We start from the raw sequence: 246,328 nt of genomic DNA, 5'->3' as shown, positions 1-246,328 counted from the left end.
CAAAGAATCATCCATCATCTTACTAAATGATGAAAATATCTATCACATCAATAGAATGTAGCAGGTTCTGGTTATTAATACTGAAAGAGGAAATCAGCAATAATAATATACCAACATTACCCCTTTCATTACTGTGGGGACATATATGTCACTGCGGATTTCAAAAAATCTGCTGGCATCTGTTTTTTTCCAAAGCTCATGTTATTTGAACGCATCTGTAGTTTTATACATTCCTTATTCATTACCTAGTAGTATGCAACCTACATATCACGTCTGTAACCTATAAATTGATGTTAACTAAACACGTGCATCAACAATTTGTAAATAATACAATTTTAGTAACGAAAAAGTGGCTGCTCTGTTTTTTTAACCGATTATATATAATTTAGTTACTGATTAACACAGGTTAGTGATATATACATTGTTTATTTTTAAAATTGTTTTCATCGATTTTACCATCATTTCTAAACGGGATTCTAGTGCCTCAGTAGTAGTTTATACCGGGTCGTATTTATCCCATTCGTATTGTTTGGTTGCAAACTTACTGTGGCACGTTGACGTTTTCTAATACAAGGAGCTTCAAGAGGAAATTGAAAACCTCTGAAATATTTCTGAAAATTAATCCGAGGAAGAACCTTATGCTGCCCCAGAGCCTAATTATGTACCTGCTGATGATTCTAACTCAGATTCTGATGAAGAACCTGAGAATACTCCTGACCGTGTGGATGTAATCATCACTGTTTCCGACGAAGAAAGTTCTGATAACGCGGAAATAAATTTTTCGGACATTATGTATTTGGTATATTCCATTGTGCAGTCAATTCATTCTTTTTAGACTTATCTTGTCTAAAAGGAATGAATTGACTGCACAATGAAATATACCAAATACATAATGTCCGAAAAAAGAAATTCCTACCCAGATAAATAGGATAACAACACTAAATATTGATAAAGATTTTCCTCCTGTTGATATTTTTTAAAATTATTTCCATGTAATTCATTTATGTATATTGATTTCTGTACAAACCAAAGAACAGCAGCACTTCCCAAAAACAAAAATATAAAATTACATACGAAAAAAACAGATATGTACGAAAGGATGACAGTGATTGGTTGTACTATGGTTATGTGTTACAATAAAGTACCATATATCTCACAATACTGGTCACAAAACAAATCACTTTCGAATTCCCTCATAAAAAAAATATTTCAAGAGATCACTGCTTATTCCTGCTATCTAAGCATTACTATAATGATCCTGAAAGAAACGGTAATACATCAAAAACATAATACATCGATGAAGTGGTTTCTTGTTTGAAACAAACAAGAGTTTCTTGTTTTGTAAAGGAGAGGACTGAGAGTTCCCATCAGTTTATCGACGAATCAATGACCAAGTTCAAAGCAAGATATGGTCTGAAGTAGTATCTTCTTAAGAAGGCAATAAAAAGAGGTATAAAAATGTGGCAACGAAGTGATTCTTTCACAGGATATATATACGATTTCAATATTTATTCGGGAAAAGAATCCACACCAACTATTGAAACTCTAGGAGAACGAGTTTTCGAAACTCTAGCCAACACAATACAGTCACCAGATGTTTTGATAGATGTTTCACTTCGTTCAACCTACTAAACACCCTAAATTTTCCATGTTTAGGAACCTATATGGCCAATCGGGTAAACGTTTCCAAATTTGAAAATAACAAAATGTTAAGGGGTAATATGGAGTTTTTAGTTTTATCCGAAGGAATTTTAGCGACTAAATGGAAAGATACGAAAGAAGTGATGCTGATGTTCAATTGGCACAATACAACTGTTAAAATTATCAACAGAAAGCTGAAAACTGGAGAAAAAGCTGAGTTAACTTATCCAGAAGCAATTATTGTTTACAATAATTTTATGGGAGGAGTAGATCTCGTCGATCAGAACGTTAGCACGTATGGTATGGACCAAAAATCTGCGAAATGATGGAGAAAAGTTTTTTATAGATTTGTTATGTACGCTATTGTAAATTCTCGGATTATTCACAAGGATTTGCATAAAAGAAGTGTATAAAAAAATACACTGAAACTTGGATAATTCGAATCTCAAGGGATCGTTAAAAAAATTCGAATTATCCAAAAATTCGAATTCTCCAAAAATTCGAATTAAAAATATATCCACAAAAAACAAAGATGCCTAAGAAAACATCTACAAATAATAAAAATCAACAATAGTTGACCATTTTTATCGCTTGCAGATGTGTTCGTTACAATTTTTGCCCGAATTTTGTCAACCGAAAAAAATGAGCCAACAAAATTCGGCCAGAATACCAATTAAAGCATTTGCAAGCTATAACAAATGGTCAATTATTGTCGATTTTTATCATTTGCAGGTTTTCTCATTGGTATTTTTGGCCAAATCTTAGCCGAAAAAATCGGCAGATAAAAAATTCCCAGTGAGAACGCATCAGTAAAACAATAAAACATTTTGTCTCAAAAAATTTATTGAAAATAAGAATACATATTTGTTACAATTAATGAAAATAGACTAATTTTTTCCAAAGAGATCCGAAATTTTTAGCTGCTTTTTAGAATTTAACTTCTCGGTAATGACAAACGAATCTAAGATGTTCAGTGAACTAAAAATATAGTGACTTACATCATTTTTACTTTCAAAGTACCGTTTAAGTTGTGTAATAATGGTGTGTTGCTTCGGCCGCACTCGGAACATGTATTTCTCCCGCCACTGATGATGCGTCGTCTTCATCACTCTCTTGTTTTTCATCATTGTCCTTAAGCACTTCAGCGATGATCTCTGTATCGGTTATTTCACCACATACTACAACATCTTCATCCACGTTGACAAAATCTTTATAAGAGATGGCAGGATCAGAAATGATGTCCCCCCAGCAGTCAACTAAAAGCAGCTCTTGTCCTCTGTGTTTTCCTCCTTTTTTATAAAACCAGCTCGTTTGAAACCGTGTTTGATCGTTTCAGGTGTTACTTGGTCCCAAGCTTTCTTACACATTCCAGATGCTTGTAGAATGTCTAACTTTATTTTAAGGGTGTCGCAATCTTCCATCAATATGTTTTCAACCAAAAAACGTCTGTAAAAATGTTTAAAATTTTTTATGACACCCTGGTCCATAGGCTGGAGAACTGAAGTCATGTTAGCAGGAAAAAAAATACCTTTTACATTTTCCATCAGTTTTTTTCTTTTATGAACTTTTTGTCTAATTTTTTCAGCCAGTTCTCGAAAAGATCACTAGTCATCCAAGCTCTTGCGCTGCTCACATGTTCCACTGGTTTTGACTTGACGTTCTTAAAACAACGCGGATTAGCCGACTTGCCAATCATCAGTAGAGGCAGTCTTTCCGATCCGTCCATGTTGGCACCAATTAGGAGAGTTACTCTTTCTTTACTTAGTTTTCCTCCGTGACATCTTTCGTTTTTAAATGCTAGCGTTTTGTCAAGAGTGCATTTAAAAAAGAGACCCATCTCGTCAATATTAAAGATATCTCTTTCATCTATACCCTGAATCATCTCTTCCAAATTTTTTTTCCACTGGTTGGCTTCTTGCTGATTACCGGTCCCACTTTCTCCACAAATGGATTTAAAAAGAAATTTTGTTGCCTTAAAATTATTTTTCCCCATTTCAATAGCAAATTGTTCAGCTTTGCTTCTTATAAGGGGACCACTCACGGGAATCTTCTTATCCCTAGCTTGTTTGAACCATTTTAACACACAACTGTCTAAATTTTGATTTTCTGGCTCCCTTAACCTTTTTCGATCTTTACCGCACTCACTTTCACTGTTGAGAATTTTTTCTTTATTCTTCAAGTAGGTGGATAATGTGTTAGGAGGAATTCCAAAGCCCTGGCAATCTCAGATTTTTTCTTCGTCCCCTTTTCTACTTCTCTAATTGCCGCTATTTTTTCCGATAACGTTAAAGTTTTGTATGTTTTCATATTACCATGCGACGACATCTTTACTCAATACGAAGTGACTTGACGTGATTTGCGGCGATTGCAATTGCAACGCCAACGCATCTCAACTGAAGGGGCGTGCCAGATGGGGTAGAATTTAGGTGACAGGTACGGGTACAATGTACAATGGCCTTGAATGCCTTGAAACAAGTGGCACGTTAGAAAAGAATACTACCTCTTTTAGCGGAAATTTCCAGCATGAAATTGGCATTTTAACTTGTAGAAAAGTTCGAATTATCCAAAATATAATTTGAATTATTCACGACTTTTTAACCTTACTTATATAGGAAATGCTAGGGACCAGAATAAAAATTCGAATTAAAGAAGATTTCGAATTAACGAAGTTCGAATTAAGCAGGTTCTACTGTAATACAAAATTTTTACTTTTGAATTTTCTGGTGCCACTAGCATAACAGCTAATTGAATTAGGAAGATCGAAATCAAATGTAAAAGACGAATACGTGGCTGTTCTGTAAGAATATCTAAACGACAGAAACATAAGTTTGTTTCTTTACTGATGGAATTTATGTATTCAACCATTCAACACTAATGAGACATGGGACATACATGTTCTTTCTAAGGACACAAGGACACGCAACAATGTAAAAAAATCAATCGCTTTGTTAGGTCTCTAGGTATAAACGAATATCATAAAGTCATTTTAAACAGTTTTATTTAGCTACAATGAAATCTGTAATGAAAGAGTTAACGAGTTAATAACAGGTGAAAGACACATCATCTACAGTTAATTACATAATCATAGAAAAATCAGAATTTGATATCAATCCGATGAAATAATAGCACCTCTCAAAATTTCACTCAAAATACGGTTATTGCCTATAAAATCAGTGCCAATTTATCAACATTTATACATCAAGTTAAAAAGGTTTTAATTTAAAAAAATTTCGGATGTGTCTACTGTGTCTGTGTCTACCAGGACCCCTTTTTCCTTCGATTTTACCCTGCATAATCAGCTGCAGCAACTCGTACTTATCATTTCTAAGTATGTGCCCCAAATATGCTGTCTTTCACCTTTTAATAGTAGTCAAAAGTTCTCTGTCTCTTTCCATTCTGTGCAACACCATTTCGTTCGTAATATGATCGGTCCATGGTATCTTCAAAATTCTCCTACAAATCCACATCTCAAAAGCTTCCAGTTTTTTCATTAAGTCAACATTAACAGGCCAGGCTTCGACACTATAAAGAAGAATAGAGTGGATATACCATTTTATCATCCGATATCCGATTTGCAGATCGAGTCTTTGGTTAGTCAGAAATTTCCTCAATTTCAAAAAGGCTGCTCTTGATTGCTCTATTCTTGAGCGAATTTCTGATTTCGGACTTAGATCTTCCGTAATCCAGACTCCTAAGTATTTCATTTTGTCCACTTGCTCAATATCTTCATTTTTTATCTGGATCCTTGTAATGACTTTGCCCCTCTTACTGATAGCCATGGTTTTTGTTTCCTTTATGTTTATTGTTAAACCAAACTGTTACCCAGTATCACAAATTGTGTTTACTAACATCTGCAAGTTTATCTCAGTTTCAGCGATAATGACTGTATCGTCAGCATAACGGATATTATTTATATTTTCACCATTTATCTTGATCCATTCTGTACAATTTTCAAGTGCTTGCGTAAATAACTCTTCCAAATATATATTAAATAATAATGGTGAAAGTACACAGCCCTATCTCACTCCTTTACTTATCTGTTGCGCATCCTTGCTATTTCCATTTAATGTTACCACAGCCTGTTGGTTCCAATAGAGATTTCTCACTATGTTAATGTCATTTTTGTCGAGTCCTTTTCGCTTTAGACATTCCATGAGAATGTTATGTTTAACTTTGTCGAAAGCTTTTTCATAGTCTATAAACGCAACCAAAAAATTTTTCGTTGAACGAAAGAACTGCATAAATTAATTCTGACTTCCGATAGGAACCTCATCCACTGTTTGTTCCAGTTTGTTGATGGTTGGGTCTGATTGAGCCTGATATAGTTGAGTAACAGGACCTGCGTGCCACCGCCAACTTGAATACTTTTGTGGTATTGCTATATGATCTAGTATGATCGGTTTATCATTAGAGTTCCTTACTTTTTAGCGATTAATTGTTGCAGGCGGGGCGTGCAATATTATATTTCATACCAACCATATTCTTCCGGTGTATCTTTTACCCTCAGATTTTTCTGGTACTCCGCATTGGTTTTATATAGATATTAGCTATGGCCAATGTCCCAACAGCCATGTTTGTCTCTTTCTTCATCCTCTTCTCTTAGGCTCCAGAGAGGTGTTTTTTGCTAACTGGCTCAAATTCTGTCCCTCTTGGAAGACCTTCTGGCTCGGTAATTGGAGCGGAAACAGAATTCGCGAAGTCGTCTCTCTGATCTCCATAAGCTGAGCAGAGTTACTCTTTTCAGAGCCCTCTTACGAGCGAACTCTTTTTGTGTACGGCACGTTCAGAGAATGGGAGAAAGTCGACTACCAAAGCAAAAACTACAGAGAAGATGTAGAAGGGGTAGACCACGAACAAGTTGGAAAGAGAGTATCCACGGTGAAATAGAAGAAATGGGGCTAAATGTGGATATGTAGAAAAACAACGCAGTGGAGACTGGGAATTTACACACTCACAAAATTTAATTTATTTGCGATAGCCAGTATTATAATATTTCTTGATACCAATTTTTTTTTTTAATAACTGAAAAACTACAATAACCAATGTTACTAACTCTGCTAGAAAGTTTACTCAGTAAAACACAGATTTAATTTAAATAAAAATAAATTCGAAATGAATAAATATCAAAATAAAATTAGATCCCAGGTACAATAATGTATCTGCGAAAAACAAATAGAATTAATGTCATAAAAACCAAAACAAAGATACGATGTTTTAATATAGGTACATGCACGCTAAAGAGCAGGTTTTTTGTACAACTTTGATAAAAATAATTTAGAATTATATGATGGAAGTTTGGGGAGTAATTTTCAAGATGAAGATTTTGATGAAGTATCTAATAGAAGATCCTTCCAGTCCACAGCGCAAGAAAGCACGTTTTTATAGATGAATAATTATTCAAAAATTAAAAAAAAAAGATATTTTCTATATAAAATAAATAATAATTTTTAATTAAATTCCATAAATTAAATCTAATATCATAAAATTATATTATGTGCATCTTTAATGCATGATAAAAAAAAGTATAGAAGAAAATTTAATTTGTTTAAAAAAAAAGAAACTTTGTATATGAAGTAAATAATAATTTTTAATTCACTTCTATAAATTAAATCTAATAATATAAAATTATATTGTTGTGAAGTCCACTTTTATTAACGTATTATAAAAAAAATATTGAAAACAAATTTAATTTGTTTCAACAAAGATTGTTTAAATAATTATACAGCTTATAAATAATCATAAATATTTTTAGAGCGTTAAAAATCTATACACAGTGTTATCTACACAGTGTTATCCACAAGTTTTTCTAAAAAAGTCTACAACCTAGGAAAAAATAGAAAATTTTTTATTTTCTTAAATTCTTAAATTAAAATGTCAATTCTGGCGAAGACGGTATCGACAGAGCTATGATCCACTGTGAAAAACAAATACAGTTAATGTCATAAAAATTGAAACGAAATTACGATGTATTAATATACACACGCTAAAGAGAAGCCCGATCGCTTCCCACTCCTTGCCCGATCAACACTCGATCGGGCAAGGAGTGGGAAGTGAGTAATCAACACTTAGTCACGTAACGGTTACGTCTCATATGAACATTCTAAGACTGGTTTGGAGCTGCCTCTAGATCAACACTCTAGCAGAAGCGGTTGGCCTTCGGTCAAAACCCTAGGGCCAGTGGAGTTGTTCCCAGATCAACACTTCGTTAGAATTCGTAGGTCAGTTGGCTTTTGGTCAACACTCAAAAGCTCGATGGGATTACCACCAGAGCAGCACTCAGAGCTCATCGATGGAAGTGGAATTTAGGGTTATGAGTGCGTGCGTACAGAGCGGAGTTCAGCCGGCGGCGATGTACATCGTTACACCTTTTCACAGGGCTAGACGTTATATATTATTATCGTTGTTGTTAAGGTTGGTGACCTTAATAATAAATAAAATCACAACAAAAAATCTTGTTTTAAATATTTTTTTTTAGATTTTTAATATTTTTTCATTAATATTAATAGTTTTTCAGATTTTTATTAAACCACTTTATTAACCACATTTTTCTTATGTCAAACTTAATTAATTCTAAACTTCTAAATTTCTTTTGAAAATTGTTTTAAAACGAATGGTTGTTGAGATATATAAGAAGAAACTAGAAAAAATACTGAATTTTTTGAAATTTTTTAATATATTTTTTAATAAAAAGTTAGGCCCACTTTTGAGAACTCACATAGTGAAATTATGATTTCTAGTAATATGTGGAAGTGCAAAAAACTACTTTTATATACTTTCCACCCAAACGTGGTCATTTTAAAAGAGACAACGCCTGGTCTATATTGAGGTAGTTTCAGATTTCGTTGCATCGTAAAGCCATAGCATAAAATATTAAGCTCATTTTCTCCCACGTATTTTTTTGTTATTTTATCCATGATGAAACTGAATATAACAGACTCAATGAGTCTCCCTGGCGACCCTGGCAGACCCCTGGCAGATCAGATTTCCGCCAGTATTGGTTGAGAAATTGTCGATTATCTTCGCTTGGATAATTAGTTTGCTGTATTGCTGGAGTCATGATCAATTTATGCGGTGTCTGTATATTATAGAGAAGGTGTATAACATTTTTTAATTGGATACAGTCAAATTCTATTACTAAGTAAACAAAACATAGATAATCGGATTTGATAATCTCAAAGCATTTTTCAGTTGTTTGAGAACAGTTACGACATTTGAATAGGACCTATTTGTAAGACTACCTTATTTGTAAAAAATAATATAGTAATTACGAGTCTATCAATAGACGCAACAGATGAAACACTTTTAAAAATACCATAAAAGATTTTATTCAAAGAACCTAAAAGAAGATGTCGAAATAGAATCTGCAATGAAGCTAAGAAACAATAGATGTCTGGTACAAACGAAGGATTATGGTAAAGCAAGGTAATAAAAGAAGAAAGCAAACTTAGATTTCTTACTGGAGAAAAGGTCTTCATCAACGATGACCTGACCAAAAAGGAAAGACACATGGGGCAGAAAATTGTAAATAAAGCAAGGAATTAAGAGCTGAAGGTAAAAACGTGAAGATAAGATACAAAAAACTAACTGCGGATGGCATAAAATGGGAATGAGCTGGAGATGGTACTTTCAGTCAGGAAAATGAGTTTGAACATAAATAGCGACCTTTTTAATAAATTAGCAAATGAATATTTTTGAACAAAAAGTAAGAATACGTACGTTTAAGGTGCATTAATTAACCTGATAGAAGAAACGTAAAATACACATCATAGTAATACAAAAAACACATTTGACTGGAAAAACATTGAAAAAAGTAGTCCATACACGTTTTATACAAGTGGAGGCGATAATAGGAATTTTGGAGTGGGTTTTCTGGTACATGAAGACGTGGAGCAGATAAAACGATTTGTAACAAAATCTGACAGAATGTGTGCAATTAGAATTAAAGGAAAAGAAAACATGATATTGCCGATAAATATACACGATCCAACAGAAGAAAAAGGAGAATATAAAGGATAATTCCATATTGTCAATATAAAACATAAAAATCTAAGAAAAAAATGTGTTGAATAATCTGCGTTGGGATGCTTAAAATTAAATTATCAATTTTGTTTTGAGGCAATACGAACATTACCAAATTGTTCATATCGACGCCACAATCGCGAAATCGCGTTCTAAGAAACGTCGAAATAACCTACAATATCAGCTTGTGAGAGACCAGCCTGAATCATATTCACTGCACTTAGCACTTACCATTGGAATATGTGTTAAATGCCATGACTATCTTTGCGTTTCATAATCTTCTTTTAGTAAAATTCTAAAGTAAATACTTATCTTTAAAATTTGAAGCACTGTTTCCTTTACAATTTGAAGCAAGTAATCGTACCAGTTTGAAGTGCTGTCACTTTCGCATTAATAAAACTGTGCAATTGGCAGATTAATTTACATGGCATATCTTGATTTGTAGAGAACAAATATACAGGGTTGCCCATCCTATCCGCTTTGGTCTCTGTACGAAAAACGACTTTATATCCAAAGTTTTTTCTTCATAGAAATATATAGAGCAATTAACGCTGCAATTTAAAAATAATATGAATTAAACAGGGTGCTCCAAAAAAGAGTGGTATATCAAACTTGTTTTTTCTTATGGAACACCCTATATTTGATGACATTTTTGAATTTTCCTTAAAAAAAAAGTTATACTTATATACTTAATAAGCTATACTTTTATAAAGATTCCCAATACCTAAATACAGCGTGTTTTGATTTATTTCGATTTTTCTCAAAATGTAAGGTTTTAGAAAAAATTAAGTATCTACGAATCTGATAATCGGAGACAAATTTTTTCTTGGGCCTTATTAACAGACTATTTATCATATTTAAACATATATTTATTATAGCAAAATGTTTGACAGGGTGGTCACAACATTAGATTGTTTTATTAGCAAATTCAAGCTGTAATACTCTAATTATTTTAAATAAAACACCCTGTATTTTATTAGTCTGTCATGTAGAAAATTTACTTAGCTTTCAATCTATATTAGGGTTTCCTATACCTATTTCCCTTTATTTTTAAAATATTTAAAGATTTCCTAGTTTTTAAGCTTTAACAATTATAATCAAATCAAAGAATAAAAAAGAAAAGTATTTTTGAGGCGCGTAAAAATTTATTTCCTAGCTAAGCGCCTTCGGCTCACAAAGTCATCCTCAGAGCTATGCTATAATACACTAATATGAATAACTAATTTAAAGTGTGTAATTTTTTAACTTAAGTCAAGTTTTAAAAAGCACCACTACTTAAGAAAGATCCTATTTAGTCGAAAAATCCAAAATTTTTCTTTATAAAAGTTAAGTTATTAAAACTTCCTTGAAAAAACACGTAAACGACGGAACATTGGACTCTACAAAAATAATATAAAAGATTTGTTTGTGGTACGGGTGTAAGAACCCGACCATTTGGTTGGAGTGGAGGTTGTAGGCAGAATGAGCAGAATCGAATGCCGGCCCTTTAAATGATTCCTTTGATTTCATAGGGATAATATTCCCTATGATATATCTATATATATATATATATATATATATATATATATATATATATATATATATATATCGGGTACATACTCTGAACTGATATCATATACCGACCGTCGTCGGTATATATAGACGATGTCGTCTATTCACCTTTTACGATGCCTTTATCTTGTCCCACTTACTTTTAGTGCTCGATTATCTGGCATTCTCGTTAAGTGGCCAACCCAGTTTAGTCTGTGTGCCTTTAGAAATCAACGATATCTGTGCTCTGCCTTAATTCATCCAGCTCATAGTTTATTTTTATTCTCCACGAACCATCGCTACAATGGGTTGGTCTAAATATCTTTCTCAATATTTTGAGCTTAAATATTTACAATTGATTTTTATCAGTAGTTGAAAGGATCCACGTTTCACATCCATATGTGACCACTGGGCTAATCACTGTTTTGTAGATTCTAAACTTAGACTCACGATTCAGTAACTTACTTTTCGTTAAGTCTTCGTATGCATAAAAGCACTTATTACAACTAAGAATCCGTTCTTGTATTTCTTGACTAACGTTGTTGCTGTCATTTATTATTGAATCTAGGTAGGGAAAGGTAAAGGCGTATTCGTAGATATGGTCGTCCCTATCCATCGCCTTCCTCTGCTAAGCACGCATTCCCATATTTCTCATGTCTTCATCGATGTTATCGAGGAACTTTGTTCCGGGCTTCCTCTTCTTCTCTGACCAATGGGTCTATCAAGAATCGTTTTTCTAGCTGGGTCATTTTGTTCCATTCGCATTACATGCCGTATCCACCTCAGACGTCCTATCTTAATATGTTTTCTTCTTTCATATTTAAATGAATATTCCAAATACTTTGTTCTCATCCTACTAACTTTTAAACATTTTTTTGTCGAAACCTTGTCTCCAGTATTCCAGTTTTGTTCTTATTTTTTTTTCAGTATTTTTTTACTAACACTACATCATCAGCATACATTAAGCACCAGGAAATGTTAGGTACCCTGTAGTTTCGGTGTTGGCTGAGCCAACATTAATAAGAATACATATGGAATAAGCACCCAGCATTGGTGCAATCCTACTTTCACATGAAATTTATCAGTCTCTACCACACCTGGCCTAACACTACTTATTACTCCCTCATGGATTTCTCTCACAATCTTTACATATTCATATGTGGATATCCATTTGAGCACCTACCACAGAATATCTGGAGGAAGTCTATCATATGCTTTCTCAAGAGAAATGAATACCATGCGAACCTTTGTTTCTTTATTTTTCTGTATTTTTTCGTCAGCTGCCTTAAAATGAAAATTGCAAACGTTGTTGATCTGTCTTGCATACATCCAAATTGATCACCGGATTCTTCGCGTATGTTTCTTTGTAGAAATGGAGCATTTTTCCTTGAATTTATGTTTTTTGTTTCTTCTTTTTAGTATTCGTTTTTCATCGTATCTTTTACGTCTATATTATTTCTCTATTACAGTGGCGGATCTAGACATTTGCCTTGGGGAGGGGGTACTTCCAACTTGGGAGGAAACTTCCAATGAAACGCCAACCAAAATACATACCAAAAGATAAACCCAAAGTACATAAAAGCCAAATTAATAGGTTTTCTTAAATTCTGGATCTTCTTGGGGAAGGGGGGGAATTTCCCCTCCCTCTGTGTGTCCGCTTTTGCTCTATTATAATCATCAACATCTTCGATAATATTCACCACGTTTTCTAGTTTTTCCTTTAAGGGTTCTTTACCTATCTTTCTTCGTGTTAAAATTCCTATTAAGGTGTTGCGTTGACATTATTACTTGAACAGTCCTGTATTAGCTTTCTAGTTGTTCGTAAAATTATTTTTTCTCCCCATCCTCTCATTCTCTTTAGTTCGTGCATGAACATTTATTATTGAGTAATTAACATCTTTATGCCTGATTGCTAGATTTTTTACTCTGATGATATATTCACCAGCCACCGCATTTCCTGGACTGAAATTATATCCGTTATGTACTTTTCTAATGTTGTAATAAATATCTGTAATGCTCCTGTCCCATATAATATCTTATACAATATAATTCTTATATAAATCTTATATTCTATACCTGTAATCGTAAGTCATTGTATTCTTTCGTCTAGATTTCAGTTCGGAAACTTTTCCTTGAATGACAACATATTTTTCTAATGTGTAGGGTTGTTAGATTGACTCAAAAAATTTATTATATTCTCTTTAACTCCACTAAACACGATTATGTATACTCTACTTTACTCCAGTAAATTTCTCTTTATAATGATTAATATTCAATAATTGAGACGTTTTGTGATTACCCTTCCACTCTATATATCAACCGAGAAACACATTTAAATAAGCAGATTTCCCTCTCAAACAAGGAAACCGTATCGGAAAAACCATTTTCCACCGCGCATTCATATCGACCTGGAAAGCCACCGTGCGTGGGAAGATCAGCGCGCAACGGAAAGAGTGTCGGTGTGAAATTTGGAGAAAATCACGAGCTGAAATGGAAAATGCCGATTTTCAGTATAACAGAGGCACACAAATGCAACCACAGCATTTCCCAACACGACCTATGGTCGATCCCGAAGCTGAGGGTGAAGTGGACCCTTCACAGTAAGTTAAAACTTGTCTTTTATGTGTCATTGGAAATCTAGGGCATTTTACAATTGTTGAGAATTAGAAAGCACCGTCGTTGTTTTGGCTAATTTAGGAATAGAATGGATCAATTTAGTTGGAAGAAGTTGATGATGGTACAGTTTGGGATATTTTTACGATATGTTTATTTAATTAGATTTGATACCATCATGTAACCTTATGGAAATTAGATATCAATAAGAGGGCCAATGTAATTTCAATTTAAGCAGCATACAAGGACAATATTTTATGTTCATAGAAAATTTTGCTTTATTATCATTTATTATGCAATTTCCGTTAAATGTGAGGCGTCGAAAAGTTGAGTTAATTTCTTTTGCATAATTTTCTGGAGATTTTTTTCTAATTTTAATTATAATTTTTAAGTTCTTCTAGTCTAGGGTCCTTCTCTTTTACATTTTTAATCGCTTCTTCCAATTTTCTTCTACATTTTTTTACTGTTTCAATCAAGTGATTTAATTTTATAAATTCTATATGTACAATTATTATCAGATATGCGATATGCATGCTCTAATGATCCTAATTATTCCTCCATCAGTTTATTTCAAATCAGTTATTAACGATCTTTACCATAACTTTAAGTTTAATTGTCTACTTTTGAATCTTCATTTATATTTTTGTTTGATAACGTTATGCTCATATTCGTCAGGATTGCACGTATGACGACTTTAAATCGGAAAGCCCAGTTTCGATTCATCCCTTGTATACAACATCCAGGCATGACTTAGCTTGAACACATAAGTATTTTCGGTAAAACAAATGGTATAATCGGCTTATAGTACTTTGATACAACTATTGTTTTGACTGAATTAAAAAGATCTATTGCTATTTAAATAATATATTACCTAATGGTTCAAGTGATGGATTCGACCGTTACTTGGTGGAAATTCATTTTATTTAACAATAAAACACTAAACACTTTGTTTTCAAAACGTCCACAAAATTTATATCTTATCACTACAGCTGTTTCGGCATAGTTCCATTCTCAAGTGATCTATTTTTAGTATTTGTTTACACTTTGAAGTATTTAACTAAATAGGTTGAGGAGTGGAGAACTGTTCATCTTAAGTTGATCATTCAGAATTATGTCTGTATTTTTTAATTTGTTAATTTCCATAGATTCTAATAAATATAGCCTAAGGCCTTTATTTTTAATGTGAAGAATTTAAAATTCGCCATTAAAAGAATGATTATGATCAAGAAGGTGAAGTGCATCTGTTTTTCTATTATTGAAAGCCCTTTTATGTTCTGCTAAACGTTTGTTAAAAGTTGTGCCAGTTTGACCAATGTAAGTTTTTGGGCAGTCGCCACATTTAAGTTTGTATACACCACGGTGTAAGTGTTTTTTCTTGTCTAAGTTGTTGTTTGTATTAAAAACTGGTGTTATTCCTTTTTTTATGTATTTGACTATTTTTGTTGCCATTTTGCCTGTATATGTAATCGAGCAGAAGGTACTTGGTTTTTTCTTTGGTGGCGGAAATACTAATTTAGGGCCTTCTTATGTAGTTTTTGATTTAAAATTTTATAGTTTGTTCGTTGTACCCTTTGTTTACTGCTATTTGCTTAATGGTATTTAATTCTATCTCAAAGTTGTATTTTGACATCGAAATTTTTTGACGTCAAAATACAACTTTGAGATACAAATAAATACCATTAAGCAAATAGCAGTAAAAGATGGGTACAACTAACAAACAATTAATAAAAGTTTAAAAAATAACACCAGCTTTTAGAACAAAGAACAACTTAAGCAAATATATTAAAAACAACAAGAGCCATAATAAAAAGCACTTACACAGTGGTATATACAAACTTAAATGTGGCAACTGCCCAGAAACTTACATTGGTCAAACTAGCAGAACTTTTAATAAACGTAGTCATAATAAATATAACATACATAAAAGGGTTTTCAATAATAGAAAAACAGATTCTACATACGCACTTCACCTTCTAGATCATAATCATTCTTTTGATGATGAATTTCAAATTCTTCACATCCAAAATAAAGTCCTTAGGCTATCTTTATTAGAATCTATGGAAATTAACAAATACAGACATAATTCTGAATGACCAACTTGAGACAAACAGTTCTCCCCTTCTCAACCTATTCAGTTAAAGATGTTAAAGTGTAAACACATACCAAAAATAGATCATTTAAGAAAGGCACTCTGCCGAAACAACTGTAGTGATAAGATATTAAAATAAATTTTGTTGAAGTTTTGAAAACAAAGTTTTCAGTGTTTTATTGTTACCTAATGGTTTATTTTTTTCCTAGTTTTCTTAATAATCTATTTATGTTTTTACGTGGTGTCAGATCATTGTTGAAATATTTTTATTACTCTGAAGTTAGTACCTCAAAAATTGCATACTGAAAATTTTTAGTAGCTCTTAAAATGATTAAAATCGGTGCCAACTGCTGAAAGACTAAATGGAAGAGTTAATATAAATTTCAAAGAAACAGATCTAAAGAAACTTCTCACAAGTGTGGAAAGGACACAAGGAATAATAAAATAAAAAATTATAGAATTCACCATAGAGGGTGGTCCTTAAATAATTGTACAAAAAGAAACAGTAGATTCTACACTTTAAAATATTACGATTTAAGCCAAATTGCTTTAATAAAATGTTGATATTAAAAAAGATACAGGGTGTTCAAGTCCAAATTTAAAATTTTATTTTTCGCTATAACTTTTACGTTTGTAAATATTTTTAGACAAAAATTCACAATTGGATGCTTTTGAGTAGGATAAATTATAATTTGATACATATTTTAATGTAATTGATAGAGGACGCCACATATGTCACATGTGTGGCATAAATTTGCGCTTAACTTTTTTTCTCTTTAAGTTAGCTCTATTTGTGTACAAAAATATTAAAGATACATTATTTTTACAAAGAAAAGGTATACTTGTTGGTAACCTCAAAATTCAACCGTTTTCGAGATAATCGCATTTTGTAAGTCAGCTGCATAATAATATTTGTGCGGTAAAGCACTGAATATCTGTAGATAAGCATAATTATTCATAGTTTATTCTCATTAAAACAACTCAAAGATGATAATGTTACATCACAAAATGCTTGGTTACCCAAAATATGTGGTTTATGCAAGGTGGTATACCTCCACATTCTAGAGAGAAGGCAGTCGGAACATAAATACAATTTTTCTGAACGTTGAATTGGTCGTGGTAGTCATATTCCTTGGCAATGTGGTAAGATATTGGTATAATTAATTCATATAAAATCCCAAAAGAATACTTATTATTTATTACACAGTCCAAATTTAAAATTTTATTTTTTGCTATAACTTTCATTTATAAAAATTTATACATTTATGTATAAAAATTTACAACTGGGTACTTTTAAATATGAGAAATTATAATTTGATGCACACTTTGATGTAGCTAATAAAGGGCACCACAATATATTACACATATGTGGCATACATTTGCACTTAACTTTTTTGCTCTTTAAGCTACCTATATTTGTGACAAAAAATATTAAAGATACATTATTTTAACAAAAAAAAGGTATACCTGTTAATAACTTCAAAACTCAATAGTTTTCGAGATAATCGCATTTTACAATTCAGCTGCATAATTCTGATTTAAGGAAATTACTCCAGGCAACGAGGGAAAAATAGACAAAAACATTAATACTTCTGAATTTTGGTATAAAATACCTTTAACTAAAGTTAATAGTTAACGAAATATTAAATAAAATAAATATGTCAGTAGGATAATTAATAATCGGATTTGACAAAATAACAGAATAAAAGAATTTTACATCAAACATTTTACGTTTTATGTTAAATTAAAGTCATAATCAAAACATTTTGTTTACAAACTAAATTAAGAAATAGTTAAACTAAATAACATAGCTTTTTGTCAAAGTAAGTGTTCGATATGTCCACCATTTTTTTTAATTCATTTGTCAATATATTTCATAAAAGATCGATAGCATAATTGGTTCTAAAGAAACTGCTGCAGTATTTATTTCTTCCCATAGTTGGTTGCGAATATTTATGGGATTCTTATAAACACGTTGATTTAATGCACCCCATACACCAAAATCAAGCGGATTAAATTCTGGGATTCTGGAATATAATGTATAATGGATGAATATATTATTTTGGCAACATATCCAAATCTTATGGTATATTGTGGAACTGCATCTTATTTGTCGCAGAGGTTAAATAATGTATTAAACTGTGATGTATCTCGTTCATTGGTTACTTATATACACACGGAATAACCTATCGATGATATTACTTATTTATATGATTACGTTAAAGCTTACGAGTAACTATAATTACATCTCGAACAAATGGACTATTATGATTTACTAACGAACTAATATTATTCTGAACTAAATTGCTTGTGTGTTTACTGTGTAATAAATAATAAGTATTCTTTTGGGATTTTATATGAATTAATTATACCAATATCTTACCACATTGCCAAGGAATATGACTACCACGACCAATTCAACGTTCAGAAAAATTGTATTTATGTTCTGACTGCCTTCTCTCTAGAATGTGGAGGTATACCACCTTGCATAAACCACATATTTTGGGTAACCAAGCATTTTGTGATGTAACATTATCATCTTTGAGTTGTTTTAATGAGAATAAACTATGAATAATTATGCTTATCTACAGATATTCAGTGCTTTACCGCACAAATATTATTATGCAGCTGACTTACAAAATGCGATTATCCCGAAAACGGTTGAATTTTGAGGTTACCAACAAGTATACCTTTTCTTTGTAAAAATAATGTATCTTTAATATTTTTCATACAAATAGAGCTAACTTAAAGAGAAAAAAAGTTAAGCGCAAATTTATGCCACACATGTGACATATGTGGCGTCCTCTATCAGTTACATTAAAATATGTATCAAATTATAATTTATCCTACTCAAAAGCATCCAATTGTAAATTTTTGTCTACAAATATTTACAAACGTAAAAGTTATAGCGAAAAATAAAATTTTAAATTTCCACTTTAACACCCTGTATCTTTCTTAATATCAACATTTTATTAAAGCAAGTTGGCTTAAATCGTAATATTTTAAAGTGCAGAATCTACGGTTTCTGTTTGTACAATTACGTAAGGACCACCCTGTATAAAAAGTGTATTTATACTTAAATCCAACCGTTTAATACATTAAGGATGGAACATGTTAATATTTTTACATGTAGCTGATCCAGGTCACATTATTAGCTATAATGTCTGACGGGAATTTGACAGATGATTAATGTTAATATAATTATCCTCACATTTTAATGTTAAACAGGTAACAAACAGTATGTGTTAAGTCAATAATTTAATATATGCTTTTTGGTATGTATATGGTAAGTCAATAAATTCGTTAAATTTTTAATATTTTGCATCATCCAGTCACATCATTGTGCGATACGCAACTACGAACCTGTAAAATATATATTTTATGTTTTTATGTTATAAAAATAATGATTTTTTAATTTTGCAACGTGACACGTCATTATATCTATTATTTAAATGTAAATTACCACGAAAATAAATAATTATTATACATATATATGTACGAAAAGAATTTTTTCGTACACCACTGGCATTCCAGAAACAACAGTCCGCAATTGTTATTAGCTACTTCGGACCCAAATATTTATTCATAGGTTCCTTAGTATATTACATCATTAGTTGAATTCTTAATAAAAACCCTATAAAAATTAATGTTTGTGTACTAATAAAAGTCTTAACTTACTTTAAGCCCTCTTTAGAACAGATTAACTCCTTGTCAAAATAAATAAACTTGCAGTAAAAAAAGTTTTATATGTATATATGCATATAATAAAATTATTGTTTAGTTAATCCTATTCACCAGAGACTACAAAGAAAATATCAATAGTATTAAATAACACGCGAACTGCCTAAATTAAATGCGACCTAAATCTATTGAATATAAAAACTAAATGGGTTGTAAATCTATAAATATATTGACTATTATGTTATTGTCCAGTTTCGTATTCGGCCATAAAAACTCGTTAAAGTTCAAATAAAGTAAGTGGGCAATACTTATGTACTGCTTAAATATTGTTATGGCAGTTCCTTGAGATTTATTCCAAATAGAAAAAGTCCCCTGAAGAAAAAGAATGAGTTAAAGAAATCTAGAATGATCGAGATGTCATCGAAAAATCCCGAAATGTCTGATAATGTCTGGAATGTCAAAAATATCATTTCAAAGTATCAAAAATATTATTTAGCCTCAAATCCAAAAAAAGGCCACAATGACCTATCTCGGTAAGCTAACTAAAATCTAATGAGAATTTGGCAGGTTAAAAGTCGAAATTAAAATTTTTGGCGGCGAAACTTTGTACAGCACCGGTCAAAATTAAGAATATTGTTGCGAATATTTGCAGTGTACTAGGCCAAATTAGGCCCCAATTTAAGAAACAGGTATCTCAACGGACAAAAGTGGTGTTCCATCTTTTTTACCTGGAAAAGGAAAATGACTACATTCCATATTTCATATACTTATATTTTGTATTGGTATATTTTGGCAAAAAACTACCTACCTAGATAAATTGACGATTTTGGAGATTATGTTTAACAAAAGTTTAATTCCAAACTGGAGTAGATGAAAAAGGTAACGGTGCTCTTCGCAGGACGTAAAGCAGTATCTTAAAAAGGTATTATTAAAAATATTTTAAAATAAATGACCGCAGAATATTTTAAAATAAATGACCGTAAGAAACGTCCGCAGACAAATAAGTGACTATACTATAAAAATAAATAAAATGAAACGTGGAAGCTTTTTGACACGAGTTATGGGAGCCGGCCCTGTTCTAGCCATTCACCTAAGAGTGATGATCTAGGATTTGTGTTTAATGAACTTTGTAATAAAGATTACTTTGCATTTTTATATTGTCATTTACCACTGCATTTTTATATAGATATAATTCAGTCTGTTCTTAAACTTAAGAGAAGGAGCATTAAATCTTTATATAAAATTGTCCGATCTTTTTCGTATTTTTATAGTTAATTAATAAAGTATTTGTTTTTTAAAAATAGTTTTGCCTTCGGGAAAACTATAAGTGGCGCAGTAAGTACAGATTTTCGGGAAAATCCACCGCGGAAAGTTCTTTGGGTTTCAACCCTTCACGAAAATCGAGAACCAATATCCCAGTTTTGCCAGTGAACTCCATCGAGGAAGACAGTGTGCAGCACGGATGTGGTAAGTAATTTTTGTTTATGTCAGACTCCTCTTCTGAAAACGAATCCTTTAGCGAAATCGATATTAACGAAGAGTTAGGCTTAATTAATAATTTTTGTAAATTAGAATTAAAAGATAAAATGGCAACACCTATTCTAGATATGAAAACTTTCTCAATTATTCCAAATTTTGATGGAAATATTAATAAACTTCACAGATTTGTAAATGCAACTGAATCCATTTTAAATCATTATTTTGATAGGAATAATCTAGCCAGATTTCAAAATGTTTTATTGTTAAATGGTATTCTTAATAAATTAGAAGGCAAAGCAGAAGAAATAGTAGCCATAAGCGGCGCTAAAACTTGGCCAGATATAAAAAAATACTTTGATTCTCAATTTTGGTGATCATCGTGATGAAAATTGCTTGAATCAAGATTTAGTAAATATCAAACAGAAACCTAATGAATCTCCATATTCATTTCATGAAAGACTTTTAACTTTACTAAATGCTAGTTGTAATTACATAGATTTGCACTATATTAATCAGGAACGTGAATCCAAAAGAGCTTTCTTTACGAAGCAGGCATTAAAATCATTTTTAGCTGGTCTTAGGGAGCCTTTAGGGCCCATTATTCGTGCAATGCGACCTGCTTCGTTAGAGCAAGCGATTCAGTTTATTAGAGAGGAGGATAATATTAAGTATTATCAGAAAAATCAAACTTTTAATCACAATAATTCTAATAATAATAATTATTTTATTCGAAAACCAACTAATCCAAATGTCAATCATTTTCAATCAGTTCGACAGCCAAATATACAATATTCTCAGCCAAGAATAAGCCAACCTTCTACATCTAACTTTCAACCAGATATAACTCAGACAGTTGACTACCGACCTCAATTTCCCAGAGGTCCTGTACAACTTCCAAGACACCCAAATCCACCTCAAACCAAATATTTTACAAATTCTCAAGTTTTCCGTAAACCAAAAAATGTTTGGAAGCCCAATCCAAATAATAATCAAGCCAAACCTACTCCTATGAGTGTTTCTACACGAAATACAGCACCACACTTCCGACAAAATTATAATCATTTTAAAAGCACAGGCCAAAATCCAAATTTCTATCATGAAGAGTTATTTAACACAGAGGTAATACCTGAGGAAGAAGATAATCAAAATTTTTATAATTCAGATGAATATTGTGACAACTATCAATATGTAAATGATGACGATTCCCAAAATTTTCACGAAACCGACCTGACCAACGACACTCCTTGATAGAACTTAACATTTCGTCTGATAAAAAAGAATTACCCTATCTCAAAATTTCTAATCCACCCATTATTTTATTGATTGATACTGGAGCGACTAAGTCCTTTTTAAAGCCCGAAATTGCCCAAAAATTCTATAAAAATAAAATATTTAGGGAACCTTTTACTGTATCGGCAGCATTTCAGACATCAACTCAACAAAATTGTGCAATGATCCCCATATTTGATGAATTTAATAAATCTGGTGATTTTAAATTCCACCTTTTTGCTTTCCATGATATCTTTGATGGCCTTTTAGGCATAGATACCTTAAAAACGTTACAAGCTCATTTGGTACTTAAAAATTCTAAATTAATTACACCTGAGACAACTTTGCCAATACATTATTTGGGAAGTAATCCAGCTATCTTTAAAAGGAAAATCGATCCCCATAGTCGTATTTTAACCAATATTCCCGTCTGTCAAAAATCCGGTGATATCTTAATTGCCAGACAATTCATAAAAAATTGCGAAATCCCTTCTATACTTTCTGAAGCTCAAAATGGTAATGCTATAGTTGAAATAAATACTAATGAATTTATAAAATACATGGAAAATCTTAATAACGACCAAAATATGGACAGTGAATCAATACTTGCAAATGCAGGCGATTTGCAAAAAATAGATGAAGAAAATCAAGAGAATGAAGACACAGAAGAAAATTTAGAAAGAGAAGACGAAATAGACCAATCAAACCCAGACGGAGACAAAGAAGATGATGACAACAATAGCGTACATACAAGTGCAGAAGATCCTGTTCTAGGAATGCAAATTACGGAAAAAAGCATAAATTCTTTTGATCACCAAATTATTATTGACTTTGTTTTACATTCATCAGTTAAACCAAAGACCGAACAGATATTTCCTAACAAAAAACGTCTTCATATACAAATTTCTACTAATGACCTAGAGAATAACACCATAAACGTCTTTAAGAACTATATTCATCCAAAATATACATATGATGTGTATTTCAAAAATCAGGACCAGAATTACATTTCCCAAATTCTCGAAGTACATATTACGAAATGTATTCAAAAATTCTGCTTACAAATTAATTCAGTGTAATACAATTCTAAGAGACATTACTGACAAAGACGAACAACACCAAACTATCAGACAATATCATGAAGGAAAAACAAACCATCGTGACATACTTGAAACAGAAACCAAACTTAGACAACTCTACTATTGGCCTACCATGAAAACCGATATAACGAACTTCATAAATAAGTGTGAGATTTGTCAAACCAATAAATATGACCGAAACCCTCCACGCCAGAAATTATCTATTACACCAACACCGTCAAAACCAATGGAAATTATATTTTGTGACACCTTATCTGCACAAGGACACAAATTTTTGACAATTATTGACACTTTCTCAAAATACGGACAAGCCTACCCACTTACAGCATTAACTGGTATCGAAATAACAAGAGCATTACTATTATTTATGTCTCATCACGGTGTTCCCTCTTTACATGTGACACTACGTCACCGCAAACAGTACCCAGTCGAAAGGTGCTATCGAAACATTTCATTCCACTATTATTGAACATCTGAGAATTATAAGAGCAAAAAATAACAATAAAATAGATATTCTAAATGATACGGTTTATGCAGTATTAGGATACAATAGTTCGATCCATTCTGTTACGAAACAGAAGCCAATTGATATACTAAATGGACATTTAAATTCAAAAGAAATATTTGATATAAATTTGGACCAAATTGTAATTAATAATTATATCCAAAATCACAGAGAAGCTACTGCAAAAATTTATAGATCTTTAAACGAAAAACTAATATCTCAAAAGGAATCTACAATAGAACGTCACAACAAAGACCGACATAAACCATTAAACTATTTACCCGACACTGATGTATACAAGAAAAACACAACATTAACCAGAAACAAACTTAATCCCAAATTTTACAAAGAAAAAGCTATCGCAGACGAACACATAAAAGTAAAGGTACACAGCAATAAATTATTACACAAACAAAACCTTAAAAGACCAAAAACTAACCGAGCAACCTTGTTACAGGACGCTACTAATCCTATCGACCCTGGCCCTTCCTCCAGTAAGGACACAGGAAGTTCAAATAACTAACCTCCAAAATAATCCCGGAATCCTTCTATATAATTTAGGAACAGCAAAGGTAAAATCCCAAATACATACATTTCTTCATTACTACGATCTTTCCCCTATAGGTACCGAAATAGAATCTATAAGATATGCATATGATAATGTAACACTTGCAATTCAAGATGGCCTTAGTCATCCTTATTTTCAAGAACTTTATAACTTTGACCACGCTCTACTCTTCCAACTTAAATCCTCTGAACAAAAATTCAATTCTTTATTGCCACCTTTTAGATCAAAAAGAGGTCTTATAGACGGTTTAGGATCTATAATTAAAAGTATCTCTGGTAATCTTGATTCCAGTGACGCCTTGTTTTATGACCAAGCCATCTCTGATCTCCAAAATAATAATCAAATACTAGTAAAAAAAGTTAATCAACAAATTTCTCTGACCAAAGACATAATAGCAAATTTTAACGAAACAGTAACTCTAATAAAGAACAATCAAGAAACTATTTTTATGGGCATACATAAGATACGCACATCTTTAAATAAATTTATATTTGATTTCAATGACTATTTGCAGACTAGAAATATATTAGATCAGTTAAATTTAAGCTTAAACATTATCTTACAGCTTTTAGATGAAATAGAAAATGCCATTACTTTTGCTCGACTTGGAATTTTACATAATAGCATTATCGATAAAAATGAGTTAAATTCCATCATAGAAATCATTTTAAAATACCATACAAAAAATGAAACACTTTTTCAAAATTTTAATGATACTTATAAATATTATGCTATTTTAAAAACAGAAGCCTATTACTCTGAGACAAAAATTGTTTTCGCTGTTCACTTTCCTATTGTTTACCCAGAAATCTTTTCCTATTATCATCTTTATTCAATTCCTACGTCAAATCACAGTACCATCGTACCTCAAAATACCTTTCTGACTATGAATGAAAATTATTACCAATATCACTCACTGCCCTGTCAGGACCTGAAGCCCAATTTCTATTGTACTGATGGTGATTTCTCTGCTGGAATAGAGAAAGAAGATTGTGTATTTCAATTATTGCAACTGAAGACCAGTTCCACAACTTGCCGCAGAACTCCCGTCCGAATATCTGAGAATGTAATACAACAAATTGATGAGTCACATTACATTGCCATCTTCGTAAACCAAACTAAAATGGAGATGATATGTCAGAAAACAGATTTTACCACATTAAAAGGAAATTTTCTAGTTTCCATTCCTTATCAATGCCAATTCAAAGTAGATAAGAAAACGTTTATTAATCAGAAGACAGTTGTCCAAGGCCAACCACTACTCTTACCCGAGTTGAAAGTTTTTAATACTCAAGAAGAAGAAGAAGTTCCAGAAATTGTTCTAAAGGATATCCCTCTCGACAAAATTCACACAATCCAAAGGAATCAAAATCAAATTCGACCTGTGGTACTCCAGCATCTAAAGGAACGTCCCACAAACCATTGGACTACCATAGTATATATATTAATAGTAATTATTGTCATCTTCATAGCCATTCACTATATTAAGAAGTTAGGAACAAAAGAAAATCCACATCCAACATACGATGAACAACCTACGGAAGAAGATGATCCCACAGTTCCTGTACCAAATCCAAGAGCATTTTTCACTCCATGAAATATGCCAAGAACTCGCAAGGGAGGAGTTATGGGAGCCGGCCCTGTTCTAGCCATTCACCTAAGAGTGATGATCTAGGATTTGTGTTTAATGAACTTTGTAATAAAGATTACTTTGCATTTTTATATTGTCATTTACCACTGCATTTTTATATAGATATAATTCAGTCTGTTCTTAAACTTAAGAGAAGGAGCATTAAATCTTTATATAAAATTGTCCGATCTTTTTCGTATTTTTGTAGTTAATTAATAAAGTATTTGTTTTTTAAAAATAGTTTTGCGTTCGGGAAAACTATAAGTCACGTTACAACATACTAGACATATTCCGTCAGATCAGAGAGTGGTAATGGGAGGTGATTTTGATGCACGTGTGAAGTTTAAGGGAGGTTATGAAGAAATATGAGAGAATATGAGCGTCTCCGTGAATTCTTACGCATGGGCTTACGTTTTGCACTATTAGTTTTGTTAATTTAACCAACTTGGTGGGATACCATTCTATCATTGCATTATATAGTGAAATTCTTTTTAACACTATCATAGGCTGCTTTGAAGTCGACGAAGGTATAGTGTGTATCTATATCAAATTCTAGTGACTTTCCTAAAATTTACTACGTGCGTGTATTTGGTCTGTAGTTGTCTTTCTGGCAGTGAATCCGCATTGATAATATCCAACAATATCGTTTCTAAAGGGTTAAAGTCTCTCAAAAAGTTTTCTTAACGGAGTAATGCCTCTATAGTTCCTGCTATCAAGTTGATCACGGTAAAACTACTGAAAGAGTTTTTGACAAGCCGCGTCTTTGCTGTTTTTTTATTTACTTTATTGTTCTTCAGTTTACCTTATAATTTTTTGCTTTGCTGCATTTATCTTTCCCCATATAGCCAAGCTTCATCCATTTTTATCCAGTTTTATCCAAACTGCTTTTTGGGCTAGATTTGCAAGAGATTATAACGAAAAGTGATAGTTTGAAATTTGCTAGGAATTTGGGTCTGTTATACGTACTGCAGCTCATTGGCTTATTGCACATATTACTTATAATGCTAACTGGTGTTACTTTCTACAGACTGTTTTGTAAAAAATATGTTTATTGACAGTTCTCACGTTTATTAACTACTACTCACTGCCAATTCAATTTAAAGTCTTCCCATTTTTCATTAAAATAAGAAAAGCTATGAAAAAGAAATGATGAAATCGAATTTGGCATTTTAAAAATTCCTGCAGATCACATCTATAAAGATATTTACATAATTTTCCTATTTACATAATGTCTTTTGCCTGATCTTTTTATAGCAACGAAATGAAATAACTGAAAGGAGATTTTCAACAAGTAATGGATTTTCTGTGAGAAGGATATTTGCATTGAATATTTAACGGAAGGCAGGTCAAATAGTTCTCGTAGCGACCCTTATCAAGCGACTGTTTGTCGCGACGGAGTTTAATGATGCCATCAAAACATGTCGGTAATTGTTTGCGAAATAAACCAAATTCAAACTAGTGAAATCAAATCGTTTCACTTAATAATTATTGTATCTCATTATTCACAATTACGGTGACCTTAATCGTTGACAACAAAATTCACTAGCATAACTTAATTAAATTTTTATTTCAAATTTATAAATTTATACAACAAGAAACAGAAATCACAAAATCAAAAAGAAAAAATATTGTACTATTTTCCTAGATTAAGAATCTGTAAATTAGGCAGGCATCATAAAAAATGTACGTCTTTGGGAATCATGATTTTTAATTCCAGGATGGTGGTTATATTTTGTTGTTTGAATTGGTATTCTTCTGACACATAATGCCTGGAATTCATCGGTTGTCAACTCTTCGGATCAAAAAAATGTATTTTTATTAGGTCCCCTTAGGACTATATTGTATAGATCTCGTATCCACACAACCTTATCTCCTACTTTAGATCCATGTTTAATGGACCGTATATAGGGAAATTTTTTTAAAATATGTAAGTACATTTAAGTGATTATACTATCTAGAGTTAATGCGCGCTGTTTTGTAGACTAGAGTAAATTTCAAGATTTAAAAAAAAAATCATTTCTTTTCATTCAAAAAACATTTTTTGAATAAGTAATTATGAAACTAATTTTCACAGCAGCAAGAAGTCTGTTTGATAAAGTTACATTTTGATTTTGGTTTGTACATCCATCAATATAAAATATTACTTCTTTTACAGTAGTTCTGTCAATAGAAAGAATAAAACCAAATAAAATGCTGTAGTTTGTAATACCATGAATTCTCCTTGTAGTGAACTATCAAAATTTTTATTAAATATTATACAACTAAGTCAAGATTGTGTTGATCTTTCTTTGGAGAAACAAAGCCAAATTCATATCTTCAGAAATTAAAAAAAAAAAAGTGAATCTGTAAACTGCTAAGTTGTATTGATTAATCAATATTGATACATCACAATAATTGTTCACAATTCTTTTAAGGTCGTCGGTCGATCGCGTTGGGGTCTTCTCCAGCTTCACTTATTTGCTCGTAGTCTCCACTCAAGCAATTTTTGTCCACCTGTTGTCTTTCATTCTTGCAAAATGTCCCGCCTATCTCCATTTTTGTCTTGTAATACTTTTGATAATGTTTTCCACTCCGGTTCGTCTACGACTTCGTTTCTTAGCCTATTTCTTAATCTTATTACAAGCATTTATCTTTCCATTTTACGTTGTGCTCCTCAATTTTTCCGCTGATGTTTTTATGAGAGTTAAAGGCTCTGCTCTGTATGTTAGGAGTGGTAGAACGCGCTGATTGAAAGCTTTCCTTTTTAAATAGATTAAGCTATTTATTGTAAATATATATATATATATATATATATATATATATATATATATATATATATATATATATATATTTAGGGATTCTACAGTATTCACTGCCTTCCCTCGCTCAACCGTTTCCATCTCTCTCTGTTGTTCCATTCTCCATCGTTTAGTCCTCTCTTACTCATGGCGTCGTCTACTTCGTTCCTCCAGGATTTTTGGGGTCGTCCTCTTTTCCTCCTTCCTATGGGGCTCCATTCGGTTATTCTTTTTATCCATCTGCTGTCGCTAGCTCTTCTTTCATGTCCATACCACTTTAGTCTTTTTTGTTCTATATATGTTAGTATGTCTGTTTCTATTGATGTTCTTTGCTTTATTTCGTCATTACTTCTCCTATCCATTCTTGTTACTCTGCAGCATCTTCGTAGGCATTCCATCTCTGTTGCTATTATCTTACTGCTGTTTTTCTTGTTTATGATCCAATTTTCGGCCCCATATGTCATAATACTTCGCACTAATGTTTTATAAATCTGCGTTTTTGTCTTCATATTTAGGTGTCTATCCCACCATACTGAGTTAAGTTGTCGGATTGCTGTTCTTGTTTGTCCTAATCTTTGTGTAATTTCTTCCTCTGTTGTTGCCTTTTTCGTGATTATGAACCCCAGGTATTTGAATTTATCTTTTCCTTTGATTGTTACGTTGTCATCAATCTGTAGATCTTCTATGTCTTCTTCACTTGTAGATAGGTACTCTGTTTTCGCGAGGTTAATATCTAGGCCAGCCTTGGTATATTCTTCTTGTAGTTTCTTCATCATGTAGCTGAGGTCGTCTTGGTCTTGTGCAATCACTACTTGATCGTCTGCAAAACTTAACGTATATAGGTATTCGTTCCGTACCGGTACTCCCATGCCTTCGCATTTTCTTTTCCATGTAGTCAAGGCTTTCTCTAAGTATATTTTGAATAGGGTTGGAGATGTGAAACAACCCTGCAGGAGCCCTTTTGTTGTGGTGAAGTCTCCTATGATTCTTGTTCCCATTTTAATGGACACTTTATTTTCTTTATACAGAGCTTTTGTAGCTTCTATGAGTTCCGTCTGTATTTCTAATTTGTACATTGCCTCCCATAGTTCTGACCTTGGTACAGAGTCATACGCCTTTCTCAGATCCACAAATGCCAAGTGTATATCTCTATTTTTTGCTTTTTTCTTTTCCAACAGTTGTTCCAGTGTGTATATGTGGTCTATGCATGATCTTCCTGCCGTGAAGCCTGCCTGATCCTCCCCGATTTTGCCTTTTATCGCTTGCTCTATCTTTTCTCGCAGTATCTTCCCATATAATCTTCCTATTGATGATATTACGCTTATTCCTCTGTAGTTTTTGCATCGTTTTCTATCTCCTTTCTTAAATATAGATGTCATATATGCCGCCGTCCATTCCTTTGGGAGCTGTTCTCCATTTATGGCTTTCTGAAATATCCATTGTATCATCCGGTGTAATTATTTTATAAGCTCAGGTGAGATGCCTCCAGGTTCCGGTGCTTTCTTATTTTTGATTGCTTTTATGGCCGTTCTCATTTCCCTATCTGTTATTTCTATTTCTTGTTGTGGGAATCTGCTTCGTCTTCGCCTGTTTTCTTTTCCAATGAATTGTGGTCTTTGTTCTGTTAATAGTTCCTTGTAGTAGTCCTTCCATTCTTTGTCCTGTATATTTCCCAATTTAGTTTTTTCTTTTGAGTTTTGTTTCAATCCTCTCAGTACTTTCCATGACTCCGAAGTTCTTGTACCTCCTATATATGTTTCAATATTTAAGCAGATTCTTTCCCATTCTTCGTTCTTTTGCTGTGTTATTTGTTTTTTCACTTCTCTATCTTTTTCTCTATATTCTTTATAAACTTCATCGTTGTTTGTAGTCAGCCATTTTCTGTATAGTTGCTTTTTTTCTTCAATTATTCTTTTTGTTGGTTCATTTATTTCATTATAGTGCTGTTTATTTGTTATATGTTCTTTTTCCCCAAGGGCTTCGAATGCTGCTTGCTTTATACTCACCTTTATATGCTCGTATATTTCTTCGATGTTGCCGTATCTAAATTCTATTAATTTTTGGTCTAGACGTTGTTGGTATAGTTCTCTTATTGATTGTTCTTGGAGTAGTTCTATATTGTATTGTTTTTCTCTTATAGTGTTCAACGGTTCTTCTGTGGAGGGGGTCTTGTTATGTTTCCAATTAATGCCCATTTTTGCTGTCAGTAGTCTATGGTCCGTTCCACATTCTGCTCCTCTTTTGACTCGCACATCTTTGATCTTTATTGTGGTATCTTGTTTGATTATTATGTAGTCTATTATCGATTTCAGCTTTCGTGTTTCTTGCGTCCATGTATATTTATGAATATTTTTATGTCTGAAGAATCCGTTGGTGATTTTTAGGTTGTTTAATTCGCATAATTCAATCAGACGTTCTCCGTTATCGTTTTGTTCATCCTCTCCAAATCTCCCCACTACTTTACCACTATTTACTATTGTAAATATGTCCCTCATTTTTCTGAATGCAGCCCCACCTAAACTTACTCTTCTGAGTAGCTCACATTGATCTTTTGTTGTCTCGGATTAATCTTATTTCGTGACCCAAATACACATATCTTTCCACAACTGCTATGAGTGATTTCTAGTGATATATGTGTAAAAAAGGTAAAATAAAAACAAGTAAAAAAACCAACCAACATACCTTATTTACTCTGGCCACTTAGCAAGAAGAACGGGGACCATGGAACTAATAGTAGTAGAATGAAATTTAGAAGGCCGAAGACTAAGAGAAGAGAAGAGACGACAAATGAAAACAGGTGAAAAAAAGCAAGCTAATAATATTTAGATTGTCATCACGCCCTGACAAAGGCTTAAGGATTGATTAGGAGGATATATAGATATATATATATATATATATATATATATATATATATATATATATATATATATATATATATATCTATATATATGTATATATACTATATATACATATATAGATATATATATATATAGATATATATATATATATATATATATATATATATATATATATATATATATAGAAATGGAAAAGGATACCACTAATGCCACAAATTGGTTGCATTGCTCCTGTAGTGATCCTTTCCCAAGTTAATATGCTCCTTTTCTAACTTGGCTGCACCGTACTGAAGACGACCAATAGTCAGAAATACGTATATACGGTTGCCTTCCATCGATATACCATTTTTGGTTTTCTGTTTTGCGAGACATGCCATTACTTTCTATACTACCTAAACAAATTATTTATTAAAGATATAGGTCAAAGCTAGAGAATGTAGCGCAGACAAAAGATAGGGATAACAAATGGAGATAAAGATGTCAGAGTTCTCTGACATCTCTAGTTACTCAAGGTTATATGTTATACTTATGTAACTTTTAACAATTTAATACAGCAATGCTAGTAGTATAAGCGCTAAAAAATGTATGCTAATTTATTCTTTTTTTATAGATATCCTCAGCCGAAAGAATCGACCCACAAAATTCGAGGCAAAAGCGATATGATAGAAATGATCTTCGGTCCCGTCGATCAAGAACTCCTTGTGGTTAAGAGCTTCTATTTCTTCTTTTACTCCGCTTTCGGATCACTATTTCCTCTAATGGGCGTTTACTTCAAGCAGATGGGAATGAATGCTAGCCAGAGTGGTTTCTTGATAGGCTCTAGGCCTTTCGTCGAATTTCTTTCTGCTCCGTTTTGGGGAAGCCTAGCTGATCGGTAAGTAAAAATTGCATTATGCCATTCAATTTAAAAAATGTACAAAAATAAGAAAGTTGTTCCAACATTTAGCGTACACAACATTTAAGTCATCAGTTTGAGTCTGCAAGCCAATAATATCACTTATATTAATATTTGTCAAATGTGTTCGTAAAAATGTGGACTTTTAATAAAAAAGATCAAAGAATATTGAAAATATTATAGACAGACAAACGTTACCAACCAGCAAAGGATAAGAGAAAGATATAGAAAATTTAGTAACTACAGATTTTTATAAATCAACAACAGTTAGATTGTGCAATATTCAACACTGCTTTCCAAAACGTTTAAAGCGCATTGCGATGTTGAGTAGGTACTGTAATTACATTAAATATGCTTGCGAGTATGTTACAAAAGGAAATGATATGGCTGTATTTGGTATTGTACCTTTAAATCATAATAATGAAGTTTCACAATATTAGATAGGAAGATATATCAGCAGCAATAAGGCGGTTTTGAAAATATTTTCATTTCCTATACATGAACAATGAACATCATCCCACAGTAGTCTCTTTGGCTATTCATCTAAGAATGGACAACGAGTTTATTTGCGCACCTGCATCAACGCTGACAACCTTCTTCGATACATGCGCAAGCGATCCATTTGTAAGAAGATTGCTTTATGCTAAAATGCCAAAGTATATTACATGGAATGCATCATCCAAAAAGTACTAACGTATGAAACAAGGACACCCTCTACCTCGATATGTAAATATATTCAACCGATGCATTGGAGCGCATTTTTACAGTTCTCCTAAGTAATGACGAATATTTTTACTTGCGTTTGTTATTAGTTAATGTTCGTGGACTAACTTCATTCACATCTGTGCGAACAATTGATGGTGAATTGTGCGCGACTTATCAAGAAGCCTGTCAATGTTCACATTTACTAGAGGATGAGAGAAAGGAGAATATTCATTGGGACCACACATTTGCTGATGCTGTTAGGTCATCTACATTAAAAGTTATCTTATTTTTTTTTAATAATCATTTCAACATGCTTTCCATAAAACCCACAGAATTTGTGAGACAAATGACAAATATAAGACAATATGGTCGAAGTATGACCGAAGATATATGCATCGAGTACGTACAATAACGACAAATCTCGAACTTGAAATTTATTGAGAATTACGATGAGGTGTTGATATCTTTGGAAGATTTATGCGTGATGATGTCTGGCAAGATGTTGCATGTATTAGAAATGCCTGCGCCCAACTGCCTCATGCACGATGCATTCAGTCGTGAATTTAAAGCAAAACAGCAATACAATAGAAATGCTTTGAGTCAATACGTACAAAGTAAAATCCCACTTTTAAATCAACGATAAAAAATAGCTTACGATACAATAATTAATGCAGTAAATGTTAGTAATGGAAGATTTTTTTCTTGGTGGACCCAGAACTTATTCGGATGTGCGATGATTCTACTGGCGGGACTTTCGCCAAATGCCACCAATCATTGATAGATTAAGACCTGCTGATTAAATAAATACGTGTTTAAAGACATCCAGTTTATGCAAATATGTGAAAAGTCTCCAGTTGACAACTAATATGCGACTAATGTGTAACGAATAGACTACCAAAGAGAATTGAAATACTATTATAAAATAATACCTCAATCAACCATGGGATCTTATTGTCTATGCCTCGCCTAGCTCAGTCTCTCAAGTGTGAATCCATCTTGTCTTAAACTTTGAATTAAACAATGAACATGTAGCTGGTAACAAATAAAACAATGATATAACTAATCATATTTACTTAACATAAAAAATAATATTTAAGTAGCAAAAACAACCCTGCCTAATGCTTTACATTAAATAAATTTGTAACTGATACTTATGGCATCGATGGGCTGCTTGCTTCTAAATATATGTGGCCTCCATATTATGTGGTTAAGTCCTCCAGAGCATGTGGGTAGGTCCTACTGACAGCTGCAGTCATTCCATAAATATATTATACAAAGTTCCAGAAATATCTCATAAGACCAAGAGATTTCTGCAGACCATAAAATGAAGCTTATAATAATTCCTACCTTCTTTTATAAATTTCAAAATTACAGACAAAAATGGATATCCCAAGGTGATTGACAGAAAGTAGGAAGGGACTACAATGAAGTTTAGCACATATGAGATAGGACGTATGACTATGATGGAATTAGCTCTTTTGTCAACATAGAACAGAATATTTAGTCTACTGGACAGAAAAAGAGAGGGGAAAGAAAGAGAGAGGGCGAATATTCATTCTACGGGACAGAAAGAGAGAGACGGCGCCAATTACTTTTTAAAGAAAAAAAAGTAAAATGTGTAACGAATAGACTACCAAAGAGAATTGAAATACTATTATAAAATAATACCTCAATCAACAATGGCCTATGGCTTTTTATGAGATTTTGGCCTAGGCTTCTCCTAGCTCAGTCTCACAAGTGTGAATCCTTGTCTTATAACTATGAATTAAACACTATTTAATTACATTAAATAAATTTGTAACTGATACTTATGGCATCGATGGGCTGCTTGCTTCTATACACACACACACACACATATATATATATATATATATATATATATATATATATATATATATATATATACATATATAAATATATATGTGGTCTCCAGAGCATGTGGTTAGGTCCTCCAGAGCATGTGGGTAGGCCCTACTGACAGCTGCAGTTATTCATCAAACATCAAAGAGAGTTAACTTCCTTGTCTATTATTTTACTAAAATTACAATTAAACAAATAGCAGATGGCAAGGATAAAATGAAATAGAATTACTATTTTAAACTTAGTTAAATTTTGTGAGATTCCTACATACATAAATTTGAAAACATGGCTTTGAAAGAAGTAAACTTATGAATATTGAAAATGCTGTCAGAATTATAGAATATAGATTACAATAAAAGTACTCACCCAAGAGATTGCTGCAGACCATACAATGAAGCTTATAATAATTCCTACCTTCTTTTATAAATTTCAATTACAGACAAAAAAGGGATATTCCACCACGAAAGGTAATTGACATTTATAAAAGAAGGTAGGAAGGAATCATTAAAAGCTTCATTTTATGGTCTGCAGAAATCTCTTGGGGTGAGTACTTTCATTGTAATCTATATTCTATAATTCTGACAGCATTTTCAATATTCATAACCTTACTTCTTTCAAAGCCACGTTTTCAATTTTATGTACGTAGGAATCTTACAAAATTTAACTAATTTTGGTAAAATAATTGGCAAGGAAGTTAACCCGCTTTGATGTTTCCCTAATACAGGCTGTTTAATATTCTAGTTTATGGGATATTTCTGCTGTCAGTAGGGCCTACCCACATGCTCTGGAGGACCTAACCACATGCTCTGGAGAACATAACTACATAATCTGGAGGCCACATATATTTAGAAGCAAACAGCCCATCGATGCCAAGTATCAGTTAAAAATTAATTTAATGCAAAGCATTAGGCAGGGTTGTTTTTGCTACTTAAATATTATATTTTCTGTTAAATAAATATGATTAGTTATATCATTGTTTTATTTGTTACCAGCTACCTGTTCATTGTTTAATTCAAAGTTTAAGACAAGATGGATTCACACTTGACAGACTGAGCTAGGCGAGGCTAAGACGATAAGATCCCATGGTTGATTGAGGTATTATTTTATAATAGTAATTCAATTCTCTTTGGTAGTCATATTGTTACAATGCATTATTAGAAACCTCTACTGGGCTCATTTCTTTCCACAAAATATTTGTCAATTTACAATGTCAAAGGTGGAATTAATATCAAAAGTGTTTTTGGCTGAGCAAACGAGCCATTTCAGTTGCATAAAATTAGAATGTAGATGAATTAAATATAAACATTTAGGATCAATTTAATGGACAACTGCATTCATTTAAGTTAACACACAATTTATAGCTCAAGGTTCAGTTTATGATAATTATGTTACGCAATCTGAATCAGCCAAAATTGTGCAACGGAACAAGACTCAATGTGAAAAAAAAAACATAAAAAATGTTATTGAAGCTACTATAATCATAGAAAAGGTTACTGGCGAGAGTACCACTAATGCCAATAACTGAAAGTCCTTTTCAATTCAAACGTCTCCAGTTTCCAGTGCGGCTTAATTCGCAATGACTTATTATGTATTTAATAAAGCACAGACTAACAAAACATAACTATTTATTTACTTATGAAACTTATATAACTTACTTATATATTTACATATAATTCAATTAATCATAGCAGCGTAGACATTCGGATCTGCTCATCGAAATGACATAACCTCATCTAATTTTTCCGATGTGTCTACTGTTGTACTGTTCCGATGCAGGATTAATAAATAACATGACTATTAATAAATCGCAAGGTCAATCATTAGAAGTTTGTGGAATAAATCTTGAACTTCCATGCTTTTCGCATGGACAGTTATATCTTCCGTGCTTGAGAGTCGACAAACCATCAGCACTATTTGTTTTCTCTCTAAAAACGAAAAATGTTGTACATACAATGCATTAAATTAATTGGTTCCAGAGATTTAACCTTTTTTAAGCTTTTCGCTTCTTCAAGGAAAGGGTACTCCTTTTTTTTCGGAGTAATGGAGGTATAATAAAACGTGATGAATGATGTTATGTGTGAAGAAGTAGTGGACTAATAAGGAGTTGGGGTTCAGAAGGTGGCGTGTTTGTGTGGACGATGTGTTAAGAAGCGCACAAGAGGAATTTAGGTGATTTGTGCCAAACATGTCGAAGGAGGTACTCCAGGGGTTACCAGCCATATAATAGGAATGGCACTTAATCAGCATTTTTGGCGTGCAGTAGTTAGCTGCGATATTTGATGGGGGTTGATTCTAAGATTTCAAAATATTCATCAGGGAGTTTATGTCCAGTGTTGTGGAGAAGTTTAGCTGGACGGAACGGAACTTTTCTTTGAGGAAGCCTGGTGAGTAATTGCAAGGTGTCTTTAATATTTGCTTTGCTCGGTTATTCGAGCATGTGATGGTTCGAAGGACATACCTCCTGCTGAGGGATAGGATCCTATCCTTAATAGGTGTTCTGTTTGCCAGTGTGTGTATATGTGCTGATGGGTATAGCCTGCTCCGCCTCATGCGGAATCTGAGGATTTTTCTTTCGGTAGCCATGATGGCATTGATGTTGTAGGTCTTAAGAGAGGCGTAGATGCATGCCTTGTATTGAAAGTTTTATAGGTGTGCAATAAAGGTTTAGATGACGTCTTGCCCAATTTGCCGGCCAGTACGGCCAGGAGTTTAAACCTCCTTCTCACCCTGTCAAGGGTATCTTGAATGTCGGTTTTCCAGTTGAGAGTCCTTGTAACTCCCATATAGGAAACCGAGTTTCTGAGAATAAGGTAATTTCCTAACAGTTCTAACAGAGCTATTCGGCCACGGACATCGCGACAATTTGAAGATTTAAATAAAATTAGTTGTGTTTTGGAGGGATTTATGGTCACCCTCCATTTATTACACCACATAATGACTCTGTCTAGATAGTTTTGCGCTCTTTCGAATACAGACAATTGTCCACGCTCTCTGTGTGATCCCGACGTGAGGAGAGCAGTGTCATCAGCATACAGTAGAAAGGTCTCCGATCTATGATGTGGGCGGGGGATGTCATGTCACTATTGTAGACTGTGTATAATATTGGAGCAAGAATTGAGCCCTGGGGCACTCCAGCTTGTGGAGTGAAGGGTGTGGATAAGATATCGCTTACTTTGATCCTGATCGTCCGATGAGAGATATATTATTAGTTTAACGAAAGGTGCAAACAATCCAGCAAGGTGGAGTTTTTCAACCAGGCCTGTATGCCAGACCTGATCGAATGCCTTCTGGACATCGAGGAATATGCCTATGACGTGGTTCTTTTCGTTAAGTGATTGTGAAATGAAAGTTGTTGCTTTAACCAATGCATTTTGCGTGGAGTATTCAGCCCTGAATCCGAATTGGTAGTCTGGAATGCCAAGGCAATAACGCGTTTGAAATGTGGACCTTTAGAAGATTGTTAAGGATTCCATGGGTAGATAGAATCACGAATACAGAAGTGTTAAGGAGAATAGGCAGAGAGAGGGAAATGGAAAATACAATAAAAGAAAGGAAATTGCAATATCTCGGACATGTGATGAGAGGCGAAAGATACAACATCTTGAGACTCATAATTCAAGGAAAAGTAGTGGGTAGGAGGAGCGTAGGAAGAAGACGCGTTTCCTGGTTGAAGAACCTGAGAGAGTGGTTTGGTTGCAGCTCAAGGCAATTGTTTAGAGTAGCTGCCTCGAAGGTCAGAATAGCCATGATGATTACCAACCTTCGTCGTGGAGATGGCACTTAAAGAAGAATGGCAAGGTGAGCGTCTAGGAATTCTACGAGTTTGTCCATAAGGATCCTCTCGTAGACTTTATCTGAGGGTGCTCAATAAAGAAATAATTAAATTAATTATTAAAATCTTAGACTTTAGACAGTATTGACGGCAAATAAAAAATGCCGGTACCAAGTTTGCCAGGTCAGCTAGTAATATATAAAAAATTATTGGTTTTATCTCAAATAATGTAAAATATCAAAAATATAGTTAAAGAAACCCAAGTAAACAAATAACAGAATCAATAATATTAGAAAACCCAAAAGTCGAAATATTAGATAGAATATTAGATTAAATAGTTAAAAGATATTTAAATAACACCTTATTATTTAAGGTGGCAAAAAGGCAAAATCCTGCTGTTAGCATCGCTCGCTTCGTGGATCGTCTTTACAGTTCCTTTAGGTTCAATCCAACCTCCAGCAACGTCTTGTATGGTTATAAAAAATAATACCGCATTATTGACTACTCCTGAGGTTAATGTAGGAAGAGTCGTGATAACGAAAAGATCCATCAAAATGGAAACGCTTGCTGAATTTCCACGTAACCTTGAACAGGAACCTAAAAGGTAAGTTTCATCCGATTTAATTTTATACTTAAGGTAGTAAAGTTAGCTGTAAAAATTATTATTTACTTATAACAATGATAGTTTTGGTAGCAATTTTCCAAAGAAAATGACAAATTATTTAAAAAATCGTTAATATGGTTGAATTAGAATACTGATTGGGTTTTTAAATAAGAGCAAAACGAAAGAGAAAATTATTTTTATAGCATGATAATTGATTATTTAAGTGATAGATTTGACCGTTACTTGTTGAAAATTCATTTTATCTAACAATAAAACATTGAAAACTGTTGTTTTCACACAAAATTTTTGTAATATCTTATCACTACAGCTGTTTCGGCAGAGTGCCTTTCTCAAGTGATCTATTTTGGTATGTGTTTACACTATATAGTCTTTAACTGAATAAATTAAGGAAGGGGGAACTGTTTGTGACAAGTTGGTCATTCAGAATTATGTCTGTATTTTTCAGTTTGTTGATTTCCATAGATTCTAATAAAGATAGCTTAAGGCCCTTATTTTGAATATGATGAATTTAAAATTCATCATTAAAAGAATGATTACGGTCCAGAAGGTGAAGTGCGTACATAAAGTCTGTTTTTCTATTAATGAAAGCCCTTTTGTGTTCTACTATACGTTTGATAAAAGTTCTACCAGTTTGACCGATGTAAGTTTTTGAACAGTCGCCACATTTAAGTTGATATACACCGCTGTGTAAATGCTTTTTTTTTCTCTCTTGTTGTTCTTAATATATTTGCCTAAGTTGTTGTTTGTTCTAAAAGCTGGTGTTATTCCTACACAGTGGTGTTCCACACCTAAATATTAAAGTTTTTTTATTATTACGTTGAGGCAAGTTGTGTTTAAATCCTTTCTCTAAAAGTTCTATCTCACTATTACTGAATTTAGTATCTGTTAAATTTATAAAACTATTGAAAAAATTATGATTCGAAAAACTTTTTGTATACTGAACATTGGGTTTTATACTATTGCAAATTAGATTATTTAGTTTGTATTGGTAGAGATACGTAGACGATATACTGGTATGTTTTACAGGAACTAAGAGACAACAACTTGACCAATTCTTATCGTATATTAATTCACTTCATAGTCATATTGAATTCACAATAGAAACAGAACATAATCAATTTATAAATGTTCTGGATTTAAAAATTATCACACTTAAAAACAAATATTAGTTCTCCATATTTCATAAACCTACCCATAATGACACGACTATACATAATTCATCATCCCATCCTACATAACATAAATTGTTGCCTACCATAGCATATTGCATAGATTAATAGAAATTCCCGTGTCAAAAAATAACTTCAAGATAGAACTGAATATCATTAAGAAAATAGCAGTAAACAATGGGTACAACGAACACACAATAAATAAAATTTTAAATGAAAAACTACATAAGAAAGCTCTGAAATTAGTATTTCCACCACAGAGAAAAAATCCAGTACCTTCTTCTCGATTACATATACAGGCAAGATATCAACAAAAATAGCCCAAACACATAAAAAAGAAAGGAATAACACCAGATTTTAGAACAAACAACAACTTATGCAAATATATTAAGAACAACAAGAGCCTAAAGAAAAAGCAATTACACAGCAGTGTCTACAAACTTAAATGTGGCGACTGCCCAAAAACTTACATCGGTTAAACTGGCAAAACTTTTATCAAACGCATAGCAGAACATAAAAGGGCTTTTAATAATAGAAAAACAGACTCTACTAACGCACTTGACTTTCTAGATCATAATCATTCTTTTAATGACGAATTTCAAATTCTTCATATTCAAATAAAGGCCTTAAGCTATCATAATGACGGTATTAGATTTTTGTTTCGATACAGGGCAGCGACGAGCCGCTTATAGGTACGTATTTCGACCTCTTTAGGTCTCCTCAGAATAGTATAGCCACTGCTGTGAACCAAAACAAAAATCTTTCCCGTCCTAGACAATAGTTATCAAAACAACTATATACGGACGTAACTACGCCATCTAAAAACAAAAAGAGAAATCAAACAATTTCTACCTTTTGAAACCGAATTCAAATTTTTACCACTGTGCTTTCTAAAACTTGCAAAGTAAACAGCTTGATAAATTACTCGGCAAGGGAATCTAAAATTGTATTCCACATAACGTTCATCATGCTCAAAATTCGTAGTTAATTCAGTTTCTGGTACAGTAATAAAACATAATGACGGTATTAGATTTTTGTTTCGGTACAGGGCAGAGACAAGCCGCTTATACGTATTTCGACCTCTTTAGGTCTCCTCAGTTTAGTTAACCTTGTAAGATATATCTCGACCCCCTGAAAAACCCTCAAACGCGCGAACACATATCACAGCAGATAAGTAGTAAAATACACAGAATATCAAATATACCAAACGAAAACAGAACCATTAACGAATGCTGGTATGATATTCAAAACTCGATTTTAGAGAACGTACAAGAGTCTTTGAAAACACCTACCATGTTGGCAAAAAATGAGTGGATGACACAACCGTGAAGTCAATAAACGCATAAAAAGAAAAATTAAGCAAGTCAAAAAGAATCCTGGCTTGAGAATAGAGACCTCCAAAAAAAGCATGACAGTTTCAACCTCCACAAGAAAATTAAATATACTGCCGGAATTAGAAAACAGAAAAATGCTCACATACTTAAAAGCGCGGACGGAAAAATTTGTGATCACGAACAACAGTGCAAAGAATGGGAGATATACATCACTGACCTTTTTGACGATGCTATAACATTACCAAAGAAAAGCAGGCCCACCAAATGCAGCGATTTTAGACTAATCAGTTTGATGAGTCACACACTGAAGATACTCTTACGAATTATACAAAACCGAGTATTCCTTCTATGCGAAAGTAGGATGGGTAATAAGCAATTTGGATTTAGAAACGGTCTAGGAACTAGAGAGGCACTATTCTGTATGCGCGTTCTATTACAAAAAAGTTGTGAATTCCGAAAGAATGTTTATGTTTGTTTCATCGACTTCGAGAAGGCGTTCGACAGAGTACAACACGATACACTTTTCTTCTTACATCTTAAATAAAAGAAAACTGATTGTACATCTCAATATGTTCATTGTTACTAGTACCACTAGTATTTAATAAAACATTTTCTTTTAAATCCTACAAAAGAATACTTAACATTTTCCGCATATGTATTGTTTTAAAGGTAAATTACTTATTTTTAGCCACTCCAGGAAACCTCGAGATATCCAGCCAGTCTCAGTGAATGCAGGTCAGTCTCCCATTAATGTCCAATATGCATCTAACTACCAAGACAAGGAACATGAAAGCTGGGTCCAACCTATCATATCCTCTATTGTTTACCGTACCCAAGATATCCAAAAGGCATTTTTCCTGCTGCTACTACTGGTGATTATTGGTGAATTTTTCAGTGCTCCCGCCGTTACTCTTGCAGATTCAGCTGTTCTTACTTTGTTGGGAGAAGATGCTGATACGTATGGGCATCAAAGAATGTTTGGTAAGAAAAGGTTACATGAAATTCCTCTTTTTGCAATTAATTTATTTAAAAATTTGTGTGTAACTATTAAACTATATATAGCTTAATCTATTTATATTGGCATAGGAATTTTTCGTTCTCTTTTAAGGGTTGTAACGTGAATTAAACCTGGACGGAATGAACGAATTCCCCACGTTGGGCGCCAAATACTTGTAACAAATTAAACCTAGATGAAAAAAAAACGATACCCAAAAGATAGGTATTATTTTGGATAATGCAAAAATTAAACTAAAGGAAAGTTTTGACTTGGAATTTAAGTTAGACGAAGAATTCCAGGTTTACAGACGTTCATTATGCGGATCTCAGGTGTTTAGAGGACACAACGGCGAGCGTTGGGAAGAAGGTCAAATTTTTAACGAGATATTTGATAAAAATAGATGCCTCGAGGAAACACTCTCACAACAAGATTAATGTAAACTTTTCCAAATATTAAAAATAAATTTTAAAATACTCTATTTTATTTTTACTTATTTTGTTTTTAGGTTCCCTTGGATGGGGTCTTGCCATGTTTTTCGTAGGCATAGCACTAGATCACTCAACAGCATTTCCTAACCATCCATGCACTCCCGACAAGAAAGAAAAGAATTACACAATTTGTTTCGCTACATTCTCGGTGCTTATGGGAGCTGCATTAATAAGCGCCACTCAAATAACTTTCAAATACGACGAATCTGGGTCAGAACCAACGATGGAACCAAAAAGTCAATCACCGACCGAAGAAGATCGAATGCAGGCCCAGCTCGCCGAGCAACTGAATTTACCTTCTCTGGTGGATACTCGGGCAGCTGATGCTCCGCCGATTCCAAAAGAACAGAAGGTAACGTTATTTTCCCGTTTATATGGAAGCTTATGGAATCTATATTTTAAAGATGAAAAATTAAAAATTTTTCTTATATTTAATAAGGCTTTACATTCCATTCAAAGTGGTAATCCCTACTGTTTTGTGTTTGGTTTTTCTTTTGTTTAACGTCGACCCGTATAAATTTTAAATGCCAAAATGCAAATTCATCCAATACTGCTAATTATGCAATAGTTAGAGGACAACTGAATGTAACAGACTGGTATAAAGCTACATATTATGATTAAGGAAGTTTTAAAACATATTCCAATAAGCGTTGAGCTTAACTTAAAGATAACTCCAAAAGATGCTAAATATAAGACCTACAATTCTGTTATTAATAATTTCTAAACCTTTTAAGGGACTTTTACTTTCTAGATTTTCAAAAAATTGATTTTTGTTTTTTTACGTAAAAACATTCTTTAGTATTCTAGAAATACTGTCCTAAAATTGTATAAAGAAATTCAAAATAGAAACGAAGTTATAGCTCTATTTATAACGGTACGCACCTGAGCTAAAACTCGTTACAACACCACGCGCCCTTGTGCACTGCAACTCGACAATTGCTTTCTTTTCTAAAACTTGTTTTAAGATTTATCGAAAATTATTATTGTTTTGATAATCGGAAAAAAGACCTGGATCTGGTGGTTATTTAAAAGGCGGTCGAAGTAAGGGGACGCACTGAAATAAGCATGATATGAAAAGAATATTCAAAGGTAATTTGCTAACTGCAGAAAAGTCTGTAGTAAGCTGAGTTCTTCTCAGTTCTTCGGCAAAATTGGATAAAAATAAAAATTGGAATAGAAATTGGAGAAATAGTAACGAGTTGGTCGGAAAATGTCGACGAAGCTCGTATTGCTCAAGCCAATAGAAGGAACAGCGAGACATGGAAAGAAGGCAAATCGAATCCCCGTGAAATTAAAAAAAAAATTGTTACAGGGAGCTGAAAAGTGTCTCCCAAATTAAAATTGCGCCTTTTGGAAGACGTCCTCTGTAGTGGTGAAAAACAACTAAAAGTGTAAAAAGAAATTTTTTTGTATACCTTAAATTCTTCTTAAAAATTATGACCATAAATATAATAAACTTTGAAAAATTAAAGGCAAATATCGAGCACAATTTTAATAATCAAATCTTGCCCTTTCGCTTTCTACAGCATTCTCTCTCAACAGAGGAGAATTCTCTCCCCTGTTGCCGACAAGAATGTAGCGTAGAATCTTTTTAAATAATTTTAAACTGTTTGTCCTTGTTCTAGTGTAGTTTTATGTACAATTTATGTTTCAATTTCATATTTATTACATTCTGCGCTTGCTGGATAGCCCAAATTTGACGAAATGCCCCTGATGATGCTGTAGAAAGCGAAAGTACTTGGGCAAGATTTGATTATTAAAATTGTGCTCGATATTTGTCTTTAATTTTTCAAAGTTCATATATTCGAGCATTCAACCCTATATCAATAAATATAATAGATTTTTTTTGTTTATTATTTAAAAATTGTCTTGTTTTCCAATTTAGAAAGTAAAAGTCTCCTTAAGCAAATGCTGAAAAATTTAAGAATTCTATCTGATAGTTTGAAACTAAATGCTAAGATTGTTTCAAAGGAAATGTTTATACTTTTTAACTGTTTATTCTTATAGTTTTTTTAACTAATAGTTTTTCTGAGTCATAATGCAACATAATTGTAATATTAAATAAGAATAGATTAAAAACTAAGAAAATCTCATTTAATAATCTCATATAATATTTAATAATCTATTCTCTAAAATATCACAAAGTATAATCTGACATCATACCATTCATAAAGATTGTACGTTTGCGCTAGATAGGACATGTCGAACGGATGCAGGAGAATAAAATACCAAAGAAAATAGTGAGACAGACACCAGTAGCGAAAAGATCAAAAAGAATACATAAACTTAAATACATGGAACAAGTGAATTAAGATCTGAAAACTCTAAAGATTATCAGCTAAAAACACAAAGCAAGAAATAGACCAGAATGGCGTAAATTGTAGAACAAGATAAGACCCACAAAGAGTTGTGCTTATGATGATGATAATCCAAGTTAATACTACTAACGGTCCCGTCACAATAACAATGAAAACTGTCAGACACCAATAAGCTACTATCCACATAGCAAGGTCTAATGACCCTTAGATTACATATTGAAAATCTTAAATTTTAAAAAAGTTGTGACACGAGGTCGATGTTAGAGGATTTCACTTTAAGGAAGCATACTGATTCTTGCTAAAGGATCAACTTCACAACAGCACAACTTCAGTTGCGAAAACACCTCATATATAGAAATACAACAGGAAAAAAACAGTCAAAAAAGTTTAAATAACTCAAAGGATTTATTAAAGGAAATGGTTCAGTGAATGCTGCTATTAAAAGCAGATATTCAAAATTTGAAGGTGCATTCTATCTGTACAAAAACAGAAGCTCATCTTTAAAACTCTGTCACTTAATATAGAGATTATAGCGTCAGCCCTATATGCATCCTAATGTTAGATGTGGTAAATATATGGCCATTCCGAAAACTTAAATTAAAAGATTCGAAAAAAGAAAAGAAAATTCGTCCTATCTTTTCTAATCAAAGAAAATCAAGAATTTTGCCGACAAATGAGACAATCATGAATTATATGAACGCTTGGAAGACATTGTTACCAAAACGAGAAAACAGAGAATGGTGTTTTTGTTATCACCTACAACTTATGAATCCTCAAAGACTAACCCATCACATTCACTTTTCAATCTGAAGATGGGCAGGTTAAAAAAGATTTGCAACAAGCGGAAATTCCACCTGGTGACCTTCAAGATCGTCAAGGTCTTAGAGATAAGATAAAATCAACTAAGAACCTTATACTCCTTATTATTCCAGCTCCTCGCCCGTTAGCAAGTGGTCACAAGAAAGGAAATTAAAATTCAAACATACTCGCATAGGAGGAAAACTCGAACATGAGGATGAAAAAATTTTAACGATCCTTAGTAGGCCGAAATGGCAGCAAAAAAAGAATCAATAGCTACATGTTATTTTCTTAATCTAATTTGTCTAATAAAACATAAATTAATAATTTTTTGGTTAAATGAACTAAGGTAGATTTGATTGTTTTTAGTATTCTAGTCATTAAAAAGCGGTCGGCTACTCTTTTGTAAATAATTTTAAATAAGATTTTTTAATCATGGTAGTTTCGTTGAAATTAACTTCACGATCTTTATACCACCAATAACTATAAACGGGTATCTTAGTTCAGTTACCCAAAAAATTATCAATTTAAGTTTTATTTTTCAGAAAATAAGAACACTTCTCCTAAAATTGACATGTAACAGAAAATTGAAAACAATTCTAACGACTGGAATATAAAGCAATCGCGTATAGAGAAGCATTACTCAAAAGTTTTGATTTAATGGAACAGCTACTACCGTATACATGTTCTCAGTTGATAAGCGGAACTTTATTTAGTTCAAAGTTTTTACACCTGTCCTATACATATATCTAAAAAACGTTCCCTATCAACCATTGGGAAACACTGTAACAGAATTGAAAACTTCTCCTACCAGTCTGTCTTTTATGAGATACTGAAGATCACCTACTCAATTCAGAGTAAGAATTCGCCATTCTTACTGTTGCCTGCTGTAAGCAGGCAACACAATCTCTCCAGAATTTATAATAAAATTTAGTCAATGCTGCATTTAATGACCGACATCAAAACCTAATCGGAAATGCGGTTCAAGGAAGCTATAGAGGGCTATACAAATCATATACAATGTGAAAGCATCGACAACATTTTACAATATGGGGACGACAAAATTGTAATGTCCAATAGTACGGAGGATTTGTAGATACTAATAAAATATATAATAAAGTTATAAATAAAGGAAGCAAAAAAAGTAAGAACTAAAAAACGATACCAAATGGGAGAAAAGCAACCTAAAATAATCTGCTATGCAGACGACGGAATACTACTCTCTCAGAATGAAGACGATTTACAACGTATGCTGCACCTATTTAATATAACCGCTAAAAAATTTAACGTGTTAATTTCCTCAAAAAAGACAAAATGCATGGTTAGAACAGCACATTTACTAAGATTTAAATTGGAGCTGGAAGGTGAGATAATAGAGCAAGTGATGGAGTTTAAATATCTAGGCATCACATTATCTAGTTACGGACAGCTCGAAACGGAAATGGAAGATCAAGTGAATAGAACAAACAGAGCTGCAGGTTGCCTGAATGAAACAATATGGAGAAATAAAATGTCGGAAAAGAAATGAAAGACTGAATTTACAAAACACGACCTGGCACAGAGAGGACAAAAAGGATGTTAGAAACAGCAGAGATGAAAACAGCAGAGATGAAAAATTGATAGTAAAACCCTACGCGACAGAGCTAGAAGTACAGATATACGACGTAGATGCAACGTGGAGAACATCAAGGACTACTTAAGAAATAGAAGAGTAGAATGAAACGATCATATAAGCCGAATGACATCAAATAGAGTAGTAGAAATATTAAGACAATTGTTCAAAGTGGCGCCCATACGTTATTTTTACTTATTACGTCATTAATACGTCATATGCACTACTGTAACCGGGTGTCTTTGTTTATTTATCCAAAAATTTGAGTTTCAGTGACCTAATTACAGTTATAGGAATGAGATTTTACGAAAGAATAAAGGGGCCACAAAAATAAATAAGATACAAAATAGAAAATTCAGAATTAATATAATAAGTTTATCAAATGGCGCATTTCTGGTATGTTTACTGATTACGTCACTAATACGTCATATGAACTGCTATGAACAGGTGTCTTTGTTCAGTTATCCAAAAATTTTGTAATTTAAGTTCTATGAGTCAGGAAATGGGGTGAAACTTAAGATGCGCACTTTGATTTATAATATCTTATTGGATCATAATTATCATTAACTTGCTGTCTTCTTTTTCAGACGAAAATATTTGCTCAAACTACACGTGAAATACCTGAATGGATGACAGTTATTAAACAATACAAGAATCTCAAATGTGCTTCATTCTTATTCGTCGCGTGGTTTATGGGCTTCGGTATTGGATTAATCTTCACGTTCCTATTCTGGCACTTGCAAGACTACGGCGGATCCCCGACACTATTCGGCGTTGCTTCAGTTATCAACCACATATCAGAAATATTTGCCTACTTCTTCAGCTTTCGACTTATCAGGCAAATGGGCCACGTTAAAGTATTGTGCCTTGGCCTTATTGGTAATACTCTACGATTCTTATACATATCATGGTTGACAAATCCTTGGTGGGTGTTGCCGTTTGAATTCATGCAGGTAAGTATAAAAAATGTTAGTTAACTCTCTGAACAAAAACTTCTGCTGATCCTATTAACAAGTTCCCACATTCTTGAAGTAATTTAATGCCAATAAATAGCTTATTCACAAATGAATATTTTCTCTCGGCAAAATAAAGCACTTTAAGGGTAAAGTTCATAGTTAATTGAAATATCTTCATACATACTAGAAGTATCTTTTTTTAATGTATATTATGGGATAACTAGGATATATCCAATCTTATATGGATAGAATAATTTCCTTCTAAGTATTTTTTCAAGCTCTGATGCTGAAAATCATTATGAAATATATAATTTTTGTTTTGGTCTTAAAGAAACGTAGATTGCTGTATCCTCGTGTATATTCTTTATCCACAAACAATTTTCTTCTACTATCTCTTTTTTATCCTGAAGTATTATAATAAAGCAATATAAATTTCGTTGATTTTTATTTTATTTAAGTTTTGTTTTATATACTAAATGTTGTACAACAATAGAACTAATCTTATTTTTTGTTTTACAAACTCGCATCAGCCTATATGGCTATTAGCGAAAGAAAAAAATATTACCATCCATGAAATATTCACAAATAATCACTTTGGCACCGCACTTTAAGAATAGTTGTTTTAAATTCTCATTCTCGGGATTCCGAATTCACCCATTTCCGCACTGTGTAACGGGCACTCCACTAGAAGGTGTTTTATAATTAGCGGGGTCTCGCAAGCACAACTCTCCGGTTGGGACCTCGTGTTATCAGATATCCATATGTAAGGCTACTATAACCAAGCCGCAGTCGTGTGATGATCACCTGAGAAACACGATTAGTGAAACTATCAGCCCATAATTAAAACGTTTTTATCTCAAGTAATTTCGCCTGTTTTTTGTGCCATCTGCTACTCCATATGTCAACTATTTTACCGTGGAAATATGATTTGGGACCTGTCGCTGGAGTTTTTGAATAGATCTCAATAGTTGCGTCCTCTAAGACTTCTCGTGCATATTTATCTGCCAGATCATTTCTCGTGATTTCAATATGAGATGGCACCCACAGGAAAGAAATGTTTCTGTGATTTAGGGTAGACCTAGGAGAGTTGTGACAGAGGTGAGTTGTGACAAGGACGATTTCTCCCCAACTATTATAGTGAGCGAATTGGAAATAACGCTTGTTCGACAGTCTCCAGACACGCCACTCGGTTTAATACCAGCAGGCGGCGAACGAAGTGCAGTTGTGTAAATTTGACGTCTGTGCCCAAAAACATACGAAAAGTAAGTTTCTCTTCAAAATGTTATTTAAATTTATATAATATTCGAGTATTTGTGCATTGTTGTGTTATTTTTTCTTCAATCTGGACAATCCAGCAGAAAGGACCATAACTCTAAATCTTAACACTGGTGCAGTTGACAATGATGAAGCACGAGCCATTACTCCAGGTACGTCTGCAGATCAGATCATGCCATCTAGCCATTCATCAGTTGTGAACAATAATGCCAATGCACTTGTTGCCTCCACGTCTGCAGCCCATACCACAGTTCTGAACAATAATGCCATTGAACCAATTGCATCTACATCTATAGCCCCTAGTCCACTTACCACTGTTTCTAATGTCTTCTCGCCAGAATCAGTTAGGCCATTGCCAAAAGCTCCACCAAGAAAAAATAGCCGACCAAACCGACGTAAAATCAAATCCTGACTGACACTCCCAAGAAGAACGAAATAGCCGCTATAGAGGCTAATAGGAAGACTAAGAACGTTAAGAAGCGTGTATTTAGCGAAGGAGAAAATAAACCTAAAAAAACCAAGAAGACTCTTAAAAAGAAGAGAACAAGTGTCGATGAAGAAACCGAAAATGATTGTTTTTGCTTGGTTTGCCTTGAAGCTTATGCAGACAGCTGATCGAAAGAGAAGTGGGTTCAATGCCTAGACTGTAAAGGCAGGGCACACGTAGATTATACTGGAGACGAACTGCATTACGTTTGCCATAATTGTGAATCAGATTAAATTTTTAAGACTGATTGTATATAATAATAAAGTGATTTCTCTCAAGCGATGCCATATTTTGTTTCTTTAAAAGATATAATTAGGTAGTTACGAAAATGTTAAAATATTGTTTTAGTTTGTACTAAAGGACGATTAAAGTATGTTTTCCTAAAAAACATGTTGGATTCATTTATTTTAAATCTAACACCTATTTTTAATATCTTAACAGATTCAATACAATGCTGTCACAACCCACCCCTGTACCTGTCACAACTTACCTCGGTGGTAGGAGAGTTGTAACAACGGGAACGGTCTTTGATTTGGTTGATTTTCTCAGAAAACATTACAATTTAAAAAAATTTTGGTAATTATTTTGAAAACGGAAAGAATAGCACTAAATTATTTCATATCAATCGTACCTGTGGAATGTTTCTTGACCGAGATATGGCCCATAAGGTAAAATTTGTCACAACTCTCCTAGGTCTCCCCTATATTGTGCAATTCTTGTTTAATAAGTTTCGCCACAGGATGGGAATAATGTATTTTAGAGATGATTTTTAGAGGAGTTAGTGAGTCTGTAATTATTAGGAATTAATTTCAGGACTTTTTCGTAACATGACATATAGCTTTATATATTGCAAAGAGTTCTCCTGTTAAGATAGTAGGTATTAATCTCCACTAATTTATATTGCATTATTTCATCCTTTGTTACAAAGGCAGATGCCACACAATGTTCCATTTTAGGAATAACTACTGTTCAAAAAAGAAAAATTGAGAAATTAAGGTTTGATTGAATTAAATGACGATTAGCTTCTTTCTTATTTTCTGACAATAGATCCATATTTATACGAGAAGAAGATATTAGCGAAGTAGGTGCAGTTGGCATTTTGCGAGGAGAGATTTCGGAGATTACAAAGTTCCATTTAGTTATGATTAGTCTGCATCTTTCATAAAAGGAAATGTGGGTTTTTGCGTGCTGAATATTCGAGGAGTGAATGTTTTGGTGACATTGTAAGAGGTACCGCTTCGCTGCATATGGTAGTTCACCGAGTTCTGGCTGAAGATTTATGATAAGAATTGTTCTAAATACACGCTAATAGACAATAGATATACTATTGTCTATTAGTATCTAACTTTTGACGTTCTCCTTTGTTGTTTCATTAGGCTGGCCTTGCGAGCTGTACAAGGATGTGTAGAAGTCTTCGACAATATTTGTTATTTTATATTTGTCCTTCTCTTCCTTATTGTTGGCGTCTTTAATTTTGATGATTTTTTGAACTCCCAGTGTGGGTCTTTTAAGCCTCTGTTGTTTTCAATGACTCGCTCTATTAAGTTCTCGTTCCATTTTTGTATATCGTGTTTGAGTTCTTTTCTAATTGTTTTATTAAGTTTTCTGTATTCTAGAGTATAGCGTTTGTTTTGCCCTAGTAGTTGTCTTCTTTCCGTCATTATCTGTTTAGTTTGATTGCTTATTTTGTCTTATTTAGTCCTTGTTTTCTTTGCTACCTGTAGTCCTGCGTCAGGAGAACGTCGAGAGAAAAATAAAAAAACGTGAGATCAGAAGTACTACCAAACATAAAGGGATTCGAAATAGAAAGAGCTTTAAAAGAGCTAAAAAATAATCCTAAAAATATCCTAAAGCTCCAGGACACGACGGTATAATTGCCGAGCTCTGGAAAACAAGCAAGACATTAACAATCCCTGTACTAACAGAGCTATTTAATAGATGTCTCCATAATAGCAAGATCCCTAAAGACTGGAACGAGAGTCTAGTAATACTCTTGCACAAAAAAGGGGACAAATGCGATCTACAGAATTATAGACCTATATCGTTGCTCAGTCAAGTATACAAACTATTTATGAGAATTATTAACAACCGGTTAACCTACAAAATGGACAATTACCAACCGGTTGAACAGGCTGACTTCCGCAAAGGATATAGTACATCAGACCATCTGCTGACAATGAGAACATTGAAAGAGAAGGCAAATGAATACCAACTACCCGTATTTCTTGCCTTCGTCGAGTATGAAAAGGCGTTTGATAGTATCGAGATGTGGGCCATAGAACAAGCTATTAATAATTGTAGAATAGATTCGAGATATAGGCAACTAATACATAATATATATGAAAATGCAACTATGATAGTACAACTAGACGAAAATACAAATCCCATCCCCATTAAGAGAGGAGAGAGACAAGGAGACGTAATATCGCCAAAGCTTTTCAACCTAGCCCTAGAAGACGTCTTCAAAACTACAAATTGGTCAACCTATGGCATTAATGTTAATGGCAACAAGTTAAACCACCTCAGATTCGCTGACGACATAGTGATTATAGCGATCACATTCGAGGAACTGCAAATTATGATGGGGGAACTAGCAGCCAGCTCCCAATACGTCGGCCTAAAAATGAATATGAAAAAAAACAAAAATAATGACAAACACAGATGACCCCAGACGTATAACTATAAATGCCAGTGAGATACTGAACAAATTCAGGAATATATCCACCTAGGCCAAATCCTGAGACTTGACAAAGAGAACCAAAGTGCGGAAATTACTAGAAGAAAACTTAGTTGGATACTTAAGAACCGCAAAATACCCCAATAATTGAGGAGCAAAGTGTTCAACCAATGCATCCTTCCTATCATGACATATGGATGTCAAACCTGGACCCTATCCAAGGCAAACATGAATAAACTAGCCACAACAGAAAGAACAATGGAAAGAGCAATGTTAGGTATACGACTGTCAGGTAAAAAGAGGAACGACTGGGTAAGATCCAAAACAAAAGTCGAAGACATAGCAACAAAAATTGCCAAACTTAAATGGAGCTTCGCGGGCCACACTGCTAGACAAAAAGACCAACGTTGGAATACTACAATACAACATTGGAGACCTTACGAAAGTAAACGACCAAGAGGAAGACCACAGATGAGATGGGTTGATGACATTAAAAGAACAGCCGCAACAAATTGGAAATATGTTGCTCAGGATAGAGACTGCTAGGAAGACGAAGAAGAGTATCTAACAATTTTAGCGGTTGTTAAAGCAGACGAGTAAGTATGGAATCCATAATCGATTTTGGAGCGGATCAAATTTTTAACCACAATAATTTATAATGTGAGTAGAGTTCCACCGCCCGCTCCCCAGTTCGCATCAAAAAGAAAGTTCAAGGGATTATGTCTTTTTTGACATGTTGCTGCAATATATTTGATGTGGTCCTTCCGGGTTACAGTTTGATCAAATATTAAACCCAGATATTTTATTGTTTTTACGTATCAAGTGTCTGACCTCCAAGTTTTAAAGTAGGTGTTTCCTTTAGGAGTTTTACATGAAGCAAATTGAAAACCACTCCTTTTAGATCATTATATAAATTTATCGAGTTGATCTTGTAGTAATTTGGCCACGTTCTGTATATTGTTTCCCTATAAAGAAAAGCGTCGGGCTGATTACCGAGCTTTGAGGTGTGCCATGTTTTGATATCTTACATTCGATATTTGTATTTAGGAGATAATTTTTAATAAAAGCAAGTATATTTCCGTGATAGCCCCAAAATTCCAGTGTTGATATTATGTTGTGATGCCAAGCCACATCAAATACTTTGTTTAAATCAAAATAAATTAAAATACATTATTTTTGGTTGTTGCAGAAGGCATTTTTTGTTTCTATAACTAGGAAATCCAGATTATTCATTAATTAAAAAAAATTATTTAAAAATTCCTTTATAAAAGGTATATAATTAAAACACCCTATCGTGCTACATTAAAGAACGTTTTAGGAATTAATATTCCATCATCATTGTTATCTGGATGTACATGTTTTGAGCCACTAAATAGTAAAAATCCGTTAAATGTTGTAAAATTGAGTTTGAGTTACATTATTTGATCTTATATACTAGGATGTTTAAGTTAGCAGTTGAGTTGCTATCAACAAGTCCTCGTAGACACTTTGTCTCAGGACTAGCAACCTCCAGTGGAGTCTTACGTTGCCATGTTATCAATTCCTGTTGTAACTTAAACATCCTAGTATATAAGATCAAATAATGTAACTCAAATTCAATTTAACAACATTTAACGGATTTTTACCCAAGTATTTAGTGGCTCAAAACATGTACATCCAGATAACACTGATGATGGAATATTAATTCCGAAAACGTTCTGTGATGTAGCCCGATAGGGTGTATTAATTATATACCTTCTATAAAGGAATTTTTAAATAATTTTTTTGTGATACTTGGTATACAACTAGCTACAGGAACTTAGTTTCCTTGTGGATTCATTAATTAGTTCGTTATTTTCTTTCAAACACCACAATAAATGTTTATTTTTAATTTTTTCTAAAAGCTTACACATTACACAAGTTAGAGACACAGGACGATAAGAATCTGCTTTGTTTGGTAGCTTACTAGTTTTTACGATGGGAATAGTTATAGCTATGTTCAATAATTTGGGTAATTCATGTTTAGTCCATATACGATTATATTTTCTTAATAATATTTCTACAGCTTCGTCACGTAGGTGTTTCAGAAAAAAAGCTGGGATGATATCGGGGCCTGTGTTGTGCCCTTTAAAATATCTACCATCTCTCTTAGTTCTCTGATTGTCATAAGTTCATTATTGTTTATTATGTTAATAGGGATGCCTTCTTTTTGTTCTTTGTATGTTAAGAAATCTTTATCATATTTAGAATTTGTAGATGTTAACTTGAATGTTTTCGCTATTTTTTTACGATATCTGCATGGTTTGTTATTGACGATTTGTTGTCTATTTCTAATGAATCTATTCCTTATTATGAACTAGAGCCTGTTATATTCTTTATTTTCCTTCGTATTTTTGATGGAGGTGTGTAATTATTGATTGTTTCTACATATTTTATCCAAGATTGTCTTTTAGATATTGTGGTAACCAGTTTAGCTCTAGCCCTACTTTCTTTAAGTTCAATTAAATTTTCTAGGTTCTTGTGCCTTTTGTACTTTTTTACTTTTACTTTTAATGAACTTTTTTTACCTATCGCTTTTAGAGCTGCTAGAGTTTATTGAACTGTAGAATTATTTCGGCTATTGAATTTTCTAAGCAAATCTTTGATGATTCACTAAGGATAATTTCTTAAAAAATACCCCAATCAGCGTTGTCTAGCTTCCATTTTGGTTCAGGTTTAACTGGCGTAGGTTTTATTGAATTATTTTGTCTATTAAAATCGGGAAGTGATCACTTCCAAAAAGATATAAATCTTTTTCCATATACTAATTGTGATTTAATTGAAAAGTTGGCGTACAAAGTCAGATATCTATAGAAGAAAATGTCCCTGTAGATATAGGTTTAAGTATGTGCTACTACCATCATTCATTATTGCAAGGTTTATTATGTTCACGACGTTTTCAATTCATTTCATATCTTTCTCTTCTTTTTGTTTAGCTCGGTTTTTAAAATTTTAATGCTTTCGAAGTAAAATTTATGCTTCTCATTCTCATGCTTTGTGAGCACAGCGATGTTGTTCCTTGTCATATTTGTGAGAACGAATTCTGGATTGAAGCAGTTGACTGGTTTGCCCAATATAGACACCTTTACAGTTAGTAGGTACATGGTATCTCGTAAACAACATGTGATTTTTTGATTTTGTTTTTAGGTTGATGAAATATTTATTTAAAAGATTGTTGCCTTTATGAGCCACTGTAATATTATGTTTGACTGTAAGATTTGTTAGTTGTTCGGGTAAACCTTTTATATATAAAAGAGTTGTACACGTAGTCTTAATACTATTTTGGGCAAACCAGTCAACTGCTTCAATCCAGCATTCGGTCTTACAAATATAACAAGAACAACATCACTGCGCTCATAACGCATGAAAATGAGACGAAGCATAAAGTTGACTTTGAAAACATCAAAATTTAAAAAACCGAGAAGACAAAAATAAGAGGGAGGTATACGAATCAATAGAAATAAAAAGAAACACTAACGCAATCAATGACAAAACAGATACAAAGAATCTAAATAAAATATATGTCAATCTGATTTAAATAATAATAAATATAACACCTTAAAAATCTTTACAGTTGTGACATATCTACACTTTACCTTTTTCGAAAACACCAACGATACGCCCATGTAAACATAATATATCAGATATCAATTTTTACTCTCTGTCAATTTATTAATGTCAGTGTCTCGCTGTAAGTTTGGTAAATTTTTATATATTTTACAATAACTTTTTGTTCTTAATATTGTACATTTTAGAATCTTGACAAAGACAAGGATTATCTGCCGAAACGTTGATTTCAATGGCACAATAAAATCTAGTTCCAAATTTAATATTACTTATTGAACCTAAACCCAAGAAATACTGATTTTGTACATATAAATATATATATATATATATATATATATATATATATATATATATATATATACATATATATATATATATATAATATATATACATATATATATATATATATATATATATAAATATAAATAGATCTTTTTTATTTCCTGGGTTTGTCGATCTGATGTAAATAAAACTATTTAACTTTTGCCTAACGTTTCGGCAAATTTGCCATTTTCAATGTGCAAATTTGCACACTCCCTCTAAGGGGAAAGTTCACTCATCCCAGATACCTATCAAAAGGATTGAGCTCTGGTGGGACTCTTTCCGTGTTATCGAGCCATAGGCGACTTGGTTTGCTGGAGTATCTCCTAAAAATTTTCGTACACATCTGGACGTCGCGAGGAGTACAGCTTTCTGCATGGCCTTATAAATAAGCCTTATAAATAATTTAGACCGAGCTGTTTGATGTCCGATAGGTTTTTTGGAATAACACCAGTAGTAGATAGATATAATTATTTATTATTATTATAATTATAATATATATATATATATATATATATATATATATATATATATATTAAACTTAGAGCTAAGATTAATATTATTATAAAAATCAATATTAAACTCACCAGTCTTCCGGGTTGAACCGCGTCGATATCCATTTTGCCGAGCTTTTGACATCCTCTCTGATGTCTTCTTCAGGGCTTCCGAGGTCTCAGTCTCCCGAGTCCCCAGACACTACTACACTCACTAGTCACTTCTAGTTCACTCACTAGTTCACTACTTGTGTGAGTGAACTAGAAGTGACTAGTGAGTGTAGTAGTGTCTGGGGACTCGGGAGACTGAGACCTCGGAAGCCCTGAAGAAGACATCAGAGAGGATGTCAAAAGCTCGGCAAAATGGATATCGACGCGGTTCAACCCGGAAGACTGGTGAGTTTAATATTGATTTTTATAATAATATTAATCTTAGCTCTAAGTTTAATTGTACTAACCGCGGAAATCTTTCCGAACATATATATATATATATATATATATATAATTTATTATTATAATTGTTATTATTATTATTGCTAGGTATGGTTTGGGTTTGTTTTGGTTTGGTATTGGAATTGAATTGATTTCTGATAATATAATTTCTTTTTTTTATTAGAGGGTTGTAAAATTTTGATGGAAAATTATTTTTTTCTAAAATATCTTTAACTTTTCTCAAATTTGCGGAATGATACTGTCTACTAGATAGTTTGATTGTTCTGTCAGTAAGACTGAACACAACACCTCTTTTAGGGGCTATGGGTGCGTTGGTATTAAAATTTAGATATCTTCCGGACCAAACATCTTTTGTAAAACAGTTAGTTGTTATCATTAGGTTAGTGTTGTTATATTCTAAACTTAAATCAAGAAAAGTAATTTTATTGTTTTCTTCTAGTTCATAAGTAAATTGAATGTTATTATGGAAATCATTGAACATTTGAAAAGTATTATCGATTTCATGATCCAGAATACAGAATAAGCAGTCATCAACATATCGTTTGTAAAATGTATGTTGTACTTAAATTTAGAGATGACTGTTGTTACTAATATTGCCATTACTAAGTTTGCCATTGGTGCTGAGATGGGCGAATTGAAATAGCTTTAAACAGTGTCAAGACTAGATGGAATGACATACAAACACATACTTCTATTCCTCTTAAATAATTCCTAGAGGGTGTAAAATTCTGCCTTAATTCAACGTTCTTCCAACATGAAAATGAATACTATTCTCAGATTTCTGGAGTGGCCATGGGTTCACCTATCTCAGCACCAATCGCAAACTTAGTAATGAAAATATTAGAAACAGTCATCTCTAAATTGAAATACAATAAACATTTCTACAAACGATATATGACTGCTTACTCTGCATTCCGGATCATGAAATCGATCATACTCTTCAAACGTTAGCTGTAGATATATAATTTATGTATATATATATATATATATATATATATATATATATATATATATATATATATATATATTACATATGTTGACTTTTTGTGTACTACCAATTTCTACAGCTACAGCTTAATCTTGTGTTTATTTTCAACCAAAATAATTTTCAGGGAATCACTCACGCTGCTGTTTGGGCAGCCTGCTGCTCATACATTGCTCACAATACTCCTCTGGAACTGCGATCTTCTGCTCAAGGTGTTCTACAAGGAATTCATCACGGTCTCGGCAGAGGTTGCGGTGCAGTGATTGGAGGAATGTTCGTCAGCTCTTTCGGTTCTACGGCTACCTTCAGGGGATATGGAATTACCTGCTTAGCAGTACTGGGTGCTTTTGTATTCATTAATTTCTATAGGGTCGATCAAGGATTTGTTTCAGATTTGCCCCAAACTGAAGATCCTAGACAGGTAAGTTCATCTTGTATAAATAATAGAGTTGAAAAGAAAGTGACATCTTAAGGCTTTTTTTTTAAATAATATAATATACAAGTCTTAAATTAATTAATCTAATCACAATTCCCAATTGAATTTTGGATGAGATGGATAACCATTTTTTTTTCGATTTCTCGAGTCCCTTTATTTCAATTTGTTAGCGTTACTCCCAAGTAATTCATCTGTTCAACTATCTCAAAGGTATATTCCTTGTCTGGGGCAGATAATTTCCAAAACTGTCCTAACTGTTCGTTATTTTACCACAACTTCATATACTTTGTTTTCTCCTCATTTACTTCCAACCCATACTCTCTGCCTTGGTGGCATTGGTGTCTCTTTATGGTACATTCAGCCTTTAGTGTGAATATTGCTTTACCTTAAAAGTCTATCCAATATTTCATTGAAACCTTGTCGTAGTCCTGTTGTGCTGTTCAAGCTGTTGGAGACATGACCTTCTATTATAACTTTACTTTTGGTATTTTTCAAAAGGGATTTAGTTGATTGTATTATTTTATCCGAAAAGTCAAAATATTTTAATGTGTCGAATAATGTATGTCTTTTTATTGTGTCATATCATATGTCATATTTAATTGTAAAAATTTGGTCTATTACTGATCTGTTTGCTCTATACCGAGCTTGGTATTCACCCAGGTTATCTTCAATTTTGGTATTAATTATATTTCTGGTCAATATAGCTAGAACTTTATATATTATATCTTGTAATGTTATACCCCTGAAGTTTTTACATTCCGTAACATTTCCTTTTTTGTATATTGGGCATAGCAGAACTTCTCTCCACTGTTTTGGAATTTGGTCCATACTTCACGTATCAACTCTGTGATTAATGTCATTTTCACCGGATGCTTTATTATTTTTTAAACTTGTTATGTGTATTATTTCTCCTTTTGTTGGTATTTCATTAATTTTATTCCGAGTTATTGTTTTTTCTAGTGGCTGCTGTATTTGAGGGTTGCTTCATCGGTGTTTAATACACTTTTAAAATATTTTGTATATCTGTCCAATTTTTCATCTATTTCTCATACTAAATGTCCTCGTTTTTATAATATTTCGGTGGAGTTTTATATTGATTTCGTTCTCTTTTTATTTTTTGGTAGAAGTTCCTAACTTTGTATTTTACAAAATCTTCTTCAATATTCTTTAATTTTTCTTCCAGGTACAACCTTTTCCTTGTTCTGCATATTTTTTGTCCTTCTTTTCTTTTCAGCATATACATGGTCCTCTATTGTTGAAATTATTCTTCCTTGTGCTATTGATTCTGGCTCTATTTCTCTCCACAATCGCTCTCTCACAAATATTATCATACCAATATTTTTGTCTTCTTTGCGAGGGTTTTGATAGTACCAACTCGGTTGCTTGTTGAATCGTTTCTCTGAGTCGTTCCCACCTACTGTCTATATCTTGTGCTACTTCTCGTCCCGATAGTTTTCCCTCTATTTGTTATTAAAGTTTTTTCCTAATGTCCTCGTTTTGCAATAGTATACCACGATATTGTTTGACCTGCTGAATATTTCTCCTAGTATATATAGGTATCATTTATTCCATTTTTACTTTTGTACCAGGAACTGGTATGAATTTGAATCCGCTCTTCTATAACTTCTACTGTCTTTATTAGCCTTCATATGCTCCGCTTCAATTAATATATGGTCTATCTGATTAATTGTTTGACCACCTGATGATATCTAGGTATGAATCTCCTGATGATCAAAATGTGTGCTAATAATACGCATATTATTTTCAAAAGCAAATTCAACCAATCTTCTGCCATTTAGATTGCTGTCACTGTGTTTGCTTTTTCCGCCGCTTATTTGTCTGTAAACCTACCAACTTTTGCATTAAAATCTCCTACAATTATTTTTATATCATACGATGGTATTATATGCAACAGTTTTTCATAATACTAGTCTCTAATATCCCCATCATTATCTTCTGTTGGGGCATGTACATTTATAAATGTTGATTCATTCTTACCTGGTATAATCTGCTTCTTATTGGCTCAAAATTCACCACTAGCTCTGCAATTTTCTTTTGAACAAAAAACCCTACCCCAAACAGTCTTTTATAGGGATATGTCCCCACTGGTAAGGGATATGTAGTTGTTAATCTCTTTGCAGAAAATTCTCTTTTTGTTTGGTTTCTTGGATAGCTGCAATTTCTATATCGTAATTGTCTAGGATATCTGCAGAGTTTTGCAATGCGCCTATTTCAAATGTTCCTCTAACATTCTATTTTCCAATAAAAATCCTATTTCGTGCCTTTTTCATCATTGTCATTAGATTTTCCTTGTCGTTGTACTTTTTCTTTATTAGTTTTTTTCATTTTTTCTAGCTTTTCGATAGCCAGATTCGATTTCTACCATTCTTTATTTATGCATAGTTCTTGGTATCCGTCCTTTGCGTCTCTTCCTTTTCCTCTCGCGCTAAATCTCTTCACACCTTTTGTATTTTGGCTTCAGATTGTGTTCGGTCACTCTCTATGAAATATTGCGTTCTTCTTCATTTATTTGTATTCTTCTTAATAAGTTGTTTTCCTTGAGGATGTCCATTTTCATCAGTGCTATTGGTGGTTTTCCATTCATGACCTTGATTTTCTGAACGTCATTTATTTTTATTTACACATTCAGCTTATCTTCTATAATTTTTTTCATCTACAATTTCTTCATCTTCGTTAAATTCGAGTCCTTTGATTACAACATTCTGTTTTCTAATTTGCTTATCCATTTCTCAATCTTGTTTGCCAGAAAGTTTACTTTGTGCTGTAGCTCTAAATTTTCTTTTTTTTTTTTTTTAATTACAAACTTCTTAAAAATTTTTTTGGTCTTTTCTTATTGCTTTTTGTTCGTGCATGAGATCCATCATAATTTCTTTTAATTCTTAGTTTTCACGCCCCTTCTTAATTGTGAATCTAGACACTTTCTTACTTTTCGAAAAAGGATCCTCACCTTCGTCCTCATTTATCCACCTTTTTCTTTTACCACCGTCAGTAGATGATTTTTCACTTTCACTTCCCACTTTAGATTTTTCTTCGTAGCTATGGCAATTTTTTATTCTAATAATTAATTTCGACAATAAATCACCTACCTTGTTCCAGAAGAGATGTTGCCTGTTGTCAAAACTCAGTGTACACCTGTTTGCTGATCTTTAGTTCATTTAAAGTTGAATTATTTGTCAGGTGATCGGTCCACGGATTTCGTAACATTCTGCTTCAACAATTCAGGGCGTTTATCTTTCTTCTTTCCGCTTTTCGTAGCGTCCATGATTTAAATCGGTATGTCAGTATTGGGAATATTAAGAAGTTACACCCTACTTACAAACCGTTGATTGGATTTTCATGATTGTTATTTTACAGTATGAGTCTATTTCTAAGGAATTACTGTACCAATATTTTCTGAAAAGTGTCAACGTTTTACCCATACACGAGTTATAAAAATAAAATTGAAAAACTAGACCTATAATGTCAAATAAAAATCATAAAAATCCAATTGACGGTTGAGAACAAAAATAGCTGCAATATTATCCCTAGTGTAAAACTATAACAACTATAACAAGTATTTTTACGTTATAAAAAAGGTTATGATCAACACAACAGTCTGACTAATCAATGATTAAGTGATATTGGTGCTATTGTTTGAAAGTTTATTGCTAAATGATTGTAGGTAGCAGAAGAAACATCCCATTTGGCTCCTCATGGTGTTCCCAGTAATCCTATACCGCGAGCTTTGTCCAGTACAAAACTTCATGACTTAGCTAATCAAGATGGATATGGGGCTACCTATCAGATGGGCCAAGGTGGCACTTTAGGAGTTCCTGGTGCCAATCCGTTTAGCACACAACAACAACAACAACCCCAGCATCAACAGTATTCTGGATACGAGGTAAGAAGTAAGTAAAATTTCAAATTTTCCAATTGTTTGTGTTATGTGTAATATCTTTAAGAATAGAGTTATTTATAGGCTATGTGATATAAAAATAAATGAACGATTCCGAAAGTTTTGGGTACGACTTTTTGAAACATAAAAATAATGATAATGGATCAGATTTGGACGTAGGAGTCGTTCGGTCGGAGCGGCCGGCGTCTGCCACACAGACGCACCGCAGATGACGTTTTCTAATGAATATGTTGACGTGTAGAGTAGGCAAAAGAACAAAGTATTCTATAAAACACGTTCACGATATTTTCGTAGAATGCATTCATTCCGGGACATCATCATCATCATCATCCAACCTTTATTTATTGCGTCCACTGCTGGACATAGGCCTACCTTAAACTCCTCCATTCTTTACGATTTTGTGCTCTTTGTTGCCACTTTTTGGTGATACGCCTGATGTCGTCAGCCCAACGTGTAGCTGGTCTTCCTCTACTGCGTTTGTCTGATCTTGGCCTCTAATTTGTAATTTTACTCGTCCATCGTGAGTCGTGCATTCTCGCTACATGGCCTACCCAATTCCATTTCAGTTCCGCTATGCGTTCCAATCAGCAATACTCATCCTTCTTTGCAGATATTCGTTTCTTATTCGGTCCCGCAACGTCATTCCCAGCATAACCGTTCCATTCGTCTCTGTATCACTCTCAATTTCGAAGCCATAATCTTGGTTAGAGTCATAGTTTCCGATGACCGGTAATACACATTGGTCAAATACTTTTCTTTTGAGGCTAATTAGTATGTTGGCCCTAAGTGTGTCTGGCAGTTTTCCAAAGGCTGCCCACTCTAAAGTAATTCTTCTTTGGATTTCGCATGTTTGGTTATCCCTGCTGATTCTTATTTCATGACCCAAATACGTATATTTCTCCACCAGTTCTACCACTTTGTCTTGAATAGTTAAATAGTTACTGGGGATCATATTTGTCATAAACTTAGTTTTGGTCAAGTTCATTCTGAGGCCCACCTTCAAACATGCAAAGTCCAATTCATTTATCATATCTGTGGCTTCTCCTAAATTATCTGAGATAGAGACAATGTCATCTGCGAATCAGAGATGGTTAAGCTTTTCGCCGTATATTGTTACTCCTCTGTGGTCCTAATTAACCATCTTAAAGGCATACTCTAATGCCGTTATGAATAATTTCGGTGACAATGTATCTCCTTGCCTTATCCCACATTTTATTTTTATTGGTCGGGTTTTATCGTGTATCTTAACAGTCATACTGACATTTTTGTAAATATTGTAAATAAGTTCACTATACCTATTTCGATCGTGTCGAACGCTTTATGAAAAGCTATGAAAGTGAGGACAAGAGATTTGTTTTATTCTATAGATTTTTTAATGAGTGGCGTTACTGTATGGAGGTGATCATTGGTACCATAATTTGAACGGAATCCTGCCTGTTCTCTCGCTTAATATACAAAATATTTTCCACGGTACTATGCTAATGTATGGCATCATATGCAGAACGAATAGTAAGAAAATACTAGGCTGGTTTCATAAGTGGTAAATCGACAAATCATCTGATTGCAACCCTGAGACAAATTTTAGAAAAAAACACTGGAATATGACATATGTAGATAATCATCGCATATTTATAGACCACAAAGCAGCCTACGATTCTGTAAATAGAAGGGATATGTTCAAAGCAATGAAAGAGCTAGGGATACCAAATGAATTGGTAAATTTAATAAGACTAACTCTTAAAAAAGTTGAATGTAGAGTACGAATCCAAGGGGAACTGTCTGAACGTTTTAAAACAAATAACGGGCTGCACCAGAGAGATACTCTCTCCTGTATATTGTTCAATCTGGCATTGGAAAAAGTAATATGTATGTGACAAATCACAATCATCGGTTCAATATATAATAAATCAGTGCAAATCCTTGCCTACGCTGATCATATCAATATTGTCGGGAGAACGGAAAACGCTGCACGAAAGGTGTATGCTGCACTGAGTGAATCAGCTGCAAAATGGGTTCAATAATAAACACCAACAAAACGAATTACTTATATGAATATAAGCACGCAACCACAAATCCTACAACCACTTGTTATAGCAAAGGACGTCATCGAAGCAGTGAATGAATTTGTATACCTGGGAGCGCTCGTTAACACTGAAAATAATACTACTGAAGCGATAAACCGCAGAATTTACCTGGCTAACAGATGCTATTTTGGACTCAATCTCCTTTTTAAATCCTCAATTATCTCGAGAAATATAAAAGTAAAACCCTAAAAGCAATAATACGCCCAGCCTAACATGTGGTTCAGAGATCTGGGGTCTAACAAAAAGTGATGAAAACATGTCAGAATGTTTCGAAAGGAAAGAACTAAGGCGAATCTATGGAGCAGTGAATGACAATAGAGCGTGGGGAAGACGATACAACTTCGAACTTTATAAACTATTCCAGGAACCAGATATCGTAATTAATCGTATTAAGATATTAATCGTATTAGGATAAGACGTCTGAGGTGAACAGGGCATGTAATACGGATGGAACACAATGAACCAGTTAGAAAAACCCTGCTTGATAGACCCATTGGTCAGAGAAGATGAGGAAGACCCAGAACAAGGTTTCTTAATAACATCGATGAAGAAATGAGAAATATGGAAATACGTGCTTGGCGAAGGAAGGAGATGGATAGGGATGGCTGGAGGGAAATTCTTGAGGAGGCTAGGACTCACGCAGGGTTGTAAAGCCAAAATGATGATAGTGAAGAAATATAATATATGTAGTGTGAAATGAATCAGGCGTTGGAGAAAAATTAAAAGAGAGCTCAACGCTGCAAATACAAATCGACGTTCCCTCAAAAGAAAAACCAAAATTTTCTAAAATTGCCAATAAAAATAACTAATTAATTTTTAATTATTTTTATTTCAGATGGGAACTACTAATTCTTCTTATTCAAGATGCCATTATCCTGAAGCCAACACTACATTACTCATACAACAGCCGATATCGACCACCAACTCAGCTTACGAATGGTAACAAACAAAAATATCGAAAACATAATCTGACTACTTACTAAATATTTGAAATAAAGGGATTCTATTGATTATCAGAAATTTAAACACGGCATTTTTATTGTATTTTTAAACGTTTCTTTAATGTACAGATAGATAGAAATATCTAATTTATATCTATTAAAGGGTTTTAACGACATATTTTTAACGGAGCATATCTTCCTATAATCTTTAGAATCATCCTTTTATATATCATTTATTACTAGAGTTTATATTTTGGAAATGAAAGTTTACATATTTACTCAAAGCTTCTAAAAGTACTTTTTCGAATATGAAATCTTTAAAAGTTTAATAAATGTCGATTTTAACTATTAACAGTATAATAAAGTCTTGAAAATTAGTGTAAATTAAGTATACCATTACTTATGTAGGAATATTTTTTGCCACTTCTGAAAGTCTTATTTCTCTTTTTCAATTATTATTAACGTTCAACGAGAACAGAACGTATAAAGAAATACAAAGAATTTAAATATTGTTTTTGAGGCAATTAAACAACCATATGTTACAAATACCAACATCTGCAATTTAACATACACAAAAAGTTTAGATGCAAAATATTCAACATGAGAATATCAGAAGGAGTATGAATGACTATAGTAGGTAAACAAAAAGCATTTACATATTAGCCAACTATGTGCAAGAACGCGTTGTGAGTGTTACAGTATTCAGGTCCAGAAAGAACCACATCATAGAAGTTAGAATAATTATAATTAGAATAATCTTTGTGAACCAGATGGATTTTGGATTAGGATTTCCTAACTGTTGGTGTGACTTGTGAAAGAAAGATACCAGACATAAATATTTACAGACGATATAATTATGTAACTAAGAAGAAACTGGTTTACGTTCTCGTCTCTTTAAAAATAACAGGGCGTGAAAAAATCTTCATTCTAGGTAGGCAACGCAAGGAAAATTAAATCAATGAAAATTAATGATAAATTTTGTTAGCAATGAAAATTGACACAAATATCATATAAGTATTATTATTATATCTGGAACAGAAAATCAACACAGCTTCATACAATCAAACAATAACGAATACGTAGTACATGGGCAATATTTGGCAAATTAAGCCATATATCAGAAAGATCAATACGCTCTTGTTGAACAGTGAATTTAAGTCACTGGAATAGTAAGATCGAAAGTGGACAGAGGAGATCCTGCAATGAAGAGCCAAGAATTATAAAAAATAGAATTTATGTCACTTAAAAAACCAAAAAAAATCTTAAATTATAACTGTGTTTTCATTAAAGTTGAAGAAGCTAAAAGAGAGATGGCACCACCAAAAACTAATAAAAGTAGGCACCAGATAACCGGACAAATAAAACTTAACAAGTAAGATGATTCAAAAATGGCAAAAGAATAATCTAATTTATCAACGTGTAATAAAAGATGCAATCAGAATCATGTCATGCTTTACATAGCAACAAAATTAGATTGATATTATTGATCAGATATTGTGAAATTATATTAAATTATAATAAAAACGTTTAAAATATACATTATTTTTACAATTCTGTATTTACATGAATTGAACATTTAACTAGGTAAAGTCATTGAAAATTGATCATGGAAAAATAAAAAAAAATGTGCACAAATATTGCAATTTGTGCTGTACATTGTTATTGTAGGTATAGATATAAATATTATATTAATTTAAGATATTCTTTTAATGAAATATTAAAGACTTAAAGCTGATAAAGAGGGTACATGTGCGATATAAAAGACGATACAGGTTGTCCCAGATAAATCCTTAGTTTGGATAAAACAATACAATGTATTTTTTTCTTTTTTTTTTTTCAATTGTAAACTAGGCTAGGGAAACCACCGAAACTCAGCTTCGCTGCTCTGTTGGTATCATAGCTTGGCCTCGTCTAACATTCCCTTTAGCTTCTAGAGTCTGTAATGTTGGAAGTGAAAGTAAAGTGAAAGTTACGGGGAAAAAGGTTTGATTCTACGTATTAAAACAGAAGTTGTATAATTATTATTTAGTTGGTTATTTGTGATGTATATCGTTGCCAGCAATTTTTGTTTAGGTGTTTTCCATATGCGATGGTTCAGTTTTCTTTTGATCTGGATTTAGGCTGAGAGAAAGCTTCTTCTTTGTTACGAACCAAAACTACATTATCTCGCAGATTATTATTATATATATATATATATATATATATATATATATATATATATATATATATATATATATATATATAGAGGTATTAAACAGAATGGATCAAGGCGAATATGACTTAAGAAAAATGATAAACAAGGGAAAACTTGGATACTAGTAGGACTAGTGGCTTATAATGAGAGGTAGCAGATACTGGATACTGCAGTTAATACTCAACGGAAAGATAAAGAAAAAGGGAAGAAGTGGTATGAAAATATTTTCGTGGTTTTGAAACCTTCGTCAGTCATTCTATATATAAATAAAATTCTGGTTATTAGCAACAAATTTATTTCTTTGGGCCAATCTGTATTATTAGTGTAACATAGCTTTGTTAATCGTAGGATTTAATTTATAATTAGATACAAAGACTCTTGAAATTTGAGCAGAGTCGGTCTCCTCACTTCATTATTGTATTAATTTTTGTTGTACATAAGAAAACTGTATCAGTTTTCAAAAATAATGAAATTGTTGATTAGTTTGATATTTGTAATAAATTAAGCAATTCACTTATCTATATTCTAATTAAATATTTTGTTGTTTTATTCTACCACATAGAAAACTATTTGCTATTCATATAAAAATACTGCCATAATCTGTATCAGTAAAAATTAACTAATATACCTAAGCTTTTATTTACTTTAACAACCATTTTTTTGTAGAGGAAAAATTCAGTTACGTACACCTGATGGCCTGCTTGTACAACAGGTAGTGTGTTAAGCCTTGAACACACCCATCAAGCCTGGGACACACCTATCATACAGCCTTCCGATCCTACTCCGATCATATATAGTTTGGCGGCTAGGTACCTTTCTGTATACATGGAAAAGTGGATGGTTAAAACCTATTCTATCTTATGTAAAAGGAACTGGTGGACTACGTATTCGTATTTAGCGAAAAAATTCACATAAGATAGAATAGTTTTCAACTATACACCCTTCCATGTATACAGAAAGGTACCCACTCGTCGAACTAAGTATGATCGGTTAGAATTGGAAAGGTGTATGAGTATGATAGGTGTGTCCAAGCCTTTACTCACAGAAGTGTCATACCCACTAAAACTCCTCTTCTTCTTCTTCACCTAGTAGGCATCGTGAAATATCAGTTCTGACGGTACTTCAAATACCTTTGGCTGACTCTATGTTTCTCTCTCAGTTAGCTAATTCGCGTTGCCTTTGTCTTTCCTTATTTTCTTTACTGAGCATGATGTACCACCTTCCATTTGTCTTTACTCTCTAGCATTTGCTCAGTTATATTATCCGGAGTTAGTTCCTCTTTTAAGAGGTAGGCTTATGTTCCATTTCTTGAGACAAAGACTGTATGCTTCACAGTGTTACGTTCATTGTAATACATGTGGGACTCCATGGTATCTAACTTTAGAAACTATAAAGCGCTACTAAAAGTAACATATTTCTATAACTTTAATATTTCTATCAAGAATCAAACTCTCACGGAAATTGATTATCATGGGAATGCAAAGGGGGTTACAAAATACAACAATTGATCACATCACATAAGGTAACGTGACAATCTTAAGAAACATTGAACCAAAATAGATGATTACAGCACTGGAAATAGGTATGGGTATCATTCCACAAGAAAAGAGCAAAAAATTACCAGAATAAACCTCAGGATTTAACAGGAGGAAATAGGCAGAACCCTCATAGCCCCTTTACATCAGTTAAAAATTAGTTCTCAATTCCATTGCGAAATCATTATTCGCATTTACTAGTTCCATGATGTTTATATCTGAGTACACGCTCGATATTTTGGATACACGCAGTAATGACTTGAGCATTACTATTTGGTTTCTAGGTGAAACTTCCTCTGCAGATGATCAATATTTCTCTTTGTTAACGCGGTATCGTCCACGTATCTTAAATTATTAATAGGGATTACGTTTTCTACAACTTCAGTTGTTTTGTTGCCCGTGCCAAAGGACATATAATAAAGTAAGATGTGTAAATCGTACAGGAATCAAACAAAGATCAAATTGAATGAGACATATTCATAGTACTGGATTAACGCATAAAAGCTCATAACCAAGACATACATGAAAATGATATAAGTTTTCTAAATGAGAATAATAGGTGCATTTTAAAAGTACTCGATTGATCGGAACACCAACGTGCAGGATTTGCAAGGAATGATGCAACACTCTTAACGAATAATATATAAAACAATATTAAGCGCACATAATAAAAAACTACCAATACTATAGACGGCTTCAACCGATTCATCCACAAAAAGTAAAAGAGCAAGACACAATCAACAAGAAAAGGATAAGCCATTTGCTAAAAATACACTTAGCAGATTGGAAAATAGAAAGAAGTGTAGATAGTAACTCAACTTCGGTAGCAAATTACTGAAGACACTTTAAAAGAAAAAAAAAACAAATACTTAAAAAATTTAAATTATCAGAATGCCATAAACAACATATTGTATGAATATGGATGAACGTTTCTGGTGGTTTAAATATATTGATACATTGTACGAGGTGCATACTTTTTGTAGCAAACTACATAAAGATGACACACGTAATTATTGATTAAAAAATATACAAAAAGTTTTATTTAACAGACCAAATTTATTGCAGTAAATTATTAGTATTATTAAAAATGGCAAATACTTTTTTCTGTAAGGGAACACTAAATATAGATTTAAGTTAACTTCCAAGTTGTATAGTATTCACAATAATGTAGAATAAAAACAAAGTACATATCATGATAAGCTAAAACATTATTTAGATACTGAAATATTTTCAGATTACTAGAAACAGAGAATTATAAATGAAACTATGTCATACCAATACTGAACCGCGAACATAACGATGTCGTTTCTTCTTAGTGTCCTATACCCAATTTTGAGTGTAGGCATCTATTCTACATGTATCTGTATTGTGTATCATTGAATATACAGATACAGTAGGGTCACAGTATATTGCTTTCGCGATATACTATGGTACGGTCGTATTAATCCGAACGAAATCGGGGAAACGGGCTGTTCGGATGATCGCTTCGTTCGGATTACCTATGACTTTTTTATTGGGAGAAGAAAAACTGCAAAAACACAATGAAAATGACTGAAAATGCTTTATGTATATTAATAAAATATTATATTATACAAATATATATACAATATATTTAATAAATACATATTTTCAATATAAATTTCAATGGGGAGCAGTAAAAAAATCTGTAATTTTTTTCTGGGCGCCAGTCTCGACGTGCTGATCAAACGCTCTCTGTTTTATACGCCTCAGCATCATGATCTCCTCGGTGCTGTTGAGGTTGTCTTCTGCACAACTAATGGCCGTGTTCAGGGCTTTAACAGCTTCAGCCACCAGGTGGTTCACCATCGACATCCTCCTCCACCGTTTCTTCATTTTGAATGGCCCTTACAATTTTTTCATCCATGAGAATTTCTTGGGTGTCAATTTCTATGTCACAGCCACCTGATGCCCATTCTCGAACCTCAGATTCAGTAGTTATTGCCGTGTTGTCTTGATCTACCTGAGCAACAAGGGGGCTTAAAATGATGTCTTTTTCGTTGGGTGAAGAGTCGTCAACAGCCACTAAGTTTTGGCTCAATTTTTTCCAAGAAAGTTGAATCAAACGTTGTAAAATGGATGATCAAGAATTTGTCAAATTGAAAACGACGTCCTTGAGATTAACTTTCTTCAAAGCTAGGCACTACCAGATCCGTTCCACTTTGGTCGTCAGCAAGAATGTTGGAGAGTGAAGCTTTTTGATAGCGCAGTTTTGTGTTATGAATGACATTGTGGTCCATTGGTTGAATCATAGCTGTCGTGGTGGGTGGTAAAAACATAGCAAAAATTTTACCTTCTTCACTACTAATTTCATCAGCAGATGGATGACTAGGGCAGTTGTCCAGCAGCAACAGGGAGGTTCACACGTGCGAGATGACGACGAACATCAGGGACGAATTTAGTTTTGAACCAATCTAAGAAATCTCTTGTCACCTATGCACTTTTTTGCTCTCGATGCCACATGGAAAGATCAACAGATTTGAATGCACGAGAATTGTTAGCCGTCCGCACAACAATCAAACGAAGTTTGTGAGTCCCTGAAGCATTTGCACAAGGCATAAAGGTGCTTTCTTTCATAATTTTTCGAACAAGAGCGTTATTTTCTTGAGATGCCACCCATGTGTGGTCTGGTAACATGCGCCAAAATACCCTACTTTGATCTGCATTGTAAATTTGCTCAGGTGTCAAATTGTTTTTAATCACAATCAGATAAGACATTTTTCGATGTTTAACAGTCTTTAGCAGTTCTCTATCTTTGTTGACGCTCCTTAGTACTTCTGCATTAGTTGTCCTTGCTGTCCAAGGTATCTTTAGCATTCGTCTATGAACCCACATTTCCAATGCCTCAATTTTGTTCATGATCGATACTTTTAGCGTCCACACTTCTGCACTATACAAAAGTACGGACCAAACATAGCACTTAACCATTCTTTGTCTTAGTTCTAAACTGAGATGATTAAACCAACCCTTACATGCGCTAAAAGCTTGGTGTTTTGGTGGCATCTCACGATGAAACTGACGGGCTTTTTCACACAACATTTCACCACTCACCGAAACATGCTTTCTCCGCTGTTGTAGGAACCACATGAACAACGCACTTTTTACCTTCGGATATTCGGGGGGTTTGATGGTTTTCCTCTTCCCTGGACCGCTTTCCGCTTCGCTGACGAACTTTTGATCTTTTCTTTGTTCTTTTTAATGTCCGTAATGGTAGATTTGCCAATACCGAACTGTTTTGAAATTAAACTTTAGCTAGTTCCTTACTATATCAACTTGAGAATGTTGGTCTTTTGTTCGATAGTCAAAGTCACGTGTTTGGAGCCATCGTGATACGAAAGCACTAACAGAACTAAATAATATGTAGGTAGGCAAGAAAAGTAAAATCCGATGTTCGTCATGATGATTCATGTCGAATCAATCGTGGGGGTGGCAGGGGGAGTCGCGCGAGCCCGTACATACTACCGCGTCATTCGGCCGACCTTGGGTTCGGATTAACGCGACCGTACTGTATAAGAAACCTACAGTTTGATATCGACTCAGGTCTGATGTCGACAGTTTATGACTTCGTATTTTTCTGATTCTTACTTATAATTCGGCAACAAAGCCGAAAACACTCACCTCTTACCTAGGTCGCGATGTCATCTACATATCTAAAATTATTCAAACATTTCAAATTTACGAGAACAGTTAATTAACACTTATTTTAACGTTAATTTTTTTGTTGTTTACAGAAGTTAAACCTAATTGGATTAATATCACAGAAAGAGAGTTATCTGAAAATTTTCAATATATAAATAAATCAATCATTGTTTGTGTGATAAGTTAAGCTTATATTATAGAATGTAGATATATACTTTTTGTTATGTATTGTTTTGCAAATTTTGCAATTTTTTTTGTTAACAGACAAAACATATCGGTTTCTGTAGCCTTATGGAAAACGAACATTGATTCCACTCATCTGTATAATAAATAATAGCAGCAAATAAAAAAGTAGGTATACGAAATACAATGCACCAATAATTGAACCAGTGGCCGCATAGGTATGGAAAATAATTCTTAAAGATTTGGAAAAAAACAATATCTAAGATCCAAAAGAACAGAAGAATTAGAATATATCCCCATATTGTATAAAAAAATTAATGAACATCATAACGCAAACATAAACATCATGAACACATGATAATCAATAAATAATAAACAATTAATTACACGTGAAGGTATTCTGATTTACTATCTCCTCATATAGAAGAGGGTTGAGGACGTTGAGGCGCAACTCTCTCCTACTCTTTTTACGGCTAAAAGAGCCTATAGTGTAGAATAAAAGCAATATCACAGTTAGGAAACATACAAAGAAAATTCAATGTATATGAAAGTTGTTCCTTCCTATTGCTGAGACATTGTCCACAACATCCTTAACAGTATCTTAAGAAAAATAAATTAAGAATAATTAAGTAACATAATTACAAAATTTAGGCTTGGACTTTTCCTCCAGAGATCTTTTCCACGTTTTATTTAGTCGACCTCTTTTTCTGAAACCTTGAGGATTCGAATATAAGGCATTCTACATTCTATAAGGCACTGCGATTGAACTTGCATGTTTAACATATAAAGGAGATGGGGGGAGAAATGGAGGCCTGAAGACATGCAAAAGGCCATGAAGGTTGTTAGCAATAAAATAATGGGTTTGAAAAATGCCAGTAAAAGTTTCAACGTACTAAGATCTTCTTTGCAAAGATTCCTGAAAATTCAGAAGACTAGAGGCTTAAATGTAGAGGAAATAATTTCAACTTCACTTAAAAGAGAAACATTAGGAAAAGATATCGAAGTACAGTTGGTTCAGTACATTTCAGCAATGGAATCTGCATATTTTTAGCATATCTGCATATCTAGAGCAAATTTACACAAGTTGTAGGAAGAAAAGGACAGCACAAATTGCGTCAATAACATCTGCTGAATGTGGTTCCCTTATAATAATAATTGTAGTAATGAGTGCTGCTGGTCAATTTGTTCTGCCTATGCTGATTTTCCCCGAATTAATCTAAATGACCAGTTACTGCGTGGTGCTCTACCTGGGTCATTACAACAGAACAGATTTGAGAGTTGAGAACGATTTCTGAAGTGGTAATTGAAACGTCAATAAAGTTATTTAACCTTCAATTGTAGCTTATAGTAATATCTATTTTAAAATGCCACAAGAAAATATCTTCAGAACAATATGTTCTTTTTGGTTAAATAAAACAGTTTTGTGTGATTTCCAACACACCGAGCAATTTTAAAATTTGCACCAAAGTTATATTATATTTAATACCTATATGTTTTTCTGAAAGGTTTTTGAAATAAATACCTAACTGTTGAGTATTATTAATAATTGTTGAATCTACGTATATCTGCAAAAAAACAATATAGGAGACCATATTAGGACCTTCTTCTCTATCAATTCCATTTTCATTGTCTCTTCATACTTTCCAGAAGAATGTGTTAACAAATCTGAAAAAACGTCTGTGTCTCTGACTTATCGTATTTGTTACCTTCCATTTCCATGTTACATAACCTCCCAAAAAGCTGAAGCAGTACCAATTGTACGTTCGTATTGAATATATTAAAAATAGGTGTATACGCGAAATAATAATTGCAAAACATATATAAAACGCCCATACCCAGAGGAAGATAGGAGATTCTTTGAAATGAGATAATATATTAGAAGCTGAAAATAGAACAAATGATAAGTGAGAATTAAAAATCATCAAAAATGTATATTTATTCACTGCGAAAACGAAATCCAAAAAAAACTAAAAGTGTTGGAAAAATATATGCATTACAATATCTATTTTTGATTCCATCTACAAATAATTAAGATGTAGTTTTTATCTAGTTGTAGATCCCCCCAAAATGGAAAATTATACATTTTATATAATCACTTGCTATATTGGCTACTAATAAACTATTGAACATCAATTTATTTTTTAACAATCGTAATTACAATGCTGTTATAATATAATATAGAAAACAAAATAACCACAATCGATATACATATGAGTGGAGAATGGAATTATTGAATTGTTTCATTGAAACTGGTTATTGTTTATGTAGTTTATTGAATGTTTAATAATATTTAAGCTAATAATTTGTCGTTTTATTTGTACCTGTCCCATTAACAATAGGTACCAATTATCCAAAATACTATTATGAACTGTATACAATTACAATTTGACAAATGTAATTGTTGGTCCTTTCAAAAGAGATAAGCGAATACAGTAACATAAAAAATTAACCAAACCAACAAAGGTAGAAGTAGCTCAAGATCTAGAAAAAATACAGCTAAATTAATTTGACCATATGATATTCCTAGAGAAGTAACGACAACTTTAGGAGACATGGGGACGAGTTGGCAAATATATATAACAAGTCCTAGAGGCCCTTGGATAGTCTTGATTAGTTTTTTCACTTTTTACGGTCCTTCACTTTTACTTTCCAGTCTCTTGTTCCCATTTCTTCTATGTCGGTTATATTTGGCATTCGTAAATTATGAAACAACTATCTAACTCTCTGTGCTTTGATTTTCTGCGTTATTTTGGGCCTCTTATAAATCTTCATTAGCTCATGGTTTGTTCTACTGTGCCATTCCCCATTAGCCTCCTTTATCCCACCAAAAACTTTTCTCATGATTTTCCTCTCCCAAAACTCTTAAGTTTCACATGCATACAATACCGTTGGTCACTATTGTTTCATAAGTTTGAATCTTGGCTGTCCTGGACACATTTCTTTGCCTTCAACAGTGCGTTTAATGATCCCCCTGCTTTGCTGCCTTTTAACAGCCGCTCATCTATTTCTCTCTTTTTGCTTCCTGTAACTGTTACTCCAAGGTACTCAAATTCTGTTACCTTCTCAAATTTATACTCTGCCTCATTCGTTCCTTAGAGTGATCCATTTATTTTCTCCTGCATTTTCCCCTCTCATTTCCATATACTTAGTTTTTTCTTGATTTATAGTCAGGCCATATATTCTAGCTGCTTCTTCAAATCTTTTAATTACGTAAACATTTTTCGAAGTTCTATTTTTGAACGTGTCAGAATAAGTCTTAAGGTTGAATAAGTCTGTTGACAGGGATCTCCCTGTTTCAATCCTCTATTGACATTTAACGGATTTGAAAGACTTCATTCTGTCATGACTTTATTGACTGTATTAGTTAGCGTCATTTTAACTAATCGTATCATTATCTGATATTCCTAGTGATGTCATTGTTCAGTGAGTCATAGGCCTGTTTAAAATCAATAAAGAGAATTTACAAACCTAGGTTTTGTTCTAACTGTGATTCATGAACAAAACTGTTGTTTATCTTAAGCATAACTGATCGGTTGTTGTTCTTCCCTGTCTGAAACCAGGCTGATATTCTCCTATTAGCTCTGTTTCGTAGGTTTTTCATCTAGTTCATATCATTTTTGCTAATACTTTACATACTACTTCTAAGAGTGCGATTCCTCTGTACAGGAATCTGTTTCACAGACAATTTTATCACCTTCCGTGTGAATTTGGCAGATGAGTGCTGTGTTCCATTGCTATGGCATTTTTTCGTTTTCCCAAATATTAATAATAAGTCGAGCTATCTTTTTCTGTAGTATGTCTCCTCCTACTTTTAATATTTCTGTAGGGTTAAAGATGATATACAGATGGAAATTTTCAGAAACAAAAACTTTGACGAGCGAGATATAAGATTAATTTCAAATATCTACTACAATCAGCGAGCAGCAGTAAAAATTGGGCATGAACTATCCGAAGAAGTTGAAATTATAGACAAAAAAGTGGTACAGTAGGCGGTACTGTAGACTAGCGCAATGCTTCATACTGTTTTCTATATTTTTAAATTTTAAATATTTTTAAAATTAAATAAAGTAATTTTGTTATTTATTTATTTTTTATTTCACGATTTTTTATAATCTTCGATTTGCAAAGTTTATTTATTTATTTTAACAATTTTTTGTAAATTCGAAAGTAAGTACATAAAACCGCTTTTAGTTAATAACGTTATAGACTTTAATAAAATAGAATTTACATTTACATTTATAAGTTTACATCTTGTATTACGGAACCCCTCGTCTCGTAAATGGACTCTTCCAACTATTTTGTGGTGCTACTTAGTACTTCCAACGTTAGTATAGAAGCTTCGTCTTAACAAGGATATATACTATTATTTAATGCTTACTGTGTTTTACTGAAAGTTATTGAGTAGGAAACAGCAGGAATAAAAAGAAAAGGTTTTTAATTAACAATATATGTATGGTATGCTGGTGACATCGTAATCATAGCCAATAATATAGACAATGTAGAAAGAATAATACATAAAATGAAGGTGCAGTAAAGAATAAAGACTCCCTCGACATAAAAAAATCTAAGCTAATGCAAATTATTTAAAAAAAAATTATACTAACGAAAGCCTAATTGTAGGAGTCTAGCAGGACGACAGTAAACAAGTACACGCACCTGAAAACACTAATAATAGAAAATACCGATTACACAGGCGAATAGAATTGAAAAAGTACGTGTGAATATTATATAAATGAAAACAGAGTCTTTGTAGCAGAGATTGGACATTAGAACTAAAAATAATAGAGTAATAACAGGGTCATAATCCAAGGCAAAATAAAGGGGAGACGAGTGTGGGAAGAAGACGAATATCTAAGCTAGACACCCTAAAATAATATGGTTGCAGCTCAAAATCACAGACAGTTGCTTCGAAAGTTAGAGTGGTCATGATGATTATCAACCTCAAAAACGAAGATGGCACTTGAAAAATAAGACGATATCTAAGTTGAAAGTGATACAATCCTGTAAACGGGAGGTATCTTTTGGAAAAACACAGTAATAAAATTGTTCCAAACAATATTTTCTGTATTTTTATATTGGTCCTCACTTCAAATATGTTTTCAGTAGTTAATACTAAAGGAGCAACGTAATCATTTTGTGACAATATTAGAAGACTCTAAATTCCAGAGAACAACTAAAATCAACTAAGGAAGAAGCTACAGCTATACCGGAGCTTCCTCCGTAAAAAACTACAGCTTTTATTATTGCAAAAGGGGTGATGCTACAGATCATCTCTCCTCACTCTCTCTCCCCTCTTGTGAGGCCCCACTTAATGGAGGATTGGACACATTTCTGCTTTTCTTGGCCAATACTGAAAGTGGCTGATTAAGTAGATCAGCTCATTCCCTTTGTGCCATTCCATAATTCTCTCCAACTCAATCTAATTCTTTCATGTTCTCTTGTTGTGGTTTTTTACCAGCTATTATCCGGTGCACATGCCAGCCTAGGTTAGTCTTTCCCTAGTGTACTAAACATCATAATCCTAGGTAAAGTCGGTATAAATACTAAGGAGCATTGAAAGAAAGTATATTTCTTGATTAAATCATTTGAGAAAGTGGTATAAACGTAGTTTTGTTGATCTTATTAAGAACTGCAATATCAAAAGTGAAAATGGCTGTGATTATTATCTTATAGGAAACCCTTTTTCATACAAAGTATTTACATCATATCTAACCGCTAATTTATTGTTGCTCCAAAATAAAAATGAAAAATAATTTAAAAAGTCATAAAACAATAAAAGATAAACATAACAAAGCGTTTATTTAAAATATCTCAAGTCTATAACAGTTTTTTTTACAAACCCATTATTAAAATCAGTGGCGTTCATAGCCCTCTTACCATAAACACTAATACTATTAACACTGACTAACGTCATATCAGCACATCTCACTTTTAAAACCTTAGTCCGTTGATCATATTTAACAAAGCCGGGGCCAAATTCTATTTCAGTGGAATCAACATCAATGCAAATCTTGATTTCTGAGAGCTTTATCGGTATTCCTTGCCAGGTAGACATTAGAGGTGAGTATCCTTTTAAAGCTCTGTATAAATTATAAACTTGGATAGATGTCATCTGGTTCCAACGTACATTTATAAATTCTGGTGTAATTTTTGGGGCTAAAATGGTTATAAATTATGTAGTACGCAGGTACACGAAAAATGTAAATAAAATAATAATATCAGGTGTTGCTATATTCGACTGAAAACGTCCAACCGCATAGAACTCACTAATTAGAGAATTTTAATATAGGAACATACATCTTTACAGAGCGTAGTTACTGAGATACCTATATGGGCTAAAAAAATTTAAACTTAAAATTAGAAACTTAGTAATACATTGAAATCTACTAACTTGAAATTACCTCCTAAATGTGACCTAGTCTACCTAATTTGTCTAAATATAATAGCTTGATGAGTCTCTAGACATCAAAGAAATGACTCTTAAGCACTTCAATGAGCAAATGGCTCTTTCCTTTAATGAAATTGTTGAGACTGGCTGAGTCGAAATTTGATTTTAAACTTAATGGCAACAGTTCCTCGCTCTTATGTATGCCATTGAAACATTTTTTTTATATTTTATAAATTCTGTTATGCGTACGATACTGTTAACAGACCACAATATTCGGCTATTATCGAATTTGGAATACCAAAAGGATTGGTAGTATTAACTAAAATGACAATGAGGAAAGTTGAATGTAAAGTGCGGGTACAAGGGGATCTTTCAGAACCATTTACAAACAACTGAAAACTGCGCCAGGTAGATGCGTTATCATGCACGCTGTTCAACCTAGCGTTAGAAAAAGTTATGAGAGATTCGGGAATAAACTTAAAGGGTACGATATATGCGAGTAGTATATAAATAATGTCATATGTTGATGATATCGTGATCATTGGAAGAAACTAAAGACAGAAAACTAAATATATGCACAACTTGGAGGTGCAAACTATAGAAACAGTGGACGATTTCTGCTACTAAGGGTAACTGCTAGACTGCAAAAACAGCACATCCAAAGAAATAAGAAAAAAAATATGCATGGCTAACCTCTGTTATTTTGGCCTAAGCCCTCAACTAAGAGCGAGAAATATGCCAAGAGCAAGAAAGTGTAAACTTTATAAAAACAATAATATGTCCAGTGCTCGCTTACGGATCAGAAATATGGGCAATGACAACTCGAGATGAAGTGTTACTACAAATCTTTGAAAGAAAAGTATTGAGGACCATATACGGCAGAGTTAACCAACAGGGTCTGTGGAGAAGGGGATATAATTTCGAACTCTATATACTTTTTGGTGATGTAGATATCTTGAAATCATCAAAGTAAACCGCCTAAGAGGGGTGAGCATGGTATGCACATGGATGAAAGTGATCCTGCTAAAATAACTGTACTAAATAGGCTGGTCGAAAGAAGAAGCGGCCGACCTAAACTCAGATATCTGGACGATGTGCAGGACAGACAATTTAAGGGAGATTGGAGTAAGGGGATGGAGAAGAAAAAACTCAACAGGGAAGGATGGAAGAATGTTTTGAGGCCGGCCAGGGCTCACGAAGGGCTGTAAAGCCAACTGATGATGATGATGATGAAATTCTGTTTTATAAAATTATTAAATAATAACCCTAGATAGAGCTGAAATGAATCGTTTTTTACATATCTGCTATTATACAAAAGTCCAAAGAATTTAAATAATTTACAAACTATGATTTCTATTGTTATTTGCTACCATTTAAGTAATAAAAATCCAAACGATTACAAAAAAAAAACAAATTATAAAAGTACAATAGATGTTAAAACGAAAATAAATATTTGCAATATCATTCTAAACGAAAAAACATTCTAATAGTTGAAAAGGTTTAAGTCTGATGATGTTAAAGGACAAAATTGGCACTACAAACCATTCATGTAGTAAGAGTCAGACACTGCTAGATCTGGTGAAAAAGAGAAATGTTTAAGTAATATGAACCCTAAATCACAAATTGCCTGAAGCATGTGATTTGTGTGCATTAGCATTGTCCAGCAAAATTGTCCGGACAACTTTCTGTATCTAAAGTCAAATAGTAATTCCAAGTTATTATTCTGCCCTTACATAGAAAATCAATCATGATTACTTCTTAGCCACCCCAAAAAACTGAAACAAGAACTTTTTCTGCAGATTTTTGAACACAGAGTTTTTTAAGCCTTGGAGAACTAAAGCTTCTCCATTTCATCAATTGCTGCTTTATTTCTGAGTAGCACAACTGTACACAAGTTTCATCCACAGTAACAATATGGCTTAAGAGGTTTGCATATTTTTGAAACCAAGCTAAGATTGAATTGGTGCTTCTACTCTTGTACACTTCTGGACAACATTCAGACATTTTGGGATCCATTTTACAGACACCCTCATGCCCAAATCAACATGATGGACCCATTCATATGAAGTATTTAGTTACTCAGAAATCTGTTTTAATTAGATGGTATGATAAAATCATGTTATGATGGACACAGAAACCAAAGTTCCTGATTGGTCTTCATCTTCAATGTAAAATTTTCCTCTTTTACACTTGTAATAAAATGTTTCACCATCACATACAAAGGACATAGTTTGCCAAGCATATTAAGCATATCTTAATAAATCTGCTTACCCTTTTAACCTCTTCAAATGATGATGACTTAATAGTCCAATTTTCAATTTTCACAATTTTGGCCAACATTTTCTTTTTCAAATTTTATTGCATAATTCTAGAATACTTTTTGATATGAAACTTTACACTAAAACTTCTATATAAGAAGTTATTCTTTATTGCCACATTAATGTAATATTTGCTTTATCTACAAAACAGGTCTAAGCTAATTAGATATAAACTTTTCATTTTGAATTCAAATTTTCAACCCTGTAAATTTCAGCAACTAGGCCCATTATGGGTTCATGGTCTTATAACTATATTCAAGATCATAATCATGATCATCATGCCTGCAGATCAACTATAGAAACACTATTTTGACTTGAGGAGTATCTTATGATATCCTCATAGTACTACCATTCTTGGTATTTCTTTTTAAAATTACAAGTCTATCTAATATAGTGTCTACAATTATTTTTATTCATTTTAATTGAATTAACATACTTACTGTCTCTGGTTATATTATTTACATTTCAAAATATTCTTTACTATTCTGGCAATATATTGTCTAGTCTCTATTGTTTGCTCTGGGTTTTAAGCTACTACTTACTAAAAGTTCTTATTATTCACATTATACATAATATGTTGTTATCCTTCTTGGTGCTTCTCTAATTTTTGTCTTTACATAATAAATTCAGGTTATAAGAAAAATTGACAAACAAAACATCAATATAAATATAACTACTACTAAATAAGTAAAAAGCATTTAAGTAATATATAAAAAATGTGTGAATAAATTATATATAAAACTATCAATTGTAAACAAGGAATGACCCAAGTAGAGCTTATTTTCAACATCTTGGCAACTTACCATATGATATATTATCTTTAGATTGAGGTACAGCATTTCTTATATAATTAGGTAAGTCTTCTAATGTTTTTATTATGGATTTAGCTCCTAATTCTCCTAGACACTGATGTAATTCAGGCATCTCAGTACTGTCTTCTAAAGGAACTTTCTCTTGCAACAAAATTTCCCCTACATCAAAATGGTTTGGCTTAATTCTCATTACTGTAATACCTGATTCTTTGTCTCCATTTGCAATGGCATGTATTATAGGTGCTGCTCCTCTCCATCTAGGTAAAATACTTGCATGGACATTGAGAATGCCACTGAAATATATTTTAATAAAATGAGCATTTAATCAAATTCCTTTTAGAATGTTTTAATTAAATTTACTTACTATGGAAACTTTGCAATAACAGCTTCTGGTATTAAATATCCAAAAGAAACTACCAACCCTACATCATAACTCCTATCCCCAGGAATATGTGGCCAGTCATAGAGAGGAAGATTATATTTTTCTGCATATTTATGAACAACATTGGCATTTTTTTTCAAGCTAGTTAGTACATCTAGTTTATTAATTAATTCAGACTTTGAACTGAAAGTAAAATAGTTATTGAAGAAAGTTTATTTAAAACAAACTTACTGGTATCTATTGAGTAATTTTAGAGTATATAAAGAGAATTGATCTGTTCCAAAAAATAGAACATTCCATGACGGTTTTGACGAGTAGTGACGTATAGAGAAAACATTAATTATTATCCTTTCAGAACTCCATAAAGATTTCATTTCCAAAATCTGTACATTTTTATTCTTGAAATAATATAGGTTAGGGTCATAGAAGACGCAAAATATTTAATTGACATTGACATGGAACAAAAAGTAATTCATTCATTGGCGGATGTTCACAGATTTTAATAAGGTGCTTTGTCTTTATGTGTAATTTTGAAAATTACAAAAGTTACAGTGGTTATTTTTATTCGATTCTATTGCATTTTTATGTAAATGTAAACAACCATTGTTATTAATTTGTTATAAAAAGATTCTGAAACATGGCATATTATTTTATATGAGATTAACCAATTGTCAAAGCAAATGTAAAATGTGATTATCATTATGATCAATTGTCGTTAATCCCATATAATATAATGTCGAATGGGTTGCAGTTATAGTAAATAATAAAAAAATCTAATATTACTTTATTTATTTTTTTATGACAGTGACAGTTTTATATTTGACAGCACCACCGATTGGTGTGTTTTGCCGTTTGCTGACTTGTCAAGCTTGGCAGAAGCAAACATTTTTTAATTATCAATCTTTTCATCTTTACTGGTGTTCTTGTGGAATGACTGGCTTTAATAAATAAAGTATTAATCGTATCTCACAATTTTAATAAAACAGAAATCATGGTAAGTTCTAAAGTTTTATTCATTACTATAAACATTTAAGTATACAGGTTCAAATTGAGGGGCGTATGTAATTGTTCTATGGAAGAATTTAATTGTAAAACTAATAATAATTTATTTGTAAAGTGATGTTATAATTGGCTAAATTACTTACCAGATTATACTGTTTGCAGCTGAAACAAAATATCTAATGTTTACTTGGCTGTCAATATAAAAACTGGTTTATATCTGAAAACAATTAAAGTTTTTGTGTGAAAAAATTATCAACTTTTAATTTATAAGTCATAAGGTCACTTTCTTATATCTCAGGGTGTCTCTTACATTGGTGCATTATAATCATTTTATAAAGAAACTGAAAAGGTGATAATGAAGTTTCAAAAAGTAAGTAGTCATTTAATTTCCACATACTTAATAGTAATTATTTACTGTTTGAGGCTTCAATATACGTAGAGCTTCATAGAGGAGTAACAGATAATTGGAGGATATTTTTTATTTATCTAACATACACATATAATATAGAAATTCTCAATATATTTTCAAAACATATACTTAATAATTTTTTATTTACTAAGAACTGTCTTCTAACACTAATTGGAACTTCTTGAGCTTCTGCTAGAATGGCCTGATTTTGTGATGTTACCATTGCTCCTAGACATATTTTTAGAACTTATATTGAATTCAATAGACAGTTAATGGGTTTTATTGCTTGGAGAACTCTATAGAGTACCACCACAGTCAATAGTAGAGCAGCTATACCTTGTAAAACAGTAAAGAGTTGATCTGTACCCCAATGCTGTTTGGCGAGGAAACAAAAAATATGAATTCCCATTGCATATCTTTGTTTGATGTACTCCAATGTAACTAATCCAAAGGAGTTTTTTTTTATCTATAATATCCTTAAATAGTATCTATATTTACCTAAAAGGCAATTATTGGGCAACTGATATCTGTGTTTAGTGATACACATCACAGCTGTTGTATCTTGTGAAATACTAAAACCCAATTTGTCAATCCAGATGTATAAATTGTTAAAAGTATCTCTCAAGTAAATCATGCATTGCTTATAGGTATCGTAGGTGAAATAAATCCATAAATTGTCTGTTTATTAAATAATTTGTATGTTATCATTATATAAATAAATTGTAAAGTAGGGGAGTTAGTGTTAAGAACTGTGGAGATAGTGGAGAACTATAGGAGAAGTCCAATATAAATTACTCTTGGGCCATTTAAAACATTGTGATGATCACCAAAAAATATTCGTGACTAAATTTAAGATGTTATTAGAAAATTTCTTCTTGATACCTAAAGCAATCATTTTTAAATATAATATTTACAAATTCACCATGTCATAAGCTCCTTTTAAATTAAAGTTGGTATTAAAATTAAAAAGTTATTGAAAAAAGAACAACAAAATCACTGTTTTTGAATACTGTTAATAACTTTTTATTGTTTATTAAAATTTGTTTAAATGTACCTGAACTTGAGGGTCTTATCATATTAAAATTGTGTGCAAAAGATGGGTTGTTTATAACATTTTTAGAAAAATAAACCAATTTCTTAGGCTTAGGCTTAATCCAGGGCTTATTTTCTTCCTTAAGACATGTACTAATAACCTATGGAAAAAAAGTTAAATAAAAATTACATTCATGTACACAAAATGATTTTATAATAAATAGTACTTTTAAGCTTATAAACATTTACAATAACTCAGTAGAATTTAGTTCAAATTAAATGGCTAAAAAATATTTATATTGTTTCTGTTATATATAATATCCGTTATATGTAATAACGGATTAAGCGCCAAAAATTCAAAATCGAGATAATAGTGCCATCTAGCAGATAGGGTGCAAATCTATGTATAAAAATATGTTTTTTTTTTTAAGTACAGAATAAAGCGGTTTTTAAGAACCTGTATTAATCGACATTGGTTATTTTATTAAGAAAAATCTCACATTAAGATTTGTAATATCAAATTAAAAGCCAAGTTGATTTTACAGAATTAAAAACTCTTACAACAAAAATTGGAATATCAAATTAAGCGCCAATATTAGTACATAATCCATTGTCAAAAACAAAAATCCTTATCTTCTAAGTGTATTAACTAATCAAGCACCACAAGTAGTCAGTTAATTCTTTATTACAAAACACAAAATATATGTATTTATTGCCTAGCTTTCAAGAGATCGAATTATGCGACATCATTTGTCAGATAATTCGTTATTTTAAAACAAAGTTCAGGCACTTAATGGATCATTGGGCATTGTGCATCAGTCGTCAACCAACTAGCGATAACAGTATTGTCTTTTTTGCTAGGTTACACGTGCATAATAAAATTAATCAGATTTATTTTATTATTCCATCAAAATGAATAATCTAACCCTAATGAATAAAAGTTCTAGAAGTTACAAACTGATGTGTATAGCTATAGAAAATAGTAAAGTTTCTTTTTCCTTAGAAAAGAATGAAAATTTATTACGAGAGCCGGAGATACGTATTATATAATTACATTTATACAGTGAGTCCATTTAATACATCTTCTTTAAGCGCTGTCTCCTAATTGGAGGTTGAATATCATCATCACTATATTTACTCTATCTACTGCTGCTCTGAAGAGTTCTATAGAACTAGGTACATTTGAACCAGTCCCTTAAATTCTTCAACCAGGACACTCTTATTCTTCCTATGCTCCTTCCTCCTCTTATCTTTTCCTGTGTCTTAGCAGTTCACATCACTGTCCCCTTATTATGTGTCCCAGATATTGTAACTTTCTTATTTTTATTGTGTTTATTATTTCATATTCTTTGCCCATTTCTTGCAATATTAATTTCTTCTGTGTCCATGCTATTCTAAACATCCTCCTGTAACACCACATTTCAAAGGACTGTAGCTTATTTATGTGTTCTTTCTTCAGTGTCCAGCTTTCAAGTCCATATTGCAGTATAGAAAACATGTAGCATCTCAGTGTTCTTACTCTCAGTTCTAATCTAAGGTCTTTGTTGCAGAGAATTGTTTTCATTTTTACAAATGCATTTCTTGCTATTTCTATCCTGGCCCTTATTTCTGATGTTTGGTCAATATTGTCTGAAATCCAAGTCCCTAGGTATTTGTATTTATCAACCCTTTCTATTGGTACATTTTCCAAATGTATTTCTACAAAAGAAATACACCTAATGGAAGAAAATCCTTTTAAAATATATTTCAGCAAAAATCATGGCGGAAATTTGCAAGAAGTAGACATAAGTAAGAGTCAGAAGAAATGTAACCAGAACTACAGAATTTTTATATTCCTCCAAACTGCAAATTTTGTGGCCTAATGAGAAACCTGTCTCTATTCCAAAGTTTAATGACATAATGTCATTAATGGAGCTTATTCCATTGGATGCCAAACAACTCTACGAAAATATCGTAGGGAATGAAGGCATTCAAGATGGTATTGACGGATTTAATGGATCATTAGACTTCGATATTGAAGACCTATTATAGTATGTTCTGTAAACGATATAACTTTTTATATGTATTAAAGCTAAGAATTTAAAAAAACGTTATTTTAACATGTATTTTTTATTTTGAAACATCAGATTAAGCGAAGATATGTCTTTTAATCCGGTATTTCAATCTTAAATCATACATATCTTAAAAAATCATTAAATCACAAATCACAAATTAAGCGACATTTGATCGAATAACTTTTAAAATATAAATTATTTTTAAAAAATTTAAAAATCATGTTAGAGTTTTTTATATTTGCAATACTCTATCAAAATATAAAACTTGTCGGTACTATAATTTAGAAATAGCACGAAAAACAAATTTAAAATCTTTAAACCCATTTTTCTCAAAAATACATTTTGGCACTTAATCCGCTATTACATAACGTAATATGTATGAACTAAGATAGTTCCCTTTTTTTTTAAATTACTGTTACTTTAATTAACAAAATTAAGGGATGAAATTAACCAATCTTTTATAAGAAAAGTCAAGGTTTTTAAGAAAACTTTTAGGAAACAAAATTTTTAAAAATTGTTTAAACAGACGTTTTATAATTTCTCATAATATATTATATATTCGATTTGTGTTCTAAAAATAATTTTTTTTGATACTAAAAAACATTTGTTCAAATTTAAGTATATATTATGTATAAATGTTATTATTTTAACGTTGAACCCCACTTTAAAAAATAAATACCAAAGTTGGTCCAGTATAACCCGAGATATGTCTTTTTTTCAAGTGCTCTATTTTGAAAATCTATTGGATTTTTTGAAGAATGTGTCTGGCACTTGCGTTGGTTACCTTTACCCTAGTCTGAACGCAAAGTACTCCTTGTTTACAAAACTCCTGTTTAAACAATTTTTAATAATTTTGTTTGCTAAAAGTTTTGTTAAAACCTTTTGATAAAAAGATTGGTTAATTTTAGCACTTAATGTTGTTAATTAATGTAACAGTGATTTTTTTAAAAAAGGCTAGCTTGACTCATAAAGGACAAAGAACCTCTTTTTTTAAGTTTTATTTAAAAAGTTTAAAAAGTGCAATTTATTCTTAAATCATTTTGTGTACATAAATGTAATTTTTTCCATGAGTTATTTATATACTTCTTAACAAACAAAATAAGCCCGGAATATTGAGATAAATGCAGTTAAATTATCTGTACAGGCCTTAAAAATTTGCTCATTTTTCAAAAAATCTTATAAACAAATTATATTTCACAAAACCTATTCAACCTATCTGGCCCATCTTTTGCAAACAATTCGAACCCAATAGGACCCAAAAGTTCAGCTACATTTAAACAAATTTTAATAGATAATAAAAAGTTAACAGTATTCAAAAACAGTGATTTTGTTGTTCTTTTTTCAATAACTATTTTGGTTATCAGCCGATTTTAATTTAGCATATTATATCATTTTGTGTATCATTTTTTTTTCTGAAAAAGTTGTCTGTTAGCATCCAATCTCTAAATAGACAAGTTCTTAAATTATGAGCAAAATAATGAATTTGACGTTTTGATTGTTTATTTAATAATATTTCCTCTAAAAAATTTATGAATCCCTAGATGAGAGTCTTTTTGTAATATTTCATACTACACATATATCAACTGTCAAACCCTTCAATACAGTTGTGACGAAAAAAATGCAGTTGTACATCATCATCTTTGGCTCGACAATCCTCTGGATCCTGGCCTGCTCTAAGATTCGTCGCCATTCTGTTCGGTGTCTGGCAACATGTTGCCATCTTCTTATGTCTAGTATTCTTTAATCAGTCTCAACTTCATCTAACCACCTAATTTGTAATTCGTGGTCGGACTCTGCTTCTTCTTCCTATAGGTGTTCTTGTCATTAGCTTTTTAGCAATCATATTGTTAAGCATTCGTATTATGTGTATAGCCCATCTAAGTTGCTGTGTTTTAATGAACGTTACGACATCTGGTTCATTCTTTGTAAGAATGTGGTACAGCTTTGTAAAGTGCTGCATGAAAGATTTCTGTAGATGAGTGATCAAATCATCTCCTCAGGTCTTTCAGCCACGAGTTCTGTCGTCCTCCAACTGATCTTTTGCCCTGAACTTTACCTTCCAATATGATTTGGAGTAATTCATATCTTTCACCTCTCAACACATGACCCAAGTATTGTATTTTTCTCTCTTTAATTATGCTGAGTAATTCTTTTTGTTTACTTATGCACCAAAGTACCTCACCATTGGTAACTTTTTGTATCCATGGAATTTTCAGCATCCGTCTATATATGTATATACATTTCAAAGGCATCTATTCTTTTTTCTGTTTCAGTGTCCATTGTCCAATTTTCACAGCCATACAGCAAAACGGAGAAAATGTAACATCTGATCATTCGAATTCTGAGCTCTAGACTAAGGTCTGATCTTGTAAAAAATTTTTTCATGTTCATGGGTGTTTTTACTTCTTCGATTCTTCATAGGATTTATTTTTTTGGATTACGCATCTGGTTCATTAATGAGTTGGTATAATTCGAAACTATATCTTTTGGGCCACTGCCTTTGATCGTTTATAGCTCCAAATATTTTGCAGGCAGTCAGCTTTCATTCGTCGTGGTAGTTAGACGTGCGTAAGAAAGAAGCTTGTTTTTAAAACCGGTGTTTATAAATTAGCTATATAAATAAATATTTCGTGAACTTTAAAAGTAAATTAATTACACCAAATAAAAAAGCGAAATTCGGAAAGACATTAAAAACTTATGAGTGCAGTTAGCGGAGGCGATGCCTCCGATAACAATGTTTTAGAAACCCAAATGGATACAGAACATGCATCATCTTCAAACGAGGAGCTGTTAGGATTTCAAAATCTGGTTCCGGTTATACAGATAAGTACCACAAAACTTGTTAATAATAAACCCATTATCGATAATGACTTTGCTAATGTACACACTTCAATAACAAATACCATAAACAAAGAAGTAGGAACAAAAAGGGAGGAATTTCTTTACCGACAAAACGACTTGGGACCTCATTACGTGTATTTGGAAAATAATTCACCCGATTTTAAAGGCAGGTTAAACGCTTTAAGGATAGGTGACATTATTATCACAAATTTTAAAGAAATTGATGAAAAAATTGTGAGCATTGACGCAGTAGGGAGAAATAAAATACGTATAAAATTTAAAGATTTTAAATCGGCCAACTATATCATATCTAAAAAAAATGAAGCAATATTTACAAAAAATAATTTAGACATATACATTCCTAAGTTTCTTGTAGTTAGACAGGGCGTAATAAGAGATATTTCCACAGAATTTTCAGTAGAGTATGTTAAAGACAGAATCAAAATGTACGATTTACACTGTAAATTTGAAGTCATTCAAGTCAAAAGATTAAATAGGAGGCAAGTAGATGAAAAAGGTACCCAATATATTCCAACAAAAACATGTGTAGTTAGTTTTAGGTCACAGGTACTACCAAAATATGTAACAATCAACAAGGTACTAAAGGAAGTCGAGCCATATAAACAGAAGGTGCTATTATGCTTTAATTGTCTAAGATTTGGACATACAGGGGGACAATGTAAGAGCAGGGCTAGGTGCGAAAAATGTCAGGAATCACACAACACAAAAGAGTGTAAAACGACCGATATAACTCCAAAATGTTTTAGTTGTTCGGGGAATCATTTTACTACAAATTTGAGCGCGTGTCAGGAATTTCAACGTCAAAAACTTGTAAAAGACGCTATGTCTTCCAGTAATATTAGTTATCAAGACGCCAACAGACAGTTTCCCAGGAACTCCTATGCAAAAGCAACAACCATTAATACGGAACAAACTACAAACATGTCCTGTCTCAAAACTTTCCCTCCATTAAATCCCAATAATTATACACCCACCCAGCTCCCATCAAATTCAATTAACCAAATGTCAACAAATAACATATTTTACAATAATTCAAATAATACAAATTCTAGAACATTTAAAAGACAGAGACCAAATAGTCCAGATCCAACATTAATTTTGCATAATGAAATTATAGCTTCCCCTAGATCTCAATTACCTAAGGGAGGAATATTAGACAGTATTAACTATAAAGGAAATATTAATAATAATTCAGTTGCATCTCCTTCAGACCTGAGCATGATAAATTCAATATTAGAATTAGTTATAGAAATTGTCACAAAAGTTTTAGTAACAAAAAGTATAAATATAAATAAGGAAGAACTCGAAAACTTAGTCAAATTAACTATAAATGGAAACACGTCATCACATTCTCAGACCTCAACCATTCAATAAATATTCTTCAATGGAACTGCCGTTCAGCAGTTTCTAATAAAACTAACCTAGAATATCTACTAGATAGGGGCAACTACTCCGTTGCACTTCTATCGGAAACATGGTTTAAAGCAGGAAAATATTATAATTTTAAAGGCCTCAACAATATTCGCTGTGACCGGGACGACGGGTATGGCGGCTCAGCCATTTTATTAAAATCAGACTTAATATACCAAGAAGTCTCAATTCCAACTACAATAAACTTTGAGCATACTTGTATCTCGGTTAATTTTCCATTTATACAAAAAAAAATTTACTTCGTTTCAGTATACTTTAAACCGAGAACTAGAATATCATTACAACAGTGGATCAACTTTTTGGAACAAATTCCAAAACCATTCATAATTGGGGGCGACTTTAACGCACATAGTTTGGTTTGGAATGATGGATATGACGATATCTATGGCAAGACTCTTTTGGAAGCTATCGAACAATGCAACCTAGTAATTTTGAACGACGGATCACCTACATTAGCAAACAATAAGAAGTCAGCTGTAGACTTGACCCTCTGTACACAGGATCTGACGCACCTAATTACGTGGTCTACTTTAGAAGAACCTTATGGCTCTAACCACTTACCAATACACATACAATTTGGAAGGAATAGCCCGCTTGCGCAAATTAAACAGACAAAACATAACATATGGAGACTCAAGGCTGCTAATTGGGATGTATACACCGCTACACTTGAAGCTACAGAACCAAAATCATCACTAATGGGCATTATCGACAATATTAACAAAGCTGCCAACAAAGCAATTCCCTTACAAAAATCAAACACACAAAATAGAAATCATTGTTCGAAGGACTGGTGGAATGAAACCTGTAACATAGCTGCTAAAGCAAGAAAACAAGCTTACTTAACCTACAAACATGCTCCAAATCTTAATAATCTAACAGAATATAAAAGACTTGATGCAGTAGCTAAAAAAACTTTCAAAGAAACTAAGAAAAAAAGCTGGATTAATTATTGCCAAAATCTAAATCAAAATACACCAATTAAAGAAGTGTGGAACAAAGTAAACCGATATAAAAACCGAAAACAAGTAAATAAACCCCCAATAAACCCCAAAGAAGACTGGATAAATGAATTCCACACAAAAATCTCACCCCCATGGGTTGAAAACAACATTACTCAACAAATAGCTACTGTAAATAGAAACACTTCTTTTCTACAATCACTATTTCAATTATGGGAACTCGAACAATGCATTAAATCAACAAATAATAAATCTCCCGGGGCGGATAACATTTCATACAATATGTTGCATAAAATGCCCTTAGGCCATAAGAAAGCCCTGTTAGAATTGTTCAATTCGATTTGGATAAAAGAGATTCCTTTTCCACCAATGTGGAAAGAATACATCGTAGTACCTATCAAAAAACCTGGAAAACAGAACGGAAATGCAGATTCATATAGACCCATAGCTTTATCATCGTGTATATTTAAAACCATGGAAAGAATGATAAAGAACAGGCTTGAATATTGGCTAGAAAATGAAAAAATATTACCTGACTCACAATATGCTTTTAGAAAGGGAAGATCTTCCTTAGAACCCCTAACGATACTAGTAAATGACATCTATCTAGGATTCACACACAAATACAACACTTTGGCTACATTTTTGGATATCACTTCAGCATATGATAATGTTCAAATAAATATACTAGAAGAGAAACTTATCAATATTGGTCTACCAACCTCCTTTGCCAACTTCATAAAATCAGCTTACTCTAGTCGATCAGTTTCCTTAAAGATAAATAAAGAAGTTTCGGAATCAAGAATATGTAGATCTGGACTACCACAAGGTAGTATCTTGAGCCCAATCCTCTACAGCCTGTACACAATGGACATAGAAAATGTTATATCACGTAAGTCCAAAATTATTCAATACGCCGATGATGTTGTTATTTACACCAGTAACAAATCAGAGGACAAATGTATAGAAAATATCAACACTGAATTTATAGAAATCCAAAAATGCCTAGACAACATGGGACTTTCCATATCCGAGTCCAAAACCAATATATGTATTTTCTCTAGAAATAGAAACAACTATCAAAGACCATTAACAATAGGAAAATATAAACTCCGTATTAGCAACTCTGTAAAATATCTTGGCCTACATCTAGATAGAAAACTATTATGGAAGGACTGTATCCACCAAATCATCAAAAAAACAAGTAATTCTATAAATATTTTAAGAGCGTTTTGTAGGGCAAAGTGGGGAGCAGATCCAAATACGGCTTTACTTTTCTACAAAACAATGGTACGATCAATAATGGATTATGGAAGTCAACTCTATGGAACAGCAGCAGATACACATCTAAATAAAATCGAGATACAACAAAATAAATGCTTAAGAGTTTGCCTGGGATATCTTAAGTCAACACCCATAAATATTATGCAAGCTGAAGCTGTGGAACCTCCTCTTAAACTAAGAAGACAACTATTGAGCAGAAAATTTGTGATAAAAACCATTTCCAAAAAAACTTCTTACCTCAATAGTATACAATCACTAACAGTTCAAGTTTTGACCCATAGATACTGGCATTTCAAGAAAACCCCCCTCATAGTAGAAACTTTCTCAGAAATACTTGACATTACAGATATACTTTATTCCAACCAACTCCCCCCGGTTCTAATTTACTCGCCAGAACAAATTTTTTCACGGGAAATTAGAACCTACTATTTTGAAAGTCAAGAAGTAGTAAGTTTCAATCAATCAAAGTTTAACGAAACAAAAAACAAATACTGGCCAAACTATGATTCTATATTCACTGATGGATCAAAGTCAAAAGAATATACCAGCTGTGCCTTTTACCATGTGGAAGAAAATACTGACAAAAAATTTATTCTACCAAAGGAAGCTTCCATATACACTGCAGAATTAACAGCAATTGTGCAAGCTATGAAATACATACTCGGCTCTAACCACGACAAATTCATAATATGTACGGACAGCAAAAGTGCAGTAGATAAACTTAAAAAAGTAAACATAAATAGATCAGTTAATCATATTGAAGCAAATATTCTGTATTTACATAATGAGATACACATCAAGAATAAAGTCGTCATATATCTATGGGTAAAGGGACACGCAGGTATAACAGGTAATGAAATAGTAGATACCTTAGCAAAAACAGCCCCAACATCAGGAGAAGAACTAAATCTTAAACTACCCCCGTCCGACCTATTCTTAAACCAAAGAAACAAAATAAATGAGATGTGGCAAAACCTACACAACGCTTCAACAACCGGAACAAACTTTTGTAAACACCAGCAAAGAATTCCCAGAAAACCATGGTTTCACAAAATACCAAACAGAAACTTTGTTGCCACAATAAATCGAGTACGTGCTAATCATGCACTAACACCTTATTATAAGCACAAAATGAAAATTACAGACGATCCACTGTGTAGTTGTGGTAAAATGGGTACATTAGTACATGTTTTACTTGAATGTCCAATAAATAATGTAAACATTAATCAACTATACAAAAACTTAATTCACTACAAGATAAACCTTCCAATAGACCTAAATTGTATTATTTTTTCAGGAAATAATGATATCCTTTATGTACTTCATCAACACATCATAAACTGTAAACTAAAACTGTAAAATTACTAACCAATTTTGTATACAATTCTGCGAAAGAAACTAAACGTAAAGCACACAAAGAGGGCTGAAACCTCCGAGGGGATGAACCGGGTTGACGCCCTAGCGCGGAAAAAAAAAATAAAAAAAAAATAAAAAAAAAAATCAAAAAAAAAAAAAATAAAAAAAAAAAATAAAAAAAAAAAAATATATATATATATATATATAAACACCTTACACATTTTATATATTACTAACAAAACAAATGAATACATCATGCTCAGGTCTGATACTATGAAACATTTTACACAAATTAATGATTCAATCTAACATAGTCTGGCTAATTGGTTCTCGCCAAAGCCATAAATTCCACGAAAAAAAAAAAAAAAAAAAATATTTTGCAGAGTATCTTATGCTCGAATATTCCCAGAAGTCTTTCATCCTTCTGCGTTAGTGTCCATGTTTCCGCCCTATATGTGGTGACTGGCCTCAGCAGTGTTTTTTAAATACTGATTATAGTTTTTCTTTGGATATTTCTTGAGTGGAAATATCTTGAGGGCTCATTCTAATTCAGAAAATTTTAAAAAATAATTAAAAGGCTGTCTGAATATTGAAAAAAAAAATGAAATTGATTAATGATGTCATTAACAATTGGACCAGAAACCAACGAAGGAGCTAGTTTATTTAGAATGTGTTGAATTTGTTGTTGAAATACTTTCGTCCAATTGTGGGTTTTTCTTTTGATGATATTCATTGCAAAAAAGCTTACAGTGTGTCATAGCTCTGATAAAGAAGTATTTGTCGTTAGTTTATCTAAAAAGACTTTCCAACTGATTCTTTGTTTAAGCTTGCAAATAAATTTAGTATTACCAAAATATTTTGGTAGTGAAGATACCTAATTGTTAATATTGCCTTGTTTTTAATTGCTTCAAGAGCTTTTCAATTATTTTTAATCATCATAGAACATTTCTCATCCCACCAATATGGTCTTGGTAATAAAGATGCAAAGGGTTTGTTTGTGGGCATAGATTCTGATACTGCAACTGAAATTGCATTAAGCAAATTGTTGATTTTGTGTATTGTGTTTTAATTATTTTTGGAATTAACATGAGTACTAATTTCAGTTTCAAAAGTACTTTGAAAACAGACCAATCAGCACAAGAGTTGTTCTATTTTGTGGCTGAAACTAATTTATCTAACTGTCCTGACCAGTATATATAAGCTAATACAGAGGAAGATATACGGGAGAAGATAGGGTTAGATATGTTGCTGAATGGTTGCCAGTTGGTGCAAGCTGGTTAGTGTTCCATCATTTAGTGTCATGAATTCACAGAAATCCATGGCTTCCACCAATATTCTACTGTTTTTATCCTGAGGAATTGACTTCCACATATGTGGTGTGCATTAGTCACCACAAAAAATAGTTTTTGTCAGATTGCATTCATTGAATGAGTTAGTCCAGTCATATTCTATTACCCTATCTGATGGCCTATATATTGAAACTAAAGAGATTAATTTTAACAAAAAAATCCTACAAGCTTCTATGGCATTGTTTAAATTATAATTGATTTTGGTTTCCTGAGAATCAATTCTGCATCTAATGAAAATCACCTCCATAGCTCTCTTTGCAACATTTATTTACAAAGTTGTATCCTGCAGTTTAAAGTTGTGATTGAAATTAAGCCATGTTTCAGAAAGTATAATTATATTCTATAAGATTTGTACTAATGTGGTGGATACGGCTATCTCTGTTATTATAAACAGATCTTCAGTTCTATTGTAATATAATTTATTTCTAGAATTTTTAAGACCCATTTTCTTGTCATTCACATCTTTCCCAAAATGAAACAATATTTTCTCAGATCTTAATAAATTCAATTTTTTCTTGATTATTTATTATATTTATTATTAATGTAAATACTTGTGACATTAGTTTATCTCATTGTATAAGGAACTAGTGGACTTATTTATCCACCACACTGCGAATAGTTATCTCGGTAGGATGATTATTTTGACAGTAAAGCGGACGAGGCACTCAAAACGTTGCCCGATGGACCACCCGTTTTGATAAAATTTTATCATTTATCACATGTTTTTGTACGTTATATCTATCCATGGTGATTTGGCAAAACAGGGTGAATAAATGATGGCCAATTTGTCAGATGTATCTTCAACAATATGGCTGGTACAAACTGTCAAAAGTTCGGAAGTTCCTGGTGAAAGACGTTCCTGAAGTTTACATTTACATTGAGAAGTATTGTGGCTGTATTATACTGAAGCAATTTGTGCATTGAACAACTGGGTAGGTGTATGGTTCTACTGGAAAGTTTATACATATTTATATATATTAACAGTGGATTGAATTTTATTACCGTGAAAATTATTTATGACTAACTGTCTATTAAGAAATTCTTCTTGTTTGATTTAGAATTTAATATTTTTCTCTTCGTTCATTCTTTTGGCCTTTTTTCTTGGAGTTTTTTGGAAATCTGATTATAATATTGGCAATTTTGTATAATATAAAAAAATACTTTTAACTCGTTTTAAGCCAACAGAATGAATATCGATATCATTTTTAAATTCAGGAAGTTGTTGTAAATAAAAACCAATTATTAAAAGCGGAAGTTAATAAAAGGAAAATACCATTATTATTAAGTCAGTAACATAACGAGGATACGTCATCTATGTTTTTTAAATAACATACATATAAAATCAGAATTTGGTGTTCTTGAGAGTAAACTAAATGTAAGACCAAACACGGGATATTATTGATGTTTTTTTCTCATAATTTACTATGGAATTACTAACAGGACAATCTTACTGTCATCATGACATGTGGTTGTCTTTTTAAAGACAAATCACACGCTATGATTTTTTCTGACGGATATTCTCAAGTTAAAGTTGATTTCATGTAATCGAATAAACAATCTTAAAGTAAAGCCGTCCCAGGAACGCAACTCAGCAATATTGGCAATATCATTTTAAAGTCGTCTACTCAAAAATGTATAATATATTGGTGAATTGTCAATATAATTGAGACACAATAAAATAGCTTCGGAACAATATGAAAAATCTTATCAACGTATTTTAAGTATACTTGATAAGGACCAGAATCAGTTGATTGATATTTACTTTCAAAGTCATACTTCTTTTCTTTAATTGATGTTGAATCCATCGAACTGTTTTCCTTATTTTGATTGCCTTTATCTAAATTGGAAACTAATATAGAGTCAGCATCACTTAACATGGACTATACACTAACTTATCTCCAATAAAAAACTTATAACTGTTGGGGATGGACGCGTAAGTGGTTTTCCATTCTCGTTCACGCCCGCTCACGGTTAATTAATTGCACTCACCCACGCACATGAGTTCATATTTTTATTATTAGCGATAATATGGACCAAGCAGTCCATAGCAAATTCTAAGTGCATCCCTCTGCTCTGCTGTGAATACTTTTGGAACGAATTAGAGACACATGCAAATCATTCCCAACAGTTGTCGAATTCAAATATCGCCATCTAGGTCACGCACAATCAAACGACGAACTTCTTCAATCGTAAGCCTCATACCTTTGATATTTTTTATGTTCTGCTGGAAGATCGACCACAATGCGTATCACTGTTAAAATTCTAGAGCATTTACACTCTTTCTAATTATGTTTACCAAAACAATTTATACATAAATTATTTTCCTTAATGAATTACGATTTTGCGGAATGAGGTATATCTTTAAACTGAAAGCAAGTGTAAATTTTTTGACCCACCTTGTTACAGTAGATGCAAATTAATTGAAATTGTTGATTTGAAGTTAACGCATGCGCTGTCGAATGAGATGAGAAATTTTTTCTGGCAGTTTTAGGATTAGAAATTTCATTTTCCACAATTTTCCAGAATTACTCCAGAATTTTAGGAAATTATTTAAAGTAGGTATTTCATCGTGATTCCTCTCAGATTCATGTGTCCTAATCGATTGAAAATTTAACTTCTTTTTTGGAATGAATATAATCGTTAAATCAAATAAATTTTCGGATGTTAAATTCAAATTCTTTAGTGATTCAATATTCTTTTGAATTGTAGTGATTAATTCTCGTAATGTGTCTGACTTACATTTAGAAATATTATTACAATCAAAAATTGCTTGCAAATAAGAATTTATTATTCCGAATTTGTTTTCGTATTTCTTCTTGTTTTCTATAAGTTGAAGGCTTTCATGTTTTTGAACATCTGGTAATGTCCCATTTTTTACTACGAGCACATCGAATAGTACAATGAACCACTGAAAGTCTTTAATATGATCGGAGAAAGGTGAAAGATTTATATCAGGAAGGCGGACTGCTATTGGAGCACTATGAGAAACCTCACTGGATGCACTAGACTTAAGTTGAGAAGGTACAGCTTTTAATGTAATTGCATAAGCGGTCAAATCGCTTACCAGTTTGAAATATTAATGTCTTTGAATAACTTGTAGCCAAACAGAATAATGAAAGAAAGGGTATAAAATGGAATTGTCTAACAAAGTTTATCCTTTTGCTGTTGTGTAGACAGAATAATCTTGAAGAACTTTCCATAGGCTTTATGCAGGTCAATAATCCAGCTCGAAGGACCATATAGAGAAGGAACGACGTTTCTCCGTCTTCGGTTGAAGAAAAGGACTGCTTTTATATGACATTCACAAAAGAACACACCACTTTTGCCCTAGCTGGCTTTATTCAAAGACTACACTTAAAGCTATTTTAGCTATTATCAGGCACAGTAAGAGTTAATCTACATCAACTCCTAATCACTTGAATTTAAGTTAAGATATTTTAATATACTAGAACTGAAGACCACCGATGTCCTATTTCAAAAACAAACGGAATACCAAAGAGAGCTAAGCACAAGACTAAAATCAGTAGAGATACTGAGACAAATGGATATAAACGGACTAGCCAATAAAATAAAAGTAACTGTAACAACATCGGTTAAGAAAATATGCTCAAACACGAAAACAGCCAAAACATCTAAACTTCAACCTAATACAATTAAATTACTAAAAGAAAGACGAAACAGAACAGATCGAACTTCGGACAGCTTCAAAAGTTTAAACAAAAACGTGAAGAAAGAAATTAGGAACGATCATAGAAACTATACTAACAATCTAATAAAAAATATAATACAAGATAACTGCAATATGAAAGTACTCAAAGCAAAAAACTCAAACGGCACAAGAAAAATCATAGAAATAAAAAATGAGAAAAACGTCACCGTCCGAGACAGAAAGGAAATAAGCGAGGCCATTGAAAAATTCTACACTAAATTATACTCGGCAAATACACAACCACAACAACGACGTACTGAACGAACAATAATTAACACCGGCTCAGAAGAAATACCGGACATAACCGACTATGAAATAAGAATGGCCCTAAATCAACTAAAAACGAATAAATGTCCGGGAGAGGATAAAATTACAGTCGAAATGTTGAAAATCGGTGGAAGAAAATAGAACAGGTATTAAATATTTTATTTAATTATAAAGTAATTGATGAAGGAAAGATTCCTCAAGAATGGTACAACTCAGAAGTCATTTTACTATTCAAGAAAGGAGACAAAGCAAACATCGAGAATTACCGACCAATATCCTTGCTCTCACATCTGTATAAATTACTAACTAAAATCATAACCAAACGCCTAACACATAAGCTCGATTTCTATCAACCTATCGAGCAGGCTGGATTCAGAAGACATTTTAGTACCATAGACCACTTGCACACCGTAAGAACACTGATAGAAAAATACACCGAGTATAATGTTCCAATTCATATGGCGTTCGTCGATTTCCATAAAGCATTCGATTCCATCGAATTATGGGCAGTGCTTGAATCTCTAGAAAATGCACGTATAGATTCAAGATACACTAACATAATTAAAAACATATATGAAAATGCCACCATTCAGATAAAGCTGGACGAAAGCACAAAAACTAATCCCATAAGACTACAACGGGGAGTAAGACAAGGAGACACCATCTCTCCCAAACTATTTACCCTTGCTCTAGAAGACATTTTTAAGAAACTAGAATGGAACAATAAGGGTATCAACGTCGACGGATCATACTTAAACCACTTGCGATTCGCAGATGACATAGTTTTAATAGCCGATAATATCCAAGAACTAAATGATATGTTACAACAATTAAATGCAGTTTCAGGAGGGGTAAGCTTAAAAATGAACTACAGTAAAACAAAAATACTGAGCCGAGACCAGACAAATATAACAATACAAAATCATACCATAGAAAATGTTGAACATTATGTATATCTAGGTCATGTTATCAAACTAGGAAAACCAAATCAAGATGCTGAAATTAAAAGAAGAACACAACTGGCATGGGGCGCTTTCGGCAAATTAGCATATATCTTGAAAAACACCTCCATTCCTATGAACTTAAAGAAAAAGGTGTATAACACATTCATACTATCAGTTTGTACTTACGGCTTGGAGACAGTAGTCCTTACCAAAAAATCTGCTAAAAAATTAGAAACAACGCAAAGAGCAAAGGAACGAATCATGCTTGGAATATCACTAAGAGACAAGATTAGAAACACCGAGATAAGACATAGAACGAAGATTAGGGATATTGTGGAAGAAATTGCAAAAATGAAATGGCGCTGGGCAGGTCACGTAGCCCGATATAATGACAACAGGTGGACACGGAGAATTCTAGAATGGAGACCAAGGACGACAACAAGAAGCATGGGAAGACCTCAAAAAAGATGGGTAGATGACATAAGAACAGTGGCAGGCAAACAGTGGATTAGATTGGCGCAAGATAGAGAAAGATGGAAGCAATTGGGAGAGACCTACATTCAGGAGTGGATGGAAAATGGTTGACAAAGAAGAACTGAAGAAAAAAGGCGATTATTTACTATATCTAATGTTAAAAAATTAACGAGACTCGAAACTTGAATCCCAGAAACTGGTATATTTTTTTAACCTTAGTGCTCGAGTTTGAATGAGTAAGTGTCGAATATTAAGCTGTGGAAACCACGCCTCTGATATATATGAAACATATTATTTTACAAACCGGTCTGTTTTGTGTTGGACTGGACTGGGCCAACGGCAACAGTATTATGATAAAAACATAAAACATTTATTATTTATATTATGTGTTCTTTTCCTTATATAACATCATATTGCAAATCAAAATCCATTTTTTCTAGTCATTACCATTTCTTACAGTATTATTTCATTATTTTGTTTATTTTGCAGTCAGATAGATCTCCAGATGAAGGTAATAATGTGCCTCTCACAGACAGTTCCCTTATTGTGGATATTTCTGATGCGCTCAGCGAAAAAGACAAAGTTAAATTCACTGTCCACACTCGCACTTCAATGAAGAATTTCCAGAAACAAGAGTTTTTAGTAGTCAGACAACATGAAGAGTTCATATGGCTTCACGATCGTTATGAAGAAGAGCCTAAATATGCGGGATATATTGTAAGTTTTTTTCTTTATATTCATTTTTTAAGTTTTGTTCTACATCTACACATATTTTCTCTGGTCTCTAGTCTGGGAGGATTTTTCTTTTGTGATTGTTAGATGTCCTGCCCTTGCTAGATATGTTTGTTTTTATTTTTTATATATTTAGATAGATAGATCTTTATTTAAATAGAAAAACCTAATATACATACAACATAAAGAAAGTAATTGATGGATTCGACCGTTACTTGATGGAAATTCATTTTATGTAACAATAAAACACTGAAAACTTTGTTTTCAAACTTCCACAAAATTTATTTTAAATTGTTATCACTACAGCTGTTTCGGCTGATTGCCTTTCTCACTTGAGAAAGGCAATCAGCCGAAACAGCTGTAGTGATAACAATTTAAAATAAATTTTGTGGAAGTTTGAAAACAAAGTTTTCAGTGTTTTATTGTTACATAAAGAAAGTACACTATAAATTTTTGATATAGTACATTTTTTTACAGATGTAGGTAACTGATTACATTTAAGGAAGCTTTTAAAAAAGAGCGAGTTCATCGTACTTTTATACATAGTTCTAGGTACATATATGTCATCTAAACCTCGGGTATTATAAGAATGAATACTGTAGTATTTTTATTAATCTAATTTATTGTCTTTATTTATTATCAAAGGTTCTACATTTATAACACTTACAAGTTTATTAGAATATTTATATATTCATTACAGTTTCACACTTATCACTAATAACTAGGACACAACTACTTTAATTTATATCATTTATTTACAATATTTATTTCGGACTAAAAACTCGACTTCATATTCAAAACTAACTGTAACTTAAATAAAAGGTTCCTCTATATTTATACTAATTAACCGTTAGACTAGAATTCCGGCGATTCCCTTCGAACAGACGAGAAGGTCAACCGGACTGGTTTTCATTTGACCTGCTTCTGGAAACTTCGAATCGTAAGAGACCCGTCAGGTATTACCTGGGGTTTCTGCCGGCTGGTGTATGATCTATAAAAGACTTGAATGGAATAGGATTAGAAATATAATGTTTACAGTTAAATATGAATCATTGCCCCCCTCTTAAAAGATGGTTCCTCCTGGAACCTTATCGGGACTGGAACTGGAACGGTATGCTGGTATCGGCAACTGGACCCTCTTTTACAGCTTCCAGTTGTATAAAAATGGCAAGGGACGGTTTTCTCTTCGCACCAGTAACTATGCGGATTGCAACAGACTAACACCTGGACTTCGGTGTCTTTAAAGATCTCCTCCACCATACTTCCGATAACCCCCCAATCTAATTGGCGGCACTCTAACTTTGGCATAGCTAACTTTTGCACGTCGGACTCTAGTACGTGCCCTCTTAATTGAAGTAAGGCTTCCCATACATCTCGGTAGGTAGGTTGGTCACGGGCAGTGTCTTTTGTTACCAGGTAGAAAAGGTAACGTGATGCATCTTGGAGTTTCAAGGCTTTCCCGGGAGCTGGTACTTGGCATTGAAGTTCTGCAACTCGACCGAACTTCTTTCGAAAGACGGATGCCAACCCTGGTGCGTCTTTGATACTGGCCGGGATGGTAAGGGCCAGCGAGTAGTCATCGGGAAGCGCGAGCAGATCTTGCTTTTCTTCAGTGGTAACACCATGTCTTGCTTTACCGGTACCTCCGTAGGCCCCCATGAATTCCTCAAACGTGAGGTCAGACACATCTTGGACTTGGTTTACTCACTTCTTCATCTACGTCGTAGTCACCTTTGAAAGACGCCAGCCGGTTATGGTGTACTATCATCGGCTTTCCCCTCGGAATCTTGCTTATTCGGTAGATGAAATCGTTGAACTTCTCCATAAGTAGGTATGGACCTTCCCAAAATTCTGCAACTTGGGAGAACAACCTTTTCGCTTCTGGGATCTGGGATCTTGAGATTTGCCAATACTCTATCTCTATCTGGCTCTATCTGCCGGATAGAGCCAGACTTTGTCGTTCTTCTTAAAGCAACCCTTTTCGGCTTGTGTATCGTACCGTTTCTTCATTCGGTCGCTAGCGATCTGAAGGTGGGAACGGACCAACTCATGTACATCGTCCATTCTTCTTCGTAATTCGATCACATAATCTTCACCTGCTACATCTTCTCCAGGTCGACACCCGGATCACCAACTGTCTTCTCTTCTCTGAACCGTCATCATTTTCCAGTACTCATTTGAGCAAGCCATCTTCCAGGATAAATGAGTCCCACTGGGCCCAATACGTCTTAACTACTGAGCATAGGTTTGATATTTCTTGCCAAGGTGGTCGACGGTTTTCCTCCTTCCATTTTCGAATTTTCTGGACAACTGGATCTCTCTCTTGTTCTTCCTTTATCTTGGTAGGCGTCCAGTCGTCGTTGACCATCGTTGTTCTTAGCACTGCTGCTTCCTTGGATTCCGTTTTGTTGCAGTGGGAACACTCTGCTGGACATGGCCTTCTGGAAAGAGAATCAGCGTTTCTGTGGCTAACTCCGGCCCGGTGCTCAATCTTGAAATCGTATTCTTGGAATCGTTCGATCCATCTGGCTATCTGACCTCTGGATTCTTAAACAACATCAACCACTTAAGGGCGGCATGGTCGGTTCGGATTAAAAACTTCCTTCCATAGAGGTATTGATAGAAGTGCTCTACTGATTTCACTACTGCTAGAAATTCTCTTCTCGTGACGCAATAATTCCGCTCAGGTTTTGAAAGAACTTTACTAAAATATCCAAGGACTCGTTCCTGTCCTCCTTGAAATTGAGACAGCACTCCTCCAATTCCCACATTACTTGCATCTGTATCTAAGATGAACACTCCTTCTGGCAGCCGATACCCTAAAATTGGTGCTGTGATTAAATGCTTTTTTAAGGTCTCAAAGGCATTTTGGCAGTCTGTATCCCAGCGGTAGTCTCTTGCTTCCTCTGTAAGTCGCGTTAATGGCTTAGCGATATCTGCAAACTTCTTAATAAACTTCCGGTAGTAAGTACATAGTCCAAGAAAACTTCTCACTTGATGTTTGTCCGTTGGTACTGGCCATTCCTTAATGAAATCGATTTTTCCCTTATCCACGGCTACTCCTTCTTTACTGACTATATGACCCAGATAATTGACTTTACCTTGAAATAGCTGGCACTTCTTGGGGTTTAACATCAATATATAATAAGTAGATTAAAAACGTTTTCTAAATTCTTCAGATGGTCTTCAAATGTCTCCCCCAAGAGAGATTATGTCATCCAGGTAAACCAGGCATATTTTCCAAGATAATCCTCTCAACACATTTTCCATAAGCCTCTCAAATGTCGCAGGAGCATTACAAAGTCCAAATGGCATAACGTTGAATTGCCACAATCCAGGTCCTGTGGTGAAGGCTGTCTTCTCTTTATCTACTGGGTCCATTTCTACCTGCCAGTATCCAGACTTCAAATCCAAAGTAGAAAACAACTTACTTCCAGCCAATGTGTCCAATGTATCCTCGATCCGAGGCAGAGGATAACTATCTTTCTTGGTAACGTTGTTCAGCAAACGGTAATCCACACAGGACCTCGTCGTTCCGTCTTTCTTCTTAACCAGGACCACCGGAGAGGCCCATGGGCTCGTAGAAGATTATATCACCCCGTCTTTCTTCATTTCCTGAACAATTGTTTCAGCTTCCTCTCTTTTCGCCTGTGGTAATCGTCGAGCTGTTTGACGAATTGGCTTAGCATTACCATTATCAATTTTATGCTTAACAACGGTAGTTCTTCCCGTCTTTCCTCCTTTCAGTACGAAAATATCACGATACTGCCGAAGAAATTCCCTTAATTTTCTTTTCTCCATCTGATTTAGAGACTGTCCTGCAACTGCAACCATTTGATCGAATTTGCCGTCGGAATTATCAGATGTTGTCGCCTGGCGGATTATGGATGTCACAGGTACACAAGTTCCTACTTTTGTCTCTTTCTTGATGGTCACTGAGTAGTCGTTGACATTGATAAGTCTTACAGGAATTTCTTTAGCCGAAGGTACCAATTCCTTTCCAATTATGATTCCACGGCCAACCTCGTCGTCATGGTTCCAAGGCTCCATCATAACAGGTGTCCCTTCGTCCACAATTCCCTGTAGCCGCGCTACTATAATTGTCGTGTCGCTTCTCGCAGGCACGACTGTATCTTCTTTAATGGCTGCTTGCACAGTGTTGTCATCATGTGGATGAAGAAATACCTCCTCGTTGCCAACTTTGATTACCTTATTCTTAAAATCCAATTGGAATCCATGCATATTCATTACGTTCATTCCTAATATAACATCCTCTTCGATGTCACCAACTATAACAGTATGGACGAACTTTTCTGCTCCAATTCCTAATTGTACCTGGATTTCTCCATGAATGTTTGCATTTTCACCTGTAGCGGTCCGAAGTCGCAACCTCGTTGGTGACAGTTTCTTACGGCTGTTTATAACTGTCGGGCGTATAATGGTTCTGGTCGCTCCGGTATCCACCAACAACGTATGCCTTCTACCATTTATTTCTCCATCTACATATACACTATCTTCACGACATTTCAAAGAAGCTATTAGTATGAGAGGGTCTTTGGAAAAGTTCCGGGTCGAAGCTGCCCCCCTAAGGCCGACTCGTTCTAGTTTTCCTGATGGTGAGTGTCTTGATTTTATGGTCTTCGTTTTCTTGCATGTAATACTTTTCATCACATTAACGAGCTGGTCAAGTTTATCTTCATCTCCTTCCTCTTATACAGTCCCAACTTTACTGTAACCGCCAGAGGCCTGTGTAGCTGACTCGTATTCTAGGGCGGCGGATAAGACATTAATCAGCGTCTTGTGACGAGCTAGTCGCAGTGTTCTCTGCATTTCATGATCACGAAGACCATCAATAAACATTTGAACGGCCAATTTTTCGATCACGTCTTCGGGAACTGTTGGATAAGCATATCGTACTAATCTGGCAATATCTACCTCATATTCTTGAAGAGCCTCATCTTTTTTTTTGTCTTCGATTTTTAAGCTGCGAGTGATATACATGCTTCAAATGTTCTTGGCCATATCGTATATTGAACCTCTTCTTAAGTTGTTCGAAATCATCCGTCTCCTCTACGGCTATGGTCTGAAGCACGTCTAAGGCATCTCCTCGAAGAGCGATAGTCAGGTTTACAGCCTTTTCTTTTTCAGACCATCCATCCGCTCTTGCGGCTGATTGGAACTGTTTCATGTAGTTGTTCCATGATGATTTTCCGTCGAAAGTTGGGACTTTAACATGAACAGAACCTCCACTTCCTTCAAATTTCGGCCGTGTTTCCAACTTACATTTCGTTTTGTCTTCTTTTGTCTCTGCTGTAATTGGCTTGTATCCTCTCTCTGCTGTCCCTGTTTCCTCCATCTTCCTTTCCATCTCTTTCCATATCTTTTCTTCGAAGGCCAACATATCGGCAGCAACTTGGTTTTTTAACGAAGACATTCTATCGTCGAGGGCAGACATCTCAGAAGTGACTTTAGAGATTTCCAAAGAGATGTTAGCAGAGACTTTGCTTTCCAGAGAAGAAATCTCGTTAGAAACTTTGTCTTCCAAAGAAGCGATGTCGCCGGAAACTTTGTTCTCTAATGATGCGATGTCACCAGAAACTTTGTTCTCTAATGATGCGATGTCACCAGAAACTTTGGCCACATCGGAAGAAACTTTCGAAATCGACGAGATAACAGTAGCATGTTTGTCTTCAAATATATAAGTTTCTGGGTCCAACCCTCCTTCCTGCAAAGCGTTCTTTAGTCGTTGGACTAACTCAGCCTTTTTTCCAGTAGAAGCTAATTCTCTGTCCTCGAGATGTCTTCTTAAATTCGTAACTGTGAGCTCATAAATCGTCGTCATTTTCACAATTTATTTTATATTTTACTTCTGACACCATTTGTTATGTTTTTATTATTCTAATTGTTTTTATTTATTATTAAAGGTTACCTACACTTACAACACTTATAAGTTGATTTAAAGTCTTTATTTGAACAATATAACTAATTTATCTTACACTTAATAATTATATAATTTATCTACATTTACGTTACATTTTTAAAACTCGACGCGATGTTCAAAAACTAACTGTTCTGTTTACAACAAATTTCCTCTTTAAATATAAAATGCAGTTATTCGAGAATCACGGCGATCCCCCATCGAAGAGCCCAGAAGGTCACCCATGCTGGTTTTATTCGGCCTGCCTCTGGAAATTTCGAATCGTGTGTGACTCATCAGAATTCCGGTAAACAGGTCTTTCAACTGAGCGCCGAAATTACTAGAAATAGAAAAGAATTAGTCATAATATACTTACAGTTTTATACGCCATAATATTTATTGTAACAATAGACTAACGGCCGGTTTCCGAAACGTTATTCAAATCTCCAATCATGTAATCAAGTATCAAATTTGATCAATTGTTAACAAGGGACAGGTTTCCGTAACGAAAATTATGGTAAAATTACGTGATCACCGATTGTAATCGTTTATTATTTCTGTACGAATTGTTCTTTATCTTGCTCTAAATTAAGAAAGTAATGTTGCTGTTTCACTTTACCATTATTCCTGTTTATGTGTAATCTGCATTCTGAAAATCAACAAACAAACATAACCTAACTAACTTATAATTTTGTGTCGTTCGTTAATGTTTACCAATTTGTCATTTATCATCTTTAATTCTTAAAATGAACCTTTTTAACAATATTTTTGGGTTCTTTCTAAACAACATCTTTCTATAAAACACCTTAGGTTTATGTATCTTACAACGTAACCAAAGATTTTATTTTATTTACTTACAACCATTGGTACATAACCAAAGATTATAAGATTAATCGTCCAAAAATCTCAGATTACCTGACAAGCTAGTATGACAGAAGTTTGACATAGATAAAACGATAATTAGCGTTTCGGAAACCCAAAATACTTCTGACAGGCTGTTAATAATCGATTATTGGCTTGTTAGATTAGTTAATGTGTGTTATGTGATTGAAGTTTGATCGATGTTTCTGCAACTTAAAATGCATTTAATCGACTGTTAACAGTAGATTACCTAATTTTGATAATGATCAGCCTTTCGGAAACCGGCTGTAAAAGTGGGTCATGTGGATACAACTACAAGTAGAAAATACTAGGGCAGGTCGTCAGATAAACTTGCCGAAAACGGAATACCTCATAATAATAAAAGAAAAGATAGACGATTTACATATGAATGGCTATGTAATAATATAAGAGAAAGCTAAATATAAGTAAATACCCGGAGTTTACAATAACGGAGATAGCGTTAACAGAAGAAGCGATTAAACAAAGTCTAGAACAAACAAACAGTCAAACAGTTATTACTTAGTATTATAATAGGTCCATTTGAAAGGTATTACCAACCAATAGCAAATCCAAGCTATATTCTACTTTGTGAGAGTCTACTTATTAGTTTAAAACTATAAAATAAGAATTGCCAGAGTTTATGATCGGTGGTAGCTTAGCGATCGGCGAATATAAGCTCATAATTTGTAAAAAACGTACAAAATGACACTCAATGACCATTAAATTGGAATAATCAATTCGCTGCCTGTTTCTGAGGTTTTACTTCGCTGTTAATCAATCAAACGTTAGCCATTCTGACTGATAACTCCCATATTGTCTTCTTGCTTTTCCATCTTACTATGTATCTGGAATATCCTCTGATATTCTTTCTTATACAGTCCCATCTGTCTCTCCGAATATAGATGTTCTTTATGTTCATCTAAATATCTAGGGTCGTTTGGCCTAGTAGGTCTTTCCGTTCTGTCACATAAAATGTGCTTGTACCTTCTTTTGCGTATACCCTAGATTTAGAATAAATGAAAACCTACCTATTATATCAATTTCGGAGCTACGTTTGTTTCCTGATTCGGTTCTAAAAAGACTGGCAGTGGCAACATTTTCGCTCAGAATGGATTACACAGTCTTTTAAATGCTTTTTGAATATTTATTTATTGAGAAATTTGGTCTTCAATATATTATTATCCTCATCTATAGTATGAATTCCTTATATAAATACCTGGTTTGTGATTCAAAATAAATAATTAAATCATAAACAAAGTTTAAAAAGCATTTTTCATTTTATTTGTGTACAAATGTAAAATAATCTGTGGCCATAATTTATTTGATAAACGTATATATTTATATTATCAGTAAAATGGATTTGAGAAACCCATAATTTAGATAAATGGTTTAGATATTTATAAAAATGTTCACTTTTTAAAATATGTTTTGCCGTCTTATACTGGTATGTATTAACGACCATTAAAAAACAATTTTTGGAAAATACAGCTGATAAGGTTGACCCCTCATCTAAACCGATATGTTTTTATATAACTTTTTAGCTTATGTTTAATAATAATAAAAGGCGAAAATAGATATTATTTTAATATATTTTTATTATAAGAAAAATTATACTTAAATGTATTGTTTTATAATGATACAAGATTAAAATAGTTTTCTATAGCTTTTGCCGAATCCATAAACATTTATATAAAAGCGGGTTATCACAAACGCTGAAACCAACTTATTATTTATTCGGTTTTCGTATTTTCACGTGGCATTAAATCCTCGGACACATAACTGATCCAAGGACACTTGAAATCTATTCAAATCAAATTTGACAGAATAATTATGTGGCATTTATCAAGCAATTGATGGTTTGCCTTTGTGGCTTATGGCGGTCATCTTATTGAAACTATGGCTTCTTTTTATTGCGCCGTCCCCCTTCGAAGTTTGACGATCCAATTAACTATAGTTAAACACGAAGATTTCGAGTGATATTGTGCCGAGGCATCGATATAGATTCTTGAGCCAGGAATTTTATTTTCTTCCTATTGACCTTTTCCCCTGAATTTTTGCTTGATGCCGGTCAACCGAAATAATTCATATCTATCCCCTCTCATTTGGTAACAGATGTACAATAGCTTACACGCTTTGATCTTTGGCATCAGCTCTTTGTTCTTCTGCATTCTGTTTAGAACTTGGATGTTAGGTACTCATTTGGTCCTGAAAATTCGTCGTATTCTCCTATACAGGTAGATTTCAAAAGCTTCGATTCTCTTTTCTAGCGAAGAGGGTCCAGTTCTCTCGGCCGTAGAGAAGGATTAGGAACACCTAACAGCGTAGCATTCGAATTGTAAGTCTTAGTTCCTGATGAAGAAATTGATCTTGTGTATTCGGAGGCTGTTGTGTATTCGGAGTGTGTATTTGTACTTTCAATAAAACCATAAGTATACCCTAGGAAACTTATGGTTTTCAGTTCAGTGATAGACCTAGCTACATTCTTCAATATCGTCTATAAGGTGCTGGAGTTCAAGCAGGCTGCTGACAATGACTATCAAAATCTTTGTGATAGTTTAAGAATCGGACGTATATTTCATGTACCGTTCAGTGTAACTATATTGAGCGAGAATAGAGCCTCTAGAGTTCTATATCCGTTTCTGAAGCCAAATTGAACGTCGTCGACTTGTTCATATATCTTGTATATGCGGGTGCGTTTGACTTTTATGAAGGTTATGAATATATTATCCATTTCTCTAGGGTCGCTTTGGTCATTCGTTGTTAAATAGTTTGATAAAGTATTCTTTCCAGCGCTTTAATTTTCTTCTGCTCCCACAGAGATTTTGTTGTTACTGTCTTTCAGTATTCCGCTGTTTTTTTTTGCTGTCTATTATTTTGCTTATCTTTTTATGAACATTGGAAGTCGTATTGTTGTTGCAGTTGCAAAAGTTCATCATCTTGGTGCTACAGCCCTTAGAGGGCCTCGACCTTCTCAAGCTTTCTACGACATTCTATTCTGTCCCTCGCTTGAATTTTCCAGTTGCCGACTCCGATCTTCTCGGCATCTTGTGTTACCCCGTCCATCCACCTCAGCTTTGGTCTACCCCGTCTTCTCATTCCCACGGGTTGCGCTGTTAGAATCTTTTTATCATGTTTGACTCAGGGGCCCGGGCTACATGTCCTGCCCACTAAGGCGGTTTTGCTTAATTATAGTGGTAATATCTTTACACCAAACGTATGCTTGTAGATAATCTGCAGTTCAAAGTTGTATCTACACCTCCATATTCCGTTCTCACAGACCGCTCCGAATATCTTGCGTAGCACCTTTCTTTCAAAAATGGATAGAGCGGAGTCATCTGTTTTCGTTAGCGTCCATGCCTCTGATCCATATGTGAGAACGGGGACTATCAGTGTTCTATACGGCCTTATACGAGTTTTTTGAGACAGACGTTTGTTAGCTAAGTACTTTGATAGACAACACCTGTCTGCAATTATTATTCGCCTTTTTATTTCCTCAGATGTGTTATTATTGGGGTTAACCGATGTCCCTAGATATATGAACTCTTTGACTGCTTCGAAGTTTTGGTCATTGATGATTAAATTTGTGTCAGCATTTCCAGCTCTTGTGTTTGTGTTAGTCGCCATGAATTTGGTTTTATTTTGAATTATCTGTAACCCCATTCGTTCTGCTGCTGCTACTAGCTCGGTTAGGATTTCCGCAGTTCTCGCCCTAGTTCTTGTTATAATGTCCACATCGTCTGCATATGCTAGAATGTCATAAATTAAGTTAGAAAAGATTAAATAGAAAAGGATCCTTTTCTAACTTGGCTGCACCGTACTGAAGATGAACAATAGGCAGAAATACTTATATACGGTTGCCTTCCATCGATATACCTTTTGGTTTTCTGTTTTCCGAGACATGCGATTGCATTTTACTTTTATTATTCACTCGCATTATCCTTTTCCATATATATATATATATATATATATATATATATATATATATATATATATATATATATATATATATATATATATATATATATATATATATATGTAATAAATATAAGTTATGCTATGCGTACTATTGTACTATAGGAAACTATATTAATATTAGCATTCTTTTCGAAAAAAAAATCCTTTTAATATTTTGAAATCTTTAATTTAATTACAGATCCCACCACCACCACCCCGTCCAAATTTCGATGCTTCTCGTGAAAAGTTACAACGCTTAGGTGAAGGGGAAGGTACCATGACCAAAGAGGAATTTACAAAAATGAAACAAGAATTAGAGGCGTAAGTATTGTAGTCAAAAACATACATTTTTGCATATTTATTATGACGTTTTCATGTCATTCTCTGTTGGATATTTACAGCCGGAAAAATGAAAGATTACCCATGAAGATCATATCAATCACTTATTTTGTATTTGCTGTCTTTTTCTATAAATAACAAATGTTTGTTATAGAAAAAGCCAGCAAATACAAAATAAGTGATTGATATGATCGTTTATGGGTAATCTTTCATTTTTCTGACTGTATATTTCTACATTTTACAATCTTGTGACCTCTGATTATAAGGGTGTAGAAAAATTTATTGGCAAACGATTCATAAACACATGTGGGCAAAATAATAAGAAGAATCTAAATATATTAAACAGTTTTTACCAGCACAAAGAAATACACAAATGTACATGGACGGCAATGGACGCAGAACAAATGAAAAATTATCATTTTATTTGTAGTAACTCCATATTTAAATTAACAGTCCAAATACTCTGTTTTTGTTTTCTTTACGTCTTTAATTTTTAAACCTTTTTCCTCACGAGCTTGTCTCCGCTATTCCAATCTTTGTTCTAAATCCCTTTCAGTATTTTCTACTAACCCTATATAGAGAGAGGGGGAGGGAGAGAGAAAGAGAGTTAAGTATTATAAATCTTGAAAAAAACGTGTGGCATTAAATATAACATAACTTAAAGGCAGTCGCAATTTAAAGTCTGAAAGGCACTTTTGATTTTAAATTATCATCAGCACAAAAATTATTTATTGAAACCGTACGTCCGTTGACATAACTGTAAATTCTATCTATTCTGTTCTTAAACAAGTTGATAAGTGAACGAAGTTTTTTAAATCTTCCTATTGTTTATGTTGCACCCAGTAGTCCGAGATTAAATAATAGTATATTGAAAATGATTTCCGAGCTAGAAGTTGAAAAGTCAAATAAAATACATGTTTCTAGTTACATCTGTGGTTCAATTAAAAAAAAATATATAATTAAAAAGTAAAATATCACAAAAAATAGTTTCGGAAACATTTTTGCGTCTAATGCAGTAATTGTGCAAGTCCACTCCTGCTCAAATTTTTAAAGGCTGCTTTTCCTCATGGACATTTTTGCACCATTCAGCAATCGGCGTAAGAAAATAATTGTAGTATATAGCATTTATTCTCATTAAATGTTCATTTGTTGACAACCCTCATCTGTCAAAAAAATGCATTCACACAAGCATGCAAAAATTTGGGCCGATTTTCGGTTCAAACTAAAAGATTCCATTTTAATGTTGAAGGAAGGTACATATATTCTAGTAGATACATCATCATCATAAGTGGCTCGACAATCCGTTGTGAATCTTGGCCTGCTCACAAAGAAGTCGCCACTACTGTCGATTCCTGGTAATTTCCCTCCATCTTCTAACCCTTAGAATCTGTAGGTCTTCTTCCACATCATCAATCCATCTCATTCGTGGTCGTCCTCTGCTTCTTGTGCCCTCTGGTTTTGAAAATGTTAATCTCTTTGTGTATTCGTAATCTGACATCCTAGCAATGTGTCCAGCCCATCTAAGTCTCTGCACTTTAACGAATTTCACAATATCTGGATCGGTGTATAACTGATATAGTTCAAAGTTATATCTTCGACGCCATAGCCCATTTTCATTTACTGCCCCAAAAATCTTTCTAAGAATTTTTCTCTCAAAAATACCGAGAAGTCTTTTATCATTTTGAGATAAGGTCCATGTTTCAGCCCCATATATCAAAACCGGTCTTATTAAGGTCCTGTATATATTAAGCTTTACTGCACGTTTTATATTTTTATTTTTTAAATGTTTCTGGAGACCGTGAACAGTTCTGTTTGCTATTGCTATGCGTCTTTTTATTTCGTCGCTTGTCGTGTTTGTTACGTTTACTAGCGATCCAAGATATGTTAATTCTTGAACTTGCTCAAAGGTATGGTTGTTAATTTGAATTCTTTGTTGGATATTTTGAGGGTTTTTAGAAACCAACATATATTTGATTTTTTCCTCGTTTACCACAAGTCCTAATTCACTTGCTGCGTCCGCAAGCCTTGTAAAACACTGCACCATGTCTCTCATACTTCTACCTACTATAACAGTAGATACATCATAGAATTAAAAAACATCAAAATAACAGCGTGTTTAAACATGTTTATGACTGTTTATTTAAACAATAATACTGTTTAAATACTTTTTTTTCTTTTAGGGAATATCTCGCCACCTTCAAAAAAACGGTTGCGATGCACGAAGTATTCCTCACTCGATTAGCTAGCCATTCCATATTTAGAGAAGACCAACACCTTCACGTTTTTCTCGAATATGATCAAGATTTGTGTGCCCGTCCTAAAGGGAAGCTCCAGCAGTTGGGAGGTCTCATAAAGTCAGTAGGAACCACCACTGATCAGTATTACCTAAACGCTACAGTTAGAGATGTGAACGATTTCTTTGAACAGCAGATGAACTCGTTAACGGAGTACCACAATCAGTTAAAGGATGCAACTTATCGGACTGATAAGATGACTGAAAAGCACAAAGAACTAGCCGATAGCTATATTAAAATATCCGGGGGATTAATTCAACTAGCCAACAGTGATAACGGAAGACTAGATAAATATTTGTCGAGGGTATCTGATACATTCGAAAAGGTTAGGAAATTAGAAAGTCGAGTGGCTAGCGATCAGGATCTAAAGTTGGCCGATACGCTTCGATACTATATGAGGGACAGCCAAGCTGCTCGAGCTCTTCTGGTGCGCCGACTTAGGTGTTTGGCAAATTACGAAAATGCCAACAAAACTCTCGAAAAAGCTCGTCATAAAAATAAGGAAATTCACGCGGTAAGTTTTTTTTATTGGTAACCACAATGACGAAATGAAAATAAAGTAAAATGTTGGTTGTTAAAAAGAATTTTATAATCCGTAACACTTTGTTTATAAATAATATAAAATGATAGTTATAGGGGGACAATGAGATCACTAGGTGAAAGGTAGCATGTTGTCCATGAATAAGGAACTTTGAAGCTGTTTCAAAATCTAATACGGTCCGTGTTTTCCTCTATTTCATTATGTTCTTGTTGTTTCCAAGGATATATTACAAGTACAGGTACAAGTAGTTTAAATGAGTGGTGAATTGTTCTGTGATTCGTACCTCTCGCATTTTGATGAGGTTGCTGGTACGACGTATAGGTAATTCCCATTTAATATTTAATTTAATACTTCCAATATTTCAAATATTATGCGAAACTGCAACGAGATGCAAATTAGTGAAAATTTTATAATTACTATATAGAGTATCCTGAGTACCTGATCCTGATTTACACATACCGAAATAGGCGCATACAATTTATACGATATCGAGTTTTCTCAAGATAAAAAGTAATAGAGATATAAGGGTAGAAAAGAAGAAGAAAAAGAATTATTATAGTAACACACAGTCGTGAGAAATCACGACTAACAAGGAAACCCGAAATGAGGCTTAATGCTGTAAAATTACTGGAGAAGATCTGTATGATGATAGAGTCTAGAGATGGTAGGAATGTGAATTCATGGGAGCCAAGTATGAAATAATATACAACATTAAAATCATACATCTGAAAATTTATGATCATTTACAGAGAATGGCAGATGAGAAAATATCTTAACAAATACTGTTTTGAAAGCCAAGGGAACATAGAAAAAGAGAACGATTAAGTCTATCCAGACTGGCTAAAAGAAATTAATCGTAAAAAATACGAGAGAGAGAAAATGTGAAAACTGGTAAGGAGTTTAATGATTAATTTCAAGTTTGTTAATCTATTTTCTTGTGCGATTTTTAAAGTAATTACTATTTAAATGGGAATAAGCCACAATTAAAGGTTAAAGTAAGTTTATTAACGTTTCAATTTCCATTTCTGAAATAGTTACTCAAAATACAAACCAATTTGTTAATTGAGACCAACATTTTACTTTCATATGATCGTTCACATATCCATTGCTTAATAGACTTTGATTATTAGTGCCATTTAATTTATGTGTGAATTAAATTTATTTATAAATTTTATATTTTGTTTTCATGCAACTGTTTGGCAGGCACCTGAAATACAAGAGGTATGGGATATTAACTTAAAATTTGCATTTGCACAGAAAGCATGCCTACTTTTTCTGTTACTAGCAAACTGAAATATTTACTTTCTTTTTCACTAGTCACTATATTATTTTGTACTATATAATGTGTCTGTAACTCTTTCAAAAATTCATTTATAATTTAGTAATTTATTTTTAGGAAAAACGCTTTCAATAACATATAATTAAAAGGACTATCTTTTAATTTATTAAAAACTATCACGGGGCATTTCAATTGAAATGTCTATTTGTATGATTTGGTATGCTCGGTCCATCGTTTCTTTGCACGTGCACCATTTATACGAGTTAAATCAAGATGTTTTAAGTCGAAAGTATACTATCGATGATATATGTAAGAATTAAGAAATGACTAATATCTCAGTAAACGTTGTTGAAGTTGTTATATAATGTAACTTTTGAATTTTGAAACTCGATTATATATAACTCGATTTTGAAAAACGGATTTAGGTTTACAAATGTTATTTTTAGATTTTTGCAAATATACAGGCATTCCAAAAATGACGTTTATCAGAATTATAGGAGTTCCTTTCCTTACTGATGGGCAAATTGGTGGGTTATAAATAAAAAACGGAATACCGATTCAGTAAAAATTGTTGACACGGACGTTTTGATTTATTTAAAATCTTGATTAGTGCACTTAGATCTTCTGTTTATTAAGTGTTATAGCATTTCAAAAAATTGTCCCTAAAGTTTCACACAAAATTCAAATTTGTTACACCCATGAATAAAAGATCATTATCGACTGTGAAATTTCAAACTCAATAAACAAGCCATATGTAGATGTCGGTTCAATTGAGTCTATACGAAGCCATGTTAGAGTAGCTTCCTAAGATAGAAAAGATTTATTTCACGTTCAGAGCGATTGCGAAAGCCGTTCTGATGAGGCCTATTAGGCCGAAATACATATAAGTGGATGCGCAAGCGCCCTGTACGTGAAATCAAATCTTGACTGTCTTTTCCTTTTTATTTCGATATACTCTGTACGAGTACTAGAAACCAATTCGCTAAGAATTTTGCTTAGTTGAGGAGATATGTTGTGGAATGCAATTTTTGGATTCCCCATGTCTCTCTTAACATCTTTATCAACGTCTGTTTTGCCTTGCAATTCTTAGAAGGCACAGATTAAAGCGGAATTCTGGAATTTGGTTTCGAAAATTAGTCTACGATTTTAAATATATTACTTCTTGAACACATGATGATTCCAGTGATTTGCCCTTACTATGAAGAGCTCCCTGCTTTGATCTTAGTCGCCATTTCAGGGAATTGTTAAATGTTTTTATTTATTTGTTACATGAAACTGTGTGATTTTACTTCAAAATGACGCAGGGGCATTCGCGTTGGTTTTGCTTTTTGTCTCCGTATTGTATTCGTGTGGGTCGTCTTTTTCTTTGACAGTAATGTTAGACCTACTTGTCCTTTGAACACAGGAAAAAGTTTGCAGATCCTTTCTAATCGGTGTTCGGACCGCTACCTGAACAGCCAAAATAAGTGCACCGAATTACGGACCGAACGAGATTTTAATGAGTAAGGAAATATTTAAGAATAAAATATTATTTTAGATTTAGTTTATTTTGAGCTGTCTTGAAAGGTAGTCAAAATGAGTGAAATTAAAATGATCTTAAATGAAACTCGTTACTTGTGTTGGATGATTATAAGTATCGTGAAAAAAAAGTGCTTAAAAGTGCTGAAAAGTTTTGGACATGTACGGTAGGAATAAGGGAAAACAGTGATGCTATGAATTCTTTGACAAGAAAAGACATTACCTACGTAAGAAATAATATGTATTACAAGAGACGTCAAATCCAACCGCGTTTACCAACCTGTATTTCCGATGCGAAAGTATAAATATTAAATGCAAATATGTGAACGCTTTTATGTTTATATATTGTTTCTGAAATAGGCAATGAATATCTACGATTATTGGGATTCGTACTTTTAATAATATTTTATACCTTCTTGAAGTCTTGGTCCTCAATTCGTGCGATTTTTTCAGGTATAAAAGTAAACCCTTACTTAAAATTTCATTTTGGTCCTCAATTCGTGTCTGCCCTTTCTAATTTATACACATTCAGCACAAGCTGCTGTGATAGAGAATTTATTGGTTTTCTAGGAATATTATAAAAATTGTCTACCAATTCAAAAAATTGTTTGAATATTTTTAAGATTTCTATGTTTGTAATAAACACAACAATGGATAATCTTCGTCTTATAGTGCCGTGTGTGCACCTACAGTGGGTTGGCGAACTATCTTAAAGCCAGACGTCATGCGGCATGCAAAAGCTCGACAGTGTTATTTATTTGGATTACTCTAGGGAAAGATTTTTGGAAGGATAAAACTCGCGGAAAAGAATACTTTGGAAAATTTCTTTAGGTTATTTAATAGTAAGATCTCATATATATTTGTAGCTGCAACTAAAGAAATATTAATGGCACTGACGGGTCCCAAAATTCTGTAAAGTATACCGTCGCCGTATGCAATACCTACAAAGTGACATATCTGTCTAAATTGAGAAATTTACACTCAAAGGCGCATTGGACTGCCGCACCTGCCAGCAACATTCCCATTAGTCTATAAAAATCCATCGCCATAGTTGCAGAAATCTCTAATGTATCATTTGATATTAGAATAAGTAACAAAAGCTATTTTATTTGGTTGTACTGAACATTCCACGCCGAATTATGTATTATAGTTGTTTTAATTTTAATACTTTTGAGATTTCCATTCCATCTATGTACGTTGTTTAGCATGTTTTATATAAAGACAGTCGATTTAGACTCTTTAAGCCAGTGCATGTTTTGTGTATTACATATTCTTCTTTTTAACACGAAATTTATTTGTTTTCATCTCAGACTTTTGTAGTAATAGAAATATAAGCTTTAAGTATTTATTTATACACAGTTTCATATATTTGTTTTTTTTTAAAGCCACTGAAATAGCCAGTAAAAACTGAAGTAATTATCAAAGAAAGGCAATAGTATCTTCTCTAACAACTGCATAACAGTAGCCGGTCTTTGACCAAACAACATGTATTCGGTTTTCAATTTCGTAGAAGCCGCTGATAAATTATAAATTAACATAAATCAAACATTCCACACAATAAAAACAATTTTACACCCCAAACTTTGTTGGTTTGTTCTTGATATATTGCTTGATGTTTAGAGAATCTTTGAATTGGAACTATTTGCTCATCGACATTAGACACTTGTTCGGGATTTAAAAAGTGGCACCCTTCTCTTAGGGTGCAATACAAGGCAGTATTTTCCATAACCGATCGCCATAATTTTTGCCCTTTTCATGTTATTTGTACGTTTAAAAAATCGATTGACTGACATATTTTCATCTATTAGAGAAATAGCAAATTTTGGCTTCTATTTCATCAGGAACAGGACGAGTGGGCGCAGCAAATAGGTCATCTGAAAAAATATATATATTTGCTATGAAATTATATTATGTAATGCAGTGTCAACGTTAGACTTCTTTTTGCCTCTTGTCAGTACGTCACCTACTTCGTTTCAGCCGTCATCTTCTAATTTTGCATCATCTTCAAGAATTTCAAACAACTTCCTCTCTGTCGATGGATTTTTTCAGTATCTGTCGGTCATGCAATGTATATATTTTGGTAACTTCATATATTATTTATCTGTTTGCATTTTTCAGATATTACTATTTTCTACTTACTTTGTATAATAATGGACACTGAAAAAATATTTAACACGTTCAGTAACAAAATTTACTTAAAGAACTTTGTAAATAAACGACAAGCATGTGGCTATTGAAAACAAGCGGGGTAATTGTTTACGGAAATATAAATATCGTCTGATATTGAGATTTGTACTCTATACAACATCTATTGAGTTAAATATACATTATAGTACTGCAGTGAACCACTTTGGCACCGAGTGGACCGAAGTGAACTATGGCAGCGAGTAGCATCACTTATAGAACAAGCAGCGAAAGAAACCATTGGAAAAAAGACGACTCGCCCAAAACGGAAATTGTTTGATAAACAATACGAGGAAATTCTGGAGATAAAAACTCACAATAGATGGAAAATGCTACAAAGCCCTACAGATGAGAACAAAGTAGATTTTCACAGAACAAGAGCATAGGCAAGGCTACTACTCAGAACTAAAAAGAGAGGCTATATAGAACAGCAAATACGAGAAATGGACATAAGTGGCGAGAGAAATCAGTTAAGGAAATTCTTTAGGGAAGTGAAGACAGTCAGACAAGATTGGGATAACACAAGCTATGAGAAATGAAGAAGGTGAACTAATAATGGTAGAAACAGAAATCATCGAACAATGGAAGGAATACTTTCGGAATTTACTAAATATTGAAAGTGAGATGGAGGAAACAGATATTACATTCCATTCTGACAATGTGGAAATACCAGCACCAACACTTCAAGAAGTAAAGAATGCGATGGCATCTCTTAAAGATCACTATGCGCCAGAAAATGATGGTATAAATGGGGAATTGATAAAAAAAGGAGGAAACATTTTACATCAAAAATTGTATGACATTATTCTGAGAGTATGGCAACATCAGAAAATTCCTATTGAATGGAATGGAAGCGTTATAATACCCATACATAAGAAGGGAGATAAAGAACAACTTCGAAAACTATACAGGCATATTATTATTAACGCAGCGTATAAAGTTCTATAAATTATCTTGCTAAAGACGCTTAATTCTTATTCGGGAGATATTCTAGGCGACTACCGATGCGACTTTCGCGCTGGAAGGTCAACAATAGATCAAATATTTACGATCCGACAAATAATAGAAAAAACTGGGAATTCAACCGAGATGTACACCCAATTTTCGTAGATTTCCAGCAAGCATATAATTCGATTAAAAGAAGTAGACTATGGCTAGCAATACTAGAAATAGGAATACCAAGAAAATTAGTGGAGGTAACTCAAATGTGCGTGACAGACTCATGTGCACATGTAAAGATAGGAAACAGAACGTCGATGCCATTTAGTATAACATCAGGACTTAGACGAGGCCTTATCACCGTTGCAATTCAATTTAGCTTTAGAATATACAATAAGTAAGAGATGGTCTAGATGCACTCGCTCATTATACGTGAGAAAGGTCGCTCAAGAGACGTGAGAAAGGTGTTTTCACAACTCGAAGAGGAAACAAGTAGTCTGGATCTTCGAATAAATGAAGAGAAGACGAAATACATGCTATTAACCAAAAATCCAAGACCAAGCGTTAAGCAGAATATAACTATTAATGACCAAAACTTCGAAGTAGTAAAAGATTTTAAATATCTGGGGATGGTAATAATAGGTGACAACCACATAGAAAAAGAGGTCTCAGCAAGGATAGCTCCAGGAAATAGAGCATTATACTCCCTATCATCATTATTAAGATCTAAGCTGCTAAAAAAAATCTAAATTAAGACTGTAGTACAACTCAATTATTCGCCCCGTTGTTACATATGAAAGTGAAACATGGACTCTACATCTTCTTCTTCTTCAAGTGCCATCTCCGCGGCGGAGGTCGGCAATCATCATAGCTATTCGTACTTTTGAGACGGCTGCTCTGAAAAGTTCATTTGATGTACATCCGTACCAATCTCTCAGGTTGCGTAGCCATGACATTCTACGCCTCCCTATGCTTCTCTTTCCTTGGATCTTTCCCTGCATAATCAGTTGGAGCAAGGTGTATTTCTCTCCACGTGTAATATGTCCGAGATATTCTAATTTTCTTGTTTTTATTGAATTTAAAATTTCCATTTCTTTGTTCATCCTTCCCAGAACCTCTTTGTTTGTGACGTGTTCTGTCCATAATATTTTCAGAATTCTTCTGTACACCCACAGCTCAAATGATTCCAGTTTTTTCATTGATGTCGCATTCAAGGTCAATCAAGATTCCATTCCATAGCAAGGCATCAAGATTCCATTCCATAAAATAAAGTCGAAAAAACATAGCACCTCGCCAACCTAACTCTTAGTTCCAGTTTTAAATCCCTGGTACATAGAACTCTTCTCATTTTGTTGAAATTTGCTCTAGCCTTTTCTATTCTTATTTTTATTTCCTGATTGTAATCATTTGTGGAGTTAATCATTGTTCCCAGGTATGCATATCTGTCCACTTGTTCGACGTTGGTTTCGTTTATTAGAAGATTCTCGTTATTTCTTTGAGTTTTCGATATTCTCATAAATTTCGTCTTCTTGACATTCATTGTTAGACCATACTCTTTCCATACTCTGCTATTCTGGTCACCAGTCTCTGAAGATCTTCAATGTTTTCGGCTAAGATCACAGTGTCGTCCGCATATCTAATGTTGTTAATGGGGACTCCATTTACCTTTATTCCAGCTGTTTTACCCTCAAGAGCTTTTTTCAGGACCTCTTCGGAGTAGGCATTAAAAAGAATTGGCGACAATACGCATCCCTGTCTTACTCCACATCTAATTTCAATTTCTTCTGACAGCTGTTCGTTAACACGTACTTTTGCTCGCTGTTTATAGTATAAATTTGATATGATCCTGAGGTCGTTGTAGTCAATCTTCTTTGATTTCAGGACATTCATTAAATGTTTATGTCGTACTTTATCGAATGCTTTATTATAGTCAATAAAACATGCGTATATATCTTGATTGACGTCCATGCATCTTTGTATTAGTATATTAAGTGAAAAAAGAGCTTCACGTGTTCCTAGGCCTTTGCGAAAACCAAATTGTGTATTATTAACGTCTATGTCCAGTTTGTGATATATTCGGTTATGGATGACTTTAAGTAGTAACTTTAGCGTATGAGACATTAAGCTAATGGTGCGGTAATCGCTGCATTCTCTTGCGTTTTTCTTTTTAGGGAGACAAATAAAAATAGATGTTAACCACTCTTTGGGTAATACGCCTGAACTATAAATTTGGTTCAAGAGTGTCACTAAAACATCAATGTGCTTCTCATCTAGAATTTTTAGGATTTCTATAGGAAGCATATCAGGTCCAGGGCTTTTCCCGCTCTTCATTGTTTTTAATGCGTTTTTAATGCGTATATTAAATAAATAAGCTGCTGGTATTTGAAAGGAAGGTTCTTAGAATGATATGTGGACCTCAATGAGATGAATTGACAGGAGAGTGGAAAAGTCGCCGCATTGCTTAATTGGTGACTCTCTATGGTACTGAAAACATCGTCAGATATATAAAAGCTAACCGGATAAAATGGACAGGTCATGTGGTAAGATCAGAGGAAGACAGAGTGATAAAGACGGTGTTTTTTGAGAGACCAGATGGTAGAAGATCAGTAGGCCCTCCCAGAACAAGATGGAAGGATGATGTTGAAGCTGATTTATCCAGGATTGGGGTACAACAATGGGAATGGAAGCGCAAGACCGTAGAAGATGGGGGGCTATAATGGATGCGGCGAAGACTCACACCGAGTTGTAAAGCCAGTCAAGAAGAAGAAGTGAACAAGATTACTGAAAGCCTTTAAAAAGCAGAAAGATAGATTAGTCGCAATGCAAATAGACATACACTGAGGTGTACATGGTAACATAAAAGATTAAACTACTTATTAACATTTAAGGGTAGTTAATAATAAGATAAAAAGACCTGTAGTTCAGCTCTACAGCCCTCAGAGGTCCAAGGCTATAAAAGGCTATCAGGTTTTTTTCTAATCTTTAATAGTGTCCTATGTCATCCTTAAATAGTGTAAAGCAGGCATATACAGTACAGTTCATAGCTTTACATCCTTGGAATAGCACCCGGATATAATCTATTCTATTCATCTATTCGTTTAATCTGAAAGTAAGTTATTGAGAAGCCCCCTTGGATAGCTTCAGGTCTGTAACAAGGTCGTTGTCGTTATCCGATTGCAAATACTCAATTTGATCAGACGTTGATGTTTCTTGGTAATCCTCTGGGAGTGTAGATACACTAGGGAATGTTGGAATGGGTATTTCTTCAGAATGCGGTATTGGCCTCCTTGCTGAATCTAAGTCAGAATATATCCAATTTTGTTTATTGATCCGATTGATGTCTTCAATATTTACAGTACAAATATAACAATCATCGTGATGTTTTCTTAGTTCCATACAAATCATTGGTATTCCAAACTTTAGGCACTTCTTTTTTTCTATTGACAAGGTCGGAAACAGTTTTTCTATTTTCTTTTAAAACCTTATGTAATAATAAAAAGTTTCTGGTTGATTTAAGTAACCGGCTTATATAGACGTAGAATTATAAATATTCTGCTTGTAGATACCATGATCTTAATTATTTTGTTATCAAACACTGTCGACAATGAACACAAAGTTATTTCACAAATCCACTTATGGTAAACTGAGTCTTGTAAGAGTATAGGTATACATTGGTATATAGCCCAGGTATCTGAAATTTGGTTTCCATAACATTTGTAATATACTTTGGCACTATCCATTAATAAAATAGCAAATGTTTACTTCCGAAAACGCTTGGGGAAAAGATCTACAGCCGGTACTATTTTATACGGGGATTTTAAAGATATCGTGTAATTTTAATTAACTCGGATAAATATTAACACCTTTTAGGCGTGATTTATACTACTGCGGATTACAGCTTGTTTATCGAAAAATAACTTGTTTTTCAACATGCTTATTTAAAATCAGCATAAATAAATGCACTGTAATGCAGGTAACTATTTGGATAACTGTTTCAAATATTTGAAGCTGCAAAATAAAGTACTATTCATGTTGACCTGTTTAATTTTATTTATAGTTTGGATATAAAAAGAGGTAAAAGAGTTTGGATATCCAAACATAGTTTGGATATAGTTTTATTATTTTTCCAATCAACTATTTAAAAGCAAATGTGACCCTCTTTTAATGCATTTTCCTTTTGTTAATTGAAAGTTAAAACTCCATGGCAAACAATAATAAGTAAACAGAAAATGTATTCACATTGTAAATAAAATAGTTATAAAAAACTGTGAGACAATACTTGGGTAACAATGTTCTGTATTTGTTAAAGACGTACATTTACGTAGTCTTTTCTATCATCTGTGCTCCTCGCCGCTCTTCGTTGTATTGGGCTAGTGTAAGTCGCTCTCAAAAATCTATTTGAATTTCAACGGATGTCACTAACAACTATACCGTACTTTGATTTTAATAACTTTTTTCTATTAATTAGCATGATTCTAAAACGGCATGTTCTTCAGCTCGTTTAAAAGCGGCTGCTTTGATCACCTTTTAATGACACATTTAGTGGCCACGTTTCTACATCGTTCTGACAAAAAAATTATTTTATAGTCCGGTGTATTATACTGAATGATTCGAATGTCTTATTATTATTCTTGTTTTTTTATTGTCTATATTTTTATGCACAGAAACATGATAAACAATTATCTTTTAGGCGGAGAAAGCTCAATCTGTTGCATGTGAACAATTCGAATCGATATCTGCCCAAGCCAAGGAAGAATTACTCGATTTTAAAACTAGAAGGCTACACGCATTTAGAAAAAGGTTAGTATTCTATTTGTTTTTTATTTCCATCGTATTCTTTAATGCAACTTTTGAATTCAGATAAAAGAGTTCATGTAAATAAATGTTTTAAAATGGACAAAGAAGTAAAATATAAATCAAGTAAGTACGGAAATAATGTTTTGATGTACAAAAACATATGGTACAGTAGGCGGTACAGTAGATTAGCGCGAAGCTTCTTATTATGTTTTCTATATTATTAAAATTTAAATAATATTTTTAAAATTGAATAAAGTTATTTTATTATTTATATTTTAAACAAATTATATTATATTAAAATAATTCAATAAATTATTATGTTTACTCCTAATGCCACCTGCTAACGTATTAACAAAGCATACGTTGTTTACTTCTGACAGACTTGTTAAATTCAGATTAAATATTAACTTAATAATAAAATATAAATAAATATCATTTGATAGTAAATTTAATTAGTATATAAACTAAATAAAATATTTAAAAATAATAATTGTATTTATATGAAATTATTTTTTTAATTTATTGGTTGACATTTATGACTATTAAATTTTGACAATCATTACGAATCGAATCTTTTATTGACATAACATAATTTTAATTTTTTACTTCTCATTTAATGTCTGTATTTTGTTAGATATTTTTTATGCAGTTTTTAAACTATTATTTAATACTTTTAAACTATTTCGTGACGCTACCCGTGACGCCTTATCGTGGCCCTAGTTCCGTGACACTCGCCTCAATAATATACATAACAAAGGCAAGGTTAGATAAAGAAACACGAGTAAGTATCTATAAGAACTTTTTACTATAAAAACAAAAATAATCTGAAATTCCATGGATATGTTAACGGGATAGAAGAAAGAAATGAGAAATAATCTCTGCCTAGTCTGCGTCCAGGGCCTCACTTACCCTGAATCTTGCTTTGTAGATTCAACCGTAAAAGTCGGTATATATTATTACGAACCATTGAACATTGACATATTAGTCTTGAATAGTGCAAAGAACGATTGGTTTAGGACCAGGAATGGAATGGAGTTGTCTTTAGTGGTGAATCTCGATTCTGTTTAGGAATGCATGATGGTAGTGCAGTGGCAGATCTAAACATTTGCCTGAGGGAGGGACCAATGAAACACCAACCAAAACATAAATAATAGGTTTTCTTTAATTGAGGACCTTTAGGGGGAATTTCTCCATTTTCCCTTCCCGTGTATCCGCCCCTGTGGCAATGCATAATCCACAATTTTTTGTCGAACGGCGCGTGTACCGCACTGTTAGGGTTACTAACATTGTGGAACGCTATGGCTATGCTATGCTTTATACCCCAACAGTTGATAACAGCAGTTAAAATTGTGTATAGAAGTAGTATAGTAATTATAAAGATGGAATAAAATTTTCCAAAAGCTTTAAAACAACAAAGGGGTTGCTGTAGTGCTACTCCACTTAAATCTTGAAAGAAGAAATATGAAGAATTCTAGTAAGAGATCATTTAAACACGTTCAGGTGGTTATGACACAAGATGAGAATTTTATGGTCAGAAAATTGGAAAGAGAGTACTCGAAGAATGGTCTAGAAAAACGGTCTAAAATAAAAAATAATCACTCTATAGTCTGAAGTATTATTATTACTTATATTGCAGAAACTTATGACTCTCTGTGCCAAGACCACACATTGCGAGAATTACCATGGACTTCTTTGAATAGGTTGGAGCCATTTTTTTTGCTCTGGCCTCTGAGATTCTTAGATTTATTCCCAATTGCACATGTGCGGGACATGGTAGATCGGAGACTTCTTAATTTAGAGCATCCTCCTCAAACTTTGGGAGCACTTCGGGAGGAGTTAATTAGAGCATGAAACGAAATGCCCCAGAGAATATTGTTCACTTAATCAGAATCATTTTAGAGTGTATTGGCCACCGAAGTGCATCAACACATTATTAATTGATTTACCCCTGTAAGTTGTTTCAATCATATTCAAATTTTGATCGTTTGTTTATTTTGCTACCCTGCATAATTGTTCAAAATATTTTTAAAATATAATAGTTTTTAATGGGTGTTCGAATTTCTTTAACATTTAGTATATCTTCTTAAATAACTTGCAATAATTATATCTAAAAGCGTTTTCGTTACTTAGTACCTTTATTTTGACTAAGAAGTTGAAGATATATATTAACCGTCATACCTCGGCCACCGAGGTGCATCAACACATTATTAATTGATATACCCCTCTAAGTTGTTTCAATCATATTCAAATTTTGATCGTTTGTTTATTTTGCTACCCTGCATAATTGTTCAAAATATTTTTAAAATATAATAGTTTATAATGGGTGTTCAAATTTCTTTAACATTTAGTATATGTTTAATAAATATCTTGCAATAATTATATCTAAAAGCGTTTTCGTTACTTAGTACCTTTATTTTGACTAAGAAGTCGAAGAATATATTAACCGTCATAATATTTGTACTAAAAAAAATCGGGAAATACTGCCCAATGATGTCTAACGTATACAGTAGGACCCCCATTATCCGGGGATCTATTAACCGGGATGACAAAAAGCAAATTTTTTATTTTTGTTATTTTTTATTTATGGATTTATTTTTTTTGTGTTTTATACGCAATATATTTTATATGTATGTGTAATGTTTATTATGAAAACAACGAATACGAAAGAATATTTTTTATTTTTAACAGTTAAATATGTACATAATTGTTACTCCAGTAAATAAATAATGATATAAAATAAATAGAAAAACACGGCAAATGGTTTCGTACGAATGGGTTTTGTCAACATCGACCTATTCAAACCATCTAGGAACAAACATGTTTAACGACTTTCTCAGAAACTCGGTCAGGCCTGTTGCCTACAGAACAAAAACAATTCAGTTGTGCCACAGTATATTGCTTAGCAATATACTGTGGCACAACAGTGTGGCATACTGTGTTGAACAGAAATTAAACATTATAAAACGTGTTGAAAAAGGTGAAAGTGTTAAAAAATTGGCCAGTGAATTAAGAATTGGCGAGCAAACTGTTCATGATATTTTAAAGAAGAAAAAAGACATTTCCGACTTCGTCTCATCAGCGGTGCAAACAATGTGTCCTCGGAAGACTTAGATGAAGCCGTCTACCAATGGTTCATTCAAAAACGTGCTGAGGCAGTTCCTATTTCGGGGCCAATGGTAAGTGAAAAGGCTATATGGTTTCATGAAAACTTGAAAATTGAGGAGCCATTCTCTGCTTCTCAAGGATGGCTACAAATTCAAAAAAAGGCACGGTATCAGGCAGTTGGCTATTCAAGGGGAAAGTCTTAGCGGTGATAATGTTTCAGCCACAATATTGAAAATTTTAGCTCTTTAGTCGAAAAATTTAATTTAAATCCCGATCAAATTTATAATGCTGATGAATCAGGATTATTTTGGAAAAAATTTCCTTCAAAAACTTTAGCTGCTCAATCCGAAAAATATGCTCCTGGCCACAAAACTAGCAAAAAATGGCTTACAATTAACTGAAATAAGATGTCTTCCTTATGACTATTACAACCATCGAAAAGCTTGAACCAAACAATCTTTTCGTCGTGGTTTAAAGATAAATTCGTACCTTCAGTGCGTCACCACTTGAACTTAGAGCTGTTTTATTACTCGACAATGCTCCTTCCCACCCAGCTGAGTCGACTTTGACGACTGAAGATGGACAAATTTTTGTTCATTATCTTTCACCAAACGTCACATCCCCGATCCAACCGATGGATCAAGAGGTAATATCCAGTTTAAAGAGAAGATACAAAAAAATATTCCTCAGATTTCTCCTTGGAGAGAATAACAGCAAAAATTCAATAAAAGAAATTTTAAAAAAGTGGACCATAAAAGACGCCAATTTTCAGTCTGTGAAGCCTGGGTAAACTTACCCTCCAAAACATTGAAACTTTCATGGGGGAAAATATTGGAACAAGATGATGTTGTACAAGAAACCTTAGAAGAACTGGAAACAGAATCATTTCTTGAAATTTCCAAAGCTCTCCCGGATTTCATTCATGTAGATAGGGATGACATGAAAAACTGGCTGGAAAATGACAGAGACGAAGAGGGATTTGAACAACTGAGTGACAACAAAATAGCAGATCTCCACAGAAAAGATGGGCCATCTACTTCGTCGCAGTTTGATTACGAAAACTCGAGTGATGAGAACGAAAATTCGCTATTCGTTACGGAAAGAAAAACAATAAAACACAACCAAGCATTGGAGGCAACAGAACTTCCACTAAATTATTTTGAACAGGAGAACGCTGATTATAACAGAATTCTCTTGCTACGGACTATGAGAACTGATATTAGAAAAGAAATTTTTAATAAACAAACTAAAGTTACTGATTTTTTCTCCAAATTAAAATTCAATATGTACATAGGTATGTAAAACAGTATTGTACATTCATTATACACACAAACATATGTATGTACATACATATGTACCTATATTTTATTTATTGTATGTACATAGTTTTGTATACATACATACAATAATTTAATATACACATGTAAGTACATACATATGTGAAAAAACGTTTGTTTTTTAATAAAAGTGATTTTTCGGATACATTTTTTTAATTATCCTTCTTATCTATCACATTAAGTCAATAAAATAATGTATTTCCATTATTTGGTGTTTTCGATTATCCGTGCACCCCCAAACCCGTCATTACCCCGGATAACGGAGGTTCTACTGTATTATTATTACAGTTATTAGTTTTAAAGTGAAATAGTAACTTTGAAAATGACCTAAATTTTTTGCTCGCACATATTTATTATGTATAAAGATAAAACTAAACTATAACTTTCTGTTTCAGTTTGATAGAATTGGCCGAATTAGAAATTAAGCATGCCCGTAGTCAACATGATCTACTGAAAAAATCTATAGCTAATCTCAATGAGTTACTTTGAGCCGTTTTACTGCTCTCATTTTTTTTATATTACACATTCATATCAAGATATTGAAAACATTGTTTACCGGGAATGGTGTATTTAATTTTATATTTGTCTTTTGATCCAGGCAATGAGATCTCATTAATATGCTTATTACTTTAAACGCTTTAAAAGTATTCATTGATATATCTGATCGCAAGGACAACCAAAATGTTAAATTAAACATTTAATTTGCGTGCCAATTGATACATAAAAGGCCTATATTTAATTTACTGCAAACTTAAAAATAATTCGATGAGTTGCAGAAACACTTTATGTTAACTTTTATTAAGTTTTCCTTTTATTTAAAACAGTTATTTTTAAACAAATATCTGCGATGTGCTGCCATGTGTCCCAGGCGATCATTCCGTATTTGTACAATAATTTTGTAGTTTACCAACAGTTTGTGATAGTGGTATTGGTAATTATAATGGTAAAACTTTACGTATATATAAAATGTTCTGTTTGGTCTGTTTTGTTTGCCAGATTTTGTCAGTAATGAAAATTCTACGTTATACCAAGTAGTTATCAAACAATACTAGTACTTCTTCATCATCATTGGATTGTGATGTCAGCAATGTTTAAATACAAGTATGAATGAAGTTGGAATATTAAAAAGGGGGGAATATTTATAAACTATTTTTTTATAAGAAAAAAGATGAAACATTTGAGCACTAAATAATTATTTCTCATTCCTTACTATTTATCTATTTACGTATTTTTATATTCCTATTCAAAACTATCTCCCATTTAAAGATAAGCGCATGTAATTGTAAATGATTAATTTTACCACTCCAAATTCTACAAATTTCACTCTGACACATGCATATTACTACAAAAATATTTCATGATAAAAAATATTCAAAGAAAAAATAAATTCATTAGCGGAAGCAAATTCTAAATTATTTTGCACAATCTATTTGAAATATTTGGTTAAAAAATCTCATTTTAACGATAGCTTGATTTTTCCGGACTAAAGGCAGACTTTGTTTGAAATCGATGTCGACCGTCGATGCAAGATATTGGATTCGTTAACTGTGATAACACCGATTACGTTGATCTCTATTCTTCATGTTATAATTTAAATTACGTGGGCAAACTAATTTCTCGAAATGTTTTATATCATATCCAAGGATTTGAAACTCAAATGAAATAATTATTTATTAATAGAACTCGAATAAATAAAAGATACTCTTCTATGTATGTAAACAATGACAATAGAATGAAATATGTAACAGTTGTCTGATGAGATTAGTTAAAGAATTAAATTAATGATAATTATGAGATAAATCTGAATATTTTAAAAAATCAAAACAAAGCCGCAAATTCTCAAGTGGGAAAATAATGAAAAATTAGGTATTTTTAATAGATAATAAGATTAATGGGCTAATATATTATTTCCCCCTAAAACATGTTGCTAATGTCATGTACTCAATCCAACAAACCTCAAACAGTGAACGTGTCACATTCTATATAAATTTGCTAATGTTGTAGCGTCAAATCATTGATGTTTTATCAGCAGTGTTGACATCATGTTTTAAAAATAAGGACAATGAGCGAAAATGACATAACAATTAACATAAGTTAAAACAAATTAATGTTATGCGTGAAGCATATTATTAAAATATTAAGATAAAATTTAATATACTGTTCGTTCACATTGAGTTATACTTTATTCTAGTTTAAAATGTGTTCGATTATGCAGTAAGTTCATATTTGTAATCAAGCAATGGCTGAAATATTTAATGTTGCCACGTTTATCGTTATAGTGTAAACGTGTTTTTGTATGTTATGTTTATGTATTATGAACAATAAGTAAGCCATTATTGCTCGACAGTAAGAGTTACGCACCAGATGGAGCAATAAGATGACATAAATCTATACAAAGAATAATTTTTTGCATACTTTATTTATTGTACCTTTTTAATATGCTCAGGTCTAACGTTAAGTTTTTAAACGAATATTAGCATTTTATACCACCTCATTTTATACAACCGACAGTTTCAAAAGCTTCGTTAATTCCACAACTTCAGTGATTAATTATATATTTTTTAATTATGGGCTTCGGTTAACAATAATTGATATTTAAGTAACCATAGAAGTTACGGTCCATTAGTGTGGATATAATGCTACTTTGTGAATCTGCTCACTTTTTATTTTATTTATATAATAACCTAATGTTAAACAGAAGTGTTATATTGCCATAATGCTTTTTATTTGTAATTCTTGAAATGTTAGTTTTTTATAGTTTTTAATCTAAAGATTGAATACACCAGTCCTGATTATTCCAAAAAAAGTCAGTTTATGTTTTGGTTATTTCATATATTATATTGAAAAAAATATATAGTACCTATTGTATGTTTATATTAAAATAAAAAGTTTATATTTATGTATATAGTTTATTTCAATTTCTTAGAATATTTAACACCTAGGGAACAACCAGTACAACGATTATAAATATACGGGATTTATAACTGCTTTGATGGGGGGAACGATTAGAGGTGACGCCTATGCCCGCTTCCATATCGCCTTTGATAGTTTTTGTCACAATTCCAGATGAAGCAGCAGCAACCAATAATTACAACACAAAAACACTCGAACATATCAATAATTAACGTTTACGCCAAAACAGAAAACGCATGCGACGAGGATGAATTGTGTTTTTATAAACAACTTGAAGAGACCTGTGAAGACATATCCACGAATGGTATATTGATGGTAGTTAGAGCCATCAACGCAAAGATTGGTAAAGAGTAAAATAACGAAGAGGTGACCGGGGAAGAAACAATTAATGAAAGCCCGAATGATAACGGAACACGACTATGTAATTTAGCTATGTCGGCCAATACATATATTAGCAGCTCTAAATTCCGACATAAAAAGGAACATAAAGTATCTTTGATGTTTCTGAGTCGAAGAGATGGAAGCAGATTGATCATATTTTAGTATCGAAAAATGGTTAAAAATAATTCAAGACGTCAGATCATATAGGGGAGCTAATTGCAGATTCACGCCAAATATTGTGTTCAACAAAATATAAAAAGAAACTGGGACCTAGGTAAGCTAAAAAAAATGAGTAAATAGGCAGAAGATATAACTTCTGCATATAATATGCGATAAGAAAATTGGGAACTTTTGAGAAGAATGAGATAGAGAGAACACAAATGGAAGAATATCAAAATAATTATAATTGAAGCAGCAGTAAAACAATTGGACAACGACTAGAGACGAATTTAAAAAATGGTTTGACGATGAATAAGAATATAAAGAAGCAAACAACACTTGCATGTGTAGAATTGGGAACGGAAGGAAAACTAAATAAATATAAGAGTATACTTGTATTGTGTTGACTACGAAAAAGCTTTCGATAGAGTAAGCCATGGAAAATTAATATCAATACTTACGAATAGGCACATTGACAGTAAAATCATAAAGATAATCCAAACATTATGTTGGAACCAAAGTACCATAGTTCAAAATGATGGACAACAGTCAGAAGAAATGAAGATCTGTAGAAAAGTGTAGACAGGGATGCGTTTTATCGCCACTTTTTGTTTAACTTATATTCTGAAGAAATTTTCAAAAACACGCTTAATAAAATCAAAGAGGGAGTTACCGTTACCGGAAAATTAATTAACAACTTACGATACGCAGATGACACCGTGATCATTGCAACGAGTATAAAAAATCTACAAGATATAATCGAATGCTTAAGTATGGATAGTGCTGAGATGGGAATTACTATAAACGTTAAAAAATCGAAATATATGCTAATTACAGAAAGACCACAAAATATACACCACGGCAATAGATGGTAACGTGATAGAACGAAGAATATTGTGGCTTAAGAACTTGAAGGAATGGTTTGAATACAGTAGTGCTGAACTATTTAGAGCGGCAGTCAACAGGGTCCGTATAGCCATGATGATTTCCAACCTTCGATGGAAGGTGGAACAAATAGAAAAATATCATTACTTGGGAACTTTGATCAATGAAACCAATGATCATACTGCAGAAATAAACAGCCGAATAGGGATTGGCAGATCAGCATTTATACGAGTGAAACCACTACTAAGGTGCATAAATCTTAATTTGGAAATCATACTACGTACCATTCGATGTTAAATATTTTCAATATTGTTGTCTGGAGCTGAGACTTCGACATTAAAAAAATGTAATTTAAAAAGAATTGAGGCATTCGAACTCTGGTTATACCGCAGAGTATTAAAAATATCAACGACTAATAGAATTACAAATAAATAAGTACTGGAGAGGGTTGGTAAAGAAACAGATCTAATCACCAGTATACAAACAAGAAAACTGGAATACCTGGGCCACGTGATGAAGGGACTAAAATATGAAATTTTGAGTCACATAATAGAGGGAAAGATTCAACGAAGAAAATCTGTTGGCCGAAGGCAGAATTCTTGGTTGAAAAATCTATGTCCTTGGTATCAAAGCAGATTGATAGATTTGTCTAGAGCAGCAAGTTCAAAAATAAAAAGCCATTATGATTGCCAACCTCCGTAGGCAGACGGAACTCAAGAAGAAAAAGGATATAAAACAAAAAACGGCCAAACTACACAAAAGAAAGAAATCGAAATTGATGAAAGAACAGGTGAAGACAATATAACGAAACAACAGACAATAAAAAGATATTTGAGTCTCAATGGCGTGATATGCCCGTTACATAAAAAAGACGATCAGCTCCAGTGTGACAACTGCAGAGGTATAACCCTGTTAACAACTACTTACAAAATACTAGCAAATATTATCTACGAAAGGCTAAAAGTTTACAAAGTGAGCATAGTTGGAAAATACCAGGTCGGATTCATTCCAGAAAAAATCAACAATTGACCAGATTCATTAAATCAGACAGATACTCGAGAAAACATAAGATTTTAACATTGAAACCCATCACCTTTTCGTCGACTTTAGGTCCGCATACGACAGTTTCAAGAGAACAGTATTATACCAATAAATGCGTGAGTTTGATATACCGGAAAAACTTTTCCGATTAACGAGAATGACCATGTCTAACTTAAAAGCTAGTGTTAGAATACAGGGAGAGAATTCTTGATCGTTTGAGATAAAGGATGGACTCAGACAAGAGGATGCCCTGGCTTTCCTCCTATTTAACATTGCCAAGAATCCGAGACACGAATTAAAGACGGCGATACTATTTACAGTAGATCGATACAAATATTAGCATACGCTGATGATATTTACATAATAGGGCGTAGCAAGCGAGATGTTGACCAATATTTCCTAGATTTGGAAACGGCGGCGAAACAGGTCGGTCTTGTCATCAACGAAGATAAAACCAAGTACATGTTGATTACTAAGAATACTATAGCAAATGAGGAAAGGGAGGCAGTCTTTGGAAGTTATTTTGAACGTGTTGACAGTTTCACATACCTTGGCTCGCTAGTGACTACTACCAACAAAACAAGCGAAGAAATTAAACGTCTTAAAAATAGGGTACAGTATGGACTCCCAAAACAATTTCACTCAAAAAATATCCAAAGAGGAACTAAAATTATTATGTACAAAACATTGCTGAGGACAGTCCTCACATACGGGGCGGAAACCTAAACTCTAACGCAGAAGGATGAAAGATTTTTGGGAATATTCGAGCGTAAAATATTCCGCAAAATATTTGGAGCTATAAACGACCAAGGGCAGTGTCGCAAAATATATAATTTCGAATTATACCAACTCTTTAATGAACCAGATGCCCTAACGTTCATTAAAACACATCGACTTACATGAGCTGGATACATAATACGAATGCCACACAATGCGATTGATAAAAAGCTAACGACAAGAACATTTATAGGAAAAAGAAGCAGAGACCGACCGCGAATTAGGTAGTTAGATGGAGTTGAGACCGATACTAAAAATTACAAAATGGCAACACGTCTTCAGGCTAGGATCAACATAGGATTGTCGAGCCAAAGATGATGATGATGAATGGCAAAAATTAACAAAGACAACCGGATTCATCATTACAACAACTTATATAAAAACAGAAATCACAATTAATAGCGACCTAGACATACAGGATGAAAGAGAGGAACTCATGATTACAATTAATTTACTGAGGTAGTGGAACGACTAAAAACAGGAAAAGCAACAAAGGAACTGATGTGACAGATGTATGACCTAATAACAGATATTTAGGAGAAATTTCCGAAGTACAGGAAAAAAGGATAGGAAGAAATATCTATATAAAAAAAGGAGACCCAAAGAACACCAACAATTGCAGAGGAATTGTTGGTGTTCTGAATTACTGAATATCACATAATATAAAATATTGTCGACGATCTTAAAAAACAGGCTTGAGAACTACACAGAAAAAAGATTAGGTCAATACCAGCAGAGCTTTAGAATGGAAAGGTCAACCATAAAAGACATATAGATTTTCAACAGGCCTTTGACTCTGTAAACAGGCACCAATCGTTAGTAGAAATGAATATACCAGGAAAAATAATTAGACTACCGTAGAATGGGGTGACTTTGATTCTATAAGGTGACTTTGATAAAACATGAATATTTTGTTTCAAGAGAGTATACAACCCAAATGTTTCGTCCGTTATGGTGGTTGTCTGAACTTGATTTCAGTGCACATGTTGATTCACTATAGCAGAAGGTGTTTGTGGCCAATATCAAAAGTATACGGTTGTAAATTCACCATTGAAGTTTTTGTTTGAATTTGAAGATTTTATATTGTGTTACTAAATTTAAACATACAGCTCTTACAATAGAATTGCAGGTAATTTTGTGTATGTTGCCTTAATGTAGGTCTAGTTGTCACTATTTTAAAATATTTAACCTAACTTATTTCCGTAACTACTCCATGAAATTGAATGATTTCTTATCCGGGGTCACTTTGATACATTTTTCGGGGTGACTTTGATACTTTATTTCTTTTTATTCTCTATTCACTAAGAGTTATTTAGAAAGAACTGGAAGAATTATCTCTAAATTTAAAAACGGGGTAAGTCCTGGTAACGACTGGGTAAAACTTTTTTTAGAGAGACATAGTCAGCAAATCTCTGAACGACTTGCGTCTAACATTACTAGAGCTTGGGTAGGTGTCACAAAAGAAACGATAGAATCATATTTCAATAATTTAAGAACAACTCTCTCAAATTGCCCTCCATCACACGTTTTCAATTACGATGAAACCAACGTTAGTGATGATCCGGGGAAAAGAAGATTGCTTTATAGAAGAGGGACCAAATATCCAGAACAAATCACTAATCATAGTAAAGCCGCCACATCAATAATGATGTGCGGTGCTGCTGATGGTACACTACTCCCTCCTTATATAATATATCGCAGCGAACATATGTGGGATGCATGGACATTAGGAGGTCCACAGGGCTCTCCTTGTTGTAGTAGTGGATGTTGCGCAAGAGGAGCTAGATATAACCGAACAAAAAATGGGTAGATGGAGGTAACTTGTTTTACAGACTGGTTTGAGACCATATTATTACCCCACGCAAGACGGCTGGAAGGTAAAAAAGTTATGATCGGCGACAACTTGGCGTCTCACTTTTCAGATCATGTTTTAGAATTGTGTGAATTGCACAATATTGAATTTGCGTGCCTTCCCAGTAATTCAACACACATATGCCAGCCTTTGGATGTGTCTTTTTTTAAACCCATGAAAGTCTCTTGGCGAAAAGTTTTGACGGAATTTAAATTGCGACACCCAAAAATTACTGGTGTACCTAAAGATCAATTTCCGTCGTTATTAAAAAAATGCTTGGAATTAATGGATCAGACAATTGCAAAAACTGAGTACAAATGTGGAGATTGTGAAAAAAGTGCAATTAAGAGAGTTTTGAAGAATGGGTTCGAGGCTTGTGGCATGGTCCCTTTCGATCCAAATAAAGTCTTGAGTAAGATTACACCAATCAACCATGATGTTGATTATGTAGAACCTCTGATTAACGACAGCCTCACAGACTATCTGATGAATAAGAAGTCCGAGATAGAAGTTACTAAACGGCAAAGTAAAAAGAAATTTCATATCCAACCTGGTAAAAGTGTAAGTCGACATATAACGGCAGATGACAGCTCCTCCGATAGCGAGTTAAACAGCTATAATAGTAAAAGCGAAAATGAAATTGAAAATGAAGATTCTGTAGAGGACCAATCATATGAAGATGAGATGAATACAAAACCCTCCCTTGCTGAATTGAATGTTGGAACTTACGTGCTTGTAAAAATTATGTCAGGTAAACAAAAATGTAAAAATTACGTATATACCGGAAGGATACAAAAGAAATTACCTTTTGACGAATACGAACTCATTGGACTTAAATCACTGGATGAGACCCATAAACATTTTAAAGTTGTGGAGACCGACGTTTTTAACGCTCCTTTCGATGATATCTTAGCAATTCTGAAGACCCCCATCGGTTGAAACCATTGAAACAAATGAAACAGCAACTACATGTACATTTCCTGGCAGAGTTGATGTTAAAGAAAAATAACTTTGATTTTGTTTCCGTTCAAAATCCATTCTTTTGGCTTTTTTTACTATTTTATACTGTTTTACTAATTTGCTAAAATGTTTTTTACCTGAATAAAGTATTAGCTACCTGTAAAATTATTTATTATATACTAATTATTGTGCCTATAGCAGCTGTCAAAGTGACCCCAAAAATTAAAATTGAAATATCTAAAAATTGGCTTGATCGATTTAAAAATGGGTTGACATTGACACCATTACAGCTTTTATGCATCGTCCAAGCTATTTTAAAATAGGGTATCAAACAGTGTTCCCAGATCTACTGAAAAATCAGTAGATCTACTGATTTAGAGTCTCGTCTACTGATCTACTGATTTCATCCTTAAATCTACTGAAAAATGATGAAGTTAAGTAAAATATATAAAAATTTAAATAAAAAAACTTTTGTGCAAAACTAGTTTCTGTTATGAATTAAATAAATCGTCCTATTTCTTTTTATGAATTAGCCGCCATCTAGCGCTAATATATGGCTGCTGCCGGCCCTTACAGGTTACAGATTTAATAGATTTGCATTGCTCCATGGCAGATGGCATTTTAGTTAGCTATTTTCTGTGTAATTTTATACTGGGATCTGTCAAAATGGAAAAATTTTCTTCATTATGGATAGCTTGTAGAGGAACAAATTCAAGGCAGGTTAAATTGAATAAAATAATAGTGTATTTTACGTCTAAGGGCTATTTTCTCGAATTGGCTTGATTTTGCAGAGTTTCTTGCCACTTGAAGATTGGCCGCTTTCTATTTCTTGTTTTACAGCATATACGCTGCGTTCTGTCTGTGCTCTGTGCAACATAAACATAATGCTGTGATTGCTTCTGCCAGAGCACCACTTTCATTCATCGATTTTGCAAAATAATTAAAAACACTAAAATATCAATCATTTATTTTAACAAAACAGGTTAACTGAAAGTTTATATGTCAATTGTCAATGATAAAAACTGAATGCCACAATTGACATTGACAGTTCATTGAACATTGCACAGAACACACTTTGACACAGTTGCCTGTCTATAAACGTTAAAATATTGCCCCCACTGAATCTACTGAAATCTACTGATTTTTCGAGATGACACCTACTGATAATCAGAAAAATCATCTGGGAACACTGGTATCAAAGTGACCCCAGATCAATGGGTGATTTTGATATACCATTACTTATTTTTTTTTGAGAAAATCCTCAATTTAAAGATATATATACTAACAGTATAAATTACATAAACATAAGATGCATCCCAATGGACATTTTTCCACATTTTTGGGATCACCCATTCAAAAGTTACGTAAAAAAAATTAACAAAGTCACCCCGTTCTACGGTAACAAAAATTGTAATGGAAAACTTTGTAGTGGAGATAATAACAGATGATGGTAAAACCGAAGAAGACATCCACATGGGAACTAGGTATAATACAACGAGGTGCCTTTCTACTATACTTTTCAACATAGTATTAGATGAAGCAATTCAGAAAATAGGACTAGACAAATTAATCTCTTAGAGTTCCACACAAGTTATAAGCTATGCAGACGATCTGCTATTGACAAGAAATAAAAAAAAAATAGAACAAGCTTTGATAGTCCTCATAAAGGAGTCTAAGAGTCTAAATCTAGGGGACTAAAAATAAACGAGGCTAAAACAAAGTAGGCATAATATGCGGACCTCTCGAAACAAGAGTAACGTACATTTCATACAGATAAAACAATATATACTCCAGAAATTTGAAAGATTTAAATATTTAGGGGTACTTAATGGTTGACAGCTCGAGTAACAGATCGACTGATATAAGTGCAGGCGACAAAATTTACTGGTAATACCAAAAATTACTAAGGAATAGGAACATCGGCAAAAAAACAAAAATATGATATACAAATATACAATTGGATCGGTCATTACTTTTGCAGCAAAAACAATGTGCCTAACTAGCAGAGATGAAGAAAAGTTAACAATTCTAGAAAGTAAGATTCTCAGGCTTATCCTAGGACCAAAGAAATATTCTTATTAAAAATTTAATAGTGACATTAGAACTCAGACGAACTGAGTCATCAATTTTTTTTTTTTCGAGATGTTTCTTAAAAGAGAGTGACGTCTAATGTAATTCCTACCTATTTAGGATACTGATTATTAGGTAGTGATTTGTCTTGGAACGTGGTGCTTAATTTTCTGTGTGCCATTTTATTATTGCAATGAAAACATCATACTTCAGTTTTGGTAGCACTGAGACACAGTGTTCATTAGTTGCAAGTGTTTTACCGTCGGCATAGCAAATTGGCGAGACATGGTATTTGGAAGATCCGACATATACATGTTGAAAAGAAATGGGCAAGGAATGAGCCCTGCTCATTTTTGTGACCTATAACAACACTTAGAAATTTTTTGTCGCACAGCATCTGGTTGATTAATGGGGCATTTGTCTTGCAAGGAATTATTGTGAGCATTTGTATACTAGTCTTTCTCCCCCCACTGTATCATAAACTGCTGTGAGCTGTGTAAGTCTCTATACCTGCAGCTTGTTACGTTTATTACTTTCCGAGTCGCTTTTGCAATGTCTTCGTAGGAGGTGTTGTCGAATGCCCCTCCCCGCGCTATATAGAGAGTTCCGCTCTATACGCATATTGTTCTTGAATTATCGAGCAGTTTTCTTGAGTCTTCAGTTACAAAGTTATCAGACTTCTCGGTATTAGGGACTTATATTTTTTCTCTCCAGTTTTGCCACGTTTGGGTATAAAAGTTGCCTTTATAAGCCACTATACTCTTATGTACTCAGTCCTAAGTGAGCCTGTAGTGTCAACATAATTGTTTAGACGGTAATTTCTCTTCGGTAGAAGTATTGGATAAATTCCGTCCAGACGTGGTGATTTATATGCCTCAAATAAAGTTATTGTCCATTTTATCTTTTCCTGATCTACCACTTCTTTTGACACTTGTCAGATTTCCCTAGAACCATAAATTATGGTCTCCAGTGCATATATGTATAGTGTGTTGTCATGTTTCTACTATATCGAGAAATTAATCAAGCAACACCTATTGGTTTTCTAGAACGGACTCCACCCTCGTTACGAGATGGTTCAGTGCAGTTTCCGTAGAGAATCCTGCTCTATACTCATACGATCCCTGATGTGTCTGACAAACAATAATAAACCATCCCTAATGTGCCTATCGAGTAGTTTTTATAGTCTCCAGTACAAACGACATGAGATTTATCGGCCCCACGAACTCAGCTTTTTCCTTAGCCCATAGATTGTTTTTAGCTTTTCTCCATGCTTCTGTATAACATCTACCTTTATGCTTTTGGTATGTACTCCAGTTCTAAGATAGCCTGTAGTATTATACACAACTTTTTGTACAGAAGGTTATTTCCCTTCTGTAGAAGTATTGGATAAATGTTATCCAGACCCGATGATTTACGTAGCTTAAATGGGATTATTGGGCATTTAATTTTGTTCTAATCTACCAGTTCTTTTGCCACACGCCAACTATAGTCTATGGGCTAGTCCAGTATGTTGCCGTGTGTCTTGTGGTATAAGTTATATTTCAGACTCAGGAAAGTGCACCCTGAAGTTGTTTCAGGGTCTCTTCACCTGAGTGAAGAGTGTATTCATCTAACTTCATTTGGAGTGAGGGTCTAGAACTTTGTGAAGAATTTTCCCATTATAGCTGTTCACTACATTCGAAAAATTTTCTTCGAACGCCGACATGACAACCTCTTGCAATTGTTAGATAACTATGTTTAGGTCCAATTTATTGTCCGTTTAACCCTACCTGAACAATATGCAAGGTTATACAACCTTATATTCCAGGATTAATATATTTCCCAGCCCGCTTTAGGAGGAAAAGGATTATGATAAGTTTCATTGACAGATCCGTTGCATGGTATTTCAAAAGAGATGTGTCCCGGTGTGTGTTCCGATTTTTTAATTGTCATTCTTCCATTTTAAAGTCTAGGTTTTATATTTTAAACGGGTCCTAATTATTGCTTCCGCAGTCTCTTTCTATTTCCAACATTTTTAGGTGTACTCTTTAGCACAGTTCACCCACAGGGTTTATATCTTAAACGTGGATTTATTGAAATATATTGGATTACGACGTCAGTTAGAAGCTTCATTCACTACTTATTTCACCTAATCTAGTTAAGTCTCAGGACGGCGCCTGTGCACTACCGCCATCATTAATACTTTTGTGACGTTGCTTTATGACCTAGTCTGTTCTAGAATATCTATTGATATTCTCTCGAGCTCTCATTATATCCGCTTCAATTGGGCACTGCCGTAACTGACAACATTTTATCCCAATTCGTGGGAACAAAAATTGAGAACCGGACAAGGAAAAAAAGAGATGGGCCAGAGGAGGACTTCTGTGTATCGAAATAAAAACAACCGGAACGAGCAGAGACGACATTCCCCAATTATTAAATCAGAAGAGAAAGAGAGGAACAGACTCGGAGTCAATTATGAATAAACGTCTAACCGAACCTCGGAAGAGGATTAAACAAACGAAAAAATGGCTGCTGAGTCGTGCACTAAAGAAAACCCAGCGGTGCGGAACTGGTAAAAATGGAAGCGGATATAATGGGAGCTCGAGAGAATATCAATAGATATTCTAGAACAAACTAGGTCATATAGCAACGTCACAAAAGTTACTTAACTAGAGACTTAACTAGATTAGGTGAAATAAGTAGTGAATGAGACTTCTAACTGACGTCGTAATCGAATATATTATTTCAATAAATTCACGTTTAAGATATAAACCCTGTGGGTGAACTGTGCTAAAGAGTACACCTAAAAATGTTGGAAATGGAAAGAGACTGTGGAAGCAATAATTAGGACCCGTTTAAAAAATAAAACTTAGACTTTAAAACGGAAGAATGACAATTAAAAAATCGGAAAACACACCGGGACACATCTCTTTTGAAATACCATGCAATGGGTCTGTCAATAAAACTTATCATAATCCTTCTCCTCCTAAAGCGGACTGGGAAATATATTAATCCTGGAATATAAGGTTGTATAATCTTGCATATTGTTCAGGTAGGGTTAAACGGACAATAAACTGGACCTAAACATAGTTGTCGAACAATTGCAAGAGGTTGTCATGTTTTTAGATTCCCCTGATTCATTCTCATGTCTCTAATAACATCTTTATCAACGTCTGTTTTGCCTTGCAATTCTTATAAGGCACAGATTAAAGCAAAAATCTGAATTTGGTTTCGAAAATTAATTTACGGATTTTAATATCAGATGTCGCTATTTGCGTCCATACGAAGCCATGTTAGAGTTGCTTCCTAAGACAGAAAATATTTATTTTGAGCGACTATGAATAGCCGTTCTGAAGATCCCTTTTAGGGCGAAATACGTATAAGCGGATACACAGACGCACTATATGTGAAATCAAATCTTAACTGTCTTTTTCCTTATAATTGAATTTCATTGTGAAAATGACTTTTCTTTGACCAGCACTTTCTACAACCACTCTTCGGAATCTAGGAATCCTGGTTTATCTGTGACATTTAAAATGAGAAAAGTTGGAAATAAAAAAAAAGTAATATATAAACATTTTAATATAATATTTACAATTTATACATTATTTTAATAGTTATATAGCAATATATGGTTATTATCTAATATGCAAATAAAAAAAACAACAAATTTTGTTAAGATGCTGCAAAAGCTTATAGAGCGATTACAGACTTCTGAAGAAGGAATGCTGCATTGATCGGTATTGCTGTAATTATCTATTCTATTACGATAAATAATGTTTGGTAAAACAGAAACAATCAATTTCAAAGTAGATTTAATTGATAAAAATACGGAAGCTCAGCAATTATTCAGCAGTGTCGTATCAGCGTAATGTTAGTTTTATCTGCTATTCAGGCAGATTTGCGATCGCCTCTGTTTCATTATCAGGATTTACTTAACCAATTCCGCTAAAATGGGCCTTTTTAAAGTCTGCGCCACGAAACTTGGAAACCACAATTGACGTTTGCTAATAAATATTAGAACATCTCAAGAATCAATAAAACCATATAGTATTATAGTTTTATTGGGCAGCAGCCCGTAGAAAATAAATAAAAAAATTTTTTATTTTGTTTTCCATCCCGAAAAATATTAACTTTGCAGCTGACACATTAGGTTACCATACTCACAGTTAGCTTTTGTTACTTTGCCCACTGACAACTTCAACCTTTTTGTGTAAATTGGAGTAAAATTTGTCATAGAATGACCGATTCAGATATATCTACAAGAAGAAAGATATATCTAAATATATAGTACGTTTGTTGTTTACATATTTGAACTATCAATGAGATTGAGCAATATCAGAAAAGAACATTAATATATCTTCGATGGTAAATTCTAACGAGATCATGGAGCCCGGATAACACTGATGTATTATATCTTCTAAGGTTTTGTATTGTCTGATGAATTCTTCTTGCATCGCTCTCCATACTACCTGTAAAAGGTTTTCTTCTTCCGACAAATGTTTTTCTACCTTTTTATATAGAGACTCTAGACCCTTTTTAACCTAAAACAGAATTAAACATAAACAAATTTAAGAAGTAAAAAGCAATTTTTACTACAGAATATCATTAGAGAAGCAATGGTATCAATGCTAATATACAGGGTGGGAACTCCAAAAAATGAATATACAAGAATCTTACAAAGTCGCACAATAATAATTAGTCCTTCCCACAAATTCTTTTGTTATTATGAATATTAAACATTTGTCATGAACGTAAAATATTACTTTGTGATAAATATTTCTTTGTGCGTTGAATGTTAATCGTGGATCTAGCTCAAACAAAAGATATTTTAAAGAATAAAATATAAAAATATTTTATTCAAAAATGTTTTATTAGGTGAGTTCTTCAATTACCTAATGGTTCAAAAATGCCACCTTTTTGATCCTCACAAATTCCTACCTTAAAATTTCGGTAATATTAGGTCTGAGTTATTTTACACTTTAACTTTTTTCATGAAGATGGCCATACATTTTGTTGTCGATATATTTGGCCGTAGGTCAAATCGTTCTATTTGTCGATAGTACCCAGTGTCATTTAGTTTGATGTTCATAAACGAACACAATTTATGAATTTATCTTTTTCTGACCTTGAAGCTAGACGATCTACGCAAAATATATCTTCCAGAACAGCTTTATGTAGCTTAGATATATTTAAAGCAATATATGCCTTATGAACACGATTTTTTCAGTCTGCCACTTAGGTAGCAAAATATGTAGAGCAGTCTTGATGGTCTTTGGATTTGAGTTCGTATACATCTATGCGTGCCTGATAATAGGAAACGACCTTGAAATCGCGACAGTATACTGGTGTTTTCAATCTAGATACAAAGACTAAAAAATCGTGCTCCTCAGACATACTACGTATACCTAATGCAAATCATTGGAAAATCTTGGATTGAAATTTCACAAAAAACGTTAAATGGCGTCAGGAAAAACTGTGTACTTTTTTTTTTCATTACTGACACTAAGGTGAAATTTATGCCAGAGCCTAATGAAATTAGTAATTCAACTAAAGAAGTTGTTAATATAGTCATGCAAATAAATTTAGAAGTGGATAGTGATGAACAATCCGCAATCAGGAGCTGATAGTTGATGAACTCATTGAAATGCAGAGCTTAATTGTTTGGGTACTGTTCAAACTAAGGATCAAATGACGGTTGGAAACTTGACTGAAGACCTCTGTTTAACTGAAAAGCGATTATAAATTTTAGAAAATATAGACTACAACGAAGAGCGCATTTCTTCTACAAAACAATGAATAATAAAATTAAAGACTGCTATGAGGGAATTTTGAGGAAGGAAAAAAATTTTTGAGTTGTCATACTTTGTTAGATTTTTTACAACAAAAAAAAACTTCGATGGGCAATTTTATATTTGCATATCCTAACTTTTAAATAAACATTTTTCGTGTAAATTGCTACTTTATAGCTTCCAGTCCCGATTAGAAATAATTTCTATACATACATATACGAAATTATCCCCCGAATTACGCGAATTCTTACACAGTTATCGCTCGGTCCCACCTATCCCGTAAATTGGGGTATTACTGTACAAAAGTTTGACTACGCATTGAATAATTTTGATTTTAAGAAAACCATTGTTTTGACGACGTTTCAGCAAGGCCACCCTTGCCATTTTAAGTAAGGTAGTTACGCTTCTTGTTGGTGCTTGAATTTTACTATGGCAAGTGCGGCCTTGCCGAAACAACGTCAAAACAATGGTTTCTCTTAAAACCAAAATTATTCAAGATGGTGTCAAATCCGGAAAACCACCGAAAGTATATAACATGTTGCATGACAAATTTTATATTTGTAAATATATTGGATAAAAAAGACCTATTCCCCTGCTTGCACTTTTAAATACAAACCAGGTCTTACCTGTGATCCTGGATATTGGTTAATAACTTTTCTTAATTCTTGTTTGCTGAATGCTAATTGATAACTGACTTCAGAAGCTTTTATCCCACTAGCGACTCTCGCCTGAACTCCATCGAAAAAGTTCTGAAAAATATTTTATATTGTAATATACAAAAACCAATATAACAAACACTATCCTTTTCTATTCAGGCAATCGTTTACGAAATAGGGTTTTTCGTTTTTAGGGTTTTAATCAATTATAACACTGTTATGCCTCTGCTCCAAACCTGTTCCAACCGCTACGTTGATTGGTGGTGTTGGAGCCGCCGGAGACTGAGGGCCGTTCAGTAGCTTCGTCTTTCATGGAAAATAACTTTTGGGGTTTCAAGCCATTAAAACTCCACGATAGGATAGTGCGTGTTGGCGAGTTGGTTTGGAAGTATAAGGAGGAAAGGGTGGAGATGGGAATGCTTTGGGTTTTGACATGGTTTCCCAGGGATGGGAGACTGGGGAAATCCATGAGCTCGCGTGGGCATTGCAAAGCGTTTATGCACTCCAATTAAAGAACTGGCAGGACCCTGGTCTACCTGGCCTTTCGGCTCTAAGACCGTTAACATATCCACTGCCCCTACGAGTCCGACACCAAAATGAAGGTGCCACACCACGTATACCAGAAACCTTTCGTGGGGCTTCACCTTCCCCGTAGTACCTGTGTTGCGATTACCTCACCTACCCGTTATCCCACCCACGGGCGGATAGGCGAAGCAGGCAGAGGAATTTCTTGAATCTCCTGACGGGTACGTGCCGGGGCACCCACACCACGCTTGACACAAGGCCAAGAGAGGTGTGTACGGGCCCAGCTCGTTCAACCTCGCCAGGTTCTCTTGGAATGAGAGTAGAGTGGTCCCACGAGAGTCTCGTCTCGGATACTAGGAATGTAGACCGGTGACAGTGTCGCCTAAGCGGCCGTGTGCGTTTCTACAAATCCGACACCTTAAGCGACGGCTCTCCACCTCTCGATTCCTACCCATTAGTCGCCTCTTACGACAGGCAGGGCCTTCTGACCTCGGCCGTATTCTTATCTCCGCGAACCGAACGGAGGCTCACGTGGGCAGGTGTGCTATTACTGAAGTAGATCTATCCCCTGTCGGTATCGCAGAGAAGTATCCACCCGCTACCCCTGGGCGTTTCTCTGAGTGGCCGAATCCCAAACGAAGAAATACGTCGTAGAACAAAAACAACAGACGCTATCGAAAAAATCTCGTTGTTAAAATGGAATTGGGCAGGACACGTCGCCACATTTTTAGACAACCGATGGACAAAACGTATTTTTTTGTCAGAGCAGAAAACGCCCGCCAAGTAGATGGACTGACGACCTGAAGCGTGTTAGCAATAACTGGATGCAAGCCACACAAGATAGAGACAGATGGAAAGAGCTGAGGGAGACCTATGTCCAGCAGTGGACGCATACAGGTTGATGATGATGAATTCACGACGCAAAGCTCCTATCATCTCTAAGCGAACGCGAATAAGATATATGTTTGTTTTGTAAAGCGATAAACGATAATTGTTAATGTAATTAGAATTTATGATATTGAGTTAGTTTTTGTAGTTGAGTGAGTTAAAATAAAGTTAGTTAAACCAAGTTTACTTCACTTGAGCACCTGAACAATATTAATACCTTTGCTGGTTCAATAAATGTTGCAATAGAAAATGATTTCTGATTTTTAAAGTGATCTTTGTTTACATTTGGCTCCTTTTTGGTCGATTTGGTTTTGGAAATATAATTTTTAGATTTTTAAGGAGATTTACATACTGGAGTTGATTATATTTGATATTTCTAAATGAGTAAAATTTTGTCCAATAATTGCTGTTAAAATGTTTTGAGACTTGGTGTTTCTTGAGTTTTTACAGTATCAATTGAATGGCTCATGAGGGGCTACGGCGCTATTTGATGATGATGATTTATTCGGTGTACCTATTCAAAAACGGCAAAAAACTTTGGAAGTACATTTACGTCAACTTAGTCACGTATCTACCTTTTTACGAAATGTGTTGTTTATACGGTATTAAAAGCTTTTAGCCACGTTCCTTTAATACCACCATGCATGCCAATTTTACATTTCGATATTATGCTATTTGCGCATTCCTGAGTAAGTATCAAAAATAAAAATATAATCGCACGGCGTCGGCGCCTAAATAGATTTTAGATTATTTAGTAGCTTTACTGATGTAGTAGACAACTTACATTCAATTTTTCCAATGGTCTTCCAAAATATAAGGTGACATAAGCAGTGAGAGCATCATTATACTTTTGTTTGGCCTCCTTTCGTTGACTATCCAAAACTGAGATTTTCAATTGTGACAATAGCGAATACAGATGATGATAATTTTCTAAAATAAAAAATATAATCAAATTATTTTAAAGGAAATGGTAGCGCAGATACATCGCACCTCGGTAATACTGTCATAAGTCAAAAATTGAAGATATTCCTTACTCTGTAACATTAGATTATTTCGATAAATTAAATGCTAATGTTATTTTTATTTCGTGAAGAGTAATTTAAATCAATACAGATTGCCGCCTATGCCGATGACATCAGCATTATTATTGTGAGAATGAAGACCGATATATTGCCGAAAAGAACCCTAGATAGTAAAACGCAGGACGCAAGACCAAAAGAAAGCCTACGGAAAAGTGGAAGGACAAGAGAGAGAGAGAGAGAGAAAGTGAGGGTGAGAAAAGAGGGGAGAGAGATAGGGAGAGAAAAGAGAGGGAGAGAGAGGGAGACGAATTTAGGTTCTTTTATCAACTAGTATTCAACGTTATACAAATTTGAAACTAGCATAATTATTAATTATTGGAAGTGTGTTGCTCAGGATAGAGATCGATGGAAGAAGTTGGTTAGAGGTGTGCTTATTAGTTCTTTTAGATGAACTAGTTCAAGAGAACTATTTCACAAAAATGAACTAGTTTACTGAACTAGTTCGCGAAAGAACTATGTGTAGGACCGAAATCGAAATCCAACCCTAACATAACTGGTTGCCAGATCTCTCGTCTTATCATCACACAAGCTCGGCGCCGGCCGCCTGTTTTCTTCGGTTTTCAGTCAGTCTTTCACTACCGTACAAGTAGTTCGGGTTCGGAACCATTTCTTTCGATCGTATGTTTAGGTTTAAATTTTTTAAATTTACATTTATAAACATTTTTTTTATTTGCAAAAAATTATTAAGATTTGTTTTTTATTAACCGTTTTAAATATAAATATGGTTCACGATTTATTTTTATATTTACGTATATTTAAACTCATAGGTATCTATAATTAGGTTATTTCTAAAAGAACCTTTCCAAAAAAAAAATCAGTGAATTTTCTAGAAACATTAAATAACACATTTTCATTCCCACTTTTACATAAAATTATATTTTATGTAAATGCATCAATCATTTTAACCACAACTAAAAACTTTTATTTTAAAATTACAATACGAGAAACAACACAGCATGGCAACGTCCAAGCCAATGCATTTGCATAACATCCGAACCATTGTCTTCTTTAGCAGTTGAAACACAATTTATAATGCAAATCGTTCGCAGTGAACTAGTTCTATGAAAATTAATGAACTAGTTCAATTAGTTCAGTTGAAAGAATCGTTCATTTGAACTATTTCGATGGTGAACTACACATCCCTAAAGTTGGGAAGATGTTTAACAATGGACGACAGAAAGCTACTAAGAAGAAGAATATTAATTATTAACAAATGTTTCTGTGTTGTTGAAAATCCAAATATAGATTGTAATAATGTGCCACTATTGCTGATCACATTGGCTTGAAATTGCACAAAAATGGCGATTTGACGTAAAAATAGTGATCGGTTGCAATAAATAATTATTATTGAGGTATTTTATTACATTTATTTAAAAAATACGATGCACACGTAATTACATTACGTATTTAAAAACATAAAATGGACCTGCTTATTACCTGTGGTGGGCTCTCGATAAGAAAGAAGATCCCGGTTAATATGTGAAGATTGTGAAAGACACATATGAGGGAGTAACATTTAGTGTTAGAACAGGTGTAGGAGAGATTGATAAATTTCATGTGAAAGTAGGATTACACCAGATCTCGGTGCTTAGTACTTTTTTATTCTAATTAATTAGTGTCCGATCAGATAACAGCAAAATTACAGGATAACATTCCCTGGTGTTTAATGTATGCTGATGATATAGTTTAAGTAGGAAATAGTGAACGGGATTTGAAATAAAAACTGGAACAGTGGAGACAAGCTCTTTTAGGAAAAAGGTTCAAAACTTAGTAGGACAAATACGTAGTATTTGGAATGGTCATTTAAAGAAGCAGTTAATGCAAATAAAATGGATGGTGAAATGATTGTGAAAAGTAATAGTTTTAAGGACCTAGGATCGGTATTACAGAATAATAGAGAAATATTACAGAGTGGGATGGACAAAGTGGAAAGAAGCGAGTGGTGAGTTGTGTGTCAAAAATATTCCAATTCCAATGAAACTGAAGGGAAAATTCTATCTGTCATAAGGCCATGCATGATGTACAGAACTGAATGCTGGATAATTAAAAAAGAGAGGGACAGCCAACGCCCGTGGTAGAAATGAGAATGCGTAGACGGATGAGTGTGGTGACAAAAAATAACAATAATAATTAATAACGGCGATCATTATGCCTGTAAGGGATATAGTTGCCATAGCTTATTTTTCTAAAGCCATTGATAGTCCGCTCTTTTTTGTTTTTTATCTTGAGAGGTGCTTCTAACAAACATTTGGATTGCCTCAGCACTCACACACGACATGGACACTAGTTTACGTGGTATGATGAGTTTATTTGAACCGATACTTCTTCTTATTTTTGACCGAGAAAGCCCTAGCCTGTCGCTCGTCAGAGTCCGCAGAGTCTGCTGAACAGTTTCATTAGAAGTAGAAGTTGTCATCTGCCTTGATATGAAGAATGATAAAATTGACTAGCAGTGCGATGGAGAAAAATTTTCAGCTCGCTATCACTTCCAGTAAAACTGAAAGTCGCCAAAAAACAGTAATAAAAGTTTAAGAGTTTGCTGATACATATTTTTTGTCATGGCAGCCTTTGTTTCTGGATTTGATTTAAAATTATAAACTAACTATGTTTTGAAATAAAAAAAATGGCGTACCATTTGTGAACACCGTGTATCTTTAAATTTCATTATGAACATTTTTGAAAAAAACATTATTTACTCTTTATACAGAGAGTGTATATAAAAAGGATAAAATTAAGAATGAATATATTCGGGGAAGTCTTGGGGTGGCACCAATTGATGCTAAAATGAGAAACCATAGGATAAGATGGTTCAGGCATGTTCAACGTAGAGACATTAATCACCCAATATGAAGCATTGCTGTAACAATCAGTGACATATACTGTTACTGGTATATTTGATTGGATTGTAAACGGTTCTTTTTCGCCAACAGGATCCATCTTTTCACCATACCGAAACGAGGAATATTCGTTCGCCATGGATAAAATGGATCGCGAATAAGTAATATTGTAAAATATATAAAATCTCTCTTGTTTTGTTCTATGTAGCCATGAAGAAGTCTTCATGACATTCCACACTTTTCTGTTCATTTCGAAGGCATTGTAAAATGTATCCGTGACTTTCTTTCCTTTTTATATCATTCGCTGTTACGAAAAATATCAAATAATTTTAGCAGAAGACAAAGACGATATCGTCTATTTGATAAAAAAGCTGGAAGAAGAGTTTAGAAGATGGGACTTGGAAATTAATTATGATAAAACTCAATCCACGCAGAAGACATGGAGTAAATAACAACTCTATAATACAAACAAATAAATACTTGGGGGTAACAAATACAAGATCAGAAGAAACAGATATAAAGAATAAAATAAAGGACAGAAAAACAATCACGCGACAATTACACTGGACTATAAGAAGCTACGATATTAAAAGCAAAATTAAACATAAAATATTTAAAACAATAATGGAAAGCTGCTCACTTTATGGCTCAGAGACGCGGGTGATAAATAAAAGAATGGAAAATCGAATAAATGCAATGAAAATGTTTTGGAGAAGAACCTGCAGATTTTCACTAATGGAACTGAAAACGAATTCGCTAAAGTTTTAACTGAACGAACTAACGGTAATGAATGTGCAGAAGGCTGGTTAGGAGTCAAAACACTGCTGAGGCCGGTCCTCACAAATGGGGCAGAAACATGGACTCTAACGCAGAAGTATGACATGACACACTTTTGGGAAAATTTGAGCGTAATGTTGTGAGGCAGTGGCTCACAAGATATGATTTAAAATTATACCAACTATTTAATTATTAACAGCAACTTAGATGGGCTGGACACAAAATTCGAATGCTAGACAATACGATTGCCAAAAGGCTACCTCAGGAACACCTTTAGGAAGAAGAAGCAGAGGCCGACCGCGAATTAGGTGAGAGTTGAAACTGACTTAGGGGTATTAAAAATCAGAAGATTACAATAGGTCGCCACAAACTGAATAGAATGCACTAAATGACGAAATTTAAAGAAAGAAAAAAAAGAACGAAAATTACTCTGGTATGGACAGGTGCGAAGTATGAACGAGACAAGAATACAGCTGAGAACTTGAAAATAGAAACCAAACCGAAGGAGGAAAAGAGGAGTCTAAAGAGTCCTAGATTAAGGTGGAAAGGACAAATAAAAACAGCAATGGAAAAAAGAGACCTCACTTAAGAAGATTATATGACAAGAAGAAATGACCATTGGAATGTGGTAAACGACAAACGGAATATGCTATGTAACGCCACGGATAAGTAAGTAAGTAAGTGTTACGAAGAAGTCTTGGTGACATTCTTCACTCCCTTTTCTGTTTGTTTTAGCGCAATAGGAAGAAGTTTTAGGGGCTTTTTCTGTTTCATAGACGCTAAGAATGTGACTCTCTTTCCGCTTATTCTACATCACTAAGAAGTACGCTATTTTAATCTTTATTAAGGTGTGTAAGAGTTTTGTAAAGTGTAGTTTACAGAGGCATATTAAAACAGTTTTAAGATGACTTAAAAATTATTTTACACACTTTTTTATAATTAAGTGTTATGTAGATAATTACCTTTGATCTTTTAATTATATAGTAAATTTTTTATTTAAATCATTCTATCTTTTATTTCGACATTCGTCGGTGGTCCTATGGTTTATTACCGATTTACTGAGATCAGAAAATAAAGAATCATCTGCTACCTAACAAACGTTAATATTTATCGCACATTCGCATACATCACTGCCTAGTTTATTTCTACCCAACCTAACAAACAAACTCTCAAAACAAACTTTAGCCATACTTACTACTTGCAATACTTTATACATAATGTCAAGGGTTAGTATCTTTTTCCCAAAAAATATGTTTCACTTACCCATTTTAATAACCTGTGGGGGCGTTTTATGATCAATCGCATGCACTGCGATATATTCCAACATGGTATCAACCAACCGAGTGTACCATTTCTCTAGATCTGCTGCACGGTCACTTTTTAACAGACAGTTAGCATTTTTGGCAAATATTTCTAAATTGAGTACATATGGTAGTATTCCACATTTTGATTTCTTCGATATTCTACATTCTTTAATCGATTCGATCTGTTGCTGCATAAATTGATCCAAAGACCTTTTGACTTCGATAAGCAATGAGCCAAATGTGTTGCTGAGGAATGAGCTTTGTGCGGACATCACATGTTGGTTGAGACGTACCAAAACATACATACAATAACTAAAAATAACAAATGTTAACTCTTTTTGTTCATAAGTTTACGATAAAAAACTGCCATGATAGTCTGAGACTGTGAGTCTGAGGTTTCCAGAACTCCACGCAGGTCAGACTGGCTGGAGAAGTTCTCATCCTCGACTCAGCGCGTCCCAATGGCTATAGAGAATGTCCTATAGACTAATAGGACAATGGGACGGTGTGAATAAGGTATAACCAAATAAACAACTGCGGATCAACCGAGGACATGATATATTCAGTGGCTGCAACTATCTCATTACTTATTTTGTTGATTTAACATGACACACACAGATACTCACACATACACAGACGGAGATACATATATGTTCAAACACAAAATACACACACATACATGCACACGTACACCAAATCACCAGACAGACGCACCACAACTGACTCATCATGTAGTGAGATTTGTGCTGCGACTATCGAGAGAATCAGAGAGACACAGGTGAAAAAGTGTTGCCTAAGTAATGTCCCAGAGAGCTGGGGAACTCTTTAAAATAATAATCGGTATGGTCGTACTGCCGTGCATGATAGTAATCGTTCCAACTCTTGGGCATAGAATGAAGCCGAGAAAAAAACGAATGGCCCGGAGTAGGACTCAGAAATGAGTGACTATTCTGTGTCGACAAATAATAGATCTTAACGATCCCAATCAGGGTCCTACAGGCGAACCTTCAGTACAGTAAAGCAGCTTCCGCATAAACTACTGTTGCTATGAGAAAATTTTATGTTCCCTTCATACACTTGTATAATAATTAGAGTACCCGTCGGCAAAAAAGTTTATGATAAATACTCTCTCCAAACTTTGGGTATCGCTTCATTAGGCCGAGTATGACACGATTTAACTCTGCGACTTTTTTTGGTCCTGGGGCGTTTTTGTCTAATTTTTCCGAAAATGTTCACCCGTCAAACAGGAAATTCGGAAAATAAGTTCCGTCAGACAATATATTCTTTTAATTAAATAGCTTAAAAATTATAAGAAAAGCAGGAAACGAAAATTGTCTGATGATAAATATATTCATAGATAACAAGCTAAATTTTTAGGATACTTTCATTAATGGCTGCAAAAACAATTTTTCATATTTTCTGACAGAACTTGTTTTCCGATTTTCCTGTCTGACGGGTGAAAATTTTCGGGAAAATTAGAGGAAAACGCCCCAGAACAAAAAAAAAGGTTCAGTAGGCGGGACTGTCGACCAGCGAGAAGCTAGTCAACATTAAGAAGAATTAATCAACAAAATTGCTGTTTTTACTATTCTTTTAAAATTTAATAATATTTTCAATCAAATTTCTATTCAGCAGCAGTTTTTGTAGGTGTATATTTTTTAACTATTTTTCATGCTTTTGTCATTTTTAAGTATGATCTTTTTTACGTTTCGTGTACAAAAAATTATGAAACATTTCAAAAATCAAAACAACAAATTATGGTCAGTTTTGACATTTTGTATACCTAACGGCCACCTCCTCATTAGGTACACAAGTGGACTCTTCCACGGTCGCTGTATTAAATATCAAAATATTTTACTAATAACCCTTTTTATCGCACTTTAATACAATAGTCGAACTGATAATTACAAAAATCCAACATTGTATTTATATGAAATTATGAAAATATAAATAAATATCAAAAAGAGAAATCATACGATTTCTACCTGGCGAAACCGAATTCAAATTTTTACCACTGTGCCTTCTAAAACTTGCAAAGCAAACAGCTTGATAAATTACTCGGCAAGGGAATCTAAAAATTCCATTTCACCTGCCGTTCATCATGGTCAAAATTCGTAGTGAATTCAGTTTTTGGTACTCAAAACGGAGTAAATAAATAAAACATAACGACAGTATTAGATTTTGGTTTCGATACAGGGCAGCGGCAGCCGCTTATACGTATTTCGACCTCTTTAGGTCTCCTCAGAGCGGTATAGCCACTGCTCTGAATCGAAACCTTCGAATCGAATCAAATCGAAAGCTTTTCGTTATTAGATGGCGTAGTTACGTCCATAAATAGTTATTTTGATAACTATTGGTAAGCGACCCGATAGATTTTGTTTCTAAATAAATAATATGTTAAAATAATAATTGTATTTATATGAAATTATTTTAAAACGAGAATCATTATAAAAATTTAAACAGATGATTCAATGTTCGAATCGAATTCTTGACAGTTATTTTTTAAATTTTTTTACTTCTTTAATCTCTATATTCTGTTACTTATTTTTCATGCAGTTTTGAATTTAAACCTGCTTAGAGTAAATATATGATGACTGGAAACGAATTGATCGAGAGTAGTGAATCGATTTCAAGAACCGCTATTCTATGACGCAACCCTGACGACGCCGTTTTGTGGCGCTAGTTCCGTGACGCTAGCATCAGCATTTTACTGCAGAGAAAAAATTAACACAACGCCAGTATACACAAGTTTCGCTTCAAAAAGTCGCAGAGAGAAATCGTGTTAACTCGACTTAATCAAGCGATACCCAAAGTTTGGAGAGAGTATCTATCAAAAACTTTTTTGCCGACGGGCACTCTAACTACACACATCAAAAATATCTAAGGAAGACCATTATTATTCCACTTTTTTTAATAAAAACTTTAAAACTTTTTTATACAATTCGGTTTGAAAACTTGTTCTCTAGAAATCAAGGTATGCCATGTAAATTAATATGTCAATTGCATTGTTTTATTAAGACAAAAGTGACAGCGCCTCAAATGTGTATGATTAATTTCTTCAAATTGTAAAGAAACAGTGCGTCAAATCTTAAAGACAACCTGTATTTCCTTTACAATTTTACTAAAACAAGATTATTAAACGCAAAGATAGTCATGAAACGTCTGTATTTAACACACGTTCAAATTGTAACTATAAATATGATTCAGGCTGGTTTTTTACAAGCTGATGTTGCACGTCATTTTAACGTGTCTCGGAACGTGATTCCGCGATTGTGGCGTCGATATGAATAATTTGGTAATCTCGCTGAAAAACATGAGAGTCCTCAAGTGAAGCTACTCCTCGAAAGAATAGAGTTCTGTTTTATTCACAGATGAAGCTAGTGTTTTGTCATCATCGTGTTTTGTCTCTACCCTAATTAAAGAAGAGTGAGAGTTTGGAGAGGCCCTGGTCGACAAGAGAGACTCGGGCATATACAGGGTATTCGTCTATATAGTGGTCTACAAGTTATGATGTGGGCTGGAATAATGTTTCATCATCGAACTAATCTGGTTTTTGTAGAAGGCACTTTAAACCAATCTCAATATATTGATCGTATCTTAGAATCTGTTTGGAGAGGGCCTGGTCGACAAGAGAGAGAATAATGTTTAATCATCGAACTGTTCCCGTTTTTGTAGAAGGCACTTTGAATCAATCTCAATAATCGTATCTTAGAATCTGTTATACTTTCATTTGCTACTGCTGCAGGTCCTAATTTGCGTTACATGCAGGATAATACAAGGCCAAATACTGCAGCAACAATAAGAGATTGGTTTGATAATGAAGATATTTTACCGTTTTTTACACTTTTACCGTTACCAGGACAATCGCTAGATCTTAATCCCATCGAGCACGAATGAGATATGCTTCAAAGACAGATTGTTCCCCATCTGCACAATATTTATACTATACTATAACAATTGTCAATTGAAGGTGACTTATCTACAAATTGAACTAAGAGGTAACGGCAACAACGTTAAATGTCAGAAGTAAATTCTTACTGGTACTTACCGGGATCATTTTTATTGTGTATGCTTTGCCAATGTGGATAAGTGAAAAGTAAGATGGTTCCATAAAATTTGCCCCCGTAACAATATACCTTTTGCATACCGGTGCGATTCGCGAGCGAATAGTTGAAGAAGTTCGTTAATACTTTAAACATCGGTAAACTTATTAGCACTTCGCTGGTCTATATATTTACGTCCTTGGAAGAGTGGGAATGGTAGAGATAGTTTATTCGTTCGGTTTCTTCATCATCAAACGTCCATATCTGCATAGGCGTGGTGTGTTCTGTTTCTTGTGAATGTGACTTTGTTTTATATTTATTAAATAGACTTTATTATATTTATTAACATTAAAATAGTTTTTGAGGTAAGTAAAAAACATACAAATGGCTAAATAATATGATTGATGTGTATTATTTTTTATAGTATTAAGATGGATGCCGTAGCGGGTCCAAGTAATGTACAAGGAAAGCGGAAGTTTATGTCGGTAGAAGAAAAGCAGATTGTCTGTAAAGTGTATGAAAATTTAAAAAATGTGGAAGATGTCGCTCAGTGTTCATTTTTAACGGGTGTACCGTGTCGACAATTGAACGCATTGTACGTGAAAAAAAGGTGACTGGGATTATGCAAGCTACAAAGTACCAAAATTTTGTAAGCACTACTATTTATTCTTTCTTTTTTGAGAATAAAGCGCCAACCCTCGAATCCATTAGGACAAAGGTAATGAAGACTTATCTCAGTCTAAAAATGAGCATAGAGACGTTAAGAATAATAGTAAAAGAAGATTTAAAATTTATATAACCCAAACAATCCCGTAAATTTGTCTTAATAGAAAGATAGGATTTTGTCTCGTGGAGACGAAGATATTTCGCTCTATTAGAGAGGTTCGTTCTGCCCACAAAAAGATTTGTTATCTGGACGAAACATTTGTGAATGCTGGTCACACAGTACCTAAGATCTGGCAAGATACTACTGTAACGAGTTATCGTCAAGCATTTGTGGACAGTTTATCAACAGGGTTACGAGGACCAACAGGTAAAGGGCAACGACTTATTGTCGCCCATATAGGTAGTGAGAGTGGCTTTTTAAACGATGGTGCACTAATTTTTTTATCAAAAAAAAACGGGGGATTATCACGAAGACATGGACGCCCAACGCTTTGAAAAATGATTTGAATCGCTTCTTTCATGAGTCGAGCCAAATTCGGTAATAGTGATGGATAACGCTTCTTATCAAAGCCGATTAGTAGAACATCTACCAACTATGGCCGCCAGAAAAGCAGACATGAAAAGTTGGTTAGGACAAAAAGAAATTCCACTTTCCGAGGACATGATTAAGACTGAGCTTATAAGTGTGACAAAACAGCATCGCGACAGATATCGCCAGCATGTTGTAGGTACAATGGCTCGTGTTAAAGACATCATCATTTTGAGAGTTCCTCCTTACCATTGTGAGTTAAACCAGATAGAATTAATCTGGGCTCAAGGGCTATATAGCTCGTGAAAACGTGACATAAAATTTCTGATGTCCAACGTTTGTTAGAATTCGCAATTTAACGGACACGGAAAGAAGATTGGGCTAATGCCGTAGCCCATGTGATCAAGGAAGAAGAGAAAACATGGAGATTGGAGGGGATGGTAGATACTGTTTTCGACAAAATAATAATAGACTTAAGTGTGACTGGAGATTCCTCTTCGGATGAGTCGCTGGATTGCGAAACTTGATAAGCATAACTTAGGTAATTATTTCTTTGTTTTGTAGTTCTCCTTCTATACAAATGGAATATAATAATTATTTTGCAAAGTTTTCTGTTTTTGAAGTACTGTATTAGGCACTCTATAATAACAATAAAATTTTACATTATTATATTAGACAACTATAAGATACTGTCAATGAATCACCTTCAATTGAAAATTGTTATAGTGTAGATAATTGCTTCAAAACGAAATTGATAACTTAATTTTAAGCATACCAAGGAGATGTCAAGCTGTAATTAATGCTGGTTAAGAAAACCCAGATTATGAAACACATTTGTTGTTAGATTTTTATTTTTATATTGACTATTATTTTAAAAATATCCATTAAATTAGTGCACTTCTTAACTTCTCTTTGATTATTTCATCATAAAGAAATCATAGTACAATAAAATTAAGCTGAATTTATTGCAGACTACTAATCAGGCATTATAGCGGTATGTCACTTTTTAAAATCCAATCAAAATTTATGTATATATGAGTAAAAAAACTTTGTGTTCCTTAGACGTTTTTGATGTGTTTATAATAAGTAATGGAAGTTACAATACGTCAATTGCCTGCAGTAGGACCGGTGTAGAACAGAGGCCTTCCAGATAAGAAAAAACCATTTCGTTTTCAAATAATGATCACATTTGTTCCACATAAAACAAAGTAGTAAAATATGCCAAAGTAACGTTCAACAACAAATGAAACGGAGTACTGAAAGAAAATAAAGAAATAGAAAGAACGGTGTGGGATTACAATCTGATACATGCGAATTCATACGGATAAGATTAATTATAAATGTTACAACCGTAGAAACTAACCTCATTACACAATTTTTCATAATGTAGCACATTTTAATAATTTAGAATTTTAACTTACAAATTGTCCTGTTTTTTAATATAATCGATCAACATATCAAGTTCGGGTTTTAAACAGGCAAATAGACTGCTCATCATGTTTTTAATGTCTTCATCAATCTGTTTTTCAATTTTTCTAGCTGTTACAGCGTCACTTTCTATACTATAATCCAAGGCTTTGGGACTACTGATTACATCCAACTAAAATAAAAAAATTAAAAATTAATAGCTTTCAAACAAATGTTCTGTTTATTCCTTCTTGCTTAATTGGAGAAAGCTAATTTTGATGGTTAAAGAGAACTTATTGATAGAGAAGGCCTTATCACGCCAAAAATGTGCATTAATGTGCTCGTAACACATTAGAATATATGATAACATTGTATTCTGATTGCTAATTTGAATATAAACTTTAAAAAAATCGCTGAAGATGATTTTTCGATGAAATTAGGGTCAGTTTCCAACTGTTCCAGAGCCCATTCAGCGAACACACGTCGTTATCTATGGTCGTTATGTACCTTAAGCTCTTGGATCAGTTCAATTTTGTACAGGGACAGGCCAAATCTTCTTCTTACTGTGTCGTCTCCCTTTGCAAGTTGGCTACAATTGGCTAGAGGCAAGATCTCGGCCGATCCAACGTTGCAGGTCCTTGAGCCAAGAAGTTTTGTCATCTTCCAATTAACGTTTTCCCCTGAATTTTTCCTTTAATGATCAACCGAAGTATTTCGTATCTATCTCTCATTATTACATGCCCAATGTACGTTAGTCTACGCTCTTTGATCGTTGGCATCAGTTCCTTGTTCTTCTGTATTCTGTGAAGAACTTCGGCGTTTGATGTTCTTTTGATCCAGGAAATATGTAGTATTCATCTATAAAGCTACGTTTCAACAGCTTTCATGCGTTTTTCTGACGAGGGATTAAGAGTCTAGTTCTCATAGCTGTAGGGAAGATTTGGGAATATATTATCCGTCACACCACCAATAGTTCTCTCGGTAGTACGATTATGTCGAATACAAAACGGGCAAAGCGCACTGAAAGTAGTTCGAACAGAACACCCATTTTGATAGAACGATTTAATCATTTTCCCATGTTGTTGTACACTGCATCCATCCAAGGTGATTTGCTTTGACAATATCCCCGCTACCAACTGTCAAAGTTCGAAAGAACCTGTATCCCTTTTTATATTATTCTAAATAAATTAGAACTCACCTGGAAAAACTTTAAACAAAACTGTTGTTCTTGCATAAACACAGGTTCTAGCTGAGTGAGTACTTGCTCTAATACTAAATCATATCGTTCCCTATCTTTAGTACTGGTTTCCAAAGTCCACTGATCTCTATCAAGGCCAATAATTGTGGTAGGTGAAACTACATTTCCATACACTAAAAATAAAATTATACAAATATTTTATCCATGTTAAATATATTATATGAAATATGAAAAAAGAATATAAGAAGAAAAACTAGGAGATTTTTAGAAGAATGGTTAAAAACAAAAGGTAACTTATTAGATAATACCCTATTCAATGAACAAGACATTAATACCAAGTGCAGAAAATATGATTATTTCAATATTTCATACGGAAGAAAAACATTTTAAAATAATCTGCTATGTAAACGACGCAATACTACTCTCTCAAAGTGAAGATGATTTACAACGTATGCTGCACCAATTTAATATAACCGCCAGAAAATTGAATATATTAATTTCCAAAAAAAAAAGGCAAAATGCATGTTTTTAACAGCAAATATACTAAGATGTAAATTAGAGCTGGAAGGTCAGATAATAGAACAAGTGATGGAGTTTAAATATCTAGGAATCACGTTATCTAGCTACGGAAAGCTCGAAACTGAAGTGGAAGATCAAGTGAATAGAGCAAACAGGGCCGCAGGTTACCTGAATGAAACAATATGGAGAAATAAAAATATCGGAGGAGACCCGTGTCGTTAAAATAGCAAGAAATAAGTCACCAATCGGCAGAATTGCTTATAAAGAGGAAGAAGAAGAAGAATAAGAAAAAGAAGGAAAATATATAAAAGGCAGAATTTACAAAACAGTCATCAGAATAATAATGACATACGTAGCAGAAACACGACCTGACATAGCGAAGACAAAAAGGATGTTAGAAACAGCATAGATAAAAACACTTAGAAAAATTGATGGTAAGACACTATGGTACAGAGCTAGTATAGATATACGATGTAGATGCAAAGTGGAGAGCATCAAGAACTGGGTAAGAAAGAGAAGAGTAGAATGAAAGATCATATAGCCCGAATGACAACAAATAGAGTAGTAAAGATGGCAAGAGACGGTTCCAATAGGAAGACGATCAGTAGGAAAACCACGAAAACGATGGAACGACAACTAACTGGAGGCACATTGAAAAACAAAGTCATGTTAACTGGAGGCACATTGAAAAACAAAGTCATGTCTACATAAAAAGAAGAAAAGGAAGAAGAAGAAGAAGAAAAAGTAATTCATATAATTATTTCAGTAATGAGATAAAATCTCACCACAAAAATCTCTAAAATTTTTATAATTGTATACCAAAAATGTGTCCAATACATACACATTTCATATGCCTTATATCTTATATATGCCAAACTAAGCTGTTAAAAAATAAGATAAATTTGGATTAACATTAAATAAAAGTCATAGAAAAATCCAGTTAAAAATTAAGATTTTCAAAAAATAAAGAATATTTGAAAATATGAAAGAAAAATAAAAAATTACTAATACCATAAGTTATTAAAATCCAACTAACTTTACACTGTATACAACATTAAGATTAAGATGCACTAAATGTGAAGAAAAAAAAAGTAAGTAAAACCCAAAAAGAAATGCTTAAGAATATAAAAAAGGAAGATAATAAGCGCATATATATATATATATATATATATATATATATATATATATATATATATATATCAATGGTATTCCGGGTTTGACTCCGCGTTAAATGTTGTTGGTTTTGATAAAAACCATTTTGACGACGTTTCGGCAAGATCTCACTTGCCATTTTCAAGTCTCTCTGGATGGTCTGCTTCTTGTCGATGTTCGAGTGGAAGTGAACATCGACAAGAAGCAGACCATCCAGAGAGACTTGAAAATGGCAAGTGAGATCTTGCCGAAACGTCGACAAAATGGTTTTTATCAAAACCAACAACATTTAACGCGGCGTCAAACCCGGAATACCATTGATATAACATACAGCTCCCGCGGAAATATCAAAACTAACATATATATATATATATATATATATATATATATATATATATATATATATATATATATATATATATATATATATATATATACATATATGTATATATTTCGAGTTTATTTAACTCATTATCAAAAACGTACTAAAAATAATAACTACATTATAAAAATACAGTTGTTATTAATATACAGTCTTACCCTTGTGAGGATGCTATACTAAAACTACTAGCATAACCTAACATAACGAATTTAATTTACGCATATAATTTTTTTTTTTTTTTCTTCATCACTTTATCAACTTTTTATGTTTATAAAATATTATCTAGCTGTTAGGGAGCTGTTCTGTTTATTCTCTCTTAGTATTTATTAAACAAGCAATAGAGTTTTTCTTACTAATGAAGAAGGCAAACACCAAACACAAAAAAAAACAATATTGTGCGATATTAGTCTTCCCGACATATTCCTGGATGTTTCTCCACTAAAAACATTGTTGCAATTATTATATAGTAGAGAGTACACAACATTGGAGCTTTCTTTAATGTTTAACCCTTAGCTCCCACGACGTTTAGATTTTTTTTGACAGTTACTTCCCAAAGGTACTTTTAAGTCAACCTTATTTTATTGGTCATAAATTTTTACAATAAGCTAAAGGCGTTGTTTATTGCGGACATCCTTTCGAGTACATACAAATCTTATTGTGCATTTAAAACAAAATCGTTTGAATAATATTCGAAGTTTTAAACATCAGCTGAAAACTGTGGTTGTTAGTGCAATTTTATGTGGTAAGTATTATTAAATTGTATGCCTGGGATATAAGGGCACCTGAATTTGATGGTGCTTAAAAGTACCATCGGGAGACTAAGGGTTAAGGGTGTTTTCAGTTTAGTCTGTCACTTAGATACCGTTTTTATATTTCTACTTCCAATTTTGATGTTCGGTACTTCTCTAAACGTATTTAAGGTTTAAAGAACATATTAATGGACAGTTTTGAATTCCAAACAACTTTTCATAATAACAATTGTCGGTATTTTCAAAAATAAAGGTAGTTTGTACCTTGTATAAGATTGATAAAATATATCTGATGGTTTCGTCTTGGATTTTAGACCATGTACAACTTTTTTTAAAGAATACCTTTGTTTCGTAAAATTAATAATAAAAAAGTTTCCCATATGATGCCGACTTAATTGGACACACTACCTAAGTAAAACTAAGATCAATATTATTATAAAAATTTGTAGGTATGTTTCTGTAACGTAGCGTTGCCAGGTCGTCTAAGTCAGAAAATTAATTAATCAAGTCAATTAATAAAGTAGATAAAATAATCTATTTAATTTTTGTAAAATAAACGAATATAATAAACAAACAAATTATTTAAAAGAAAAAATTTAAGGAAAAAACATATTCAGTTAATGTTAACTCAACTTCTTGCAATTTATCATCAACTTCTTTATTGTATAAATTGGTTATACTCATAGTTGTAACCATTATTTCTGACGGTGTAAAATTGACACAACCCTTTTAAAGATAAACTGATTGTGATGAATGCATAATGCAAAAAATGGTCTGTTACCAAGCAGTTCCTACAGTTCTTCTTTATTAAATTTCCATACATACTTCCAAACAAGCTGTAATCAAGAAACGCCTACAAAATACATACAAAACTGTATTTCACCAGGTGAATTAATTGAAGATGATTTTCCTTCTACTTTTAAAAAAATATATCAAAATTTGAGCAGAAAAGAGTTAACATTTTCAAGGGAAGGAACGTGTTTTATGCACCTGCGTGTAATAAAAATTAGATATACTTGGATCCAATTAAAAGATATTTAAAAACACGAAAGCATAAAAAACCAAAATAACTAAAAACATAAATGATTACCTGCAATTTTTTCCCTTGCTACATTAAATAGATTTTTCAAATCTCTGTCGTAAAGTTTTCCTAACGAACTAGTATAAATTTCTTTTAGAGATTCATACATCTGTTTATCCATTACCTAAAAACAGTTAAAAAAGGAATGCTAAATTATTTCAATAAGGATAATAATAATAAATAAAACTCTTTTTACAATGTTACAGCTTTCTTTATTTTTGCGATTCTCTATCTGACCTAACCTGACCTAACCTAACTTAACCTTACGTAAGCTATCCTAAAGTAACCGTATACATATAATACAAATAGACTGAGGGTTCAATACAGCGTCGTTCCCTGAGTACCACAGAGAAAACTGGTGCAAAGCAGTCCCTGCATCTCTTTCTAATGGGCCAGGTTGATCGACCTCGTGACCTTCCCATTGGTCATTTAGGTCGTCAGTCGACAGTCCCTGCATCTTTTGATGCAGGGACTGCTTTGCGTCGGTTTTCTCTGTCTTACTGAGGGAACGGTAATGTATTGTAGGCGATCAGTCTATTTGTTGATCAGTCTATATGTCTATGAATGTAACTAATTAGTACGCCACTTTCCCATTTGTTATTTCCGTTTTTAACTTAGCCATCTACAACCTCTCATTCAATTCCAATACCTAATCAAGGCAGTAGAGAATAATCCTTTTTGATACAATAGTTGCAAGATCTAATTAGGTTGAAACAAACAATAAATACTTTAGTAAAACAGGCTTGACTCACCAAAAGGTTACTTCTTAAATATGAGGTCGACTCTCCTGTCCTTCAGACTTGCAAAGTCGATAATGTCTTCATAAAAAGGGCATGTATTTATTATCAGTTCGTTCAGTAGATCCTTTTCTATGAAAATTTTTGATAAGTTCGAAAGTCTGTCTTTGGTCAGTGTGTTGCGCAGGTACGTTTTTATCCTCTTAAAGTACGAAAAACTCCGTTCTATGAGACACTTGTGGATGGAATAGTCACAATCAAGCACATTAATTTATAAGCTTCTTTGAAAATATAACTAGTTTCATTAAATTAAATGTTTTTAGAAAAATTTCTGATTCCATTCCATATACTGGTCGTTGTTGTTTATCAGCTGCAATTTATTCTTCAGCCGTTGCAAATCAGTAAACAAATCTGAGTAGCACATTTTCAAATTGTTCAAAGTGCATCTGTAGGGAATTATTTGGTGTATTCTCTGAACCTTTTAATATCCATTAACTGTATAAAATAAATATTTTCATAATTCTGAAAACGCATGGTTATTTTTTTATTCAGAGTAAAGCACTTTGTACCTATGCAAATTTATTTTTGTGTGGCTGTTATTCGTTTGCGTTTATCACGATGTTCAATAGGAACAGTTGCTCTTAATGCAGCTATGTCAACTGCATTTTCTGAATTATTCCCCACCATGTTTACTGCTTAGCAGTACAATCTAATATTTTGCTTCACTTAAGACACCCCAAAAGAGCATAGACGTGCCATTGTCCTTGCAACCAAGCTAAGCGATGTAATGTTTTGGTGGCGCACTGAGATGGCTCGGCAAATTCACTTCACATGTTGATTCTAACCTTGATTCTAACCTTGGCATAGTGTGCCCTACAGCGGACAACCACTGTGTCCTACACTTATAGAAGATTTTAAATTGTAGGTAGTAAAAATTAGAAGGTGTCCTAAAAAGGCTTCACTAAAAATAAAACTATAAAGAAAAAATTGCGTTGTCAAATTTTAGGTGGTGAAGCGCGGCTTCACTCGCATCATAGAACTAGTCACCACTGGTAAAAACAATTGCACAATAAGTGAGTATGACTGAGTGATCATTAAAACAAAGGATAATTATGACATATATTGCAATATGTGCTGTAGGAAATTCTGTTCTTTATACAAGCTATGTTTTTTAATAACTATGGGGTTCACTAGTATTAGCTGTGCTTTGTTGATTTCCAAGATAGTGATGTGGTACATAAATCCATCCATCCAATGGCACTACAGCCCAGACCTCCTTCAACAGGCTTCTCCAATAATTTTGATTTACCGCTGTTCTTTTCCATGAACGCCTTCCCAGGCAGTTCCTGGCATCCTCATTGACTTCGTCTTCCTACCTCTTTTTAGGTCTTCCAACAGGTCTTTTCCCCTGCATTCTTGCATCTAGTAATTTTCTGGGGATTCTATTCTCATGCATGCGGACCACATGTCCTGCCCACCGTAATCTCTGCAGTTTAGTGTATTGTGCTAGAGTTGGTTTCTCTATATTGCTCGTATATTTCTCTATTATACCTAATTCGCCAGTTGTTGTTTTCACTTATTGAGCCCAGTATCCTACGTAATATTTTTCTTTCAAACACATCTAATGTATTGACAGATTTCTGTGTCACCACCCATGTTTCACAACCATAACTTACTATGGGCCTGATTATTGTTTTATAGACCCGGAGTTTTGTTTTCCGGTGTATGTCTCGCAATTTGAATATGTGGCCCATCACGAAATAGGCTTTATTTGCCAGAATAAGCCTTCTATTTATTTCCGGTTCTTCTTCATTGCTTGCGACCAGATCCATTCCTGTCCATTCCATGTGGTACATAAATGAAGTCATTAAAATGAGTTGTTTATGATTTGGGGACTTTGCATGTGATGACAAGATAGAAAATTGTAAATACTCACCTTAATCCAATGAATCAATTCAGTATATGGATACAGTTCTTTATGAACTCCACTATGTTGAGGTAAAACTAAACTATCTGCACTCTTTTCTGCTTCACCTTTATGATTTCCAAAATGAATAAACAAGTTATTAAATTGTCTGCATATATTTCTTGAAAATTTGTCCTTTAACTTATTAAATTGTTTCCTTTGTTCTTGTACTGCAGCCATTTGAAGAAGTGACTTATCTATATCTGAATTCATTACTCTTTTCAATGCATTAGCTGCTTCCACTGCCTGTGAAAGACCTTTAGCAGTAGTGAAGTCAGCATCTTCTAAGATTTTTTGATGTGCATGTGATAGATCAAGTTTTTCCTAAAAAAAAGTTGTTGATAAAACAGTATTAGTATTTAGTATATAAGATAGTATAGGTGTTCAACCTAAGGTCTTATTTTTTTAAATTTTTATTTTGGTTGTCTAATACCTTTATAAATTTTTACAAACAAAAACATTTAAATTTGAGTCTTCTCACACTATTGACTTATATGAGGCGTTCAGAATCATAGTGGATTAAGTCCACTTTTACGAAAATTAAGTAAGCAGTGTATCTTTACCGCAATATAAATAGACAGTGTTAGTTTCCTATGTCTCTGAACAATGTGTTATATTATTTCGGGACAGGGTGGATTAAGGCCAGTTGACTAGTCAGATTGTGCTCAGTGTATTTATCGTGATCGTGTATGATTAAAAATGGATTCAATGGTAGAAAATCTGAAAAGATTTGGAAAAAGTACTTCCTAGACACGTTCTACCTTACACACTGTAAAGTTTATCAGTGTCTTTCAAAGCCTGATATAAGTGCTGTGACAGCTGCCCGTGGTAGACACTAAACCAATAAGATCGACAACTCTGATATCATTGAACATATAAAATTATTTCCCAGGGCGTCAAAGTCATTTTAGCAGAACAAAGAACCCTGGAAGAAAGTATCTTAATCCTGATTTAACTGCCACGTTACTAAATTTTGTTCAAGATCCTTACATAAATATAAGAATCACATAAATATAAAGATCACAAGTTTCTTGTATATGGCCACTCATTTTTTGCCAAACAACCGAGATTTTGGGATTATTGAAAAGGCTGCCAGAAAATCTCACATCTTTGGGCCAGACCACTGGATTGATGTAATAGAAACGTCAAAATTGACAGTGCCTTTTGAAGTAAGTAACATAAAAAGGAGCGACATTATGTCGACAAAGAACATAGAAGATGTGCTTGTAAATAGAAAAAAAAAGATAGTGATGGAGCACCTATGAAATGGTTAGAAATGAGATGAATGAGGTACGAGAAAGAAGATCCTTGGGTTTTGAAGTAAAAATCTATGCTGAATGACGATTTTCCGTTTTTTATTGTCTCGATGCTAAAATAAATGTCTCAAAATTCATTGGTAATCAGTCATCTGTACTCCACACCTAGACTCGTGACAGAATCAAAGAAAAAGGACATGCTGTCTCTCCTAACAGATCTGCCACCAGTCACACACAACTAAAATTCCAGTTTTGTCATACTTCGCTTTTTAATCCATTTTTTCCACTAAATATTTTAGAGTAATAATGGATAAAGCCCAATTTTTTTCAAGAGTCTCCAATTATTTCCAAAAAAGTTATTTATCTAATATTACACATAGTTTAATTATTTAAACTACATATTACATAAGAGGTTTTCACTTAGATTAGGTTTGTTGGTGTATTATGTAATGGTGGAGAGTTTGTTAAATTTAACTCTAAATATCTCTGACTTATGTATTATGGACATGATCCACTATGGTTCTGAACGCCTCATATAATTTATTCACCTATAAAACCATTCCAACTTTCTGGACCAAAAATACTTACAGTTAAATTTTCTAACTCTTTCATCAACCATTGATTGTTCATATTTGCTATAGACAAAGTTGAATTTTTGTGTTCCATTTTCTCCATTGTATCCCTAACATGGCACAGAATTTCATCATAATCATTTAACTGAGTCTCCATTCTATCAACTTCATTTAAAGCTAATTCTAGATGATCCATTAGGGCTTCAACTTGATCTTCAGAGGCTAACACACAGTGAATATTTTCTCCATCTAAGAGGGACAAATCCCTAGCTAATACTTCCATAAATGCTTCAGCATTGCTAATAGCAAATTCACAGCCAGTCATTAATCTAAAAAGAAAATAAATATTCAATGTATGGCACGTTCAATGAAAGTGAGCCTATTGAGAATAAATCAATCAATAAAACATATCTTAACATTATCAGCCTATTCTGTGGAAACAAATACTTTGTTAAAAATCCCTCCAGTGGGAACATACAACAACTTATTAAAGACAGTTTGTTTAATTAAATTCCAGTAATATATTACAGTTGTAAGCAGTTTTCTTATAAGTAGCTCTAAATACAATGGTCCATAATAGTATGTATATACCTTTTTAAATCTTCCTGTTCTTTTTCTGTATTGACTTGAAAATCTTCAACCATCTCATGATCTAGTGGTAGCATATTGTTATCAAACTTCTCTGGTATAGTAGCATCTTCTGTAATCCACATTTTGGGAATGTTCTTAAAAACTGGTTTGTCACTTAAAAAATATTTCATGGAATATTTCCAAAGATTGTGAATAAAAGAATGTCGCTCTTGAGTATTTAGGGCTACCCATCTATATACTTTATCTAGGTACAAATCAAACTCTAAGTTCTCTGTAGATTCTTTATGTCCATCTACAGATTTAAGTTCTACTAATGTCCAACTACGTTTTCTTTTGAATACTTGTCTATCAGTTTGTTTTATTTGAACAAGATTGATATTAACAGGTACACCTGTTATGCTAACAAGACACAAAAAGGATATTTTCTTTTTCTTCAGAAATTTGCTAACTTTACAGGAAGAAATTAATATTTCTTCTTTATTATTGAAAACATAATTCTGAAGATCACGAACTGTAGCAGTAGACATTTTTGGTATTAACTATGTAGGTGTGTAAACGAACAATATATTTTTATTCGCCACTGCTAATTAGATACATTTATTCCATATTAAATTTAAACCCAAATATTAAATATTACAAAACTTCCAAAACATCAACTTTAGGGGGAGTGACAGCAGGTGACAGTGACAGAGACAGCAATGACACTTGTGACATAATAAATAAATGCACTATGATGAAACACCTATAAATAAATAAATGATGAAACACCTATATAATAAATCATTAAGATTATAATATTGTAAGATAATGCGTTAGGTACTGTATATTTTTCTTTCTTTACATAAATAAATTGGGTTAACTAGAAAAATTGATTGTATACAGAGGACAGAGGCATTTCTTTAATCTTTAATCATTAATCCTGGCCTGACCTAATTCAGTTTTGGTAGCTAACAGCTGAAAAGAACGAGTCCATTGAAACCGAAAGAAGATATCGATGATCCTTGTTTACGCGTTGGGTGACTACGCCACTGTTGGATTGGTATCTTAAGAATTTTACCAGTCTTGTTTGACAAGTTAAGGTTAAATAATAAAATAATTTTTAGAATGTTTACATTTTTATTTTTTTATAATGTTAATTAATGTTTTTATTTTTCCTTTTTTATTATTACAAATTTTAACAATAAACAGTGAAGAACAGGAGCCTTTCGATCCTCGAGGCCCATTAGTCAATTGTAGCTTTCTTTCATTTGAATTCATAGAATGCCAAGACCCAGTAGACCACAAAGGCAATAAGACAGCGAAAGAGGAACTTAAGTATGGTTGTGTTAAATTTGGAGGGATGAAATATCATGACGTGGAAAGGACTAAAGTAGTGTGTAATGCTTTACCATCTATAGAATGTCATGGAAACAGAACTTTCTTCAGAGAAGGTGTTCCTTGTATAAAGTACTCCAACCAGTACTTTACTACCACTTTATTGTACAGTATTCTATTAGGCTTTTTAGGAATGGATAGATTTTGTTTAGGACAGACTGGTACAGCTGTGGGAAAGTTACTTACAATTGGAGGTTTAGGAGTGTGGTGGATAGTTGATATTGTTTTACTTGTTATGAACTACCTAACTCCAGAAGATGACAGTAGCTGGAATCCATATGTCTAAATTATGTGAATTTTTATTTGATTTCTTATTTAGGCGATATAATTTATTATGAATAATCCCAATGAATATGTTTTTTGTGCATTTTCACTATTTTAAGAAATAAATATATTAACACGAAATATATCGATATGGTTATTTTATGTAAGGTTAGTAACTTAGTGGGTAAAATGTGAAGATGTTTAAAGCATTGGTATAAATGTTGCAAGAAATGTGCAAGTAAGGTTCAGCACCCATGGCACAAGTATTTTAGAACTACAGTCTGAAACCTCTTACCCTTACAACTATTTTGTGATCTCAGCAACATAACAGCACAGGGATTTGCCTCGAGGCAATCAGACTGTAACTGGTTTCCAATAGTCTAAATCCGATTTTGTTTGACCTTCTTTCAGTAGTTGCAGTTGCTTGCAATTTTTTGTAGCATGTTTATAAACACATATAAATATTGGGTAAACATTTTAGGATATAACTACTTTCAGATTAGATATTATTAGCCAAAAACCTTGTTTAGATTATTTTGAATAGGTTAAAGAAATTATATAAACTGAATAATTGAGAAAATTTACGAATATTTCTATTTTAAAATTTTATTTTCATTTTGTGTATGCATTCATGTTGTGTACGCAACATTGGAAGTTGGAGATAAGTAAAATGAAGAGGCTATTACAAAAAATATTAATCTATTTATTTTTCAGAATGTCTATGGTAGCCAAGAAATATATTTGTGAACAAAAACAATGTTTTTTTTTGTTCAAAAAAACTGAATATTTTAAAAGCTAATTTTTTAAATTGGTCTTTTTATACCCACCATTTTGCCTCTTTTAACATTGTATTATAACCTGATAACAGTGTATTATAACTCAACTGTTCCAAAACCAGTTGCTTCATTGGCAGACACAGGTTTTATTAAGGTTATAAACCACTTACAGATGAAACTAGTTTTTAACCATTGTTTTAAAATAGTTGTGTCCTGGGTGCTGGACCTGAAGCAAAACTAGTTTCCAAATTTTGAAAGTTTTGTGTGTGTGTATTGACTTTGGGAACTAGCCCATTTGTCATATTTCCTTTTTTAATTATATCCAAAATTTTTATAATTTAGGTACCTACCTATTCTGTTTACTATATCTACAGGTACATATATGCTCTAATTGTTATGTATGTAATATATGTATATAATTATTATATATTATGTATATAATATGTTATAATATTGATACTGTTTTTTTTTATTTTAAAATACATATTTTTTATTATTATTATTGTTTTCTTTTTTTTTTTGTTTTATATATTTTTTGATATGTGTATACAGGTACACTTGATACACTCAGGGGTTTTTCAGAGTGATTTAAACATAGCGCAAACCTGACTACAGGTGAATTGGGGAAACATGATGATAGACACAAAGGAATACTTAATTATTATACATTTACTAACTGTTATTCTCAACATGGGCTCAAACAATGCACTGTAAAGTGAGATGTTCTTAGTCATTAAAATTTGTTGTAGATTATAAGGTATTTTCAATTTTTATATCTTGTCAATCTATGTTCTTCATTTCATACCATGGACAATCTGCGGTTTCTAACTATTTTAATTTAAACAGGTTTGTGAGAATCCAGATTTAAGGTATGGTGAAATCTGGTTCTACATATTTTTTTTACATGAATTATCATGTAGATAATTTACATGAGAGAAATTTTTCTCTCCTGATATTTCATGAAACCAATTCTTCTCGCTGATTTTGTGTTGAATACTTTTCTAATAGAATCCTTTATAATATCCAGACCCAGGATAAATTTCCGCGGTCAGGTGAATGAAAATTACTAAGTTCTCTGGAAGAACCGCGTTGAGAATTTAATACTTGACGTTTCGGCACTCATTTTGGAACAATTATCAAGAGGCATACGGTTCCGTTCGAGTTCGGGGTCTCAATCTGCCTACTCCCCTCACTCGCGACGTACCAGTATCCTGTTCTATAAAAATACAAGAACCGTCAAACGGCACTGAGGTCTCAATCTGCCTATTCCTCAGTGAAGACTGGTCTGCAAGCAAACAAGCAAGAGACATGTTCCCCCTTAGAATTACATTCGGGTGTAACAATTCATTGGAGCGAAGTGTATTAACTCGAGTAAAACAGGAGTCACTCCATCTCGCTCCACTGCTCCAGACCATCCATTTTCCCCCTATAGCACTCTGATGCGCGATAGGGACACAACTATCAGCCAAATGCTCTTCAAGTGGGAGTCCTGGGTAATAGAACTCCAACATGGTGCGCTAATCGATTTTAAATTCAGGACAGCGTGACGCACTTTATTCCTGTAATCCTCATGTGACTTATCCGCGGAACTGAAATTGCTTGCTTGGGCCTCAAGCCTCCGCTCTGGGCTGACGCCCAGTTCGGATACTTTTACGTGCCCGGTTTTTTTAGTTAATTTTTTTGGGTAGCTTGAGCCGGTTTTTTGTTAGTAATTTGTTTGATTTTTTTTTGTAGTTTATTGATTTTTTTAGTAGGATGTCATGGTGATAAGATCTTTGTTGGGGCTTACACAGTGTTTTGTGCTAGTCTGAATTGGTATTTTCTGTCTGGGGGATTGTTCTCTCTAGGGTTTGTATTCTCTCCTGGTATTTTTATTTAGTTCTCTCTCTTGGGTTTGTTTTCTCTATAGGGCTTATATTTATTATTCTGTCTCTCTGGATACCTTTTATTTTATTTCACTATTTGTTGTTTTGGACGTTTGTGTTTCCATCGATGGAATGCGTCGTATCTTATGATCTCTTGCAGTATGGGACTCAGGTGATTCTCCAGTTCTGCGAATTTTATTCTGGCTTTTTCCTTCATTATGTCCTTCACCCTGATTTGTTGCAGTTCTCTGAAAAAGAATCGTTCTACAACGTATCTTGGAACGTTAACTGCTTCTCTTAAGCTGTTGTTTTGAGCCGCTTGTATCTTTTTCTTTGATGTAGTACATACGTGTCTCCATGCGAGAGATGCGTACGTTAGTATCGTAAGGTGACGACCGGTCTTACCTTTTACCTTACCCTGTTTAGCTGCTTTTATACTCTCAGTATGCGCGGGAACGGTATGTGTGGTAACGGTCTGAGCGGGATGGGTTGGGGCGGGGGTCACTGAAGCAGCGGTCACCATGTTGCCGGCTGTCATTTAGCTTCATCGCGAGTGTTTAAGCAATAAGCAGGCCGTTTTACAATTTAGATGGCTTCACGAATTATTCTCGATTTTAAGGATCGGATGGGAGCGATGGTTTTTGCTTTTTCGAAATCTATTTTGTGGCCTGTCTGAATATGATGTTGGGCTAGGGCTGAAGTAGTATCGGAATGTTTGACAGATATAGAATGTTCGTAAATACGGTTATGGATTCGTCGGTTTGTTTGTCCTATGTATGTACGTGGGAAACTGGAACAAGGTATCTCGTAGACACCATGGTTTTCATTGGGGATTTGGTCTTTTACGGATCTGACGAGATTGGACAACTAGGTAGGAGTGAGTAGTGAAGTTGATTTTGATTTTTGGAGGGGGTAAGAGTTCTACTGATCTTGTAAGTGACATCTTTAATAAAAGGTAGACAGATTTTGGATTGATCAGGCGGCAAGGTTTCTTTTTTGGATGGAATGGGGTTTAGATGTTTTTGAATGCTCCTATTGATTTGGGTTTTGTGGTAGCCGTTTTGTAAGAGTGTTTGCCTTATTGAATTGATTTCGGATCATCTGTGATTGTTGTCGCTAAGTTTTATGGAATGGGAAACAAGAGTGTTAATAACTGAATGGAGTTGGGCGGGGTGATGATGTGACTGGGCGTTGTGATAACGGTTTGCAAGAGTGGGTTTCCGGTACACGGAATAGGAAAAACTATGAGGTGGGTTTTTCTGAATAAGAACATCAAGGAATGGCAAATACGCTTCAGACTCAACTTCCATCGTGAATTAGATACTGAGATGTATTCGATTCAGATGGGAGAGAAAGAGATCTAATGCGCCTTTGCCATAGGGCCAAATGGCAAAAATCTCATCACGTACCGTAACCAGCAGGTGGGTTTGAGATTTGATGAGGACCAGGCTATTATTGTCTCAGATTTCTCACCTCTTGAGGTATGCTCTACAATTATTAATACTACAGGATTATCTGATATTGAAGCATTATAACGCCAAGTTTAACACTCTCTACAAACCCTCCTCGAAAACCTGACGTTTAGGTAGGATTTTTCCGCTCAGAACTTTCGTAAAGTCCAAAATTTATGCTTGACTTCTGGGTGACACTTTCCTTCTGTGGACGTGGAGTATAATTTCAGTGATTTTAGATAGGCTGTATTTTCAATAAGGCATTTCCTTTAATTACAATTAAGCTAAAACATCACAAACCCTGGACTACCAAATGTATCCGCATATCAGCCAAGAATATGCGTTCACTACTGTACATCAAAAAATTTATTACCAACGTCTTTATCACTGAATATATCACCAAGTACAGAGGAAACTATCTAAAACTTGTTAAAACACTAAAAAAAATGTACCATCAAAATAGTCTGGGAAGCTTTCAAAGTGTTGCAAAAGAAACTTGATCCATAATAAACGATCTTCGAAATAAAACTACCACAGCTCAAACATTTCACTTCCAAACCCTGAAAATCTAAATGAATACTTCGTTAATGTGAGTAAAAATATAACATCAACTAATTTGCACAAGAAGATCCATATTCAAAAAAGGTTTCGAATTCATTCTTTAAAAGACCAGTTGATAAATCTGAACTGATCCAAACAATCAAATCTTCCTGTACTACTGATGGACTATCCATAAAAATTTTCTTAAATCTCCGAAAAATGTGTTGGAAGTCTTGGTCTCACTATTAATGATTCTTTGAAAAAGGTATATTTCCAGAGTGCCTAAAGACAGCCATTACTATTCCTCTTCATAAGGGTAGTGAAAAATCGAATGCCCGCAACTATCGACCTATTGCTTTACTACCGGTACTATCCAAAATTATCGAGACTTATAAAAGCCCCACCATTTTTTCTCGTTGAAAACATTTTATCACAAAGTCAGTTCGGCTTTTATCTAATAAATGTAACAGTGATACGATGTTTTCTGTACTACATGAGTTTTACCAAGCACTAAACAATAATATTTACACTGTCACTGTTTTTTGTGACCAAGCCAAAGCTTTCGATTGTGTAAATCACATTTTGATAAAAAACTAAATTTCTACGTGATTCAAGGTATTTCTTTGAATTGGTTCCAAGCTTACTTGGGGAATAGGAAACTAGTTAGAGCAAATGATACTGACTCTAGTCACAAAAGCATTTCACATAAAATACCACAAGGTTCAGTATTGGGTCCTCTACTTTTCCTTATCTATATTGATGACATCACTAATTTAAAAATGGATGAAAATTTTTTTCTTTTTGCTAATGATACCAGTATCACCCAGAGAAACTCTAATATTGCAACTATAACTTCTGAAAATAAAAACCTAGTCCTAATTTACTCTTTTAACATGGAATAAATCATTCTATAAAGTAGTTTTTCAACCCTTGCTTCTTAATAACAGCCAGATATCAATGTGTCTGTAAAACTTCTTGGTATTTTTATAGACAGCAACCTTAAGTCATAATTCATATGATAGACAGCAACCTTAAATGGTCCCATTATATAGGTTTGTTAAGTAAGAAACCAGCCTCATCCTGCCATGTAATAAGATCCCTTTCAAAGGAAATCAATTTAGCATCTTCCAAAATAACAGATTTTTCTTTGTTGGAGTCTTATATTTTCCTTTTTGGGTTTCTAGTAAAAGCTGTCCAATCTGATGTTACTTTTAAATTACAAAAAAGAGCAATACTGTATCAAAAGCGTCAGAAAACATTGCAGAAGCTACTTAAAAAATCTAAGGATTTTAACGCTTCCATCTTTATATATTTCAGAAACTGTTCTTAATTTTTAAACACCTATGTTTTTTCAGCAAGACCTAATCATTTCCCTTAACAACTTACATCTGCTACATCTTTCCCCAAATTCTGTAAATTGACAAAAGCCTATCTATCTGAGAGAGCATATTATCGAGTATAAGTTTTTTAAAGAATAATTAAGAAATTAAACTGCCCTTATGTACAAGTGACTAAGGTATTTATATATATATATATATATATATTTGAGTAGCACTATATTATATTTGGATATATATTTATGATTTCAATAATTTCAGTAAATTTTGTCATTTTCTGAATTTTTCTATGCTTTGTCCATAAAATTGTACAATTTTCATGACAATAAAGCAAAGCATATTTCTAGTCTATCAATACACTACACTGTGATTCTAGGTGCTCTTCTACCAGTTAGATTTTTTTCTTTAATTTGATCCTCTATTTTATCAGTTTAATATAAATTCTGAATAATTAAATTATTTAATAATAGTAGTAAATAAATAAAAGAAATTACAATCAATGAAAATAATAAGTCAGAAAGATATAGCATTTTGAGATTCGGTGAAATTAAACATTTGTCTCAATAAAAAAGATGTTTCCAAGCTAGTATATAAAAGCTTCCACTTCAGTTGGCAAGTGGAACATGAAATGAGCAGAATATAAAAAGAAAATTCAAAAATATCAGTTTACTACAGAAAATAATTCTGAACTCAGTTCATATTGCTCTAGCCAATAGGAGCAGAAAGACAAAGGTTATTTGTCTTATTTGCAAAGGTTGTTTAAAATTTACAGGAAAGCAGAAATCCACAGAAAGATCTCACAAATTAAAATGCATCTTTTGGAAGACACTCTCTACAGTGGTTAAAAACAAATAAATGAAAGTTTTTTCGTGCCAACATGTTTTGTATACCCAAAATCTTTTTAACGATGAGTAGAACAAATTACAACCATAAATATATTAGTTTTTAATATTTAAAAATTGTCTTTTTTCTGATTTAGAAAGTTAAGGTCCCCTTAATACAAACTAAATTTTCCTCTCTGGATTTTTTGATACCTAATCTATTATAAACGCTTCTCATAACCATGTATCCAAAAACTATAAAATGCTAAACCTAAATTATTCATTAAATCGTTAGTCTGCTCATATCAGTTTTTTTTTAATAATAATTTTACCTTTACCCTGTTTACTTTTTCACACAAACATCTCATAGGACAAAAGAATAATGGATTTAAACAAAAAAGTGTTAACTGAAAAAGATTTTTATTATTTATTGCAACACATGATAGTTGCTAATATATAAAGATTAAAGGAATTTATGAAGCTGGAGCTGAGTTGGAGTTTGGTCCCCTCCTGCGTCCGAAAGATGCAACTACATTAACAAATCTTCTGTTATATTGGATACGTCTCTTAGCTCTACCAGTCTTCTTCTTTTTCTTTTCTTGTTTTTCTACTTTTGGAGTTTGTCCCTTTACTTTACCTACAAATAAAATGATACATTATGTAAGTACAGTAAAAAAACTATGATAAAATAAACAGATACCTGTTAAACTTTTACAATTTCTAACTTCAAATGATTCTATGTTGATTATAAGTACATGTGTAGATAAACAATATAACATCACCAATATCATGCATTCAATGAATGAACAAATGATTCGGGCAATTCGCATTTTAGTGCACTCTAACCTAACCAAGCTCTTATATGACAGTTAACATACTCTTAAATGGTGTCAGAGTTGCCAAGTCTCCAGTTTTTTCATACTCTCACATAATATTATAGAAATGCATATAAAAATTAATAAATGTTAGTTAATTAAAGATAATCAAATGCATATACAATAAAATTTATTAAAATGATCTTCTTCTTCTAATGGCGCTACAACCCTTTGTGAGTCTTGGCCTGCTTAACAATGTTCTTCCATTCTGCCCTGTCGGATACTTTCCTTCGCCACTGCCTGATGTTCATGGTTTTAAGATCCCTCTCTACGTCGTCTATCCATCTTCTATGGGGCCTTCCTCTTGTTCTGTTTCCTTGGGGCTTCCATCTCTGGACTACTTTTACAGCTCGATTATCTGGCATTCTTTCTAGGTGACCAAGCCAGTTTAGTCTTTTGTGATTTTACAAATCTGACAATATCTGCGCTCTGCATTAGTTCATCCAGCTCGTGGTTCATTTTAATTCTCCACGAACTATCGCTGCATTGGGTTGGTCCAAATATCTTCCTTAGTATTTTGCGCTCAAATATTCTCAGTTGATTTTCATCAGTGGTTGAGAGGGTCCACGTTTCACATCCATATGTGATCACTGGTCTAATTACTGTTTTGTAGATTCTCAGCTTAGACTCACGATTCAGTAACTTACTTTTCATTAAGTCTTTGTATGCATAAAAGCACTTATTACCGCTAAGAATCCGTGCTTGTATTTCTTGACTGATGTTGTTGTCATTTATTATTGAGCCTAGGTAGGGAAAAGTGGAGGCATATTTGTAGGTATGGTTGTCTACCTTCAGGTTCTCATGTTCATTTGATTTTGTGCACTCCATATATTTTGTTTTGCTTTCATTTATATATAGACCAAACGTAGCAGCTTCTCGTGTCAGTTCTATGACTTTTTCGCTCAATACCCTTTTGTTGCGGCTTATTATGGCAACATCATCCGCATATTTGCATAGCTCTTGTATTAATACAGCCGTTTACATCCAGTTTTCTAACAGCTTCTAAAGTTAGATTAAAAAGTGTTGTTGATAAGGCATCCCCTTGTCTAACTCCATTTTCAATATCAAAGGCCTGCGTCATATCTCCATCTATTCTCACCATAGCTTTGGAACCCTCCAGAGTCATTCGTATAAGTTTAACCAACTTATTGGGTATCCCTAACATAGATAGTTGCTTTAACATCTTTTGTCGATCTACTCCATCAAACGCCTGTTTGAAATCGATATACAAGTTGTAAATAGGTATGTTATATTCAACACATTTTTCATGTATACCTCTTAACATATGTATTTGGTCTATAGTTGACCTCTTTGGTCTGAAGCCACATTGGTATTCACCAATAATCTCCTCCGAAAACGATTCCACGCGGTTATATATAATTCCTGATAATATCTTGTAGATGACATTTAAAACTGTTATGCCCCTATAATTTTTGCAGAGTCGTTTGTCTCCCCCTTTGTACATAGGAAGTATGATTCCCACTTTCCAATCTTCTGGGATGACTTCTAGTGTCCATATGCGGTCGATTAGTTTATGGATACGCCTCCATAGCGCATGTCCACCATTCTTTATCAGTTCTGCAGTTATTCCATCTGTGCCAGGTGCTTTGTTATTTTTTAGATGTTTAGTTAATTAAAGATAATCAAATGCATATACAATAAAATTTATTAAAATGATATAAAAAATTAATAGTATTAATTAAATTACCGTATATAATAGAAATGCATTGAAATTATATAAAAATTCATAGATTTTAGTTAAATTAAAGATAATCAAATGCATATACAATAAAATTGATTACAATGATATAAAAAATTAATAGTATTAATTAAATTACTGTATATAATATTTGTTTTATACTTATTTAAAACTTGTAGCTTCTCATAACACAAATTATAATTTCGTAAAAGTAACTTATATTTTACACCTTCGTATACATTTTACAAAAAAAAATATGGCAAGTTTTATACTTATTTAAAATTTGTAGATTCTCATAACACAAATTATTATTTCGTAAAACTAACTTTATATTTGTAACATCCATATACATATTTTACTAAAATAAATACGGCAACACTGTGACGCGGTGCCTTGAGGAAATATATTTGGTTAGGTTAGAGTGCACTAAAATGCGAATTGCCCAATGATTCTTTATCATAAAATTCAAAAGGTTGTTTATAGATATAGTAATACAAAATATTTATCAAGATGGTCGCATAAGATAAAAAAAATTGTCTAGGACATTCATAGTAACTAAAGAATTAAAAGTAAAGTCACCTCAAGCTATCCACTACAAATTATGAAAAAGTTTTTGGTGGGCACAGTTTTTTTTTGTATATAACATAGCTTACCTGCACGAGCTAAAGATCCATGAACTTTACCACCAGGCAAACCAACAGTCAATTCAATGTCTACATTCTCAAAATCTGCTACCAAGCTTTCGTCAGAAACCGGAACTCCAGCAGCATAAAGACTGATTTCGGATGCTTTAAGCGATTCCAAAGATGCGATACGGTCCTGGAATAGGATGAAATTAGATCAAAATTATAAATAAGTTAGTGATATTCAAACCTTAATTTCTCCTACAGTCTCATATCCTTGGCATTCAAGGAAATGAGTGGAGGTTCCTCTTAAACACAACTGCATGTTGAATAGATAGTGAAGTTCTACAATAAAAAGTGTGGTTAGAATATGGTTACATTCATTTTAAAAATAAAATTATTGACATTTTGAATCAATTACTTGACGAGAAGATAATCATTTTTTCATATTCGAAATTTGTATATAAAATATGCACTTCAAATGATTTTATATTAATTTAAAACATTAAATAATTTAATACCTCACCTCGCACAACACGAAACTACAAAAAGAGGAAATTTTTAGCATTGCGCATTTACACTTGCCAAGGAAGCGGATGTGTATACCATAGATAAATTAAGGTGGTAGTGTGCTATGGTGTATACTTGACAGCATTTCTTCTTTTATTTCTGAGTTTCTCGCTTTTACAATTTATAAATAGTCAGCTTTATAAATATTATTATTTATTATAAATAATTTCATGAAATATAATTTTAACAAATATTAGTATAAATGATTGAATTACAATTAGACAATTATATTTTTAACATCGAGTTAGAATTGTGAATCTCATTCGTAGAGCCTTTTTCTATATTAAACAAGAAGAATGTTTCCGTGTGACATTGACACTGATTGACATTTAAGTTTGAGTCAGTTTGAGTTGTGTATTTACTTTCTTCAAAGTTTTAACTATTACCAAAGAAGCTATTACTTTATAATCGTTGTTTCTTGTGTTTTTATAACATTTTGAATACATTTCATTATACATACTGTTTTAGCACTTCATTGAAGTGCAATTTTCTTTTATAGAAATATTAGAATGACATGTTTGATGATGGATTATGAATTTAAAATGAAAACACAGAATGAGAGGGTAAAGGTAGAAGACTTGTTTGATTATGAGGGTTGCAAAGTTGGAAGAGGTACGTATGGACACGTTTATAAAGGCAGACGAAAGGATGGAAGTGATAGTAAAGATTACGCATTAAAACAAATAGAAGGTACAGGATTATCCATGTCTGCCTGTAGAGAAATAGCAGTAAGTTTTAACACCTATAAAATATATTTACTGTAACTCAAATTGTTTGTTTTAGTTATTACGAGAATTAAAGCATGCTAATGTGATAAACTTAATAAGAGTATTTTTATCCCACAATGATAGAAAAGTCTGGCTTCTATTTGATTTTGCTGAACATGATTTGTGGCATATTATCAAATTTCATAGAGCTGCAAAGGCTAACAAAAAGCCAGTGATGGTACCAAAAGGTATGGTCAAATCTCTGCTATATCAAATTTTGGATGGCATCCATTATCTTCATTCTAACTGGGTTCTTCATAGGGACCTCAAACCAGCAAATATTCTTGTGATGGGTGAAGGACCTGAGAGAGGAAGGGTTTGTATTATTTTATAGATTACTGACATACACTTTGCTGTTCTGTACTTTTTTTGGGAAATTATTGAAAATTAATATTAAGGAAAATGCTGGTAGAAAAACATAGTTTTGCGTAATTTAAAAGCCATTATTGGGCTATTGTAACCTGTTATATTTTACATGCATTAACTAACCAGTTACTTCTAGCTAGGTTCACCAACTTCTGGTAGATCTCACTTGACTATTTTTTCTCAATTTTTACATTAAATTGATTACAATTTGGCATTGCTTAGTTGTTTTCATTGTTAACATGTCAAATTGTTGATATTTTTGGACATTCTTTATATTTCACTTCCATGCCTACTTTGTTGTGTTTTATTATCTTAATTTTTTGTGATTAATTCAGTATTTTCTGCTCCTTACTTTTAGAGTTTGAAATGAAGACTACATTATCTCTCTAGATAACTTTCTAATCATTGAATGGCCCTGCATCTATAATAGTAGGTCTATAATATATATATATATATATATATATATATATATATATATATATATATATATATATATATATATATATATTACAATATGTGTAAGCTTTATCTAATTAAAATATCAAGTTACACTTACAGCCATCACACATGAGTGAAAGTGCGCACTGCATGATACATTTTTGGACTGGATGCACATGGTACTCATGTGTGACAGTGTGACATGAAAAAAGGTTAAAAAAAACATTTTGTACCAACTTATTGACGATAAATATTTATTATTTATTTTATTAGAAAAAATGGCTCAGCTCCTGGCTAACATATATCAAATAGTGTAGCAGTGGATGGGTTAAAAGTGATTTAATCTGGTTCTGAATAGTTCTTTTGTGTGTCTAAGTGGCATTTTTATGTTAATTACTATACTTAATGGCAATTAACCACAATTTCAGTTGTTTAATAATTGAAAGCCAAAATAAATGTCTGTAGCATATCTATTTTGTAAGGCTGAGTTCAGACCAACACTATAATTTATTGCTAATTTATTACAGAAAGAAAAAATTATTGCTGCAGTCGTTTCCGAGAAACAGTGGGTATAAAGTATTTTTTACTTTATAGTAAAGCTAGCATAGCCATAGCTATATCATAGGAAGGAAAAGGATTACAGTGCCGATCTTGGCAGAATATTTTATTGCTAATTAATTTCTGTTGATTGGTATATTAACCAATCCCCAAAAACTACCCCATCATCTCCTAGCTCAAAACACACCCCCAGAAAACTGAGATATCTGCAAAAAAGCAAACTAAAAGGAATTGATTGTTAATTTCTTGCCGAAGTTTTATGCCAAGAAACATTATATTGCTGCAACTGTTTCCAAGAAACAATGGCTATGCTAACTTTATGGTAAAGCTAGCATAGTCATAGCTATATCTTGGCTATGAAAATGGTTGCAGGGCCCATCTTGGCGGCATATTTTATTGCTAATTAATTGCTTTTGATTGGTACATTGACCAATCCCCAAAAACTACCCCATTATCCCCCTAACGTAAAACTCATCCCTGGAAAAATCAAGTCAAAAATGATGAAACTAGAAAAGTGAACAGCAAGGAATTAATTGCTAATTTATTGTTGAAGTTTTACACCAAGAAACAATATATTGCTGTAGCCATTTCTGAGAAACAATTGTTATGCTAACTTTACGGTAAAGCTAGCATAACCATATATATATATATATATATGTATATATATATATATATATATATATATATATATATATATATATATATATATATATATATATATATCTCAGCAATGAAAAGGGTTTCAGGTTTTTGAAAAACCGTGCAATATTCTATAATCTATGTTAGTTATAAGTGGTCACATATATTTATCCACACAAACTATAGGGAGTACTAGGTACACATGTATACAAACTCAATCACTGTGAATATGTCTTACTTCTGCTGAGATTGAGACTCTACTGGTTATTGGATACCTATGATCAATTTTATGCTTTTCAGGAAAAAATGATGTATTTAGTAATTAAAACCAGTTCATACATGATTTTTATTTAATTTATTGATGCAGTTCAATGCCAAAAATGCTTTTTATTGCTTCACCCTTTTCCAAAACACAAAAACTACAACACCCATTGTTTCTAGTAAGATGGTGAATTAATAAAGGGCTCAGAACTATAGTAATAAATTAACAAAAAAACGGATGTGTGTACTTATCTTAAAACTAGTTTATTTCCATTTTGTGTGAATTTAAGGGATTGAGATTGGTAGCACACAGTGTGAGGGGTACTTTAAATTAGCAAAAATTTAACAATAAAATGTGGACTATATCTCGTAGCTGCCATATTATATGGATATTGCAGCTTAAGAGAAATATTGTCTGGTCTATGCAAAGAATATAGCAAAAAACTTTCCAAGCTAAAAACGAGGTTTAAATAATATATTATTTTTTATAAACTGTATCAGCACTATTTCGCCAGGGATAAGATTTGCATTGAAGGATGATGGGAACAGTTTAGCAACTAAGTTGAACATTATTCAAGAAAATTTAATTAGCAATACAATATGACGCTAAGATAGAATCAGTCATCATTATTTTTGGGAAACAGTTGCTGCAATAAAGTGTTTCTTGGCATAAAATTTCAGCAATAAATTAGCAATTTTTCCAGGGATGAGTTTTGCCCTAGGGGGATAATGGGGTAGATTTTGAGGATTGGTGAATGTACCAATCAACAGCAATTAATTAGCAATAAAATATGCTACCAATATGGGCCCTGTAACCCTTTTCATTGCTGAGATATGTGGCAGTTTTTGGGGATAGGTTAATATACCAATCAACAGCAATTAATTGCCACTAGGATGGGCCCTGTACCCCTTTCCCTGAACTTAGCTTGAAATCATTGATGTAAAATGTTATTCTAATGGGGAAAATTGTATGAATATAACAACCAGATTATTACTTATAGAACACACACTGAAAAAGAACCTCAAATGACTAAGTGTAAAAGTGTATTATCCTCTCAACTAAACATACTATACTACTACTCCAAATACCAAAATTATAAGAAAATGCAATTCTGGTGGTGTAATTTAAAGACATTAAATATGTATATGTGTTCTATATTTTATAATAGACTTTAATATTTCTTGTTTAGGATAGAATAAAATAGAAACTGATTTATTTACAGTTCAAAGAACCATGATATTGAAATAAGATATTTTTATTAAAATACTGTTTTTCAATTTTAGGTTAAAATTGCTGACATGGGATTTGCAAGACTCTTTAATGCTCCTTTAAAGCCCTTAGCTGATTTGGATCCTGTAGTGGTAACTTTTTGGTATAGGGCGCCAGAACTTCTTTTAGGTGCCAGACATTATACAAAAGCTATTGGTTAGTATTCTATTTTTGAAAGCAATAAACAGACATTGATAGCTATATAACAAAGAATACCGGGAGCTGGATATTATACAAGTCAAATTATGTCTTAGAAAATTTAGAATCTTCAAATTTATCAATATATTTCTTATATAAGCTGTCTTAAAATAAAAATTCTATATTACCTACCACAGACAGGATCAGTTTAGGATTGGTTGTAGTTTATCAGACATTAAATTTTTATAGAAATGCCTCCAGAAGGTTGTTTATAACTAAAATTTTAATATATTCCAATTGAAAAAGTTGTAGAAAATTCAGGAAAAATTATAGAACGAAATAAAAAGATTTTCAACCATTTATCCTGATTACCTCCGAAAGTATCATATCTATGAGAAAAGTAAGTAAAACGAAGTAAAATTGTTCATAAGCAAATTTTCTATCAAAATTTGCTTCTGCAATTAGTAAGAAAAAATCGATGCATGGAAATCTAAATTAAGGAAGAAAAAGTTTTAAAATAAATTATATTTGCTTACGGGGAAACCGCTTAAGGTCTAAAGTTTCTGAAAATTTGCTATAAAATGTTTATAATGTTTATGAACTTGTGAACTAAACAACACTATATAAAGAAACAATGCGATATCTTTTTCTGTTTTTGCATGATAATTTTCCAATGCCAGGTTCTGTCTAGAAAGTCAAAGAACAATCAAACATGTGCTGAGTGAAAAATTATTTATTATTAAATTATTATAAAATTATTTAAGTACATAAATCGCACAATTTTTTTACATGTACATGTGAGTGTAAATGAGCTTTCAACTTCGGCTTATAACAAAATTATTACAAAAAAATTAATGGAATAATTATATGAAATTATGAATATTTTTATTATAAAAATAAATACAAATAAAAAAATAAGCAAGACTTTTTAAAAAATTCCCCATGCTCACCTACTTGCCGATTTTAATTTTTCAAAATGGGTTTGAAAGTTTGCTTACTCTTTTATACTTTAAAAAATTAGCCGTTTATAAAAAGAAATAATACAAAGTTTTGGAAAATTTCTAATTTACCTGACAGAGCTGTATTGCAAAATTATTAGTCAAAAAGGTAAACAAGTTTTGCATTGTTCTTTATGCTATTGTTTTGTAATTAACTCTACATTTTCAGATTTTCCCAAGCGTTCCTTTTTTTTCATACTTTTCCCCTTTCTTTTCAATGATTAGATTTTTTTCCTTATTCAGCATTTCAATTGGGCGTCAATTTATGTTTTTTGAATTTTGTATTTCTGTTTTATGTTTAATCTCCACATTAATTTCTGATATCATTTTTTTATTTCTTCCATTTATTGTTTTTTGGTTTCTTCTTTGTTATCCATTACATATAATTAAATAATAAATAAATAAGATAATATAAGATAAGATAAATAAGATTGCCATGAAAATGTTTTCATTGAGATGATTTTTCCATTGAGGAAAATCTTAAATTTTTCTTTGAGATTTTTTATTGTTAAAGAAATATTAGTAAGTACATACTTTAAAGTAGAAATAATCGAATAGAATAATTTGTTTTTTTTTCATAAAATCTATTATAAATAAAATATTTACGAAGTTTATTGGGAAGAAGTATATATTAATCATAAATATTTATTTTTTACAATTAAAATTACCTCAAATATTCCTAAAAAAAAAAAACTGAAAAATAATTGTTTAAACAAATTAGATGGTTTATTTAAGAATCTAATTATTTAAATAATACATATTCGTAATGTACGCAAAAAGTACATACAAATTAAAAAAAGAAACGTCGAAATCTATTAACAAGAAACAGAGATACAGTTAACAACTCCTTCCCCCTCCTGCGCTCTCACTAGTTACAAAGCCGACCAATTTTGAGTACCACAATTTTGAAGCTTTGTGAACGATTTCATTAATATGCAATCTTTTTCGAATTTTTCACGTTAAAATATGTTCTTTCAGATGACCCTAATAAGGTCTCTTAATTGTTATAAACAAAGCTGCTATCAATATATAGAAAAAAGGCACTAACTTCGTCCCAAAGTGTCCTAGGTTAACTTCTTTTCCTTTTGAGTTTGTAAAAAAATTCAGACTGTCAAAATATGAAAAAAATCAGTTTTGTGCAGTTAATGGTTAAAAAGTTATTCTAATTGTTTATAAGCAAACATTGACATGTTTTTGCCAAATTATTTGCGATAAACAAATTAAATAACTTTTAAATTCTGTGACCGATCGACATGAAATTTTAATCTTATTTTAAGCACTACAAGACCCAACATTGTGTGTAATTAAAGGTTATAAGTTTATTTGAAAAAAATATGCCACGACCTTTATTGATAATTACTGATCGTTGAATCTTTGTTATTTTCAGGAGGTAATATGTAGGTTGTACTTACGTGAATATACTGGATCTTTAATGCCATCACCTGTACCAATAATCTTGGTGTTTACTGCTTGAATTTTTTTAAAAATTGGAGTATTGAGCAAATTCAATAGGTCTAACCGATTTTCCATAAGCATTTTCGCGAATTTTCTTTACTATGGGCTGAATTTTTTTTAATTAAGTGCTAACTTTCTGTACTAATTACACAAGCATTTTTTATAGGAAATTGATTTAAAAAAATATTTACATGTATCCATTTCTGTTGTAGATACGACATCTATATTGTTAGATATATTCAGGATAAAAAATTGAAAACTAGTAGTCTGCAATTTTCTGTAGATTTTCCTGAATTTTACACTAATTTTTCAGCTGTGAGTGTATTAAAATTTTAGCTTTAAATAAGTCGCAGAAGGCCTGATTCACTACCATCAACTTAAGTTATTTTTGTACATACCCGATTAGACTATATGGTAAGGTAAAATTGACAACAGGAAGAATAGGAAATTTCAAAGTCAGTTTTATAGAAAACCAGTGCAGACGTGAAGAATAGAGAGTAAGACAAATATGAAGCCATAATGTTCAAGAACACTTAAAACTGTAATGTATAAATTATTAAACGTTGAATTAATAAAGTCTGTAGAGAACAGCTCTGAAATAAAATAAGCGGTAAAATTATAACAGAATAAATTATAATTTTTAATTTGTATTTTAAAATATTTTCTAAAAATTCCTTGGACTGCAAAAGTCTCAAACGAAGAAGTGTTAAGTTGAATTGGACATGGCAGAAAGCTTATGAACACAATTAAAATAAGAAAAACATCGTATCTCGGTTACATACTTCGAAACGATAAATACTCTCTTCTACACGTCATCTTGCAAGGAAGAATACAGGGGAGGAAAAGACTTGAGGAGAAAGAAGAAATCTTGGCTGAGAAATATCGGAGATTGCATTAACCTCAGTCTTGAACAGATATTTCACGTTGCAAAAGATAGGGAAGCGTTTAAAGAAGTGATCGCCAACTTTCGTTAGAAGACGGCACAATAAGAAGAATTTTAATATAAATGAATTAAAAATATATGTGATCTTTACACATTTAGTTCAATATCTTGGTAAAAATAGGTAATAAATAATAAAAGTTAGAAATATACTTTAGTCGTCATAAGTTTTTAACATTTGTTTCATTTTAGATATATGGGCAATCGGCTGCATCTTTGCAGAGCTTCTTACTTCTGAACCAATTTTCCACTGTCGTCAAGAGGATATTAAAACAAGTAATCCTTACCATCATGATCAGTTAGATAGAATATTCAATGTTATGGGATTCCCACATGAGAAAGACTGGGAGGACATCAAAAAGATGCCTGAACATCCAACTTTACTGAAAGACTTTAAGAAAGCGAAGTAAGTTTTGACTAAAAAGATTTATAGAGATATATCTATTCATTATTATTCTCTTTGCTTTTATCCCTATGCGGGATCAAGTTACCTAATTATATTTTTCCAAGTATCTATCTTGGGTCGTAACAATATCAATTCCCTTCAAATATATTTTCTCCCTAAGCCTCTCCCACCAAGTCTGACCATCCTAGGTACTTAAAACTATTACTTTTCACAATCATTTCATATTCACTATGATTTATGGAGAGCTGTTAAAAAACTAAAAAGGCCTCAATTTAGAAACCCTCCTATACATACTCCAGATGGTCACTGGGCAAAAAGTAATGAGGACATATCCAATGTTTTTGCCGAGCACTTAGAAATTTTTTTTCAAACATATCCCGCTGAAAATAACTTCGACATTGAAGATAAAGTGAAAGCATTTCTGCAAACCTCGTATCAATTGGAAATAACTATTCAAAAATTTACCGCTAACAATGTCACAAGATTCATACATATGTTGAATCCAAAAAAATCTGATATGACTTAATTAGTGCTAAAATTCTGAAAGAACTTTCATATAAGGGACTAAGGTATTTGACACAAATATACAATGCTGTTTTAAGGACGGGGTACTTTCCGATTTTGTGGAAGGTAGCCCAAATTATATTAATCCCTAAGCCAGGAAAACCTGCTGACCAAACAACATCCTACATACCTATTAGCCTAGTACCTGTTGGGGCAAAATTACTAGAAACATTACTCGTATAGAAAATAGATCTAATTCTGAAAGCAAAATCAATTAATTCCTAACCGCTAATTTGGATTTAAAGCGAAACATGCTCCCATCGAACAAGTCCAAAGAGTTATAAAAAAATTATATAAATCCTTTGAAGATAAAAAAATCTGCTCTGCTCCCTTTTTAAACATTGCCCAAGCTTTCGACAAAGTTTGGTACAATGGACTATTATACAAAATCAGAAAGAGCTTACTGAACAACATTTTCCTTATCCTCAAATCCTACCTTCAAAATTGACACTTTCAAGTAAGGAATCAAGACGAAACCACAACTCTACACCCAATAAGGTCTGATGTGCCTCAGGGGAGTATACCTGGTGCGATTATCTATCTAATCATTTACACAGCTGATCTTTCCACTAGCAAAAATATAATCATTGAAACATATGCAGATGATACCACTGTCATGGCATCTCACAAAGATCTTGTCATTGCTACTCAAATCTTGCATGACTTACTTGGATGTTATTTCCTCTTGGCTGAAAACCTGGCGAAATAAAGCAAATGAAACTAAATCTATCCATGTCACCTACATCCTAGAAAGAGGTGCTTTTCCAACTGTGGCATTAAATGCTCAGTTCCTGCAACAAAAAGAAGATGCAAATAACTGGGAATCCATCTGGAACGACGATTAACTTGGACACATATATTTGCTAAGATAAAGCAACTGGGCTTAAAGCTATGGATATAGAGCTACAGAATTCAATTGTGATGGACAGTATCCCACTCGAATATCGAAATCTTACAAAGATTCCATTCCAAAGTACTTAGAATTATCGTAACCTTACGACTTTTCAAATTTCTTAGTATAATGAGTTCGAATATGATTGCAACAAACTTGGGATTGTTAAAGTACGTCCGTTTATTGATGGACTTATTATCTACAAGTTTTCTTTGGGAAAATCAGCTGGAGTTTGCCCTAATCTACTAACAAAGTCTGCTTATACAGGATAAATCTCTATTAATTACAAAAAAATGAACAATTTGAAGAAACTTGTGCAGTATATACCAAAAGACAAAATATTTTTTATAACGAGTTGATCTTATGGCCTACTACAAATATTTGAACTTCTAAATATGTTTTTTCAAGTAATATATTATTCCATTAATAATGCTGGATCAATATTTTTAGGAGCGGGAATTTGTATCTTCTCATCCTATCTATTTTTGAATAATTCTTGGGTACTTCTTCACCTAGGCTTTTGATGTTTTATCTTCGCTCATTTAGATTTTCTTTATTTATGTATAATGTGTTTCTGCCTCTTGTCTACGGATTGAAAAGTGTATTTTTGAATGTAATAAATAGTCATCGCTACCATAGTCATGTCGCGCTTTTCTGAACTATTACATCCTGTACTCTGAGTTGGGTATTTTGATTTGTTACAATGTAATCGCTTATTGATTTTATGTTCCTTTTTCTTGAATACACGTATAGTTGTGTATGAATTCAAATGGGAAGTATCCATTCAAGATTCTCAGTAGATTCTGGTTGCATAAATCTATGAATCTTTCACTATTGTTGTTCGTGGTATCTCCTTATTTTCCTACTGTTTCATCCCCATCTTCATATTTTACGGTTAATATCCCCCATTAATAAAAAAAATATTTTCACAACAGACCTACATAAATATTTCTAAACTAATATATATTTTTTAACTATCTCATTAATTTTAGTTACGTGAATTGTTCTCTTATCAAATATATGGACAGGCATAAAATTAAACCTGATAGTAAAGCTTTCCATTTACTTCAAAAATTACTTTTAATGGATCCAAACAAAAGAATTACGTCAGAGCAAGCTATGCAGGATCCATATTTTACTGAGGAACCATTACCGACGCAAGATATCTTTGCAGGTATAGTATTAGATTTTTTTTTATTGTTTTTTTTTTATTTTTTTCTCGCGAAGTCATGGCCTTAATCATACGATTAAGGCCGATCTAAAATTATTTCTTTCTGAAGTATATATCTATTTAAACGTGAGGCTTTCTTACCGAATTTTAAAATTGTGACTGATTGAATTGGCAAAATCATAGCAAAATCATCAACAATAAAGATTGGATAAGATGTCATTCGCTTTAGAAATTTACCGCATTCCCCTGTATTTGTAGTTCAGTGTACATTGTAACAATAAAGCGTAGTGTGATTACTCTTTTGACTGAACACACGAATAATTGTCGCCTTGGTCGCTTCATAAGATCAACTGTTGCAGATTATGCCATCATATAAAACAACCACCAAATTTCATTTGAAGAAACACAGGTGCTTAATAAAGATTACGCTATAAGCCACGGATATTCAGAGAGGCTATCGAAATAAAAAAGCACCCAATCAACTTTAATTTTAAAGAAGAGGAGCTTTACGAAATACGGAAATACGAAGAAGACTGATGCTGACTTTGCAGTGACTTTGATAATGATAATGCAGTTGGATATGAAACTTCAGGAAGAAACAATTTCATACCGCTGCCTACAAACCCAGAAAACAATGTACGGTATTACAGAAACAGTTTTGAAATATGTATATTGAGTGTAAAAAATATAATTAATTTATTATAAATGTTATATGCCACTTTAAAATTTTTAGGTTGTCCAATTCCGTATCCAAAACGTGAGTTTCTGACTGACGACGACCAAGAGGAAAAATCAGACACAAAAAGACAAAATCAGCAACAGCAACAACAACCGACTCAGCAACAACAACAGCCTTCTCAACAGCAGCAGTCCAGTCAGCAAGATAGTCACAATTCTGCAAAGCGAGTTAGGTTATCGGGGCCGCAAGGTCACCCTGGGCCAGTAAACCAACAGGTACTATTCATTTTTTTTTAGTATTAGGTATATTACTTTGGTCAATAAGTCCCGGGCCTAATCAGTAAAACATTTTTTTGCAAAAATTTTGTTAATGCATCAAAATAATCTTCTTTAGCGGCGATACAATCATTCCAACTTGTTTTTTGGCTCTACGGATATGTGAGTCTTGCCCGCCTTTACTACTTTTCTCCACTCGTGCTGGTCTTGTGCAGCAATATCCCATCTTTTTCTTGGGCGACCAACTAACCTTTTGCCATCGGGCCTTTTCCAGAAGGTTGTATTTGTAGTCTTTCATCATTCGATTTCAGTGCTCAAACCGCATATACCTCTTTGAAAGAAAGGTACTGACACAAATACTAGGCCCTATAAATGATAACAACAGGTGGCATACAATTGAGGCGTTCAGAACCACAGTGGATCATGTCCGTAATATATAAGTCAGAGATATTTAGAGTTAAAGTTAACAAGCTCTCTACTATTACATAATACACCAACGAACCTAATCTAAGTGAAAACCTCTTATGTAATATGTTGTTTAAATAATTAAACTATGTGTAATATTAAATAAATAACGTTTTTGGAAATAATTGGAGACACTTGAAAAAAATTGGACTTTACTGATACTGATACATTATTACTCTGAAATATTTGGTGGAAAAAAATGGATTAAAAAACGAAGTATGACAAAACTGGAAATTTAGTTACAAAAAATAATAACAAATAAAAGACTTTAACTTAAACTTAAACTCACAGTTTAAGTGGCATTAGTTTTAATCATCATAGATCAGTTCATGATCGTCTATGTCGTCTTCTTCACCCTGTTGCTGGATTCGTGAACGAGTTCCTGTGTTGATGCAGAGATTTTTAAAATGATAGTGTGTGACTGGTGGCAGATCTGTTTCTTTGCTTCTGTCACTAGTCTAGGTGTGGAGTACAGATGACTGATTACCAATGAATTTTGAGACATTTATTTTGGCATCGAGACAATAAAAAACGGAAAATCGTCATTCAGCATAGATTTGTACTTCAAAACCCAAGGATCTTCTTTCTCGTACCTTATCCATCTCATTTCTAACCATTTCACAGGTGCTCCATCACTATCTTTTTTTTTCTATTTACAAGCACATCTTCTATGTTCTTTGTCAACACAATGTCGCTCCTTATTATGTTAGTTACTTCAAAAGGTACTGTCAATTTTGAAGTTTTTATTACATCAATCCAGTCGTTTGGCCCAAAGATGTGGGAAGATTTTCTGGCAGCCTTTTCAATAACCCCAAAATCTCGGTCGTTTGGCAAAAAGGAGTGGCCAGATACAGGACACTTGTGATCTATCGTTCTTATGTTGATGTAAGCATCTTGAACAAGATTTGGTAACGTGGCAGCCACTTTAAAATTTCTGTTTTGTCCTGTACATGAATCTGAATGAATAGAGAGTTACGTGGTTATGATTTTTGTCATGTTTTTCAAATGCATGGGCAATATTGAAGATATTTCCAAAGGTCCTCTACCGCCATCTGTTTCGTCCCACACATACATAAAGCCGTTGTTTTTGTTGATGGTATGAGTTCCTAGGTTATAGAGATACATATTTTTTTTGTAATGTGCAATGGATGTAGATAATTTCGGGTATGGCAGTGCTTTCTGGAGGTCAAAAGTAGCAACTTAGTGTTCATCTGATGCGTCATCATTGTCCGATTTTAGTACATCTTGAGCTTGTTTTGCTTTTGCTAGGTGAACATTTTTCTCAAAAATAAGTGAATTGGATGTCTCAGGTACAGTTGCTGCAGCTATTTCTAAGGACAGTTGATCACATTTGGCGCACGTATCTTTTGATAGTATTTTAAAATGTTTTAAACACATGATAGGTCATACATTTTTCTGATATTTAAATCAGGATTAGGATACTTTCTTTCAGGGTTCTTTGTTCTGCTATAATGAATGTCGTCATTTGAATCCATTTTTTATCATAAACGATCACGATAAATGCACTGAGCACAATCTGACTAGTCAACTGGACTTGATCCACTCTGTCCCTAAATAATATGACATATTATTCAGAGACATAGGAAACTAACGCCATCTGTTTATTATTGCGGTAACTTTGGACGTGGTTTGTTATAGCACCGAAAAGATTTCTATTTGTAGAACATAAATATATTAATTTTCGTAAAAACTGGACTTAGTCCACTATGGTTCTGAACGGCTCAATTATGAAATATATAATATATATTTAAAGAACCGCCTTTATCTCAATATGTCCGGCTACAGCGTCTTCAATGGGCAGGCCAGAGAACGCCAGAAATCTCCTTGGCAGTCGATCGTGGGGGATAATGGGGATCGAATTGGGCTGTAGAGCCATAGGATGGATGGACATGTACTGCTTATCTTATCCGATTTGCCTTAATGTATCGTACTATGTTTTCTTCTCCATAGAGTGCTTGGAGTTCCTGGTTGTATCTTCATCTCCACTACTTGTTGTTTCATGCTGGTTTAGTGTCCACGTCTCATCATCATACGTTGTTATGGGGCGAATTACAGTTTTATATACCTTTTGTGTTAGCTGTCTTTGAGAGCATTTTTGATTTAAGTAGCATCGCTAGGGAATAATACGCTCTATTTCCTGTCATGATTCTAGCTGTTACATCTTTTTCATAACTATTTTCGGCTATAATCATTGCATGCCTATTTCTATGACCCCGCTTTCAAAAACTGTAAAATCTTTCGCGTCTCTGGTAGATTGTGTAATTGTGTCGACATTGTCAGCAAAAGCTAACAGTACCTTCACTCTCTGGGCAGCAAAGCAATTTGGTAATCCTGGTTGTGCTTTCCTAACTGCTTGTTCTGAAGCAAAGTTGAATAACAAAGTGGAAAGCTGATCCCCTTGTTTGTCTTAGGACCGTTTTGATTTGAAACTCATCTGATGTACTGCTACCAATTCTAATACGTTCACATGAATACTGCACGCACATTTGGGCTAATTCTACCAGCTGTCTGGGTACTCCCATTTCTACCATTACCTTCCACAGTGTATCCCTGTTTTCAGAGTCATACGCTTGTATAAAATGTACAATATACAAATCTACAATCATTCCAACGATTTTCTAATTTTTCGATGCCGCCTTTGGAAACGATTGATCTTTGCTTTCAGTTTCAGCGATTACTCCTCTTTAGAGCGACATCTCTTGCCACTGAACATTTGCCAGATCTGGACTATACGGTGCGGAAGCAATTCACAGTTTAATTCGTGCATTTATCCATCGTTTTCATCGACTTGTGACACTTTTTCTTCAACAAATGAGGCCTTTTCTTTGCGATTTCGATCTTAAAACGCTCTAATAAACTAATTTAGTAGTCGTTGTTAATTGTTTCGCCGTATTTCAAATAGTCGATGAAAATAATTCCTTGCTGGTATCAAAATACAGGGACCATAACCTGCCCGGCGGTTTGTTGCATCTTTGGTCGCTTCGAACGGCTTTCTCCTGGTGCTTTCCACTCATATCACTGCTGTCATATGAATCTTCAATTTAGACAACATCCTATCCAACAAAATAGCAAAACACAAAAAAGAAAGGAATAACACCAGCTTTTAGAACAAAGAACAACTTAATCAGATATATTAAAATTAACAAGACCCAAAAGAAAAACCACTTACACAGTGGTGTATACAAACTTAAATGTAGCGACTGCTCAAAAACTTACATCGGTCAAACTGGTAGAACTTTTAACAAACGTATAGCAGAATACAAAAGGGGTTTCAATAATAAAAAAAAAACTATATAATTCTGAATAACCAACTTGAGATAAACAGTTCTCCCCTCCTCAGCTTTTTCAGTTGAAGACTATAAAGTGTACACGCATACCAAAAATAGATTACTTGAGAAAGGCATTCTGCCGAAATAGCTGTAGTGATAACAAATTATAATAAGTTTTGTGGAAGCGTCGAAAACAAAAGTTTTCAGTTTGTTAGATAAAATGAATTTCCCTCAAGTAACGGTCGAATCCATTACGAAATAAGAATTTTTAGATCTACTGTAGTCTACTCGTTTAGAGATTGGTAATACAATAAAAGTATTTAGCCCTATAGCCAGTTTTGTTAAAAAAAAAACGGAAAACTGCATGAAGTCAACTCAGGCACTGGATCCGCCATCCTCTCATCAAAGAATATAGACGCATATGGAAGATCAGTTCAAATGGGCGATTTGGTTATGGTTATTATCCTTCAAAACAATCCTTAAGAGGGCGACTGCATAAACTCAAACCAATAAAATTTTTAATATATTAAATTGTTTAAATTTTAATTTTAAAACTTAAAAAGGTATGAAATTTACAATATTCAAAGTATTTATTTTTTTTTTATTACATGTAAATAAAATTTTATAACTTTGAATTAAAAATAGGTTTGTTCCAACACTACGAAAAACCGCCAGTTAACTTTTTATTATACTGTTTTTGTTTTGTATAAAACTTAATGAGGTCGCTGGTTAAATGATAATCGATAAATAATAATAACGAAAAAATGAAATAATTTGTTTGTAAGTAAATTAGCGAAAAATAGCAAATGTTCGTAAATAGATATGTAAAATAAAATGCAATTCAAATAACAATTGGCAGATTTAATATCTTATTGTCAATTCTATATGAGATTCACTTACCTTTTGTCTGTGGTTGGGCCTCGCTCGGAGTCTAAGGTCTAAGGGTAAAAATGGGATGCACACCCGATGCTGGTTTGCTTGCTTCTGTCCACGATGAGAGGTTGTTGTAAAGTGGCCGATCATACGAAACAAAATATGTATGTACGCGAATCCATTGGGGTGGTTCTTCTGTTCTTAGGACCTCCGTGAATACTTAAGACCTTAAAGTGGCATTTTAAATTTTCTACACAAAGAATGGGTACGTTAATGTTTCCCAAAAACATGTTGTTTTCAGACAAGTGAATTCTCAGAACTTGACAATAATTAATCAGCCAATTTGAGTTCGAGAATTTAAAGGATGAACTAAAGCCATATTATACTTAGCTAATATACTATGATTGAATAAAAGATTTAAAACTAAATAAGGTCATATTCTGAATATTAAAAATAAAATATTTAAATCAGTCTTGATACTTTTCCAAACAGTTTTCTTGCCCAAAAATTTAACATTTTAAAAAAAATTTTCAAATATATTCAACCAAATATTTCATTTTCTCAGGACTTTTCATTAAACTTTCGAAATTATTTCATTGAACAATTATATAATAATAGTCTCCCGTTTTATACCGCTGTCGCGGCTTTGGGAGTATAGCAGGGTAGTCTGCTATATCTAGGGCCTGCGGTATACAAGGAAGGTAACATGGCCAGTGCTACGCTTCAACCGTCTATTATTACCCCTGGTTTTACCCAAGGTACTCATTTTTATTCAGGCTGAGTCGACCTGGGGCCTATAGACATTTTTAAAATGTCTAGATGTTCTTGCCGGCGGTGGGATTCGAACCCCGGACCACCGGCTTGCGAGTCAAGCATCAACCGCTTGCGCTACGCAAGCGGTAGGATCATTGAACAATTATCCTGTTCAAAAAAGTATTCAATGAAACATTTTACTAAATTTTGAAATTTTCCATTTTGCCGAAACTTCCATTTCATCCATAATCTTTTAATAAAAACAAAAAGCATTATTGAATTATTTTTGAAATATTTAACAGTAACTATTAATGAATAGTCTTGTTGAAAGTTTTTACGCTGTATGGATACTATTTAATCTTATTTTAAAATAACAACTACTAGTAAAACATAACTTTCACAATGAATAAATATTGGTAAAATTATTACAATATAATCTTAAATTGATTTATACTTAATTGAAAATAAACTGATGACATTAATTAAAATTAAAATAAATTTTATGTATAAATTTATGACATTTACTAAAAATTTAATCTTCATAACTGATTTTTTTATTCATTTATTAATGAATGAATAAATTATTGGTTTCAAAAATGAAGTCAAATGTTAACTTACTGTTTAATTACTACATAGTATATTAATTGTAGTTAATTTTTTATGCAATCTCTCACTAACTGTTCCAACTCCCTTGATGGTTGTTCGGGATCATCATGTGGGAGGTATGCTGATCTAAGAACTATCTCCTTCATGATTCCTCCCTCTATGACCTTTATCTTTACTGTCGTTCAGTCTGTGGAACAGAGATCACAACCAGTCTTCTGCATTAAGGTCTTGATTTTCCCTCTTTAGACGGATCCTGATGGTTTCTTCATCAAGCTATTTCTCGGGGACGCGAGTGAGGACCATGGGGCGCTTGGGCATATTATTTGGATCAATTATATTTAAGTTTGCTCCCTCCCATAGGCCCTCAATAGTCTTTACCACTTCAGTTGTCCATTTTTTTGTATACTCATTAACACAGTTCACCCACAGGGTCCCTTCGCTAAACGATGTTTTGTAGAACTGCAGAAGTTCATTTTGACCTCCGATATCCTCCTTCATCAAGTGCTTGCTTCAGTTTGTTAATCATCAAATTTGCGTGTGCCCGATCTAGTTGAGTATCAGGATGGTGTCTGTGTGCTACCACCATTCTGAATACTTTTGTCACGGTGCTTTATGACCTAGTCTGCTCGTTAGAGCCCCTTGGTTTCTTAGCAACTCTATTACGAGGGGGGTGTTGGTATTCCAGAACGGAACAATTAAAAATTCAGTCCTACATCTAATTTTGTGGAGCACTAGTTATATGTATAAATTATTGGCGAAATATTTGTTCATTTTTCTTTTTTAATATTGTCTTATTGATCGCATACTGTATTCTACTCTAGATTACGCTGATTATTTTTTTTAATTATAGCATTTTTCTTAATGATTTTTTTAGTAGCTTTTAAAATTTATATTTTATTTTTTAGCAAATTCCGATTTCTCAACAACAAGAATTTCATCAACAACAGATGATGTACAACAACGGGTCTCAGCAGCAGCAACAAAATTTCCAACAGAGGTTTTAAATTACTATTGTAAAAAATTACTTAGTAAAGTAAATTATTCTTAAACATTTTTATATTAACGTGTAAGCAATAAATTATTTATTTAGTTTTACTGTTTTCTCCATACATTTTTGTCTTCATTCCTTATTCATATTCTCATTCTTCCATTTTAATGTTTCTTAATAATAAACTCTTAAAATAAAATGTCATTCTACGTGTGGCCTCCATACGAAAAGGTATTTTATATTTGAAACAAACACACTAATAAGCCAGGTATTGTGCCTAGTTTTGATTAAATATTTTGGCATCCAGAATATTTAAAAATGCAAATGCGTTTGCATCTTTCGTGCCTCTATTTCTGACGTCGACAACATTCTCAAAAACAATTCTACAGTTTCCGTTAAAAATGAAATCATCCACATCCGCAGACTTATTTCCCCAACTAAAAGGTTAATATCTAATGTGTTTCCATCGATTCTAAATCAACTTATCGAGCGGGCATTAAAAGCCGAACTTGGTTTACAACTAACCTCACCTGTATCTAAAATTCGTACTGGCGCACCCGATTAAAATTATTCCCATATATTAAGTTTTCGACAGTCCATCTACGTAATACCAGATACCAGATTAATACATTTTGAAAATACTTCCTTCCGAATCTTCGTTACATCAGACAAACTTGAATGTTTCCTTTGCCAACAAGCTGGACACTCGACTGAAGCCTGCCAAAACTACTACCCACCCCTGATTCGCCCACGTACCTAATGAATCCAGCAACAATAGCCCCACTTCACTTTCCGGAAACTTTTTAACTTCTGTCCCAAATTCTCCTTTGGACAATTTATCTAACATCACACCCCTACCTTTAGATTAACCTCAATCTACACCTTCTACTGTCGCCCTCCTCAAAAGAGCCCATTCAACTGACTCAAGCCTTGATTCTCCTCCTGTAATTACCATATCAGATCCTGCCTCTTAAACTCGGTTCGCTATCTCCAATCCGAACTGTCTAGTGAATTTAGTAATTATTTTTTTGCGAAGTTAGTTACTTTTTGACAGACTCGAAGTGGCTGGAAATTACTATATAACCAAGCACACGTATTTATAGCCAATATTAATAGTAAACAAATTAAATAGTATATAAAATAGAACTTTACAAATTACCGACAATCAATATTTATTTATTTGCACCATATGTAATAAATAGTTATGTTAAATTACAACAACTAAAATATATCTTTTAAATATATACTACCCAAAATGTTATGGGGTTAGTATGCACTTCCACAATTTAGAATAATTCTTCTTTTTTCAAAGAAAGAAGTCTGCAATAGTAGTATACTTGAGCTATTAATACTGAGAAGTAGGAATTGTTGTGTTGTAGGTTTCCGACAATGAATCTGTCAAAATATACCCGAGCTAAGCGAATGGAGTTTACAGTCAAATTGACTCACATTCCCACCATGACAACTCCTCTTTTTCAATTAACTCACTGCAATTAATTGCTTTGCTAGAAAATTTTTTCGACAGCCATGACCCCTTAGCTGAAGCGTTTACCACGAACATTAACGCCCTTCTTGAAGACCTCAAACAAATCTGCAATAATATCTCGGATATGTCACTTAAAAATCGTATAACTCACCTACAAAAGAAAATTAAGGCTACGATGAATCCCAACAATGTTATTGACACTGTTAGGGCCAATTGTTCGAACGCTAATCAAAACTTGATTGTAATCAAATATTTAATTAAAATCAAATACGTCACATTTTGAGGTTATGTTGACTTATTTATTTTATTCAATTTTATTATTTTTCGTTTTAATTTAAGATAAACCATAATTAAACTCTGTTTGATGTAAATTTCATGTTTTTATTTACAAATCAATAATAATAATAAGCAATTTTTAATAATTTTGACAGATCCTGTGACGTATTTGATTGTAATTAAATATTTGATTACAATCAAGTTTTGATTAGCGTTCGAACAATCGGACCTAAGTCTTACATCTGTTAGCTCTAACGACATTGAACCGACCTGTCCTAATTTATAACTTTCATATACACTATAATTCAATGGAATTGCGACAGATATTATCCGCGCTTAGAACGTCTGCAGTTACTTATATCTCTCCGCCACCCCACCTCCATTTGCCTACAGGAAACAAATTTCACGTCAACTAATTTCCATACGCTCAAAGATTTTAAAGGGTATCATTACATCAGATCTATCTGCTACAGAGCTAGTGGAGGTGCATCCATATTTGCATCTAAAGACCATTACTCCATTCTTCTTCTGGCTACCAATCTCGAAGCTATCGCTATCACAACATACTGCCCTAACAAACTTACCATATGCTCTATATCTCTATATACATCTCTCCTGGCCACTTTCTAAAAGAAGAACTCCTTGAGTTAGTTTACCAACTCCCCCAATCCTTTATAATTGTAGGAGACTTCAACGCTCACAACACTATGTGGGGCTCCTCGCGTACATTTGGACGTGGTAAAGTTGTTGAAAATATTCTTGATTGCACTAGCTCAAGTGTCTTCAATACGGGATTATACACCCACTTTAATATTGCTTCTGGTACTTTTTCTGCCATCGATCTAAGTATCATCATCATCAGTGGTGCTACAGCTCTAGTTGAGCCTTGACCTTCCCCAGTCTATTTCGCCAGTCGTTTCTGTTCATCGCCAACCGTTGCCAATTTGCCGCGCCGATTTTCCTTGCGTCCTCGTCCACACCGTCCCTCCATCTCAGTCGTCTGCCTCTACTCCTATTTCCCACTGGGACCGATAATAGAGTTCGTCTGGGTGGGTAATTTTCATTTGCTCTTGACACATGTCCAGCCCATCTAAGCCTACCTATTTTTATGAAGGATATTACATCTCTACCATTTACTATTTTTTTATACTTCTCGTACAATTCGAAATTATATCGCCTTCTCCAAATACCATTCTCACAGAATACGCCCATTATTCTTCTTAGTATCTTCCTTTCGAAGACGAGCAGAAGATTTGCGTCTGTTTTGGAGATGGTCCATGTTTCTGACCCATATGTCAGCACTGGTAGGATGAGTGTTCTATATATTATTAGTTTGGTTTTCTGGCTTAAATTTCTGTTTTTTAGCTGCTTGCTTAGTCCAAAATAACATTTGTTTGCTAGCAGTACCCTCCGTTTTACTTCTTCAGATGTGTCATTATCGTTTGTTATGAGAGACCCCAAATATGTAAACTTATTTACTACCTCAAAATTATATTGGTCTATACTGAAGTTTTCTTCGGCGTTTCTAGCTATATCTCTGTTATTTGGAATAGATGCTAACATTTTGGTTTTTTCCTCGTTTATTTTAAGGCCCATATTTTGTGCGGCTGTCAAGCAGGTGGAAGTCATCTCTTTAAGTCCTCGTGTAGTACGTGCGATCAAATCCAGATCGTCAGCGTAAGCCATAATCTGCGTTGATTTATTAAAGATTGTTCCCCTATTGTGTAACTCGGCATCTCTTATAGTCTTTTCTAACGCTATATTAAAGAGAAGGCACGCCAGCGCGTCTCCCTGCCGTAACCCTGCATATGTTTCAAACGCTTGTGACATATCGCCTTGTATTTGCACTCTGCAGATCACTTTACTCATAGTTGTTTTTACGAGCCTTATTAATTTATGGGGGATGTTAAGTTCATTCATGGCTTCATGGCTTCGACTTAAAGTCCACAAAGAGATGGAACGTGTCAATATTAAATTCATTGGTTTTTTCTAAGATTTGACGTAGCACAAAAAGCTGGTCAATTGTTGACCTACCTGGCCTAAAACCGCTTTGGTACTCACCAAGGATTTCTTCCACGTACGTACTTAAACGGCTGTACAGGGTGTTGGAGAATATTTTGTACATTGTATTCAGAAGAGTTATACCCCTATAATTTTTACATTCCAACAAATCTCCCTTTTTGTGCAGTGGACATATGATTCCAGTGCACCATTCCTCTGGCATTTGTTCTTCTTCCCAGACTTTGACTATTATGTTGTGAATTTGGTGCATAATGCTGTTACCTCCATGTTTGATGAGCTCTGCGAGGATACAATCCACTCCTGGGGACTTGCTATTTTTGAGTCGTGTGATTGCGTCTTTCACTTCAAATATTGAAGGAGGTTCTACGTGAGTGTTATTTCTTGGTTTTTGGGGTGACGCATCATTTTCCACTTCGGTACCAAGTAGTTCTTTGAAGTGCTCAACCCATCTGCTTTGTACTGCGTCAGCGGTACTGACTATATGTCCATTTTTGTCTCTACACATCGTCAGCCGTGGTTTAAATTCTTTTCTTGTCTTATTTAGGATATTATAGAACTTTCTAGTTTCATTTTGCCCCTTTAATGATTGAAGCTCTTGCATAATCTGGTTTTCGAAGGTCCGCTTTTTCCTTCGATGTATGCGTTTTTCCTCCTTCCTAAGATCTTTGTACATTTGCTCCTTATCCCGTGTTCTTCTTTGTTGCATAAGTTTATATGCATAAGTTTTTCTTTTAGTGATATCTTCACATTCATCGTCGAACCAACTGTTGCGTGGAGTGGATTCTTCTGGTCCTAGGACGTTGTTTGCCGCTTCCTTAATTGTTCTTCTACATATATCCCATTGCTCGCTAGCTGTTAAATTCTCATCTGTTGTGCTTTCATGTTCAAGGTAATTTTGATACCTTTCTAGTGCACGGGGCTCTTTCAAGAGTTTTAAATTGTAGCGAGTACTTTTCTTGCCCTTTTCTTTTTTTGCATTTGAGATTCTTGCTCTTATTTTTGCGCCTACTAAGAAGTGGTCTGAATCTATATTAGCTCCACGATAAGTACGTACATCCATTAGATTAGAGAAGTGCCTGGTTTCTATTAGGATGTGATCTATTTGATTTTTGGTTGTACCATCAGGCGACGTCCATGTTACTTTATGGATATTCTTATGGGGGAAGTAGGTACTTCCAACGACCATGCCCTTGGATGCTGCAAATCCTATTATTCTATTTCCATTGTCGTTGGTGACGTCATGAGCACTGCATTTTCCGATGTATGGACTATATATATTTTCTTTCCCTATTTTTGCATTAAGATCTCCAATTATGATCTTGATGTCGTTTCTGGGACATCTATCGTAGATGGTCTCTACTTCCTCATAGAATTGATCTTTGACATCCTCTTCTTTGTCTTCGGTTGGGGCATGTACATTTATGAGACTGATGTTAAAAAACTTACCTCTTACTCTTAGGTAACATATTCTTGGACTTATTGGTTTGAAGTTCATAATAAGATGTTTTAATTTTTTGTTAACAATGAATGCGGTCCGAATTCGTGATTATTCTTGTGACAACTGTAATATATATCGCATTGTCTCTTTTGGATAATTCCTTGGCCAGTCCATCTTACTTCTTGCACAGCAGTAATGTGTGCTTTATATTGAGTTAGTATGTCTATTAATTTTTTAAGATTTCCAGGTTCATAAAGTGCCCGCACATTCCACGTGTAAATTTTTAAATCTTTGTCCTTATTTCGTTGCATTGGTCGTCGTCGTAAGTTCCGTCCGGTTTATTTAGCTGTAGATCTCGTAACGATATTTTTTTTTTACGGGGTAGAGTTGTTAGCCCTAAGCCCAACCTCCAACCTGGAGGGCCAGGGACTCTTCTGTTAGGGTTACCATACCTTAGTCCGTTTTGGTTCACGGGTGGTATTTTATTTCCCACCTACCCGCCGGTCCTAGAACCGGTTAGGGCGTTCCCCTATCCACCACCTGGGGACGCGTCCGATGGGAGACAGACAACTCCACACGGAATCGATCTAAGTATATGTGATCCTAAATCGGCCCCCTGCTTATCCTGTCAAACAGCGGACAACCTTAACGACAGCAAACATTTCCCTATAATTATACCTGACAACACTAATGATCAAGTTTCAGTGAAAAGTTATTGGCGCTTCAACAAGGCTAATTGGCCAGAGTTATCCAAAATAGCCGAATCCTTTATATGCGAATTACCTAATTCTAATAATATTGATGATTCAATAAAACTATTCTCAGATGCCATAATTAAAGCAGGATTAACTCACATTGGCAAAACCACAATTAGCTCCCCACATAAAGTTGTTCTTTGGTGGAACTCTCAATGTGAACTTGCAATTCGACAATCATAGACTGCGCTCAATTAATACAGCAAATATAAATAAAAGTCCTGAAAATCTAATTAAGCATAAAAAGCTGAAAGCCAAAGCCAAATACGTTGTCAAGCAGAACAAGAAAAAATTCTGGCATAACTACGTGTCGTCTTTGAATTATAACGTAAATCCCTCTCAAATGAGGAAAAAAATTCGACAAGTTCAGGGACAAAAGCCTAACACCAAAATTACGCATTGAATCTCTAACAGCACTTCTTCTAGCAACAGCCATAATATTTGCACCACCCTGGCTGACAAATTTAAGAAAAAATTTCAAAACAAACTCTTCTTCTTCCTCTTGATAAACAATTCTGCTTGTTCATTGCCGATTGGTGACTTTTTTTCTATTTTGTCCATTTTCGTACGTCACATTTTCTTCTAATGTCTTCACTTCTCTTTTCATTTCAAACCCCTTATTTCATCCTCTATACAAGAACCGCTCTCCTACAATCTCACTTCACAGCACTTTCAAGATATCGACAATAATAATTCTCCTTTCTCACTGGCTGAACTTACATTTGCCTTATCCGTATGTAAAAATACTTCCACTGGCCCTGATGACATCCCTTATATTCTTTTTAAAAACCTACCCAACCACTGCCTCACTGTCCTGTTAGACATATATAACTCTATCTGGTCTTCTCAAATATTTCCTACTCAACGGAACACATCCGTAATTATACGAGTCCTAAAACATGGCCAAACACCAACCTTGCCACACAGTTCCTATTTCTCTCACTTGCACCATGTGCAAATTAATGAAGAAAATTATAAATAGGCGTCTTTTATGGATTATTGAAAAACACCAAATTTTACCTAAAGAACAATCTGGTTTCCGCCGATATCGTTCCACAAGCGATAACCTCGTCTGCATCTTTGATATTGAAGCTGCTTTCGATAAAATACCTAGGCAGATTATTCTCGATAAACTATTATTATATGGCCTTAATAGAAACATTTTTAAATTCATCTAGCACTTTCTTAGCTCTAGATCCTTCAGTCTTTGTAAATGGTTATCTATCATCGCCCCACGTCCAACAAGAAGGAGTTCCTTAGGGCTCTGAATTAAGCACCCACCACAGAATTTACAAAACAGTCATCAGACCAATAATGACAATAGCGGCATAAACAAGACCTGACACACAGAGAGGACAAAAAGAATGTTAGAAACGGCAGAGATGAAAAATTAATGGTAAAACACTATGGGACAGAGCTAGAAGTACATATATTACGATGTAGATGCAAGGTGGAGAACATCAAGGGCTGGGTAAGAAATAGAAGAGTAGAATGGAACAATCATATAAGCCGAATGACAACAAATAGATTAGTAATATTGAAAAACAGACATTCAGGTCTACATAAAAAGAAGAAGAAAGATATAATTTTCAAACAAGCTTTGCAAGATAAAGTGTTTGGGAGTGAAAATCAGACGTGAACTGATTAATAAATCTAGATCAGCTGACGATACTGTTCGATAGGGCATTCAAGAGTCGTTGCATTGTGTAAACACGACAGGAAGAAAAGTTGCTCTAAAAATAAATGTATCTAAGACAAAATTTATGTTTTCAGTCGCCAATCTCACTTCAATGCTTCCCTAGAGATAGATCAACAAAATATTGAGAGTTACTCACTTTAAATATTTGGGATGCTACATTACAGACCACCTACACACAAGTAAAGAGATCAGTGCATAATTGAAGCAGCTCTCAGGTATCTAACTATTATAGCCGTGAATAGTTTGCCCATGTAATTGTCAAGATTAGGGGGAGCTAATATGGCACAGAAAGAAGATCTCCTGATTTTATTTCTGATTGTGATTTATCTCGTAAGATTTTTGGTCTATTAACGAAAACGGAGTATGGAAATCCAGGTACAATCATGAACTCTTCCAATTGTTAAAAGAGACACCGATCTCAGAATTAAATAAACTTCAGAGACTTCGATCGGCTGGTCATGTAGTGAGAATGGAGACTGGAAGATTGCCAAAAAGAGCCAGATATAGTAAAATGCAGGGCGCAAGACAAAAGAAAGGCCACAAAAAAGATGGGATGATGAAGTTGTCGCGAACGCGCAAAATTTGCTAGACCTGATAACCTGGAGAAGATCGGCGCGGGACCGGTAAGATTGGAGGCATAGTTTGGAAGAGGCCAAGGCTCGATTTGGGCTGTAGCGCCATTGGAGAGAGAGAGATTTCTAGGCATTTTAAAATAATCAAATTTTTCCTTTATATATTTTATAGGATTTATTTTTATGATTTATTTATTTATTTTATGAACTAGATTTTCATGGAGCTTTACTTACAAAATAACAGTTTATAAGAGTGAAAATATTATTCACTGTAATTTAATAGTTAGTACATATTACTGTGGACGAAGTCAACATCTAAAGAATCTAAATTTCAATTGTACGATTTCAGTCAAGCTTTATTTTATTTCAATTTAACTCACTAAGGCTCCTAAATTTTTTAATAGATGATGGTTTAATGGTATTTTTTAAATTAATATTAACTGATAGAGAATAATCTATGTACCTACGTGAAACTTGGGTATTGACTTAACAATCTGTAAACCACATCGACATCTTTGAAAGAAAGAAAGGTACTGACACGAATAGTAGGCCCTATAAATGAGAACAACAGGTGGTGAATCAGATAGAATTATGAAATAAGTATACTATAATAATATATAAAGATCAACTTTTATCTCTGACCTTTGTTTCGCCTACAGCGTCTTCAATGAACAGGCCATGTATTTAGGATAGAAGCAAACAGGCTTCCAAAAAAAAACTGTTGAATGCAAGGGAAGAGACCTGTGGGAAGACCAAGAAAGCGGTGTGAGAATAATATGGATGAGGACGCAAGAAATCTACTTGGCAGTCGATCGGAGAAGAATGGCTTCAGACCGTAACGAATAGAGAGGTTTGCTGAGAGGCCAGGGCTCGAATTGGAGTGTAGAGCCATACGATGGAGGTTGGATAGAGAATAATCACTTATTTTTTAGAAAAGATAGAATGAACATTTGAAATTAATAAAATATTTATCCATGACTAGATAATTAAGGCACGTCGAAATAATCTCCAATGAATTGCCCAGTGGCAAGATTCTATAAAGAGTACAAAAGCAAGACTAAAGAAAACATGGGAGTCATCTATACTGATATTAGATTAGCATTAGATATTATACTATGTACTAACAGTGTAATACGGTCAATTAAATTTAGAAAGCATAGGAGAGCGCAAATAAATATATTAAAATGTACTATACAGAACCGAGAAAAAAACAAAGTGGTCAAAAAGTCCACTTATTTTTTTCAAATAGTACCTACCCACTTAAGCGTCTAGGTAACATCTTCAAATCCAATAATAAAACCAAGAAAAATATGAATTAAGAATACATTAACGGTATTATTAAGTATCAACAATAATAATACATAAAGCATAAGAAATAATAGAAATATATTTGAAAATAATAATACAAAAAACTTATTTCACAATACAACAAATACTTTAATCATCTTTTTTCTGTTTTTTTTCAGGAGATCCTTCTTTTGTCTCTCCTGATGATCTCCTTTTACTGGCTTTTTCAGGTTTCTTCTTGGGCTTCTCTTCTTCTTCTTCCTCTTCATCATCATCGTCGTCGTCCATCTCTTCATCTTCATCGCTCTCTGGTTTTTTAGATCCCAATTTTTCTTCGTAATTACTAACGTTCTTTTTAATTTTACTTGCATCTGGACTATAAGCCCATAATATAAGCTCAAGATGTTCTTTGGTTGGTAAATCGTCTTCCCACATATCTGGCCGACTCTCTTCCATGGCCTTTAATAATTTCTTAATTTCCACATTTCTTACAATGTCCCAAGAGGGTTTTCCTTCACCACTCGACACAGTTCTGAGATTTTTATATTCGCCTTTGGCTTTCTTGGTGTATGCTTCTAAAAATGCTTCTACTAATTTATCGTTAATATCGAATTTTTCTTTTAGAGGTAGTAATGATTGAACTGAGGCAAGAGGCAGGTATGCTCTGTTTTCTTTTGACATATTGTTGATTTCGAAGTCTCTAAGGAAGTCCTCAAATACTTTGACGGCATCATTTATGTTTTGTATCTTCTCTTTGTCCTTTGTTACTAAAAGAAAAACGTCTATTAGAATAATATATTAGCCCATAATACTTATAAAGTAGTGAAATTGTTTATTTATTTTACAAATGTTATCTATATATCTTTTTGTTGTTTTGTCTATTATTATACTAACTTGGACGGTAATGCTGATAAGAATGGCTATAAAAAATTTAACAGAAGTTCAATATGTGTTTTTTGTCTATAATATAAAAAGTAATATTTATTTATTGGTACTTGATTTTCAATGTCTACGTGGATTTTTATTTAGTTTTGCAATTACCAATCATGGAGAGACATTATTTAAATCGCGAAATGCAATGGCGTGCTATAGGGATGCTTCACGCTGGCAAAAGTCAAAGAGACGTTGATGAGGTCGTCCATACGAACAGAAGTGTCATTAATAGTTTTTGGTTAAGGTGTTAAGAAACTGGTGATGTTGCTGAACGTCATACAGGCCGTACAAGAATAACCAACCAGATTAAAGACCGTTTTATTATGTTGCAGACTATTATGTAACTGCATCATAATTACAAATGAGGCCGCAAGAGACTAACTGTTTGTAAGTGGCCAAACTATTAGAAATAGACTGCATAAAGTAGGGTTAAATGTTCGAAGACCTGTGAGAGTGCCTGTGTTATCCAAAGGAACTCGCGCTCATCGACTTCAGTCCGCACAACAACATGCAAATTGGATAAAACGTGAGTGGGCCTCTACTTTGTTCAGAGATGAGTTCTGATTTGGATTTGCACCAAATACAAGACGGACAAGAATTTGGAGATGATCTGGCAATGTTGAACGATTGGCCACCGTGCAGGAGGTTCATAGACAGCAAGGCGGCAGTATAATGGTATGGGGTGGCATCATTCTTGGTGGAAGAGCCAATCTCGTTAGTGTGGAATGGTTTCTAAATGCAACAGACTACCGCGATATTATTCTTGAACCTATTGTTGTACGCTTTGCATAACAAGCTAGTCTCCAATTTCAATTAATGCGTCCGCATGTTGCTAAGGTCGTGAGAACATTCCTCGAAGATAATAAAATTGAGGTTTTACCATGGACTGTACAATCGCCAGTTTTAATTCCAATTGAGCATATATGGGACATATTGGGTAGACGCATTTTACAACAAAATATTGCGTTCAATACAAGACAGCAACTGTTTGAGGGCCTTTCTCAATGGAGTAGAGCAGAATACCGCAGCAAGACATTGACCATTTGATAATGAGTTTGCCTTACATATTTAGGACAATAATCAACTACCGTTGAGGTTATACACTATACTAACAAATCCTAAAGAATACTTTTTTGGGAGTTGAGTGGAAACAAATTAGTTTTTTTATTTTTTTGTTACTATTTTTTGACTTATGTCTTTTAATTTTCTTAAGAGCTATTGCGATAATTCTAAGAAAAATGTTTATTTTTTTATGTTCTTTACACCATTTTTTTATAAGCTACATTTGTGCTACAAATATTTTTTTCGATAAATACTTATTTTTTTAGATATTTGTGAAAAACTGTATAAAAACGTGATTTTTATTTTGAAAAATGAACCTTTTCATTCGCAAATAACTCAAAAAGTATTGACTTAGTGAACAAACAGTATAACACAAAAGATGCTTAGAATTAGTCAATTTATCCACTCAGGGACTTCCATAATTTTGAACGTATGTTTTGAACCCCCGAGAAGGGGTGACTTTCACCCTCAAGTAAAAGCAACCCTGAGCTGAGTCCAAATGTGAAGTAGAAGGTAAGAGAAACCTAAATCCAAATTGTCAAGCAAATCCGTCGTGACAAGGTAAATTACACCCCAAAAAGGTCATTTACTTGAGTATATGTAGGTTAGCTTTATATAAAAATATTTGAGCTACTGTCATCTTTCTTTGTATAACAACTTGTTTTATAACAGTAAAAGTATAAATATGTATTTAGCATTTTCTAGGTTTTTTTCTGCTCTCTCCTGTAAATATGACATCAGCCGCATGTATAAAATAATAATTTTATAATATAAGTTTTCGTATTCGACTTATTACCTTTTGAGTATCCATCTTACAAGTTTTAATTATATAAATAATATAAATTATCAAGAGGCAATAGGCTCCGATTACCTCCTTTTTTTACTTAATTATTTTTCAGTTCAAATCTTTCTGACAAATTTATTCTAGTTATCAACTGTTTTGTTGTTTCCCTTTTTACATAAAATCAGAGCAGTTTTAATTATTACTTATTTTACTACGTGTACCACCAAGTACCTTGAACTTATTTATTATAATATATGTACAACGATTTTTAACAAATTTTAAAATAATTTTATTCCAATTCGGTGGATTACTAGAATAATAATGTTCATTTGGTAATGACAAAATGTGAAGGCAATAATTATTTATAATAATTTGCATATTACATAAGCACTTTGAACTTTTCAATGTTAACAAATAACTGCCTGGATAATATATATTTGGGGGCCAAAAGAGTTATATTTTAGTAATTAAGATTTCCATGTTGGCCGTGACCAAAGAATAGGTATTTGTGCTACATGTTTAACAAACAAAATTCTTCGATTGTTTTCGGTAATCGCCACAAATATAGACCATGAGTTATGATTTAAAAATCTTGCTGAGTCTTGGAAAGGGGAGATTTGTAGGCTACTTCTACACGTGGGGTTTTGAACAAATACTACTAATCTACATATGATAATGATAGTAGCCGATAGAGAAATATACTGTAAAAACTTAATGCGAAAATCCCAGTAGGTGGCTGTATACCATCGTTTAAAAAACTTATACAGAAGTAAAACACTTCACATTTGTATGTAGGTATAAAACATTTAATTCAAACTTTTTTAAAAAGTGTCGTCAAAATTTACACAGGTGCATAACATGACGTTTTCGATCTCGTTCAGTTAATCCTCAGTGCCTTCTTTTGTAATTGAAGTTACCACTAAAAAAGTAGCTGTGACATCAATATATGGTTTTACATGTTTCAAAATTTAAATTCTAATGTGACCCTAGGTCAATGACATTGGATAAAGATTTAATACTTAAAGAGCAACATGTTTCTTTGCTCGACTTAACACGTGGTTCTTGTCAGTTAAAACGACACAGACCAATTGTGTTGTACTATAAGAACTAGTTGGTGGAATTTTAGTATTTATTTAATTTATTCATCAAAATGACCTTAAGCTCAAACAAAATTATTATGACTCAATAGGTATTTTCAATACCTTTCAAACGGGGTATCACTTGCCATTTAAAAGTATCTGTCACAGTGGCGCTGTAACGTCATCTGTCACTATTACGTCACCTGTTATGACTAGTTGAAAAGCCTACGTCTGTTTATTACCTCCCTCCAAATTTCACTATTATAAGTACAACCGTTCAAAAGATACGAGGGGGGGAACGGACTTTTGACTAGCACTGTATATTATACAGAACAGGTATGATTAAATATTTATCATTTTAGATAGTACCAGACAAAGATTAGTTTGTCATAATTACAATATCTACTGGACAATAGAGGGGCATAGTATGAGAAAGTAAGAAAAGGGATGTAATAAAATAAGTTATTGGGTTTGGTAGACATACAGCAAAAAAATGTAAAATAAAATAATACTCAATAAAATTAAATTTTTTAATTTGTCATTATTTTTAAACTGTTTAACAATATAACATTAGGCAAATAGTTTTCTTACAATTTGATTCTGTTTCCTTCTTAACTCACCAGCTTAAGACGAAGTTTAAAATTCGAGGCAAATATATTAATAAATGATGTATTAAGACTATCTTACGAATGCTCCACGACAAAAAGAAACCATTAAATTCATGGTTTTAAGACGTTTTAAGCGAATTTGGGTTGACGAATATAGTGAAAGTTAAATATACATTGACCCAACTAATGTGTTAGATATAACTATTAGATGAATTACATCACGATAGATGGCAATTAGCGGACACATGAAAGTAAATAAATTTGTAGGCTGTTTATTAATTTCATCAAATGTGTAACTTGATCTAAAAATATTTCCATTGATGCCACTGTTAAATAACACTATGTGGGAGGGGATGTGACTCTTCAACATTCTTTTTTAAACATATGTTCAGTTTGGTTTTCCAAACCGAAATGCTAAAAAGTTTTAGCGAAACTACACAAGAAGGTAGAAAGAATTTTAAGCCCATTTTTGCAAAAATAAAACTCATATCTGGAACACGAAAATAAAAAAAGTTGGATATGGTATATTGTGGATGTGTAATCGTCTATTTTAAAAATTTTAAGGCCGGCTCTGCAAGATTATGGATTGTGATACATTTGCTGGTATAAAATAAAACTCATATCTGGAACACGAAAATAAAGAAAGTAGGATATGGTAGGTGGATGTGTAATCGTCTATTTAAAGATCATTTGCGCAATTATAGTGGTATAGTCTTCCAACGAGATACTCTCATCCACAAAATAAAGCTTGTAGATGTATGAATAAATACAGTAAGTATAGATATTTTTAAAACTGTTTTCTTTTATGATAAGGTGTTTATAGAGTGTTATATCTTTGTATTAGGATTTGAAAATTTAAGTAGGAATTACAGTTCTTTAACCTCACAGTTATATTTAGACCATAAAATATATGTTGCCTATTAAAAGTTGGCAACATTTATTGCAACGAACTCGAGATGAGATTGACAAGAATTTTATTCTCTATCTTATTTCTCTATAGCTATTGTTTAATGCGTATAAAAATAAAGCAATGACCTGTAGATATATCGATCACACTTTGAAGGTTTTCTATTCTAGGTACTTTAATGATAACACATATTTGTAATAGCAAACAGCCAAGAAAAAATGGACCAAATAAAAGCGACCTAAAAAGGAACAAAAAACGAAATAATCATGAAATAATTACGAGCAATATATTGTTATTCTCAACTCTATATGAAAAAAGCCTGAATTCGAGTAAAATATTTATTGTATCTGACAGCCAAGTTGCACTAAAAATTCTGAAGTCTACAAGTTGTGAGTTTTTAATAGTTTGGAAATGCAAGCAATCCCTAAGCAAGCGGCAAAGTACAAAAAAGTTTATTATGGGTGCCAGATGATAAAGAAGTTACTGGTTTCGATATTGCTTTTAGTCTTGCTAAAGAAGGAGCTAATATTCATTTTATCAGACCAGAACCATTTTGAGGTATCTCGACAAGCCACATCGTAGAAGATGACCCAAAAAGAAAAAAGCAACTTAGTATAACCTACTGAGAAAATACTTCAGGCCAAAAGGAAGTAGGAAGGTTATTAAAGACTTCTGCTTTCTACGAAAAAATACCAGAGATTGAGAACACTGAACTCCAAGCAATTACAGGTGTTTTCACTGGACATTGTCAATAAGATATTATCCCTGTAAAGTAGACAAATGGACGAAGGAACATGCAGATTCTGGGAAAATGTAGAGGAAACATGTTGTCTGTAAATGAATTGTAATCTTTTTCCAACATCATAAATACCCGAAACACGTCTTTCTTGAACCTGTTTAGGTAACAAACGTAACTCCGAATTAAATAATAGACTTTCTTGAAAGTCTACATCTTTTGGACTAAAGCATATGTATGGAATACACAAAAGATCTTTTACAATATTTGAGTTATTGCAGTATAGAGTTTAATCGGGATTGTTTTTCTTAACAAAGCCATTGCAAATTATAAATAAACATCTTCCAATCGAAGAAAATAATGAATCGATGTATCTAATAGTAAATTAAACTTACTGAAATATATATGTAGGCGTAGGTGCTTTAAATACTCTGTTCAAGTCGAAAAGGAAGATCTGGGCATGAATCGGTAGCAGTGGTTCAAGATTGATAAATTTGGCAAGTAACTTCTATAAAAAACAACTATCACATCAATAATGAGACATAAAATCACAAAATCGTCTTTGTAAGAGGATCTTAGTGAGAATTTTATGTTCCGCAAAATTTATGCCAGTCAGAAGGAACAGGAGAACAATAGAAGAAATATCTTTGTTTTACCCTATAAATGCAATAAATTGTTAATAAAATAACAACTACGAATTAAAACCGACGAAACGCTAACCAATTGGATATAGTAAAATAAGTAACACAACCAGCAATATTCATATTCGCCGTACAATAATTTTAGCTACGCCACTGTACATGTAAAACAATTTTTCTATTGATAAAAATAGATCGATATAACACGATTTGTTCTATCTTGGATCTATTTACACTTGAACACTAAGTGTATATACCTACATTTGTAAAATGCTGCTTTTTAGAAGCGAGAAAAAAATACAATTGGATTTAGTGCTTTATCACTAACACATATTCGTCTAATTATAAAACCATGACATTGGTTGGATACCAATCCTTAGTAAATAAAAATCCTGTTTATTCCGTTAAGAAAAATAAAAGACTTTTTGAATTATTAGGAAAAATACAACAAAAATTCTAAATAATAGGTGATGATCTTATTACCAATTATAAAACGAAGTTAAATAGAACAGTGAAAATAAAAAAAATGTATTGCATTAGGCGGTGGTCTCCAATAAACACAGTACGCCGCGTATTGTACGCTGAGCGCAGCGTGCAACTGCTGTACAAGCATACAGACGCGACATACGGCATAATTGGAGACCAGAAGACCAGTCTTAGGTTTCAAATTGGGACTATTCCAAATCTAAGTTTAGGTGAAAAGAAATAATTTTTTCATGAAAGTAGCGGTTTAATTTTATGAGATCAATGTTTAAAAACTGATCAAAATTTCCCAAAAATGAGTTTTTTAGATCCCTCAAAAAATTCGTCCCATAAACGTATTTATTTTTTGAAAGTTTTGAAAATTTTATATATAGTTTGTTTAATTAATTGAAAAAAAAACCGTTGATACTAGAACTAGAATTGGCATTCGAAAAAACAAAAATGAATAAATAATTTCAAAAGTTGTCTCACAAGTTGGCTTTCGATGCCCTTAAGATACCCACAAAATTTGGTTAAAAAATATTAATTTAATGAGTTATTTTATTTGTTTATTAAAAAGTTGATTTTTGCAATTTTAAAAATGCGTTTGTTACCATTATATTTCAGGTCTCTATAAGAATTAATTTATCTTTTTTCGTTTAGACCTGTATTTGTAAGATGTGTAATAAGAAATAGAAATATCAACGTTACACCCCCCCTCCCAAAATAGATACTTACTGAAAAATTGCATTTATAAGGTTTTGCGTTATTACTTTGCGAGTAATAAATATTTCATAATTCTTTTTTGAAGTTCGTTTTGCTGGTAACTTTTCACGAATTAAAAAAAAAGTTGTCTAAGATCAGTTTTAACCGAGATAACAATTTTATTATCATTATTTGTTTTTTTATTAATAAGACTTTAATCTCCGGTAATAAATCATTCCACCATTTAACTTTGCTTAATTTAAAAATGTTTTTCAATCTGGAAAGTGAATCATCGATACTTTCATGAAAAAATTATTTTTCTTCATCCCAATTTTGATTTAGAAAAGGTCCCAATGCGAAACTTAATACAAAATGTTTGAGTGTTTTAAAAATCTTGTTTGACTGGACTCGAAAAGAATAGTGGAATCGGTAGAAAATATAATTTAATATAATTATAGTCCAGTCTATTTTGAGATTTTGTAAATAACAAATAGGTGTTTGCTGGAAAGTATCCGAAATGACTCAGGGAATAATAATACCGAGATGAACCTCATGAAAAATTACTGAAACATTTACTGACAAAAAAAATTTCTGACTGAAATCTCTGAGAAATCGAATTAAAATTATATACTATTGTAATATTTAATTGATATGAAATTTCCTTCATATATGGTCAAAGAGAATATTACAGTGGATCCCCACCAACCACAGGAAAAAGGGAAGACCAAGAAGATCGTGGAGACAAGAAGTAAAAGGTGCAATGGAAGATAGGGGTCTACAAGTAGATGACTGGAACGATCGCAAGCGTTGGAAGCTAGGTTGCGAGAAACGGCAACAGCTGTAATAAACTCGTTATATATATATATATATATATATATATATATATATATATATATATATATATATTTCCTTCTTTATTTTTAACCTTTGTGGTCAACTAGATGGCTCAGTCGACTGGCAGGTCCTTTTCGATGTGTTCAGATTACAAGGTTCATGGTTCCAAACCGATCTCGTCAGAACTTTTAATTTTAAACGTAGAAGTTAAATTCTTAGTAGATCTGCGACTTTTACTAAGTAATACCAAGTTAGTCAATGGATGAGTACTACCGTGAGAAATAAAGATCTCATTCGTTGATCCCTAACGCATGGCGTTGAAGAACGTCTCTAATGTCTTCAGATATCAGATATTCAGATATTCAGATATATATATATATATATATATATATATATATATATATATAAATATATATATATATATATATATATATATATATATAATATATATATATATATATATATATATATATATATATATATATATATATATATATATATATATATATTGCTTTTCTAAAATCTCCAACGCCTCCAACGGTAAGGATTAATTGAATGAATAAAACCGAGCCTCAAGTTTCCAGCTTTTACCGTATTGCTCACTCATCAACCATCCGATCTACTGGCGTATTTTAAATTTAATACGCAGATCTATTTTGAGTTTTATATTAGGTTAATTTTTTTTGGCCCTCGCCCGGATTAGATCTATGAAACCTCTAGGCGACTCACATCGAGGTGAGTGCGCTGGCTTCCATGTTTATCGGATTATACCCTGTTTCTTCAGAAATTAGTAGAAACGGAAAAATCCAATTTTGCACTGATATTCAGCGGAACGAAATACATTATGCCGTATAATTTTCAATTAAAATATTTCATTGAAACGAATACGTTACTAAGTTTCATTGAGCGAAGAAAATTGTGGCCTTGGTTTATAAATAATTGTCTGCATAATTAACATTGCTATTATATTGGAAATTTTTATCTCACGAGACCTCGAATAAAAAAATAATCGAAATTGTCCGACTAAGAGTAGTCGCAAATACAAAGCACTTTTTCCAAAAATAGTACTATTATACATTGCTATTCATTGCTAACGTAGGGGTTAAATTTGATTGGTTATATATTTGGAACCGATTGACCAAAGCCTTTTCCAGAAATTTTATCGACACTCGACACTGAGTGTCACTCGACACTGAGGAGTAGGCAGAAATGAGACCTCAGTGCCGAGAGACAGTTCTTGTAATACAGAACACGATACTGGTACGTCTCGAGTGAGGGGAGTAGGCAGATTGAGACCCCGAACTCGAACCGAACCGTATCACTCTTGATAATGCCTCCAAAATGGGTGCCGAAACGTCGAGTAATAAATTTTCAACGCGGTTCTTCCCGAGAACTAAGTAATTTTCATTCATCTGACCGCGGAAATTTATCCGAACATATATATATATATATATATATATATATATATATATATATATATATATATATATATATATATATATATTCTAAAAAGACCCTTTCGGGCTTCATCCTACCTAGGACCTATAGAGACATATATCATGGTCAATAACCCCTGTGAGTCCTGCGTTGCCATGCAATAAATCTGTTGTTTAAAAAATATGTAAGAATTAACACATTTAATATGATTGAAAGGGTTTTTACCCATATATTTAGTGGCTTTACTCGTGTATACCTGGTAACTGCACTGATGATGGACTTATTAGTCCGAAAATGTTCGCGCGAAACGGTCTTTTTAGAATATATACCTTTTATAAAGGATTTTTTTAAATAAAAAATTTTGTGATTTTTGGAACACAGCCAACTACAGGAATTTCATTATCCTTGTGAATATGCAAACTATTACTAGAAATAGTCAATATGTTTATACCATAAAAAAAAATCCGATAGATTCCGAAAAAAAAATCCAATGAAAATTTAGGACTTGAGTTGAAATTTTCTTCGAAATTTTTCTTGGAAGTCGAGGACTGTTTTAACAAATTTTTGTGCGAAAACCATTGTACCGATTGACTTTTTAAGGAATTTAAATCTATGTTACTACTTAATTATATTCAGGAAGTTGCTTTTCAGAAAAAATTTTTTTTAACCCAATGCCAAAAATTTTCCAGTTACAAAAAAAGTAGAAAAAATAAAAATGTTTACTTTAATTTTTACGAACCGGCTTTTTATGCATTTATTTACAATTTTTGATGGAATAAATCTCGATATTATTACACCTAGCGATTTACAGGTAATTTGTCCGGCAAAATCTATTTGTTTATCTAAAAATTTCTAAACCTACTATTTTACACATCGTTACTGCACTATTAGAATGGTGTTTAAGGTTAATACATACAAATTAGTAAAGTAATGCCAGGTTCAGACCAAGAAGAGAAAACATCGATGAAACAGAAACATTCATGTTTTGGGACAAAGTGACAACAAATCCAATATATATTTGTCTCATCTTTGTTTTTTTTTCATATCTGAATAGTTTTGCGAGTTCTGTCTCAAGTCGATAAAGAGCAAGATTTTTTCTAGGTATTCTTCGACAAGTTTGCTGCGCATTATAAACTGCTCCTCAGTGTTGAATTGAACAACCCATAAGATCTACCAGATTTTAGAAGAAATCCTCGGCGAACATGAGAATCAATCACATGGAATCAATATATAAATACAACTGGATGGAAATCGAATCGAGTTTGTGGAAAATTTTAGATAGAAATCGTTAATATCACAACGTTGATCAGTAATATAGTAATGGGATATAAAAACTAACAAAGAAAAATAAATTTCTAATGGATGGTAAAATACTGCAATTTCTGAGAGAAATAGAACTTTTAATATTTGTAAATGATACAAACATGAAACGTTTAGGCAATATTAAAACTAGCAAAAGCTAGATCAAAACAGATAAAGCAATTTTTTGGTAAGCCACACAGTATCATGAACGATTAATTTGAAAAATTAGAACAAGAAGACCTAGTCTACATGAAAAGATATAAAAATATACCTACTGGTATAAATCCAAAATCTTAGCGAAGGTAAGAATCAAAATAAAATGTATAATGTTCAAAGACTATTAATGAGTTCCAAAGTTATAAAGGCCTAGAATCCATTGAGTAAGAAAATAAAGAAAAATCAATACAATAACAAATATCCCCTCTATAAAAATAGTAAAATAATGCGCATGCGTTGGAAAATTAGTGGCAAAAAATACAAATCAAAATAAGTGAAATCTCTGCCATATTTTTTGTAAAACAAACAGTTTTTCCTGAAATACCGAAAAATTATTGCTATTAACATTTAAAAAAGAGTCGACAAACTTGTATAAATAAATGTTAAATAAAAACTAAGTAGGTACTTACAAGTTAGAGTTCTTTTTGCTCTTCCGATTAATCCTTTAATAGAGAGTCTTTGGTAATCAGGATCTCTTCCTTCTAAATTTTTCAATGTTTCCAATGCCTTATCTTTATCCTTAAATCCTAATCCAGGAACTGTATCAGGTTTGTTTTCAGACATTATTACTCTTTGTACAAGAAAGCCGCTTTACACGAGAAAGGTTTAAAATAATAAGTGAATAGTGTTTAATTAACTAGCAATTGATAGCAACTATCATACAACTCGATCTAACGACTTCCTCTAACTGAGTTCGTTGTTTCTAATTTAAATTCAGAAGTTAGGAATACGTTTGTTACCTACTACTACTAAATTCGATAATTTTATTGTGGTATATGTGAAGCGGCACACACAGTGTCAGTTACTAAGACCCGCTCCTGTTAGTAGAAACAGCTTTAACCTTCGTCCGATTTATAAGCCAGTTTAGGTGAAATTTTATGAAATAAATCTGGCAATTAAAAAGATAAGTTGAAAATGTTTTTTAAACAAAAATCGAAGGAAAAATGTAGTAACCACGTGCTTTTTTATTAGGTATTAGAATTTCTTTATTACCTTCAGAAACTTTTATTTAAAAATAAAAACGTGTCCACTGAGATATACAGCCCAAAAGTGGAATTCTCAATCCTCAAGAGGAATTACTGACAATGTACCAGGAACATATGGCATAACATTAGACAAACCCTTTATATTTAAATAATATTAATAAACCTTTACCTCAAAACTAACATCTACAAATCTGATGGTAGTCATAAAATCACCTTAATAATTATTAAATTATATTGATATCCTATAAGAAAAAATGTACAAAAAAAAATGATTGAAGCTTTTCTTAGTCACTCCGCAAGATAGGACTAAAGCATAAATGCAATAGTACCAAACAGTCAAATATCTGGAACAACCAAAGCAACGTAGAGGTAAAGCAGGTTTCTGTCAGGTTTTGGCGCTATACAAGCTAAACAAGCCTAAAGTTACCTGAAAAGAGCCTAAATATGTGAAAACAAATCAAACTAATATGTGAAAACAAATCAAACTAATGCTATTTAGGATTTATTTGTGAAAATACAGAGTACCTACACAAGTACATTATTAGTTTTAATTTTCACTCCTCAATTAATGAGATACGTTGAATTTAACTTTAGAATCCATTATTTCTGTAATGTTAGATTCCAAACTTGAAACTTTCACCCTGAAATCCGACCGCATGTCAAGCCGATTCCTATATTTGTTTTTCATGAAGCACATGGAAGAAAATGCTTGCTCACACCGATAGGTTGTTGCAAACGGAAGGATTTTTTTCATGGTCTTGTCCCCAAGTTCTTTGTATTCCTTGCGTGCTGTTGTCCAGAAGTCTGCTATTTTCGCGCCATTAAAAATGTCCTTCATCGTACCAGAAACTCGACAAATCCACAAGCTTATCTTGTTCTTCTTCTGTTCATCTTTATCGAGTCAGGTAAACTCTGCTCTGCAGACTCCAAGAACTGTTTCAAATAAGGAAAGTTAGTGAACGACTCGTTTTCAATCCTTGCCACCCACAGCTGGCACTTTTTTAACATAGCACTGATCTTCTACTTTGAACATATCTACATTTTTCCCTTGCAAACTTAAGTTTAATACATTCAAGTGTTCAAACACGTCAGCTAAGTAGGCAGTTGAGCAAGTTCAAAAAATCTTGTCAATATCCTCCCTCGAGAGAGCCACCTTACTTCCGTATGAATAAGAAGGTGTTCATGCTCACTGCAAATCTCTTTGCACAACAAAGAAAATAATCTGGATTGCAAAGGTCGCGTTTCAATGTAGTTAACGATTTGAACTATGTACTTCGTAAAGTATCTTCTGCAAAGGTTCAGGCAATGTTTTGGCTACCAAGGCTTCACGATGAATACAACAGTGTGTCCATTTCACCTCAGGAGCTACTGCTTTGACACGAGCTTGAAGTCCTGCTTTGTGGCCAGCCATTGATTTTGCTCCATCCGTAGACAAGCTCACACATTTTGTCCATGTGACGTCATGTTTATTGAAAAAATCATTCAATGCAGTAAAAATATCTGCTTCTGTTGTGTGAAGTAGTTCGTATGAAAAAAGAAAATCTTCCAATATCTGGCCCTTCCACAAAAATCGAACAAAACACACCATTATTCCTTTTTTTGATATGTCGGTGCTTTCGTACAATTGAAGAGCAAAGATGTCGCTCATGCTAAGTCTGACCAGCAATGTATTTTTAATGATATTGGCCATACAGCGACGCATTTTAACGGCATAAAGCCAAAGTAGGGTCCCATCTAGTTTCAGTGCCAGTGGTGGTGAAGAGGGGAGGCCGAATCTGTCTTACACGAAAATATTTTTTTAGGTATATATACAAAATTATAGTTAACAATCTAAAATTTGATATAACTTTAAGTTTGCGCGATATATGTTATCAATTTTAAAGATTTAGTTTAGAGAGAAAAACTTTGTTTTCGCTCTCCTAAAAAAATTTGCAAAATGGACTTATATCGTTTTTCTCCCTGGCTCTTCATATATTTATTTTTATATCTTGCGGACCCCTCAGCCATACCTCGCGGACCCCCAGGGGTCCGCGGACTACCAGTTGGGAACCACTGATCTACACTATTCAAAGGTAAATTGCATTGAAAACCTGTCTATTTTGTCTTAAAGCTCATGTGAGGTGCATTGTGGGTTATTCGTTAGTGCCTGTTTCATTTTATACTATACTGTTTCAATGTCATTTGGGTCAGGAGTATTAGAAGGCCAAGAAAGGACTTTATATATTATGGTTTACAAAACAAGTTGCTTGTGATTCTGGATGTATAACAGGCCGCCTCGTCCTGATGAAAAATATAATTTCCGCCAGCATTTAATTCACAATAATTAGTAACAGGCTATTTTGAGGTATTTGTTGATATTTTGCAGCATTTAGGGAACTTTCAATATATTAAAAACATCTTAACCCTGAAACTGCCATTCAACCCCAAATCATCAATCATTTAGGAAATTTTGCGGAACGTTTTAAACAATCTGTGAAAAGTAATCATCAACACATAAGTCGAATTTTGATTCTTCACTAAAAATTACTCGGGACCCATCTTCTACCAACCAAGAAAGGTTATATTTTGTCCAAATAAACCTGGTTTGCTATTAATAGTGGTTTTTCCTGTGCCTAGAAGAAAATATGTGAAAGTATATTACTACGAGTACACTTTTAGGTTGTTAGCCGTAATTCAACCTTTATTATTTTTATTATATTTTTAAACTTTAATCCAGATTTATGTTTCGACTTGCAACAGCATTCCTTGACATATTTAATCGAGGTTCATGATTTAATTCAGCTGTAACTTGCATTAGAGTAATTTTTTAACGATTTTTGCACTTTTATTAATATTCTTCTATTCCTATCAGAAACTAGTTTTATCTTGTTTTATCTAATATACTTCATGTTTGATCATAATGCCTAATTACCTTACACACTGTAGTTTTCTTCTTCTTCTTCTAGTACTGATTTCACTAATGAAGGTTGGCTGTAACCATTGCAAATTCGTCTCTATTTGCTGCTTTTCTTAAAGGCATCTATGTGTTCAACCCGGTCCAGTCGCGACTGCTTTTCAGCCAGGGTATTTGTCGTCTACCAGGACTTTTTTCTTTGATTTTACCCTTCATAATTAGCTGCAACAACTCGTACTTCTCATTTCTAAGTATGTGCTCCAAATGAGCTATCTTTCTCCTTTTAATGGTGGTTAACTTCTCAGAACAGAACTTCTCTGCCTTTTTCCACTCTGTGTAAAACCATTTCGTTCGTAATATGATCGGTCCATGGTATTTTCAAAATTCTTCTAAATTTAAGTTATAAACTGTAGTTTTAATAATATTAATTTTAATTAATATTATTACTTATCTCCCTTACTCCCTTACTTCAAGGATTGTTTTATTGCAGCAATCATTTTTTGTCATCAACTCACAAATTTTTGAATTTGTAGAGATATCAGGCACCATTTTATTGAAATAGTACAGCGGTTTACTCAATTTGACAATAAATTAATTCTCTTGTGTCGTTTTTAGCAGTTACTTCATACTGTCTCATTATTTAGTTTTCAATACATACTTTGACGATCGTTATGAAATTAATAATAGGTTGTATAAAATAATATTAATTACGTGTTGTGATTATATATCATTTAAAATACTGCTTATTTGGCCTTATTATCATAACTATTAAAAAAAATAATAATAAATTAGCTGTCAAACGCATGAATTTGTTATATATTTTAACTTGTCCCATTATATAGTTTTTAGAGCTCATATTACAAATTTTGGCTCGCTACACAAACATACTCTTAGAGATTCAGATAACTGCGCTTAAAGTAATAAAAATTCTTTCTAAACACTGCTCACTCTATGCTAGGTTTTAATGTTGGCGATACTCAAAACATTGATTTTGTTGTCATATTAAAATAAGTTCTTAGGTTATGGATCTAGGAAAATCTCGTCTTTTCGGGGGTCTCGTACCAAACTTTCTCTCTTCAATAAGCAACTAAAGTGAACAATATCTCTCATTATTTAATCGCTTCATGTTTTTTTCAATTCATCCCAGTATTCATCTCTAGCTCCACATTTTAAAAGGCTGCAGCTTCTTCATAGATGCCTCTGACAGAGTCCAAGCTTCCACCTCGTACAGAAAAACCGAAAGTATCTAAGTAGCCGACACTTGTTTCCCTTTTTTGGAAAGCATCTCTTATAAACGGATTGTACTGCAGCGAATTGTATAATATAATATTTAACTGAACATAGTATAATTACATGTAGATGCCATACAGATAGTAAAATAATATTAGCATATTATCTGTATTATGCTGGTTAATAAAAGTACCTACGTTAAAAAAAGTGGTACAGTAGGCGGTACTGTAGACCAGCGCGAATCTTCATACTACGTTTTCTGTATTTTTAAATTTTAAATAATATTTTAAAATTGAATAAAGTAATTCTATTAATTATTTATTATTTTAATTACACGTATAATTTTTACACTTGGTGAATCTATACATCAGTGATGATTCAAATAAACAAAACAATTATATTTAAGAATTACATAAAACTGCTGTTCTTTCAGCGAAAGCACCTAGTCATGTAAATGGACTATTCCAACTGTTTACAGCGCCTTACCAAAGCGCTTATGTAGTAGAAGTAGCGCCACAAAATACGCTATTTCGTGGCGCTACTTCCGTGACGCTCGCCTCAGCATTTTACTATCAAGAAAAAGTAATACAACGCCAGTATAGAAGCTTTGCTTTTAAAAACTCTTATCTTAAATGTCACGATTCACTGTTATATCAACGCAAGTCAAGTAATATTCGAGAAATAATACATAAAATAGGTACAAATATTTTTAATCAGTTATCTCGATATTTAAAGCTAATCTTCTATACTTGTGTTGTATTACTTTTTTCTATGTAGTAAAATTCTAAGGCGAGAGTCACGGAACTAGTGCCACGAGAAGACGTGACGGGTAGCGTCACGAAATAGCGGTTCTAAACATGTTTAAACTAAAAACTGCATGAAAAATAGCTAACAAAATACAGACATTAAAAGTCATAAATGTCATCCAATTAACAAATAACAATATTGAATCATCTGTTTAAATTTTTACGACACTTAATTTCACATAATTTTATAAAAGTACAATTATTTTTAAATGTCTTCATCATCATCATAAGTGGCTCGACAATCCGTTGTGGATCTTGGCCTGCTCACAAAGAAGTCGCCACTCCTGTCGATTCCTGGCAACTTCCCTCCATCTTCTAACCCCTAGAATCTGTAGGTCTTCTTCCACATCATCAATCCATCTCATTCGTGGTCGTCCTCTGCTTCTTGTGCCCTCTGGTTGTGAAAATGTTAATCTCTTCGTGTATTCGTGATCTGACATCCTAGCAATGTGTCCAGCCCATCTAAGTCTCTGCACTTTAACAAACTTCACAATATCTGGATCGGTGTATAACTGATACAGTTCAAAGTTGTATCTTCGACGCCATAGCCCATTTTCATTTACGGCCCCAAAAATCTTTCTAAGAATTTTTCTCTCAAAAATACCAAGAAGTCTTTTATCATTTTGAGATAAGATCCACGTTTCAGCCCCATATATCAAAACTGGTCTTATTAAGGTCCTGTATATATTAAGCTTTAGTGCACGTTTTATATTTTTATTTTTTAAATGTCTCCGGAGGCCGTGAACAGTTCTGTTTGCTATTGCTATGCGTCTTTTTATTTCGTCGCTTGTCGTGTTTGTTGCGTTTACTAGCGATCCAAGATATGTAAATTCTTTGACTTGCTCAAAGGTATGGTTGTTAATTTGAATTATTTCTTGGATATTTCGAGGGTTTTTAGAAACCAACATATATTTGGTTTTTTCCTCGTTTACCACAAGTCCTAATTCACTTGCTGCGTCCGCAAGCCTTGTAAAACACTTTAAATGTCTTATTTAGTTTATATAATAGTTAAATTTACTAGCAAATGCTATTTATTTATATTTTATTATTAATTTAATATTTCGCCTCAATGTGACAGGTCTGGTAGAAGTAAACTTTTCAAAAATTCTTTTAATATAATATAATTCGTTTAAAATATAATAAATAAATAAATAATTAAATTACTTTATTTAATTGTAAAAATGTTATTTAAATTTTAAAAATACAGAAAACATAGTATGAAGCTTCGCGCTAGTCTACCGCACCGCCTGCTGTTCCACCTTTTTTTAATAATTTATCTCATTTTGATGAATGTTGATTTGGCCGTTATATTTAATATATTATAATATTCGTTGTTTTATCTACATAAAGTTGTCCCATCCGAAATTTACATTGATACCGAGATATGTATACATCTTCTACGGCATGTTTAAAAAATTTTTCTGAGTATATATTAAAGTGAAGAAGCCACAGCATTCATCCATATCGTACTTCGCATTGTACTGATAAGAGATCTGTTAACTGTTTATCTATTTTTATATTTGCAGTTTGATTCTTTTTTTTCTTTAAGTTCCGCTCCTATCGGAGACAGGAAATCATTCACGAAATTATAATTTTGTTTGTTGCGCATCTGAATAGTTTAACTGAACTTCAATTGAACATCCAAATCATTCACGGAGATTCCGTAGCCACTAAATTTTACATCTTTCTAGGCTTTCTCTGCCTTTGATTTTGCACTGCATTATATTCCTTAAAATTTCATATTTTTTACCTCATAATATATCATAATGGGTCCCAGGTATTCCAACTTACTGATTTGTATTGAGTTTAAAACTTCACACTGTTTTCCTAGTTGTTAGAAAACTCCGAATCGGTCCATGCTATTCTCAGAATACGTCGGTAACACCAGAGTATGCTAACACCACATTTTGAATGCATATGGTCAATGCTCAACTTCATTTAAAAGGGGGGAGAAAATATAACATTGTAAGATTCTTATCCTCAGCGGTATAGTAATATTGCGACCACAAAAAAGTTTTTTCATCCTATTGCAACTTCTATTAGGCTTCTAATTTCGTTTGTTTGATCAGTATCCTCTGCGTATTTATACAAAGATATTTATTCAATTTTTGTATTACCTAGTACTAAGTTATCTAAAATATTTTGTGTTTTCGTGATTACCATGCACTTAGTTTTATTCAGATTTGGTGTATTGAGTTGTTGAACAAGGTGTTGCAATTCTTCTAGTGTTCCCGCTATTTTTACTTCAATAGAGTGGACTGTATGAATATGGTTAACTTTTATTGATATATAAAATTACACATTACTTCACACTGTTAAATTGGAATACATAAAAATATATACTAAATAATTGTTCTTTTCACATTCGATGTTGGAATTAGAGTGACTTCTTGTTCTGGTCTCTTTGTTGTCCTCACTGGTGTCTTGTGACGTCGACAGTTATTATCTCTACATCTTCGTAAAAATTTGATGGAATTTTGACAATGTGCCAGTTTTTCGTAAAGAATTTCCAATCTCCTAAAATTTTGAATACTGCTAGGCTCATAACGGTTTCTTAATATTGTTTTGAAAATATTTACTTGTGGCATCTTAATGCTACTACTATTACTCTTATTACTACTTTTAAGGGGAATAAGCCACAATTTAAGTTTAAAATAAGTTTATTTTTGACGTTTCGATTTCCACTTCTGAAGTATTTATAGTTTCTGATATTTAAACGATTCAATGTAGAATTAAAATACTTGAAGAGCAACAACGACAACAAATTCTCTACAAAAAAAATCTCTAAAAACACTCACATAAATATTAAAGAAAGTCCAATGCGGTGTACTCTCTACCCTGTAACAATTGCAATGAAGTATATGTTGGAGAAACGTCCAGAAATTTGTTCATTAAGTGAACATTCTATTACGATGGGTTACGCACCTAACTATGATCAAGCAGAAATATTGAGAAGGGAAAGAAATCACAACAAAAGAACTGTTTCTAGAAATGTGTTTGATTAAAACTACACAAAACACCTTAAACAAAAGAGAAGACATTGAAAACCTTAGTGCTATATACAGTAATCTTCTGTCAATGAAAGAAACAACAGCTATATAAAATCTTATAACAATTACACAGATTAGAGGGATTATTCCAGGTTCAAATGAAATGACACTTCCTTTGTCAAACTAAGCTAAAATGCATATAAAAAAATAGAACAAACCATAGTGATGAGTTTAGAATGAAAGAAAAAAGAAAAGCACATTAATAAAATGTCGTCAAATGTTAAGTAATTCTTTTAATTTTATAGTAACATCCTCACAAGGGTAAGCCTATTGAAGATACAACCACTTCATTGTCTAATGAAGTTTTTGGTTTTCATTTTTATTATGTTTTGAGAAAGAGTTAAATGATCTCGAAAGCTTAACTTTAAGTTAACTTTAACTTTAAGTAAAACTCTTTAAAGGCCAGTATTTGACTACAAAACTCAAAATATCCATATATATATATATATATATATTATATATATATATATATATATATATATATATTATATATATATATATATCTATATTATATATATATATATATATATATATATATATATATATATATATATATATATATATATATATATATATATATATATATATATATATATATATATATATATACGGCATGCGGCATGCGGCAGGGATCAACGAATGAGATCTTTATCTTCATAACAGAAAGAGTGAAAATATCTACCAGTTTGGTAATCCACTGGTTTAACTAGATATTATTCTAGCGTATGAAAATAATAACGCTCTTTTCTTTCAATTTGTAAAATTTGAATTAGTTTTTGATGAGCATTTGACTGAAAATGCTGAAAGTAAACAGACATATAGAATACTGATATACCATTCATTGTGTATGTACGGTTTTGTGCCATACGACATAATTTATTTTTCAGTATACCCGGTGACTGGCCTACGCTATATTTTAGAGTTAGAAGATGACAAAATATCTATACTCGGGTGATTACGTAATGAGGTGCTTTATTAAAAATATTCAACACATTTCTTCAAATAGTTCTCCTTCCTCAAGGAAACTCGAAGACCTCCTTTGGCCGAATCCAATTTACATAAGTTAACATAGGAAAAAATGTAGTAGTTGAAGTAGGCATTCAGTGACATAGTAACTAAAAATAAACGAATGTCTATCATGTCACTTGTAGTTTTTATAATTATATATTACATTATCGATTCTGTTACACACAAACAAATAATTAGCGAAGATAATTTTAAATATGCACACTGTCGCTAGTCGCTATATTCCACTATGCTATTATAATAATTATCACACACAATATGGAATATAGATTATAGCCTAAGATCCAACTGCTGGATCATTACGTTCATAACGTAGTTAATCAAACTCACATTTTTACATATGTTAAAATTAGGAGAATACGTTGATAATATATTCCAGTCAAAAAGTGGTCGCCAGTATTTTTACTTCAGTTAGTAGTACTGAACTATTTTTATAAATCTAATTTATAAACTTTATTTATTATAAAATGTTCTAACACTTAGTTTATTAAAGTCTTTATTTATTTAATTAATATATAATCTTACACTAATTTATTTTTCACTGACACTATTCTAATTTATATAATTTATTTACTACATTTATTTCCAGCGTTACAATTCAAACTCGACTGAATACAATTATTCTTTTTAGACTAACCGTTTAGAATAAAAAGTTTTAATATTATATATATATATATATATATATATATATATATATATATATATATATATATATATATATATATATATATTTAATAACCGTTATCTGGAGTTCCCTAGAATCGGCCGGTGACCCTTCCTGAACCTTCTCGAATGCCATGGAAGCCAGACCGGTTTTAGCGGAGGAGACCCGTGGATATTACCTACTAAAAAATACTAATTCATTTTGGACAAAATTGTTATTTCGTTCATTTATTTTTTAAATAAAATACGCTGCTATGACTTATGTGCATGATTTTTTTATATCAAACTAAAGCTAATTTTTTTCCTAATATGATGATATAAGTTTGCCTGAGAAAAAATGGTCGAAAATTAGGGTTGCCAGCTGTTAAAAACACGAAGTATCAAAGATAAAATAAAAGTCTTAAATTTACAAAGAAACGTAAAAAATTTAAATTAAAAAAACTTTACATCTGATCACAAAACAAATATTCTTACAACATAAATTCAAGTTGTTACTTATGATGTTTCAAAACTTTCTGATGCCATCACTTCCCCAAAAGATATATATTGCATATTAGTTGGATTGGTTACAAACTTGTAAAAATTAAACAGTCAGTAACAGTCTAAAAATAATCTAAGAGTTTATCACCAAGCAAAGGCACCAATAACTCTTGATTTTTTGTAAAGGCAGTATTCTTGATGGTTGTTTGTTTATCTCCGCATTCAGAATTTGCTATTTCATTTTTAACGTAACGTGTCGTCACCTGAATCCTACAAAAAATCTACAATAGAAATAAACAAAAGCTCCGCCTCATTTAATTTACGTTTATTATGATATTTATTTTTTTAACCCAGATGGACTTGCTGCTGGCCTGTCCTTTTCACTTATAATTTTTGCACAAAACTAACATACACTATTATGTCTCAATACCAAATGACCACGTGACTACCCACACCGATGCCTAAACGTAAATCACAAAATTAGTAAAGGCCGGGGAAATACATATCAATACTGTCAACATAGCAATTAACTATAAAACTATGAATTTGTAATATTTGACATAAAAACAACTGTTACGTTTTGTCAGAGTGTATTTTTAGGAAAAATATTGGAATAGGAAATGAAGGACTTCGGATAAAAACCAGAGTCAAAAATGTATAAATTGAACCTTTACCTAGATATCTGCAAAACAAGAAAATATTATGCATAGAGCTGATTGGCAAAAGAACCTATTTATTTTCACAATTTCTGAATTCTGAACGCCATAAGGCAGCAGTGGCACCTGACTCACGCACGCAAAACGCTTTTTGGCGATAGGGGACAGCGAATGTGTTAAGTGTCAGTTGTATGAGTTTTTAAAGCATGCGTCGATAGGTCTAATAATATAGGTACATAGTATCACTTGTCAAATTAGTGTCGTTCCGCCCTAACTATATTTTACTTTATATTTGATACCTCGCGTTTTTAACAACCCTAATTTTCGACCATTTTTCTCAGACAACCTAATATCATCATATTAAGAAAAAGTTAGCTTTAATTTGATATAAAAAAACGTGTATATACGTCATAAGTATTTATTTAAAAAATATATGAACGAAATAAAATATTTGTCAAAAACTAATTGCTATTAATTGAATTAAAAATATTTGCGGCCACTTTTTGACTGGTAAGCTATTATACATGTATTCTCCTAATTTTTAATGTATGTAAAAATGTGAGTGGGATGAGCTACGTTATGAACGGATTGATCCTGCAGTGGGATCTTGTACTATTACTTTAAGACACAAAAGGAATATGCAAATGTAAATACTTCAAGATAATGATTACTGTTAAGTGAGATAAAATCCAACCAACATAAGTTGCTAGGACAATGAATATATCAGAGAGGATCACAAACGACTAAATGGTGAATATTAAATGATGGGTAAGAAAGTATATTCAGGACATACATATAAAACTCTGCAATTAAAATAATAATAAAAAAAAAATAAAAACAAATTAAGAATAATAATTTTGCGGATTTTTATTTCAGCGGTTTTCAGCATTCTCCCTGTTCTTACCGTTTCTCTGTTTCGTCTATCCACTAGTTCTTCTGTCTCAAGGTTTTAATGGCTTGATAGGTTGATGTTCAGAGGGCATCATTGTACATAAGCGGGTTGTTTGACACAATCATACACTTTGTCTTTTCTGTTATAAAATTATGATATTAAATTCCTAACAGTTACGTTAAATGGACTACTTAAGCTCTGACGTCACAATCAGCGCGGTTTTTAAAAACCTTTCCAAACATTTCTAATTTGTGTGTATTTGTCTCATAAGAAGTTGGAAATATTGTTTTTTTTAATTATTTGAAGAATAAATAAGGACTTTTGGTTATGAGCATTCATTCTATGCGATTGGTATTATTTGTTGTTCGTGAATTTCTGAGGTAAGAATATCAAAGTATTAAGATATTTACTATGAATGTTTATATTTTAAGGTTATAGTAGTGTTTGTTTAAAACTTTAATTATTTTTTACTGTATTTCAAGGTATTTTGTTGTTGTTTTTATCAGGGTTATTTCAAAATTAATCAATAAATCATTTAATTTATTATAAGAAAATATGACCTATATTGATTTTTGTGAAAAAGAAAATGCTATGAAGGTTCTTAAAATATTCTTTCCATGGAATAAAGTTGGTACTGGATTTTTTTTTCTCCGAGAAAAATGCTCTATGGTCTATGGGATTATCTAGAACAGAGTTTGGGTCGATTTCTTTCGTCTTGGACGTTTTTTGTAAATATCTCTTACTTATTATTTGACTTTTTTACTGCTGATTTCGACATTGTTCGTCATGCCATGTTTTTGTCTGCTTTCTTTAAGTTTTACCAAATATCTTGTTGATTATTTTGAGAGTTTCGACAGTTCCAGGGTTTAGGTTCTTTTTTATATTTTTGTTTATGTTATGTTTTTGTTTTGTCTCATTCTGAAGCATCCATGTTCCACTATGGGTTTCCTTTTGGATAATTGTATTTGTGTGTATATTCTGGATATTCTGTATTTGACTTTTGCTTTAAGTAATGATCTGTACCTCCATCTATTCCTCTGAGGCTTCGTACATCTAGAATATTGTTTGCTTGATTTCGAGTGATGTGATCGTTCGAAACCCAGCTCTCTTTGTGAACGTCTTTATTTGGGAAAATGGTTGACTTTATTTTGTTACTTGCTGTTAATTTTAATTTGACCATTTTTATTTAATATATTGTGGAGATATGTTTACCTATTGTAGGACGTAGGCTAGGTTCTATACCTATTTTGACATTAGTCTCCATATAGTATTTCCATACTCTGTTGGGGTAAAATGTCGATAACTCTTTATAAGGAAGTAGCAGTAGTAATGAAGTGTGAGCCACATTTTAGATAACATAATATCGCAAGACTGATTGCTTAAAACAATTTTAAACTAACAAGGTTTGACTTTATTGATATGCAATTCCGCTGTAACATGTTTATATTATTTTTAGAAAGACTTATTGGATTCATTGTTGTAATCTTAAGTGTGTGGCCGTGTGGTATTTTTGGTTTTATTTTAGAAGTAGACGTATTGAATGCAGGCTATAATGAGCGAAGTCACATTTACGTTTCTTAATTATTTGTCAACTAAAATATTTAGAATTTGATTTATGTGTTTTAAGTTTGAAGATTGAATTATAATTCGACACATTGGAAGATGGAGGGTCGTTAGTATTCTTCACGAAATTAATTTCACCATCTGAATATACCTACCTACTTATATAAGTATCTAAATAGTTGTTGATTCTTTTGGCTCTATTAAAATTTCATCTTCTAGTTCTACAGGAATATCTAATACATCTAGGTCTTCATAATTATCTTCTAGTTCGTGAAGTTCACCATCCAACTCGTTCTCCCTATCTCTCAAATTGGGGATTACTACCATAAGTTATTTTTAAGTAAAAGGTCTGAAGCGGTGATATCTTGCAAGAAACTTGCAAAAAACTGACGTTTAATTTTGCTCAAGGACAAGCAATTCTAAAATAACCCACAAATACTTCAAAAAGTTACTCTCATGCGCAATGGTCACATACGTTTAATTCCGTTCTCAGAGGAAATCTGAGTAGTGTTTGTTTTAAAAACAATGAGATGAAAAAAAATACTGGTAAATAGAACCCACAAAAATAAATTATTTCTACAAGCTTTCACACTTGCCAATCTTGTAAATGCCGATGTGACTAATACGATCGGTTATTTTATTAAAGACAGGTTTAGACTAAATTCCACTTTAGTATAATTTTACATAGGATTGTACCTTTATAGAAGAGGGTACACAGCACGCAGTGCAGCCTTAAACGTATTTAAATTAAACATAAGTCTTTTGAAATCGAGACGTTTCATATGTGTGTTATTACGCAGTGTACTGTTAAAAGTCAATTAGGAACTGGTTATTATGGTTATGGTTATGGTAGATCGGGGCAGGATCCATTTATGAGCCCTTCGGACACCTAGACCTCCTAAGACGGGTCCATATTATCAGTCCTATCAGATGGAATAGGCCATAAGGACCTATTCTTCGGCATTTCTGGGGCTCAGGCTGTTCCGGGCTCCCATATCTGCAGTAATCGGTAGGGGCTTTAAACGTCTAATGCTTGAGTAGCCTTGTAGCCTCACAGAAAGCCTTTTAAAGCCTCTCTTTAACTTAACTCCTTTATTTTTCTCGGTTGCATAAAGATCGAACCCAGGCTCTATCACCTCTGGTTGGCTAGTGTCGGGCACTTCCAGAGAACATGTGAGGAGGTTTCCTCCTCCTCATTACAAAGACGGCACTGTGGGCTATCCGCCAATCCAAGCAAATTAATGTGCCGCCTGAGTCTACAGCAGTCAGTAAGCATACTGATCACCAGAGAGCATCATATACGGTCTAGATGGAGAATTTGGGCTGTAAGACTTTTGGATGGCTCGGCCCCACTATGTGGAGCCTAGCCTGTCTCATACCTCCAGAAGTGGCCCAGAAATCCCGAAACATCCACAAAAGCTCTGTGAGACTAACCCGATCAATACTGAAGGGCACTCCAATCACAGGTTCGGGTCCCACCGGCAGAGTGAATGAGCCCTGTTATCCCAGTACGTCAGTCCGTTCGTTCCCTTCCATGCCTGTGTACCCATACCAAGTTAACCCTGTTAGTCCGAGCAACATCAGCAAGTGCTCTCTTGCACTCAAAAACCAGCTTACAGCTGACTTTGGGCGCTTCCAAAGCCCTTAGCGCTGCTTGACTATCAGAGCAGATATCCTGATTGAGCAAGACCTATGTATAATCTCCTGAGCACGTACCAGGATTGCAAAGATCTCGGCCTGAAAGACTGATAAATAGGAGCCGAGAGCCCGTCCAGATTCCGCTCCCATATACTCCGGCACCTGTCCGCCTGTCTATTCTGGACCCATCCGTGAACCAGGTAAGTCCGCTTCGACGGATCAGTGCAGGCTCTCGTTCCATCCACTCATCCCGGTCAGGGAACTGAACCAAGGAGGATGAGAACTCAAATTGGGGGGCCATGCTGTCCTGTACCATAGAGAGCACAGGACAACAATCGAGGGTATGTCTGTGGGAGTGGTCCTTATGGCTCCTGAGATGCCAACGCATGCCAACCACTGGAGGTGAGTTGACTGGGCCTTAGCTGAAGCCAGTCTGGTGCGGGGCCACCACACAATGACCGCATAGGTCAGGATACCCTGATCATGGATTAAGATACATCCAATATAAAATTTTCGGCTGCAGACCCCATTTGACTCCGAAAGCTCTTCTTCTGCACGCCCAGAAAGTTGCCGTGGCCTTCTTCACCTTGGCGTCGACATGTTCCAATAAGGAACCGAATAATCCATTTGTAATTGTCTTTATATTATTATAATGCAAATTAATATTAAAGGACAAATAAACACGGAAACAGAGGTCACATCTACTAAAAAACCGCCAAGAGTTAATATTTTTTTGGAAGAGGTCTAAAAAACTACAATAACTTTGACAGATAGGTATGTTGACGTAAATCAGTTGCACAAAAAAGTATTTATTTTTAATAGAATAATTTATTCAAAAATCCTTACCAAAATAATTTTTATTCATGTAACAAACTTTGTTAATAATGTGACAAAAGGTTTATATTAATTTAAACTATACTTAGATAGTTGATCCCATCTTTATTAATATCAATTACCCATTTCTATAATTACGTAGGACTGAATAATTATTTGCTACAAATGTTTGTCAAATACAATTATAGCCAATAATATAAATAGCCAGTGTAAAAACATAAATAAGTAATTACATATGGATTTCATTATTATTTGGAGGCAGTTGGCACAAAAAAGGAATACAAATATTTATTTTAGGCATCGATACAATATATTAAGGATGGAACATGTTGATATTTTTTACATGTAGCTGATAAACGACGGAAGTGACGTCACATTACAATGTCCGACGGGAATTTGACAGGTGATTAACGTGAATATAGTTATCCTCGACTATTTCCCTATAAGTCAATAATTTAATGTATTGTTTTTAATAAATCAATAAATTCGTTTTTAATACTATTGTTGTAATATTTCTCACCTCAAAGTCACATCAGTGGCGTGCGATCTAATATATGTAGATCTAATATACGTAGATCTAATATACGATCTAATATATATATATATATATATATATATATATATATATATATATATATATATATATATATATACAAAATCTTCTGGTACAAATTTGACTTCGAACCACTCTTAAAATATTTTTTTATTCATCCACCCTTTCCTTTGGTTGAAGTAATCAACAGGTAGTTTTTCTGGTTTAGTGTCCTGAAAAGATCTAGGATTTTGCATTGCGAATCATCGCCAACTTCAGTTTGTGACTTCCTGTAGCGTTGCTGCAAGACATAAGCGTGATCCGTTCTTTGCTGGATTTATGGACCCCTGCTTTACCTTCACTTGCATAAGCTAGCGTCCGAGTTGGAAGGCATTTACACTAGAGACCCGTTATTCGTCTGCGTTATAAATTTGTTCGTAGCTCAGATCATTTGAAGAAAGGAACTCTACGAATTCAGATTTAAATTCCTCAGCTCCTTGTTTGTCACCGCTGAGCTTCTGTCTATGAAGTGCTTGAAATCTCCTTTATTCCATGGCGTTGCTCAAACCAGTCAACGAGTCAACCAACGAACCAACCAGATGGTGCATAAAAATTCCCTTCTAAGCCCAACACGTCAAAAAACTGTTTTGTTTTTACAGCAATTATTGGACCTGCTATGGGTGTACTCATGTTACGAACTCGGACTATCCATTCTACCAACGCCGTTTCTAATTCTACGTAAGACGAGGTTCTCATTGCTTTTCTTTTATTCATAGCAGAAGAGCTTTCTAACATTGATGCAAATGAAAGAAGTTTGTCCTTTTGTTTTAAAATATCTCGCACTTTCGACTCACCGATACCGTACTGAAGGCACATACGTTTACAGGAAACACCGTTTTCAATTTTACTATAAGTTCTAACATTTGATTAATCTTCAACACGATACACTTTGTCAACACATTTTGTGCCACACAGCACAAAATCGATAGATAGGTAGGTGTAGAAGAAGTCAGCTAAAAGAGGTTACCAATGTAAAGTGGTAAAGGGTGAATATGTAGCTAGTCAACACCAACCGGTGATAGTGGATACGAAGATAAAGGTGAGGAGGAAAGGAAAGCAAGTAGGATACCAGAAAGTAAAGGGGTGGAAGTTAAAGGATAAGTATTTGGCAATAGTCTTTAAGAGTAGAGTGCTGATAGAGCTTAAGGAAACAGATATGGTAAATGACTGGTGTTAAGCTAACAGTAAAGTTGTGGTGTGAGTGGGAGAGGAAGTCCTAAAAAAAATATTTGGGAAAAGGCCTCCTAGAGACAAAGAAACTTGTCGGTGGAACGATGCAGTGCAACAGAAGGGTAAAGAAAAGAAAGAGGCTAGAAAGAGGTATGCTTGAGACAGTTTATCGCGAAATACAGCTAGAAGAAAAGAGAGAGAGAGAGAAAAAAGAGAGCTACATTTGATATTTATTGATCTTGTAAAGGCGTACGACACAGTTCCTAGACAAGCACTATGGAGATGTATGAGAGAGAAATGGGTTCCTGAGAAGTACGTAAGGCTTGTGAAGGATATGTTTGAGGGAGCGTACACAAAAGTAAGGACTGCTATCTGATTCACCGAAAGTTTTCCAGTGACAGTTGATTTGCATCAAGGCTCTTTACAGAGCCCTTACCTGTTTAATCTTGTTATGGATGTACCGACAGAGAAAGTAAGGAAGGGAGCTCCTTGGTCAATGCTGTTTGCTGATGATATCGTGTTAGTAAAGGA

General features: G+C 33.2%; 8 protein-coding genes across 13 annotated transcripts; 4 read left to right on the top strand and 4 right to left on the bottom strand.

Annotated features, from left to right (window-relative positions):
* The first annotated feature begins 13,558 nt into the window (after positions 1-13,558).
* On the top strand, positions 13,559-76,813 carry jef (major facilitator superfamily domain-containing protein 6 jef). Of its 3 annotated transcripts, none has more exons than XM_072547019.1 (9): positions 13,559-13,790; positions 32,370-32,633; positions 39,365-39,595; positions 42,808-43,100; positions 43,622-43,956; positions 48,920-49,285; positions 59,693-59,986; positions 63,684-63,902; positions 66,837-76,813. In XM_072547019.1, exons 1-9 carry the CDS (start codon positions 13,681-13,683, stop codon positions 66,942-66,944), a joined length of 2,220 nt encoding a protein of 739 aa, XP_072403120.1. In that variant the 5' UTR covers positions 13,559-13,680; the 3' UTR covers positions 66,945-76,813. The 3 variants fall into 3 exon arrangements, with proteins under 3 accessions (XP_072403120.1, XP_072403122.1, XP_072403126.1); XM_072547021.1 differs by having other exon boundaries at positions 13,560-13,790; positions 63,684-63,909; XM_072547025.1 differs by lacking the exon at positions 13,559-13,790 and adding an exon at positions 20,790-21,040.
* A 3,473-nt stretch (positions 76,814-80,286) lies between these two features.
* LOC140452691 (methionyl-tRNA formyltransferase, mitochondrial) lies at positions 80,287-84,869 on the bottom strand. Its single transcript, XM_072547012.1, has 4 exons — positions 84,643-84,869; positions 84,394-84,594; positions 84,021-84,322; positions 80,287-80,667 (listed from the first exon to the last, which is right to left on the bottom strand). The coding sequence occupies exons 1-4, from the start codon at positions 84,783-84,785 to the stop codon at positions 80,309-80,311; spliced, it is 1,005 nt and encodes a 334-aa protein (XP_072403113.1). The 5' UTR covers positions 84,786-84,869; the 3' UTR covers positions 80,287-80,308.
* Positions 84,870-85,232: 363 nt separating this feature from the next.
* Snx6 (sorting nexin 6) lies at positions 85,233-136,267 on the top strand. 4 transcript variants are annotated; one of them, XM_072546999.1, is made up of 7 exons: positions 85,234-85,405; positions 104,036-104,263; positions 115,231-115,352; positions 117,551-118,178; positions 119,409-119,426; positions 128,816-128,925; positions 133,760-136,267. In XM_072546999.1, the coding sequence occupies exons 1-7, from the start codon at positions 85,403-85,405 to the stop codon at positions 133,851-133,853; spliced, it is 1,203 nt and encodes a 400-aa protein (XP_072403100.1). In that variant the 5' UTR covers positions 85,234-85,402; the 3' UTR covers positions 133,854-136,267. The 4 variants fall into 4 exon arrangements, with proteins under 4 accessions (XP_072403107.1, XP_072403100.1, XP_072403097.1 ...); XM_072546996.1 differs by lacking the exon at positions 85,234-85,405 and adding an exon at positions 85,625-85,783; XM_072547006.1 differs by lacking the exon at positions 104,036-104,263 and having other exon boundaries at positions 85,233-85,405.
* Positions 136,268-147,948: 11,681 nt separating this feature from the next.
* On the bottom strand, positions 147,949-175,765 carry Sec3 (exocyst complex component Sec3). The gene is made up of 10 exons (XM_072546991.1): positions 175,094-175,765; positions 174,519-174,831; positions 172,645-172,998; positions 169,981-170,095; positions 166,089-166,261; positions 164,905-165,083; positions 158,205-158,557; positions 153,030-153,175; positions 150,803-150,925; positions 147,949-148,928 (listed from the first exon to the last, which is right to left on the bottom strand). Exons 1-10 carry the CDS (start codon positions 175,618-175,620, stop codon positions 148,704-148,706), a joined length of 2,508 nt encoding a protein of 835 aa, XP_072403092.1. The 5' UTR covers positions 175,621-175,765; the 3' UTR covers positions 147,949-148,703.
* Positions 175,766-176,113: 348 nt separating this feature from the next.
* Positions 176,114-178,006, top strand: amrt (TM2 domain-containing protein 2 amaretto). Its single transcript, XM_072530077.1, has one exon. It carries the CDS (start codon positions 176,223-176,225, stop codon positions 176,751-176,753), a length of 531 nt encoding a protein of 176 aa, XP_072386178.1. The 5' UTR covers positions 176,114-176,222; the 3' UTR covers positions 176,754-178,006.
* A 5,918-nt stretch (positions 178,007-183,924) lies between these two features.
* Positions 183,925-187,361, bottom strand: RpS30 (ribosomal protein S30). The gene is made up of 4 exons (XM_072546980.1): positions 187,245-187,361; positions 186,969-187,063; positions 186,749-186,914; positions 183,925-184,158 (listed from the first exon to the last, which is right to left on the bottom strand). The coding sequence occupies exons 2-4, from the start codon at positions 187,041-187,043 to the stop codon at positions 183,995-183,997; spliced, it is 405 nt and encodes a 134-aa protein (XP_072403081.1). The 5' UTR covers positions 187,044-187,063; positions 187,245-187,361; the 3' UTR covers positions 183,925-183,994.
* A 255-nt stretch (positions 187,362-187,616) lies between these two features.
* Positions 187,617-206,182, top strand: Cdk8 (cyclin-dependent kinase 8). Its single transcript, XM_072546974.1, has 7 exons — positions 187,617-188,016; positions 188,072-188,371; positions 191,602-191,743; positions 195,311-195,524; positions 197,973-198,154; positions 198,885-199,105; positions 205,998-206,182. The coding sequence occupies exons 1-7, from the start codon at positions 187,798-187,800 to the stop codon at positions 206,094-206,096; spliced, it is 1,377 nt and encodes a 458-aa protein (XP_072403075.1). The 5' UTR covers positions 187,617-187,797; the 3' UTR covers positions 206,097-206,182.
* A 9,515-nt stretch (positions 206,183-215,697) lies between these two features.
* Positions 215,698-228,119, bottom strand: Ude (Uracil-DNA degrading factor). Its single transcript, XM_072546972.1, has 2 exons — positions 227,729-228,119; positions 215,698-216,382 (listed from the first exon to the last, which is right to left on the bottom strand). The coding sequence occupies exons 1-2, from the start codon at positions 227,880-227,882 to the stop codon at positions 215,766-215,768; spliced, it is 771 nt and encodes a 256-aa protein (XP_072403073.1). The 5' UTR covers positions 227,883-228,119; the 3' UTR covers positions 215,698-215,765.
* Positions 228,120-246,328: the final 18,209 nt, after the last annotated feature.

This window comes from Diabrotica undecimpunctata, chromosome 1 (genome assembly GCF_040954645.1).
Source record: "Diabrotica undecimpunctata isolate CICGRU chromosome 1, icDiaUnde3, whole genome shotgun sequence".
NCBI classification, from domain to species: Eukaryota; Metazoa; Arthropoda; class Insecta; order Coleoptera; family Chrysomelidae; genus Diabrotica; species Diabrotica undecimpunctata.
This window is presented reverse-complemented; position numbering and strand designations above follow the sequence as displayed.

Excerpts from the sequence above, each read along its gene's own strand:
- jef (XM_072547019.1), top strand. The coding sequence starts at position 13,681 with ATGGAAAATGCCGATTTTCAGTATAACAGAGGCACACAAATGCAACCA. Across the intron at positions 13,791-32,369 it reads GGTGAAGTGGACCCTTCACA|ATATCCTCAGCCGAAAGAAT; the intron begins GTAAGTTAAAAC and ends CTTTTTTTATAG. Across the intron at positions 59,987-63,683 it reads AAACTGAAGATCCTAGACAG|GTAGCAGAAGAAACATCCCA; the intron begins GTAAGTTCATCT and ends AAATGATTGTAG.
- LOC140452691 (XM_072547012.1), bottom strand. The coding sequence starts at position 84,785 with ATGAAATCTTTATGGAGTTCTGAAAGGATAATAATTAATGTTTTCTCT. Across the intron at positions 84,595-84,642 it reads AAATTACTCAATAGATACCA|TTCAAAGTCTGAATTAATTA; the intron begins GTAAGTTTGTTT and ends TTTTACTTTCAG. Across the intron at positions 80,668-84,020 it reads TAAAGATAATATATCATATG|CCCCAAAAATTACACCAGAA; the intron begins GTAAGTTGCCAA and ends TAACCATTTTAG.
- Snx6 (XM_072546996.1), top strand. Across the intron at positions 104,264-115,230 it reads CTAAATATGCGGGATATATT|ATCCCACCACCACCACCCCG; the intron begins GTAAGTTTTTTT and ends ATTTAATTACAG. Across the intron at positions 115,353-117,550 it reads ATGAAACAAGAATTAGAGGC|GGAATATCTCGCCACCTTCA; the intron begins GTAAGTATTGTA and ends TTTTTCTTTTAG.
- Sec3 (XM_072546991.1), bottom strand. The coding sequence starts at position 175,620 with ATGTCTACTGCTACAGTTCGTGATCTTCAGAATTATGTTTTCAATAAT. Across the intron at positions 172,999-174,518 it reads AAGAGTTAGAAAATTTAACT|GAAAAACTTGATCTATCACA; the intron begins GTAAGTATTTTT and ends ACTTTTTTTTAG. Across the intron at positions 148,929-150,802 it reads ACCAATATCCAGGATCACAG|GTTAAAAAGGGTCTAGAGTC; the intron begins GTAAGACCTGGT and ends ATTCTGTTTTAG.
- amrt (XM_072530077.1), top strand. The coding sequence starts at position 176,223 with ATGTTAATTAATGTTTTTATTTTTCCTTTTTTATTATTACAAATTTTA.
- RpS30 (XM_072546980.1), bottom strand. The coding sequence starts at position 187,043 with ATGCAGTTGTGTTTAAGAGGAACCTCCACTCATTTCCTTGAATGCCAA. Across the intron at positions 186,915-186,968 it reads AGACTGTAGGAGAAATTAAG|GACCGTATCGCATCTTTGGA; the intron begins GTTTGAATATCA and ends ATCCTATTCCAG. Across the intron at positions 184,159-186,748 it reads TGGATCTTTAGCTCGTGCAG|GTAAAGTAAAGGGACAAACT; the intron begins GTAAGCTATGTT and ends TTTTATTTGTAG.
- Cdk8 (XM_072546974.1), top strand. The coding sequence starts at position 187,798 with ATGACATGTTTGATGATGGATTATGAATTTAAAATGAAAACACAGAAT. Across the intron at positions 191,744-195,310 it reads ACATTATACAAAAGCTATTG|ATATATGGGCAATCGGCTGC; the intron begins GTTAGTATTCTA and ends GTTTCATTTTAG. Across the intron at positions 198,155-198,884 it reads GACGCAAGATATCTTTGCAG|GTTGTCCAATTCCGTATCCA; the intron begins GTATAGTATTAG and ends TAAAATTTTTAG.
- Ude (XM_072546972.1), bottom strand. The coding sequence starts at position 227,882 with ATGTCTGAAAACAAACCTGATACAGTTCCTGGATTAGGATTTAAGGAT. Across the intron at positions 216,383-227,728 it reads AGCAAAAAGAACTCTAACTT|TAACAAAGGACAAAGAGAAG; the intron begins GTAAGTACCTAC and ends TTTTTCTTTTAG.